General features: G+C 38.7%; 18 protein-coding genes, 6 long non-coding RNA genes and 1 other non-coding gene across 34 annotated transcripts; 15 read left to right on the forward strand and 10 right to left on the reverse strand.

Annotated features, from left to right (window-relative positions):
- Positions 1-608: 608 nt before the first annotated feature.
- On the reverse strand, positions 609-7,058 carry mettl4 (methyltransferase 4, N6-adenosine). Of its 3 annotated transcripts, XR_015761622.1 has the most exons (9): positions 6,653-7,058; positions 6,437-6,502; positions 5,698-6,055; positions 5,473-5,542; positions 4,978-5,152; positions 4,795-4,898; positions 3,768-3,859; positions 1,500-1,601; positions 809-930 (listed from the first exon to the last, which is right to left on the reverse strand). XR_015761622.1 is itself a non-coding variant. In XM_014982953.2 (8 exons), the coding sequence occupies exons 1-8, from the start codon at positions 6,875-6,877 to the stop codon at positions 749-751; spliced, it is 1,272 nt and encodes a 423-aa protein (XP_014838439.2). In that variant the 5' UTR covers positions 6,878-7,057; the 3' UTR covers positions 609-748. The 3 variants fall into 3 exon arrangements, 2 of the variants coding, with proteins under 2 accessions (XP_014838439.2, XP_087857531.1); XM_014982953.2 differs by lacking the exon at positions 1,500-1,601 and having other exon boundaries at positions 609-930; positions 6,653-7,057; XM_088001405.1 differs by lacking the exon at positions 809-930 and having other exon boundaries at positions 1,539-1,661.
- A 709-nt stretch (positions 7,059-7,767) lies between these two features.
- On the forward strand, positions 7,768-30,325 carry smchd1 (structural maintenance of chromosomes flexible hinge domain containing 1). 2 transcript variants are annotated; one of them, XM_014982951.2, is made up of 47 exons: positions 7,768-8,154; positions 9,810-9,885; positions 9,993-10,148; positions 10,259-10,341; positions 10,444-10,568; positions 10,680-10,794; positions 11,969-12,088; positions 12,169-12,332; positions 12,437-12,530; positions 13,703-13,916; positions 13,995-14,115; positions 15,575-15,755; positions 16,230-16,433; positions 17,693-17,806; positions 18,370-18,479; positions 18,761-18,843; positions 18,980-19,096; positions 19,239-19,325; positions 19,409-19,540; positions 19,632-19,776; positions 19,877-19,979; positions 20,074-20,146; positions 20,525-20,664; positions 21,094-21,222; positions 21,304-21,528; positions 21,657-21,799; positions 22,075-22,160; positions 22,252-22,370; positions 23,364-23,525; positions 23,612-23,740; positions 23,839-23,918; positions 24,053-24,210; positions 24,326-24,435; positions 25,113-25,174; positions 25,418-25,505; positions 25,742-25,873; positions 25,955-26,107; positions 26,182-26,308; positions 26,774-26,893; positions 27,073-27,158; positions 27,249-27,365; positions 27,443-27,627; positions 28,474-28,583; positions 28,930-29,000; positions 29,085-29,253; positions 29,341-29,484; positions 30,057-30,325. In XM_014982951.2, the coding sequence occupies exons 1-47, from the start codon at positions 8,053-8,055 to the stop codon at positions 30,161-30,163; spliced, it is 5,871 nt and encodes a 1,956-aa protein (XP_014838437.2). In that variant the 5' UTR covers positions 7,768-8,052; the 3' UTR covers positions 30,164-30,325. The 2 variants fall into 2 exon arrangements, with proteins under 2 accessions (XP_014838437.2, XP_087857437.1); XM_088001311.1 differs by having other exon boundaries at positions 13,998-14,115.
- A 1,739-nt stretch (positions 30,326-32,064) lies between these two features.
- Positions 32,065-38,309, forward strand: LOC148153415 (uncharacterized). Its single transcript, XR_015761572.1, has 4 exons — positions 32,065-32,350; positions 37,476-37,551; positions 37,635-37,790; positions 37,889-38,309. It is a non-coding gene; the product is annotated as an uncharacterized LOC148153415 (long non-coding RNA).
- Positions 32,688-34,881, forward strand: LOC148153416 (uncharacterized). The gene is made up of 3 exons (XR_015761648.1): positions 32,688-33,361; positions 34,047-34,144; positions 34,460-34,881. It is a non-coding gene; the product is annotated as an uncharacterized LOC148153416 (long non-coding RNA).
- LOC148153417 (uncharacterized) lies at positions 35,020-37,196 on the reverse strand. The gene is made up of 3 exons (XR_015761649.1): positions 36,636-37,196; positions 35,847-35,944; positions 35,020-35,503 (listed from the first exon to the last, which is right to left on the reverse strand). It is a non-coding gene; the product is annotated as an uncharacterized LOC148153417 (long non-coding RNA).
- Positions 38,310-38,379: 70 nt separating the features above from the next.
- LOC148153418 (structural maintenance of chromosomes flexible hinge domain-containing protein 1-like) lies at positions 38,380-49,744 on the forward strand. Its single transcript, XM_088001369.1, has 6 exons — positions 38,380-38,499; positions 38,611-38,725; positions 48,225-48,344; positions 48,425-48,588; positions 48,693-48,786; positions 49,062-49,744. The coding sequence occupies exons 1-6, from the start codon at positions 38,423-38,425 to the stop codon at positions 49,101-49,103; spliced, it is 612 nt and encodes a 203-aa protein (XP_087857495.1). The 5' UTR covers positions 38,380-38,422; the 3' UTR covers positions 49,104-49,744.
- Positions 49,745-57,344: 7,600 nt separating this feature from the next.
- On the forward strand, positions 57,345-59,195 carry LOC106911947 (uncharacterized). The gene is made up of 3 exons (XR_015761573.1): positions 57,345-57,747; positions 58,593-58,668; positions 58,749-59,195. It is a non-coding gene; the product is annotated as an uncharacterized LOC106911947 (long non-coding RNA).
- Positions 59,196-60,540: 1,345 nt separating this feature from the next.
- LOC148153419 (uncharacterized) lies at positions 60,541-61,111 on the forward strand. Its single transcript, XR_015761574.1, has 3 exons — positions 60,541-60,655; positions 60,730-60,893; positions 60,986-61,111. It is a non-coding gene; the product is annotated as an uncharacterized LOC148153419 (long non-coding RNA).
- A 194-nt stretch (positions 61,112-61,305) lies between these two features.
- On the forward strand, positions 61,306-84,587 carry LOC106912029 (structural maintenance of chromosomes flexible hinge domain-containing protein 1-like). The gene is made up of 27 exons (XM_088001647.1): positions 61,306-61,314; positions 61,678-61,891; positions 61,970-62,090; positions 64,474-64,654; positions 65,143-65,346; positions 66,343-66,456; positions 67,011-67,120; positions 67,401-67,483; positions 75,489-75,605; positions 75,757-75,830; positions 75,911-76,049; positions 76,146-76,290; positions 76,388-76,490; positions 76,807-76,879; positions 77,700-77,852; positions 78,485-78,606; positions 78,689-78,913; positions 79,005-79,147; positions 79,376-79,443; positions 79,526-79,659; positions 79,693-79,809; positions 79,882-80,063; positions 82,152-82,261; positions 82,986-83,056; positions 83,141-83,309; positions 83,399-83,542; positions 84,345-84,587. Exons 1-27 carry the CDS (start codon positions 61,306-61,308, stop codon positions 84,404-84,406), a joined length of 3,387 nt encoding a protein of 1,128 aa, XP_087857773.1. The 3' UTR covers positions 84,407-84,587.
- On the reverse strand, positions 69,000-72,388 carry LOC106912030 (uncharacterized). Its single transcript, XM_088001605.1, has 4 exons — positions 72,374-72,388; positions 70,037-72,184; positions 69,392-69,446; positions 69,000-69,289 (listed from the first exon to the last, which is right to left on the reverse strand). Exons 1-4 carry the CDS (start codon positions 72,386-72,388, stop codon positions 69,000-69,002), a joined length of 2,508 nt encoding a protein of 835 aa, XP_087857731.1.
- Positions 72,445-73,383, reverse strand: LOC148153420 (uncharacterized). Its single transcript, XM_088001606.1, has one exon. The coding sequence runs from the start codon at positions 73,381-73,383 to the stop codon at positions 72,445-72,447; it is 939 nt and encodes a 312-aa protein (XP_087857732.1).
- Positions 84,588-86,383: 1,796 nt separating the features above from the next.
- Positions 86,384-104,570, forward strand: LOC106916093 (structural maintenance of chromosomes flexible hinge domain-containing protein 1-like). Its single transcript, XM_088001227.1, has 19 exons — positions 86,384-86,667; positions 87,269-87,344; positions 87,428-87,583; positions 87,682-87,764; positions 88,168-88,292; positions 88,404-88,518; positions 99,079-99,198; positions 99,279-99,442; positions 99,587-99,680; positions 100,295-100,508; positions 100,587-100,707; positions 101,469-101,554; positions 101,650-101,769; positions 101,840-102,021; positions 102,711-102,835; positions 102,947-103,017; positions 103,116-103,284; positions 103,692-103,847; positions 103,922-104,570. Exons 1-12 carry the CDS (start codon positions 86,569-86,571, stop codon positions 101,470-101,472), a joined length of 1,371 nt encoding a protein of 456 aa, XP_087857353.1. The 5' UTR covers positions 86,384-86,568; the 3' UTR covers positions 101,473-101,554; positions 101,650-101,769; positions 101,840-102,021; positions 102,711-102,835; positions 102,947-103,017; positions 103,116-103,284; positions 103,692-103,847; positions 103,922-104,570.
- A 182-nt stretch (positions 104,571-104,752) lies between these two features.
- On the forward strand, positions 104,753-121,053 carry emilin2b (elastin microfibril interfacer 2b). Of its 2 annotated transcripts, XM_014984126.2 has the most exons (9): positions 104,754-105,098; positions 105,182-105,307; positions 106,555-106,727; positions 106,809-108,557; positions 117,810-118,004; positions 118,098-118,142; positions 118,219-118,269; positions 118,357-118,473; positions 120,402-121,053. In XM_014984126.2, exons 1-9 carry the CDS (start codon positions 104,974-104,976, stop codon positions 120,731-120,733), a joined length of 2,913 nt encoding a protein of 970 aa, XP_014839612.2. In that variant the 5' UTR covers positions 104,754-104,973; the 3' UTR covers positions 120,734-121,053. The 2 variants fall into 2 exon arrangements, with proteins under 2 accessions (XP_087857650.1, XP_014839612.2); XM_088001524.1 differs by having other exon boundaries at positions 104,753-105,098; positions 117,810-118,142.
- Positions 120,948-137,542, reverse strand: LOC106916092 (phosphatidate phosphatase LPIN2-like). 2 transcript variants are annotated; one of them, XM_014984127.2, is made up of 20 exons: positions 137,435-137,542; positions 132,242-132,442; positions 131,064-131,159; positions 130,187-130,476; positions 130,002-130,118; positions 128,713-128,836; positions 128,148-128,601; positions 127,648-127,747; positions 127,319-127,506; positions 125,939-126,032; positions 125,781-125,850; positions 125,621-125,704; positions 125,318-125,397; positions 124,645-124,795; positions 124,031-124,179; positions 123,426-123,512; positions 123,189-123,341; positions 122,855-122,969; positions 122,660-122,763; positions 120,948-122,568 (listed from the first exon to the last, which is right to left on the reverse strand). In XM_014984127.2, exons 2-20 carry the CDS (start codon positions 132,431-132,433, stop codon positions 122,424-122,426), a joined length of 2,793 nt encoding a protein of 930 aa, XP_014839613.2. In that variant the 5' UTR covers positions 132,434-132,442; positions 137,435-137,542; the 3' UTR covers positions 120,948-122,423. The 2 variants fall into 2 exon arrangements, with proteins under 2 accessions (XP_014839613.2, XP_087857651.1); XM_088001525.1 differs by lacking the exon at positions 137,435-137,542 and adding an exon at positions 134,724-134,914.
- Positions 137,543-138,587: 1,045 nt separating this feature from the next.
- On the reverse strand, positions 138,588-165,362 carry myom1b (myomesin 1b). 4 transcript variants are annotated; one of them, XM_088001523.1, is made up of 38 exons: positions 164,749-164,909; positions 163,000-163,134; positions 162,722-162,896; positions 160,511-160,668; positions 160,252-160,344; positions 158,956-159,044; positions 158,705-158,746; positions 158,365-158,526; positions 158,090-158,251; positions 156,655-156,796; positions 155,448-155,647; positions 155,151-155,204; positions 154,948-155,072; positions 154,675-154,858; positions 153,660-153,834; positions 153,440-153,561; positions 149,816-150,012; positions 149,595-149,721; positions 148,587-148,771; positions 148,383-148,497; positions 148,136-148,292; positions 146,986-147,092; positions 146,860-146,904; positions 146,632-146,768; positions 146,400-146,544; positions 145,850-145,909; positions 145,626-145,693; positions 145,417-145,530; positions 144,894-144,981; positions 144,782-144,820; positions 144,585-144,690; positions 144,262-144,425; positions 144,113-144,149; positions 143,682-143,704; positions 143,441-143,496; positions 143,119-143,334; positions 139,620-139,761; positions 138,588-139,533 (listed from the first exon to the last, which is right to left on the reverse strand). In XM_088001523.1, exons 1-38 carry the CDS (start codon positions 164,892-164,894, stop codon positions 139,337-139,339), a joined length of 4,689 nt encoding a protein of 1,562 aa, XP_087857649.1. In that variant the 5' UTR covers positions 164,895-164,909; the 3' UTR covers positions 138,588-139,336. The 4 variants fall into 4 exon arrangements, with proteins under 4 accessions (XP_087857649.1, XP_014839609.2, XP_087857647.1 ...); XM_014984123.2 differs by lacking the exons at positions 138,588-139,533; positions 139,620-139,761 and adding an exon at positions 165,212-165,362 and having other exon boundaries at positions 142,106-143,334; positions 164,749-164,923; XM_088001521.1 differs by lacking the exons at positions 138,588-139,533; positions 139,620-139,761; positions 164,749-164,909 and adding an exon at positions 165,212-165,362 and having other exon boundaries at positions 142,106-143,334.
- On the forward strand, positions 142,917-143,908 carry LOC148153421 (uncharacterized). Its single transcript, XR_015761725.1, has 3 exons — positions 142,917-143,052; positions 143,161-143,320; positions 143,694-143,908. It is a non-coding gene; the product is annotated as an uncharacterized LOC148153421 (long non-coding RNA).
- A 4,191-nt stretch (positions 165,363-169,553) lies between the features above and the next one.
- On the forward strand, positions 169,554-174,619 carry LOC106916086 (myosin regulatory light chain 2, smooth muscle minor isoform-like). Its single transcript, XM_014984121.2, has 4 exons — positions 169,554-169,659; positions 171,411-171,615; positions 172,448-172,609; positions 173,693-174,619. The coding sequence occupies exons 2-4, from the start codon at positions 171,432-171,434 to the stop codon at positions 173,863-173,865; spliced, it is 519 nt and encodes a 172-aa protein (XP_014839607.1). The 5' UTR covers positions 169,554-169,659; positions 171,411-171,431; the 3' UTR covers positions 173,866-174,619.
- An 861-nt stretch (positions 174,620-175,480) lies between these two features.
- On the forward strand, positions 175,481-180,418 carry fastkd3 (FASTK mitochondrial RNA regulator 3). Its single transcript, XM_014984119.2, has 7 exons — positions 175,481-175,574; positions 176,627-178,112; positions 178,310-178,395; positions 179,325-179,499; positions 179,579-179,648; positions 179,980-180,094; positions 180,188-180,418. Exons 2-7 carry the CDS (start codon positions 176,657-176,659, stop codon positions 180,284-180,286), a joined length of 2,001 nt encoding a protein of 666 aa, XP_014839605.2. The 5' UTR covers positions 175,481-175,574; positions 176,627-176,656; the 3' UTR covers positions 180,287-180,418.
- A 39-nt stretch (positions 180,419-180,457) lies between these two features.
- chmp5b (charged multivesicular body protein 5b) lies at positions 180,458-184,585 on the reverse strand. The gene is made up of 8 exons (XM_014984120.2): positions 184,422-184,585; positions 183,727-183,831; positions 182,371-182,417; positions 182,032-182,125; positions 181,875-181,946; positions 181,606-181,714; positions 180,912-181,027; positions 180,458-180,814 (listed from the first exon to the last, which is right to left on the reverse strand). Exons 1-8 carry the CDS (start codon positions 184,485-184,487, stop codon positions 180,764-180,766), a joined length of 660 nt encoding a protein of 219 aa, XP_014839606.1. The 5' UTR covers positions 184,488-184,585; the 3' UTR covers positions 180,458-180,763.
- A 1,701-nt stretch (positions 184,586-186,286) lies between these two features.
- Positions 186,287-195,007, reverse strand: LOC106916083 (delta-type opioid receptor). Its single transcript, XM_088001218.1, has 3 exons — positions 194,177-195,007; positions 189,366-189,718; positions 186,287-188,744 (listed from the first exon to the last, which is right to left on the reverse strand). The coding sequence occupies exons 1-3, from the start codon at positions 194,416-194,418 to the stop codon at positions 188,215-188,217; spliced, it is 1,125 nt and encodes a 374-aa protein (XP_087857344.1). The 5' UTR covers positions 194,419-195,007; the 3' UTR covers positions 186,287-188,214.
- Positions 195,008-221,400: 26,393 nt separating this feature from the next.
- Positions 221,401-221,473, reverse strand: trnav-cac (transfer RNA valine (anticodon CAC)). The gene has a single exon. It is a non-coding gene; the product is annotated as a tRNA-Val (tRNA).
- A 35,381-nt stretch (positions 221,474-256,854) lies between these two features.
- On the forward strand, positions 256,855-263,655 carry LOC106916081 (regulator of G protein signaling 20). The gene is made up of 5 exons (XM_014984115.2): positions 256,855-257,499; positions 259,659-259,819; positions 261,758-261,841; positions 261,928-262,162; positions 262,589-263,655. The coding sequence occupies exons 1-5, from the start codon at positions 257,287-257,289 to the stop codon at positions 262,775-262,777; spliced, it is 882 nt and encodes a 293-aa protein (XP_014839601.2). The 5' UTR covers positions 256,855-257,286; the 3' UTR covers positions 262,778-263,655.
- Positions 263,656-264,743: 1,088 nt separating this feature from the next.
- On the reverse strand, positions 264,744-268,356 carry lypla1 (lysophospholipase 1). Of its 2 annotated transcripts, XM_014984116.2 has the most exons (10): positions 268,040-268,356; positions 267,850-267,881; positions 267,678-267,743; positions 267,521-267,568; positions 266,375-266,445; positions 266,209-266,282; positions 265,686-265,787; positions 265,243-265,419; positions 265,100-265,155; positions 264,744-264,976 (listed from the first exon to the last, which is right to left on the reverse strand). In XM_014984116.2, exons 1-10 carry the CDS (start codon positions 268,106-268,108, stop codon positions 264,931-264,933), a joined length of 741 nt encoding a protein of 246 aa, XP_014839602.1. In that variant the 5' UTR covers positions 268,109-268,356; the 3' UTR covers positions 264,744-264,930. The 2 variants fall into 2 exon arrangements, with proteins under 2 accessions (XP_014839602.1, XP_087857486.1); XM_088001360.1 differs by having other exon boundaries at positions 264,744-265,155; positions 268,040-268,354.
- An 886-nt stretch (positions 268,357-269,242) lies between these two features.
- On the forward strand, positions 269,243-271,497 carry mrpl15 (mitochondrial ribosomal protein L15). The gene is made up of 5 exons (XM_014984114.2): positions 269,243-269,422; positions 269,551-269,708; positions 270,174-270,339; positions 270,893-271,016; positions 271,100-271,497. The coding sequence occupies exons 1-5, from the start codon at positions 269,318-269,320 to the stop codon at positions 271,435-271,437; spliced, it is 891 nt and encodes a 296-aa protein (XP_014839600.2). The 5' UTR covers positions 269,243-269,317; the 3' UTR covers positions 271,438-271,497.
- A 7,163-nt stretch (positions 271,498-278,660) lies between these two features.
- Positions 278,661-281,725, forward strand: sox32 (SRY-box transcription factor 32). The gene is made up of 2 exons (XM_014984093.2): positions 278,661-279,820; positions 280,971-281,725. Exons 1-2 carry the CDS (start codon positions 279,490-279,492, stop codon positions 281,639-281,641), a joined length of 1,002 nt encoding a protein of 333 aa, XP_014839579.2. The 5' UTR covers positions 278,661-279,489; the 3' UTR covers positions 281,642-281,725.
- Positions 281,726-285,284: the final 3,559 nt, after the last annotated feature.

Below are 285,284 nucleotides of genomic sequence, written 5' to 3' on the forward strand. Positions count from 1 at the left end.
GTCTATTTCTGAGTCTATGTGCTGAAGATGGACAGCATGATGACAGTAACATGGAGGTGATTTGGCTGGAGTCACATTCTAGCTTCATTAGCTTTGATGTGTGGTGTGCTGCAGAGGCAATAACTCATCCTCATCTTCCTCAGAGGCGGCCATGCTCTTCCACCACATTTATTAGAAAGTCCCCACCCAATGAGCAAAGCACCAGTTAAAACATGTGAAGGCGTTTTGTCTTTAGCTGAAATTGATGGTACAAGCAAATTGTGGACGATGCTTTAGAAGCAGACCGTCTCTTACGGCGCGAGCCTGTTTCAGAAACGTTTTTCTCAACCGCATTTAGAAATTCAGCTTAAAACGGCATAGAAAGAGTAAAAATAGCAATACTTTGATCTTCCCTAAGACACATGCTGTGCCAAGGAGTACTCAAAAGGCTAAAAACCTGGAGAGTTGGGAGTCTGATTGCTGTGTGGGAAGTAGTTGGGTTCAAAACAGCTGCAGAGAAATGCTCTTTCATCTCTCAAACAACATCGTCACTACCTTAAGATTCATCCAGACCAAAAAAAGATAAATCAAAGGTCCCACATGCATGCAGATTATAGATCAAAAAGCGATGCAGGAGCAGCAAAATCTTTATTAAAAACAAAGTTAAAGGGAAAAAAAACAGCCAACAGGTGTTGAACTTCGGACATTTGCTCAATTGCTAGGGAGGCTGGACGCAGTAAGACAGTAACTTTTCTCAGAATATCTGCAGTCATGTTTCTGCAGCATCTTCTGTGGCCTCGGCTTTAGAGGTATCTGCAGGTTCCAGGTTGAAGTAGCTGATGTGCTGAAATTTCAGCACCTCGTTTCCCCAGCTGGTCCACCCGGGCTGAAGACTCCGCGCAAACAGCTCCAGACACTTGGCTTCAGCTCCAACATACAACTTCAGCACCTCTGTGAAAAATTAAGACAAAGAAACAACGATACTGTGATTGTTAACACACAATGTGCGGCCAAGCACACAACGGCTCATCTTCCTTGCATTTCAATAGCGTAAGATGATACACTGCCTTGTGTTAGCTCCAGGTACACCTTTTACTGTATAATGTAGAGTACAGTGGTGCTGAGAATTAAACGAAAAGCATCCTTAAAATAGGATTTTTATGCAAAACACACTGGGAATGCTGCGCAGAATAATCAAATCTGGGTTTCCCCATCGCTCCCCTGCATGGATCTTTTGTATAAAAGCTTTTCACTTGTTACTTTGTAATAGGCTGAAGACAGAGGTGGCAGCTGCAGAACTCCTTCGCATCCTGAACAGTTTTTTCCTCCCTGTGAGGAGTCTGCCTGTGACCTTGGCTTTATAAGTGCTCATATTCCAGGAGAGGAACACCTGACAGATACGTTTCACTTCCCCTGCTCTCTGCTACTCTGACACTGCCTCGGCCGACACTCTGGGAGTTAATGAGCTCAAAAGTCTGCTCCCAAAACCCATCCAACCTACATGTGCTGAATAACCTTACCTCTTTTCCCCTCTCTGTGTCCGTCACAGAGACAAAGCCCCGGTGTGGAAAGGCCAGACATGCAGCTCAGTGACTAACTCATCCTTAACTCATGACTCAGCTCTCAAGTTGAAAAGAGAGAAAAAGTTTCACCATGATAAATCTTGAAATGGAACGGCACGTCTGGATGAAAACACAAGCGGAAAGGGAAAAGAAAGAGGTCTTTTCTTTCTGATCAAGTTACAAAGTCTTAGTTAATCCAGTTTGTGGAGATTTTTTTTTTCTCTCTCGCTTCTTTTTAAAGTTGTGGAACATGATTAAAATCTAAATATCTCTGAATAAAATACAATAATTAACATTAAAGTGCGCTCATCCAGAACAACATTGCTCTTTTGGGCCCTCCTCCTGTACGTCCCCTTGATCTAACTCTCATTGAAAATGTTTTTGGATGGATGGCAGAGGTTTGCAAAAATGCTGCATTTTGTGAATCCATCTTCATGGAGCATCGTCCTCACCAGCCTACTGGAAACACTCCAAAAGATTTATTTACAGGACCAGGGGGGACTACTTTTTCTTTTTTTTTTTTGACACATGAACTCTGTTTTCTGTGTTTTCTGGGATGTGATCTTAAAGCTTTGAACATCGTGTTTCAGTTTATATGACACTTTTCTCCATTCTCATCGTTTGGCCTCTTGCCTTCATTTCTTATTTATGCATGTTTTTCATTGAGTTTATCATTAAAACCAGCAAAATTTAGTTATGTTAACCTTATACTGGAAGACCTTTTCTTAAAAAAAAATCCATCCTTTAATTTGAATATATTTATTTATTGGAGGAAAATCATATAAAATAAATGTGAATTTTAAACAAATTCATAGAAAATGACTTACAGTTTCCTTGGGGTATCACATCACGTAGACCCGTTTTAAAACAGGAAAGATAGGAGCACATGACACTTAACCCATAACTGTGCCTCAGAGCAATCATTAGAGTTAAAAATCAGCTGGAAATACAAGACAAGTTTATTTTGCCTTCATGCTCAGTGAGGATGCTGTCATCAATGACTGTGCCAGAGGGGATTTTGTTGAAATCAATTATTTCTTAATACATTTTTTTTCTCCATAAATGAATAAGTGCAAATTAAAGGTTTGGCTTTTCTACATTTTTTGTGTGATTTTATGGCGCTACAATAAACATTAAGGATTTTTATATATTTACCAGAAAAAATGAGCAAATCAGAAAGGATTTAAACATCAAAATTGTGCTTAATTATTTTTTTTACTTATATCTGAATTGAACTCTTTAATTTATAGGAATCATTCTTCTGTCATAACACTAAAAGATCTGAGACACACCCACAACCAGCAGAGCCTTCTTGCAACAAAATGCATAAAATAAAGGAAAAATCCCCCAAAATTAAAAAAATAATAAATAAACTGCTTTCAGTTTCCAGCGCTGCTTAAGCTTCACTGGAAATCATTTTTTCTTCATTGCCTAACGAAAAGCTTCCAGGTCAGCAACAGCGGATCAACTGGAACAAACAAACCAGTTGTGAATGAAACCTGCTGAGACCCACTGACACAAACAAAGACTCACACATGGAAACCGAGCACAATCTTTCTCCTAATCTGTTGAATCTCTATGGTGTCCCAAGCTCCATGGAGGCATCATTATGATTTAAATCAATGTATTTTAATAATCTCCCTCTAGCTCTATGGGAGGGGAGCTTTTCTGTGCTGCTGAAAGGGCACTAGCAAACAGCAGCCATGTTTCACCCGCCATACTGCACCATAAACTGCGTTCCCCCGAGAGGGAATGAGCTGACGTCAAGCCTTCCTTATTCTCGGTTCCTGCATATGCATTCCCAAGCTCTTACACTCAGCAGCAAGGTGCGTACTGGAGGTGGAGCAATCGAGACAAAACTAACGTGTGTGATGTAAAAGTTTGCTTTTTGACAAGTCACGGTTTCCATTATCTGTAAATATAAAATATGCAGACAACTAGTATATTGTCTTCTCTAGCCTACAATGATAGCATTCCAAAAAGAAGCTCAAGTTTTGACTATATTTAGTCTATGTATGGTTCTATTTAATGAGTTTTGTTTCCATAAAGAGGTGCTTCCCTGGTCCATAATTTCTCATGTAGGTTCTGTCCTTATTAATAAAATACAAACAGCACCGGAGTTGGAGCGAGTGGCGTGAAGGGAAGTCGTCCTGCATTTAGATTTTATCAGTGCTGCAGCGTTGCCCTGTAGTGGCGCAGAAAAAACACCACACTTTAAGGACTTACCTGACAGTGATGGCTTCTGGGAGTGCAAGGCCGAGGGGACGCTCACAATCAAACGTTTATCTTCAACTGGAACATTTGCAGTTTGTAAAGGGCTGAAACAAAAAAACATAAGTACTTTGAGTATCACCAGGATTTACCTCATCTAAAACTTTTAATTTGAAAACACAAAAGATGACTTGCAAAAGCCCAGCATTTCTTCCCCTTTTGAATATCTGAATGCACAATCCATGAACATGTGTTACGTTAACAGGTGTTATGCTTATCTGTGGAATAACTTTTTCTGCTTGTGCTGTGGAAATTTCATTCATCGCAGAATGAGAATCTGCTTCAATAATAAGAGAAAGATTAATCTTTGCCTTTAAGTTTCTTTATTCGAAGCCAAAAGCGTTCGAAGACCCGCCTCACTGAGCGCAGTCAGGAGAAGAGCCCTGAACGACACACGTCACATCATTATATAGTCACAGCAAGGAAAAGACCCACCCAAGATCTGATCTTATCTCAATTGCCAGATGGACCACACAGACAATCGTTACTCCCACCTCATAAACCGTCCCTCACCTCTTGGAGGGGATGATTTTATGGCATGAAAGAGCCGATAAGGATTTCAGGAGAAACTTCTAATTCTTCTTTGTCAGTTAGTCATGGCTGCAGGTCAAACAAGGGTACAAACTACATTCCACACATGACAGTCCTTTAAGACAATTACCAGATCAAGCATTTTCTATTACACTTGCCACGCTGAAGGTCAGCTGCCAAAGCTGGTTTTTGCAGCAGCAAGGCATAAAGATAAAGAAACGTCAGTTCTCATGGTAACTTGTCTGTCTGTCTTGCAAATATTTTGCACTTCTCTTGTGTGACTTTGTGTGTCTCCTTACACTGTGGCTTTGTTCTCATCTTGTATAAGCTTTTCTAATTACAATGAAAAGTGGCTCTAAAACCCAAGAGGGTGGAATATAAATGTTGGACACACTTTTCAGATTTGGATTTGCGCCAAAAATGCAGGGTACCGTATGAAGGTCAGTCGCACCTCGTGTGGTCATTGGCAGGACGGTACCGACCCAGCACCAGCACTTCATACGGCTTCTTGTGTGGTGAATCTAGAGGAAACACAAACTCCCCCGATGTGGTGACCTGAAGGACGGAAGGTTAGTTAGGATACCCTCCATCTGTGAAACTTACCATAAATCATTTAGCTCTAGAGGTAAACTACCTTGACCCAGAACCATTCAGCGACAACTTCTACACCCCAGTGTGGGTACAGCTCGTCACGGACAAATCGGAGGTGGCTGGGCCTGTTCGTTACCCAGGTGACCACCAAGCAGCCTGGAGATCCCAGGAGGGGGACGGGAAGGCGTTTCAGCTGGGATGAAGGCAAAGAGCTGTATCTTCATGGAGAAAATTTATGAGGTCAAACTCAATCAACATGATATATATATATATATATATATATATATATATATATATTGTTATATATCCCTGTACACAGGATCAAAAACTAGTTATATGCTTTATGCAAGTAATATGGATTTGCTTGGTGAACATCTAAATGTGTATGTAAATGGACACTGCTTGTTTACAGACAGGGATAGTCAGGAGTAAGCATTATGTTGCTCCTACTCCTCACTTTTGAACTTCTTCTCATTTGTCTAAGCATTTCTAATTGTCCACCACTATGCCTTGATGAAACGTGTGAAAGTCAAATAACCTGCGACTTCTTTTCACAGACTTGTTTTCCCACGGTGGATCGATGACGATGACGTCAAATCTCCTCCCACCTATTTGGTAGCACAAAAGTGTAATATTGTTACAGGCAGAGTTTCTGATAGAATTAAACATTACGCTCGGAAAAAATAAAAAATTGCTATCCTAAAACCATTTTAGTGACTAACAGGTCCAGATTTCACTCCTTTTTTGTTTTCATTACACTCACATTGTACCAGTGGTTGTATTCTTGTGAAATCAGAAAGGAGGAATGCAGTGTCATGAGGTATTATATACTCCTCTCCCATCAGTGGAACCACTGCTGCCCAGGCCTCGCTGTTCTCCGTCACCTGGGAGAACAGGTCGACATGTGAAGCAACGCCTTCCTCTGTCAGAAGTGACTGTGTCCTCTCTTGCTCTTCATCGACCACCAGAGGGAGCTCTTTAGCCATCTCGCAGAGTGCTGCCAGTCTGCAGTCCTGGGAGGGAAGAGGATCTTTGGATGTTTCTGTCTCTCCACTCAGGTATCCAAGTGACTGGGCAGAGTCCACTAAGGACTTGGTTCCCTCCAGAATAATGCTCCTGATCTGTTACCACAGATATATAGACATATCATGTTTTCTGAATAACAGACACATTTTTAACATAATTCTATTAGCTGCTGCATCCTATCAGACTCTTGTAAAAGACTCTAAATTCAAAAATTATGTTGTAACAATTATCTCTGAAGAAACTCAGTGAAGAAACTTAATCACTAATGTCATTAAAAACACAGCACCTTGCAAATAAACTTGTTCTTCATATGTTTTGGGAATTTTAGTAGTAGTGCATAACATTTGAACTGTATGTAGAGGATAAATGATATATAAAAATACCATCCTGAAGACCAAGGAATGCGTCAATAAGTTAAGAAGCTTCGAGAAGTTTTGCAGAGCCCTGGACTTGATAGTCAGTCAAAATGTATTCACCTTTTCATGGAAAGCCTTTGCATCAATTTCTCCTTGGTTGAGCTCACCATGTTTTCGTTTCCGCTTCTGAAATCAAAAACATTTGATTAAATACTGACAACAGAACTACTTATCATTTTTAAAACATGCATATTAAATGGCATCAACCCAAGAACAAGCCTCAACACATTTTTGTTTACACTCAGAGAGGTATAGCCTGCAGCTTAAACAGTCTACCTTTGCGCATTTCTCTGTTTTCTGCGTCATAACAGCGTGTCCTCCATCAACTCTCCCACTCATGTCGTAATGACTCTTTAATATGTCAAAGCACTGTCTTTTAAAATTGCACTTGACATGTGACTTGTGATGCCCTGTCCATGTGATGCACCTCGCATAGCCTCGGTCAATGAGCGACTGGGAGTCCAAAACCCAGCCTGAGTTACTCTGAAGCACCACCGACATCACGAAGCTCTGGAAGGCTCACCCCGGGGCGAACCGTTAAAGAACTAGTGGTTTGCTTGTTTAGTCTTGTGGTGCCACGCCTTGTCAATATCAGAGATGTGTGTGGAAAATCAGATTTCTCCGTAAACGATACTGAAAGGGAAGCGTAAGAACGTAATCCGCTCCGAACAGGAAGTGAATCGTGTTGACGACATATGTGTTGGTGGTAACTGAATCGACTCAATGTGCCGGCTCTTTCAAATGAACGAAGAAATGTAACTTCAACCCCAATTCCGATTAAATTGGGAGGTTGTGAAAAACATAAATAAAAACAGATATGCACAACACTGCATATGGACCTGAATGACCAACACATCTCAAACTGTATATCGAGGAACAAGGTCATTGAATGGTTTGTACACACGTAGGTCTTTTTAATGTGATTCTCCTTTTAACAGTTAACCAATGGAGAGTTTGGAGAACAAACGTCATATTTTTGTGATTTGTTTCTCAGTAGCTGTGAGACAAATCCCATGAATTTTGTGCAGCTTTCCTTCTCCATTCAGTGCAAAAATATTTCCCACCAAATTCATTTACATTCATTTAAAATATCTGTATATAACAGGGAAATGGAGGTGAAGTCAAGTTCTTATTTGTGCGTGAATTGGCCAATAAAGTTGATTCTGATTCTAATGGGATTCTAGGCATTGCAGTTTCTGAAAGACTGCTAAAATAGTCCAACTTACTTGTGAAGAGTCATTCTATGAGGAGAAACTTTAAACTTTTTTATATTCGTTAAATGAAAAAAGGTTCACTTGACTTGTTAGGAGGGCACAATTAGAAGCCGAAAGAGCCCAATCTTTTCTGTGAGCGAAACTAAACGAACAGGATCCGGAAAAATAGCCGGAAGACCCACCTGGCGCTCGAGCACAATAACGCTTTTTCTCTCCGTACTCTCTTAGCAACAAACATCACGCACGAGCGAAATTTATGCTTTTCATACTGTCTGGCAAGGAATATCCGAAGCAACTTAGCATTACAACGAGAAGACACAGAAGACGGTTTGTTTAACGGAGGAACATGTTGCAAGGAGCTTCGAAACGTTTTCTGCAGCAAAGTTGTCGATAATCTCGGAGAAAGTTTAACGGAGTGCACCGTTCCTCTCCTCTGGGCTGCTGCAGGAAGAACTGAGCAATATGATTAATGTGTACAACTGTCTACCCAACTACCAACAGGGGTTGAAGAAAACTCTGAAATTCGGTTTGGAACTAGCCGACTTTGTGGTACTTGTATACAGGGTAAGTTTTGCTTCTCTGCTCTGTTTTGGGGTTGTGTGAAGGGTCACTGAAGCCTCCAAAAGCAGTTTCGTTTTTTTCTTAGCATCTATTTTTAAGACACGTTTTTAAGTTTCTGTAGGTTTAAAGGAATGGCTACATATCACCCTATATAAGGTAAAATTGACTTAAAATATAATAATATAAAGGAATAATATAAAGGAAAATATTTAATTTAAAAAAGTGGTATTTGGGAAAACTTCAAATATCTTTGAAATATCTTTGAAAAACCTAAAAGGAAAAGTGTCGCAAATTATCTACCTTCTATGCTATTTCAGACAAGAATTAATTAGACTTTCTGGTTTTGAAACATTTCTTAAATTTGTAGGGGGAAATGTTCATTTCCATCTTGTTGCTGTTTGCTTAGGAGTAAAAGAGCAGTTGTGGAATTTGGTCATGTGACAGTGATGTATGGTGTTTGAACCCCTCTCCAACAATCTCAGTTTCGCCCCAGGACATTCTCATAGGGGTGCTTTGTCTGCTGCTAGTGGTCAGAGGCTGCTGCAGGACAGCTGTGGTTACAATGATGCTTACCACTATGAGCGTGTGAATGACTGAAAGTAGTGGAAAGTGCTTTGGATTCCTCTGACTTGATAAAGTGCAATGCAAATGCTATTTTTATATTACAATTGACTTATGTTTATTGGACAGATTTTGTCATTTAATTACTTTTTAAAAGTAATTAATAATTACTTTTTAATTGGTTATCAATTAAAAAGTAATTATTTAGACATATTTTATTAAAACTGGGCTCCACAGTGGTAGCTGTTGCCTTGCAGCATATGGACCTGGGATCTTGTTCTTTATCCTCCCACAGTCCAACAACATAAGTTTTAGTTCCGTCTCTGTAGTGCCCCGCCTCTCGCCCTTTGACTGCTGGAGATAGGCACCGGCCTCCCTGTAAATCTGCAAGAATGAGCATGTTAGATAAGGATTTTACAAAAAACGAAACTTGGCCATATAATTGTCACTGTAGCCTGACTAAAAAAGATATGAAAAAAAGGAAATAAAAATCTCTGGTTAATCAAAGCATAGTCAATAGATTAGCCCTGCACTGTGCTGATGCTAAAGGTCTGAGCTTTTCATATGTTGATGTTAGAAGTAGTTTTTTTAGCTGCAGATGCATCATTTGCTACAAATGATAAACCATACACTACTGGAGGAATGCTATTTTTATTGCATTTTAGGCATTACAATGTTCTTTTTTTAAAAAAAAAAAAGTTTGTATCTTTTAATGTGTAGCATTCTATAAAACGGCTTTAGTGGTGAAATGAAAAATCTGCTGAATGTGCAATATTTTAAAGCTAATTAATCATCAGTATAATTGATTACTAACATGGTAGTTACTTGGAGTCAAAAATGGGATTATTGTGCAAAACTATTTATTAAATCTGTATTAAACTGAACACATGTGTGTAATAATGTTTTTCATCTGGAATTGTATCACGCATTAGAAAATCTATGGTAGCACATTTTTCCTAAATGTATTGATGTTCCCTGTGTTTTCCTTGTTTATAACTCACTTATTTTGTTTGTAAAAGGTGATGAACAGATGTTTGTTGGTTAGAAATAACTGCATGTTTCATCTTAAATAAAGCTGATTTTTTTTCTGCCCACAGGAATTCGGTCTTCCTCCATGGCAAAAAATTTGTTTGGTAACAACAGACAGAACAGTTGTTGATCATGTCAATTTTAGTGAGTAAATCCTTGCTGAAAAGTGAAGAGACTTATGAACATGATGCAAAAAAAAATGTTTGCATCGTGATCTTAAAATCATAAATTGTATCTTTGTCTCCTTGTAGAGGAGCTTCAGGATAACAGCACCCTCTACTTGTTGCAAAGCAAGGACCAAGACCTTCCAGTGGCAGCTGAGGAGGTCATCAGCTTTGTTCCTCATTACAACACGTTAATCGAGAGCGGAACATTTGAGTACTTTGCCGAGGGCCAAAAATCACTGCGTGAGTTTGTGTGTTGTAAATGGGTCGCCAGAAATTAAAATAACTTGATCATAACCTTCCTCATTTTTGTGTTTGTTGTTTTTTTATGTTGATGGCTTCTATTCCTCCAGCCTGCTCTCTCGCTGAGCTGGTGGACAACTCTCTTTCGGCTACAGCTAAGAACACAGGAGTCAGGACGATAGAGATCCGGCTGGTTGGTTCTTTATATGCAGACTTGATTTAACCTTAAATTTTGTGTTCAATTTTGTTATAAAGTTAGGACTGGATTGAATTAACGTGTGTGTGTTTTTGCCAGCTTTTTGACAAAACTTTTGCTGTCGTTGTGTTGGACAATGGATGCGGGATGACCTCCAAGCAGCTCAATAACTGGGCTGTTTACAGACTCTCTAAGTTCACAAGGGAAAACAGCACATTTGAAAGGTTCGTTGCAGACTTCCCAGTGAGTGTGTCCACTTCAATAGCTTTTTGTATAAAAACATAATTCTGCCACATTACCTGATTTGTTTCTTGGAAATCTTTTTGGGAATCCAGTGAAAGAGAGGGTTACACTCGTCCTGAACCTGTACGTCGCAGTCTCAACAGCGATATATCCTACTTTGGAGTTGGGGGCAAACAAGCAGCGTTCCACATTGGAAACTCAGTCAGAGTGAGTGTGCTTATGAAACCATTTAAAATGTGTTGTTTTGTTAAAAAGATTATTGTTGGACATGAATAAGCCTTAATTTTAAACCTTTTAAAAACACTGTCAGTCTGAATGGGAGAAAAGAATTAAGCAGAAAAGTGCTCTGTGGGTGAAAATTACAGACCGTGATTCAGTACCTCTTCTCCCACTTTTAGCAGAAGTTTTCTGTGTATCTTTATCAGTCTTCCTCATAGCTAAGTTTCCCTCGAAAAGAGATTTTATAAAATAATATTTTAAAAACCTGGCAATGAATAATTACACAAGTTTCCACAAGCGGCACTAAAAATCAACAGATATTGTTTCTCATAGATACGCACCCATTCTAACACACACCATACTTCTAAAACTGTCTGTACATGAGATTTCACAGATCAATATGAAAAAGGTAACAAAATCCCTTGTCGCATGTCTGGTCTGGTCACAGGTGACCCGGACCTTTTGTAGTGTGCAGCCTCAATAGCGGGCAGGTATTGCAATACCAAAAACAAATTCCCCAGAGATCTGGTGGAACAATTATTGTGATCCTGTGTCCCGTCCAGCTCTTAATGGACCCGCTCGTTGGCAAGGAAGCTGAGAGGAAAAATGACTAAAACTTCACCTTTAAATAAATGAATAAAAAAAAGCAACATTCTAATCTGAATATGATCTCAGACTTGGATTTGGTTCTGGTGCAGAAGCAAAACCACTTCCAAACCACTTCTATGTGATTTCCTCCTGCTGATGCAAAGTGGGATGAGGAAACCCCTTGTCCAGAGAGCGTTGCTGACTTATGATGATTTCAATGGGAGAAATGTTCCCTGATTAGAAAAATTTGGCTGATCTGACTCCTTTGATCTGGTCTCCATTGGGGCAGCAGAGTACTGGTTGAGCATATAAGTCAATAGCAAAACTACGATGCATTTGATTAAGCATAAGTGGGTGACTATAATTTAAATTCAATTATTTAATTTCATTGTTAATATGTAGTTACTGTGGCCAATCTAGTTTTAGTATCTTTTAAAGAGGGACAAGGTAAAAACCGCCAATGAGCAAAAGTAACACAATTTCCAAATAAATGTTTTTGAATTTTTTTTAAATGTAAAGAGAAAAAAAAATCTGTGTATCTGTATAATGAACCATAGCATTTTGTAACTATCAGATGATCACCAAACCAAGAAACTCTCCAGATGTTCATGAGCTGGTTCTATCAAAGGACGAGTTTGAGAAAAAAGAGAAGAACAAAGAGGATGTTTACAAAGGGACCATCTTAAACAGGAAGGTGAGAGACTTTAATGAAAGTGTTTGGTGAATTCACTGATAAAAGTAATCGGCACATCTCATTTTACCCTCTCGCGGCAGCCTGGTGACTTCTCGCACATAACACACGAGGAGAGTTACCTTCAAGACATCATCAAGGAGGAAACCAGGAAGGAAAGCTTCACTGCTGTTGTTATAACAGGAGTCTGTCCTGATCACATCAAATATCTAAAAGATGATTTTCATGAGTGGACCAGACGGCTAGCGTGAGTTTGCTCACTCATATAGAGTATGAAACACTATTAAAGCACTATTATGTCCCATGTCAGAAGCTTGGGACATAATAGTGCTTTTTTATATTTTTCTCCAGGCACATTTATCATTATTACATTCATGGAGTCGACGGAAACCACAAAATGGACCAGTCTCAAAAATCAGATGTCGGTCCAAAAATTGATATTCTGGTGAGTTTGGTTGACTATTACTGTAATTGTTTTTGTTGTTGTTGTTTTAGGTCTTGTATTGTGCATCCAAACATTTTTTTATTTTTTACCACTGATCACATTTTTCACTTTAAGTCACAGGCTTTGTTGAATATTTTTTAATAAGCGGAGAGCCACAGGGCTCCATTTCTGTCCTCTTCTTTTTTTCTAACCTCAGGTTTGCCTTGAAAAATCTGTCATTTGAGTATTTTTCTCATTCCTCCCTACAGATCCTGTCAACCTCAGTAAGGTTGGATAAACAACCATTTTTAAAAAAAAATTTAAGTGTTTAATTGTATTTGTTTATTTTTTGTGTGAAGACAGAGCTATGTATAAGAGAAAGCTGTAAGAAAAATTTAAAAATAACAGTGCTAGAGAGGTTTAGACTGGGATGAGAGAGATCACAGGACTGAAGAGGAAGGCTAACGGCCCTGCTGGGGGGAATCTCAAATGGGCTAACGAGTTGAACCAGTTTTTTAACCGGTTTGACAGAGGTGGGGCATACCAGCCCCACTTAGGAATGGAAATGGACTGAATGGACTGAACTTATATTGCGCTTTATCCAATCATTTTTGACCACTGAAAGCGCTTTACACTAGAGTCACATTCACCCATTCGCACTCACAAACGCTCACACATTTATACACCGATACGCAGATCGGTAGGAGTGGATGATGCAATTAAATACCTGCTGCAGAGGGCATATTCTTCTTTTGACAGACCTGACACCACTGTCTGCATCCTTTTCTTTGACTTTTGATCAGCCTAAAACACCATTCAGACAGAATTACAATGCAAGAAGCTGGCTAAAATTGACATGGATGCATCACTCATCACCTGGATCATCAATTATCTGACAGCCAAACCTCAGTATGTGAGATTACAGAGCTGTAAATCAGACCGTCTAATCTGTAACATCGGAGCTCCCCAGGGAACTGTGCTGTCTCCGTTTATATTCACCACCTACACTGCGGACTTTAAGTACTGTTCCCAACTGTGCCATCTGCAAAAGTACTCAGATGACACGGCTATCGTGGGGTGTGTGAAAGGGGGACAGGAGGTGGAGTACGGGACATTGGTGGATAATTTTGTGACTTGGTTCAGAGAGAACCAACTCCTGCTTTCAGATTTTTTTTTATTATTGTTTTCGGCAGGTAACTTTGCGGGAGAAACCTCCTAAAGGTTTACGTCAGAAGAATCTCAGAGAAGTGCAGGATGACTTGCAGACCCTGTACATAAACTCAGCTGTAGACACATTTGAGTTCAAGGCCACCACTTCCGACGGCGGCTCCTTGGACGGGATCCTGAGATATCATCCATTTCTTTACGACAAGGAGACCTACCCCAAAGATCCCAGTGCTCTTCAAGGTATTCAGATCTCATGCAGCTTAGGAAAAATTTTCTCACACCTTGATCTGTGAAGTGGATGTGCTTCTGTGTCTTTAGCAGCTGTTGAGGAAGATGATGATGAGAATCAGTCTGGAACCATGAATCAGGCCAGAGGGAAGAGGGACATCTTTGAGTGTTTCTGGAATGGACGACTTATCCCTTACACCACAATTTCCGAGTAAATACATTTGTATTTATTGTATTGTTTATCATTTAATGTTATAAATTTCTTAGTGTGATAAGAATTCAGATTTATTGTTGTCATAGTAAATTCCAAATATTGATATTTGAAACTCCACAAAAATGTCCATATTGTCAAGATTATTTATGATAAGTATTAATAAATATTAATACATTTAAAAATGTGATTAAATGCAGTTTAGTGATACAAATGACACTATGTGACTCGTGTCCTAAAGAAAAGTTTTGACGAATGTTTTTCAAGAGCAACATTTGTGTTTGTGGGGCTGTGATCATCGTGTCATGCAGCGATGGATAAAAACGAAAATAATAAATAGTTTTTATCTTCATTTTTATTTCTATCACAATAATATCACAAAATTTTGATAAAACTTGAAGTCTGTATTGCTCATCTCCTGGGGCAGAAATCCGGGATGGGGACATATAATACATCCTTTGTATTTAAACAAATAGCAGTATGAAAAGGCGAAAGAAACAGAGAACAAAATAAAGCCGCCATTTTCAAAGACGTATAATATAACCTTTGTATTTAAACAAATAGCAATATGAAAAGGCGAAATAAACAGAGAACAAAATAAAGCCGCCATTTTCAAAGACGTATAATATAACCTTTGTATTTAAACAAATAGCAATATGAAAAGGCGAAAGAAACAGAGAACAAAATAAAGCCACCATTTTCAAAGAAAAAAATAAATATAAATTTTTAGGTCCATCCCCGCCATTGTTAGAATAATGGTGTAGTCCAACTTGTTACAGACGTCACAGGCTCCATCAGAGCCGCTGAAGTGTGGAGCCTTGGCTCTGCAGCACAAACAGAAAACCCTCAAGAAGTAAATACTTACAGCAAAAGACATGCAGCACCTTTTATTTACATTCGCTGCTCAATAGGAAGAAACACGTTAACAATAAAAACCAGACTAGCTCATTATTTTATCACTTTGGCTGAATCATGATAAACTGCCACATTATGCCTTGAATCAAAACAAGCAAAACTGGCTGCATTGCTTTGATAGACTTAAACTTGTAGAAGGTAGCGAATATCTCAATGATGACCTCTCTAACTTCCATTAGTGTATTTTTCTTCTGGCTTTCTTACTGCTTACTTAAAATTAGCATGAAGGACGACATATACAATAGAATGTAGAGCATTGAACTGGATTGAAAAACCTAAAAGCCCACCTGTTTTATGATCCAGTCTTTGCTCATGGCCGCACATGTATAGCCTGAAACATAGAAGTCTGCTTAGCAATCAAACAGTTTACACTGAAATACGTAGCACTATCTGTAGTAGCCCAGAATACCTGCAACTTATTGACTAGCTAAGTCAATAAGTTGACTTAGCTAGTCAACTTATTGACATTCAACATTGACTATCAGTTAATGTTGCTTCTGTGAAAAACAATAAAATGTAAAAACAAATTCTGTCTATGTTCCAGGTTCGATTGGTGTTGTCGCCCTGCTAAAAGTACATTGCCCCTGGAGTGTTTCAGCCGCTTCTCTGGGGTGCTTTTCACCAACGACAAATTCAGAGTCAATGCCAGCAAACAGAAGTTTATGGACTTGGAGCTGAAACTGAGACACAGGGATACCCTCTTCACCCCTGTTTTTAACGTTCAGGTGATGATTCAGTGTTATAAGTCAAGTTTGCATGTAGCACATAGCACATAGCACATTTTAGCAACAAGGAATTTCAAAGTGCTTTCATGAAAAACAATAAACATTCCACTAGAGTGCAAAATAAAGAAAAATAATAAAAACTTCCAATCCAGACAAGAATTAATCTACGTTCACCAAATACTAATCAAATTAACTAAACAAATGGATTTAAATCTTTGATTTAAAGTGTGTGAACAGTTTTGCAGTTTTCTGGATGTTTACTTCAGATTAGTGTAACACAAAAATTTATTCTACTTGTTCGGTTCTGATTCTGAAGATCCAGAGTAGATGACAACTTTAATTTTTGTTCAGTATTCAGAAGTATTTTCAAGTAGGTTCTCTGAGCTACAGGGAAAAAATACAGTAGTGTTAATAGTGAAAAATATAGCGCTTCTCTAATGCTTTTTTTTCTGGTTTTTACTGTGAATTTTACAGAAAGCCTCAAAAAATCGAAGCATCCAGAAAGATTTCATGCAGTGGCTTGAAAAATGTCACAGTCAGTTTGATAAGCAGGTAAAGTTCCTCGGCTATTCGAAGACTGTGACACGAACTGATGTGCCCACTAAGAAGATGCATCATCCCTGGGCGGTGTTCTCTGCTATTGAGTTGGATGGCAAAACATACAAAGCAGGGGATCTTGTAAGTGTTTTAACATTAATATTTAATTGTACATATTTCAGTGTAGATATTCAGATGGATATACAAACATTTTTCTCACTCTCTGATGCTATATTAAATACTTTTTCTACTCTAGGTGAGTTAGGATTGCCAAAATTGTTTTTATTTTCTAAATGCCAGAAATGGAAGATGCAGTTTTACTTTCTCCGATTATTGAAATGTACATACACTAAGATCGAACGAACACACTGCTTCTGTGCTGCATCATAGGTAATCAAAAGCAAGTCTGGTTCCTCTTTCCCCTTCTTTCCAGAAGCTTTACGGTGCCTCTTTCATAATTTCAAAGAAATATATGCAAGTTTACACGCCACTGGAATTTCAAGCCATCATATTGTCAATTCTGTATTATAAAGTCGGTAGAACAAAATGTGTATGTCAGCCCTAGAAACAAACAAACCAAAAAAAGAGCTTGTAAATATTCTGGTAAGAGTGACAGAGGAAATATCTCACTCTTACCAGCGACAGTTGAGCCCTGTGAAAGAAGGCCTGTACAGACATGAAATGCGCCAACACCCCATTATAATTTGATTATAATATGCAAAGAAACACAAAACAAAGATCTTTTCTTCTACAGACATGGCTTGTATTTGTATACAGGCGGCAACATCACGTTGTGAGTGTGTTTTACTAAAGGAAGGACTGGTGCACGTCATAAAATGGATAGCAGAATGGGGAAAGAAGAAAACGTGACACTACTGAATTAATGCTTTATGACACGAGTCAGGAAGTTGAAGCTCGGACACACATGCGACTTCCAAATGCACCGTGACTCTATCATACCACCAATATAGTTACAACATTAAAGACAATAGGCTCAATGTTTTTTAGTGGCCATCAGAAATACCTGCTCTCAGTAGAGAAGTTTGTAGGCAGAGTACTGGAGCCCACAGGCTTTATCACCCATTCTGTCAAGACGAATTTTACAATTTGCAAACTTTTGTGAGAGAAAGATATCTTAACCCTGACTCCTGCTATATAATTTAAAAATATACTGTAAAAGTTTTAAATATAAAGAAAATTGAAAATAAAATCTTGAAATCATCAATATTTTTTTCATTTAGCAAAGCAAGATAATTTTGATAACACTAACTGACCTAAAAAATGAAAAGTTTTGTCAGATTTATTGTCAGACAGTGATAATAATTTTTTCTTAAATCTATATAAATTCCTGTTTTCCACTGTAGGCTTCTACCTTTAATATTTTTCGTGTTTTAACTCAGGTGAAATCTCAGAGAACTCAGCCGATTTATTACGGCAAAGTGAATACATTTTTCCTGTATGGAGTCCATAAAGGAAATGTTTTTGCCACCGGCGGAGAAGTGGAAATCACGCGTGTAAGTAAAAAAAATTATGCAGTTTGAAAAAGCTAGATGACAGCTGTGAACTATCTGTCAAACAAAAACAAAGAAATATTTTGTTCAAGTGAAATTTTTGCTTCTTAATTAAGTTGCACTTTTTCAGTTTATAAGCTGGTGTGCATTGGGTACATATGATCTGGACCTTTTACTGTCATAATGTTCTTCATGCTATTTTTATGTTGTACAATTTTATTATTGACTAAATTAGAACATTTCTAATTGTGATAAATGATTTGTGAAGAAACTTGCATGTATGCTTTAACCCCTCAAGTTTATTCTCATAAATGCATTTATGTTTTAATACATTTTAATTTACTGACAAATTTGAGTAAACCGGGCTATTAGTCAATACTGATGTAATTTTTTTTTGCTAAATATTTTATATTTTTAGCTTCCTTCAATGTGGTGTTAATTTACATGTTTCATGTTATATTGGGCTAAAATAAATACTTGTATAGTAAAAAGGAAACTGATAGGTTTACATTATAATTAAATAAAACCATTCTAACATGATCAGATTTATATCACATTTTTCTTAGGTGCCAGAGGCGCTTTATGACAATTACACCAGGACTATACCCATCTCTAAGATTGACCGGTCTGCTACAATTGAAAGTATTAAGAGAAACATCGAGACCGACATTGACAAGTAAGTTAATTCTTGTGGAAAGTCAAAATGTTTTACAATTGCTCCTGATTAGTGTAAAAAAATGTATGCAATAAATTATTATAAGTTTATAAGTCTAATATTATTAAGTATATAATAAATAAATGTTTGCAGAGAGACATGAAATATACAAATTTAATTATACCCAGTTTGAACTTTTCATTTGAAATTTTTCTTGACTCTTGCATTGTACTCTTTTTTTTTTTTTTTTTTTCTAAATAAGTAGTCTTGAAATGTGACCAGGATCATCGCTCTGTTTCCAGGTTGCCAGAAAAGCTGTGCGTCAAGTGGCCTGATGGGAATGCTTTGCCACAAAATGCCGTTATTCCTGCTGGGACTCCTTTAGGTAACGTGTTGTTGCTTTCACTTTTTCCCATTTTACTGTGAATTTCTATTGCGCCAACTCATATCAAATCTTGAACTCAAATATTATTTTCTTTAAGAAATCAAGCTAACAGTCATTCTGTGTTGCATCGTTTCAGGGCCCTTAGCTGTGGAAATTCTTAACAGAAATGACAAATCGATCTCATCCAGGATTCAAACAGGGGGTCAAGGTGGAGGGATAAAACTGAATGTTGGACTCAAAATATTCCTTCAGGGTAAGATCAGATGTATCATAGTCATATGATTGGTGTTATGTAAGATTTTATTACTTATTTTATTACTGAATTTAATTTGCATTGCTTGTAAGTTATTCATTGTTCTGTCTCTTAATGTAGATTTTTCTTATTTTATACATAGGCGCCAAAGACGTCAAACAACCCAAACAGATTTGTCATTTCAGTGCCCCATATGTACCTGTTCATGGACACTGGTTCAAAAAAATTGGTTTGTTTCTTTTCACATCCTATCCTTCTGAATTTTTCACGACCCAAAAGAATACCAATGAAAAAGTGTTTCCTTCAATGCAGGATCCCTGACCAATCTGGGGAAGTACACTCTGACTCTACAAGCTGAGATAAGTGACAACGCCAACAACAAGGTCATAACATCCTATGGCGGCAGACAGCTTCCCAGCTACGAGCACAAGTTCACAGTCAAAGGTAAAGTGACTTTATGTGACCAATATGGAAGTGGTTTCATTTTCTTCCACAATCCTTCAGGCAGACACATTTGGGTTTTTTGTCCTTTTAGAGGGAAATGCAGAGATCTTTACTATTGGTCCACTGAACCCATCTCTGCGCATCGGAGTGCCGTTCAGTATTCCCACACAGGTGACCGATTTTTATGGCCACCCCACAAAACCTCCTCCAAATCTCCAGCCTGTTCTTGAATGCAGGTGAGTTACTCTTAAATGTATTTATATTTACATGATTTCAGACTGCATATTTAGCCTTTGATTTTTTATTTTATTTCTTGTTTTATTTGTGCTTGTTCAGTGATTTGGAAGTGAGTTTTGAGACAACGGCCACCAGTGGGAACAGCTTTACCATCAAAGGTGTCAGAGTCATAGGGGAAGTCCAGAATTACCAACAGACCAAGGTAGAAATAATCTCCATTCCTGTTTGATAGAAGACCTAGTGGATGTTTAAAATAAAGTAATACTCAAAAACATTTTTTTTCATTGTTTTTGCAGAGATTCGACCTGAAAGTGACTCTGCCAGGGTTGAAAAACCAAACACAGACTATCAAGATCAGTCCCTTTCCTGGTAAGACTGCTTTTATTTATGAATTAAATCTGTAGCATGCGTCTTACAAAATATATTTTTTTACATATTTATTTAAAGTGTCGCCATATCATGACAGGATTACATGGAACGGATAACCTGTGAAAAACTGTACATTTAACTATGGACCATGTACATAAATGTATTATCTGCGTACCCATTGTTATTTATAACGATAGTTATACATAACTATAGTATCACAGTTTTTTGCACATTTGAACGTTTTATTAACATGTTATTGACTTTCATATATGAAAGTCAATAAAACATAGTAATAAGTCACATCTGGAAACTGGCATCATGTAAAATAGTTGAAAACTTCCAATTCTCCCCCTCTTTCTATTTCTATTTCTGTTTCAGGCAATCCGCATTCCCTTCTTGTGAAACCGGAAGTAAAACCAGTGAAAGTGGAGAATGGAAACCCAGCTAGTTTTAATGTTGAAGTTCATGATGAGGCTGGAAACATCACCGCCAACGCCAAACAGATAGTTCGCTGCCAGGTACGAGATTTTGGTGTAAAAATAACAACAATTTGAGGATTACACTACAGGATAAATAACCTACATTAGGGTACATGACCACAGTGGCCATGTTTGTGGGCTAGTTCGCCTCAGTGCTGATCTCTGGCTGCCATTGCTGTTGGAGATATTAATGCTATGCATTGTCCAGGAGGAACTTGAGTTAAAGTTGGGCAGAGATATCTAGTAGAACGCTGCTAACCTGCACCTTTTTATATATACTAAGCCTTACTACTTAAAAATATCATTATCCAGTGGCAACTTAAAGGCCCAAGTTTCTGTCAACATTCCAGATAGTTGAATATCCTGAATGTTTTGTGACTAGTGAACATATATCTCTGCATAATTGGGCTGTTATGTGTTTTTTATTTGGTTTGGTTTTGAGAAATAAACTATTACTTTTTTTTTTAGATTCCAGGGCTTAAGTTGGCGGTGACAGACTGCAGCAGCTCAGGAACCGGCCAGATTGTGACGGAGCCTATAAACCTGAAAATCATCAACGGAGAGCCACAAATGCTGCAAGCTAAATTTGACATGCCTGTAAGTTAAGAACAAATGTTCCACCATTAAACTCTTGGATTACAGTCTTACAGTTTTCTGTGTTTATGTTTTGGTTTCTAGAGTCAGAAGCATGTTGCAGCCGTCACAACAGAGCTGAAGGTCATGCCAAGCTGCCGAGTCTCACGGATGGAGCTTTTCTGTGAGGGGGAGGAAAGGCTGGAGCTGAAGAACAAGGAAAGGATACAGTGGCAAGCTGGAGGGGTGCTGGAAAACCTGCTTTTTAAGCTCTATGATGAGTCTGGCAAGGAGGTGGAGGTCACTCCTGAAATAGCCTCCAACATCAAGGTGTGTTTGGGACTCGCCATATAACACGTCATTGCATGTATTGTGTTGCATTTTAGTACACTTTTGCTAATGTGACTTGTTTTCTAATGCTTCTTAAGTTGATTTAATGCATCTTGTCTGTATTTAAGGTTAACTGGACAGGAGACATTGATCAGAGAGCTTTGATAATGGGAAGACTGCCAGATGTTCAGGTTCCCACAAAAGTCCAGGAAGAGCGATTCCACCAGGTCTCCTACCGGGACCACAGTGTGTCTTTCAGCTTTACCATTGTGTAAGTTTCAAGGGTTTGTGAAACACATGAGGATATAGGAAATCATTTAAATAAATTTAGGTGATATCAGAATTTAAAGTTTCTTGTTATTCTTTACATTTTGTTATATTAAAAATACAAACTTTATCGTGTTTTATTTTAATCTGAGGCTATAAACTGAAAAAAAAAAAAACATTGTCAATAATTGCAAAGTGAATATAAATGTACATGGTTGTCTGAATTTTTTGGACAAAAGAAGAGATCGGTTTGCATTTTTGTTCATGCATTGTTCAAAGGCCTTGTCCAGATGAACCAGCGCGACTGAAGGCCACTGTTCCTGAGAACACAGTGAAACTCGGGGAATGTGTCACCGCACCCATAAGTGAGCTTGCCCATGATCACTCAAAACAAAAATACATTTTTTAATATTTAGAGTTTTATAAAATGTGGTTCTTAATATTTTGACCATGCAGAGTTGAAGCTTGTGGACCAGTACGACAATGTCACCAATAGCCTGACCTCTGATTGTGTGACTTCAATGGCTGTAGAAGCTGAGGGTCTCGATAAATCCAACATTGCATTCATATGGGAGGTAGGGACACAAATGCACAAATGAATATGAATTTAAATACTGCTATCGAACTTATTTAAGTCCATGTTTTATTTGATTATTATTTTTTTTGTGGTGCAGGAGCTCCATCTAACCTGAAAAAAAATCCAACAGTTCCTACATCAGATGTCAACATTTTTCTTCCTGATTTTCCAGTTTACGCAAATGTATAAATGTTAAATGTTTTACACCTAAAATATCAGTTTTCTAATATTAAGTGACTATTAAGTTAGTTAGTTTCTGTAAATTTCCCCAAAGAGTAAGTGTGTGTGTGTATGGTTGTCGGTTCTGAGTATCTCTGTGATGCCTTATGGTGAACTATTGACCTGTGCAGGGTGGGCCCTGCCTCTCCTCCGATAAACACTGGAGATAAGTGTGGTGGCAAACAATTACTAAGTAACCAGACTGAGTTCTGCAAAACATTTATGAGCAATGTTTAATCCTGGATTAAATGTACGTACACATACAGAGGAGGATGTAAGGCCTGGCTCTGCTAACTTGTCACACCCATATATACTCATACAGTATCATGAAGCAGCATTATATTGGTTATTTGGTCTTAGTCACTCCTCTCTTGTTGCAGTTTTTCACCCAGAGCTTATCAGAATCTAAACTGTCCTCCTAGACTCTACAACAAAGCCTCCTTTCTAAACTCAGGGTCAAAACGCCAGACCATCTGTGCTGAACTTCAAAAATTTCTTTGTGTACTTATAAACTTTGTATCTCTGTCTTTGAAAAAACTCACAAATAATTGTGAGTGTTAAAAAGGCACCCAGGAATTCAAAAGTCAAGTTACCTAAATAACAGTTTTTAATTTTGGAAGCACATATCTTATTTGTTTGTGAATATGCCACCTTATTGTATGCCTGTAAAAAGTCCCCAACCAGTGTTGAACAAATATATAATTAAAATGTACAAAATCTTTGCTACAAGAGAACATTCTTCTGAACCTCTCTGTATGCGTTTATTTTTAAGGAGAGCAGCGGCTCTATTAAAGTCTCTGGAGTTCGTTTCAACTCGGGGCCTCTGGGGACCAGAGAAGTTTGCTTCATCTGTGGCGACTACACAGAACAAATCAACTTTAAAGTGACGGCCGGGATCCCCACCAAGCTGAAACTCCTCAGTGGGCCTGAGATGGTAAAAATAAAACTAACTTATCACACAATTGTTGGTTTGCAACTTAAATGAAAGCCTGCATCATTTTGTCTTTCACTTGTCGGCAGCCTTTGCAGATCTTGAATGGTACAGGTATTTCCACGCCGTTCGTCGTGCAGCTGTGTGACGAGTGGGGAAACCCTTCCCCAGACCAGAGAGTGGTGGTGGAGACGAGAGCTTCACCCTCAACAGTAAAGGTGAGCTGGAAAGCCAGTAAATAACATCAGTCTGTATCTGTCACATTTTTAAAAAATAGAGATGCAAAGAATGACGCTGTTGAATATTGTGTTGACAGGTGACGACATCTGTCACTTCACAACCTGTGGACGCAGAAGGAAAAGCAGCCTTTACAGTTACTAGTGTGAAAGGGTTAAAGTAAGTCTTGACATAATAAAAAACAATAAACGTATATTATAAGAACTACAAACTTTGAGATTTTATTTTGGGAAATGCCTTGAAGTGAGTGTGAACCAATGTCTACTTCACTTTCTGCTCTCTTCTTCCACTAGGGGGTACTATCAACTCGAATTTGTGGGGTGCTTTAATAGGAAACCCATCCCTGGTCCACATGTGAACTTCAATATCATCCCTGATCCCAACAAACCCGACAAACTTTCAGTAAACTACGACACAAGTGCCAGGTTTCTCGCTGGAGGGACATTCCCTGGTCCGTATTTCTCCAAATCATTTACTTAAACTCTTCAGGATTATTTAGAGAAAAATAATCCCACAGAAATCCAGTGAAGTGGAGTCTCAGCTGTGTGTGTGTGTTTGTGTTTTAGTTTTCTCTGTGGCCGTGCTGTCTGATGCAGGGAGTGCGATGACGGCTTTTAAGTCTGCTGATTTGTCCATGTGGTATTGGAGTGGAGAGTCAATGACACGTCCAGAAACAGTGAGTTGACTATAAATAAGAGAGGCAATGTAACAAAGTGCTGTGAAGTTGCTTAGAAATTCTGTTTTCAGAATTTTTACAAATAAAAAAAAACAAAAATCATGACGTAAGCATTTGATTAGCCCCCATTATTCTGATATCCTAAATAAAGTGCAATTGCCTCAGAAATGTGTTAATAAGGCAATGAATTACATTTAATCTTAGTATATATGAAGATGTTCTGCAAGGTTTTGGAGGCTTCCCAGAGTACAAACATGACAAAATAGAATCATAGAGACCAAGAGCACATGGTTGGTAGGTTTGATTGGAAGCTCAAGTTGGAACATGTGAGAAAACTTTGTGATGGCAGCATCATGCTGCGGGGATATGCTTCTTTATTGGAAATGGAGACAGTTGTCAGAATTCACCTTTAGGATGCAGAACATTCATCCTAACCATGACATCAGGTCTGCAAAAGCACTATTATCTATTAGAATGACCCAAAGTCCAGACCAAGGATGTTTTCAGATTTTTATTGTAAAATAAAATAAAATTCGTAACCATTCCTCTGCTTTTTACATTTAGGTAGGTTTGTGTTGGTGGGTCATATAAATAACTAATAAAATTCATCAGTGTTTGTTGTTAAATGTGACAATTTGTATAATTTTACATCCAACTGTTCCTCATCTGTTGTGCAGGCCACTATGCTGATGTGCAGTAAACCGATGGAGAATGACAACAAATCCCGTTATTACTTTAGGTAATGTGCCAATAATGTTGTTGAGTAGATTTAAGCAAAGCAATGATTTATTTTTCTGTTTGCTTAGAGCATTGCTGGCAACTGTGTATGATAGTTGTTAAATAATGAGTAACAGTTCTTTAAATTATCTAGTGCTTTTACAACTTCTTGCATGTTTTTTGGTTTCAAAAAACATGCAAAGACAGTTAATGAATCCTTCAAATCATGTAAAAAAATGTGTCATTGTGGTTTGTTTCATTGCAGAGATAAAAAAATCCCACAAAGTGTTGGGACGTACACCATACAGTTCTCCCTGAAGATTGAAAAAACAGAAGTCGTGTTCAGTAATCAGGTTGGTTTGCATGTGCTTTTAACGCATTAATGCTGCGCTTGGTGAAATAAATAAATCCTGAAAAGCTAGGTGATTTGTTTTATGAAAGGGGAGAAATATGGAGCCATCTATAGAAGGGAAACATGAAGTTATTGGCAGCTGTGACTCATTATTGACTCATCTTTTCAGAATCCTTTAAAATGCTTCTTATATTCACAACAACATATTGTTTATTAAGATTTCTTTCCATCCCATAGATCATTGTAAATGTAGTGGCCAATCAACCCGTCAAGTTAGGACCTGAATGTCAGCCACAAATCCCAGTTGTTTCCTACAGCAGAGACATCGCCAACCGAACTTTAGTTGAGAACATGACTCTGAAGATTATGGTGAGCTTCACTCTTTCAAACTACATTTTTAAAGCAGAAGTTGTTGAAATATACAACACTGATTTCCTTTAATTAATTCAGGATCAGTATGGTAATCCAACCGGGCAGAACCTGAACGGCAAGGTGTTGGTCTCCATAAAGTGTCCTGATGGGGAGCAAAGCAGAAACCTCCCTGTCCTTGAAGTGGCCAGCACTGTTGAATTAAACCTAAAAGACGGAAGCACCCACATCGAGGTGAGTAACATTCCTCATCAGTGGTGTTCCCATGAAGAACGTTATGTCATATTAACAATCACAACTCTTGCCAGAGGCTGGCGATCAGGGAGAACAGCCCTGGAGAGAACGGAAGAAAATACATTCTCATTTTCAAACCAGAAGTGGTGATGCCGCCTACATCTTTGAGTCCTTTTGAACTTCCCTTCCATTTTTACGACGGTAAATGGTTATTAATAACACAGCTGTCCTATGCAAATGATTTATGGATCTGTTGGAATAAGAATGCATTGGGAACAAACCAAAAGATTCCTCATGTTGACAGAAGCTCAATAATTTCCAAATAAATTCTCCTATGAGCATAAACGAGGGAGACCTTCATCATTCCTCAAATACTGCAAATCAGTTTGAATGTTAGATCTGCCATTTGTATAGAATAACTTACAAATAACTTTTATTTTCCCTCAGTTGGAAAATTTTACCTGCAACAAAGTAAAAGCAAGTAGATTTACACAAAAATAAATGATAAAAACAGATTATTTACAAGAAGTGAAAAGGCCAGTCAGAGAGTTCTGTTAGGTTGGGATCAGAAATTTGTCCTGAAATCTGATCAGGCAAAAACAAAACCAGCTTTAAAAATGGGTAGTACTGCTCTTGTTAATTTCCATCTTTATTTTCACATTTTAGATTCTGAAAGCCAACGAAAAGTGTCTGAATTGACGAAGAAAAAGGACGAGCTGACCGATAATTATGAGAAACTCAACAAAAAATGTTCCGTGCTTGCCAGACTTCGTAAATTGCATACTGGTGAGATTTCTTTTTTGATCTCTACCCGTGATTTTCTTTCAGATTCTAACATTATGTATTTAAGAGGGATTTCATGTTGAAGCCTGAAAAAATCTCAACTTAATGCATAAAACCACTTTCTCAGCTTTTTCTATCTCTGTTTGTTGCTGCAAATCATTAAAACATTTTCCTCCCACAAGAAAACGTCCTGGATGCCAACAAAAAGGAGGAAGCCCTCAAAAGAGGGCTGGAAGAAAGCAAAATACAAGTTTTGCAACCTTCATCTGTAAGTTTTGCGGATTTTTTCTTCTTCTCTTTTAATCTTAATCTTGTGGATTTCTCTGACTCTAGCATTTCTACTCTTAACTCTTTGCAGATCCAAAATATTGACAGTTTACTCCAACAAAACGCAGATGAAAAGAAAAGAATAGAGGATATTAACAGGAGAGTGTTTCCTCTGCCTAACCGCAGTGGACCAGATATCCTGGGGATGGTGATTGAATCTTTTAAAATAATTGTTCTTTTTATTCAGGAGCCAGGTGTCTAAATCATTTGATGTTTTGGTTGCAGGTGGGCCACCTTGCTCATATTAGTGATGATAAAGCTGCCTGGGTCATCTCTTGGCACCTGTCTTCAGAAATGGACTGCGTCATCACCAAGACGACGGCAGAAGCTCAGAGGATCTTCCGTAGCGAGCATGGCAGGCAGCAGGTCATGGCCCTCGACAGCATTTATGTGCATCCAAGAAGAGAAGGGTGAATAGCCAATCTTTTCAATATGGAAAAGTATGGAATTCAATTTCCTGCAGTTCTGCATCAATATAGAAAAAATGTAACAAATTAAGGAGAATATTTGTATTTTCCAGCCTCGGTTCCCTGTCCAACTGCGTCAGTCTCTGACCATCCGTTCATTTATCCATCCAACTTCCCAATTTCATCCATATTGCCCATTCATCCAGTCACTCATCGATCCATCCATTTATCCCTTTTTGTCCACTGTCCATCTGTATGTTCAACCATCAATCTATCATTATTTAATTCATTGTGGCTATTTGTCCATCATTCATTTTTTATCTGTCCCACATTTTCTCTGTCCACCCTCCTCTCTCCATCTTTCCACCTATTCCTGTTTATCTACCATTTTTTTGTCCATCAATCCCTCCATCTGTTTAACATCCTCCTGTTTATTCACCCCTTCCTTGTGTGGTCAGTTCATCTATCAGTCCATCCTGGTTTGTTGACCAATTCAAGCATCCGTTTGTCAACTTTTACATCTACTATGTAGTTTCTGAGGTTTAAAGTGTAAATCTTACGTATTGTGAAAATCTCATGTGAATTCATAGTGTTTTTCTGCATTTACACTTTAAAAAGGGGTGAAAAGAGAATTGAGAACTCTAGAAAAATGTGTGTGCAGAAGTTGAGAGGTTTTTAATGGGTCCATTGGAGTTTTCCAGTTATTCCTGTCCGTTTCAGAGTCTTAGCTCCAAAGCAGATAAAAACATCTTTCACTAACATTAAAACTGAAAGCATTCAGTAGAAATTCTGTGCAAGTGGAGAAATTTGCTTTAATCATGTCATTTGGCCCTGTTAAATTTCTTGCAGACCTCTACCTCACATAAAAAACGGCCGAGAACTGTTCAGTCCAGTTGGGAATCCGCTCTATGCGAGGAACTTGCTGAATTATACCACCGAAGAGGAGAGCTGTGAGCGCGGTGAGCTGGAATACGATGATTTCTCTTCTTTGTTATAATTGTTTTGCCCCCATGGGTTTTTAACCAGGTGTTTGTAGCCTCTGTAGATTTTTATATGTTGCCAAGGTCTGATCGTCTGCTGTTACAGTAAGGTTCCCCCCTGAAATCCAAACTCACACACTAGCTGCATTTCCAGTACAACACGTTCGAAAGATATACAACTTTTTAGAAAATGTGCGATTTATTGAGAGCTTTGGTGGAATCTGCTGCACATTGTCCTTCTTTCATCTTATTGTTTAATTTTAATCTAAAAAGCAGTTGGGTGTTTACCTCGTATGTGAAAGTTTTCCTCACGTTTCCTTTCCAGTGTTTAAAAACATCCTTGGTAACACTATTCTGATGGATGACATAGAGTCTGCCACCAATTACAGGAAGGCGGTGAGTGAATCTCTCTGACAGATGATGGTACCATGCTAACCTCCACAGGGTTTCTTTACCCGCTAAATGACTTCCTGCTCACAGGTTATTGAGAAAGGGAACTATTGTCCCACCATATTGACCCTGGACGGGAACAGGCTCAGTGCCAGTGGCAAGTTTGGGGGCGCACAGAACAAAGCGCCACATGTGGACAGAGTGAAGAAGTTTGGAGCCCCTCTACCTCAACGCTACATCGAACTGAAGAAGGAGAGAGGTGATGGATCTTACACTCCCTTTATGAACTTTTTTGTGACTGCAGTCAGATTATGAGTATTATATTGTTATTTTTGTTGTTGGATAGAGTTGCTCATTGAATTTCGTTCAGCCTTGGAGAAGAAAAAAGACGAGGATGATAAGCGTAATAATACGATACTGAAGCTTTCTGAAACTCGACAACAAATGGAGGAAACTAAGGCAGAGCTTGATGAGATTGAAAGGCGGCTTGGTAAGATTTTACACAAGCACTCTATAAAATGGACCATGCTTTCCACAAACGTGTTTCCTGTCTTCATACTTAGTAGATCTTTTGCACAACTTACCAGATATAGTATTTTACCTGAAACCCTTCTGGAACTTACCAGATTACTTTCAGTTTTTTTACTAAACCTCAACATTTTCTTTAATAGAACTACCCAAACTCTTTCTTAAACTTAACATGTACTTTTCTAGACCAGGCTCTTTTTTTTAAACTTAGGTTCTCTACTTAAATCTAAATTTACACAAAAGATACTTTCTCAAAACTCTCAATGGCCTTATCCTGTGCTAATCTGAACTTTCATAGAATTTAACAGGTACTTTCTGAAACTTTTGTTTGTTTTTCTGGAATTTAGCAGGACATTTTTTGGTATTTAAAAGGTACTTTTGGAACTTGTGTTGTAGATGAGTAAGTAGGAAAGTCAGTCCAGAGAAAAAGGTCCAGAAATTTAAACTTAAAGTTAAAGTTAGTTTTATCATTTTCCCCTTGTTTGATATAGACTTTTTTTCACTGATTGTTCTGATGTTTTTTTTCTCCTGCAGCATCAGTCAGATCAGGGAAACGAAGACCTGAAGACATTTCAGAGCCTTCTGGGCTCATGATAAAACGCCCAAGACGAAGAACCGGGGATTTGCCAGAGACGTTTTAGCTCAACTTGTGATTTTGTTGTTTTGCTATTTCTTTTTAATCAGTTTTGAATGTTTTAAGTTTACAACTTCTAAAGTGAATTTACTTGGAAGACGGGCACATTTCAGTGAAGTCATTGTTTCTAAAAAAAAAATAAATAAACTGTTTCCAAATTGTGTTTTTAGTTTGTGTACCATTTTTTCAAGTTGGCATTTTTTATTTAGAAGTGCAAAACCTAAATGAGCACATCTAATGCACATGTTGTTTCTTATGTTAAAATGAAGTAGTCACTGCTAATGGTGTTTTTATACACCCCAAAAATATCTGGATCTATTTTTCTGTTTATGTAAAAGAGAGCAGTCTGTGAAAGTGAAAATTAGCTGTCAGTGTTGATGTCTCAAAAACTGAACAGCTGAGGATCCTGGATGACGAGTCGGGTTTGGATGTGTGCTGAAGAAACAAAACATTTAAGACAAGTTTTCAAACTGCTGGTAGATGCTGATGTAAAAACAAACACAAAATGAAATACAGTAGAGATGTTGACATGTGAGCACTTTCCAACTTAATGGGATTTTGAGTTGGTGAACTAGATTTTTAACTGCATGTACAGCATTTGTTTCAGTTTTTTTTTCTAGATTTAAATAGGTCTTTAATATTTTTTTTTTCACTTTCCAGTCTTTTTCCTTTAAAGTTGTTTTTTCATCAGTTTAGAATTGATGTATTTAATTTTAAAATCTAACACAGTTAAGTCTTGAACAGTTGTTTCCAAGAGCCATCATACTCCATCCATCCATAACAAACTCTAGATTCTCATTAAAGGTGTAGCCAGCCTGTTTCTAATTTGATGACCCTCCGATTATTCATATATTTTCTCTTCAGTCGTTCTTGTCTGGTTTGTGAACATTTAAAACAAGTTCTTCCATGTGGCTCACTTTGTATCACTGCTGTGGTTCTACATTCAGTGAAACAGCGAGCAGTATGAGACAAAGAAAACTCTTAACTGTTCACCAAAGAGAAACACAGCTCCGGATACTTTGCTGACAATCATGTATGAAGAAAATAAGTTAAATACTTTCATTCTCTTCTGTCCCCTGTTAACAAAGATTAGAATAGTTATTTAACCAAAACATCTATGTGAATACAACTTGTATGAAATCTGAAACGTAGCCAGTAAGCTGATCAAACTTCCCATGTTTCTTTAATGGGACATGTTAGGAACAGACACTTCAGCCATGTAGGGCATGCTGCCATCACGATTCCACACCCTTGGCAGCAGATACTCCACTCCTGTCATGAAATTCGAGCCAAAGAGCAAGTTAAAAAAAACTCCCTGAATGCATAAAGAAAGATCAGAAAATTAAAGACTAATCTAAAACTGAAACAAACAGAAAAGTTGTTAAAATATAAAGATATAAGAAAAACAGTTTTACTTCTTTTTTATTTTTCAAGATTAAAATTTCACATTTAGGTTCACCATTTGTTTTTTTCTATCTATTTCATTTATATAATAAATAAGGTCCTTTCTGGGCACCATACATCTGGGCCATTGCTTTATTATTAACAAAAAGAAAAAGTAAGATGCAAAATGGGAAGTGATAATTTTGTCAGACAAGTTAGAATTTTCCTTGTTTTCAAGTTTGTCATTTCCCAGTGTTAACTGAACAAACATGGTTCCCACTAATATTTAACCAGCTGTGATCTCCTTTCTATATCTTGTATGAGCCAAAGTCATTGCAGTCAGCTGAAGCTCCATGTTATTAAGAAGCACAGAAAAAAGGCGGAACCTACAGACAGCAGAAAGAAGAACTCTCTGCACAACCCAGGTGGGTGTCTCTCAGTTACAGTAGGAGTTTCTGTGTGTAGTGGGTGGATCCCAACCACTGATGAGCTTTAACCACAATCTCTGAATCAGGAAATGGGCATTTCATAATGGAGAGACTCTATGCTCAAAACTAGATAGAAAACTAGTTCCATTGAGATTTGATCAATAATGCTTCGGAACAGAGTTGAGAATAAATAAGTTTTTGTTTTCTTCAACTTTGCATTAAAGCCAATCTCTAAACGTCACAGTTTTACCACTCTTGCAGTCTCAATGCAGTAAGAAGACAAGATGATCCAAGTGAACGACTGCCGCTTTGAAAAGATCGTCAGAAAAACTTTGAAAACCAGCGGTTTGGACTTTAAAGGCTTTGTGCAAGTTGTTCAAAAGGTAATAATAGCTCTTCATGAATTACAAAAAGTATTGGTAACACTTTATTTGAAGGGGTGTGCATAAGACTGACATGACACTGTTAAAAACATTATATGACGTCTGTCATGAACATAAAGAAGTCTTTATGAATGTTTATGACTGTTGTCACGAAGTGTCATTCGCTAAATAATGCTCTAAAAGTTGCATTGAAAGTCCATTAAAAATGCAAACTTTGCATTAAATTATCATAATTTACAAAATCATGCTAATTTCGCACTTTTAATGGACTTTTAATACAACTTTTAGAACAACTTTGCATTAAAAGTGTCATTATTTACCGAATGACACTTCATGACAACTAACATTCATATGGAGTTAGATTTGTTTCACAATTATTCAATCAAAAAAAAAATCATGTCAAACAAAAAAAGTAGTATTCAACCAAAAAAAAAATCATGTCAAACAAAAAAAGTAGTATTCAATCAAAAAAAAAATCATGTCAAAGCAAAAATCACTAAGTTTTTTTTTTAACTTTTTTTTTTGTTTTTGGTTGAGTCTCTTTTTTTTTTGGTTGAAACTTTTTTTTTTGGTTGAGTCTCTTTTTTTTTTGGTTGAAACTTTTTTTTTTGGTTGAGTCTCTTTTTTTTTGGTTGAAACTTTTTTTTTTGGTTGAGTCTCTTTTTTTTTGGTTGAGTCTCTTTTTTTTTGGTTGAAACTTTTTTTTTTGGTTGAGTCTCTTTTTTTTTTGGTTGAAACTTTTTTTTTTGCTTGAGTCGCTTTTTTTTTGGTTGAGTCGCTTTTTTTTTTGGTTGAAACTTTTTCTAAGTTTTTGGTTGAATTCGTTTTCTTGCTTATACAACTTTATTTGCTTTGGGGAAGCTTACATGAACATTCTGGGCGGGGCTTAAGGACGAGCGATGTAAGACGTGTTCCGATTGGTTAGCGCTGACTAAAGCGGATGACTCCCTGAGATCTCAGAACTCTGTCCCGAACTGCAGGGCTTCGGTGACGGGACACAGAATGTGGATGGTAAGTAATCTTCACAAAATTACACCGTTTAGCAGCTTCTAAAGTGTCCACCCTGTTTCAAAGAAGAAATCTTACTCAACTTATGACGACAGTCACATATTTTGTCTGCCGTGATCCCCGGTAGCATATTGTGCTAGCTAATGTTAGCACTAGGTAAAGTTCATAAACTAGGCTTGTGTAATATTCGCCTGTCTTTATGTTGAATTCGTTAACCAGCGCACCTCTGTTGAGTGGCATTAAGCGTGGAAAATACCAAATATATCTGGAGGAAATATGTGTTAAAAAACTGTTGCGCAATCCTCAGTGTGTGTGTGTGTGTGTATTAACTAGCATTGAAGCTAAAATGGGAAAACAGCGGATCGTTGCACCAATGTTATCAGGTCCACATTAATCTGCACCACACGTCAAGTGTGACTGTGCAGATGATTTATTTACCAAGCACATAATCAGTGCTGTCGATGAGGGGAGGCAACGTAACTCTTAAATATATACATTTTCTTCCAGATGTAAAATGTAAAACTAAGCTGGTAGGTCACAGGCCGAAGGAGGATATTCACATAATTTCTGTTTTTTATTATTTGGTGGGTGTGTGTCCTGTACTTAGTTTTATTCCGAATTACATGTAATATGCCTTTTGCTGTGTTATATTAAATTAATTTGGTGTTCTCCTAATTCCCCATTCTAGTATGACCAGCAGAGTGCAGCTGAAGCAGGACAGGCTTGTAGGTCTTACTGATTCCTCCAGCTGCTACAGACGATCAGAGCATGAGGATGGAGAGATCAGTAAGTGTTGAGTCAGAGAAGGTCAGGTAGGGAAGGAAGTGTTGCTTATAGGGGCCGTGTGTGATTGGCTAAATATATTTCTCCAAGTCATTTTATTTAGTGGTTTTAAAAATAATGCATGCTTATGTGTTAATGATACATTGTAATAAAAATACAAAAATTACCACCAACATCCTGGCAGAAATAAATAAACAAGTTTATATCAGAGCTTTTTCTTTTTGGATCTGGAACACATTAAAAGCGAATTACCAAATTTCCTTTATTCCCTGTCATGTTAACGTTCGGTTATTTCTCCCTTTTTCATCCTCACTGCAGCTGGAGCTGGACTGGAGTTCTGTTTGGCTTTAGTGGCTTCCTGGATGGAGACATCGGCTGACCTAAACGCATCATTTTCCCTCTCCCATTATAAACTTAGCTTTTCTTCAACATGGAAAATACTCCTACATCAGTAGCTCTGTTTGTTATTTTAACATCAATGCTTACCTGGTGGCCAGTTGATCCTCTTAACCACTGAATGTATCGGAACCACCTGGACTGAGCTGGTTTCGTCAGAGGGAGCCAAGACTTCTCCATAAAATGACTTCCCATATTTTAAGATGTTCTTCTGGTAAAATTGCATCTTTATGATCCTAATATGACTGCATTCTGATAATTAAAAATACTTGTAACCTGGCCATAACACTCCATTATACAACTCACAAGAGGAATGACAGAAATAAAGCCACTTTGTGAAAGTATTTTCTGTATTTTGTTTTAGAAAAGATGAAATATTGCTTGAAAGCGTTTAATTTTAATATCTTGCTTGAAGGCCGAATTACATGCAAATACTTCACATAATGTTACAACTGAGATAAGGGAAAAAGGTTTGTAAAATGTAGAGTATTACAAAAGAGATTACATTTTATTTTAAGTCCAAACAGTATAACGAAATGAACACTAAAAATATACAATACACTTTCCAGCAGTTACTCAAACTTGTCTTTACTGGTGATGAAAACTCGTCACTCTGGAGGAGAGAGGAAGAGCAGCTCAGCCCAGTCCAGGATCACTGCAGTGTCAGGGTAGCTGCTTAAAGTTTGCAGGTAGATTTTTGCGTAGCTGGTCCTCTGGTTTTCAGATCCTAATTGTAAATAAAAAGTTAGTCAATGTTGTGATGATCCAGTTGACTGTGGACTGATGGTCACTGTACTGGTCAGTGAGGTGCAGGTGCTTGGATCCAAGGGAAAAGCAATTTAACAACAGGAAGGTCTCAAGGGGTCAATGGAGTGGAGTTGATAACAGTTCCCCTCTGTCCTGGGTGAACATCATGGAGAGTCTCAATCATGGCTCAGAAACGAATCAAGAAGCTTTGACGCAAATCTGAAAAACAAAAATGAATTTAAAAAGTATGAGTAAGTGATGATATTTACCTAGACAACATAATCAAAACCTAATAAGCCCTAAAGTCTTTTTAAGAGTTTTAATTGAAAATAAATTGACTACATCTCAGGGAAATTAAATGTTCAAGTGAAACAGTTACTGTATCACAATAAGAGAAACTGCAAAAAAATAGTGCAGAGGTATAACACTGAAGTTACTGAGAGAGTAAACTGAAATATTTAGTAAGTAGAAAATGTATGTTAAAATATATTTAGCCAAACACACACGGCCCCTATAAGCAACACTTCCTTCCCTACCTGACCTTCTCTGACTCAACACTTACTGATCTCTCCATCCTCATGCTCTGATCGTCTGTAGCAGCTGGAGGAATCAGTAAGACCTACAAGCCTGTCCTGCTTCAGCTGCACTCTGCTGGTCATACTAGAATGGGGAATTAGGAGAACACCAAATTAATTTAATATAACACAGCAAAAGGCATATTACATGTAATTCGGAATAAAACTAAGTACAGGACACACACCCACCAAATAATAAAAAACAGAAATTATGTGAATATCCTCCTTCGGCCTGTGACCTACCAGCTTAGTTTTACATTTTACATCTGGAAGAAAATGTATATATTTAAGAGTTACGTTGCCTCCCCTCATCGACAGCACTGATTATGTGCTTGGTAAATAAATCATCTGCACAGTCACACTTGACGTGTGGTGCAGATTAATGTGGACCTGATAACATTGGTGCAACGATCCGCTGTTTTCCCATTTTAGCTTCAATGCTAGTTAATACACACACACACACACACACACACTGAGGATTGCGCAACAGTTTTTTAACACATATTTCCTCCAGATATATTTGGTATTTTCCACGCTTAATGCCACTCAACAGAGGTGCGCTGGTTAACGAATTCAACATAAAGACAGGCGAATATTACACAAGCCTAGTTTATGAACTTTACCTAGTGCTAACATTAGCTAGCACAATATGCTACCGGGGATCACGGCAGACAAAATATGTGACTGTCGTCATAAGTTGAGTAAGATTTCTTCTTTGAAACAGGGTGGACACTTTAGAAGCTGCTAAACGGTGTAATTTTGTGAAGATTACTTACCATCCACATTCTGTGTCCCGTCACCGAAGCCCTGCAGTTCGGGACAGAGTTCTGAGATCTCAGGGAGTCATCCGCTTTAGTCAGCGCTAACCAATCGGAACACGTCTTACATCGCTCGTCCTTAAGCCCCGCCCAGAATGTTCATGTAAGCTTCCCCAAAGCAAATAAAGTTGTATAAGCAAGAAAACGAATTCAACCAAAAACTTAGAAAAAGTTTCAACCAAAAAAAAAAGCGACTCAACCAAAAAAAAAAAGCGACTCAAGCAAAAAAAAAAGTTTCAACCAAAAAAAAAAGAGACTCAACCAAAAAAAAAAGTTTCAACCAAAAAAAAAAGAGACTCAACCAAAAAAAAAAGTTTCAACCAAAAAAAAAGAGACTCAACCAAAAACAAAAAAAAAAGTTAAAAAAAAACTTAGTGATTTTTGCTTTGACATGATTTTTTTTTGATTGAATACTACTTTTTTTGTTTGACATGATTTTTTTTTTGGTTGAATACTACTTTTTTTGTTTGACATGATTTTTTTTTTGATTGAATAATTGTGAAACAAATCTAACTCCATACATTCATAAAGACTTCTTTATGTTCATGACAGGTGTTATGTCATGTTTATGACAGTGTCATGTCAGATTTAAGCACACCCCTTCAAATAAAGTTATGAAAGTATTTTCCATGCATTTAAATAATAAAATCAGGACTTCTTATCATGTTAATGTTCCAACATGAGTGAGCACCACTGATCTCAACCCAAATAAATGGCCAGGAGTTTTCATCCCACATCAGTGTCTGATCTCAAAAATTCTTTAACCAGATAATATATCATTGTTTTTTGTCCCCACAGAAGTTTTCTGTCTCTTCAAATGAGACATTTGTGTTGACAACAACTGACAGAATAATAGTGGATGCTGATAAATTTGGTAAGTAAACCTGTTCATGTTTATGAAACAGAGGAAAACTCTGAAACGGAGAACATAGAATATTATTCTTTCACTCATTTCAGATAAACTGAAAGATGGCACCACCCTCTATCTGCTACGAAAAAGAAACCAAGTCCTGCCAGCTTCCATCAAGGAAGAGATTAACTTCGTTCCTCACTACAGCACAATGACTGAAAGTGGGACAGATGAGTACTTTATCGAGGGCCAAAAATCATTGTGTGGGTATTAATGTAATCAAAGTGATGCTCATAATTTGGGAACAGGGAATGCAGCTTATTACCTTAACCTTTTGGTGTCTTTGTGTCATTTTTTTCAGCCTGCGCTCTTGCTCAGCTGGTGGACAATGCTCTTTCAGCCACAGCAAAAAACACTGGAGTCAGGAGTATAGAGATAAGGCTGGTTGGTTCTGCTTCTTACTTTTGAAAATTTTACTATCAACTCGATGTTTACAGCATACGTTTTTGACATAATTTAGGAATGCCAGATTAAAGAGGAGGAAGTACATAGTAGCAACATGACTTTTAACATTGTTGAATATTTTGTATCAATTTTCCTTCCACTGTACAATTATGAATTACTTTGTATTATTACCGAAATTCCCAATAAAACACTCAACAGTTTGTGATTATATTAAGACAAAATGTGTAGAAATTTTGTATGAATGAAAACTTGAACATGTTCATTAACACAATTGATTATGCCTTGCACAATAAATTGAGTATTAACCAAAGTAGAAACCCCTGAATTCTGTTTTAATAATTTTGCATAACTTGTCGTGTTTTTTCCTTTCCATTCTGGACAGCTATTTGACAAAACATTTACTGTTGTTGTGTTGGACAATGGATGCGGGATGACCTCCAAGCAGCTCAATAACTGGGCTGTTTACAGACTCTCTAAGTTCACAAGGGAAAACAGCACATTTGAAAGGTTTGTTGTAGACTTCCCAGTGAGTGTGTCCACTTCAATAGCTTTTTGTACAAAAACATAATTCTGTCACATTACCTGACTTGTTTCTTGGAAATCTTTTTGGGGATCTAGTGAAAGAGAGGGTAACACTCGTCCTGAACCTGTACGTCGCAGTCTCAACAGCGATATATCCTACTTTGGAGCTGGGGGCAAGCAAGCAGCATTCCACATTGGAAACTCAGTCAGAGTGAGTGTGCTTATGAAACCATTTAAAATGTGTTGTTTTGTTACAAAGATTATTGTAGAACACAAATGAGCCTTAATTTTAAACCTTTTTAAAAACACTGCCAGTCTGAATGGGAGAACAGAATTAAGCAGAAAAGTCCTCTGTGGGTGAAAATTACATATTGTGATTCAGTACCTCTTCTCCCACTTGTCGAGAAAAGTCGAGATCATCCCACTTCCCCATGCTAGAGATTTTGGTTTAATAGTAACAATGAATAAAGTTACCTTTAAAATTGATTCAACAGGTGACATCAAGACCCAGCAGTAGACTCAGACGGTAATGAAATTAATCTGGTTCTTATGTGTCCTGCAAACTTTGCTTTAATTCTACTTTTTTCTATTTAAAAAATATATAGTCAGGCAGAAAGAGAGTCATGGAACAGGAAGAGCAGGTTTCCTGAGGAAAGAGGAAGTGTCCAGCCTGCATGTGTATAAAATTATGTCAGACTATTCCTTATTTCAAAGCATTAAAGGTTTTAAGAATAAAATCAAAACATTTTGAGTAATTGGATAAAACCCAAAGTAAAATACTTACATTAATAATAATGACTTATAATTAAGCCAATAATTAACATTGGTTTAACCAGTGGTTGATGTTGGTTTGATTATAAGAATATTTAAAACTTGCTCTTACACTTGTGGAAGTACTTACAGGTGAAACAAGTAACTGTAACTTGGTATCAAATAATTAGAATAGTGGATTATTCTTGGTTTCTTTTCAGAAGTGTCTGTAATAACTCGCATTATGATTATAATAGGAGTAACTAATAAGTTATGGTTATTATAATATTATAAATGAATGCTAAACTAGAGAAACTAAAAGGTTATAAATGTGATTTTGACATTGAACTTGAAATGGTGTAAAATGTGTAACTGTAATTAAAGGTCACTGATGTTGTGTTGGAGGAAGATGGTAGGTGAAAAGTCAGGGGAAAAGAGGAACTGATGAGAGAGCAGAGGTAACTACGGAAGCGCATTGCTATCACGCAGGAAAAAAATTCGAGCGCTATCACGTGATGCATATCTTGTTAAAACGTGATACGTATCTTGTTAAAACATGTTATGCATCTTGTTAAAACGTGATACCTATATTGTTAAAACGTGATAATTTTATTATAGCTGTGTCCGAATTCAGGGTCTGCGAAGGACTGGTCTACGTAGGACGGGTCCTTCGAAGGCCAGGAATAAACTAAGACCGGAAGAAAAATGTCTGTGGATTCGGACAGGTCTATGGTGTCAGGATGGACAGCCGCCGCCCCCTGGTGTCAGGAAAGAAACCCGCCGCCACTTGGTTTCAGGATGGACAGCCGCCGCCACTTGGTGTCAGGATGGACAGCCGCCGCCACCTGGTGTCAGGAAAGAAACCCGCCGCCACTTGGTTTCAGGATGGACAGCCGCCGCCACTTGGTGTCAGGATGGACAGCCGCCGCCACCTGGTGTCAGGAAAGAAACCCGCCGCCACTTGGTTTCAGGATGGACAGCCGCCGCCACTTGGTGTCAGGATGGACAGCCGCCGCCACCTGGTGTCAGGATGGACAGCCGCCGCCACTTGGTGTCAGGATGGATAGCCACCGCCACCTGGTGTCAGGAAAGAGACCCGCCGCCACTTGGTGTCAGGATGGACAGCCGCCGCCACCTGGTGTCAGGAGGGACAGCCGCGGCCACCTGGTGTCAGGATGGATAGCCACCGCCACCTGGTGTCAGGAAAGAGACCCGCCGCCACTTGGTGTCAGGATGGACAGCCGCCGCCACCTGGTGTCAGGAGGGACAGCCGCGGCCACCTGGTGTCAGGAGCGAGCGGCGACGCCACCTGGAAACCAACTTCAGCTTCGTGTTGTACGGTTGGTTAGCTCTGATTCGCTAGCATTAGCTTCAGCCTGACTGGGATCCGTCGGAACGGTTTTCTTCTTGGTGGAAGAACCCGCCGGGGAACAAATTGGGAAATCTTTTTCACAATGTGGTCTAGGCATCCCCGAAGTGTTTCAAAGTTGACAAAGATGTATTTAACTGGAGGAAGTTATAAAAATATTTTAAGCCTGGAACGGAAAAAAAGCCTCAAGCCTCCATCTTGGTCTGGATCACGTGACCTCTCTCCCACGTCTCACTTTCAACTTCTGTTTAAAGTGCACATGTTAAACTACACACCAGTTTTTAAATTGTGTTAATAGACCAAGTAAAACCGGAGTTATTCTTAAATATGTAAACCATATTTTTCCGAATGTCAGAGAAATGTTAGACGGGCTTTTCTGGGAATGTAACAGGAAATGACCTTCCAAAAGGAACAAATGGAACGCAACATTAGATTCCTTTGTTATTGGAAATCTCACATCTTCAACAAATAATTGTGGTCTGTATTTTGTTGCTACGAAACAAAGTAAAGTTGTTCAAGTTACGGTGAAAGAGAACAGCGTAGCGGCAAAAGCAGTGAGATCGCGAAATTGATGCAAAGTTTGGATACCGGAGCGATCGGTGGCATCCACTTGATTTGTTTTCAGCTTAGTGGTTTCTGTTCTGTATATAAAGGATTATGTGAAGAATGAACGCGCAGCAGGCAGCTCTGCTTTGAGCCGGAAGACGAAAAGGAGTCTGCGGGTTTCATTTTTCACATTGGTGGCTCATTCAGTGAATTTTTCGTGACCAGGAAATGCTTGAATGCTATATGACGTCCATTTTTTTCGATTTCCTCAAATGTACCACATTTGTAAAACACCCAATGAAAAGGTGTTGTCGGTATGTCGTTGGGGAGAGAGGAGACTTGTGGTGCGAGCCGGGAAGAGACTGGAGCGCAATGACGCTTTGGATTTTACTAGGAGTGTTTCGGATGAGTTTTTTAGATGATAAGTGTGTTAGTTGGAGTTTGTGAGTGTGTGTGCAGTGTTTGTAGTAGTTTTGTTAGTCTGTGTGTCAAAATAAGCCATCACTACATGGCTGCAGAGCGAGCTCTGATGCACGGAAGAGGAGCAAAAACAAAACAGAACACACACCCACACACAGTGGCTTTGATGTACCAGTGATGTCACTCATGCTCTATGACATCACTGATGACTCTCTTTAATGCCAACTCATTTGCTGTACATATCAGAAGAAGAATATTTGCTTTCAGTGAAGACTTCTAAGAAAAATATGGACAGAACTCTGGAGAAAGAAAACCTGGAGCTCCAGCAGACCGTGGAAAACTTACGGAGGAAAATCGAGGAGTTAAAGTCTCGACCTTGCAGGCCCAGTTGCCTGCAAGCTCAGTATGACCTGCTGGAATGCCAAAACAACGCTCTCCGTGGTCAGCTGGTCTCACTTTGCAAAGAGCTAAATCAGAAAGAGCGCCAGTATAAAGATGACAAAAAGGAAGTGCAGGCATTAGAAGATGTCCAAGGATGTCTGAGAGAAGAAGCCCAAGGTCTTCGGATGGAGCTGAAAACAACAGAGAAGAAGGTTGATCAGCAGGCTAGAGATCTAGACAATGTTTGGGGACAGCTGGACAATCTGCGTAGTATACAGCGCAGCAACAGGCAAAAAATCAAAAACCTGTGCAAGCAGAACGCGGAGCTGATAAACGAAAATGCTCTGCTTCAAGAAAGGCTGGCAGAACAAGAGAACCAGAAGCCACCATCAGTTCTGAGAGAAGTCGGTACATGGACTGGGACAGTTTTAAAGACCATGTACCAGTCTGGAACTTTAAGATATTTTCTGCCATTATGGATGTTTTAGTTCTCTGGGTTGGTCTGTGAAACTGGTGCTGGTTTCTGGAGTTGCTGCTGGGCTGTCGAGTCGCCGCTGGGCTCTCGACTCTCTGGTGGCTTCTCCAGTTGCTGGTGGCTTCTCCAGTCGATGGTGGCTTCTCCAGTCGATGCTGGGCTCTCGAGTTGCTGCTGGGCTGTTGAGGCGCTGCTGGGGTCTCGACTCTGGTGGCTTCTCCAGTCGCTGGTGGCTTCTCCAGTCACTGCTGGGCTGTCGAGTCGCTGCTGGGCTGTTGAGTCGCTGCTGGGGTCTCGACTCTCTGGTGGCTTCTCCAGTCGCTGGTGGCTTCTCCAGTCACTGCTGGGCTGTCGAGTCGCTGCTGGGCTGTTGAGTCGCTGCTGGGGTCTCGACTCTCTGGTGGCTTCTCCAGTCGCTGGTGGCTTCTCCAGTCACTGCTGGGCTGTTGAGTCGCTGCTGGGCTGTTGAGTCGCTGCTGGGCTGTTGAGTCGCTGCTGGGGTCTCGAGTCGCTGCTAGGCTATCGACTCTCTGGTGGCTTCTCCAGTCGCTGCTGGGCTGTCGAGTCGCTGCTGGGGTCTCGACTTTCTGGTGGCTTCTCCTGTCGCTGGTGGCTTCTCCAGTCGCTGCTGGGCTCTCGAGTCGCTGCTGGGCTGTCGAGTCGCTGCTGGGGTCTCGAGTTGCTGCTAGGCTATCGACTCTCTGGTGGCTTCTCCAGTCGCTGCTGGGGTCTCGAGTCGCTGGTGGCTTCTCGAGTCGCTCGTGGCTTCTCGACTTGGTGGTGGCTTCTTGACTCGCGCTTCTTGAGTCACTGCTGCATTCTCGACTTTCTCTGATGGCTCTTGACTCTCTCTGATGGCTCTCGACTCTCTCTGATGGCTCTCGACACCTTAGTGCTGGGTTCTCGAATTGCTGCTGGCTCCCGACGCCCTGCTACTGCTGGCTCCCGATGCCCTGCTGCTGCTGGCTCCCGACGTGCTGCTGCTGCTGGCTCCCGATGCCCTGCTGCTGGCTTCTCGACGCCCTGCTACTGCTGGCTCCCAACGTGCTGCTGCTCCTGCCTCCCGACGCCCTGCTGCTGGCTTCTCGACACCCTGCTACTGCTGGCTCCCGACGTGCTGCTACTGCTGGCTCCCGACGCCCTGCTGCTGCCTCCCGACACCCTGCTGCTGGCTCCCGACGCCCTGCTACTGCTGGCTCCCGACGCCCTGCTACTGCTGGCTCCCAACGTGCTGCTGCTCCTGCCTCCCGACGCCCTGCTGCTGGCTTCTCGACACCCTGCTACTGCTGGCTCCCGACGTGCTGCTACTGCTGGCTCCCGACGCCCTGCTGCTGCCTCCCGACGCCCTGCTGCTGCCTCCCGATGCCCTGCTACTGCTGGCTCCCGACGCCCTGCTACTGCTGGCTCCCGACGCGCTGCTACTGCTGGCTCCCGACGCCCTGCTGCTGCTGGCTCCCGACGCGCTGACTAGGTGATTCTCACGAACATGGTCCAACTTGTAGCAAATATTAAAAACCATTATATACACACAAAAACACTCACTCTTTATAAAATAGATCCTAATTTTACTTTTCACTGTAAAATTCTAATCTATATGCACAATTTCTAGGTATTTTTAAACATTTTATTCTAACTTTGAGCAAATAAATTCATTACCGTAACACAAGTTCCATGAAGAAATTTGAAATCACAAAATCTTTTTTTTTTTTTCACATTTTTTGGACACCAAGGACTTCAGTTTGCACAGAAGGACAGATACAAACAAAAATTGGCATTTTTGACAAAATGTTTTATTTAATGCAAAAAATCAGTTCATCACCGTAACAATGATGCAAATTTCAAAGTCAATTTTGATTGTGATTTTGTATTAAATCATTACATTGAAAAAACAATATAACCATAGTATAAAGAGACTAGCACATTTCACCAAGGGATTAAAATATAAAAGTAATTCATATCCTCCTGACTACCAGGAAAAAAAAATATTGTCCAATCACCATTTTTTTTAAATTCCACAATCTTTGTAAGGTAATTAGCATACTGAAAACATTTTTTTTGGAAAAAAGTTTTTATTTTTGAAATATCATGTGTCCACTACAGTGGACATCTGAACCCCATACATTTGAAATTGAACCTTGATGGCAACCAGTTTGTCCGAAAGAAAATATCCAAACATCAAGATAAGAATGAATTTCACATTGACAAAACTGAGCACTGTTGCTTAGCAAGAAGGCCAAGAACCCAGAACCTGGCCCAGGGTCTTTCTGCATAGAGTTTGCTTGTTCTCCCTGTGTATGATGGGTTCTCTCCGGGTTGGTTGGATGGATGGATGGATGGATAAATGAATGAGTGGATGGATGGATGGATGGATGGATGGATGGATGGATGGATGGATGGATGGATGGATGGATGGATGGATGGATGGATGGATGGATGGATGGATGGATGGATGGAAGGATGGATGGATGGATAAATGAATGAGTGGATGGATGGATGGGTGGATGGATGGATGGATGGATGTGTGGGTGGGTGGATAAATGGATGGATGGATGGATAAATGAATGAGTGGATGGATGGATGGGTTGGTGGGAGGATAAATGAATGAGTGGATGGATGGATGAATGGATGGATGGATGGGTTGGTGGGAGGATAAATGAATGAGTGGATGGATGGATGGATGGATGGATGGATGGATGGATGGATGGATGGATGGATGGATGGATGGATAAATGAATGAGTGGATGGATGGATGGATGGATGGATGGATGGATGGATGGATGGATGGATGGATGGATGGATGGATAAATGAATGAGTGGATGGATGGATGGATGGATGGATGGATGGATGGATGGATGGATGGATGGATGGATACAGAAAAAACAGAAAAGTAATTACAAATGTCCACTACAGAGGACAATTTTTCAACTTTTAAATACTACGATAAAGTAGTCAAAATAATTCATAGAATGTTTTAATATGCTGCTAAGAGACTTATTTAGAATATGCCAACAACATTTTAAACCAAAATTTGCACAATAAAAAGTTTTATGCACTTACTTTGTCTCCCTCCATAAAATGGGCTTGTACTGATGAACGCCATTTTTCTGAATTAGAAAAAGGAAAGTACAGAAGCCCCACCCCTTCACATGTCGTATCATTGAAAAGCCCTAAATGTCCTCTGTAGATACCAAAAGGAATTAATTCAGTAGAATTTAGGGGGTGGGAGACATTCAAGTTTAGAAATGTCCTCTACAGAGGACAAAAATGAACTACTGGTAGTCAGGAGGATATAACTAATCTAAATAAATCCTCATAAAGTTAACATAGCGGTAATGAAAAAACATGTCGGTAATGAATAACAATGTTTCGGTAGTGAACCCTTCATAACTATATTAATATTTAACTACGTAAACAATAAAATAATAATATAAGAGTAGACCCCGCATTGGCCGCTCCGGCGCAGGAAATACGGCGGCCATCTTGGAGCGGTATACACTCCTACTTTGCTCAATCAAAACAGCAGAAGATGCCTCAGCACTGAGGGATATTGTTGTTCAGATCGATGGATTATTGATGTGAGGGCTCCACAGACAACATTTCACAAGTAAGATGGACATATTATTGTGTATATATTGTGATTAGAATATTACTTTACTGTATTTATGTCCACCGGCGAGATACCAGCTAATATTAGCTACAGTGCTTGGTGTAATACGGGTTCAGCCCAGCTATGAAGGCTAACTGAGAGTCCAAAAAAATTAATTATTCTCTAACATTGACTTAGATTATCTGACACAAGAGCCTATATTAGAAATGAAACAATATAACACATTATAAAACTTATATTATGTTATATTATGTGTTATAACATTCACCGGCAAAGTTTACACAGGTGGTAAAGACTATTATTTATATTCTTTCACTCTGTCAAAAGTAAGATACATCCTAAATCTTCCGTTTTTGTTTTGAAAGTTTCCTAAAGACACGATGTGAGTAAGAAGCGGGAGATATCTTTAAAGAGAGACGGATTCACTGCAGCACGGATGAATCTCGCATCGGATTTTGGACTCGTCGGCTGAAAAACATTTATTTTTATATATATATATATATATATATATATATATATATATATATATATATATATATATATATATATATATATATATATATATATATATATTTATATATATACTGCTCAAAAAAATAAAGGGAACATTTCACTTTAATTTTGTGTGTGGTTCCAAATCCAGGCCTCCATTGGTTAATAAATTTGATTTCCATTGATAATTTTTGTGTGATTTTGTTGTCAGCACATTCAACTTTGTACAGAACAAAGTATTCAATGAGAATATTTCATTCATTCAGATCTAGGATGTGTTATTTGAGTGTTCCCTTTATTTTTTTGAGCAGTGTATATATATATATATATATATATATATATATAATTCACTATTAATCATTATTTATTTGTGCCATTAATCTTTATTTATTAGTGTTTGTATAGTTATATAAATATATATATTGATATTACTAAATAATTTATTAAATAAATTATGAACGGCTGCTTTGTAATATGCTCTTCATACATCGATATCAGAATATTCCATTCCTATTCTATTGTTATAGCCACTAAGCATATTTAAATATGATGAACTATGTATTAAAAACATACTTAAAAAATACTATTGTTTATAAATGTTGCTTTGATAGATGTTTGAATATGGTTTCAGTAACAAAAAAGTGTGTTATGATCGATTAAATGCGCTGATACGTCATTGTGCCTGCTAGACACATAACGCTGAGTGGAGTGGAGTACCGCTCCAAGATGGCCGCCCTAAATCTCGCCAGCGACAATAGGCGAGAGCGGTCCATGAGGCGTCTATCCTTATATTATGTCTATGGTGAAGGATACACCAGACCCATCCTTCAAATCTGGGGAAAAGAAGGATGCATTTGAAGGGTGCATTTGAAGGAGTCTTTGAATTCGGACAGGCCTTGTCGCCACGCTATGACGTAATCGGCCTACAAATCCGTCCTTCGAAGGATGCAGACCCTGAATTCGGACACAGCTTATGTCTATGGTGGCAAAAGACAAAACTAGATCCTGTTAAGCATTCTTCAAAATAAAAGACTTCCTCTCTCCAAAATAAATCATAAATCAGCAAAAGCTAAATGGCCTCTTAAGCGTACTGCAAAACAATCACCTAATGATCCTGATTATTTTTTTATTTTTAAAAACACTAGCAGTCTGAATGGGAGAACAGAATTAAGCAGAAAAGTGCTCTGTGGATGAAAATTACAGACCGTGATTCAATACCTCTTCTCCCACTTTTAGCAGAAGTTTTCTGTGTCTCTCACGTCTTTGTGAAGGAATACTGGCCAACTCGATGTTTACAGCATTGCTTTGTTGGTTGCGTATTCATGGTAGCACATCTATTAAAGAGGGGCGAGGTAAAAACCACTGTTGCCCAAAAACAATACATTTGCCAGAAAATGCTTGATAATCCCTAAGACTTTTGAGAAAATATTTTGTGGACTGATGAGCAAATCAGTCTGGAGCAAAACTAACACAGCATTTCAGAAAACGGAACATCTTGACATCCAAACATGGCAGCCATAGAGTGATGTTCAGGGCTGTCTTACTGCCTCACTTCAACCATAAATTCTTCCATAAATGGTTTTGAATAAATCTTTTCTCATATTTTTTGAATGTGTAAAAAAAAATCGGTGTATCTTCATAATGAACCATAGCATTTTGTAACTATCAGATGATCACCAAACCAAGAAACTCTCCAGATGTTCATGAGCTGGTTCTATCAAAGGACGAGTTTGAGAAAAAAGAGAAGAACAAAGAGGATGTTTACAAAGGGACCATATTAAACAGGAAGGTGAGAGACTTTAATGAAAGTGTTTGGTGAATTCACTGATAAAAGTAATCGGCACATCTCATTTTACCCTCTCGCGGCAGCCTGGTGACTTCTCGCACATAACACACGAGGAGAGTTACCTTCAAGACATCATCAAGGAGGAAACCAGGAAGGAAAGCTTCACTGCTGTTGTTATAACAGGAGTCTGTCCTGATCACATCAAATATCTAAAAGATGATTTTCATGAGTGGACCAGACGGCTAGCGTGAGTTTGCTCACTCATATAGAGTATGAAACACTATTAAAGCACTATTATGTCCCATGTCAGAAGCTTGGGACATAATAGTGCTTTTTTATATTTTTTTCCAGGCACATTTATCATTATTACATTCATGGAGTTGACGGAAACCACAAAACGGACCAGTCTCAAAAATCAGACGTCAGTCCAAAAATTGATATTCTGGTGAGTTTGGTTGACTATTACTGTAATTGTTTTTTTGGTTGTTGTTGTTTTAGGTCTTGTATTGTGCATCCAAACATTTTTTATTTTTTACCACTGATCACATTTTTCACTTTTAATTATTTCATAATGCATTAAATTAAGTCACAGGCTTTGTTCAATATTTTTTAATAAGCGGAGAGCCACAGGGCTCCATTTCTGTCCTCTTCTTTTTTTCTAACCTCAGGTTTTCCTTGAAAAATCTGTCATTTGAGTATTTTTCTCATTCCTCCCTACAGATCCTGTCAACCTCAGTAAGGTTGGATAAACAACCATTTTAAAAAGAAATTTAAGTGTTTTATTGTATTATTGTATTGAAGATCTGAAGACATTTCAGAGCCTTCTGGGCTCATGATAAAACGCCCAAGATGAAGATCCAGGGATTTGCCAGAGACGTTTTAGTTCAACTTGTGATTTTGTTGTTTTGCTGTATTTCTTTTTAATCAGTTTTTAATGTTTTAAGTTTACAACTTTTAAAGTGAATTTACTTGGAAGACGGGCACATTTCAGTAAGTCATTGTTTCTAAAAAAAAAAAAATAAACTGTTTCCAAATTGTGTTTTTAGTTTGTGTACCATTTTTTCAAGTTGGCATTTGTTATTTAGAAGTGTAAAACCTAAATGAGCACATCTAATGCACATGTTGTTTCCTATGTTAAAATGAAGTAGTCACTGCTAATGGTGTTTTTATACACCCCTAAAATATCTGGATCTATTTTTCTGTTTGTGTAAAAGCGAGCAGTCTGTGAAAGTGAAAAATAGCTGTCAGTGTTGATGTCTCAAAAACTGAACAGCTGAGGATCCTGGATGACGAGTCGGTTTGGATGCGTGCACTGAATAAACAAAACATTTAAGACAAGTTTTCAAACTGCTGGTAGATGCTGATGTAAAAACAAACACAAAATGAAATACAGTAGAGATGTCGACATGTGGACACTTTCCAAATTAATGGGATTTTGAGTTGAACTAGATTTTTAACTGATTGCATGTACAGCATTTGTTTCAGATATTTTTTTATTTCTAGATTTTAATAGGTTTTAATATATTTTTTTCATTTTCCAGTCTTTTTCCTTTAAAGTTGTTTTTTTGTTAGTTTAGAACTGATGTATTTAATTTTAAAATCTAACACAGTTAAGTCTTGAACAGTTGTTTCCAAGAGCCATCATGCTCCATCTATTCATAACAAACTCTAGATTCTCATTAAAGGTGTAGCCAGCCTGTTTCTAATTTGATGACCCTCCGATTATTCATATATTTTCTCTTCAGTCATTCTTGTCTGGTTTGTGAACATTTAAAACAAGTTCTTCCATGTGGCTCACTTTGTATCACTGCTGTGGTTCTACATTCAGTGAAACAGAGAGCAGTATGAGACAAAGAAAACTCTTAATTGTTTAACAAAGCAGCTCCGGATACTTTGTGAACATGGGAAATTACAACACCGCAGGTTTTGCTGACAATTATGTATGAAGAAAATAAGTTAAATACTTTCATCCTCTCCTGTCCCCTGCTAAGAAAGATTAGAATAGTTATTTTACCAAAACATCTATGTGAATACAACTTGTATGAAATCTGAAATTTAGCCAGGAAGCTGATCAAATGTTTCTTTAACTTGACATGATAGAAACAGACCCTTCAGCGATTCCACACCCTTGACAGCAGATACTCCACCCCTGTCATGAAATCTGAGCCAAAGAGCAAGTAAAAAAAAAAGTAATCCTTGAATGCCTAAAAGAGGATCAGAAAATGAAAGACTAATCTAAAACTGAAACAAACAGAAAAGTTGTTAAAAATATAAAGATAAAAGAAAAAGTTTTACTTCTCTTTTAATTTTCAAGATTAAAAATTTGACATTTAGATTCACCATTTTTTTCAGTCTATTTCATATATACAATAATTAAGGTCCTTTCTGGGCACCATACATTTGGGCCATTGCTTTATTATTTACAAAACGGAAAAGCTTACAACCAAGTAAGATGCAAAATGGGAAATGATCAATTTTGTCAGACAAGTTAGAATTTTCCTTGTTTTCAAGTTTGTCATTTCCCTGTATTAATTGAACAAACATGGTTACTAATATTTAACCAGCTATGATCTCCTTTTTATTATCTTGTATGACCCAAAGTCATTATAAAGATCCATGTTATGAAGCACAGAAAAGAGGCGAAATCTACAAAGTTGTGCACAAGTATGTATGTGTTTTTACGTGTGAATGTGTGAGTGTATGTTTCGATATAAGAATATATAGATGAGGATAAATATTTAAACCATCACGAACCACACTCCATGGTCAGTGTGACTCTCGGGGTCGGCTCGAGACGTTGTAGGCAGAGGAAGTTGTGGGATAGGCATCGGAACGCTGAGCGATTGATGGTTAAAAAGTTGAAATCAAGAACTAAAAAAGGAGAAGATGAAGAGTTAAGAATACCTCGGACTTCTGGAAGTCGGCGTCGGGGAAATGCTCAAGACTCTATTGGGAAATCCCGAGGACTAGTGAAAGAACTTTGGACGAAGACTACGGCGGGTAGACTCAGCTGTGCTGTGAATGGATCAGAGTGGGGTAATAGTATAGATAGTGAAAGTGACGGGAGTCCCGAGGCATTGAGTAGTGAAAGGATGAGTCCAAAAAGAGGACATTCTTCAGCAATGGCAGGTGTAGAAAAGAAGGGAAGAGTAGTGAAAAGCAGGGATGAATCTGAAGAAGAAATGGAGAGGGAAGTAAGAGAGTTCAAAGTGATTGTTAGAGTTAACGAGGAGAAGGCGTTGCAAACTATCAGTCCAGTTAAATTATCGATGATTCTGAAGAACCAAGTGGGAGACATCACTAATGCAAAAGTACTAAGAGATGGAAACTTGATAAGTTGTAATACAGAAGAACAAAAAGACAGAGCATGTAGGATGAAAGAAATAGGAAAATATAAAGTGACAAGTGTGAGTCTGGTACAAGATGGAGGTAAATGGAAGAAGGGAGTGATTTGGGGGATTCCAACTGAGGTTTCAGATGAGGAAATAAAATCAAATCTCAGAGGAGGAAAAATTAAAAATGTAAGAAGGCTTCAGACCTTTAAAAATGGAGAAAAAACCAACAGTGAAAGTATCCTGATAGAGTTTGATGAAGAAAACTTCCCAGAAAGAGTTTATTTAGGATATGTATCCTATAATGTAAGAGAGTATGTCCCAAGACCAATTAGATGTTTTAAATGTCAAAGATTTGGCCACACAGCTCAGACATGTAAAGGAAAGAGAAGATGTGCACGATGTGGGGAAGACCATGAATATGTAGAATGCAATAAGAGCAGGGAACCAAAATGCTGTAATTGTGGTGGCAACCATAGTGTGGCATATGGGGGATGTGAAATAATGAAGAGGGAAGTGCAGGTCCAGCAAGTTAGAGTAAGAAACAAAATATCTTATGCAGAGGCTGTTAAAGTGGTAAAGCAAAGAAATGAGGTTGGGGTGGAAAACAAGATGAATACAGGAGTAAACCAAACAAAGGAAAATAAAGTGTATGTGGATCTAAGAAAATTAGTGACATTTATTGCAGGAGTCATAAATGCAACAATGGAAATTAAATCAAAAACAGAGAGAATTCAAGTGATTGTGAAAGCAGCAGCAAACCATCTTAACATCAATGAAATGACATGGGAGGAAGTGAGGGATGACCTCAGCGCTCAGGCCAGGAGACAGCTTGGATAGGATAACAACAATATGGTCTTGCTTCTTCAATGGAATGCAAGAAGTTTAATTTCAAATGGACAAGAATTGAAGCATTTTATTGATAAATTAGAAGAAGCTCCAGAGATTATCTGTATACAAGAAACTTGGCTAAAATCCCAATTAGAATTTAAAATACTAAAATATTCTGCTGTCAGATTTGATAGGGCTGAAGGTAATGGTGGGGGATGTGCCATATTTATTAGGGAAGGGTTGCCGTTTAGAGTGATTAAAAGAGGAAGAGAAGATGAGTTTGTAATTGTGGAAATTTGGATAAAGGCAGAGCCATATATTATAATAAATTATTACAATCCATGTAGAAGATTGGACTTGGATAAATTAAAAGAAATTCAGGGACAAAATAAAAATAAAGTTATTTGGTGTGCAGATTTTAATGCTCATAGTAATTTATGGGGAGGGCAGAGAACAGATACGAATGGAGAGATAATAGAACAGCTGTTGGAAGATAATCAATTAGTATGTATGAATGATGGGAGGGGAACAAGAATAGATGTGCATGCAGGAAATTACTCAGATATAGATTTAACTTTGGTGTCCAGAGATTTAGCGGGATTATGTGAGTGGAAAATAGAACAAGAAACAACAATAGGTAGTGATCATTTTCCAATTTTTTGTAAAATCCTCATATCTAAAGAGAAAGGGATAGTAGAAAGGCAGGAAAGGTGGATATTTAGTAAGGCAAAATGGAATATATTTAAATATATATGTGAGAAAAATATGGAGGACGTTAATTTAAATCTAGATATAGAAAGTATAGAGGAAAAGATTAGGGAAGTTATATTGAAAGCAGCAAAAATAACTCCTAAAGGTAAAGGTAAGAGCAAAAAGAAAGAGGTGCCTTGGTGGACAAAAGAGTGCAGTGCAGCAATAAGGAGAAGAAAAAGAGCTTTTAGAATATTGAAGAAAACACACAATTTTAAAAACTTAATTGAATTTAAAAAATGTCAAGCGGAAGCAAAGAAAATTATTAAGAAGGCAAAGAGGACAAAATGGAGAGTTTTTTGTGATTCAATTGGCAGAACAACTCCTATAACTAATGTATGGGGAATGATTAAGAAAATGAAAGGAAATAGACAGGACAGGACATATCCAATTCTAAAACATGAAGAAGGAATAGCAGTAATAAATGAAGAGAAAGTAGAAGTAATGGCAAGAACATTTGCGAAAATTCATAGTTCAGATAATTTGACAGAACAAGGGAAATTTAGGAGGGAACAGACAAGAAGAGCAAATAATGGTATTTTAGAAGACAGAACAAACCCAGGTAATGTAATGGATGTTTATTTTTCTATGCAGGAAATGAAGAAAGCAATACTGAGATCAGGACTAACAGCACCAGGGAAAGATCAGATATGCTATATTATGCTAAAACATTTAGGGAGTCAGGCTGAAGGAAAACTTCTAGGTTTATTTAATAAGATCTGGGAAGAAGGGAGATTACCATCTAATTGGAAAGAAGCAATTATTGTCCCAATTATTAAACTGGGGAAAGCTCCAACAAACCCTTTAAGTTATAGACCAATTGCACTTACTTCATGTTTAGGAAAGATTATGGAGAGAATGATAATAGAAAGGATTACATACTATATAGAAAGTAAAGGACTTCTGTCCCCGTGTCAAAGTGGATTCAGAAAAGGAAGGAGTACAATGGATCCAGTTATCTGCTTAGAATCAGATATTAGAAAAGCCCAAATTAATAGGGAAATAGTGGTAGCAATATTCTTTGACATTGAAAAAGCATATGACATGGTATGGAAGGATGGGTTGCTTATAAAATTATATAAAATGGGGATTACAGGAAGGGCTTATAATTGGATTAGAAATTTTTTGTTGAACAGAGTTATACAGGTACAGTTGGGAGTAAAAAGGTCCAATAAATATAAAATTGATAATGGTACTCCACAGGGAATCATTATCAGTCCTTTATTGTTTTCAATTATGATTAATGATGTTTTCGAAGAGGTAGATCAGGATGTCAAGCAGTCATTATTTGCTGATGATGGAGCCTTGTGGAGGAAAGGGAGAAACGTAAGATTAGTGTATGAGAAAATGCAAAAAGCTATTAAATCTGTTGAAAATTGGGCTTATAAATGGGGAATTAAATTCTCAGTAAATAAAACAAAGACTGTCATGTTTGGTAGAAAGAAGATTGAGGAAATGGATTTAAAAATGTATGGGGAAAAAAATAGAAAAAGTGAGTAAATTTTGTTTTTTAGGAATCATATTTGATTCCAAGCTTTTATGGAATGATCACATTAAGTATATTGAAGGGAAATGTAAAAAAGTTATAAATATAATGAGATGTTTAACAGGAGTAGATTGGGGTGCAAATACAATTAATTTAAAAAAGATCTATATGGCTCTGATCAGATCAGTTTTGGACTATGGATGTGTAGTTTACAGGCAAGCCGCAAAAACAATGATTAATAAATTAGAAGTTATTCAGAATCAAGCTTTGAGAGTATGTTGTGGAGCTTTAAAGACATCTCCATCTTTAGCAGTACAGGTGGAAATGGGGGAGATTCCTTTATATTTGAGGCAAAAGCAAATTATGTTGAATTATTGGGTAAGTTTGCAGGGGCATAAGGAGGAAAACAATACAGCAGTAAGAACGCTGAAACCTTGCTGGGAGAGTGAAAAAGCTAAAATAGACTGTTTTGCCTGGGCAGCAGATAAATGCATTAAGGAAATAGGTATACAGGGAAAGACATACTCTGCTGCGGTGCCATATTCAAATACACCTTATTGGCTATTTCCATGTGTGAATGTAGATTTAGAAGTTTATAAAGAAATGCAGATAAATAAAAATAATAATTGGGAAAATTTTGTGAATAACAGAATTAGGAATATGTATAAATCATTTACAGTTATATATACAGATGGATCAAAAGATTTAGTTTCAAATAAAACTGGATTTGCTTATGTTATTCCTGAACTAGGTATAGTTAAGAAGCAAAGAACATCTGATTATTTATCTGTTTATACAGTGGAAATGTTAGCAATCCTGATGGCCTTACAGTGGATAGAACAAAATAGAATTGAAAATGTTCTTATATGTTCAGATTCATTATCATCCTTAATGTCTATTTTAAATAGGTCATCTGAAACTCGTATGGATTTAGTACATGAAATTTTTGAAGTAATACTTAGAATAACACAAATTCGAATAAAGATTAGGTTTATGTGGGTACCTGCTCATAAGGACATAGAAGGGAATGACATAGCAGACCATTTAGCTAAAGAGTCTTTAAAACAAAAGGAAATTATGGAAATAGCATATTGTAAATCTGAAATAAAATCAGTTATTAAGAGAAAAATTAAGTCTGAATGGCAACAATTGTGGGAGGAAGGAACTAAAGGTCGTCATTTATTTAATATACAAAAGAAAGTAGGAAATATGGAAATAATTGGAGAAAACCGAAAAGAACAAGTGATAATGACAAGATTGAGGATTGGACATACCGGATTAAATAAAACATTACATTTGATAGGGAAACATCCAACAGGTAGTTGTGAGTGCGGTAGGGATATGGAAACAGTAGAACATGTAATAATTCATTGTGAAAAGTACGCAGCAAGTAGAGAGAAGCTAAGGCGAGAAATTATGAAATATGATATAGAGACATTAAAATGAAACAAGATATTAACTAAACATAAAATAAATAAAGCAGTTATAAATTTTTTGAAGGAAACACGATTATTTATGAGAATTTAGATTAAAGGGAGATACTCTGATCCACACTCCAGCATAGTAGATGGCGATAATACATCTTAACGTTAGATGTCACCCGCCAATAAAATCAGAAGAAGAAGAAGAACCACACTCCATACCAGTAAGTGGCGGTAATTCTACTAACAGTTTGTTGCCAACCGACAAGAAGAAGGCGGTGAAACCTACAGACAGCAGAAAGAAGAGCTCTGCACAACCCAGGTGGGTGTCTCAGTTGCAGTAGGTGTTTCTGTTTTTGGTGGGTGGATTCTAACAGCAGAACTTTAACCACAGTCTCTGAATCAGAAAATGGGCATTTCATAATGGAGAGAATCTATGCTCAAAACTAGATAGAAAACTAGTTCCATTGAGATTTTATCTTCGGAAAAGTTGTACGGTGACCGACAAGTGCAAATGCGCAGCAACAGAGAAAACATGCAAACAAAAAAAAAAAAAAAAAGACGTGCACAAATTAAATGCAGCAAACACAAAAATAGACGCAAACGAAAAAGAATACAACCACACATGATAGGCAGCAAACAAAAAAGAGACGCAAACGAAAAAGAGAGACGCATACAAACGAAATGCACCAAGGCTTAGCTTTAATCAGTCAAACCCATTTGCCCAGGAATAAATTAAATACTTTAGTGAACCAAATAATTTTACAGCTATTACCTGGCTTAATATCTGTGTTTCATCTCCACTCATAGGGGAAAACTATCGGGAGTTTTTAAAACGATTTGCCGGGAGACATAGGTTCTCTCTCGGTGTACCGAACCTGGAGCTCCTGGCCAGCTGGCGAGGGGACCTGGCTGTTAATGCAGCGGGAGCAGACATCTCCGAAAACGTCGGAGCAATATTGTATGTGATTTATTGATTAACCCAGCAGATATTTCAGATCTATACGTCTACATTCTCGCCTAAAAACATTGTAAAAAATCATTTTGTGTAATTTTAAGTGTAATACACCAAAAATAATTTTGCCGCCATTGCTGCTTTTCTGAAAACCCGGATGCAGACCCTAAATTTGGACACAGCTGTTTTTTGTTCGACTCCCTCTACTTCCGTTTTCAGCCCTTTTTGTTTGCATCTTTTCTTTTGTTTGCTGCATTTCATTTGTGGTTGTATTCTTTTTTGTTTGCTGCATTTTATTTGCTTTTTGTTTGCGTCTATTTTTATGTTTATTTCATTTGTGCGCGTGTCTTTTTTTTGTTTGCATGTTTTCTCTGTTGCTGCGCATTTGCACCTGTCGGCCACCGTATGTTTTAGTGCTTTCGTAATTTGTAATTGTGCTTCGTTAATGTTGTAGTGCTTTGCATCTCAGGGCCACTGTACTAAACATCACAGTTTTACCGCTCTTGCAGTCTCAATGCAGTAAGAAGGCAAGATGATCCAAGTGAACGACTGCCGCTTTGAAAAGACCGTCAGAAAAACTTTGAAAACCAGCGGTTTGGACTTCAATGGCTTTGTGCAAGTTGTTCAAAAGGTAATAATAGCTCTTCATAGGTATTATTTTGGCAGGAGCCATTTGCTATATGAATGCAATTGAAAATCTCTTAAGAGGAATTGTAAGACTGGCTTGACACTTTTGCTTACACTGGAATCCCCTTGGTGTGAAATCACTAACAGTTAAATCAGCTTTTAATTTATTCCTTTAACTCTGAGCTCAGTATTTTTAATGTTGTATTTGTTTGTTTTGTTTTTTTATATAAGAAATTGCTGATGTATGCAGACACTTGAATTGAATTTTTTGAATATGGGTTTTAAAAATACTCTAACACTTTGAAATTGCCTGTTTTAAATGTATCATTACTTATGTCATAAAAATTCTTAAGCATCTGGAAATTGTCATCTTGAAAAGTACAATATTTGTTCTAATGATAAATTTCAGCATTAAAATATTTCATCATAGGTGCACCTCAACTGTGAGAAACACAATTTTTAAAAAGTCCAAAAATCCATATTTTATGGTTCTGAGAAAGAATAATTAGCATTTTAAAACACTAATTGTCTCTCACTGTTGAAGTGTACCTACAATAAACATTACAGACCTCTCATTTCTTTACAAAAGGGAAAGCTTAAAAATGGTTGGGTATTTGTATTCTCCACATATAACTGATAAGTTAATTTGAAAATTACATGAATTACAAAAAGTATTCTCCATGCATTTACATAATAAAATCAGGACTTCCTATCATGTTAATGTTCCAACATGAGTGAGCACCACTGATCTCAACCCAAATAAATGGCCAGGAGTTTTCATGCCACATTAGTGTGTGTTCTCAAAAATTCTTCAACCAGATAATATATCATTGTTTTTTGTCCCCACAGACATTTTCTGTCCCTTCAAATGAGACATTTGTGTTGACAACAACTGACAGAATAATAGTGGATGCTGATAAATTTGGTAAGTAAACCTGTTCATGTTTATGAAACAGAGGAAGACACTAATGAGAACATGGAATATTATTCTTTCACTCATTTCAGATAAACTGAAAGATGGCACCACCCTCTATCTGCTACGAAAACCAAACCAAGTCCTGCCTGCTTCAATAGAAGAAGAGATTAACTTCATTCCTCACTACAACACACTGATTGAAAGTGGGACAGATGAGTACTTTATTGAGGGCCAGAAATCCCTGCGTGGGTATTAATGTAATTAAAGTGATGCTCATAATTTGGGAACAGGGAATGCAGCTTATTACCTTAAGCTTTTGGTGTCTTTGTGTCATCTTTTTTCAGCCTGCGCTCTTGCTCAGCTGGTGGACAATGCTCTTTCAGCCACAGCAAAAATCACTGGAGTCAGGAGTATAGAGATAAGGCTGGTTGGTTCTGCTTCTTACTTTTGAAAATTTTACTATCAACTTGATGTTTACAGCATACGTTTTTGACATAATTTAGGAATGCCAGATTAAAGAGGAGTAAGTACATAGTAGCAACATGACTTTTAACATTTATTGGCAAAAATTTTGAATATTAATTTTCCTTCCTCTGTACAATTATGAATTACTTTGTATTATCACCTAAATTCCCGATAAATTTAGGTGATAAATTTATCGGGAAACACTCAACAGTTTGTGATTATATTAAGACAAAATGTGTAGAAGTTTTGTGTGAATGAAAACTTGAACATGTTCATTAACACAATTGATTGTGTTTTGCACAATAAATTGAGTATTAACCAAAGTAGAAACCCCTGAATTCTGTTTTAATAATTCTGCATAACTTGTAGTGTTTTTTCCTTTCTATTCTGGACAGCTTTTTGACAAAACATGTGGGAAGTCTGCTGTCGTTGTGTTGGACAATGGATGCGGGATGACCTCCAAGCAGCTCAATAACTGGGCTGTTTACAGACTCTCTAAGTTCACAAGGGAAAACAGCACATCTGAAAGGTTCGTTGCAGACTTGCCAGTGAATGTGTCCACTTCAATAGCTTTTTGTATAAAAACATAATTCTGTCACATTACCTGACTTGTTTCTTGGAAATCTTTTTGGGGATCTAGTGAAAGAGAGGGTTACACTCGTCCTGAACCTGTACGTCGCAGTCTCAACAGCAATATATCCTACTTTGGAGTTGGGGGTAAACAAGCAGCGTTCCACATTGGAAACTCAGTCAGAGTGAGTGTGCTTATGAAACCATTTAAAATGTGTTGTTTTGTTACAAAGATTATTGTTGGACACGAATAAGCCTTAATTTTAAACCTTTTAAAAACATTGTCAGTCTGAATGGGAGAACAGAATTAAGCAGAAAAGTGCTCTGTGGGTGAAAATTACACACCGTGATTCAATACCTCTTATCCCACTTTTAGCTGATGTTTTCTGTCTCTCACATCTTTGTGAAGGAATACTGGCCAACTCGATGTTTACAGCATGCGCATTGTTGGTTGCCATTCATGGTAGTACATCTATTAAAGAGGGGTGAGGTAAAAACCGCTGTTGACCAAAAACAATACATTTGCCAAGAAAGTGCTTGATAATCCCTAAGACTTTTGGGGAAATATTTTGTGGACTGATGAGCAAATCAGTCTGGAGCAAAATTAAAACAGTATTTCAGAAAATGGAACATTTTGACATCCAAATCTGGCAGCCATAGAGTGATGTTCACTCTATGGCTGCCATGTAAGGCAGCCCTGATTTTTGCTGCCTTACTGCCTCACTTCAACCATAAATTCTTCCATAAATGGTTTTGAATAAATCTTTTCTCATATTTTTTGAATGTGTAAAAAAAAATCGGTGTATCTCTATAATGAACCATAGCATTTTGTAACTATCAGATGATCACCAAACCAAGAAACTCTCCAGATGTCCATGAGCTGGTTCTATCAAAGGACGAGTTTGAGAAAAAAGAGAAGAACAAAGAGGATGTTTACAAAGGGACCATCTTAAACAGGAAGGTGAGAAATTTTAATGAAAGTGTTTGGTGAATTCACTGATAAGCTGCACATCTCATTTTACCCTCTCGCGGCAGCCTGGTGACTTCTCGCACATAACACACGAGGAGCGCTACCTTCAAGACATCATCAAGGAGGAAACCAGGAAGGAAAGCTTCACTGCTGTTGTTATAACAGGAGTCTGTCCTGATCACATCAAATATCTAAAAGATGATTTTCATGAGTGGACCAGACAGCTAGCGTGAGTTTGCTCACTCATATCAAATAGAGTATGAACCCAGGCATGTCAGAAGCATGGGACATAATAGTGCTTTTTTATATATTTTTTTTCAGGCACATTTATCATTATTACATTCATGGAGTTGACGGAAACCACAAAATGGACCAGTCTCAAAAATCAGATGCCAGTCCAAAAATTGATATTCTGGTGAGTTTGGTTGACTATTACTGTAATTGTTTGTTTTGTTTTTTAGGTCATGTATTGTGCACTCAAACACCTTTTTTTTAACCACTGATCACATTTTTCACATTTAATTATTTCATAGTGCATTAAATTAAATCACATGCTTTGTTCAATATTTTTCAACATGTGGGGAGTCACAAGACTCAATTTTGGTCCTCTTCGTTTCTCCTAACCTCAACTACCCTTGGTTATGTTTATTGTAACCTCAGAATATCCGTCTTTTAGATTTTTCTCTCATTCTTCACTGCAGATCCTGTCAAGCTCAGTCAAGTTGTATAAACGACAATCATTAGGTTTTTCCTGAAGTGTTTCATTGGATTTATGTTTAAGCTCTGGCTTAGCCTATAAAGGACTTTGATAGATTGTTAGGTTTAGTTTACAGATTTTGAATATAACAAACATTTTGTGAAATAAAGGTGTCACTCATCATAAAAGGTGATCATCCAATCCAGAATTAGAGATTTAAAATATTTTAGATACCAAAAATCAGTTCAGTAGCCATTTGCACTGCTTCTCAGCTTAAGACTTTATTTCAGATGCTTTCTTTAATTGTTTTTGCCAGGTAACTTTGCGGGAGAAACCTCCTGCAGGTTTGCGTCAGAAGAATCTGAGAGAAGTGCAGGATGACTTGCAGACCCTGTACATAAACTCAGCTGTAGACACATTTGAGTTCAAGGCCACCACTCCCGACGGCGGCTCCTTGGACGGAATCCTGAGATATCATCCATTTCTTTACGACAAGGAGACCTACCCCAAAGATCCCAGTGCTCTTCAAGGTATTCAGATCTCATGCAGTTTAGGAAAAGATTTCTCACAACTTGATCTGTGAAGTGGATGTGCTTCTGTGTTTTTAGCATCTGTTGACGAAGATGATGATGAGAATCAGTCTGGAACCATGAATCAGGCCAGAGGGAAGAGGGACATCTTTGAGTGTTTCTGGAATGGACGACTCATCCCTTACACCACAATTTCTGAGTAAATACATTTGTATGAATGGGTTGAACATTTACTTTTTGTTTGGGTATATTTCAAATGTTTTTCCAAATAATCTGAGACATATGACCAGTTTTTTTAAGCTTTTTATTATATAGCCTTATTCTGAATCTCTTTCTATTCCTCTTGTTGATACTGGTTCTATCAGTAAACATTGTTTGTTTTTAACCTTTCTTTAGACACCAGAATCTATTTTATTCACCTGCATACAAATGCTTATATCTCACATTAATTTGAAACATTAATACAATGCATGCAGAGGTGGGCATTTATTGTATTGTGTATCATTTATTCTGAAAAATTTCTTGGTATAATAAGAATTGTGATTTTTCGTTGTCACAATAAATTCTAGTTAATGATGTTAGAGGCCCCACAAAAATATCCGTATTGTCAGGGTTATTTCTGCAGTTTCCCCCACTCAGTAAATATTAATACATTGAAAAAAGTGATTAAATGCAGTTACTGTGTGTAGATTGGTGATACAAATTACTCTTTAGGAAGAGGAATTTTAATAATCGAGGTACTCAAATCATTTGAGGAATCGTCCGCCCTATTCTGTATTGCTCACCTCTACCGCTACCTTTTTTACGTTTGCTTTAAAAGGAGCCAGACCTTTATTGCATCTTTTGAAGTGATGCTAAACCATAATTCTTCCGGGTCTTCATGTATAAAGCGTGCGTACGCACAAAAAATATGCATCACCATACTTTATGCACAAGTCGGCATATATAAAAATGAACATGGCATGAAAATGTGCGGCAGCCATTTAAACTTTTTCTGTGGACAATAAACTACAAAGTGTCAAAATGCACCTAAATACACTGAAATCTGACTACATTAAGTATTTTTTTAGACCAAGAAGCATCAAACCCAATGTTTTTTTTCATTATTTTAATATTTTATTGTTTAAACGTAAATGATGAAACTGAACCGCATTCATCCTCAGACAATAACGTAACACATACACAAAATAAAGAAAATAAAAATTAAAGGATGTGACACCCTCACTTGAATGTAAATAGTACTTTTCCTCAATTTTTGTCTCATAAAAATGTAATTCATTGGTCTGTGCGCCAATGTGCCTGAAATGCATCTGCGCGGTAATTTCATTCTCACTAAAAAAGAAAACAGGGTTGGATTAGCAGATTAATTCCAAATGGAAGGATTCAGAGGGAGCGTGTGTACAGAGATCATATTCTCTGCTGGGAAATGTTGATGATGGTTTATTAGCGTTTAGATTGCCCTGACTGATCATCCTGGAGCTCTGAGCAAAACTTAAAGCAGGAGCCATGCAATAACAGTACCGTGCAACTGCAGTCATCATTCAGTCGAGCCATGCCCGACTGTGAATGCACCTTTCTGGTCAGAAAGCATCTCTATTCTGTAAATGTACAACTTATTCACATGATTTCTCTATTTGGAATAAACATCCACATCCTCACTCAAAGGACTCTCTGACACGCTGTCTGTGTTTAAATCCAGGCTGAACGCTCTGCTGTTCAAACAGGCATTTGCACTTGGATCTCTTTCTTTTCTTTTTCTTTTTTTAATTTGGATTTTTTTTCTTTAACTTTGTTTTTTTTTGTGAGGTGACCTTATGTGCCCTAAAAGCACTTGTAAATAAAATATATAATTCTTATAAATACTTATACTACTACAAACAAAGACGTTGCCATGGTTATTGCTTCACACAGTGGCAGATTTCTGGGTATTTATACTAATTTACACATATATAAATGTGTGGCGACAGGGCGGACCAGCAGTTGCGCTCAATTTCATGCAAATCGGTATTTATATAGGAAAGGTGCGGAGGTATGTGCGTGCGCACAGCTTTATATATCCAAATTTTTTTTGTGCGGCGAACTTTTCTACATTTCTCCGTACGCCAAGTTTTAGTGTGAAAACTTCGCACTTTTTCATACATGAGGCCCCAGGTCTTTCAAAAATCTTCCATCCTTATTGGCATCCTTGTTGATCCCTTACTTCCATTAGAGTCTTTCTTTTTTCTTCTTCCTCTGTTACTCTCATCCATCCATTCTTCCATGACTAGAGAATTTAGGATTTTTATATTTAAAATTAAGCATGAAGGATTATATATACAGTAGAATGTAGACATTGAACTGTACTGGAAAACCTAAAAACACAGTTTTGTGGTCTAGTGTTTACCCATAGCATTACATGTATAGTTTTAGCCTGAAACAGAAGTCTGCTTAGCAATCAAACCGTTTACACTGAAATACGTAGCACTATTTGTAGTAGCCCAGAACACCTGCAATTTATTGACTAGAACCACTTTGGACGATCAGTTAATGTTGCTTCTGTGAAAAACAATAAAATGTAAACATTTTTTCTGTCTGTGCTCCAGGTTCGATTGGTGCCGTTGGCCCAATAAAAGTACATTGCCCCTGGAGTGTTTCAGCCGCTTCTCTGGGGTGCTTTTCACCAACGACAAATTCCGGGTCAATGCCAGCAAACAGAAGTTTATGGACTTGGAGCTGAAACTGAGGCACAGGGATACCCACTTCACCCCTGTTTTTAACGTTCAGGTGATGATTCAGTGTTTTAAGTCAAGTTTGCATGTATAGCAGATTTTAGCAACAAGGGATTTCAAAGTGCTTCACTTGACAAAAAACAATAGACATTGCATGAGAGTGACAAAATAAAGAAAGAAAAATAATAAAATCTTGCAGTCAAGACTACAGTTAGTCTTGTTCACCCACTATTAATTAATCAAATTAACTAAACAAATGGATTTAAGGTTTTGATTTAAAGTGTTTGAACAGTTTTGGAGTTTTCTGCATGTTTACTTCAAATTAGTGGAACACAAAAATGTATTCTACTTGTTCGGTTCTGATTCTGAAGATCCAGAGTAGATGACGAATTTAATTTCTGTTCAGTATTCAGAAGTATTTTAAAGTAGGTTCTCTGAGCTACAGGGAAAAATACATTATATAAACTATATGAAGTGTTTATAGAGGAAAAATATAGCGCTTCTCTAATGCTTTTTTTCTGGTTTTTACTGTGAATTTTACAGAAAGCCTCAAAAAATCGAAACATCCAGAAAGATTTCATGCAGTGGCTTGAAAAATGTCACAGTCAGTTTGATAAGCAGGTAAAGTTCCTCGGCTATTCGAAGACTGTGACACGAACTGATGTGCCCACTAAGAAGTTGCAGCATCCCTGGGCGGTGTTCTCTGCTATTGAATTGGATGGCAAAACATACAAAGCAGGGGATCTGGTAAGTGTTTTAACATTAATATTTAATTGTACATATTTCTGATATAAACAACATAAAATTTTTCTCACTTTCTGATGCTATATTAAATACTTTTTCTACTTTAGGTGAGTTAGAATTGCCAAAATTGTTTTTATTTCCTAAATGCCAGAAATGGAAGAGATATAGTTTTACTTTCTCCGATTATTGAAATGTACATACACTAAGATCAAACACACTGCTTCTGTGCTGCATCATAGGTAATCAAAAGCAAGTCTGGTTCCTCTTTCCCCTTCTTTCCAGAAGCTTTACGGTGCCTCTTTCATCATTTTAAAGAAATATATGCAAGTTTACACGCCACTGGAATTTCAAGCCATCATATTGTCAATTCTGTATTATAAAATCGGTAGAACAAAATGTGTATGTCAGCCCTAGAAACAAGCAAACCAAAAAAAGAGCTTGTAAATATTCTGGTAAGAGTGACAGAGGAAATATCTGTCACTCTTACCAGCGACAGTTGAGCCCTGTGAAAGAAGGCCTGTACAGACATGAAATGCGCCAACACTCCATTATAATTTGATTATAATATGCAAAGAAACACAAAACAAAGGTCTTTTCTTCTACAGACATGGCTTGTATTTGTATACAGGTGACAACATAGTTTTGTGGGTGTGTTTTACTAAAGGAAGGACTGGTGCACGTCATAAAATGGATAGCAGAATGGGGAAAGAAGAAAATGTGACACTACTGAATTAATGCTTTGTGACACGAGTCAGAAAGTTAAAGCTCAGACACACATGCAACTTCCAAATATATATATAAGGAAAAATTGAAATTATTCATCAATATTTTTTCACTTATCAAATAGAGATAATTTTGATAACATTAACTAACCTAAAAAATTAAACTTTTTGTCAGATTTATTGTCAGACAGTGATAATAATTTTTTCTTAAATCTATATAAATTCCTGTTTTCCACTGCAGGCTTCTACCTTTAATATTTTTCATGTTTTAACTCAGGTGAAATCTCAGAGAACTCAGCCGATTTATTACGGCAAAGTGAATACATTTTTCCTGTATGGAGACCATGAAGGAAATGTTTTTGCCACCGGCGGAGAAGTGGAAATCACACGTGTAAGTAAAAAATTATGCAGTTTGAAAAAACTAAATAACAGCTATGAACTATCTGTCAAATAAAACCAAAGAAATATTTTGTTCAAGTGAAATTTTTGCTTCTTAATAAAGTTCCACTTTTCCAGTTTATAAGCTGGTGTGCATTGGGTACATATGATCTGGACCTTTTACTGTCAAGATGTTCTTCATGCTATTTTTATGTTGTACAATTTTATTATTGAATAAATTAGAAAATTTTTAAATTGTGATAAATTATTTGTGAAGAAACTTGCAGGTATTCTTTAACCCCTCAAGTTTATTCTCTTTAATAAATAAATTCTCATAAATAAATTTTAAATTTGAAACAAATTTGAGTAAATTGGGCAATTAGTCAATAATGATGCATTGTTTTTTGCTAAATAATTTATATTTTTAGCTTCCTTCAATGTTGTGATGTTTCATGTTATATTGGGCTAAAATAAATAAATGTATAGTAAAAAGGAAACTGATAGGTTTACATTATAATTAAATAAAACCATTCTAACATGATCAGATTTATATCACATTTTTCTTAGGTGCCAGAGGCGCTTTATGACAATTACACCAGGACTATACCCATCTCCAAGATTGACCGGTCTGCTACAATTGAAAGCATTAAGAGAAACATCGAGACCGACATTGACAAGTAAGTTAATTCTTGTGGAAAGTCAAAATGTTTTACAATTGCTCCTGATTAGTGTAAAAAATATGCAATAAATTAAGTATTACAAGTCTAATATTAAGTACATAATAAATAAATGTTTTCAGAGAGACATGAAATTTAAAAAAGTAATTAACCCAGACTGAAGTTTTCATTTGAAATTTTTCTTGACTCTTGCATTGTACTCTTTTTTTTTTTCTTTCTTTTTTTTTTTTTCTAAATAAGTAGTCTTGAAACATGACCGGGGTCATCGCTCTGTTTCCAGGTTGCCAGAAAAGCTGTGCGTCACGTGGCCTGAAGGGAATGCTTTGCCACAAAATGCTGTTATTTCCGCTGGGACTCCTTTAGGTAACGTGAATGTAAAAGAGTGCAACGTTTTTGCACTAAAACTTGACGTACGGACAAATGTAGAAAAGTGCAGCACACACAAAAAATTTAATGCATAAAGCTGTGCGCACGCACATAACTGCGCACCTTTCCTTTATACATCCTAATTTGCGGAAAATAGAGCATATGTAAATTAGTATAAATACCCGGAAGTCTGCCCCACGTGAAGCAATAACCATGACGATGTCCTTGTTTGTGGCAGTATAAGTATTTATAATAATAATAATAATAATAATAATAACATTTTATTTAAAAGGTGCTTCCAGGGCAAATAAGGTCACCTCACAAAAATAAAAAAACATTATCCATTTTAGAGAAAAAGAAATCCAAATTTAAAAAGAGAAAATAAAGAGATCGCGCAAATGCCTGTTTGAACAGCAGAGCATTCAGCCGGGATATAAAGACAGGCAGCATGTCTAGTCCTTAGAGTGGGAATGTGGACGTTTATTCTAAGTAGTAGAAATATGTGTATAAGTTGTACATTTACAGAATAGAAATGCTTTCTGTCCATAAAGGCGCATTCACAAAGTGGGCGGCTCCACTGAAGGCAGTTGCACCGGTACTGCACGGCTCCTCCTTTAAGTTTTGCTCAGAGCTCCAGGATGATCAGTCTGGGCAATCTAATTAATAATAAACCATCATCAATATTTTCCAGCAGATTAATATGATCTCTGAACACATGCTCCCTCTGAATCCTTCCATTGGCGATGTTCTCCATCAGAGCCAAAGCGATCCACAATTGCATGGCTCACCTTTGCGCAGCTACTTACATGATTATACACACCTTGATCAACTTAAAAATAAACAAACCTGAACTGTTTGGAATTAAGCTGCAGAGCCAACCCTGTTTTCTTTTTTTAGTGAGAATGAAATTACCCCATAGATGCATTTCACGTACTTCGGCACACAGACTAACACGTTATATCTTTATGAGACAAAAACTGAGGAAAAGTACTATTTACATTCAAGTGAGGGTGTCACATCCTTCCTTATTTTCCTTATTTTTGTGTGCTTGTTAGCGTATTGTCTGAGGACAAATGCGGTTCAGTTGTTGTTTAAACAATAAAATATTAAAAAAATAAATAAAAACGAAAGTTACGACTGTAACTACGGTTCTATGAATCCCGGATGACCGCCAGAGGCGGTGCTTAAAAGCACTGAATGATCACTCTTGCGCATGCACAGGTCGAGAATCTTATACCAACATGGTCACATGTGACCCCCGGTGATGCCGGTAAGTCTATATAGTCACGTGACAATGACAGCTCAGTCCCTTCTCGCGAACACGATGATTCCGAGGGACCGAACGCTCTGGCGGTCATCCGGGATTCATAGAACCGTAGTTACAGTCGTAACTTTTGTTCTATTTCATCCCTACTGACCGCCAGAGGCGGTGCTTAAAAGCACTGGATGACGATTACCAACAGAGTCCTGAGGAATCACACCCAGAAAGAAACGATCCCAAAACATGCCCACCTCACTGGGATGACGAACGCTGGGACAGGACCCCTTCCAGTGGGTGAAAGGCGGCCAGGTTTACCCTGTAAAATCTAGCAAAAGTATTCGGCGATGACCAGGAGGCTGCTGCACAGATAGCCTCCAGAGTGACCCCAGTCATGGCGGCCCATGACGCACTAATGCTCCTGGTGGAATGGCACCGTACACCAGCAGGAGCGTGGTGACCCTGTAGAACGTACGCTTGTTCCACCACATCCACAATCCAGCGTGCAAGACGCTGTTTGGAAAGGGCCTGCCCCTTGCGGGGCCCTGCATAACAAACAAACAGACTATCAGACTGCCGCAGAGAAGCCGTGAGTCTGACATACGCCTCCAGTGCCCGAACAGGGCAGAGAGGTTCATCAGGCCCACCAGTGTCAAACCGAGCAAGCTGGAGAGGCACAGAGCGGTCCGCAGATGAGGCCACCTTAGGAAGAAACGTCACGTCAGGCCAAAGAGTAACGCCAGAGCCAGCTGGGTTCCAACGGCAACAGGACTCGTGAACAGACAGCGCATGTAGCTCACCCACCCGCCTCGCCGAAGCCATGGCAAGGAGAAAGGCAGTCTTTTTTGACAAATACTCAAGGCTCACCTCTGCCAAGGGCTCAAATGGGGGAGATCGCAGCGCAGTGAGGACGAGAGAGAGGTCCCACACAGGTACGACAGGGCGCAAGGGAGGGTGCAAGCGCCAGGCACCCCTCAGAAACAAAGAAAGGTCTTTGTGACGGCCTATTGTCTCTCCATTCACCACCACATGCCAACAAGAGATGGCAGCCACATATACTTTCAGAGTGGACGGAGACCGACCTTGAGAAAGCAGTGCTTGAAGGAAGGTTAAAACAACAGAAATAGAACAGTGTACAGGATCCTCATGTCTAGCATGACACCAACTGCTAAAAACTTTCCACTTATGAGTGTATACCAGCCGTGTCGAAGGGGCCCTGGCGTTAGTCATTGTATGCCCGACATCTCCGTCATACTCTGAGAAGGAGATGTCGGGCCTCGTAACGGCCAAACCCAGAGCTGGAGGCGACCGGGATTGGGATGCAGGACCCGACCCCCCAGCTGAGACAGAAGGTCATGCCGGTGGGGAAGAGGCATTGGAGAGCTGCAACAGAGCCTGTGCAGCAGTGGAAACCAGGGTCTCCCCGGCCACAAGGGGGCCACTAGAAGGACCTGATGCCCCTCCTGAAGGACTCTCAGGAGCGTTGGGCCTATCAGGGGAAGCGGCGGAAAAGCATAGAGCAGCACTCTTGGCCAATCGTGTGCATCCTGACCCAGAGGACTGGCACTGTCTGCCAGGGAGAACCAAAGCGGGCAATGTGTTGTCTCCCGGGACGCAAACAGGTCCACAGCCGCTATGCCGTATTTCTCCCAAATGACCCCCACTACCTCCGGGTGGAGCCTCCACTCCCCCGGTGGTGGGCGTCCCCGAGACAGAATATCGGCCGGGACATTCTGCACCCCTGGAATGTGGGCCGCCCTTAGGCTGGAAAAAAGAGGGGCTGCCCAGGTCAAGAGCTTCTGGGTCAGCCTCAGCAATATTATCGACCGCGTTCCCCCCTGATGGTTGATATGAAAAACCACAGAAGTATTGTCCGACCATACCAGGACATGCCTTCCGCGCAGGCCCGGGAGGAAGTGTCGCAACGCCCGCTGCACAGCCTCCAACTCCAAGGCGTTGATGTGCTGCAGCTTTTCCTGCGGAGACCATGTCCCCCGGGCAATCTGTTGCTGCCACGACGCCCCCCATCCTGTGGTGGATGCGTCGGTAGAGACAACTTCTCGACGAGCCGGGAGCGAGCCCAGCGGAACACCTTCGGTCATAAACTCGGCCTCTCGCCACTGAGCCAGTGACCCGAGGCATTGATTGGACACCAGCAGTCTCCGGCGGCGGTGCTGCATATGAGATGGGTCCAGCCTCAGGCTGTTGAGCCACATCTGTAGCGGTCGCAGAGACAACAACCCCAGGGGCACTACTGTAGCAGCAGCAGTCAGCTTGCCCAACAGACGAAGGTAAGCAACAAAGGGGGGTACGCAGCCTGGTAGAAAGGAGGGCAGCATCTCCAGAATGCCCTCGACACGCTGAAGCGATGGGCGAGCAGTCATCGTGAGGGAGTCCATCGTTACCCCAAGAAAGGTGACCTGCTGAGAGGGAACCAAGTTGCTCTTCTGCCAGTTCACACGAAGACCCAACAAGTCTATGTGATGGAGTAACGTGTGTGTGTCCGCCGCCGCCTGAGCTTCTGTGGGCGCACAGATTAGCCAATCGTCCAAGTAAGGCAGGATCTTCAAGCCCTTGGCCTGCAGAGGAGACAGTGCTGCAGCCACGCACCGAGTGAACACCCGTGGGGACAGAGAGAGGCCAAATGGAAGAACTCTGAACTGAAAATGCCTGCCCTGAAATGCAAAGCGGAGAAACTGCCAATGGTGTGATGCAATCGGAACATGAAAGTAGGCGTCCTTCAAGTCGACCAAGGTGAACCAGTCGCCTGGGGAGATTGTCTGAAGCACATCCCTGACGCTCAACATGTGGAACGGGATAGTCTTCAAAAACACATTGAGACCTCTGAGGTCCAAAATTGGACGGAGTCCGCCGGTCTTTTTTGGGACTAAAAAATACTTTGAGTAAAAGCCCCCTGGATCCTGCAGGGGGTCGACAGGCAATATAGCGCCCTTGGCCAGCAAGGCATCTATCTCGTGGCTCAGAGCCTGAGCCTTTGCCTGGTCGTGAATCACTGTCATCCTGATTCGACCAGGAACAGGAGGGCGGCGGCGGAACTGTAGCGTGTAACCCCGAGTCAGTGTAGACGCCACCCATGGATCGGGAACAAGAGAGGTCCAGCAACTGAGCTGGTCCGGGGTAAAGTGTCCCACCGCCAGCTCGGTATCATTTCCGAACCCCCCTGCCCCTAAGAGGGCGGGAGGGTTGCCGAGTGGACTGCCGGGGTTGAGAAGCGATGTGAGCCCGACCCCTGGAAGCATCCCACTGGCCAAGAGGAGGCCCCGCAGCAGGCCGTGGCTGCCCCACGGAGGGTGTAGACGGGGCTGGATAAGTACGTGAAAAAGATGCAGAGCCACTCCCAGCAGGGCGCTGCAGTCGCCTGCGATGAAGGCCGGCCAGCTGCTGCCTGGTATGAGAAGCCTGGGCCGACCGCTCCAAGGCTGCAAGTGCAGCAGAGCCAAACAACTCCCCAGGGACCACTGGAAGACTCATCAGGGTCTTTCTACAAGCTTCCGTAAGCAGAGACTGTGCCAGCCAGACCTGGCGTCGTGCCTGGACAAGGGTAGACAGGACACGGCCAATTTCCCTGGACAGAAGAGCAAATGCATGAAGAGATGCGTCCATCAAACCTTGAGTAGGTGCATCAATCGCCAAGCCCTCCAGAGAGGCTGAAAGACCAAGTAATAAATGCGACAATGAATTACAGAGTCGCCCCAATCAAACCCCCCGAGTCATAAGCTCTACAGAGCAGATCATCAGTCACACGACACTGAGGACGAGGACACCTAGCATTAGCTCTCAGAACCTCATCCGGAACCACAATGAGGGATGCTATGGCAGGTTCGACAGAAGGCATGCGACCCAAACCAAACTTGGGCGCATCCTGCATGGCCGCCAGAGCCCTGCCATCAGAGGTCGGTCGTGAAAAGGCCTTAGTATCTGCCCAACAGGCATGAACCTCCTTCACATAGTCAGCAGATGGGGGAACCATAAAGGACGACCTAGTAGTAGGACACCGAAAGAAAGCACTGGAAGTATCAGGCTGGCTCTGTGGAGCATCCAGCTGCAACCGAGCAAGCGCAGTTCTCAAAGCGCCCACAACCGAATCATCCTCTTCCGATTGAGAGCAGGAAGAGAGACGCGAACTGGCTGTTGACATATGCGAGCCAGATTCAAACTGATCTTGAAAATCAGTACCAGACGCTGCCAGGGATATAGCATCATCGTCTAAGACGGAGAGCCCTGAATCCATGCTCTGCCCTGGGTCTGGGTCTCCAGTCAAAACAGAGCCTCCACTGTCTCTAAGGGACTCGAGCAGTGCTTTCATCTGCTCCAATTCGGAAGTAAGATGGGCCACCTGCCCAGATAGGCCTTCAGAATCCCTGGAGCTCTTATTGGTCCTCTTACGTGGAGGCTGCATAGCCTCAGGAGCCATACGCTTCACAGGCTGGCTGGCACCTTGAAGGTCAGCCAAACGAGCGGTACGCAGGGACAAGGGCAGCACAGAACAATTAGGGCAGGCTGCATCAGTCAAGGACTCCTTTAGGTGTTCCAGGCCCAAACAAGAGAGGCACAGATCGTGTCCATCCTCCAACTGGAGAGGGGCCAAACAGAGTCTGCAGCCCGGCACGTCCAGCATCTTATGCTCACAAGACAAGGTCAGGTCGAGCTGAAACCGCCACTCTTGACACTCAGTCTAATGGACTACGGAACCCGGTCGAGCAGAAACGCCACCAGGGGTTCCTAGCAGAAAAGGAAAGCTGCAAGGAGCACTATGATCACCGTAGCACGGTTGCAATATCGTATGAGGCAAGCCGAACACGGCTGCACAACTTTAACAAAAAGCAAGCCCGAAAACGGCTGCAATGAAACAAAGACAGGCAAGCCGAACACGGCTGCACAACTTTAACAAAAAGCAAGCCTGAAAACGGCTGCAATTAAACAAAATACAGGCAATCCGAACACGGCTGCACAATACAAGCCGATACGGCTAACCAACAAGCCGGTCGGAGTTGGCTAACGCTGTACCACCAGCAACAGAAAACCGACGCGGAAAGCGGACGCGCCGCCGCCCCTGTCGATTTAAAAAGAGAAAAGCAACTCACCAATCGAAGAACAAAGTTGCAACAATGAAGAGCTTGCGCAGCCTCTGGAGGGCGAGAATCCCCGCAGCTCCGACCGTAGTCTCGAGGCTACCAGCGGCAAGCAATAATCAAATTCTTACCACCTATTCAACCTGCATGCGAGAAGATGAAAAGGGACTGAGCTGTCATTGTCACGTGACTATATAGACTTACCGGCGTCACCGGGGCTCACACGTGACCATGTTGGTATAAGATTCTCGACCTGTGCATGCGCAAGAGTGATCATTCAGTGCTTTTAAGCACCGCCTCTGGCGGTCAGTAGGGATGAAATAGAACCTCAGATTTGATGCTTCTTGGTCTAAACACTGAATGTTGTCAGATTTCACTGTATTTAGGTGAGTTTTGATGCTCTGTAATGGAAGAGGATTAGGGCCACCGGGAGAAAAAGAATTCTGGCTGCCGCACATTTTCACGCCAGCGAAAAAGTGTGCATATATTTTCGCAAACTTTGATTTAAAGTTAATTTTTCTACATGCTGATTTGTGCGTAAAATATGGCGCCACACATGTTTTGTGCGTACACGCTTAATGCATTAGGCCCATAGTGAACTGCCAGGCAGCCACTCCCCTCTGGCATTCCCCTCTGCTGCACCTTTCTGCAGCTCTTCTCTGCCTGTTAGTGATGAGGACCAGGTGGACTCAATCTCCTAGCAATCAGAGAGTGCAGGTACTTTTAATGTGACTGACCTGTCACTCCTGTTTGAGCCAATGTGGAGCAAGCAATGCTGGTAGCATTTGAAATCAAAACTGTGCAAAAGTCTAATAATGGTGTTGATCACTTGCTGAAACTCATTGGAGAAGTACATGGACTCTAATTGATTTTTGAACTGAACAGTTTTAATGTGTTATTGAAATCAAGCGAATAAGTAATACACTTGGTGTTTGTGGTAGAAAGTGAAAAAGAATAAAATAATAAATGTTGGACAGAATGTTTTGACTATAAAAATATATTTAACAAAATTTTGATAAATATTCTCATTTATTTATTAGTGTTGAATTTTACTATGAATTATTTGCTATGGGGATACTGTACTGGGGAAGACCCAGGACACACTGGAGGGACTATGTCTCTCGGCTGGTCTGGGAACGCCATGGGGTTCCCCTGGAGGAGCTGGAAGAAGTGGCTGGGGAGAGGGAGAGGGAAGCTGCTGCCCCCGTGACCCGATCCCGGATAAGCAGAAGAAAATGGATGGATGGATAATTTGCTATGCATTATATTTTTGGGATATAACTGGTGTAAAGGGGTGGAAATCTGTTTGATTATTTCACAATGTATTTATCTTGTTAATTTCGGAATGTAATAGATGTTTCTGTTTCTTTTGAGGTGTTTCACCTATGTGTTGAAATGGCTAAATGGCTACAGTGACCATCCATGCTTGAATAAAGATGGATCAACTAAAATTAAGGCTCTTCATTGAGTGAAATCCAGTTGAAAACTTCATTGTAGAAGACTTTTCCCTTTCACGTGGAGAATTGCCCAAGAAAACAAAACCTAAAAACTTGACATTCCTGTTACTCAAACTCGAATTCAAATCTTGAACTCAAATATTATTTTCTTTAAGAAATCAAGCTAACAGTCATTCTGTGTTGCATCGTTTCAGGGCCCTTAGCTGTGGAAATTCTTAACAGAAATGACAAATCGATCTCATCCAGGATTCAAACAGGGGGTCAAGGTGGATGGATAAAACTGAATGTTGGACTCAAAATATTCTTTCATGGTAAGATCAGATGTATCATAGTCATATGATTGGTGTTATGTAAGATTTTATTACTTATTTTATTACTGAATTTAATTTGCATTGCTTGTAAGTTCTTCATTGTTCTGTCTCTTAGTGTAGATTTCTCTTTTTTTATACATAGGTGCCAAAGAAGTCAAACAACCCAAACAGATTTGTCATTTCAGCGCCCCGTATATACCTGGTCATGGACACCGGTTCAAAAAAATTGGTTTGTTTCTTTTTACATCCTATCCTTCTGAATTTTTCACAACCCAAAAGAATACCAATGAAAAAATGTTTCCTTCAATGCAGGATCCCTGACCAATCTGGGGAAGTACACTCTGACTCTACAAGCTGAGGTAAGTGACAACGCCAACAACAGGCCCATAACATCCTATGGCGGCAGACAGCTTCCCAGCTACGAGCACAAGTTCACAGTCAAAGGTAAAGTGACTTTATGCGACCGATATGGAAGTGGTTTCATTTTCTTCCACAATCCTTCAGGCAGACACATTTGTTTTGTTTTTTTTGTCCTTTTAGAGGGAAATGCAGAGATCTTTACTATTGGTCCACTGAACCCATCTCTGCGCATCGGAGTGCCGTTCAGTATTCCAATGCAGATGACCGATTTTTATGGCCACCCCACAAAACCTCCTCCAAATCTCCAGCCTGTTCTTGAATGCAGGTGAGTCACTCTTAAATGTATTTATATTTACATGATTTCAGACTGCATATTTAGCCTTTGATTTTTTTTATTTCTTGTTTTATTTGTGCTTGTTCAGTGATCTGGAAGTGAGTTTTGAGACAACGGCCACCAGTGGGAACAGCTTTACCATCAAAGGTGTCAAAGTCATAGGGGAAGTCCAGAATTACCAACAGACCAAGGTAGAACAAATCTCCATTCCTGTTTGATAGAAGACCTAGTGCAGGGGTCACCAACTCCAGTCCTCCAGGGCTACCATCCTGTAACTTTTAGATGCATCTCTGCTCAAACACACCTGGATCAAATAAACTGCTCGTTTCCAGCCTATTGCAAAGCGGAATGAATGCTGGTGAGGGAATTCAGACATTTTGGAGCAGAGGTGAATCTAAAAGTTGCAGGATGGTAGCCCTTGAGGACTGGAGTTGGTGACCCCTGACCTAGTGGATGTTTAAAATAAAGTAATACTCAAAAACATTTTTTTTTTCATTGTTTTTGCAGAGCTTCGACCTGAAAGTGACTCTGCCAGGGTTGAAAAAACAAACACAGACTATTGAGATCAGTCCCTTTCCTGGTAAGACTGCTTTTATTTATGAATTAAAGCTGTAGCATGCAACTTACATTTTTTTTAAAATATATTTATTGAAAGTGTCACCATATTATGACAGCATGTACAGATAATCTTTGAATAAGCTCCTTCGTCTCCTTCCAGTTCTACTATTGCCATCGGATGAAAAGCACTGCTCCCAGCCAAAAACATCCAATCAGAGCCTGAAGGCAGGTGTTTGTGCTGTCATTCACCCTTGTGTATGTGATGCTAAATGTGCTAATGGTGGAGAAACAACTTACCATTAAGTAGCCTGAGCACTCAGAGTCCATTAGGTTTAACCAGCTGTAGCGTAGCAGAGAGCAATGGGAAGAGTGTGACCAGGTCACACACAAGCATGATTGACAGCATTAAAACTCTCCTTCTGGTTCTGATTGGTTGTTTCTGAATGAGTGATGACAGAACACTGGGATGGGTTTCACAAGAGCTCAGCTCAGTTGTCTTATGGACTGGGAAGCATGTGTGCCAAAAACAAATGTTCCGAAATCACATGACCGCTTGTCAACAGTTTGGCTCTGTTCTTAGCATGCTGGTCCCTTAGCGCATTGGTTGGAAGAGATTTTGATTGGCCTGGATCTTAGCAATGTGCAGTCTCTGTATGTTCATTTTGCAACTTATAACTGGGGATACTGTACATTTAACTATGAAGTACCACACTTATCCAATAAATCTCAAATGTGAAGGTCAATGAAACATGAGTACACCTGGATGAGTACACCTGGAAACTGGCACAATGTAAAATAGTTGAAAACTTCCAATTCTCCCTCTCTTTCTATTTCAGTTTCAGGCAATCCACATTCCCTTGTTGTGAAACCGGATGTAAAACCAGTGAAAGTGGAGAATGGAAACCCAGTTAGTTTTAATGTTGAAGTTCATGATGAGGCTGGAAACATCACCGCCAACGCCAAACAGATAGTTCGCTGCCAGGTACGAGATTTTGGTGTAAAAAAAAAAAACACTTTGAGAATTACACTACACAAAAAAAAGCTTTGGATATTTTATCTATTGATTAAATTGCATTTTAAGTGCTCCAACTAACTTAAACAGCTGACCCTAGGCACATTTAAGGTAGGTGGCATCCAAGTGTTCCCGTCATTATAAATTACTTTCATCAGCATAATTTGTGTGCTTTATAACCTAAGAGGACATAACCACAGTGGTCATAATCTCAAAAATGGCAAGTACTGTTTGTGGGCTAGTTCGCCTCAGTGCTGATCTCTGGCTGCCATTGCTGCTGGAGATATTGATGCTATGCATTGTCCAGGAGGAACTCGAGTTAAAGTTGGGCAGAGATATCAAGTCAAAACACTGCTAACCTGCACCTTTTTATATATACAGTACCAAGCCATACTACCTGAAAAATATTAATCCAGTGGCAACTTAAAGGCCCAAGTTTCTGTCAACTTACGTTTTTGTACTTTCTATAAATTTCACCAGATAGTTGAATATCCTGAATGTTTTGTGACTAGTGAACATATATCTCTGCATAATTGGACTGTTATGTGTTTTCACTGGTTTTCTTTAAGAAATAAATTATTCCTGTGTCTTAAACTTTTTTTTTTTAGATTCCAGGGCTTAAGTTGGCGGTGACAGACTGCAGCAGCTCAGGAACCGGCCAGATTGTGACGGAGCCTATAAACCTGAAAATCATCAACGGAGAGCCACAAATGCTGCAAGCTAAATTTGACATGCCTGTAAGTTAAGAACAAATGTTCCACCATTAAACTCTTGGATTTACAGTCTTACAGTTTTCTGTGTTTATGTTTTGGTTTCTAGAGTCAGAAGCATGTTGTAGCCGTCACAACAGAGCTGAAGGTCATGCCAAGCTGTCGAGTCTCATGGATGGAGCTTTTCTGTGAGGGGGAGGAAAGGCTGGAGCTGAAGAACAAGGAAAAGATACAGTGGCAAGCTGGAGGGGTGCTGGAAAACCTGTTTTTTAAGCTCTATGATGAGTCTGGCAAGGAGGTGGAGGTCACTCCTGAAATAGCCTCCAACATCAAGGTGTGTTTGGACTCACTCCATGTTGTTGCATGTAATGTGTTGCATTCTAATGCTTCTTAAGTTGATTTAATGCATATTGTCTGTGTTTAAGGTTAACTGGACAGGAGACATTGATCAGACATCTTTGATAAGGGGAAGACTGCCGGATGTTCAGGTTCCCACAAAAGTACAGAAAGAGCGATTCCACCAGGTCTCCTACCGGGACCACAGTGTGTCTTTCAGCTTTACCATTGTGTAAGTTACAAGGGTTTGTGAAACACATGAGGATATAGGAAATCATTTAAATAAATTTAGGTGATATAAGAATTTAAAGTTTTTTGTAAAAGTATTCACTGCTTGACAATAATTTTTTGACAATAATTGCAAAGTGAATATAAGTTTTCATGTTTTTCAGCAATTTTTTGGCCAAAAAGAAAAAAAATAGGAGATTGATTTGCATTTTTGTTCATGCATTGTTCAAAGGCCTTGTCCAGATGAACCAGCACGACTGAAGGCCACTGTTGTTGGCAAAGCTTTCACTGGATCCATAAGTGAGCTTGCTCATGACTAGATCAAAGGTTTTTCTATCGCTGTTTGTTGCTGAAAAAGATTAACACATTTTCCTCTCACAAGAAAACGTCCTGGATGTCAAAAAAGAGGAAACAGAAGTGCTGGAAGAAAGCAGAATACCAGTTTCGCAATCTTCATCTGTAAGTTTTGCCGATGGTTTTTTCTTCTCTTTAAAACTTAATCTGGTGGATTTTTTTGACTCTAGCATTTCTACTCTTAACTCTTTGTAGATCCAAATTATTAACAGCTTACTCCAAGAAAAGACAGCTGAAAAGGAAAAGATAGAGAGGACTCCCAGGAGAGTGTTTCCTCTGTCTAACCACAGTGGACCAGATATCCTGGGGATGGTGATGGAGTCTTTTAAGATAATTCTTTATTGAGGAGCCAGGTGTCTAAATCATTTGATTCTTTGGTTGCAGGTGGGCCACCTTGCTCATATTAGTGATGATAACGCTGCCTGGGTCATCTCTTGGCACCTGGCTGGGAACATGGACTGCGTCATCACCAAGACGACGGCAGAAGCTCAGAAGATCTTCCATAGTGAACGTGGCAGGCAGCAGGTCATGGCCCTCGACAACATTCATGTGAATCCAGGAAACAGGTAGAGCAACAGTTCTACTGTAGTTTAAAAGTTATCACAACCAGGTTCACAGTCACTTGAAATAATATCATTAATGAGAATGGAATCATTATAGGAAAAATGTAACATATTATGGAGAACACTTATATTTTCCAGCCCCGGTTCTCTGTCCCATTGTGTCCATTTTTGTCTGTCCATTTATCCATCCATATTCCCAATTTCATTCACTTTAATATCCATTCATCCAGTCATCTAGCAATCATTTTGCTCAATCCATTCATTTATCCCTTTTTGTTCACTGCCCAGCCATATATTTCTATATATGTCTATCATTTTTTTATTTCATCTGTTGGCCATTTGTCCATTCATCCTTTTATCTAACCCCACATTTCCTGTTTGTCCACCATCTTTTAGAAAATCCAACCATCTTTCCTCTGTCCATAATCGTACCATCGTTTCTGTATCCATCCATCTGTACCTGTTTTAGTAATGGGCCCAGACGACATAGAAACCTCGGCGCATGCACTGATCATAGAAGACCAAACAAGACAAACCTGAGATTGTGGCTTAACATCTTTCCATCTCTTGTCACGAGAGGGTTGTTCAGATTTACACACAAAAACATTTTTGTGTGTAAGAACAAATTCTTTTGCCAGGACAGCTGCTTCTTGTAAAGTGGTAGCTTTTTGCTCATTCAGGTACAACACTGTACAATCTGAAAGGCAGTTTTTGAACTCCTCCAACAATGCCAACTCATGTAGTGATTTAAATCAGTAGCTTTGTTTGCCTGGCACCGTCTGTCAAATAGCATTCCTTATTCCCTTGCAAATTCAACCAATGTTTGTGCAATGGATTTTCTTAAGGCTCTGAATCGCTGCCTGTATGCCTCAGGCACCAGCTCATATGCCCCGAGGATGGCAGCTTTAACTTTGTCATACACAAGACTGTCTTCAATTATGAGCGCTGCACATACCTTCTGTGCCTCAACACTGGGATTTGTGGATTCAGTAAACAAGGGCTCAATCTGTGGAAGAGGGGCTGGTGGTTTATCCTCCTTTGGCCTCGCAGCAACAGGTGGTCTCTTCATTCCATCCTCAGCACAAACCTCAGGTTGATCAGCAGCGTCAGGAAAAGTGGTTTAATTTTTATCTACTACTAAAGACAAGAGATTTCTGTTCACTTTTGAGCAAAGACTTAGACACAGGAATACCATAGTATGAAGCAATTTTATATAAATTATCTTTTTTACAGATATCAAACTGTTGTACAGTAGAATTGCATAAAAACTCCCCGATACTAAACTGTGCCATGTTCAAAATAATCCCAGACGAGCCCCCACTTATGTTACAACCCATCCCCAAGACAACCAAGGGTAAATTCTGGCACTGGGTGTAACAGAAAATCAGTAATCAGTTGATATCAGTACCAAAAGTTTATTTTACAGTTCAGGTAAAACCTCAATCACAAGAGGGGAAAAACAAGGAAGCTTTAAGCTTCAGGGTCTTCAAAACCAAAATAACAAAAAAACACTCCCTTTTAGCCTGCTCACAGCAAGATCACTTAAGTCCCCACAAGCAACATTTAGCAGACAGACAAGAACAGTGCAGATCGAGATCCAGGGAAAAAGGGGCCTGATATCTCTGGCATGGAGCTCTTTATGGAGTAGCTGACAAACTCCAACACCTGAGGCAGCCAGGTAGAACTGAAACACAAAGAGAAAGAGTTCTCTCATGAAGAAAGCCCTGGTCCTCACTGCCCCCCTGTCCTGCATGTTTTAGGTTATTTCCCTTCTGCCACACACCTGAATTGTATTTGGGGGTGATTAACAAGCTTCTGCAATACTTGTCATGCAATCATTTGAATCAGCTGTTCTGGAATAGAGGCACATCGAAAACATGCAGAGCAGGGGGGCGGTGAAGACCAGGGTTGAGAAACACTGTCCTAGAGGTCAGTGACTGTAACACTGTCCATTTCATAATCTTATTTAGCTCCAAAGCAGATAAAAACAACTTTCACTAATATTAAAATTGAAAGCACCCAGTAGAAATTTTGTACAAATGGAGAGATTTGCTTTAATGATGTTATTTGGCCCTGTTTAATTTCTTGCAGTCCTCTACCTCATATAAAAAATGGCCGAGAACTGTTCAGTCCAGTTGGGAATCCGCTCTATGCGAGGAACTTGCTGATTTATACCACCGAAGAGGAGAGCTGTGAGCGCGGTGAGCTGGAATACGATAATTTCTCTTCTTTTTTCTTTTTTTTTTTTTATTGTTTTGTCCTCAGGTTTTTTGAGCTTCTGTAAATTTTTAAATGTTGTCCAGGTCTGACCCTCTACTATAATAGTAAGGTTTTGGGTAAATAATTCCCCCTGGAATTCAAAGTCACACAGAAGATTCCTCCTCAGGAGCATCAGTCACTAGCTGCGTTTCCATTACAAATGTGTGCAAATCTTTGTCTAGATTTAACGTGTTTGGAAAAATTTTCAACGATTTTACAGAAGAGCAATGCATTCAACATGTTCGAAAGGCACAGTTTTTAAGAACTGTGCGAAGCATTGAGAGCTCTGTGGAGTCACTTGCACATTGTCTGAAAAAAAATTAAAACTACTAACCACAAAGACTACTTCCTGTCATCTTTGTGGTTTTTGCCTCTAGCAGCATATCACACGAGACTCGTGTAATACATTTGCTTTGAGGTTCTTTGCAATGCATCTATTTCGATATGACTGAAAATCACCTTATCGCATAGCAACAACTTTTTCATCAAAAAACATGAAATTTAATTTTGTAATTTCTACTTGCGCAAATATATGGTTAACTCAGCTGGAAATTGAAAATGAAATAAGACCTCATTTGTGGATTTTTTTTATTGTTTAATTTTAATCTAAAAAGCAGTTGGGTGTTTACCTCGTATGTGAAAGTTTTCCTCACGTTTCCTCTCCAGTGTTTAAAAACATCCTTGGTAACACTATTCTGATGGATGACATAGAGTCTGCCACCAATTACAGGAAGGCGGTGAGTGAATCTCTCTGACAGATGATGGTACCATGCTAACCTCCACAGGGTTTCTTTACCCGCTAAATGACTTCCTGCTCACAGGTTATTGAGAAAGGGAACTATTGTCCCACCATATTGACCCGGGACGGGAACAGGCTCGGTGCCAGTGGCAACTTGGGGGGCGCACAGAACAAAGCACCACATAAGGACATGGTGAAGAAGTTTGGAGCCCCTCTACCTCAACGCTACTACGAACTGCAGAAGGAGAGAGGTGATGGATCTTAAACTCCCTTCATGAACTTTTTTGTGACTGCACAGTCAGATTATGAGTATTATATTGTTGTTTTTGTTGTTGGATAGAGTCGCTCATTCAATATCGTTCAGCCTTGGAGAAGAAAAAAGACGCTGAAGATGAGCGTAAAAATACGATACTGACGCTTTCTGAAATTCAACAAGAAATGGATGAAACTAAGGCGGAGCTTCAGGAGATTGAAAGGCGGCTTGGTAAGATTTTACACAAGCACTCTATAAAATGGACCATGCTTTCCACAAACGTTGTGTTTCCTGTCTTCATACTTAGTAGAACTTTTCCACAACTTACCAGATATAGTATTTTACCTGAAACCCTTCTGGAACTTACCAGATAATTTTCTGTTTTTTTTTTTTTGTTTGTTTTTTGTTTTTTATCAAACCGTTGCGTTTTCTTTGATAGATCTATCTAAACACTTTCTTAAAGTTAACATGTAGTTTTGTAGACCAGGACCTTTTTTTGAAACTTAACAGGTTCTCTACTTGAACCTAAATGTACTTTTCTGGTGCACACAAGATACTTTCTCAAAACTCTCAGTGACCTTACCTTGTGCTATTCATGCAACTTAACAGCTACTTTCTGAAACTTTTAGGTACTTAGTAGGTATTTTATGGGGTTTCCATAAAACTTGCCAGGTGCTCTCTGGCAAGTTTCATGCCTCAGAGTACCTGGCAAGTTACTCTCTGCCAGGTAAGAAAGAGCTACTTTAATGGAGGTTAATTTAATGCAGATCTTATTCCTTTTATTTACTGGATATATTTAGAAACTGGGCTGTGTGATGATGTGATTTTTAACTGGATACTTTTCTGGAATTTAGCAGGACATTTCTTGGTATTTAAAAGGTAGTTTTTGGATCTTTCTTACTTATTGAAGATAAGTAAGAAAAATCAGAAGAAAAGTCCTGAACTGTTACCTATAAGTTCCAGAAATTTTAAGTTAACTTTAGTGTTATCATTTTACCTGTTTGATGTAGCTTTTTTTTTTCTTTTTTTTCAGGGAAACGAGGACCTGAAGACATTTCAGAGCCTTCTGGGCTCATGATAAAACGCCCAAGATGAAGATCCAGGGATTTGCCAGAGACGTTTTAGCTCAACTTGTGATTTTGTTGTTTTGCTATTTCTTTTTAATCCGTTTTGAATGTTTTAAGTTTACAACTTCTAAAGTGAATTTACTTGGAAGACGGGCACATTTCAGTGAAGTCATTGTTTCTAAAAAAAAAAAAAATGTTTCCAAATTGTGTTTTTAGTTTGTGTACCATTTTTTCAAGTTGGCATTTTTTATTTAGAAGTGTAAAACCTAAATGAGCACATCTAATGCACATGTTGTTTCCTATGTTAAAATGAAGTAGTCACTGCTAATGGTGTTTTTATACACCCCAAAAATATCTGGATCTATTTTTCTGTTTGTGTAAAAGCGAGCGGTCTGTGAAAGTGAAAAATAGCTGTCAGTGTTGATGTCTCAAAAACTGAACAGCTGAGGATCCTGGATGACGAGTTGGTTTGGATGTGTGCGCTGAAGAAACAAAACATTTAAGACAAGTTTTCAAACTGCTGGTAGATGCTGATGTAAAAACAAACACAAAATGAAATACAGTAGAGATGTCGACATGTGAGCACTTTCCAACTTAATGGGATTTTGAGTTGGTGAATTAGATTTTTAACTGCATGTACAGCATTTGTTTCAGATTTTTTTTTCTAGATTTAAATAGGTCTTTAATATTTTTTTTTTTTCATTTTCCAGTCTTTTTCCTTTAAAGTTGTTTTTTCAACAGTTTAGAATTGATGTATTTAATTTTAAAATCTAACACAGTTAAGTCTTGAACAGTTGTTTCCAAGAGCCATCATGCTCCATCCATCCATAACAAACTCTAGATTCTCATTAAAGGTGTAGCCAGCCTGTTCCTAATTTTGAGGAGCCTCCGATTATTCATATATTTTCTCTTCAGTCATTCTTGTCTGGTTTGTGAACATTTAAAACAAGTTCTTCCATGTGGCTCACTTTGTATCACTGCTGTGGTTCTACATTCAGTGTAACAGCGAGCAGTATGAGACAAAGCAAACTCTTAACTGTTTACCAAAGAGAAACGCAGCTCCGGATACTTTGTGAACATGGGAAATTACAACACCGCAGGTGTTGCTGACAATATGAAGAAAATAAGTTAAATACTTTCATTCTCTTCTGTCCCCTGCTAACAAAGATTAGGATAGTTATTTTACCAAAACATCTATGTGAATACAACTTGTATGAAATCTGAAATTTAGCCAGGAAGCTGATCAAACTTCCCATGTTTCTTTAATGGGACATGTTAGGAACAGACACTTCAGCCATGTAGGGCATGCTGCCCATCATGATTCCACACCCTTGGCTCAGATACTTCACTCCTGTCATGAAATCTGAGCCAAAGAGCAAGTAAAAAAATAATAATAATCCTTGAATGTGTAAAGAAAGATCAGAAAATGAAAGACTAATCTAAAACTGAAACAGAAAAGTTGCTAAAATATAAAGATATCAGAAAAACAGTTTTACTTGCTTCTCTTTTTTATTTTTCAAGATTAAAATTTGACATTTAGGTTCACCATCTGTTTTTTCAGTCTATTTCATATATACAATAATTAAGGTCCTTTCTGGGCACCATACATTTGGGCCATTGCTTTATTAACAAAAGGGAAAAGCTTATAACCAAGTAAAATGCAAAATGGGAAGTGATAATTTTGTCAAACAAGTTAGAATTTTCCTTGTTTTCAAGTTTGTCATTTCTCAGTGTTAACTGAACAAACATGGTTCCCACTGATATTTAACCAGCTGTGATCTCCTTTCTATATCTTGTATGAGCCAAAGTCATTGCAGTCAGCTGAAGCTCCATGTTATTAGAAAGCACAGAAAAGAGGCGGAAGCTACAGACAATAGAAAGAAGAACTGTGCACAACCCAGGTGGGTGTCTCTCAGTTACAGTAGGAGTTTCTGTGTGTAGTGGGTGGATCCCAACCACTGATGAACTTTAACCACAATCTCTGAATCAGGAAATGGGCATTTCATAATGGAGAGACTCTATGCTCAAAACTAGATAGAAAACTAGTTCCATTGAGATTTGATCAATAATGCTTCGGAACAGAGTTGAGAATAAATAAGTTTTTATGTTTTCTTCAACTTTGCATTAAAGCCAATCTCTAAACGCTACAGTTTTACCGCTCTTGCAGTCTCAATGCAGTAAGAAGACAAGATGATCCAAGTGAACGACTGCCGCTTTGAAAAGATCGTCAGAAAAACTTTGAAAACCAGCGGTTTGGACTTTAAAGGCTTTGTGCAAGTTGTTCAAAAGGTAATAATAGCTCTTCATGAATTACAAAAAGTATTGGTAACACTTTATTTGAAGGGGTGTGCATAAGACTGACATGACACTGTTAAAAACATTATATGACGTCTGTCATGAACATAAAGAAGTCTTTATGAATGTTTATGACTGTTGTCACGAAGTGTCATTCGCTAAATAATGCTCTAAAAGTTGCATTGAAAGTCCATTAAAAATGCCAACTTTGCATTAAATTATCATAATTTACAAAATCATGCTAATTTCGCACTTTTAATGGACTTTTAATACAACTTTTACAGCAACTTTGCATTAAAAGTGTCATTATTTACCGGATGACACTTCATGACAACTAACATTCATAAAGACTTCTTTATGTTTATGACAGTGTCATGTCAGATTTAAGCACACCCCTTCAAATAAAGTGTTATGAAAGTATTCTCCATGCATTTAAATAATAAAATCAGGACTTCCTGTCATGTTAATGTTCCAACATGAGTGAGTGCCACTGATCTCAACCCAAATAAATGGCCAGGAGTTTTCATCCCACATCAGTGTCTGATCTCAAAAATTCTTCAACCAGATAATATATCATTGTTTTTTGTCCCCACAGAAGTTTTCTGTCCCTTCAAATGAGACATTTGTGTTGACAACAACTGACAGAATAATAGTGGATGCTGATAAATTTGGTAAGTAAACCTGTTCATGTTTATGAAACAGAGGAAAACTCTGAAACGGAGAACATAGAATATTATTCTTTCACTCATTTCAGATAAACTGAAAGATGGCACCACCCTCTATCTGCTACGAAAAACAAACCAAGTCCTGCCAGCTTCAATCGAGGAAGAGATTAACTTCATTCCTCACTACAGCACAATGACTGAAAGTGGGACAGATGAGTACTTTATCGAGGGCCAAAAATCATTGTGTGGGTATTAATGTAATCAAAGTGGTGCTCATAATTTGGGAACAGGGAATGCAGCTTATTACCTTAAGCTTTTGGTGTCTTTGTGTCATTTTTTTCAGCCTGCGCTCTTGCTCAGCTGGTGGACAATGCTCTTTCAGCCACAGCAAAAATCACTGGAGTCAGGAGTATAGAGATAAGGCTGGTTGGTTCTGCTTCTTACTTTTGAAAATGTTACTATCAACTCGATGTTTACAGCATACGTTTTTGACATAATTTAGGAATGCCAGATTAAAGAGGAGTAAGTACATAGTAGCAACATGACTTTTAACATTGTTGAATATTATGTATCAATTTTCCTTCCACTGTACAATTATGAATTGCTTTGTATTATCACCAAAATTCCCAATAAAACACTCAACAGTTTGTGGTTATATTAAGACAAAATGTGTAGAAATATTGTATGAATGAAAACTTGAACATGTTCATTAACACAATTGATTATGCCTTGCACAATAAATTGAGTATTAACCAAAGTAGAAACCCCTGAATTCTGTTTTAATAATTTTGCATAACTTGTCGTGTTTTTTCCTTTCCATTCTGGACAGCTATTTGACAAAACATTTACTGTCGTTGTGTTGGACAATGGATGCGGGATGACCTCCAAGCAGCTCAATAACTGGGCTGTTTACAGACTCTCTAAGTTCACAAGGGAAAACAGCACATTTGAAAGGTTCGTTGCAGACTTCCCAGTGAGTGTGTCCACTTCAATAGCTTTTTGTATAAAAACATAATTCTGCCACATTACCTGACTTGTTTCTTGGAAATCTTTTTGGGGATCTAGTGAAAGAGAGGGTTACACTCGTCCTGAACCTGTACGTCGCAGTCTCAACAGCGATATATCCTACTTTGGAGTTGGGGGCAAACAAGCAGCATTCCACATTGGAAACTCAGTCAGAGTGAGTGTGCTTATGAAGCCATTTAAAATGTGTTGTTTTGTTACAAAGATTATTGTAGAACACAAATTAGCCTTAATTTTAAACCTTTTTAAAAACACTGCCAGTCTGAATGGGAGAACAGAATTAAGCAGAAAAGTCCTCTGTGGGTGAAAATTACATATTGTGATTCAGTACCTCTTCTCCCACTTGTCGAGAAAAGTCGAGATCATCCCACTTCCCCATGCTAGAGATTTTGGTTTAATAGTAACAATGAATAAAGTTACCTTTAAAATTGATTCAACAGGTGACATCAAGACCCAGCAGTAGACTCAGACGGTAATGAAATTAATCTGGTTCTTATTGTGTCCTGCAAACTTTGCTTTAATTCTACTTTTTTCTATTTAAAAAAAATATAGTCAGGCAGAAAGAGAGTCATGGAACAGGAAGAGCAGGTTAAAACTTGCTCTTACACTTGTGGAAGTACTTACAGGTGAAACAAGTAACTGTAACTTGGTATCAAATAATTAGAATAATGGATTATTCTTGGTTTCTTTTCAGAAGTGTCTGTAATAACTCGCATTATAATTATAATAGGAGTAACTAATAAGTTATGGTTATTATAATATTATAAATGAATGCTAAACTAGAGAAACTAAAAGGTTATAAATGTGATTTTGACATTGAACTTGAAATGGTGTAAAATGTGTAACTGTAATTAAAGGTCACTGATGTTGTGTTGGAGGAAGATGGTAGGTGAAAAGTCAGGGGAAAAGAGGAACTGATGAGAGAGCAGAGGTAACTACGGAAGCGCATTGCTATCACGCAGGAAAAAAATTCGAGCGCTATCACGTGATGCATATCTTGTTAAAACGTGATACGTATCTTGTTAAAACGTGATACGTATCTTGTTAAAACATGTTATGCATCTTGTTAAAACGTGATACGTATCTTGTTAAAACATGTTATGCATCTTGTTAAAACGTGATACGTATATTGTTAAAACGTGATAATTTTATTATAGCTGTGTCCGAATTCAGGGTCTGCATCCTTCGAAGGACTGGTCTACGTAGGACGGGTCCTTCGAAGGCCGGGAATAAACTAAGACCGGAAGAAAAATGTCTGTGGATTCGGACAGGTCTACCAATAGACCCTTTTCACAGTGACGTCAGACAATGGCCGCCATAACTCAAAACTGGGTATCTTTACTTCCGGTGTGATTTTGCCTTGGGAACCAAGCTGAAAAATTCCCGCATTCTCATAATCTTAAGGATATAATAAAAGGTAACTTTAATAATAACAGCACTTAAGTGTTAGATAGCTGTTATTAATCATTGTAAATTCACCATTCTCTAAGTGTGTATAAAATAAACAGCCTCCGATCGGAGAGTAAACCACCTAGCAGCAGCTTTAGCCACATTTAGGAAAAAATATACTCTGTCAGTGCTGTAACGTTTAGAGGTTCACTTTCTGTATTTTATAAAACAGTATTTACGTGTTAGATAACCGTTATTAGTCATTGTCAATTTACCATTCTCCAACCAGCCTCCGATCATGAGTAAACCAGCTAGCAGCAGCTTTAGCCACAGTTAGGAAACATATACACCGCCGCCTGTCAGTGATGTAACGTTTAGAGGTTTTCTGTATTAATGGAAAATAAAGGACAGCTTCCAACAACGTTGTTTAGAATAGTATTTTAAATATTCTGGGGCTGATTATGTATCTCTGCTCATTTCCAAGCTCAAATGAGCAACTTCACGTTCAAACACAAGTCCCCCAAAAAACGCGACCGGTGAATCATTACTTTTTATGAGTTTAGAAAAATCAAGACAAAAGCCACAAATAACAATTGGGCTTGACGACATTTCTGTTTTTCCAGCAACAAAATGCGCACCTCCATGCACTGTTAATGTTTCTGTCGCTGCTGTCAGAGTCCCTCCCAAAGACGCACAGAAGGAATAAAAATAAATACAAAAGAAAATATTAATGTGCAGTGATTGGCATAAATAACTTTAATCTGATTACTGGATTTGAAATACGAACTCGTTAGATTATTCGTTACCGAAAAAGTGGTCCGATTAGAGGAAGGCATTAAAAAGCAGCACCGGACATCTCCGGCACCGGACATCTCCGCTTATAACAAACAAATCCCTATTTTATAGGATGAGTAGCAACTCCAGTCTGTAATTTAAGAATCTGATCAAGATTAGAGCCTAAAACGTTATAGTTCAAAAACAGTAAAACGTTCTGGTTAAGGAACAGTTATGTCACGTAGTTAGCTAGCTAACAAAATTCACTAATGCTAAGCTAACGGTTACGCAAAACAAAAATACCTACCTTCATAGTCAAACGGGTATTGTTCGGTGAAGAATTTGTAGCCTTTGTCTAATTTAGATTTTGTTGTCAGAGAAAATTGGTTTGCAAATCGTGATATATTTTCAAATCTTATTTTAGGCAAATGTTTTAGAGACTGTGTAAACTCTCTAAAAGTTTACACAGTAAACTTTTAGAGAACACCGGACAGAACACATGCTCCGGTGTTCTGTCTGATCAACATATGCTGGCAGAGATAGATATATATATGAAATAGACAACTTTATCATTACTTACTATGTACACCGGAACTAAGGATACACAGCTTCGAGCCAAAACGGAAGTTGTGTGACGTCATGTGAAAAGGGTCTCTTGGTGTCAGGATGGACAGCCGCGGCCACCTGGTGTCAGGAGGGAGACCCGCCGCCACTTGGTTTCAGGATGGACAGCCGCCGCCACCTGGTGTCAGGAAAGAAACCCGCCGCCACTTGGTTTCAGGATGGACAGCCGCCGCCACCTGGTGTCAGGATGGACAGCCGCCGCCACCTGGTGTCAGGATGGACAGCCGCCGCCACCTGGTGTCAGGAAAGAAACCCGCCGCCACTTGGTGTCAGGATGGACAGCCGCGGCCACCTGGTGTCAGGAGCGAGCGGCGACGCCACCTGGAAACCAACTTCAGCTTCGTGTTGTACGGTTGGTTAGCTCTGATTCGCTAGCATTAGCTTCGGCCTGACTGGGATCCGTCGGAACGGTTTTCTTCTTGGTGGAAGAACCCGCCGGGGAAAAAATTGGGAAATCTTTTTCACAATGTGGTCTAGGCATCCCCGAAGTGTTTCAAAGTTGACAAAGATGTATTTAACTGGAGGAAGTTATAAAAATATTTTAAGCCTGGAACGGAAAAAAAGCCTCAAGCCTCCATCTTGGTCTGGATCACGTGACCTCTCTCCCACGTCTCACTTTCAACTTCTGTTTAAAGTGCACATGTTAAACTACACACCAGTTTTTAAATTGTGTTAATAGACCAAGTAAAACCGGAGTTATTCTTAAATATGTAAACCATATTTTTCCGAATGTCAGAGAAATGTTAGATGGGCTTTTCTGGGAATGTAACAGGAAATGACCTTCCAAAAGGAAGAAATGGAACGCAACATTAGATTCCTTTGTTATTGGAAATCTCACATCTTCAACAAATAATTATGGTCTGTATTTTGTTGCTACGAAACAAAGTAAAGTTGTTCAAGTTACGGTGAAAGAGAACAGCGTAGCGGCAAAAGCAGTGAGATCGCGAAATTGATGCAAAGTTTGGATACCGGAGCGATCGGTGGCATCCACTTGATTTGTTTTCAGCTTAGTGGTTTCTGTTCTGTATATAAAGGATTATGTGAAGAATGAACGCGCAGCAGGCAGCTCTGCTTTGAGCCGGAAGACGAAAAGGAGTCTGCGGGTTTCATTTTTCACATTGGTGGCTCATTCAGTGAATGTTTCGTGACCAGGAAATGCTTGAATGCTATATGACGTCCATTTTTTTCGATTTCCTCAAATGTACCACATTTCTAAAACACCCAATGAAAAGGTGTTGTCGGTATGTCGTTGGGGAGAGAGGAGACTTGTGGTGCGAGCCGGGAAGAGACTGGAGCGCAATGACGCTTTGGATTTTACTAGGAGTGTTTCGGATGAGTTTTTTAGATGATAAGTGTGTTAGTTGGAGTTTGTGAGTGTGTGTGCAGTGTTTGTAGTAGTTTTGTTAGTCTGTGTGTCAAAATAAGCCATCACTACATGGCTGCAGAGCGAGCTCTGATGCACGGAAGAGGAGCAAAAACAAAACAGAACACACACCCACACACAGTGGCTTTGATGTACCAGTGATGTCACTCATGCTCTATGACATCACTGATGACTCTCTTTAATGCCAACTCATTTGCTGTACATATCAGAAGAAGAATATTCCCCTTCAGTGAAGACTTCTAAGAAAAATATGGACAGAACTCTGGAGATAGAAAACCTGGAGCTCCAGCAGACCGTGGAAAACTTACGGAGGAAAATCGAGGATTTAAAGTCTCGACCTTGTATGCCCAGTCGCCTGCAAGCTCAGTATGACCTGCTGGAATGCCAAAACAATGCTCTCCGTGGTCAGCTGGTCTCACTTTGCGAAGAGCTAAATCAGAAGGAGCGCCAGTATAAAGATGACATAAAGGAAGTGCAGGCATTAGAAGATGTCCAAGGACGTCTGAGAGAAGAAGCCCAAGGTCTTCGGATGGAGCTGAAAACAGCAGAGAAGAAGGTTGATCAGCAGGCTAGAGAACTAGACAATGTTTGGGGACAGCTGGACAATCTGCGTAGTATACAGCGCAGCAACAGGCAAAAAATCAAAAACCTGTGCAAGCAGAACGCGGAGCTGATAAACGAAAATGCTCTGCTTCAAGAAAGGCTGGCAGAACAAGAGAACCAGAAGCCACCATCAGTTCTGAGAGAAGTCGGTACATGGACTGGGACAGTTTTAAAGACCATGTACCAGTCTGGAACTTTAAGATATTTTCTGCCATTATGGATGTTCTAGTTCTCTGGGTTGGTCTGTGAAACTGGTGCTGGTTTCTGGAGTTGCTGCTGGGCTGTCGAGTCGCCGCTGGGCTCTCGACTCTCTGGTGGCTTCTCCAGTCGCTGGTGGCTTCTCCAGTCACTGCTGGGCTCTCGAGTCGCTGCTGGGCTGTTGAGTCGCTGCTGGGGTCTCGACTCTCTGGTGGCTTCTCCAGTCACTGGTGGCTTCTCCAGTCACTGCTGGGCTGTCGAGTCGCTGCTGGGCTGTTGAGTCGCTGCTGGGGACTCGACTCTCTGGTGGCTTCTCCAGTCGCTGGTGGCTTCTCCAGTCACTGCTGGGCTGTCGAGTCGCTGCTGGGCTGTCGAGTCGCTGCTGGGGTCTCGACTCTCTGGTGGCTTCTCCAGTCGCTGGTGGCTTCTCCAGTCACTGCTGGGCTGTTGAGTCGCTGCTGGGCTGTTGAGACGCTGCTGGGCTGTTGAGTCGCTGCTGGGGTCTCGAGTCGCTGCTAGGCTATCGACTCTCTGGTGGCTTCTCCAGTCGCTGCTGGGCTGTCGAGTCGCTGCTGGGCTGTCGAGTCGCTGCTGGGGTCTCGAGTTGCTGCTAGGCTATCGACTCTCTGGTGGCTTCTCCTGTCGCTGGTGGCTTCTCCAGTCGCTGCTGGGCTCTCGAGTCGCTGCTGGGCTCTCGAGTCGCTGCTGGGCTGTCGAGTCGCTGCTGGGGTCTCGAGTTGCTGCTAGGCTATCGACTCTCTGGTGGCTTCTCCAGTCGCTGCTGGGGTCTCGAGTCGCTGGTGGCTTCTCGAGTCGCTCGTGGCTTCTCGACTTGGTGGTGGCTTCTTGACTCGCGCTTCTTGAGTCACTGCTGCATTCTCGACTTTCTCTGATGGCTCTTGACTCTCTCTGATGGCTCTCGACTCTCTCTGATGGCTCTCGACACCTTAGTGCTGGGTTCTCGAATTGCTGCTGGCTCCCGACGCCCTGCTACTGCTGGCTCCCGATGCCCTGCTGCTGCTGGCTCCCGACGTGCTGCTGCTGCTGGCTCCCGATGCCCTGCTGCTGGCTTCTCGACGCCCTGCTACTGCTGGCTCCCAACGTGCTGCTGCTCCTGCCTCCCGACGCCCTGCTGCTGGCTTCTCGACACCCTGCTACTGCTGGCTCCCGACGTGCTGCTACTGCTGGCTCCCGACGCCCTGCTGCTGCCTCCCGACACCCTGCTGCTGGCTCCCGACGCCCTGCTACTGCTGGCTCCCGACGCCCTGCTACTGCTGGCTCCCGACGCGCTGCTACTGCTGGCTCCCGACGCCCTGCTGCTGCCTCCCGACGCCCTGCTACTGCTGGCTCCTGACGCCCTGCTGCTGCTGGCTCCCGACGCGCTGACTAGGTGATTCTCACGAACATGGTCCAACTTGTAGCAAATATTATATGTGTATATAATATTAAAAACCATTATATACACACAAAAACACTCACTCTTTATAAAATAGATCCTAATTTTACTTTTCACTGTAAAATTCTAATCTATATGCACAATTTCTAGGTATTTTTAAACATTTTATTCTAACTTTGAGCAAATAAATTCATTACCGTAACACAAGTTCCATGAAGAAATTTGAAATCACAAAATCTTTTTTTTTTTTTCACATTTTTTGGACACCAAGGACTTCAGTTTGCACAGAAGGACAGATACAAACAAAAATTGGCATTTTTGACAAAATGTTTTATTTAATGCAAAAAATCAGTTCATCACCGTAACAATGATGCAAATTTCAAAGTCAATTTTGATTGTGATTTTGTATTAAATCATTACATTGAAAAAACAATATAACCATAATATAAAGAGACTAGCACATTTCACCAAGGGATTAAAATATAAAAGTAATTCATATCCTCCTGACTACCAGGAAAAAAAAATATTGTCCAATCACCATTTTTTTTAAATTCCACAATCTTTGTAAAGTAATTAGCATACTGAAAACATTTTTTTTGGAAAAAAGTTTTTATTTTTGAAATATCATGTGTCCACTACAGTGGACATCTGAACCCCATACATTTGAAATTGAACCTTGATGGCAACCAGTTTGTCCGAAAGAAAATATCCAAACATCAAGATAAGAATGAATTTCACATTGACAAAACTGAGCACTGTTGCTTAGCAAGAAGGCCAAGAACCCAGAACCTGGCCCAGGGTCTTTCTGCATAGAGTTTGCTTGTTCTCCCTGTGTATGATGGGTTCTCTCCGGGTTGGTTGGATGGATGGATGGATGGATGGATAAATGAATGAGTGGATGGATGGATGGATGGGTGGGTGGGTGGGTGGATAAATGAATAAGTGGATGGATGGATGGATGGATGGATGGATAAATGAATGAGTGGATGGATGGATGGATGGATGGATGGATGGATGGATGGATGGATGGATGGATGGATAAATGAATGAGTGGATGGATGGATGGATGGATGGATAAATGAATGAGTGGATGGATGGATGGGTGGATGGATGGGTTGGTGGGAGGATAAATGAATGAGTGGATGGATGGATGGATGGATGGATGGATGGATGGATGGATGGATGGATGTGTGGGTGGGTGGATAAATGGATGGATGGATGGATAAATGAATGAGTGGATGGATGGATGGGTTGGTGGGAGGATAAATGGATGAGTGGATGGATGGATGAATGGATGGATGGATGGGTTGGTGGGAGGATAAATGAATGAGTGGATGGATGGATGGATGGATGGATGGATGGATGGATGGATAAATGAATGAGTGGATGGATGGATGGATGGATGGATGGGTTGGTGGGTGGATGGATGGATGGATGGATGGATGGATGGATGGATGGATGGATGGATGGATACAGAAAAAACAGAAAAGTAATTACAAATGTCCACTACAGAGGACAATTTTTCAACTTTTAAATACTACGATAAAGTAGTCAAAATAATTCATAGAATGTTTTAATATGCTGCTAAGAGACTTATTTAGAATATGCCAACATTTTAAACCAAAATTTGCACAATAAAAAGTTTTATGCACTTACTTTGTCTCCCTCCATAAAATGTGCTTGTACTGATGAACGCCATTTTTCTGAATTAGAAAAAGGAAAGTACAGAAGCCCCACCCCTTCACATGTCGTATCATTGAAAAGCACTAAATGTCCTCTGTAGATACCAAAAGGAATTAATTCAGTAGAATTTAGGGGGTGGGAGACATTCAAGTTTAGAAATGTCCTCTACAGAGGACAAAAATGAACTACTGGTAGTCAGGAGGATATAACTAATCTAAATAAATCCTCATAAAGTTAACATAGCGGTAATGAAAAAACATGTCGGTAATGAATAACAATGTTTCGGTAGTGAACCCTTCATAACTATATTAATATTTAACTACGTAAACAATAAAATAATAATATAAGAGTAGACCCCGCATTGGCCGCTCCGGCGCAGGAAATACGGCGGCCATCTTGGAGCGGTATACACTCCTACTTTGCTCAATCAAAACAGCAGAAGATGCCTCAGCACTGAGGGATATTGTTGTTCAGATCGATGGATTATTGATGTGAGGGCTCCACAGACAACATTTCACAAGTAAGATGGACATATTATTGTGTATATATTGTGATTAGAATATTACTTTACTGTATTTATGTCCACCGGCGAGATACCAGCTAATATTAGCTACAGTGCTTGGTGTAATACGGGTTCAGCCCAGCTATGAAGGCTAACTGAGAGTCCAAAAAAATTAATTATTCTCTAACATTGACTTAGATTATCTGACACAAGAGCCTATATTAGAAATGAAACAATATAACACATTATAAAACTTATATTATGTTATATTATGTGTTATAACATTCACCGGCAAAGTTTACACAGGTGGTAAAGACTATTATTTATATTCTTTCACTCTGTCAAAAGTAAGATACATCCTAAATCTTCCGTTTTTGTTTTGAAAGTTTCCTAAAGACACGATGTGAGTAAGAAGCGGGAGATATCTTTAAAGAGAGACGGATTCACTGCAGCACGGATGAATCTCGCATCGGAATTTGGACTCGTCGGCTGAAAAACATTTATTTATATATATATATATATATATATATATATATATATATACTGCTCAAAAAAATAAAGGGAACATTTCACTTTAATTTTGTGTGTGGTTCCAAATCCAGGCCTCCATTGGTTAATAAATTTGATTTCCATTGATAATTTTTGTGTGATTTTGTTGTCAGCACATTCAACTTTGTACAGAACAAAGTATTCAATGAGAATATTTCATTCATTCAGATCTAGGATGTGTTATTTGAGTGTTCCCTTTATTTTTTTGAGCAGTGTATATACATATATATATATATATATATATATATATATATATATATATATATATATATATATATATATATATATATAATTCACTATTAATCATTATTTATTTGTGCCATTAATCTTTATTTATTAGTGTTTGTATAGTTATATAAATATATATATTGATATTACTAAATAATTTATTAAATAAATTATGAACGGCTGCTTTGTAATATGCTCTTCATACATCGATATCAGAATATTCCATTCCTATTCTATTGTTATAGCCACTAAGCATATTTAAATATGATGAACTATGTATTAAAAACATACTTAAAAAATACTATTGTTTATAAATGTTGCTTTGATAGATGTTTGAATATGGTTTCAGTAACAAAAAAGTGTGTTATGATCGATTAAATGCGCTGATACGTCATTGTGCCTGCTAGACACATAACGCTGAGTGGAGTGGAGTACCGCTCCAAGATGGCCGCCCTAAATCTCGCCAGCGACAATAGGCGAGAGCGGTCCATGAGGCGTCTATCCTTATATTATGTCTATGGTGAAGGATACACCAGACCCATCCTTCAAATCTGGGGAAAAGAAGGATGCATTTGAAGGGTGCATTTGAAGGAGTCTTTGAATTCGGACAGGCCTTGTCGCCACGCTATGACGTAATCGGCCTACAAATCCGTCCTTCGAAGGATGCAGACCCTGAATTCGGACACAGCTTATGTCTATGGTGGCAAAAGACAAAACTAGATCCTGTTAAGCATTCTTCAAAATAAAAGACTTCCTCTCTCCAAAATAAATCATAAATCAGCAAAAGCTAAATGGCCTCTTAAGCGTACTGCAAAACAATCACCTAATGATCCTGATTATTTTTTTATTTTTAAAAACACTAGCAGTCTGAATGGGAGAACAGAATTAAGCAGAAAAGTGCTCTGTGGATGAAAATTACAGACCGTGATTCAATACCTCTTCTCCCACTTTTAGCAGAAGTTTTCTGTGTCTCTCACGTCTTTGTGAAGGAATACTGGCCAACTCGATGTTTACAGCATTGCTTTGTTGGTTGCGTATTCATGGTAGCACATCTATTAAAGAGGGGCGAGGTAAAAACCACTGTTGCCCAAAAACAATACATTTGCCAGAAAATGCTTGATAATCCCTAAGACTTTTGAGAAAATATTTTGTGGACTGATGAGCAAATCAGTCTGGAGCAAAACTAACACAGCATTTCAGAAAACGGAACATCTTGACATCCAAACATGGCAGCCATAGAGTGATGTTCAGGGCTGTCTTACTGCCTCACTTCAACCATAAATTCTTCCATAAATGGTTTTGAATAAATCTTTTCTCATATTTTTTGAATGTGTAAAAAAAAATCGGTGTATCTTCATAATGAACCATAGCATTTTGTAACTATCAGATGATCACCAAACCAAGAAACTCTCCAGATGTTCATGAGCTGGTTCTATCAAAGGACGAGTTTGAGAAAAAAGAGAAGAACAAAGAGGATGTTTACAAAGGGACCATCTTAAACAGGAAGGTGAGAGATTTTAATGAAAGTGTTTGGTGAATTCACTGATAAAAGTAATCGGCACATCTCATTTTGACCTCTCGCGGCAGCCTGGTGACTTCTCGCACATAACACACGAGGAGCGCTACCTTCAAGACATCATCAAGGAGGAAACCAGGAAGGAAAGCTTCACTGCTGTTGTTATAACAGGAGTCTGTCCTGATCACATCAAATATCTAAAAGATGATTTTCATGAGTGGACCAGACAGCTAGCGTGAGTTTGCTCACTCATATCAAATAGAGTATGAACCCATGCATGTCAGAAGCATGGGACCTAATAGTGCTTTTATATATATATATATATATATATATATATATATATATATATATATTTTTTTTTTTTTTTTTTTTTTTTCAGGCACATTTATCATTATTACATTCATGGAGTCGACAGAAACCACAAAATGGACCAGTCTCAAAAATTAGACGCCAATCCAAAAATTGATATTCTGGTGAGTTTGGTTGACTATTACTGTAATTGTTTTGTCTTTTTAGGTCATGTATTGTGCACTCAAACACCTTTTTTTTTTTTTTTTTTTTTTTTTTACCACTGATCACATTTTTCACATTTAATTATTTCATAGTGCATTAAATTAAATCACAGGCTTTCTTCAACATTTTTCAACATATGGGGAGTCACAAGACTCAATTTTGGTACTCTTTGTTTCTCCTAATCTCAACTACCCTTGGTTATGTTTATTGTAACCTCAGAATATCCGTCTTTTAGATATTTCTGTCTCATTCTTCACTGCAGATCCTGTCAAGCTCAGTCAAGTTGTATAAACAACAATCATTAGGTTTTTCCTGAAGTGTTTCATTGGATTTATGTTTAAGCTCTGGCTTAGCCTATAAAGGACTTTGATAGATTGTTAGGTTTAGTTTACAGATTTTGAATATAACAAACATTTTGTGAAATAAAGGTGTCACTCATCATAAAAAGTGATCATCCCATCCAGAATTAGAGATTTAAAATATTTTAGATGCCAAAAAACAGTTCAGTAGCCATTTGCACTGCTTCTCAGCTTATGATTTTATTTCAGATGCTTTCTTTAATTGTTTTTGCCAGGTAACTTTGCGGGAGAAACCTCCTAAAGGTTTACGTCAGAAGAATCTCAGAGAAGTGCAGGATGACTTGCAGACCCTGTACATAAACTCAGCTGTAGACACATTTGAGTTCAAGGCCACCACTTCCGACGGCGGCTCCTTGGAGGGAATCCTGAGATATCATCCATTTCTTTACGACAAGGAGACCTACCCCAAAGATCCCAGTGCTCTTCAAGGTATTCAGATCTCATGCAGTTTAGGAAAAGATTTCTCACAACTTGATCTGTGAAGTGGATGTGCTTCTGTGTTTTTAGCATCTGTTGACGAAGATGATGATGAGAATCAGTCTGGAACCATGAATCGGGCCAGAGGGAAGAGGGACATCTTTGAGTGTTTCTGGAATGGACGACTTATCCCTTACACCACAGTTTCTGAGTAAATACATTTGTATGAATGGGTTGAACATTTACTTTTTGTTTGGGTATATTTCATATGTTTTTCCAAATAATCTGAGACATATGACCAGTTTTTGTGTGTATTTCAATATATAGCCTTATTCTGAATCTCTTTCTACTCCTCTTGTTGGTACTGGTTCTATCAGTTAACTTTGTTTGTTTTTAACCTTTCTTTAGACACCAGAATCTATTTTATTCACCTGCATACAAATGCTTATGTCTCACATTTATTGTACTGTTTTGGCATTTATTGTACTGTTTATAATTTATTCTGATAAATTTCTTGGTATGATAAGATTTGAGATTGTTCATTGTCACAATAAATTCTAATTAATGATGTTTGAAACCCCACAAAAATATCTGTATTGTCAGGGTTATTTTTTTCCTTTTTCTTCTTCCTCTGTTACTCATCCATCCATTCTGCCATGACTAGAGAATTTTGGATTTTTATATTTAAAATTAAGCCTGAAGGATTATATACAGGTGCTGGTCATAAAATTAGAATATTGTGATAAAGTTCATTATTTTCCATAATGTCATGATAAAAATTAAATTGTCATATATTTTAGATTCATTGCACACCAACTGAAATATTTCAGGTCTTTTATTGTTTTAATTTTGATGATTTTGGCAAACAGCTCATGAAAACCCAAAATCCCTGTCTCAAAAAATTATATATAAAATAAAATATAAAATATAAATATAAAATATAAAATAAATAATATATTCTTCTCACTCTAGATAATGTCGTCGTCTCAACTAGGAAAGAAGTTTCTCTCAGAAATGAGCTGAATGAAAGAGGCATAATAACAGAACACCCATTATCAGTACGTTTTGGAGAACTTTTACTTTTGTTTTTCTCCTTAAGTTGCAGTCATTTATTTTTTTCAAGATGGCATTCATGTATATTCAACTTTTTCAGATCACAGACATTAAAAGATACCTACAGGAGAAGAAATCTGAAGTGGAACGGATAGAGAAAACTCCAAGAAGAATCTTTTCCATTCATAGAAATTTCAGCGGGCCTGACATTCTTGGAATGGTGATGAGAACTTTCAAAGCCGTATTCCTTTAGATGTTCGTGTTTAAAAGTTTTGTCTCCCTGATTGCAGGTTGGTGAACTGGCCTTTGTTGCTGCTGATGATATTGCAAGGGTCATCTCCTGGCAATTGCAGGGAGACATTGACTGCATCATCACCACAACGACCGAAGCAGCTCAGAAACTTTATAAAGACACACAGGGAAATCAGCAGGTCATGGCCCTCGACGGTTTTCTTGTGCAACAGGAGGACAGGTACAACAATATTTTGTAAAACAAAAGAAATAAATAGTTTTAATCTCTCTTGGAATAAATAGTTTTACTTTTTGAGTGTTTTTAGAAGCTTTTGTAATATTTTTCTATAATTATTTTACCTGTGCTTTTTCTGAATCATGCATATTCCTGTAAATACAAACAGGATATGCATTAGCATGCCTTTTGTTATTGTTCCGTCACCACAAGGGGGAGACAAAAGCTGGAAAAAAATGTAAAAATGCAACCCTCTGCAGACTGACATGTAACATTGTTGACATGGGGGGCACCAACAGTGGAGCTGCTTTGATTAATAAAACACCATGTACATATTATGACTGAGCATCTGTTGCCTATCTTGGACAAATATGTGGTTATTTTTTGTGAAATTGTTTTCTGGTCTGAATCTGCAATTATATTTGATAAAATAATATTGACAATATTATTAATATCGACCGTGCTTCAGAATCAGTTACAGCAAAATCAGTTTTTGTTGATCTCTGGAAAAATCATGGCCTGACAGCATAAGCTTAAATGACTGATTAAATAAGATCTAGGCATTTATCTAAAATTGTTAGTTAAATGTCTTCTGCCTTTTCATGCAACGTTGACAATGAGGATTCATTATGCAATATTGCAAATTTATAATTTCTTCTTTTGAATTTCCTTTTTCAATTTACCATATCTTATAGACCCCTGCCACATATAAGAAACCGCCAAGAACTTTTTAAACCTTCTGGAAACCCAACCTTTGCCAGGGAACACCTGATTTATCGTGACAAACAGCTGGGTTGTGATCGCAATAACCTGATAAAAGGTGATTACTTTCTTCCTGATTCATTTTCTACAATCACATTACTGTCTCTCCAGTAGGGTTTTGGGTAAATCATCACATATCTGAAAGCTTCCCTCTTGTTTTCTTTGCCAGTGTTTAAAAACCTCCTTGGCGACACGATTGTGATGGATGACGTAATCTCAGCCACCAACTACAAAAACGCGGTGAGGGGTTTTAGCTGACCGCTGGCGCTCATGCTAATCAACCTGCCATGCTGACCAGCTGGAGTTTGTTCAGCAGATGAATGTATTGTCTTTTGCAGCTTGTGGAGAAGCGTATACAGTGTTCCACCATACTGACCCGAACCGGGGAAAGAGTCAGTGCCAGTGGCAAATTTGGAGGTTCACAGAACAGAGCGCCACCGATTAACAAACTGAAAGTGTTTGGAGCTCCTCTACCAGACAATTATGAAGAACTGAAGGAACAAATAGGTGACAGCTTTTCAATCATTTTTGTTCATCCTGTTGTAACGAAACATTGTTTGGTTAAATGTAATATTTATTATCATCATTAATTAATCAGTAAGGAGCCTGTTTGCCAATAGGATTACATGCTCTTATTTCTTCCACAGTATTTAGGAATAGTAGCTGCCAGGTGTTGCTAATGCAGTCACTAATCTGGCTTAGTGACTGCATTAGCAGAAATCTAGAGTTAAGCACAAGGTCATAACTGAAATTTGCCAAAAACTGCGTCATGGAAAAAAAAAGCAGCAAATCTACAATAAAACAGCAGACAATGAAGAGAATCGGGATTCTGCACTGGTTATAATAAGATCCAGACTTTCAAATGTGTTTGTGGATAGAACATTTATTCGTTTATTTATTTTTCTTTATGGTAGATGTGCTTAATCGGTACTGCGCAGCGGTGCAAGAAAAGGAAAAGGTAGAAAAGGATCTTAAGGACCATTCCCCAAAATGGGTGGATGAAATGCTCCAGGCAAAAACACAGAAGGATGCCATGACTAAAGAACTAGAAGAGATTAACAGACAACTTGGTACGTTTTCCATTTGTTTTATTTGTCTAATTTTGGAATTAATTTAAAATAACAGCTTTCTGTTTTCTCTGAAGCATCAGTACCAGTAAGAGCAGGAAAACGTGCTTCTGGAAACTCTGAGGAGTCACCTGGCATCGCTTCAAAGCGTCAAAGGCGGAGATCCACAGATGTGCCAGGATCGTTTTCTGAAATGAGCTAAAGTTTAACTTTGAATTTTGACAAAAGCATATTTTGTTAGTATTATAATGATGAGTTGTTAACTCCCTCCTTTATCATGTTGTGTGTTTTTTTTAAGTCAAAAATGTTCAGTAAATCACCTTAACAAGCTTCTGCCTATTCTAGGTTTTGGATTTGTTACAATTTTCCCTTTGATGCCTTACAGCAGACACTGATACATGTTTAATTTTCTGTGCCATGTTTTTAAAATTCCTTCATCTCTATTCATTTTTATCTCTGAAATATCAAGGTCTGGCACTCAAATTCTTCTTTTATATAACAATTTTATTGTTTTACTACTTTTTTGAGCTTTGCATGATATAATGTTATTTCCTCACAAAAAGATGGTATATTACAAAGTCAACTTTATTTTAAGTCATGCTTGATATATGTAACTTTTTATAACTTAAGTCATCATGTTGAATGCAATATAAATTTCCCCTTTCTGTCTTAATGATGTTATTTACAATTCTTGAATAATTTAAAATAAAAATTCAATACATCGGACACGATGTTTCGTTATTTGATTAAAAAAATATTTACCTTAATCTCAATCATGCCTACTTCTTTAAGGCTATTAATTAGAAATCCTAAGCCTATATGTATATAATTTTTCTAATTTAATTGAGCAAGACTCATTACACGAACAGACTAGTTTCAGTTGTTTTAAATCAAATAAAGTCAGTAACCAGGTCTTATAGTGGAAAAGGGGGCGCATCTGTTCGGCTCGGAGGGGGTCCTGAAACGTCACATCCAAGATGCTGGAAGGCAGGAGCGCGTTTGGACGTGCGCAAAGCAGAGAAGAAGAAACAATCCACAGATCTGTGACTGATTCCCAGACTGCTCGGTCACTGTTGATTATAATCTGAAGTCTTCCTGTTTTGGGTGTTTTGTGCTGATATCCTTCACCATGAAGCGGGAACTGCATCTCTTGAACTTTCTGATAACTTTCCATCTCATCAGTGGAACACCGTTTCATTACAACATGTTTCAGGGAAACGCGTATTCTGCCCCCGAAACGCGACAGAGAAACAAGTGAGTAGGCTGCACGTCTGTTTTTTTGTTATTCACTTCATTACGTTAGTGCAGAATAGAACATTTTAAGCCATTCTTTGCAGAAACTGGTGCGCCTACGTTGTGCACAAGAACGTGAGCTGCGCTGTGGTTGGAGGCACGGAGAGCTTTGCGCAACCGGAGTTTTTACCGTGTCCACCGGAGCAGCCAAACTGCGTGCAACAAGTGATGTAAGTTCCCAGAACTCACGATTATTGCGGAGAGAACTTGTTTTATTTAGCAAGTAGTTTGTTAATAGCAGAAATACGACGAATCGGTATAGACCCGTCCAGAAAACACCATCTGATCTACAGCAGCCCGCATCACTTTATAGATAATCCAAGTAGATATTCTTGTTAATTTTTATTTTTTATTTGTCTAAGCTTTCTCAAGGTATTTTTTACAGTGTTTCTACTTGATTTTGATTGCATTTTTCTCTCATTTTAACTCAGTTTTAACGTTTTCAGTTTTAACTTTTAACCTTTTTTTTTAAATCATTCTTCTGTTTGAAATCAGAAGAATGATTCTCTGAAACTGACAAGTCTACTAAATTATGCCATGCCTGTAACACAACTCTGAGAAAACAACCATCGTTCCATGGCCAACTGTACATTTTTAATGCTAAAGATTTAGCGACCAGTTTTTAACATTTAGGATGGAAATGTCTTAACATCATCATAAATTAACATGTTTACATTTCACAGAATTTTAGCAAATCTAAGTGTTAAATCTAAGCCCCCCTTTTTTTAAGATTAATCTTTAGACATCTTATTACCAGGAGCCTCTAACAAAAACAGTAGTTGTTTTTGAAGTTAAGCTTGGCACACAGTGAGGATGACACATCTCTCAGATCTTTTCCCCTTTACTTGTCCACTGGCTCAATGCCCTGTCATGGTTAGAGCAAAACATAAACTTATTACAAGATTGTGTAGCTGGTTGGAACTACAGCAAAAATAAACAAATTAAAAAGTTTTTTAAGGACTTAATTCGTTTCACTACATAAATAAATGTCTGTTGCATCCTTTACTGTTGTAGTCAAACACTGTAAAGGATACAATGCCTTTTTTTAAAGTTTAATACATTTATATGACGGTCTAACAAAAAGTAGTTCATAATAGTGAGGCATACATTTACATTAATCAGTATTTTTGCTGCATCATCTTTTGCTGAAATTACAACAAAAGATGAAATTCCTCCCTACATGAGGAATTTATTGCAGGGTTGTGTCCAATAAAAGTGGGTGTGCACTTTGATTAGACCGTTGTAAAACATGAACATTCCAGTGAATCTGTGTCTGAATGTTTAGGATTGTTGTTCTGTAGGAAGGTGAACCAGCAAAATTCCCATTGCACTTGCTGGTCTAATGGGATTTTTGCTGTGTTTAGAGAAAATCCTGGCATTTAACTTATTATCTTATCATTTTATTCTTTGTTTGTAGATATCAAACACATTTTAGGCCCACATACAAGATCGGCTACAAGATTGTGACAGAGCTGCAGTGGAAGTGCTGCCCAGGGTATCAGGGTTACGACTGCAAGGAGGTGAAACTTCTCCAAGCAGACCGTTTGCCCCATACCTCTTCAAACTCTGTCTATTTTCCAAATCCGCAAGGTCAGAAGCTAAGATTTAAAATATTTGAAATGCTTAAAAACCTTGAAATGACAGGATCCTAATTGTCTGAATGTTTCGTAGGTCCTAATCAGAGGACAGAGCAACAGAGGAACCATCCATCAACATGGGAGGGGCAGATCAGAGGTCAAACAGTTGCCACGGCACCAGAGAGCCAAGAAAGACCTCAGAGTGAGCAGCACCTGCAGGAGGAGGTGCAGCAGTTGTCCCAGATGGTCCTGGACATGCAGGCCAGAATGACAGACATGGCCTCCAACCTGAGGCTGGATTTCCAGGAGGATGCAAGTAAGATGTTGGCTACGCTGCTGAGCAACATGAAACAGCCTGCCAGTGCTCGGCGGGGAGAGACGGAGAGCTTTCAGGTGCAGGATTTCTCTTTTGGTCAAGAGACCACGTCAATGGATGAGGCTATGAACAAGATAAACCAAGTCACGGATGATCTGGAGTCAAAGAGCAACATCCTGACTGACTTAGTGAGTCGAGTTGACCTTCACGACGGACAGATTCGTCTGTTACTGGAGACCAGCCAGAATCCGCCATCCACAGCCCAACCTGCCCCTACGGGCGGTGATGCTGACCTGCGAGCCTACCTGGACGGCAAGATCAGCGCTCTGCGAGAAGAGTTGATGGAGGGCATGGACGTCAAAATGGCCGACCTGAAGAACTCTTGTGATTATAAAATCCTCTCGGTTCAGGAACAGTGTGAAGGACAGGAGGCCAGCTACTTCAGCCTGACCGAGCTCATGGAGTCAAAGGAAGAAGACCTCCGCAACGAGATCCAGGACCTTAAAACAAAAGTATCTGATCTACAGAAGGCACAACCAGGGGATCCTTACTCTGTTCTGTCTCGCCTGCAAAACCTTGAGAACCGTCTGAACTCAACTCAAAGTAGTTTGGTGGCACAGTGCGTCTCCGCAGGGGAGAACCTTCGGAACGAGCAGGAAGAGGCCATCAAAGACTTGAAGAAGACATTGGACAACAAGCTGGCATCCATTCAGGACCAACTCATGAACCAACTGGCAGGAACAACCACCAGCTTCACGTTTAGGAGTCCAAATGCTCTGCTGAAAGACATTAACTCCCTAAAGGATTCGGTTAATAATCTGGAGCTTAAAGTCAACAATCTGGACCGTTCTTGCTCAGGAGAGTGCAAAGCTAATTTAACTGCTCTAGAAAACCTTCAGAAAGACTTTCAGAGCTATAAATCTGCTGTAGATGACATCAAGACACATCTGAATGTGCAAATGAGGGACTTTGAATTTATGAAGGATCAACTCGTCAGCATCAACAACAGTATTGAGAACAGCGACTTAAGTGACCGTCTGGACAGAGCAGAAGACTCAGGATTAGGTGAAGCGAAGCAGCAGAATCTGAGCTCCTCCTGGAGTCTAGCGAAAGACGGGGCCATGCAGGAGGCCGATGATCTTTTGGAGCTTCCCAGGGAGCAACACCACGAGCTGAGACGGCGTTTGGACGAGCTGGGCAGGGAGGTGAAAGCTGAGAACGACAGATGCAGAGAAACGACCCGCGACATGGGGGAGGAACTCGCCAGCATGGACAGCCGGATTGTTAATGTTGAGGCTCTGTGCAGCAAGCTGGACCCCATCTCCATCAGCCTCCTGAGGATCAAAGAAGGTCTGAACCGGCACATTACTGGGCTGTGGAGCTGCGTGGACCAGCTGAACGGCACGGTCCAAACTCATGCTCAGGATATCGAAGGACTGAGAGGACAGTGCCAGACGCTTCAAAATCAAATTCTGAATATAGCTAAAGACATTCCCACCATAACCTATGGCTCTCCTGGGAAAGAAGGTAAGCTGCCTGTCCTGCAAATCAGACTGGAAGTGACAGATTTGTGCAGACAAGATAGGGAGCAATGTCTCTGTAAAGCTTTCACATGATGCACGAGTAGCATCAATACATACTAATAGTCTTATCAGTCTCATTAAACAAAATCTATAATTTTTCTCAGTTTCAGATATTTAAAAGTTTAGAAAAGAATGTTTAAAAGACTTCTTGAGAGGCCTGGAGGTCTGGTGCCACAAAACAACCTGATAACAAGACAGGAAGGACAAACACCTGGGTGGTTCAGACGCTGTAACTTTTTCAGAACCAGCTCCTTCTCTGGGTTCTGGTAGAAATTTGTGGAATTAAAGATAAACGTTTATCTACAGTCAGAACAGTGAAGTGTCTACATTTTTGGATGAATAAGCATCTTCAAGGTCCTTTTTGGTTCACGTCTGATTCTGAATGCCTTACATTTTATTGCTTTGAGGCATGAACAATTGACAAAGCTACCACATTTAAGTGAAGGAAATAAATCTGCGGAAATAAACAAAACATATATTTATATTTTTTTGATATTTCTTTAAAGTTCATTATATTCATTATCTTTTAAAAATGCATTGAATGACTAATGTTTTTGTAAACCGGTGAGCTGCTAACTCCTTCATGACGTGCTGACTGTGCTGCCGGAGAGTCTCCGCTATTGGCCTGAGTTTCAGAGTGTGAGCAAATGGGGGGGGAAGGTTGAATATTCCTCAAGCTATGCTCTCATTCAAGGCAGGCAAGCTTGATTGAAGACACATGCCTGGTTCAACAGACCCCATGTTGTGTTGAGCAACGCTTTGGCATCAAGAAATACAGCTAACCCGACTCAGTTTTGCATCCAGGAGTGCATTTTATGGGTGTTTTGAAGATCATTGTGAAAAAAAAAACAAACAAAAAAAAACAATTAAAGGAATTGACTGTGAAAATAAATAGCATTGTTTTTTTAACATTAGCTCTGCGATAACGCTTTGATTAATTCTTCTATTATGTTAATTAGCCATGTGCTCACTTCTACTCTTGCATTTTTATTCCAAACCAAAGTGAAGCTATTTTTAAAGGCGTTAGCCTTCTGGCTAAATGATAACACTGATGCTTTTTACTGCTTTTGGAAGTTGCAGCACAGAGTTATAAAGTGTCACCATTTAGTTTTGCTAATCGTTGCACTTTGCCCATTTTTTGTGCTAAACGCTGTTAGCAAGACAAGTAGTCGGAAAAGTATCTATTTACATTCCAAGTTCAAACTCTGAGGTTCACATCTGAGGCTTTTGTAGTGACTCAGGTTAAGTGACGCAAACTATTATAAGCGTATATAAGTTGTGTATTCCTCCAACTATGGCTATGTTTTACATTTGAGGCAGTCGGACAGTTTGCAGTCCCTTGAAGGATGTTCTGTTGGATTTTCCTGACTTGAGACTCCACTTGGAACACAACAGCAGCTTCTGCAAATGACTGCAAACAATCACAAGAAATAGGGAAACCTGGAAAGCTAAAGTCTCTGGGCTTCATTGACATAATCAAAAACAACCCATCATAAAAGCAGCTCTGTCATAACTCATGCCTCCTTCTGTATTTGATCAGTAAACTAAATTTTTCATCATATATTAGGAACACCTGAAAGACATACTACGAAACTATGCAAACATTTGAAATTAGCCATATTTTTCTTTAAATCTCCTCTGAGAGTTTGACACTTTCAAAGTTCACTTAATTTTTACAATTTTTTTAAACCTCTTACATGCTGCAGTGGAATGGTTTCAAAGTATATTTACGTGTTATAGTGGCCCAGTCAAAGTCTTTACCTAAATCCAGTTGACAAATCTTACGAGAACTTAAAAAGTCCTGTTCACGAACTCGTGGGAACAGGATTTTTTCTGACAGCAGATGTTGGACGAATGCTTTGTACAGCATTGCATGTGTTAACTACATGTCTCTGCAGCGCTGTTAAACTCTTACCTTACACGTTTTTATAGTCCATCGTCGAGTTTGACTCATGACAGGATAATTTGCCAATTTAGCTGTTGCTGTCCCACCCAAATGACGTACTCTGCAGCACGGTCAGTCAACAAGCCTTACCATCCATGTTTCTTTTTTCTGTCCGTCATTCACTTCGTTCTTTAGTAATGCTTGGCTTTTCTTACCGGGAGCATGTTTTTGCACGAACAGATTTTCATACTTCAGCATGTTTCTGATGTGAATCCACATATTGATGACACCTTTGAGACCGAGCTGGACTCCTACCGTTGTGAGTGCAAACCTGGAGCTTTTCCACACTGTTGTGGTGCCAGAGCTCTTCCTTTGGGAGCAGCTCCGTTCCCATGCTGCTTTATTGATCCAGGTAGTGTAGCATGTAGTCCAGTTTGGAATAACTTGAGAAGATGGTCTTTGCTTAGCTGAAGGTTTCTACAAGATTTCCGTGAAAATTACATCTTGAGATGTAATTTTTCATATTTTTGCCAGAAAAATGATTGTACAGTGACAGAAATTTTGCTACTCCACCCTGTGGCTTTTTTGCAATTATGTCATTTAACAGTTTTTCCTGTTTGAAACATATTTTAGTTTAGAGATCTGCTCTCTTGTCTCCTATTAGCAGCTACTCTCTGTTGACTTCTCGTTTATCTCACGTTGAGCTTATCTGAAGAGGCTGGAAAAGGTTACTCTGTCACACAGTCTTCTTCACACACCTCAACATGGATTCTCGCTAATGGACAACTTTTCATTTCAAAGCCAATAGCTTTAGTGTGTTCAAGTGCTAATGGATGAACATTTACATTGGCATCTCTTCTACTGATAAGATTAGGTTTCCTTCATTCCCTTCAGTCAAATCCTGTAAAGTTTTTAAACCTCTGTGGCGAGTTCGTTGTCTGTCTGAGAAAAAAGAAAAAGTGAAATGTGTTCCCAGAGGCCGCCCGTGACTATGTTTACCAATGATGTCACACGGTTGTTAATCTTTATGTTTTTTTCTTGCATTCAGCGCTGTAACTGGGTCATTCTTGGAAATATTTATGATTGCTTGAAAAGTCATGAAAAGAATACAGTTAATTCGGGAAATATTTAGACGCTGGTGTATTTTGTTGTACTGGCTGCTTGTGAAAACATCCAGTTTGCTTGAGAAGGGCAGCAGCATGTTTGGGTCAGATTTACTTGGTAAATATATGGTTACTGACTGTCCTGTACGAGCCGTAATTGTTTGTTTGTAATACTTTGCTCAGAATCATTTCCAGAAGATGAGCTTTTGCTCTTTGGTCATGCTTTGACTTTTCCACAGCTGTCTTCAGTTTTTGCTCGTCAAAAAGCTTTCTGCCTTTAGGCTTTGCTTTATGTGTAAAATCCAGCCCAATCGGATGGAGATCACAGAAATCTGCAATCTACTTACTTCGGAAACAAGAATCCGGGCCTCGGAATGGGCTAATATCTGTTTTTTTTTTTGTTTTTGTTTTTTTTTTCAGTTTTAGGTTGGAGTAATCCATCTTCTCAGTTATAATTCGAGTAAGAGGTGTACATGCCCTCATCAGCAGGATGAATTTCAGCATAAATCTGACATTTTAATGTTGCATTTTGAATAGTTCATGCCATGCACAAGCTTCTACCATGATTAAGGCTGGATATTTTACTACACATCTCATCAGAAGAGTAGTAAAACACATAAAATCTTAATGCTAGTGTTTATTTAAAGATGTTGGTTTCGTTTCGTTTGGTCGTCTACCTTCACCAGAACCACTACCAGGAAAACAGACCCTTGTCATGCCGCTGCTTGGCAGCTGATGCAATATTTTTTACATTTGAAAGCCGTAACCCGGTTTCTTTAAATGCACTTCTTGTAATTTAAAGTGAAACGGCTCAGTCTTCGTCTCATCTCATCATGGAGTGCTTCTCCAGATGGTATTTGGTTTGTCCATATGAGGCAGTTAGAGTTTTCTGTTGTTAAGCTGGCCTAACAGGTTCTGGTTCATGGGAGGTTTAGTACTTAATGACTCCTTTGTTGTTCCTGAACATCTTGAGCTATTTCCTCTGGTTCAGTCGGCTAAACAGTAGGCACATTTTGTCCAACAGGATAATGGTCACAAATACATAAAATGTGGCTTAAGGATGGATGAAGCATGGTAACATTAGGTTGCCGGCTCTGACTCCATTCTTATTGATAATTGGTGGATTCCTTTTCAATTGCAAAAGCTTGTGGTTTCTCTGGAGTTCTTTTTCTCCTTCCATTTTTTGTGCTCTCTGTAAGATGTTCAAAGCGTAGAATACTGTTTTTATAGTCAATCCCTGCTTTAGACTGTTGTGTTCCTAAATCTTCATGAGACTTTTTCGTCACTAAAATTCTCCATCAAACCTCTGAGGTCCTCAGAGCACCTGTTTTGTGCACCATTATACAGTAATTGATCTATAACATCCTACAACACATTCTAGTATGTGGTTGCAATAGAAATGTGGTAACAGAAAAGGGGCAAAGAGGGTGGAAACCTCTGCAGGACACTGCACTTGCAACAATCTGATTTTGAGGTCAGAGTTGGTAAGAAACTTTCCAACTCTGTTTCCAAACTTTAACTCAGACTTCATGGGGAGTCCCAGTTCATTTTCCGACTTGAAACCTGGAATTTACGACTTTTTGAATTAACTGTGATAATTCATTGCCAGTCAGAAAAGCTCCGGGTTTGCTTTCGCAACATGCTTTGCTTCATTTTCCATGTGCACTTGCATGTGCTCTTCAGTTATTCCCTCTCCCTATAAGCATCACCCAGCACCCATTGACTTTACAGATAAAGACGGTCTTGCATAGAAATGTGCTGCAAACCAATTCCCAGTTTGCTTTGTTTTTGAAAGATGCATGAAAGTCTCCTAGCTCCTTTGTGTTTTGTGTTTTAGGAGCAGGCCTATAAAGGCAGTGATGTGGAGCTCGTTACGGAAACTTTTACAGATAAGGGAGTAATGCTCTTTTGCTTATGACGTATTTAGACTCCTAGGCCTGTGACTTGTGTGAGATTAGATGACAAATCTTCCCCACGGGTCAAACGTAACAACCCCGCAAACATATACGATGGATTCTGGCCGAGGGCGTCCAGGAAGAGTAAAGTCTTTAGCTTTTGTTTTCTGTTACTCTCCATTTAAATCCCGTTTTTTTTTTTTTTTTCAGACTGTTTGTGACAAGACTGATAAATATATTGCCATTCTCACTCCTCTCTTCTCCAGAGATTTGCTCTGGCCACTAAACACAGAGATTGCATCCATGGATTCCTAAATCAAAGCTTTAAGACCCCAGTGTGTTCTGGTGACTCATAAAGTCAATATGCAGCCTCGCACTCATTATTAAAAAGAGATTTATAAAGTAGAATGTGTCTGTCTTTGCGACGCAGGAGACTGCTGTAATCATAAACTGCTGGCTGGTAAATCACTAACAACACAGCGAGGATTTCCCTTCTCTGAACCGGTTAGAGAAACACACATTTAGATCCAGCTGTATTTGTTTACAGCTCACCTCTTTTATCCAGAAGCACACTCTGCCATGCAGATACACATCCTGTCCTTGGCTCTTTTATCTCTGTGGCAGCAGCTCGGAAATCACTTTTGAATTGCTGAGATCAAAGCGGACGACATACCTTGCTTTATATGAGCAGCAACACGGCCAGCGCGCTTGCAGGCTTTACCTCCTGTGCTGTTTTACTGTGAGACGTTAGTCTGCCAGCATTTGTTGCATTTAACAGGCAGACTTTTCTGAAGTGACCCCTTTCCCCTCATAGCAAGGGGACTGAACATGTGGCAGCTCCTCACTGCGGTGCTGGTCTGCCTTTTATGTGCAAAATTATGCGTGTGTGAAGGGGAGTGGGATACAAAGGCAAAAAGCCTTTAGACTTTTTACTTTTGCATAAATGTTTAAAAGTAAACATTTACATACTTGTCTTTAAAAGTAAGCGTGTAAACGTAAGAGTCTAAATGCACATCCGTGAGGTACACCACAATTATTTGAGACACTAAAAGGATGGCTTTGTGGAATTGGTGTGTAAGTAAAAATAAAAGGCCGTGTTTGAAGATGGCCACAAGTCGGGCGACCAGATGCAGTGCATCTTTTGTCATCTTCTTTAATAACTTATACCAACAAATACATGAATTACCTGAGAAAAACATTGTACAATAAACTCACTGTTTCAAATCTGTCGCACATAGCTGTGATTATCCAAGACTAGCAACGGGCACCATTAACACCTTTACTTCAAATGTTTTTTTAGGTCTGTTATTATGAACTTGAAGGGAGAAAATAACAGTCATCTAGCCTTTAATTCATCAGCTGGAAAATACTGCGTTCCGGGATAAAGTTGCTGGGAGGAGTCATTGAATTTACCAATGAAACATTCCCTCTGTTACTGGAATGACCAGGTCTAGAATGCAGCTTTATTATAGTGCATTGTACCGCAACTAAAAACAGAGGAAAAACTTATGCATAAGCACAAAATGGGTCTATTAGACATGCATGTGTCATGGTAAGTTAAAATAACTATGGGGAAAAAGAAGGATGTGAACAGAAAACAGAAAAATACCAATCAATCCTACTGCAAAAAGGTATAATACACACCATACAGTGAAATATATATTATTACAGTAATGAACCCAATAACATTATATTTAAGGAACTCTTTAGTAATATGCATAAATGGATACTATGTAGACAGTACTTCGGTGCGTCTTTACTCTGTTTTCTCAAATCCCCAGTCGGTTGTGACAGAAGGACATCAGGCTCTGGTTCTGCTGGAGGTTTCTTCTTGTTAAAAAGGTGTTTCCCATTATGCTGAAACTGCAGTTACTCTTATTCTTATTGAAAACTTTTAAACCAATTTGAATCATCAACAGAACTTGGCTGCATTGTTCTATAACTAGGATCAATTTGACTTGCAATAATTAAAGTAATTGGGTTGACGTCATCTTTTATTTTTGTTAAGTGCCTCGAGATGGCATCTGTTGTGAATTAACACTATCTTAACAAACCAAATTGAATTAAATTGAACTCAGATTAGGGTTTTTGCCCAATCTTCATTGTTGAATCATGAATTCTGACCTTAACCGAGGCAAGACCTCCACTGTCTTTCTGTAAAAAAGTTTAACAAAACTTAAAACCCACTGGACTGTCAATCCTCTCCCCAGCCAGCATGCCTAAGTGGGACCCATGTGGGGGAAAGGAGGGCTGATACATGGGTCCCATATGTGGGGCCATTGTGGGTTCCACAATGGCCCCACATGGGTTTGCCCATGTAGGGCCACAGCCCACATGGGCGCTACATGGACAAACTCATGTGGGCCACCACCATATAGGGCCCATGCAGGGCCCATGTGGGCTCTGGCCCTACATGGGCAAACCCATGTGGGGCCGTCACACTCTTGCGTATCAGCCTTTTGCTTTAATGGCAGTGGGAAACATGATGCCATCCAATAATAACCACCTTCCTGCTCATTCAACACTGCAGCATAAACAGTTTGATCACCAGATAAACCAGACTTTTCAGACACACATGCAACACTACTAGAAAAATGAAACTCAGACTGCAATGTTGCAGCCAGCACCCGATAATAACATCACGCAAATCTATGCAGACAGACTTCTTATTAAGTCATACTTGGCTGCTCTGATGTGTGCAGAGCTGAATACAAAGCGCTTGGATGGTAATGCATAAAATGGACATTTATTTCTAGAGTCTTTCCTACAAGAAACTTGGGATAGCTTTGAAATATGCTTGGACAGACACACTTTGTGTTCAACTCTAAACTCGACCTCTGAACAATAATCTAAATTATTGTTACCAGCTCATATGACATGTAATGGCTATAAAGTTTTACCACAGCTAATCCAGGCACTCAGTTATTTTGAGGGGTAGGATTGAGGCAATGAGAGCTCTCATTCTTAGAATGTGAGAATAAACAATTTTCAAGGCTGCAAACGTCCAGCTGCCTTCTTTCTCAACACTCGGGATTTATTGTAGATTTTATTTGACGATTATTTGCTTTTGGAGACAGCCAAGATAGGCCGGGTTGAGCTATGCTTCAGAGAGTTTGCAGCGTTATGCCATTACAATAAAATGTGCTCTTGGAAAGACTAACATTAGCAACAATTATGACCTTGTGGCTTTGATCACTTGGACAGGTGTTGGTAAGCCTTTAGATGAACCATGTGTATGGAATATGGTCTGTTTCATGTTGAGCATCACAACGAATCCAAAAGTCACGTTTTGAAATGTATTGGCAGATGAAGATTGGTTAGAGCTACGTTTTGCCAGAAACGTTAATGAAATGTATCTATTTATTGGAAACTGTTCAATCACCCAGTTGGTTTTTCTTAAAGAGAACATTCGATCAGTCAAATGCAACACTAAGTGGCTTCCAAATGTTAAACTATCATTGTAAAAATTACTAATAGTAAATAAAGTGATGTAAAATAATGCACATACCTTAACAGAAAACACATGTTCGTAACATTAGAGGCAGAAAAGCGGTATAAAATATTACATTCTAAAAGAGTTTGCTATAAACAAAGATGAAACTCAAATTTACATTTCATTCATGATCAAATCTAAAACTGTCAACTGCATTAAAATCAATTTAAACAGATAAAATAGACAAACTTACTTACAACTTTGATAAAGAGGCCAAATAAATTTAATGTTCAAATATATAGAAAAAATTCTCAAGGTAATCTAAAAGTCAGTCTGGAAAGATATGTTTTGTCTATTTTATTTTATCTTTTTGTTTGTCTCTTTACATATTGTTATGTAAAATGTCATTATATATTTCAGAATGTAAATAGTTTTATCCTAAGAGAAGAGTTTTTGAAGGTTTAAACAATTCACAAAAGGCATGTTGGAAAAAAACTTTTTTCGTCTACATAAATCATCTTCAGAAAATCGGCTTCAAATTATTTTGACATGAGAAAAGAAACAATGTACCAAGGCAAGAATGTTTTGCATGTCAGATGTGTTCCACATGTCAAAGTTTAAGCTGTGAGAAAAGAGAAAAGTGCAGAAAAATGTCACATTTGTTGAATATTTACAAAAAAAGAACAATGCCTACAGCCACCTGCAGTCAATTACAGTCTTTCTTAACACTTCAAAGAAACTCTAAAAAGAATTAGACTTAAACAAGCCATGCAGTGGAACGTGTATTTAGCTAGAACATTTTTACAGCCTCGTACAGTTGAATCCAGCTGGAGTGTAAACTCTGACCTGCGGTCTTAACACACGTCTCTGTTCTGTTCAGGTGCCAGCGTCGGACCGGTGGACGGAGGATCTCCCCGGGTTTCAGCTGAGAGTTTTAGAGTGTCAGCTGTCCCTGCGGAGCCGGCCCTTCAGCATCTACCTGTGATGGAGACCGGAGAGGCAGGCCCGCCGGGAGAAATGACCGAAGGGACGGACCTCAACATGATGACTGTTCAGGGGTTTGCTGGAGCACCAGGTGATGCACATTCAAATAAAATTGCTCTGCATGTTTTTTTTCTTATCATATATTATTTAATTTCTCTCGTTGTTTTTTTTTTTTTATCCAAAGCTACCTCAACTGACTCCTTAAAAACCAGCATGCCTCTAAACTCAGGTATATTTCACTTTAACTGTTTCATGATGCGTCAGAATTGAGTTTCTATGGTGCAAATAATCGATTTTATCAACAGACGTGAGCATGCCTCCAAGATCTCCAAAGCAGAAAACCAGCACAGCTTCAGGTTAGAGTTATTAATCATTTAGGAGCCTGAATCTCTTGAATCTCTTACTCGCTACTCACGTCAAATATTTCCCGTCTTGGTCTCCAGGTGAGAAGGTGTCCTTCTCGGCTGGTTTGACTCTCTCACCGTTCCAAGAAGAAGCCGGAATAATCCGATTCAACAAGGTGCTGGTCAACGATGGAGGACATTATGACCCTCATACAGGTAGATTAACACGAACTCTTGAAAAGTCATTTGGAGGGGGAAAGAGCGCAATCCTGCAGGAAGGACATAAATTAGATTCTGTTTGGTGCTTGTGCCTCCGCCCCCTTTTCTCATGTCACCCTGAGCAATTTCCTCTGTATCAAAAACCGATAGTGACCGAACCCATCAGGCTTTGTGGGATCTTCCATACTTATTCACAGCAGAAACACTGACAGTATGGCACAGAAGTACATGTGTAGATTCACGTTTAGAAAGACAAGGAGGCATTCAAACAACTAAAGAAAGTTTGGAAAGTTTGTTTGCTGAGATCCTCCTTTACGGATCTCAGACTTAAAGAACTGCAAACCTACATGAACAGCTGCATCCTGGATATTCTCTACATTCACTTGCCAGATCAAATTAGCAGCACTGACCTTTGCACAACAACATACAAGCCATCTGCCTATAGGAGAGCATATTCTCATAAGACACCGGCTGTAGATCAGCTGTACACAAGCCCACTAATGACATCACCAGGAGACCTCTGACCTGGACCTCTCAAGGAAAGAGGAAGGAATCGAAACATCTGGCGAAGACATTTAGAAGCAGACATGAAGAGCTCAGGTTGCACTTGGAACCAAATGGAGCAGAGGCTGCTGTTTAGTTATTATATATTATGAATGACCTTTGCCCCTAGAGGGATGGATGGTTGTAGGTATTTACAATGTGATTATGACGACACATTGCTGTCTTTTTTTTATTAAGGTAAAAGTGCAGAAAGTTACTTTTTGTTCTTGTATCCATCTTGTTTTACGTCCTGGCTGTCAGTTGCATAAATTGGTGACTTCGATGATGATGTGGAGAATTTTATGACTTCCTTTTCATGAGTTGAGTCATTTTTTTCTTCTCCCTCCAGTGACAGTTCCTCACTGGAACTAGAAGCCAGCAAGCCAGGGTGTGTCCTGCGAAACTGAATCCTAATCTTTTGATAAACGCCGTTCATTTATTGAAAAGGTGGCTTATGTGAGTTTCACATAGAGCCAGTCTTTTTTTAATAGTTTTTATGCCTTTTAAAGGAAACCATCAATTGAAATCAGCTTTTTGTTATTTACAGAGGCCCACTTGCATTCACAGGGGTTATTATGGACCACTCGCATCTCTGAATAGCTAATAACTGGAAATACTTAAGACTCCCTCCAATAATAGTTCAAACACAAAATATTGGAGGTACAACCAATCAATGGCGAGGAAAATTAAAGTCTCAGTTCATAGTCCCTATATTTCTGCTTCCTGAGCTACAGGTTTTTTTTTTTTTCTTTTTTGTCTTCTTTTACATCTGCCAAGAAATGAGAAACAGAAGCCGTCGTATGTGGGATAAACGGAGGGGTGTGGCTGATGAGAGAAGCAGGGGAAGGAAGATGGGTGACGCAGGACTTCCAGTAAGAGGTCTGACTAAACTACTGGAAGCCGTCTAACCATGTCTAGAGACAACATGGTGACAGTAAAATTTCTTTTCCCTTAGCAGAGCAGAAAGATAACTGGAAGGCGCCAACTGGAATATTGAATATTGTAGATCCTCTGTGAAAATTTCCACAAATTTTTTTTTTTTTTTTGCATATAATTTGAGGTGGATCCATGAATACTGAACCGTGAATAGACCGGGATTTACTGTACTCCAGTTATCTTATTCTTATTTTAAACTTTGTCTGATAGTAGGCATTTAAATGAGACAAAAACAAAAACAGCAGAAAACTTGTAGAAATTTGGAAGCCAGTAAATTTGCTTTATGCTTGAACCACTGAGGAGCAAGACTGCCTCTGTTCTGGACATGTTTCCTTGGTTGAGCAACACTAACACACGTTCTCTCTTTTGGCTTTAAAATATCCCACAGGTTTGTGATGTCTTTCACAACAATCAGTGTCCACAGATCATCTCTCTCTGTATCCCAGGCATCTTCACCGCTCCCACCGACGGTCGCTACCTGGTGACGGCCGTGCTCGTCGCCCAGAGAGGCGAGAAGGTCGAGGCCGTGCTGTCAGTGTCCAACGGCATCATCCAGATGCTGGATTCGGCAGGCTTCTCCTCTGAGGTCACTGCGCCGCCGTCGCCAGAGCAGTGCGGCTGCAGCGGCTCGACCTCTCTGAGTCTGGTTGTTTCGATGAAGCAAGAAGACCGAATGGGACTCATGTTGACTGCTGGGAAACTCGCCACCTCCGCCTCCCCGGAGATCCTGTCATCTTTTAGTGCTGTGCTTCTGTACAGCAGCCCGACTAAACGGTAGCTGCTCCAACTCTTTGTAACGCAAACAACTGAGACGGAGCATTTTCACCTGGTTGGGTTAAATTATCACAACATGGCAACACTCTATTTAAGACAAGCGAATGAGACGGTCTGCATTATGAGGACTAATATATAGTTTTTATGTTTTGTTTTGCTTTCGTGGCTCAAAAGAATTGAAACGCACACATTTTGTCAGAGGCTAAACATAAACAAGCTTTGTAGTTTTAAATGCAGTCTTTTTAATATTTTTATTTTCAATTTAAGACATGTTTTCACAATTTAATAAAACAACAGCACAGGGATGTGATGTGATGTATACTATTTGAACAAATGCGTAATTTTTTTTTGTGCTTTTCTAGCAACAAATAATAGATATCCACAAGTTGGTCTGAGCAATCTATAGAAATGATCTGCAATAACTAAAGTTCTTCATTGGTAAGCAAAAGTAAAGTTTCGTAACACTAATATAAATTAAAGTGTGGTCTCTTCACACAAAGTTTGTCACTTTCACAGAAAGAACGCTGTAAATTGTGGACATTTGTTACTTCTGGAAAAAAAAAAATTCAAACATTCATTAAAAATGAACAGTGAACCCTGAGTCTAACTATGGATTTAGAGACATGCTTATTGAGCAGCAGCAGGATCTACATTCTACATTCATTTGTTTGAACCGAGACACGTTAATGCAATTTGAAGCAGCGAATCACAACATGTTGTTCCTTCTCTGTGTTTCAGTTCAAAGTAAATAACATGTAAGGCCTTAAAGGGGCAGCGACACACTGACTCTATTAAGTCCCTACAGAAGTGCTTGGGCTACAACTCACAGAAACTGCAAAAAACAAAAACAAATGTTTATGTGCACAAAAATATTTTGTTCTTGCATGAGAAGAAAATAGTTGAGCAACTGTAGAAAAAGTGTTTTTTTCTTTTGTTTTTTTTTGTTTGTTTTAGCAGTTTGTGATCCTAATTACAGAAAAAAAACAGGAATGTGTGTGTAGCCTTTTGAGTTGAGGAGCAAATTTTAGCACCAGCCAATCAGAAGAGATTGTTTGGAGAACAAAAGGCAATTTTTCAGTGCATTTTGTTGGAAAGAGAAAATGTGATCCTTATGATAATAAGCTGATCTTGTGAAAATTTTGAAGCCAAAAAGCTTTTGCATGAAAAGCGGTAAATGCTGTGGAATCCATTTGTTCATCCATTAAAGTGCATAAAGCGTCACATATGTTGGACAGTTAAACATGCAGAAGAACTGGTATTTCCTGAAGACTCTAAATGTAACAAAATAAGCAGTCTTCTGATTGGTCAGTATGGACACTGTTCAATCAGTTGAACCTTTTAAGATTGTGTCAAAATTTGCACTTGGCAAGCTTCGGTTTCACATGCAGATGAATCTTTTACAGTCTTGTACACCTGCACAAACATTTCACTGAGAGACATTTTACTTCAGGATAAAAGCTTGATTTTTAAGTACAAAATATTGCCTTTAAAGTTTTTTTTTGTGCAATCTAAAAGTGCAAATATGCTCTGTGCAGTTCACGCATTAACTACTACAGATGGCAGAAACAACTGCTTCATTTAAAAATAAAGGAGTACATAAATATATCCCTGACATTTACCCTACATCAGAAAATATCGAAGATGCTACTTTAGCAGCCGTTAAGTTTAGGATTTAAATCTGGGCATCTCCGAAGTCACAGCAGCTCCTCGAAGCACACCTCTGCGATCGGCTGCCTCCAGTAACAGAAGGAGCTGAAGTCCGGACAGCTGAAGGTGGCGCAGTGCTGAGTGCTTCGCAGCGGGAAAACGTGCTCCACCAGCTCGCTCAGCCGGCTGTAGCTGCCAAGTCACAAACCAGCATCACAAGAGAAAATATTAAAACATATGTACGGGAGGAACAGCTGACAGAAAGTGATTTGTCGCTACTTACGATGTTTTATTGCCTTTGGATTGCTCAAGGATCAGCTCCCCCTTAGGATTCACTTTGAATATCCGACACGCAGGCACACCCACTTGTTTGTAGGCAAACACATCCTAATGAGGAAAGGAACACAAAAGCAAACGGATGATTTTATACAGATAAAAAGAACTTTAATAGTGCAGGAGAAGAAGTATTTCTACTCACATTCTCCCTGTTTCCAAAGGCAGCATAGAAAGGTTGAGTGTTCGGGTGGAACAGGTTCTTGATGTCTGTGAGGCATTCGATCTTGAACTTCTCAGGCTTTTTCTCGATGACCTCTCTTAAAGGAAAAAAAGTTGCATAAATTAATCCTCTGACACACCGCAGCTGATTCTGGAAGCGCATAATGCATCTCAAAAACAGGATTAAAATGCACAGATCTGCATTTTCACTGTAACTTTTTCGCTTTCATCATGTGATTTTCCCCAGCAGATGCAGATCTCATGTCAGTAAATATCAGCATTTCTACCGATCAGATAAAAGTCAGAGGATTCCCCACCTGTGGAAGGCAGAGAAAAGGCTGCTTGGTGAAAGCATGAGAGGTCCCTGGGGAAGAAGCGTGCCGCTGTCGTTCACCCAGTGCAGATATCCGCGAGTCATGTCAGCCATGCCGATGGCTCGGGCCGAGCAGTACAGGAACCTGTAGCCGTTCCTGCAAGAGTCAGATGTTCGCTGGCTAAGTTGTTTTGGTTGAACGTTTCCTGATGTGATAATGGAGGCAGACGACGGGTCTTACTCATGCACCGAGTTGTAAAGTTTTGCGATTCCCCGATGAGTCCAGTCTTTGCCAAGCTGGGGCAGAATCTGACCAAAAACATCTGATCTGCAAAGAAATGTGCGAGGACAAAGTTTTCTTGCTTGTTTTCTTAATCAGAAAAGGAAACAATTACCAGCCCAAACTATTTTGGGAAGCAGACTGAGTTTTCTTGTCAGTGTAATAAGAATTTTAGGTGGAGTTGGACTGATTGCTCAGCAGATGACCGGAACCGGCCTATTCTCAGGTATAAGTGGATAAAACGATCTAATTGATTCTGAGCGGTGAAGAAGGCTTGAAATTAAAAATGTCTGCTGATAATCAGAACATGAGAATTTTAATTTGATTGACTGGTTGTTTTACAATCAGTGAGCTCACCGAATCTAAGCACCACCAATCTGATTTGCATTATTATCAGTTGTTACATGAACAAGTTGTTAAAGGAGGTGTGGGCAATTAAATTCACCCACCAAAAGTACGCATAATTCTAAACTTTGCAAATATGAGTTTGATCAGCTGATGGCTTCATGTTCAGTAGCGAGTTCTCCGTTTATATTTTCAGAGAAAAGTGTGGATATTTTCCATACTTGGTGATGGTGCCGTCGATGTCCGAGATGATGACCTTGTCGTCCCAGTTCCACAGGTAGATGGTTCCTTCGCAGCGACAGGTTCCCTGGTACTGAGTGGTTATGCTGAACGTGACGTCGTTTGGGCCGTCTCTCAGCTTCAGGCTGGCCTGCAAAAGGTAAACAGTTCAGAAGCTGAAATACACCAAATAAATGAAAATATTACTGATTGATTTCACATGGAGTGATGCTATCAATAATGCATATTCGAATTTTGTTTACTGAAGATATGAAAATCCACTAAAACTGCATGCTTCCTCTACACGCTTTCCAGTTTACTTTGACGGTAGCTGGTGAGAGTGAAGCGCATACTCTTAAAAAGCACCAAGCAATAATAGTTCAATAAATATTCTGGTGATTTGGTTGCTGTGTGTTGATTTTCACTTGCAAGAAAAGCATTTTTAACCTCCTGGAGGCATCCGAAATGTACTTGGAACCTGATTTTTCTTTCATTTCAAAACCGATTCTAATGAAGAATGGCAGGATTTTATTGTTGTTTGGCACAGAAGTTAAACCATCCCCCTCCCCCCACCCCGTTTCTGTCTAAACCACACAGCTCACACTGGTGAACTTACGATCTGATCAGACGACAGACGGAGGGATTTCCTGTAAGAGTAACACGTAGCCGCTCCTTCACTCTGCACGCGCTCAGTGGGTTTCATGGATGGTGCTGCACCGTTCAACTCTTTGGTCTCTTCATCACTGGACCACTCTGAAGCTTTCTGCCTGCAGGAGAGAGATGGTGAGCAGGTCTGGTGACAAGTCGACAAACACACACACACACACACACACACACACACACATCATCATCATCATCATTATCATCATGGGTGTGAAAGTCGTATCAAATTAAAACATTTGTTTGAACTTTTCTTTTTCAGAGAAAACCTAAGAATTGGCAAGAAGCGATACCTATTACAGCCACCAGAGGGCGGCATATCTACTCATCTACATTTATCCTCTACTTACCACTGCAGATATGTATGCTGATTACCTTTCAAATTTACAAATTTAACAACTTTTTCTGATAATTACGAAGCATGTGAGTTGAATCATCTACTCTTCACATATTTTCTCTGTCTCTGCTTCTTAATGAGTTTATTGGTCACAGGCTTATAAGTCACAAGACTTCAGCACTGACTAATATGCTAATCCCTCCTGTGTGGGACTTGTTTACCCAACACAACTCGTGTTGACATGCTTTGTATTGTTGTTAGGACTCTGAATGCGACCTGGCTGCTGACTCACTGGGTATCTGGGGCCTGGTGGAGGGCAGGGCTCTCTCTGCTCGCAGACTCCTGTCTCTCCAACTTGCTCTCAGTCGACAACTAAGAACACGAAGAGGAGGAAGATGACGTAGATATTTTAAAAGGGAGACAGTATAGAGAGCTTACCTAACAAGAAAATGCCTTTACATAATGATGCAAATCTAAGATGACGAGATTGCTGAGGCTTTTGGGCGATATGTTGCTCATTTGCAATGCAAACTGGAACTCCAGCGTCCGCCACATTTGTGAGTCATAAGGTTGCGCAACCAATTATAGTTCCCACCTGCTTTGTGCTGCTCTTCCTCCAGAACCACCACCGTCCAGACTTTTTGGGCATTTTCTCCTTCACCCAGGCCTCTTCTGTCGTCTGAAATTCAAATAACTCAATTATGAGAAATAATTATTCAAGCAGCTCGAGAAAAACGCGCCAGACCAGACGATACCTTTGGAAGATTTTTCTGGAAAGCTTGCATGCAAAGAATCAGAGGTGCTGCCAGAGTCCAGTTGTAATATCTAGAAAAGAAACATACTTTCATTTCTGATCTTAAGATGTTCGAACGAAAATGTGGAATGGGATATACGCTAGACTGATGAGACCCACCGGTTTCCAATCCTGACCACCAAGTTTGGATTGTCGATGATCGCTGGGTTCTCGGCGAAGTCGTTGTAGGTGATCATGTGTTCCATGAATTTCTCTAAACAAAAACGAACAGAAGTTCAGCCAACAGATCATTTTCTAAATGAAATTTCGGATTATTTTGTTTTGTTTCACATTTTAAAATAATGTCTTCTTCCGCCTACTAAACGTAGAAACATGCTCCCTCAAACTAAAAGACACGCTAACTGGCACCTGTGCAGGAATGACAGGTAGTTGTATAAATCCTATTTTTGTCTACGATTCTTACATTTATTACCACTTTATAGACTTGTTATGTTTTTAGGTCAAGTTTGGATGTTTTATGTATGCTTTTATTATACCAGATTTTTTAAATTGTTTGTTGTCTTTTATGTTTTATTGGCTCTAATGTGTTTAATTGCTGCTATAAACACAAATTTCCCTTTCAAGAGATAATAATTTGTTCTGAATCGGAATTTGCGAATAATAGGCAGATAATGAATACCAGAAACGGATAAAAACAGAAGTTAATGACTCAAAGCTTTATTTTTCTATAAAAAATATTCCAAAATTAGGATGACATACAAAATAAGGTTTAGAAAACACATTAAAATAAGGGTAAATGTCTACAACAGTGCCAGCATTAATAATAAGGCATGTTTCTATCAAGCTTCGCTGAACCTTCGTCTTACAGCTTCTGTGCTGTTTCACATTTAAAACTCCTTCAGATGAAAAACGTTTGAGCACACCCAGCAGGAGCACGCTAAACTAAAGCAAATTTAAAAACTTCCCCACAATACTGCGCCGTTAATGGAGAAACTTCAAACTGAAACTGTTTAAAAGGCTAGAAGATTATTTTAAATGAGGATTTATTTCTTCTACCTTCCCATTCAATAAAAAAAGCTGAGAATATTCTTGGTATCAGACATGCTCATATAAACATAAACTACTGTATATTTATTTATATTTCATAACTTTTTTTTATTATGTTTCATTTTTTTACTTGTTTGCTTTTTATTTATTTGTATAAACTAAGCTTTTGTAGTTATTTAATTATCTTAGCTAAAAAAAACATTTATTTTGTGTTCGTTATAAAACACATTTTATTATTCTTTAACTGCGTTTTGCATTGCAATAAAATATATATTTACTCAATGCATCAGGTTTTAGAGAAAAATGTCTAAATGGTTTTAGAGATCGGATTAACAAAAATTATATTTTTAATAACAGTCAGTTCTCTCTTGTGGAGACGCAGTGCGAAGAGAGGGGGAGTAAATAACGGGTGTAGAAAAACTAAACCAGTTCCTCACAGTGAACACTGTGAAGCAGCGACAGCTACAGTTCGTAACAAAGACAACCCGTCACCTTTGGAGATCTCTGAGTTTTCGCCCACGCCTCCACACAGCGACAGCGTGACGTCAGGCAGGTCGCTCGCTGAGTCGGACAGACACTCTGTTCCGCTGTCTGCCGCGGCGCTCCCCACTGACTGGGGGGACTGGGACCCGGAGCGCCGACCCGTCTCCACCCAGTGCTTAGGCACCGGCTCAGCCTCACTGGAATACGGACAGGTCAAATTCAGATATTAAAATCATAGGAGTGTACAGTTCTATGTCGCGTCTGCTGGGATTTTATTTGTTCACATTGAAGGCTGGTTATAAATGCATTGAAATCTGAGAGAATTTCCAGTTTTGCACCTTTTTGGGAAGTACCGCGCAGCAACGGCTGGCTCCAGGGCGCTCAGGTCTTCCAGGTAGATATCCTCAGGCCCCTGGTGTTGGCTCCTCTTCCTCACAACTTTTCGAAAAAGAGAAAAGAAAAAACTCTGAACGTCTTCATAGCAATGACAGATTTCACTTTGTTTCACTTTCTTTTCTTTTTTTTCTTTTTTTTGACTTCTGCATGTGAGCGACGAGGAGTCCCAGACGCGAGTCTGAACTAAGGGCCCAAACAGAAACCACATCCTTCCTGTAAGCATCCATTTAAACTGGGTGTAGTTGTTGTCTCATACAGAAATCTGGAGGAAGTCCTAACCCTGTCAGCTCAGACATTATCAACTTTCTGTCTTCAATGGGTTTTTTTGAGACAATAAATGTGTAGAGCTGGATTAAAATACATTTTCTTTATGTTTATACTTGCATTCTGAAAAGCACAAAAAGCATTGAGATTTTCTAGAGCAGTGCATAAAGGTTGTTACCTTTCCTTTTGATGGGTGAGTCTGTGGTCTTAGACGCAGCTTTTGCATCAGGACACCCTGTCAGAGGCTCTCCGGCTTCACTGCTTCCTGTACCGGGAGCAGAACCGCTGTTCCTGCGACTAGGAGGCGAAGACGTCCACCTTGGCTTCCGTACATTATTTGAGTCGGAATCCGAGATTGCAGGACTTGATTGAGAGGAAAAGCTGCTCGACTTTCTATCTGAAAAGTCTTGCTTATTGTTCGCACCATGTGATTCTGGGAGCTGTGGGCTGCAGCTGCACTGACGGGGCTTAACGGTCCGAGGTTCTGGCTTCACGATGTTACAAACGGGCTCCGATGAGCTCTGCTGGACGATCGGCTCGTCCTCCATGGCCGCTGAGCTCAGAATCACTCTGAAATGTGTGCTTTCTGACGGGGTGATGCTCTGCGTCTTTGTCTCAGACTTTTTGTTGACCTGGCCGCAGACAAAGGAAGTTAAAATACAGAAGCACATCGTTAAAACTTGTTTCGAGTAAGTCTTTGTCTGGTGGAAGTGAGATCATTGTTGTAACTTTATGATCCGTACCCTTGTTGATTCAGGAAGCTCCCCCCAGCTCCACTGCATATGCGAATCGGACCTAAACATGCTCTCTGTCGGCTTCACCATCAGCTCAGAGTCACTTCTGGGCGAGGCGGACTCGGACAGATTCCTGATGCAATCAAAAAACAAGTTTCCACTGAGTCAGCTCCCAGGACCTCAAAGGGAGAGTTTTGTTTTGTTTTATTTGCCTGACTTCTTATAATTACAGCTGCTTTTAAAAACATCCACACCTATTGAACATTATTATTTTAGGTGGAGGAGCAACACAAAGTAGTGAGTAATTTTGACGTGAAAAAAAAAAAAAAACGTGCCGACAAATAAATCTAAAATGTATCGGAAATTTCACAAATATCTTTGAAACCAACATATTTTCAATTCAACCAGAGTATCTGCAGGTTTCAACAAGTCAAATGTCAGACCTTTTTAATACCAGCTTGAATTGGGGATGACTGGGGGATCCTGCTGGCTCGTATGGGCTGAAACTAACACTGTCTAGCGAACTGGTGACACATTAGCTCTCATCCATGACAGGTGGTAGAATATTAGCCTCGAGTCATAGATTACAACCAAGACGTCTGCATGTGACTCAAACTTTAGCCCAACAGAAAAGTCCAGCAAGAAAAACACGGAGAATAATCATGCCAGAACAAAATTTAAGACATGTGATTAGCATTTTCAAGGACAGCTTACATTTTTAAATATACACTTAAGACTTTTTAAGGATGCGTGAACACCCTGTCAACTATGGATCCAAGTATTTTGGGATATAAATCTAACATCTTAGCACATCTGGAAGCTGGACTTTTTGCCTTTTTCTCAGTCGGATTAGACTGAGAGCATCTGAGAACATCTATTTTCAAACCTTACCACTGATTCTCTGTTGGATTTAGGTTTGGACTTTTATTAGGCCACGAGAAGGAAAGGGATGAAAGGGATTTGCCTAAAAGTTACTGGATAGTTGCTCTGGAGGGATGGAGTTGATCTCATTCTCTGATAAATGTTCCCTGGCTTATTGTGTTCTTTGGTGTTCATGATGCTTTTTCACTAATGCTCTTTAACAGACCTCTGAGGCCTTTATAGAACATTTATACTAAGGTTAAATAACCCGAAAGTGGACCGTGATCACCATTTTCCTTCAGTTTTACAATTATGAATCACTTGGTGTTCAGCTCCAAACATGTCAGTGAAATTGATATGTTAGTGGTCATAATATGCCAAAAAGTGAAAGTTCAGGAGGTGTAAGAACGTTTGTGCATGGAGTGAGAAGTTCGTACATGGGGCAGGGAGACCAGTCCCCATCAGAGAAAGGGTAGCTGTCCCATTCCAGGGCGGTGAGAGGCGAGTGCTGCCTCTGCTCCACATTGTCCTTCACTATTGACAGCGACGACGCCCTGACGATAGAGAATAAAATGAATAACTCAGTCTCTAAACAGCAGATCAGAGTGTGGTTTATGCTGACCTTCCACTGTTTGCATGCTGCTCCTCATCCGAGCTGCACTCACACAGCTCCTGCTCTCCTCCTGCACACGTCGGCTCCTCCTTGCGTGGCTCGGCTTTGTGCTTCCTCCTGCGTCGCCTCTTCTTCCTACCAGACGAGCTCGGGCAAAGCTGAGGATTTGCCGAGTCCGTCTCTGGGACGACAGGGGGCAGGCAGCTCTCTGCGGACCCCGTGCATCTGGATTCCCTGCTCCGGATCAGAACCTCCTCGGTGGGGATGGGTGACGTCACCAAGTGGGCAGGAATTATCTCCTATTTCAGAGAGTATATTTACGCAATGATCAAAAAAGACAGTGCCTTGGAATGGTTTTCAAACCCTTTGATTGTTTTTACATTTTGTCACACGACAACTACAAGCTTTTCAGAGGAATTGCATGTGACAGACCTACACAAAGTAGTGCATCATTGAGAAGTGAAGGGAAAATTATCTATGGTCAGAGTATCTGGAACCCATTTCACTTTGATGAAGCCCAGTGCAACTGTTTCTTTGTAAATTTAAGGAATATTGCACAACAGCAAGTCTGTTGACATGGTGTTTAATAGTCCTGCACTCTGCAAATGTGGCAAAAGGCGCTCAAGCTTTGCAAAGACATTTGATTTTCTCTGTGTGCAACGCTGGTGGAAAGAAACATTTGCAGATGTTTTTGGAAAACGTTTTTAAAAAATGTCATTTTCCTTCCATTTCACAATTATTCACTATTTTTGTTCTGTACTGTCACATAAAGCCTTAGCAAAACACACAGATGAAAGAGCTCAGGGGGATGAATATTTTTGCAAGTTATTGTAAAGGTGAAACATAGTAAAATTAACTAATTGTAATTAAAAAGTGCGAAACTCACATTGCTCCGCTCTGCCTCCTGCACAAAAAAGGCCTCTCCATTGTCTCCGAGCTTCATGTGCAGCTCCACAGGTTCCCCATTGACCTCAATGTCAATCTGCAGAATCAGAGTTTCACAACAACACAGCACCTTACAGTGAGGCAAGTCCCCGTACTCAGATTGCTTCAGGTTGAAACAAACAACAATGAGGCTTAACAGAAAACCACAATCTTAGCATAGCTCTGTGCCCCAGATTTACCTGAGGTTTTGAGCTGAGCCACAGAAAATGGACGGACGATTTTTACCTGCGCATTAAGCAAAACCGCATGCATATAGCATGCAGCTGAAATAGTTTATTCACATCTAAAGCATGGGAAATGTTACATGAAGAAATGATCTGAAACTCAATCAAATTGCAAGATGCAGAAATTTTACAGTAGAGAAATACGAAGCGAGTCTGTTTTCTCCCATGTGCGATCTCTACAGAAATGAATGCTTTAAACCACCAGTGAAACCTGCAGACTACTTCCTGCACAGTCTAACACTCATGTAACTCTACAGCAGATGATATTACTTTTCTGAATGGGGCAAACTGAGATTTGAGTTTTAGCTGCTTCTTCTTCCCTTCTAAGTACTCAGTAGGCTCCTACAGAGTCTGTATGTACGGGAGACTCTATGAATTGTTGGCTGTTGTTATCGTTATGAGAAACGTTACATTAGACTTGGTCCAAGTGGCTAGAGTGTCAAAACGTTGCAGCACCACTTGAATATATTTTTAGTCCAGTTAAAGTACAAAGGTCTCATCCAACAATTTACTCAAGACTAAAACATCATTTGCTAAAACTGGCTACTCAGTTACTGAGTAACAGTGAACACAGTGTCTGGCTTACTTGGTGAATAATACAAGTTCTGGCATTATTAAAGAAACAAATAAGAATAGAAAAAACCTTTTTATCATCATGATAAAATAAATTCAGGCAAAAGCAATCACAAAATGCCCCTTTTTCACAACTACAGCTTTGAAACTCAATACTTATATTAATTAATGCATATATATGTAATAATAGTGCAAAGTACTTCTCAATCTTGTTCACAAGATTAGGCAAATTCACCTCGATATAGCAAAATCTTCCCAAAAGATACTAAAGAGATCTCAGAAAGCTGCAACCATTTGATTTAAACCAATATTAGAAACCCACCACTTTCTCCCTGGAGCGCAGGACTCCTAGTTTTCCGAAGCGGACGTGGAAAGGAGAGCAGTGGAACGTCCCGTCAGGCTGTCGGACCACAATCACGTCAATGCAGCCTGACAGGGTGGCCTGATTGATTCCTTTGTACAACTCCTTCACCGTCACCAGAACCTGGCCTGCCAGCTGGCCCACATAGTTCATGGTGTTCACCTGTAGGAAAAATAAAACAAATCAAATTAATTTTTAGTTCCATTTGACTAAAACAAATCAAATTCATTTTTAGTCCATTTGACTAAACTCTGACTTTAAGATGTGTTTTTATTTCTTTTTTATTATTTTTGGCCTATCAGGTCACTGTCCCTGTAAGAAGGCTGCTGTTGCTCAGAATAGCCCGTCCCTAAACACACTGGTTCTGTTCCATTTCCCTTTCAAACGGTCCGGAAATGATCAGGAGTTTGTCAGGGGCTCTGCTAACCGAGGACGTAGAGGTGGGAGATCCAAAATAATCTAGGAATCAACTTAGATTGGATCAAATATTAAAGCGATAGTTCAGAAGTTTGAAGTGAGTTACTCATAGTTGCTCTGTATGACTTTCTTAGCATCTTAACTTATTATAAATGCAGCTTAGTTGGTCCAGGAGGATGAAGTTAACATCCTCCTGGACCAACTCAAATTATTTTCAATTTTGCTTGTCCTGCATTTACAGGGAAGCCAGATTATTTTCACGGCAAATTGGGGCAATAGGCGGTGCACCACTAATGATCTTCCTGTGTAAAATACACAGGAAGATCACTGCCTCTGACAAGATAAACAGACTTTGCAGCTAATTTCTAATCTTGACAGAAAATTAGTTTGATTTTGTAGATTAAAGCATGTTTTTTTTTTTTGCATCTCAAATCAAACAGCAACATTAATCTGCGATTTAAATACATTGAGGCCAATTTCTCCTTAAATGTTGGCTTGAGATTGGCAACAGGTCAAAAGGCTTTTACATAGTTTTTCTTTTCTTTTCAGTGGTAGTAAATGGGCCTCCTTGCAAAATTTGGCTTATAAGACAATTCAAATGGTTTTAAATTATACTAAGCATATGAAATCTAATAAAAAAACAACTTGTTTTGCAACAGAAAGGAGCATTTTGTAATATCTATGACCCATTTTTTAAATTAAATCTTATTGAAAAGAAGCTTCAACCATCTTGGCTGCAAGTCTGTCTGATTAATTAACTTGTCTTTTGCCAATGGTTTCATGAAGATCCAGAACCGAAGAACTGCGCTGGTTTAAACTGGGTCACAAGATATTTTTAGTTCTCTGGGTTCAGTTTTCATCTGGGCCTGTCACTAAAAACTGCTGCTCTCCTCTCTTCATGTCTTTTGACAGTTTAGTTTGAAAGTAAAGGATCTACATTCTAACAGCAAGCAGAAATAAAACAATTCCCACCCAAAACTTAATATGACACCATTAGTATCAAGTCTTTTACATATCAGACGTTCAGTTCTAAAGTGAACACTTCCTCATATTCTGCATCGCAACCAAACAATCTACAGCATACAGAGAAGAGGCAGAAAATAATTACTTCCATGTCAGGTTTCTATGTTTTAGGTGCTTCAGGGAGTGTGTCTGCAAATATCTGTGTATGTCATTTCTGGTTTGAAACTGTCTAAGTGCAGCCAGATATAACAGAAAACACTACAGAAAGTATGTTAATCTTACTGATAAAGAGAAAGGCACAAAAATGACTCAATTATTCTTACAATATTTATCTAGGTTTTGTTGGAAAAGTAATTTTGGGTCTTATTACTTAATATTGTCTAAAGTGGCTTCAGTCCACCTTTGACTTGGAACAAAACAAACAAGGTACCAAAAGTTCTGGTCTAAACGGACTATGACATTATAAAAACCTCACCTTTAAGCAAACAACTCAACATTTCATAATGCAAATTATTATCTGAATCAATGATAAAAATAATTTCAGGAGAATTATGATGAGGCAAGTCTGGCTGAACCTCACAGAGGCAGTAAAAGACATTACACAACACTTCCATAGTACAAAATATTAAGAATATTAAGTGTTTTCTTCAGAATATGTAGTCAGGCTTTGTGAAAGACCCTCCTAACATCACAACAAATAAGGGTAATGTTTTCAAGCCTGTGTCATCACTGCTTCCGACACACCTTCCTTCCTCTGGTGCCTGTAGTGTATGCCTAAAAGACAGCGCTGACAAAAGTATATTTTCCCGCCTTGTTCACAAATTGCTCCTGCTAAAAATCATTAAAGAAATGAACAATAAAAGGTTTAGGGAATTAAAGTCTAAACAGTTTCAGACATGTTTAATCTTCCTTTCAAGGGTTAATCAATTCAATTGGTCTTTTTTTTTTGTTTGTTCCCTCATTCTGACAACCATGCAACATTTGTTTCTACAATGACAGAACTTGACCGAGGAAGAAAAGAGGACATCTCCTAGTCAAAAGCAAAGCCATGATTTGAACTAACCAGAGTCCAAGGGGTCTTAAGGTGCAGCTGCTGGTTCTTCTCCTGCTCTGCTGGTGTCCTTCCTGAGACCTCCATGTCACATCAGCATCATTAAGGTAAACTACAAACTTTTCCACTACAGCATTTTCCTCTGCTAGCCTCCTCTTGTCAGTGCCACAGTTTCTTAGACCCTTCTGCGTGAACTTTGAGGGAAAATTACCCCCCACCTGAACTCTAAAATGCTTACATAACTTGGCACCAGGTCCCGGTCACCACCATCCTGTGCACCAGAAATCTCTTTAAACATTGCAAAACAGCTTGAAGGCACAATTTACTCTTTTTGATTGAGTAATAGTTTAATCGCTTGAACGAGTTGGATGTTGGTACCACTGTGGACTAAAAGAACTCGTTCAGTTTCCTGATGACATGACATGTAAACTAATTTCTTACACAGTGACGGTAGGACAACAAATTTGCCTGCCTAGTAATTAAAAATAGAGCTACAGCAAGATCCAGGGTCTTCTATACTGATGACATTACACTGTGAGCATTATGCTTCTGAGGCTTCACCTGCACATTACAGTAAACCTGATCAATAATAATTTAATAGACAAAGCAGATATGTCTGGTGTTGAACAATAAGTCACCCCAGACAAGTCTGCATTATATTTAGTTGGAATTTGACTACCTGGTGGGGTGCCATCCTATAATAATGTGATGTTTAGGAAATAAAACCTTTTGATTTCCTAAACAGTAACAAATACTCTCTCGGCTATACATTTTGCCAGAAGATTATAGGGGAAAATCTTAGACTCAACAGAAAGAACGACAACAAAAAAGAGTCAATAGACAAACCATGGAAGCTGTTTGTGAGCATAAAGTTAACCAGCTAAGAAACTGCTTTCTTCAAAAGCAGTTTTTATTTCTTACTTAATCACCATCAGCATAAAATGTCTGATGAGGCATTCACTGCTCTTCCTGGTTTTTTTTCTGTGACAAGTAAATGAGAAAATGTTTGACTGCAGATGATGTCTGAGTATTTTACCTTCCTTTCAATTAACCCAGTGGTCTCAAACTCCAGTCCTCAGCACACCTGGCTCCAACATTAGTTATTTAGTGGAGCTCTGTAGAACTTGACTGCATGCCAGTGAGGCAGGTTAGCCTTTTTAATTCAAGCATGTGTGACAAGGAACACATCTAAAAGTTGCACGACTTTGGTTCTCGAGGAATGCAGTTGAAGACCACTGCATTAACTACATCATAGCATTTGCTTTAAGTGACTTTTTTGGTCACAACAACATACAGTGTTGTGGGAAAAGTACCTGCAGATCTACAGCTGATCTGCAGTTCTAGCCGCTTGACAGACAGTGTTCTAGTAATATTTTATTGTTCCATGTGTTTTACTGCACTGCTATTAAACCCATTAAAATGCTTATATTAATAGTTCTCCAAAAAAATTACCCAGTTTTCAAACTTCAACATCGGTTGATTCACTGCATCACCGAACTTTAGCTTTCACTGGGAAACACTGGACCTAAACTAACACCACAGCATGGTGAGAGTAAGAAGATCCAGGAGAAAACCATACCCCTTGTTACCACTGAAATAAATGTCAACCTATATCCACTGTTATAAACATGCTTTTTATTTGAAAACAAACATGTATACTCTTCATTGCTAAGTAACATTAAGCCACACTTCCTCTTTTAGAAAGAACTGTTTGTCTGTTATATCAGCCTTAATGCATTCTATTTACAGAGTTTATTTTTGGGTCCTGGGAGGGTTACAACACAAAGTGCCCTATGCTTTATCAAAGAAATCCAGCACGCCGAGGTCCCGTCTACTCCCTCTCTCTGTCTCTCTCTCTATCTCTGTGGGGTGACATTACTAACTCTTAAGAAGTGTTAATCCTGTTAACAAGATTAGGCCAAATCTAGCTTTCCCTGCCACTGCACGTTTCTCCCACTGACTGGACAGCTTCCCCATGTCACTGCAGGATAGCCATGGCTGCTTTTGTCCTCCTGAGTTTGTGACTTGTTATTTCCAACAAATGGCTCCTGACTGATTTAATGTAGTTACTCACTGGATCAGACAGTTTACAACCTAATTATAGCTCTGTTACTGAAAATAAATTACAGTATTATATATATATATATATGTGTGTGTGTGTGTGTGGGGGGGTGTGTGTGCGTGTGTGTGTGTGTGTGTGTATATACAGTGGTGTTTTTTTCCGGAGGTAGTTGGGTAATTTGAAAGTAACAAATTAATCAGCTCATTCAGCAATATTGTGCTTTCCTGTGTCATCTGGTTTCTGGGAAATAGCCTGCATCAGCCAGCATAGAAGGGGAATAAATGTTGTTTATGTTTATCATGATCCTATTTACGTGTCAACAACACAATCTACCAGTAATGTGAGTGGACATCTTTCAATTAAACATAAAACGCTAGGATGCTTATCTCCAGAGAGGTTTTTCGTAATCTAACGCGAGTTTTACGAGAAGTCAACACAAAGTAATAACTAAGACGTAACGAGCGTGTCTTTTACATAAAACATAAGTTAACCTGTTTTTGTCGGTTTGGTTTAAATTCACGGCTCGAAACTTTAAATGCTGCTATTAAATGACAAGTCGGAAACCCTTCAGTGACGTCAAAGACGGGAATCAGCGTTTTCTTTTATTTTCTGAACCTGTTGAGGAGCGTACAGTGAAGACGGAGCGCGTAAATCTTCCTACCTGCAGGGAATGGATGTCCTCCGGTAGCAGGCAGACACACGGTCCGTGTATCTGTTCCTCCGACCGGCACTTGTCGGTTTCCTCCGCTCCTCGCCCTCCTGCTGCCGCTTTCGGTTGATGATCACGTGACCGGCACGCGCTGATGCGACAGCGTCGCGTAAGGACAGGTGATGAAGCTGGAAAGCGCTTTCTTCTCCACAATTACTTAAGCTATAATAGCCACCATATTATACTGAACTGCGGCAGCTTGTTACATAGTTGCAGCATATTGAACGCAGTCATTTATTTTTCAGATTCTCTCGTATGGAAATTAGGTTTAGGGTATTAAAATATCCTGGGATAGTGGTGTCTAAAGTTTCTGTCTCTTGTGCAAAAAAAGTTAAAAGGACCCGAGGCCCAAATAACAAACCAACAACAACAACAAAAAAACTATTATGATTCTTATTTTTAACCTGCTCGACAGAATATGAGAAGCTGAAGTTGGTAGCACTTAAAGATAAGCAGATATAAGCAATAGGGATGGATGAACAAAATATCGAACAACTTATTTGAATAAAAATATTTTATTCAAATAAGTTGTGAGATTTTCTGTGGGGCAACGGGTGTGTAAATTATTGACAAGGGTTAAACTTAACAAGGGCTTTTGCACATTTGGCTTATTAAAAGATAGTAGTTTGCTAATTCTTTAGGGCTCGACCAAAAAAAATGTAAGAGCAGGATTTGGGTCAGTCTTTCTTGAATTAATTAAAATGAGATTTTGGGGCACCAAATTCAGCTTTTGAATAAAAGTCATCGGATGGAATAGTCATGCTTAGAATTAAAGAGATTTTAAACAGTCTTTTTAAAAAGACAAGTACCTCATGTTGTACTTAACAGTTTCAATCGTAAGAAAAAAAAGCTTCATATATATATATTTCTTTCACGAAGCTTGGCTTTTAATCACACTAATCACACTTTAGAGTTTTTGGATTGATTACATTTACAAATATAAATGTTATCAACAGAAATTTTCTGTTGCTATATTAAAATTTATTTACATACTGTGATAAAAGCAGGATTACAAACAGGGACAATTAGGGCATGGTGCATTTCCAAACAGCACTCTGTTAAACTTTTACATGATAATTGTCATAATTAATTAACAAAAATGTGCTGAATCCCAAAACTTATATTTATTTGTGCAATGAAACAAAATGTAAAGAGTTAATTCATTTCAGTGAGTTAATTCATTTATGCTTTCAGACCCGAGAACAGAAGTCATACTCAGCTGCAGAACAGGAGACCTGCAGGTGGCGGATTTTCAAGGCTTAGATCAACTGCACAGACATGTTGCTAAACAAAAAAAGGTTGATGTGGATGAAAAAGAAGCTTGGTGTTGGGCTTTTGTAGAAAGACGGAAACATAATGTCCTATTCACACGTTCTACAGAGGGAAGGGAAGTAGCTGCTTTCATTTCCCCAAAAGAGTCAAAGTAAACCTTGTGAACCATCCAGGTTTGTCTGTGTTGTTGTGGTTGATAAAATTCCAAAGTTTATCAACTCCAGATGTGTGGTAACAATATTTTTTCCCCTTTAATCAATACAATTGTCACAGTTTTGCAGTAAGTTAACAAAAATGAAATACAAACACTGTGAAACTAACTTGTTTCCTCACTAAGTTAGCCTAATTGTGCTGTGTTTCACAATAAGAATATGCCATATGTGTTTTCTCTGTTCATCTGCTTTAGGCCTCTTTCCTATATTTTCTGACAGATAAGATCTTCCCCATTGCAAAAGAAAATAAAAAAACTCAACATAAAGATGTGTGAATTCCAAAAATTGGTTAAAATTTTTACCTTAAAAAGGAGATTATCAGTAACATTTAACAATCAATTTCTGTGTCACAAAGTTTTTCTGTGGTGTTTCAGGCTGTTTTGGCTTCTGTCTCGGCAGAGGATGACTTCTCCAACAGAATTTCTTTAGCATCCATTGGTCGGTCTGACTTTGAAGATTTAGTCTCCGCTGGGGCATCATCTGACATCTTTCCTGTTTCCAACCTCCTGCTGCTGCTGCCCTCCTTCTTGTCTTCCATCTTTTTAGCAGGTTCTCTAGCTACTGACTCTGCAAGAGGATATTTCTTAGTGAAACAAACCATCCAAACCAAACCATAATGTATAGCTGACTCTTGCTTGTACAAGTCTGCTCACCTTTTCGTTTTGGGGTTTTCATTCCTGTCACTGAGGTTTTCATTTTGTCTTCTGGAGTATTTGGGTTGAAAACCACATTCCCCTCAGCATCTGTCCAGTAAGAGGTCACGCCCAAGTCAGGCGTCCCCTCTGTGATCTCGAGCTGCACGAAGAACAAATGAGGTAAGACAGCTTCATGTAATGAAGCTCAGCAGACAGAATGAATCATCATGAAGTCATTAAAAATTGATCGTCATACTTACCCACTCACTGAGGTCTGACCTGTTAGTGATGACCAAGATGCTCAATATATTAACGTGAATGCATCCTTTTCCAATAAATGGTGCTTTCGGAGTGCTTTATATGTATTTCCCATAAGCAAATCTACAGCAATTATGTTTTTATACTGTCTTGTCTTGAAATGCTTGCTGAAGTTTGTTGATGAGGAAATCGGTCTGACTTGGTCTGCTGATTTAAGACCACACTGATTTAAAGTATTTTATTCCAGATTGTCTGTATATACAGGGTTTTTACATACGGCCCAGATGTTTTTGCTTCAACCGTTCAGATTACAAGTAAGAATCGTTGTGGGAGGAGCTGAATTAAAAGGAATATAGAAAAGTATGTATTCAGAAGGACTTTGATCATGTGATCTGTGCCTTACGTGTTGTCAACATAGACTTTCATGTTTGAAAGAGTGGAGATCTGAAGGGTCGAAAATATGGCTCTAATTTGCAACAAAATAGCAAAACAATTGATAACATTGACATAAAGTGCAAACTGGTCAAACTAGAAGTTTGTTTACATTGGATTAAAATAAACGTATAACCTTATTTTTCTCATTTTCTGACATCTAAACAGATGAAACTTTCTGTTTTAGGTCTGGATTAGGATCTCCATTCGCTAGATCAAAAAAAAAGAGATTCCTTTAGTATTTGCTAGAACTGCCTTTGAAAGTTCATGATTTGCAACCTGGGTTTTCTCTCCACAAGCTTCTTACGATAATTTCCTGGAATTGTGGCCAATCCCTCCTAATAGATGTGAGTCAGATTTGCAGGCTACCTATCTCTCTCACACTTTCCAGCTCTGCCCAGTCATTTTTTTTTACAGGATTTGAGGGTGTGTGACCACTTCAAAGCAGTGACTTAGTTGTTCTCAAGCCACATTGACAATAATTTGTAGCTCACTGTCCATTTGGAAACCATTTGTGCCCAGGCTTTTCACCTAATTGTTGATGTTCAGAGATGCTGCTTTTGTTTCTCAGTGCAGTGTTCTGTCCTCATTTTACTGTTTGTTTGGGAAACACTCAAATGTAACTATGGTCTTTATGGCCAAACACATTTTTTCATGAGAACGCAGGATTTGTCTCCAGGAATTTAAGTCGTTTCTCTTAGTGTACTTGCAAACTGTAACCTTTTATGTTGTGGTGTAATGATGTCTTCTTCTCTGAAAGGCTTTTCAGCCCATGTTGGTACAGGAACCATTTCACTCTGATCAGCGATGATATTTTACCAAAATTAGCCAGCATCTATTAAACATCTTTTGCTTTTGCTTTTTGCAGATTTAACACTAAAACATATTTTTAATTAACTTAATTTTGTGAATCAGCATACACTTTGAAAGCATCTTAAAGATTCTCATTATTCTAAGATTTAACAAAAAGTAGGCCAGCTTACCTGACCTAAAAAGGTTAAAGTTCATTCTGACTTAATGTCAGACAGTAGAAAAAAGCAGTTGTGTCTTTTTTTTTAATTTTTATACAGTTTATGTAAATATGATTTCAGCAGTGTGTATTAAGGTAAATGTGATCAGAAACGTTGAGGTAGGGCTTTTAAATAAACAGGAAGTTTTTAAATTTTTAGAAAATATAAAAACTATAAGACAACTTATAAAAATTATAAGACAACTGTATCAGCTGTCTTATCATTTGTGAAGAGATTCAAGAAAAGAGATTGGTGCAGATTTAATGGTCCTGTTCATCTTTATTCAAAAGTATAAAAAAAATCTGAACACTTTTGGTCCACTAAGCATGAATTGGTACGAAGGCATTATTATACTTTTATGATGATAAAATTCCATGAATCATAAAGCCAATAACATTGCTTAGCCTTGTGGAAAAAAAACTGCACTCTTAATTTTATATATATATATATATATATATATATATATATATATATATATATATATATATATATATATATATATATATATATATATATATATATATATATATATATATATATTTTTTTTTTTTTTCTTTTTTTTTTTTTCTTTGCTTAACTCCTGGTTTTGTTTCGTCTTCTCTGGTTCTCTTACGACAAATTAAGTTTTATTGCAGGGTTGAGACGACATGTCTCCATGCAGGTGGTATAGATCTTCAGTTTCTCCCACTCTACAGAAACTGTGCCTACAGGAACAAAGGAGTGAGCTGAAAGGAGAGCGTGGCGTGAGAAAGGTGAACGGTGGAATCAAAGTGAGGCGACTCATAAAGGAGAGGGAGGAGGAAGTGGGGATACATGCCAGTATTTATTAGTTTAATCAGGAAACAGGGCAACAGGAAGTGGAGCGACAGCCACTGTCATCAGTAATAACAGTGGTTGTGATGGGTTTGTCATGACAACAGAGAAAAACATCAAAAGTAATGTGCAGACATAGAATACTGACTAGAGACAGTGGAACAAAGTGATGTCAGGGTGTCACATTTAAAGTGGCAGAAACATACAACCTAATGAAATCACTCATGTTTTAACACATTTGCTACTGATTTTATTTGCACCAAAAACACACCAATAATATTAACTTCATGTTCAACTGAGGGCCTGAACTGCGGAGCTCATGTTTAAGGCGAATATTTCCTGATGAGAAGCTCTGTGTCTTTAACTTTTGTTGTTTTATGTTTTTAGGAAATGATCACTAAATGACACTAATGTTAACTGTGTCAGTTGTCTTATAATTTGTGAAGATATTCAAGAAAAATTTTATTTTTGTCATTTGATTGTTTTCAACTTGGTGAATAGGGCAGCTTGCAAAAATCTGTAGCAAATGTAAAAAACATTCATGTTTTAATAGACGTTCCATGTAAACTAACATTTTCGAGATCAAAGCATTGGATTCAAACAGTTTAGCAGTTATTTTTTTCTTTTGTTAGGTGAAGAAGTTTTATTTATTCTTTTGAAGCTAATACTTTCTTCTGCATGCTACAACTTTACACAAACAGAAATTTAACCAGCAATATTTGGATTCGGAAGAAACAACCATATTTATTCAGATTAGTTAGTGTTGGACGAAACGAGGCGATCATTTCTTAGCTTGACTTTGTTTTTCTTTTTCTCAGAGAAACTGCTTTAAGTTTCAAGTTCAGATGCAGCACCTTTCAAGTTTCATTTAGACACCGAACGTCAAACACATCCTCCGGCTCTTTTCTTTTTTCCCTTCCAGTGAACTCCATTTACAGGTATTTACGATAAGACTTGGACCACTTTTACTATTTCTTGCCCGACTCCGGGATGAACACACTTACGGTGAAGTCGCCGCTCTCCGTGCCGAACTTGTTCTTCACCAGGATGCTGTACTTGCCGGAGTCCGACGTGTTCACGCCGGTGATGGTGAAGCTGGCGAACTTGCCCGACTCGAACTTCAGGATGCAGTGCTCGTCGGAGGTGATCTCCCTGTCGTTCTTCAGCCAGGTGACCTCTGGCACGGGGTTGCCCGAAATGTTGCAGGTGAGATTGAGAGCCTGAGGTAGAAAAATGTACAAATGTACAAAAAAAAAAGCGCCTCGTTTAGTCCTGCATAGAAGAGACGGAGACAAGGCCACTGTAAAGTCAACACTGTTTCTTTACCTTGCCCTCCTGTATGGTCACCACGTCAGGCAGGCCTCCTGCCACTCGAGCACGATCTTAGCATAAGGAAAAGTTTAATTTAATTTAAGACGCATGATTTTTACCTCTTAAAGTGTCTCATTTATCTCATTGTCTCAAAATGAATGAAGTAAATGTGGCTTGTGCCATTATCTCAAAACAAAGAGCTATGATGCTCATTTTAGGGCTTCAACTGTGACTTTAATAAGGAGCTAATACTTACTTCTCTCTGCAGTTGCTGCAGCTCTGAGGACAACAAAGAAGAAAGCAACAAATTAAACAAGAATCAAAGCCATAATTTGAATCAAACTCACTGTGGTTTTGTGTAAAGCTTTATATTTGCTCACCACACTATTTACTAAGAACACTGCATGTGATATGTTAGAAATATTTTAATGTGGCAGTTAACAAATTAATAAGTGCTTTCTAACAAGAAAATGAGAGAAGATGGAGACATTCATCTGAGCTGAAGACAATGTGTTTCTTTTGTTGTTGTTTTTTTGTTTGTTTTTTAGCTGCTGGATCAGATATGGTCTGTTAAAGATGCAAGAAACAAAAAAGCTCCTGGTGGTATTTTTTTTCTCTCTAACTTTACGGGAATGGCTACATACTCTACGGATGTTAAAATGTGTACCTAATAAAATGGCCACTTACTTGAGTCTCTGAAATTCTGCAAAAGCATCATCAAATGCTAAAAGAAAAAAACAACACCTCATTAATCTGCTCTGTACACGTCTGCTAAGAGACATTCACAAATCAAAACTGAGCACAGCTCAGGTCTAGTCAAAGTTCTTGAGAATCACCTTGGCCAGAGAGTTCCACTGTTCTCCTGAGACCGCCCTTGCCATCGTAAAACTCTATAGCGTATTTGCCCATGTCTTTCTCTGTGGGCTCTGTGATCTGAAGCCACAGCTGTTCTCCAACCACACCGCTCTTTATACGGTCGGAGAAGGAGATCGCCGAGTCCCTGTTAGGAAAACGAAAGGCAAAACGCGTGCAAACACAGGCCGCTTTGAGAAATGAAAACAAGCAAGAGCATGCACACATAGCTCCCTCCATGTGCGTTAATGATATGTATCTGCTGGTCAACAATAAAAAGAAGAGCAGCATGTTCCCTTAAACTGACTTGTAGTGCCATGTGACTTGGAGCAAGTCGTTGTAGGTGCTGACAAACGTGTAGAGTCGAATCCCCTCGTCTGTGCTCGTGATCTTCAGTGGAGTGGAGGAATTAGCTAAACGCAGAGACAACAAAACGTTTTTTTTTTTTAACAGTTACGTTTTAAGAAATTATCATTAGGATGCAGAAAACATGTTTCTCCTCACCAATAAAGCTGAAAACTTCATTCATCAATTCTTTGAAACCTGAAAAAGAGCAAAAATGGTGATGCAAAGTGCACCACAAGCTGTTTTTACAGACTGACTCTGGAAATGTTACCTTGATCTGTCAGATTCAGTGTGGATGTGTCCTTTCCTCTCTCATCCTTTAGAACAACCTCATACACACCAGCGTCTTTTCTGGAAATCTGGCGAAACAGGAAAGTAAAATTTATGCAGATGCATGTCTAATGGAATGCAGGCCCTTGAATTTGTAACCATCGGAAAACGTCTTAACTATTCACATTGTAGGTATTTGCAGAAGATAGTGAACCGTAACCTCTGCAAATACCAGCTGTCTGCCATAGTGTGTTTTCTGGGCTGAAGTGTGTTTAATTTACACTGTGCAACTGCTGAAATCAACTATCATGTCTCTTTTTTTCATATTCCATATTTGATGATGGTCTGACCATCTTGGGCTGACAGTTTAAAACTCTGTACTGTCAATGCATGCTCCCAGTTGGCTAAATCTTCATAGCTGCAGACAGAGCTTCTGCTTAAGGTAGTGTAGTGTCTGAAAACAGTTATATCCCAGCAAGACATTATATCACACGTTACTAAGGAGTCTTCCTTTTTTTTCTCACCTGGGCAATTTCCAGTTTGAGAACTCCCTCTGTGAAGCCGAGATGCTCGTCGGCTTTGATCTGATGTCCGTCTTTGTGCCACAGAGCCGAGGTCTCCTTCTTTATGTTGCCGACCTGGGATGTAGCCAAGCGGAGGGATATTTTTAGACCTGAAGTATTGAAAAACGTTTGCGTGGAGGGGAACGTGTTTCTCTAAATCTAAGACTCGCCTTGCACTTGAGTATCACGCAGCAATCTGGCGTTACCTCCCAACTCAAGCCTTCAATAAAATGAGGACCTGAGACATAAAAGCAAATGTTTTTACTGACTGTCAGTTAACAACAAGGTTCTGATTTATTCTGAATCTAAGCTGATTTTCTGACTTATTTGACAAAGAAACTGGAGATCACGCAAACAAAAAAGTAGTAATTCTTGTTACGTATGTTTACATTACCTTGCTTTCTGAACCATTCCTTTCTCTGGAACTCTGATTCTTTCTGCAGCTGCTTGAACACTTAAAGCGAAAAGAGTAAACAGTGGTCAGAGACTTCAGCTCAAAATATAGATGAATAGTTTTATTCCAATAACATAATCTGGTAAATATGTTGGGGGTAAATAAGAAATGGGAATATAAGTTTTGAATTAGAGGCTAGAGGCTAAACTCCCTTTCGCAAAGCTCATCTATGTGTGATGCTCTGTGTGTTCAGTATTCATTAATTTGACAGATCTTTTTCTGCCCTCTAGTGGTGAAATGCTCCCAAAGCATGCTTCACATTTACATCGACGTTAATCTGTGTAAATGTAGAAGGAAAGATGCTACATAAAAAAAGTATTTTACACCAGTTACAGACAAAGTGTATTGGCAGCACTTTGCACAACTGTTTTTTTCCAAGAGTTTGTATTTCCCTATAACATTTCATGCGGTTGTCGCAAACAAAGAAAGGAGTCTTTCCACTTGTAACGCAATCAAATGTAAAAAATGTTTTCCATTTTCCTTAACATACCATCACCTATCAGCACCAAGCTGGACTGATTTGTTGCTTTTCCGTCATTCAGCTGGAAAGTGTAAGTCCCTTCATCTTGAGGAGTCAGGGACTCCATGAACATCTCAATCACACCGGTGTTCTTGTCAAAGTTCATTTTGTATTTCTGTAAAAAAAAAAAAAAAGCAATGTGTTTTTTTCCCTATTACAAATGTTAACTTTTCATGAAAAAAGAATTGCACATCTCACTGACATCTCCCTGGGAGAGAACGTTGTCGTTGAAAACGTAATCCACTTTGCCGTTCGCTGACATTTGCGCCGCCTGCAGCCAGAAGCGCACTCTGCCCTTCTCCTGTAGCTCGACTGCCAGATCTGACTTCAGTGGAATAACTGGTGTGAAGAGAAAACGCAGAGTCATCTTACAAGAAATGAACGGAAACGAAGAAAAAGTCCCATCTCAGAGAAATTGTGAAGCGCTTACTCGGGAATTTGTGGTCGTGACTGACCTCCAGCAGCCTCTTTAGCTCTGAGGAACAACAAAAGATCGTGATTGAAACTGGGGCCTGACCTGTTCTTTTGTTGTTTTGTTAAGAGACAAAGTTTCCACCTTCTTCGGAGAGAGTGTAACTGGATGAAGCGCCATCAGTATGGGTGACAAGACATGAGTAAACGCCAATGTCCTCCTCCCCAGGACTGTTGAAAACGGTTTTGGATCTGAACACAAAGTGAACACAAAGCTTCTGTTGGGATTTATGCAATCTTAAGTTGAATGTACAATGACAGCAACATGCAACATTCTGTCCCCTAAGACAATGAAAAAGTTAACAACACCAAATTCCTAAATAACACATATCCTCAGGCGGCGAGAGTCCTCAACTCCTGTAAACTTTTATTTCCTGCTCTGTTTAACAAGCTTGGTCTGCACCATTTATTTGCTGTTAAACCTGATATCTGCACTTAGTCACACCAAACCAAATTACAGGAGAAGCTTATCAAATTAGTAACAAGGACTTTCCCTTGGAAAAAAAAAATATGGAAATTTCTCTCAGCCACTCTTCAACCTGGGAAGGACAAGATGAAATATCATCCTAATATTGCAGATGTGTTAGGAAACATGAATAAACTTGACCATATCCATAAGTCAGAGCAACAAAGTTGAACAAAGTTGAAACGGGGACACACACTGGGGCATCAACCACACACAGTGAGCAGGAAGGGAGGGGAAAACCCTCCAAAGCTTTCTGTTGGAGAGAACTGCAGCAAAAGTGGTCGCCAAGTCTCCATGACAACCACTGGACTGAATCCACATGCCAACAAAGTGATGCCGTTTAAACAGTTTTTCTGTGGTACCATCACAAATGTAAACATAAGGAACTTATAAAACACTACTGGAATATTTGTTTTATTTCGGATGAGATAAAGATTGAGCTTCACAGCAACAAACACTCCAGTTGAGCAACGAATGTTCACTGTCAGCATGGTGGAAGATTCATAATGCTGCGGGCCAGTTTCTAATTCCAAATACCTGGTGACCTTGTTTGACGGCATGGTATTATGAACTCTTTGAAATATTAGGATGCTTCATATAAATAAAATAGTTTTCTCTGCCAGAAAGCTGAAAATAGATGCACAATGATCCAAATCATATGGCCGAATAACAACCCTGTGAGTCACCAGACACAAGAGGTACCAATAAATGAGGAGGGTTCCATATCCTTTCTAGTCTGAATGTAATAAGACAGTTTGAGTCATCTCACTTGTTTCCCTTGGTCTCAATGGTCAGGCGACTGGAGTCTGTGAATTCTTCATAATCCTTGGACCACATAAATTTGGAGTCGGGCGTCAAGTTAGAGCATTCAAAGTTCAGGGAGATGACACCATTGTCATCGACTTCCACGACTATCTCCTTAGTGCCTGAAAGCCAAACAGATGATGACCAGTTCAGGACATTCACATTGCCAGCATACCCTCATGACATCTGCCCCTTTATCGCCGTTTACCTACCCGGTTTGGTCAGAGCTACGACTGGCTCTGTAACATCTGAGGTTTTGCCCACACCGGCTTTATTCTGAGCACGTACTCTCAGCACATACGTCTGTCCTTCCTTAAGATCCTTAACCTGCAAAGTTCAGAGACAGTGCCCAGATAAAACCGCTTGTATAGTCCTGTTTCAGGAGAAAATGCTCCAAACGGACTCCATGTAATGACCTTGAGGTACGTTTTCTCTGCAGCCTTGGTGTTGACGCCCCTCCAGGCTTCCTCCGGTGCATCTCCTTCCTTGATGTCAACGTAGAAACCATTGACCGGATCGCGGCCCTGGTACACGGGAGGTTTCCACAGCAACACCAGGGAGTCGCTGCGCACCTCCAAAACCTGCAGATCGTGAGGAGGTCCTGTAGGAAAATATGCAAAAGTCTTAGAAAATGAGAAGCTTGGCTTCAATTGTTAACTGATTTAGTCTAAAAAGGATTATTCATGACTTGTTGGTACAAGTAGTAAAAATAATTTGCAATCTTGGATTTCTGATCTGTATAATTAGTTTGTTAAATACTGCGACAAATTCACTTCTCAGATGTTTACATTTGATATATATATATATATATATATATATATATATATATATATATATATATATATATATATATATATATATATATATATATATATATATATATATCATATATATATATAAAATTTATATATATATACATTTTTTTTGGAAAATTAAAATAAGTAGCAAACCATCCAAACACTGAATTTTAATAGCTGTTAAGTCAACCAATCATTGCCCTTATTTTGCAGATATATACAGTGTCTTTCAGCAAATTTGAAGTTTTTGTCCATATTTCATGTTTAAATTTAACCTTTACAACTTTTCTACAACGTTTTTACACCAGTAAACATCTTTCAACCTTTAATTTGCAACCAAATCTTTTTATTTTTTAGACATAATGAAAATGTGGAAAATCACACCATGTCCTTGATTTTTATGTATGGTGGAGAATCCACAATGCTGTGGGTCTGCTTCTCTCCTAAATATTTTGCAAGAGTGCAGTGACTAATGAATACCAGGATGTTTTCCACTGGGGAGAAATGTTTTAAGTAAAATATGACCAGTGGTCTGGATTCTACAAAATAATTTTAGTTATGAATTTAATCAATTAAGATTGAGATAGGGTTTTTAGGGTCTTGATAGTTCCAGCTTAATCAGCCAACCTGGTACAGCAATGGTCCATTCCTCACACAGGAAGGTGTTACTGGGCATCGATGGGATCCCGACGCCCGCCATGTTGGCAGCTCGCACCTGGAACTGATACTTTCTGTTTTCCCGCAGCTCTGACACCTGGCAGGCACAGACACAACCAGAGAAATCATCTGCTGCTCATGCAGACAGCTGCAAAACATCTGGACGTAGAAAAGGGCTCCCGTGCGCTCACCCTGTAGGCCCTCTCGCTCACAGCCTTCACGTTGGCCTCGTGCCATTTCCCCGGCACGCCATCGACGACCTCACGGTAATCTACGAAATAGCCGGTGATGTCAGCTCCTCCAATGAAGGTCGGCTGCTTCCAAGAGAGCACCATGGCGTCGCGCACACACTCCAGAACAGTGATGCCATAGGGTGGAGCAGGAGACGCTGGGACAGAGGACTTCAAGTTAACGCCATCGCCTCAACAGAGAGAGCGTGCTCATGGGAAAGTGAAATAACAGGAAACTGACCACATCTGGTCTAATGCACTCATCATCTTTATTAAATCAAACCGTTTTAATATTCCTTTACATCTGTTACTAAGGAATTAAATACTGAATATGTTCACAACAAATATAGAATACCCTCATATTCAGTTAAATATCATATGATGTTTAGGAGTACTACAGAAACACAACTAAGAGCGTAACTGTGAACTTGGTGTACTTTTTGGCGTCGAGGTCTGGAATTGGGCTCATAGTGTCCCAAGGGTTGGATTTCTGGAGTGTTTCATTTCCAGAAAGGTCAAGCGTCCTGCTCTTGTGTTTGTCCATTTCTGGGGCAGACTCAGACTGAGAGGCTCCAGATATGAAAAGTTTCTGCATGTTTGAAAGTTAGAGTGCTCAGGGGGAAATCATCAGGAGAGGGGAAGCTGGTGCTGAGGTGACAGGTGAACGAGTCGGGAAGTGACTTAGGGCTAAGTACTGATAAGGAACTATGTTCTATGTTAAGAACTAAGTTCTTAGTTAAAGAAGGAACTGGTGAAGACTTACCTTTAATACACAAGAATGCAGGTGGAGTTTTCCATTCGTCATATTTATATTAATTTTAGTACAGTGTTTTGTAAAGAATAAATAGATCTTGAACCTTTCTCACATAGTCACAAACTGTAATGTATATTAATGGGATTTTATGCTCTATAGATGCTGTTCATCTAATTCAATTCTGCTTGAGCTTTTCTCAAAGAAAAAATAAGTTCAGTCTTCAGATGTACACAGAGCTGGTAGAGACATTCCACAAAGACTCGCAACTGTAATTGCAGCAAAACGTGGTTCTACAATGTATTGACTCAAAAGGCCTAATGACACCCTTTTAAAATGTTTATTTGTTAAAAATATGAAAGCTGTGTAACAGTTTTCTTCCACTTCATAATCATGCACTTTCTTCCATAAAATCCCAATAATAGACTGAAGTTTGTGGTGGTAAGGTGATGTGAAATAGCTCAAGGGGCATGAACTTATGTACATTTGCAAGGTGCAGTAAACTTGGGTGACAGAAAATTTCAAAAAAATGTGAACATATTGTGTTTCTTTCTTGCAGCATCCACTAAAGGGTTTCAGGTTCTCTCCTGATCCTTTGCACTCTGCTATTTACCAGGACCCTCTACAATGAACTTACGTGCGCCACCGGGTTTTATGTCCACCACAGCAGTTTGATCCTGAATCTGAATGACTGTCTCAAAGTGTACAGCTGAGATTTTATCAGTAAGAAATTCAGAAACTGAGCCTGACTCTGAGAGGGGGTTCTGGTCTAGAGACCATGAACCAGCAACCCTGACCCCCTCTCCGCTTTCAGTGTCAGCCTGAGCTTTATTGTGCCTTTCAACAGTGAAATGGGAAGGCTGGACAGTTTCATGCTTGTCCGTCCAGCGTGGCTCGTGCTCGGTTAGTGGGCACGCGTTACCCCCCGGCCCCATCTTCGAAAACACACCATGTGGAATGCCGCCCCCTATGGGTGTTAGCAGAGACAAGCAAAAAACAATGACTTAAACCAGGCAATAACAATATGTTGCAGCTAAATCACAAAACAACAATGGAGCACAACAACAGAAAAAAAACAAAAAAAAAACAAAACATGAACACGTAAACACATTATTCAGCACATGAGCCTGTAAAATAGAAAGCAATGTCTTCATCTGACTGGGAGGGAAAATGAAGACAAGATGACCGACAGGTGACATCCATGTGAGAATGAGAACATGCACCAACGTCTTATGACGTTCAAAAACAATGCCAACCTTTTCTACAAGGCACTCATTGTTCTACTATGGTTGTACTGCTATGAACAACATTTTTTCCAACATGATTTTTTATTAATAGGAGCACATTTTTAGTTATTTGTTCTTGTTTGGGTGTCTTCTAGGATTCTTTTTAATTATTATTTTATTGAAAATAATAATCAATTTTAACACATATTGGACAAATAGGATTCAAAATAAATTTACCAAACATCTGCCTGCAAGATAAATACATTGGCATTGCTTCTGAGTGAGTTTCATAAGTACAAAAAGACTCTCAGCTTTAAATCAGCCAGTGAGTGTTAGTTAGGACGCTGGAGAAAGGTTTTGTTAGGAACAGAGATGTGCTTATTGACAATTACTATACTTTTGCACATGCTGCACTTCCATTAAAATGTATTTGTCCCCTTATACTACAGACTTCCTCTGATTTTGCTTTTTGTCACACTTTAATGTCATTACACTAGACACACCCAGGCCTGATTACTGCCATATCTGTAGAATTAAAAAGTCCTGTACATAGAACCCGTCTGAGACCAGGTAGTAGGCTAAACGATTTCAGAAGAGAAGAGATGAGCAACAAATTCAATGACCTAAATCAGTCTGGATGTTTAAAGCCTGGAAATCAGTTGTGGCTTTAAGCTTAAATACACTTGGATCGTACAAAAAAACAATGATGCATTACCCAGGAAATCTAACTCTGAAAGTTCCTAAACAAACCAAATTAATGTTTTGAAATGGCTTAGTCAAAGTCCAGACTTAAATCCAGAGCCTTTTGTATTTATTGTTTTTTGCCAATATTTAACATGTGTTGGATGATCTCGAACATTTGAGTGTGACAAAATAAAGAAAACAGAAGAAATTTCTTAAAACTTTGCATTGTCAAGTATAGCATGTTAGATCAGAACAATTGTTTGCCAAGTTAGCTTCAAAAGCAAATGCTAGAATAAGCAAACATGGAGCAGTCTAAAGGATCTGTCAGGGTGTGGAGGGTCCATCTTTTGGTACCTTCAGCAATTTCGACCCGGGTAAGGTGAGTCTGAGGAAAGGGGGATTGTGGGAAATGTTGTACCACATTGATCCGGTTTGCATCGACCGCTGAATTGGATCAAGTTGATCCAAAATAGAGGAAGTATACAAGTCCTGACCCCAACCTGCTTCAGGCAAAGCAGGAGGTGAGGCGTCTATAGGGTGGATGCAGCTGAACAGGGTGGTGTAGAGCAAAATTTTGGAGTGACAGAGTGGGAGAGTGTGGGAGTGCAGATGAAGACCTGAAAACACTTCTGACAAAATAACAGTGTCACCATTATTGTTGTTCTTCCATCACTTTTCCCCAGTAAGCTAAATACATTTCTGAATTTGGGGTCCATAACTAAAGAAATGTCAAATGTCACAGTGTTGAGAGACATTTTGTAAACAAGTGATCTATTTTCACCCAGTTAGTTAACTCCTAATTTATTTATTCCATATTAAATACTCAAAATATATAGTTCAAATGACAATTTTACACAAAGGGTTGAATAATCTAATATTTCCAGTATTTCTGACTATCCCGTGACTGATGTTTCTTTCACTCACCAATCGCAGCCTTTACTTCCACTGGTTCTGATACTGGGGAAAACTGGCTGAGCCCTGCGGCGTTCACAGCCCTCACCCTGAACACGTACTGCTCTCCTGTAATCAACCCATGGCAGATGAACCTGCAGGACAGTAAATTGAAATGTATGATCCATAACAGATGCTGATTTGTATCTGATTAATATCAGAAGAGCATTTAAAAAAAAAAAAGTAGTTTTACCTTGTTGCCCGAACAGGCTTGTTGTTGCATGGCTCCCACACATCGCTTCCAACGATACTACACTCAATGTAGTATCCAACCAAATCTTTGACGTCCTTAGACGCCTCCCAGCTCACCACGACGGATGTGTCCGTGTTTCTGGTGGGGACCACTTTTCCCGGAGCCGATGGGATATCTGCGGATGAGATCATTTCATATCTTCAGGCTACTGTTGTGGTGATTTATTTACATAGTGACGTTCATTACTCTGAAACACCAATAAGTTAGAAATACTATTAATGGCTTCAAGACGAGCAGAACTGATTCTGGCTTTAGAGTCAATACTTAAAGTTGGCAGGTATTTCTTTGGCTCCATGATGTCAAAGTTAGACTTGGTTATTTATAAACGTATTTATATTTTTGGAGGGAAAGATGAATTTTTATACATAAAAAAAAAACAGCCGGGTTATGTCTTTAACCAGAACTCTGGGTTTATGCTGTTCTGCTGGTAGTTTTAGAGAAACATTGGGTGAAATATGTGACCTACTTTGGCAAATCAAATAGTACACACAATTACTGTAACGGCAATAAAGGCCTTCCATTGGATAGTAAAAAGGGTGTAAATATTTCTAAGGTAAGAAAAACAAAAACAGAAATTTGTTAGTATTATTATTATTTCATTGTATCCACATCTCCACTATTAATGCAGGCACAATTTGCATTCAGAAACAAGTTTATTGGTTGAGTTCAAATTTAAATCTGCCTAAGGTATGAGAATTTTTAAATCAACTGTATGTTGATCAAAACCTACAGTTTTAATCTACGTAGATCTGGTTTAAATCTATGCTAGATTTGAACCAGATCGGGGTAGCAAAGTGTCCCAAATTAGGTTGTTTTTATCTGAACGTTTAGTCAGAAAAGCGTTTGATTCTGGGCGAAAGATGCCACAAAGACATTGATAAACAAATGAAAGGTCTGTGTTATTATACTATGTGCCAAAAAAATCTAAGTCCTGCAAGTTACTGTATCTTCTGACCAAGCTTGTCGCCCACAGTGATGGCTTCAGTTGGCTCAGACGGTTCGCCGACACCAGCAGAGTTGCAGCAGCGGACACGGAACAGGTAGGACTTTCCCTCAGCGAGATCAAACAGAGCGAAGCGAGGAGACTTGACTGGGATCTCTGTGTTCACCCTCTGCCAGGTATCTGTGCCCGAGACACACTGGCAAACAAAACCGATAGCGTTACACAGATTTTACAATTTAAAAACTGCAACAAAATTTAAGTTTGCAGAACTTTGTCAGTATTCACCTTCTCCACATAGTACATGACCCCTTCAAGGCCCTTCTCTCCAGGAGGCTTCCAGCTCAGGACCACATAGTTTTTGGTTGCCTCAGTCACTTGCAACTCACGAGGTCTGCCAGGAACAACGCCCTCTAGTCGTGAAAGGGTGAGTTGGACGGGGCCCAATCCTCAGGTAAGCAACATGACATCCAGTACTGTGACTTTCTTACCTGCAGGCTCCTCCTCTGTGACAATGATTTGGCCGGTCCAGGGTGCAGAAGTGCCTAACAGAAAAGCATGCATGTAATCAGTAATGTTTTGATGTTTACCACTTCCTGATTTTTATTCATCTTCCATTTTCAATATTTTCTACTTGCTTACCTTCAAACTGAGAAAGGCTTAGCTGTAGTTTTCCTTTTCCTCAGCATGTTTTACTTTTATATGATCATGAATCTCTATGAATTTAGCTCTTTCACCAAAGTCTTTTACCACAGACATAGTAAAGCTAGATCCCCTGGATATAGTACCTCTCATGCGGGCTCGATCGGCCGGATCCATTGCTGCCACCGGTTCAGAGACCCGAGACGGGTGGCTGATCCCGGTCTTGTTGACGGCTCGGACTCGGAAGATATAGGACCGGCCCTCCACCAAACCAGTGACAGGGAAACGGGCGAACTTGACCGGAGTGTCATTGCACTGAACCCAGTGAGTCGTTCCAACCTCACATCTGTTTATAACAACACAACTGCAGAATGTTAAACTGAATTGACAATATAGTTTTACTTGCAGTTATACTTTTAATAACCAGAAAACAATAAGAATTGTTTTTGTGTCATACCCTTGAATAAGACATTTTGAGGTTAAAGTCTGTCATCTTAATGAGGTAATATTTTTTTCCAATTTCCTCCCCTTTCTGAGATTCTAACATGTTTGAGGCAAATGTACTTAAGCTGCTACTGCAATACACAGAAGTACAAATACAACTTCTGTGTTATTATGTCTTAGTTGTTATTCTTTTTTTGTCTGTGTCAACACATGCCCAACCACAAAGATATGTTATGAGATAGATAAGATTTTTGGGTTAGTAACTAATTGGTTCCTGTTTCTCTAACTTTTCCTGGGATTGGACATGTACATGATTTGCTCTTGTGAGTGAAAGGCCGTTACACTTTGGACCTTGATTTTCACTTTCTGTTCTCCACAGTCACATCTTCACACCTGGTCCATGATATCATTGCAGGCTGTTTGTTTTGTTTCCTTTGGCCATTGTACATAACGCAATATGATATGTAGATGGATGCTGATAAATACGGGAAAAGACAAGGACAGTGTGTCACCTTCTAAATATACAGCCAAAGTCTAACCTGGAGTGAAAACAGGTCACACTTCTTAGCTTTGTATTAGATAAAAACATTTAAAAACCTCTGTATCCATTTCCTTAGACTTTATAGTGATGCTTTATTTTGTTTTTGTCTATCTCAAACAATGTAATAAAATAACATGGGCAATCTGTGGCCCGTAATTTTGCACTGGTTTGCTCCCGTTTCAGTAATTATTCACTCAAGGTTAGTATGAACCAGATCCTTTATATTTTAAAACACTGTCCTTTTTGTAGTATACAGCTATTTTTATTCTCAAAGAAAAATATTGGCTATGGACTATCGGCAACTCGAGCATACGACATAGTGCATTGTAGGATTAGCTAAACTAACAAACCAGAGCAAAAGTACAAACCTGTCAACAAAGTAGCCCAAGATGGCGTTTCCTCCTTCAACAGCTGGTTGCTTCCAGGTAACAATAATGTAATCCTTGTTGGCGTCCAGACAGCGTACGTCCAGTGGGGCTCCAGGAGCACCTTCCACCTCGGCATCTGCATCTAAGCATACAATACCGCCATGATAAGTATGTTGATAATATATTTCTTCATGTTCCTAGCACTAGAATCGCCAAGCAAAGGGAATTATTAAGCTGTTGGGTGTTAATGTATCACTTCATTTGATTATTCTATAAGTTATGAATACTTGTTGAGTCACAATGTGCTTTTTTGAAGCAAGTGGGAGTTATGGCTATCGCACTGACTTTAAGTGCTGCTTTCTAAGTGCTTAATTATCAACGATAATCATTTTCATAAAGAAATCTTGGCATCAATGTTTTGTTTTTTACATCTGGCGTATCATGAACTTTGGCCAATGTCCTAGACCGCTGTTAACATATCAAAGTCAGCTAATGTCAAGGGCAAAGCTCATTCATGTTCATAAACAACAGTTTGACATTACCTGTTACTGTAAATTCTGAAACAATGAATATTTTTATTTATTTATTTTATTTCCTTTATTTAACCAGATCCAGATCTCATTTTCAAGGGGTACCTGGGCAGAAGTCTGTTTAAAGGGGTCAGAGGGAACAGTTGCTCGTAAAAAGGGTTTAAAATATTGAACATTTGTATTATTAATTAGCAAAAATATACTTTGAGGGAGATAACATTTAATATCCAAGTTAGCGCATTGAGTAACTTGAGCAGTGTGTCCGTTCTTTCTGAAAGCCTTTATTAAACTCACAGCTCTTACAGCCAGACTCATTCCATTAATAAACCTTCTTAGCTACAGCCAAGACCAGAGTGTTTTTGTCATGGAGATCATACCTGGCCTCTCCTTTTTCTGGGCAAACATGAGCTTGCCACAAGGGAGAAATAAGGGTCTATTTTCTAACCTCTTCATGCTCAGCATGACTGGTGTGCAGATGCGGAAACCATGTTTGACAGGTTGTCTCTGAAGGCAACAAAGATAAGTTCAACTGACCTGTTTTTTCCATGGCATTCAAACGCATGCCAGAGACTTGCCGCTCAGCAGTGCCTCCATTAGCAATATCCTATTTAAAACCACTCAATGACATTCAGACGCTGATAAATAAACAGCGTCATTATCAGGTGCCAGTGCGTGTGGTGTTGTGACTGTGACCTTGATCTCATGAGACACAAGCAAAGGCGAGGGAATCCATTGAGTTCAGCTTGGGTCGACGTGGATTACAACCATTTAAGTTATGTAAACAAATAGCGTGTGTTGGGTTTGTTGCATTGTTTTGAACATATGTGGATCAAATTTAGCCAATACACACAATTAACACTTCACCTCTAACGTTTTCCGATAAAATATCCTTAAAAGAGGTTTACCTTTGACAAACACATAGGCAGAGTAGGTCTCGTATCCAGACTTAGTGGCGACGCGCAGAGTGTAGAGCCCCTCGTCCTCCTTGTTGAGGTGGGTGAGTGTCAACGTGGCTCGGTCTCCACTCCAGTGCATGTGGGTCCATTTAGATGGAGACAGCAGCACATCTGAGCGACAAAACATGAGAGGTGGTGATCGCATTTACAGTAACGTGAACTGAAGTTATCAGGTTGGACGAGGGTTTAAAAGTGAGCCAGTGTAGTAATACATGTCTACCCACCATCTCTGTACCACTGAACCTCTGGCTGGTAGCGGTGGAGAGCTGGGTAGATGATTACTGTGCAGCCCAAACTCATGGTCTCCCCCTCTCTTCCAAACGACACTCCAAAAGTGTCAACGATGTGAATCTGGAACGTGATGCCATACTCAGAAACTGGGCCGACTGGAGGCAAAGAAGATAACTAGTTATTGGAAACTATATGTCGTGCATGACATCTAGATATCTTTTTATGCTGCTTGCTATATTTAATTTGACAGTAGAGTAAAAGGAATAAAGTAACAACGGAATTAGACGTGTTGGGACTGAAATTTTAAAACCAATGCAGGAAATTAACACTTACGTCTGGGAACTGGCAGTGTTTCATCAATTTCACCTTTGAACCCTATGGAAAAGAGCAGGAGCTGCTATAAATACTTACAGTACGCAGCATACAGCGTTGTATGTCAGTCAAGATGAACTGTATGTACAGTATTTTAAGAAAATATTGCAAGAGCATATATAAACTCTAGTTTTGACTCTTAAATATGCCTTTAAATAATTTTATATGTGATCATGAGGGTTGTGATAGTGCCGGGCTTCGGTGAAACCTACGTTTGACAACGACAGAGGCAATTGCAGACTGCTCTCCTTGCGAATTCATGGCAGAAACACGATACTGGGCAGTGTCATCAAAATCACATCTGCAAGATGAAACCATTAATTAGTGTGCATAATATGCACATAATATCAATGAGGGATTCACAGGTTTGGCGCCATTTCTCTGTAACTCCAGCAGCAGGCCTCTTAACCATGTGTACATAATACCAACGATGTGGGCCCCAAGCCATAAAGCATCCCAAAACTCTGAGCCAGGAATACTCTGGCAATAACTAGACACCACTGGTGATGTCATTTCCATCCAACGCAATGAGGCCGGTGTACTTGAAGGTACGTGTCGGGTTGAAGTACCAGAAACTGAATCCGATGTTGGCACAAACAAAATATGCAGGAAAATCAGCCCACCTTGTGAGTTTGGTTGTTTACGTAAGAAGTAAAATGTGATCTATGGATGGGGCCGGCGTTCCAACCAGGATGCACACAGAGGTATTTAATGAAAATGCATATAGGCAGTTTAGAATAATGCGTTACATGAACTTTCCTACTTTCCATGCTAACTAGTTACTTAGCTAGCAAGATTTAGAGAGAAAGTCAACCAGTTAGATAAATAGTGTGTTTAGCTTGTACTCTAAAGATGAGATGCTAAGTGGTGATAACTTCATATCAGTTTTTTTTTTCAAATGCTTCAGTGCATTTCTCTAAACAAAATTTAAATTCTCACTCTACCTCAGTCCCATTTGAATTTGGTTGAGTACCTACAAACAAGTTTTGTAATCTAGTTCACATATGGGTCGTATGGACATAGTCTGATAGTGAACAACATTTTCTTTTCATTATATAATCTTTATGGTGAGGAGATGTACAAACATTCAATTTGGTAAATTAATATTTTATTTTAAAACAAATATTCACATATTAAAACTAATAACATTGTCCTTATGAGTAACTGATGCCTGTGTGTGATTTCAGTCATTTAAGTAAGAATAACGGAGGGTGTTCTAATTTATTCCGCCCCAGAAACTGCTTTTTCAAACTACAGTTTACAGGAAACCCACTAAATATGTCATGGGATGTCCTAAAATTCATGCCATAACTGTTTATGTTATATCAACCATGTAGTAATCAAATGCTTCTATTTTGTTGATTCAAGAACATTCATTTTGTTAAGAGGTGGTTAGCATTGTTTTTTTTTTTTTTATAAGTATTATCCTGTGGAAAGTAACTTACGTTCCTCTGTATATAAAGTACTTTATAATTGATTTTAAGTTCAACAGGGGAGGCTACACTTACTTGTTAATCTCCAGCGAGTGCACATTGTATCTGCTCTCCAGTTTAAACTTGCCAGGATTGGCAAGTGGGTCAATTGCCACATTGTTTTTGTACCTTAGATTAGGAGGTAGGAAACATAACAGAAGACAGATAAAAAGGAGAAGACTTAAAAGAGCCAGGAAAGAGGATTTTGAGAATGTTCAGAAGGAACTAGAAAGAGGCCAGGAAATCCAGGAATGATTAGAGGTTATGTTCTAGGTGATTTATGTCTGTGGCCTACCAGATGACCCTGGGGTCAGGCCAGCCGCTGACAGTGCAGTGCAGCCGCACACACTGCTTCTCCCACACCGTGTGGGAGCGAGGTTTAATCACGAACTCCGGGGCGTGCATCAGGCTGTCTTCGTTCATCCTCTTGAAGTGTTCCTCGTGCTCATGGATCTAAACATAGCAGAGGGAAAACATTCAGGATAATTTCACCTTCGCCACCAGTGAACATCTAAATCGAACAAAACAAGGCTCCATAAATGCAGCAGGAATTCACATTGCATACCCAAACAATGCAAATTCTGCGCTTCTTTTAATTTCAGATGCACATGCAAGCCTTGAAGCAGCAGCATGTGTTTTAAGAGTGAGTGCAGTGCATGATTTTTATTATATTCTAATTTTAGCTGGATGTGTGTGGCTACATGCCATCCAGCTCAAGACCACAGGGACTCTGCTTCCATGTACCTCAAGAAAAGCAATCTCCTTAAGAATTTGTCACCCACTAGTGAGCTTGCCTGGCAGAGTGGAGACAGATAAAGGCTCTGAGGGTGGTAACTGGTGTTTCTAATGCTTGTTAAATGGCCCAGCTACTACTTCAAATAATCACTCAGTTATATAAATAACTTTCTTGTGTAAAAATGATGTAAGAAAATGCACTCAACCTTCCTACTGACCGCAGAAAGTAACTGTGGTTCAGGTAATAGTAGAGACAAAATAGTAAGTGCTACGAATGTGAATATTGCTTTTAACCGGTTCCGTATTTTACAATGGGAATACATGTACAATAATTCAGCAGGTTAATGGATCATGGTTTGAGGAACAACAGGTCCTATTACATATTTGATGCATGTAATATGGCCTTTTGTGTACAATGCATTTGAATTAGGTGGTACGGGGTAAAATTTATATTCTTCTACTTGATTAGAACATGGTTACATTATTTTGCTTTAACGTCTCATTAATTATATTAAGAAGTTTAATGCCTCTACAACCCTTTACTATCACAGGATGAGTTGAAACTTCATCATCGCAGACTAAACCATCTGCATGAATTTAAATAGTACTTGCATTGATTCTGTAACAGTATGTACAGATATCCTAGCTAGTGTGCATTCAGCTAAAACTGGATGCTTACCTGTCAATATCTGACTTTCAGCCATACTAAATGTTTTCTGTTTCAGGTCAGGGATTATTAACAATATGCTTTGTGTTTGGCAAATCCCAGAATAATGAAAATATCTTTTTTTAAAGAATGTTTTATTAGCTTTATTAGTTTCTTCAAACTCTAAAGTTTAAATACATTTCCGTATTATTTGGTGGAATTGGAATGGGATCAGTGCTTTGTTATTCCTTCTTCTAGGCATTCACATTGCTACTTTGTAACTAATTTAGCACTATGCTTGCTTAGTGTTATTTCCCATTGGAGCTTTAACTTCTTGGTTGATGTCTTAAAATATTGCGTCAGTACTTCCACATGATGTTTTTCACTCATGACTCTAAAGCAAGGTCTGTCCCTGAGTGGACATTCAAACTGTAATCAGGCTTGTTATGTTTCTTTGTGAATACCAGCTTCCTCCTTGTTGAGTGGTCTTACAGCCCATGTTGGTACTGGATTTGTTTCACTGTGGATAATGACGCTTTCTTACTAGCTTCAGCCTGCATCTTTACAACGTCTTCAGCATCTGTTCTTGGGTTGATACACAAAACACATTTATCTCCCTTGTAAACGGTATGACGGCTGGGCATTCCTATGGTGTTTATATTTGTGTAAAATTGTTTGAAGAGGTTAACCTTGAGGCATCTGGAAATTCTGCTCAAGGATGAAACAGACTTTTGGAGGGCCACAATTTGTGATATTTTACCTATGACATCCACAAGTAGTGTGGTTGTAGTGTCCTTGAGGTGTTACGCTAAAATACACCTGCATGTGTTTCTCCATTTAGCTCAGATGTGGTGATTTAACTGATCAGAAGTTCACAAAGACATGAAATGATCACCCGGGAAAACCTTACATTGTTGAAATGCATAGTAATCATAGTGATCTTAGTGAAGGGAAACTTCTGAATTTGAAGATAGTAATAAAAAGAATATCTATAAAGTATCACTCTATTATTTAGATTATTCTAATTATTCTAGTTGACCTAAAATAGGAAAAGCTTAACCTGATTTTATTGACTATGGCAAAAAAAAAATGGTAATCTGAATACCAACATGACGTGGCACTGACCCGTTTATTCAGAGAGATGCGTTCAGCCGACTCACGCATGGCCTCCTTCCTGGAAATCACCTCTGACCTCTCCATCTCCAGACCACTCGTAAACAAGTCCCTGCGGGCCATGTATGCAGCTGTGTCTCTCACTCTGGCCTCCTCTGTGTCTGACAATCCCGTAGCAAACTCTTGACTATCGGTGTCAGCGGAGCAGAACCAGGAGTGGGTTTGGAGGAGTGAGAGTTATCAGAACTGAAATAGCTCGAGACAGTGCGAAACTTTGAACGTTTTGTTACCTGCCCCTGAAGATGGGCACTACATAGCCGATGATTTGGTTCTCTTTGTCGAGAGCCAAGTAAGATGGCTTGGATCGCTTGGGTAAGGGGCTTAGTCTGTTCTCCTCCAGTCCCAAGTGAGAAGACACCTTAAGTCTGAGACAAACACAACAGCATCAGTCTGGCACAAGCCAGACAGTGCAACATTTCATAAGACAATGTAGATACTTCATCAGCGCAGACTAAACATCTGCACTGATGTTTAGTCTGCACTGTAGATAAAGGTAAAGCGAGGAATTGATTAGCAGTAGGTTAACATGAAATGATGGAGACAGTTTAGTCTTTATTGCAGCATATTTATACCTACCAACAGCAGTTTGATTGATTTATCTCCAATCTACCATAATGGAAAACATAATTAAGGCCTGACCAACTCACTAAAAACTTCCAAATCCGTTTGACATTGCAAGTAAATCCAGAGCAATGAAAATGGCCAAGAAGTATAGCCTTAGTTCATTTTTTAGCTTCTCTATTTACAATGTTTCCATTCAAAACAAGCCATCTCTGTCCACTGTAATCCCGGTTAAACTCTGCTCTGAGTTTAGTTTCATTGGGGATTGTGATTGTGTGGAAGTGGGGTTTGGTATTTGAAGTATGCGATAAAACAATCTCCACAAAGTAAGGCAATCTGCTAGGAGCAGCTCTCTTTTTCCATGTCTGTCTTGGTCAATTTCCTTTAAATAACCTGTGCATTCATTTGACTTTCCAAGATAAAACTTGCAAAAGAAAATCCCAAAGAACAACAACTTTATTCACAAAAAAATGCATTCATTTGCTATGGTCTAAAGATATTGGTACAAATGGAGCTATCAAAAGTGTTGGGTAAAATAAGCATTGTGTTGGTAGGTAAATCAGGACAGTAATTGGTGATGGGCTAATAAACATGCAGAACAACAGAAAATATGATGGCATCATAAAAAATCCTTGCAATATCATAACCCTCCTCATTTATCTTTAGTCACCACAGCACAGATTTTTTTTTTGTGTGCCAATGAGCCAATCTTCTAAAATTTCAGCTATGAGATGATGTTTAAAGACCCTGATCTTGTTCACACTCAGCAAGTTGGCTTGTCACTAGGCTGTAAGCTTTGATGCACTATGGAGAGGAAAGCATAGCGTACTCCTCCCAAATCTTTGTGAGTCTGAATAAGCTCAAAATCATCTACAACATTTCTTTCATTATTTCAATTAATTCTTCTCTTTAATATTTTTTGGGGAACATATCGCACATTAACACAGTGAAACACATACAAAAACAATCTTGTCTTTAGAAACACCTTCAGAAACACTGCCAAAACAATCAATACAAATGTGATCTGGTGGTGAAATTTTAGTTACTTTGGGATGAATGTGTTAAATATTAGTCTCATTCTGTATGACAACACGCGCTGCATCTCCGGAATAGCATGCAAAGATCAGCATGCAGGACACCAACCAGTTTTGAGTTGATACTGACAGGACTAATCTTCAGTTTTGAATGAAGGCTCGTCAAAGTGAAATTAGGGATAATTAAGAGGGATAAAAAGTGGTTACTTGGTGTAAAGGAAAGATGATCCCAAAGCTCTGACTGGGAAGAGTTCCAGTAGGGTTGATGGAGGTGAACCAGCTCAGCTGGGGTGGGGAAGGCAGAGGTGTTAGAAAGGTAGTAGGGTTTTCCTTGGATATTGTAGTTAACTATCCCAGTCTTCTTCTCCCCTTCCTCCTTCTTACCCCCTGCTGGCGGTGGACAGGCTGGTTCCAGCAGAGTACCTGCTGCTGGACTGGTAGTGCCTCATTTTAGACTCTGCCTCCGTGCTACGGTAGCTACGGTCGTAGTGGCGGTGGTGCTTCTGGTAGAAGGGTATTGATCCAGACATGTTGCGTCCCAGAGCTTCTTCTTGTCTTTCTGTTTGTCACGTTAGTTCAGTTAAACAGCAGGTTCATCATCTTTTACTCTCTGCTGTTGCACATAAATTTAGCTTTCATGATAAGAAAAAAAAACATAACTGTAGTTTAAACACTTCTAGATGATTTGATTTAAAAAGAGAGGCTCAAGCATCAAGAAACTTGCAGCATCTGCTTCAGAGACATCCGTTTCAGACAGTCAGGCACTTCACTGACATGCTTAATCAGACATATGCACCAATTACAACCTGGCAAGCTGTATTCTCATCCCCCGCAGGAGTCCACTTACCCTGTGCAAAATCCCTCAAACTCCAACCTTTTCAGAAAAATAAAGGATCCAAATCCACTCTTTACAGCTTAATAGCCCAGCAAACCCACAGGTAGGTGCTTACAGTGCTGCGGTCTACACAACCAAAATAATGTTGGCTCAGGCCAGAGTGTCCAAGCTGCAGTCGCGGCCTTTTAAGGAGAGGGTGGAGATAAATATAGCTGGGAGCCGAGTCGACTCTGATAGTGGAACACATTTATGGGTGCAGGTTTTCATGCCAGTAACTGTGGTGTGAAGGTAAACACAAATCTCCTCTTAAAGTTAGTTCAATGACTGATTGAATATTCCCCAATGAATCCCTAAGCTGATGCACTTCTACATTTTCCTAATTTTCCATCTGGACTGTGGCCGACTGTCTGTCAGAGTTAGTTAACCTTCAGCAGCTTTTGTCCTGCTTTTTACTCCAGCAGCCTCAGCTGTGACTGATGCTAACTTTAGCTATGCTATTGTTACTCCTTCACATTCAACAAATACCAGTCCCTATGTCACTCTCTTTTTCAGCCCCTCTCATTGCTAGAAGAGCATGAATGTCCCCTCTTGTCACCAGCAGTCTGCAAAGAAAGATTACATATCAAAGTGATCGATATTCATGAACATCAGTGTATTGTATTGGGATTTCGTGCCACGGATCATCACAAAGTTGCACATATTTGGGAAGTGGAACAAAAATAATGTTTTTTTTCTTAAATAAAAACTGAAAAGTGTGTTATGAATTTGTGTACCGTATCTGAACCAAAGCTTTGTGCAAGATGAAGATGGTCATGTTTACTTAAGCTCAGTTAGACTGATTGTCATTGTACTGCATTTTTTCAGTCTTGTCACAGATTCTCAACTGGATTTAGGTCTGGACTTTGCCAGTGAGGTGTCCAACCTAGGGATATTGTCTTATAGTCTAATCCTGTTTTGAACTTCTCCACAACTTTATCTCTTACATTTCTGGTTTGTTGCGCAGTGTCTGTTTTACTGTTTTACTAAGAGGTGGTGTTGCAAACCTCTTAGGCCTTCACAAAAATATTGACTTTTTACTGGGATTGACGTACAAAATGTGGACTCTACACTTAGAATTGATCCAAGTTTAAAATAAATGTGTTCTTCTTACTTTACAAAGAAGTACTATATGCATTGCTCTGTCACAAAGCAAAACCTGGAGAAAATGGTAAAAAAAAAAGGGGGTATAACTCCTTTCACAAAGCACTGTGTTTGATGTTGGCATAAACAGATTGACATATCTTTCCCTTTTGAATAAAGCATCCAACAGCAGGTGGACAGATTTAGTTTAGGTGCCGCAGATACTTCAACGTCGTCCTGGAAATTAACTCAAGTGTCCGGTAATTTTCCATCCCACAACATTTCCGATGCTTTTGTTTAGGGACCTTCCATCTTTTCTGGCCTTTATCCATCACATTCCCACATAATACAAGGGTCAGCATGACAGCATAGCCGAAATGTTGTGGCAGTCATGTGAAATGTGAGCCCATTAAAAGAGATCAACCAGCCATTAAATGTGGGAGGTCACACAAGACACAAAGAGGACAACATAGCTGGAACATTTTTCATCAACATAACAGGTTGAAAGTACTTGTTTTGTTTTGATTTGATATAATTAGTTGTGCACTCTAAACATTTAACTTTTGTGGGAGAGTCAGAAAAACCATCAAAAATACTGCTAGTAGTTTGTCACCAGCTAGGTAAGGGACACAGCAGGCATGTGGAGGAAGCTAGCCAGCACTGCACATCACCTTTAACGCACCATTCCCATGGTGACACATGGTGGTGGCAGCATCTTGTTCTTCTTTTATTGCAGGGAAAGGGAAGTTGCACCACGTAAATAAAATGAATACAATGTGCTGCACAGTTTTTGAATGTTTATTTAGAAAACATTTACTATGTTCCTTCAATGCCTTTTTATGTTGGTTTGAAACACACAATAGTAATAAAGTACATTAACCCTTAGGAGTTAACCCTTAGGCCTCCTAAGGGTTAAAATGTTTTTCGACAAAAGGATTTTTTACACTTTTGCAATCACAAAATTGCAGTAGATCTAAACATTTGATTTATTTATGGGTCAGGAACAAATTAATTATCTGATTTGGATTAAAGCAGCAGTGTTGCTGTAGACATGATAATATTTGCAACTGTAAGTGAAGAATAGGCAGAATAATTATTTCATAACATCACCAAAGAAAGTGAGTTTTCCTGCTACAACAGCGCCCTCTAATGTTTAAATTTGAGACAAAGATGACAACGATCAAAATTCAAAGCTTTATTGTCTTACACACAGTAAGGAAACATGTTTCAATATACAATGAAGTTCTAACTTTGCTGCCAATACTACATGCCATATAAAATACATGAATAATAAGGTACAATAAAGCACACAACATCTAATTAACAAATAGAAATATGAATTGTACAGAAACTAGGCAGAACATAAAGTATGTACGTATTTGTGCAGAAAATGTGCTGCATTAGCTAGTATGTGGAACAGTCAGTAGTGAAGCAGTGAAATATACAGATTGTGCAATCAGACAAGTATGCTTGTATGATACTGTGCTGAACCATAATGTCCAAACATCCACTGTGTATATCCATTTATCCTATAGAATCTCAGGGGACTGCTGGTGTTCATTTCCAGTGGTCATAGGAGTTCTCCCTGAACAGGTCACCACTTCATCACAGGGCAACACAGTGACAGCATAAACAGATGTGTGTTTTGGGCAGTAAGAGGAAGTCGGAGAGCCTTAGGATGACCCACCCAAGCATTGTGATAACATGCAAACTCAATGCAGTCATTCGAATCCATGTCCTCGCTGCAAAGCAATAGTGCTGCTAACATGCAGCACAAATATTGGACATTTATGCAGCACAAAGCTCAATAAAACACTTTTTACAGGTTCAAGTTTTTTGATGTTTACTACAGTATGCTTTCTATGTGTGTCTTTATGTATGTTTTATGAGGAAGTAAAGTCACACATCTCTTTAACTTGGTACCAAGGAACCAAGCTTGAGGCAACAATCCTCCAAATAAATTTTGAAGAGAGAAAAAAAAAGCAGACATCATACATCCTCCTAATTTGCATTTGCTCTATTGTACTGATCTACTGGGACAAATTGGAGAGGAACAATTCCCCTTTTAAACTAATAATAATAAAAAAAAACTCCAGCTGAAACTAGTTAGGCAACCAATTGCAATGACCAAATGAAGACAGATAAGATACAATACAAACTCAAAAGCACTTGATCGAGACTACTTATATCGAAAATAATATCAGCACATGTCACATATCACAGCACATGTCCAACTTTGTTGTTATTAGATTAGAGATGAGTTAGACATAAAAGACAGATGTGGCTTATTTTAAACATTGAGTCAACCACATGTCACTTTTAAAGCCTGGAAACTCAAAGCCTCTTTTGAAAACATTGACTGCTGAAACAACAGTTGTCTTACTCATGGCTGGACAGGCAATAGTTATAAATATCCATCATGACATCATTTTTTTCAGTTATTGTTCTCAATTAAGCAAATGAACAAGCATTGTTTTTATTTATCATATTATTCAAGTAACTTCATGTCTTATTTGGGGGAAAGAAAAAAAAAAACTTGACAAATAAGTCCTTAAGGTTACATGATACATCCTGACAGCAACATATGGGACAAAAAAATCTCCTTACCTTTTTGATGTTTACCCTCAATGGAGGAAGATGTCAATGTCTCCTGGACACATGTCCATAACATTATGTTCAGATTTCTGTTCAAAATTCTTTATTATTTGATCTAATGTAATATTCAGATTTTCAGGTGAACTAAAAGTTGAGTTTTCAATAACTATCACTAAAAAAAGTAGAATAAACTCATAAAATGTATTTGTTCATGTAATGAATCCATTATGTGAATTTTATATTTTGATTTGGATCCCTGAAATAAATTAACTTTTTGATAATATTCCAATTTATTGCATACGCACTTATATTTGATTCGCACAGGACTATTTAAATTTTTATCTCGATTTAGGACTTGCGAAAGACAAAGGAGGACGTCTGCTTCCTTTCCTTAAAAGGGCATATCCAAGAATGTCAAGGAAGCGTTTGTGGGGAGTTACACTTTTTCAACCGGGGGAAGGTTGAGAAATTCCTACATTATTTTCCATATAAGCTCGACTATTCACGTGAACTTTTATAAATACGTTGATAAAAAGTATAATTTCAAAACTCTTTATAAGTGAAAGGTATCTACATTTGTTTTATAAAGAGAAAAAATTGTATTATAAACGGCGGTCACCCCCATGTTTATGTACTTGGTTTGTTCCGATGTTCAGCTCTGAACCCACAGCATCAGGAAGTAAAGGGCGGTGGTTGAGAAACGAAGCAGCAGCTAATTAGCTTGAAAATTATTTCCCCGTAACAAGGTAAGAAAGCGTTTAAATTGAGGTCTGAACATAATTTAGCAACACATAAATCTCCTTTTCATATTTATGTTGTATTGAAGTTGTATCCTTTAAAACTTGACTAGAAAATAACGGCAAAATTTACGGTTTGTCGTGCTCGGCTAAGACCAATAATAACAGTTAGCGACACAGCTAACCTCACGGCAGCTAACGTTACGGCATAACGTTTTTAATTTGATTATTTAGTCACCGGGTTCCGTTTGAAAAGGTAGTTGTTTGCTTAAACGGTTAAAGAATATTGCTGTATTAATCTTCTGCTCACGTTTATTGTGCTTACTTTATTGTATAAACTAGGCCGCAAAGCACTTTTTGAGAGTGGAAAAGGTAACAGATTTGACGACCTGCTAATTGTTGCTTACTGCTGTTTGTTAATAAGAAATTATATAAAAGTCACGTTTGTGACAGTTGTACGTTTGTCCAAAGATGCAAAAATAAAGGTAGATAATAAATGTGTCAATAGTTATTTGTGAAATCAGTAGTTTTTGTATTAACCAAGATGAGGCGCTATTAAAAATATGTTTAGAGCACTCATTGAAATTTGTTTAAATTGATCTTATCTGAATTAATTGGGTTGTTGTTTTTACCTGTTTGTGACCAGTTCTTAATTGCCCATGCTGTAAATACAGTTTAAGCATCCTTTACAGACAAAACTACTGCAAAACACTGCAAAAAACACAACATTTAAAACTTGATGTCAATGACATGAGACTTTCCCTTCAGAGTTTCATGTCAAGACAAAGCTGTGGATGTCTGCATTCCAGACATTTCCTGATAAGGGCATCCGTCCTCACATCAGTAACTTTCCCAGTGAAGGCAGCAAGCTAACCAACCTAGAAAGCTGAGCAACATTTCCATTTTTAGCTCAGCCAGGGACACAACACCAGGGATTTACTGCTCTGGAATTAAATTACACAGCCACTGAGATAGATATGGCATCACAAAGTTTTATTTTGAGTAGCAGCATGATCTGTTGCACCTTTTAATCATAATCTTTTTCTACAATTGGTCTGAACCATTTGAATTGACCAGTATGTAAAATCACATGCCGATATGAATATTTAACATTTCTTAATGGGGTTTATACATTTGGAGCATCTTACTGGTGCTTATCCTAAGTCTATAACCAATTTTTAGCTACACAAATATTTAGAGAAAACAATTGTTTAAAAAAATAGACCTATTTTTTTTATTTTCAATTATTAGATTTCAGAGTGAATTACTAATATGCAACTATTTATAACTGATTCTCATACATCCACCTCCGACCTAATACTTCAGCCCCAGGCAAGTCATACGTAACAGCATCGAGCTTTAATGATCCACGCCCTCCTCTTTGTTTTGTGGAATTTTGATGACAGCGTTACACCACATACATGTCTGGCATAACTCGCGGTTTATTTTCTTTGTATGGATAAAGACTCTTGAAAATGATTTCATTCTTAAAAGAAGCTTTTTGAAAGAAAAAAATACAAAGGTAATTTCAGATATACTCATGTGGACTAGTCCTAGAAACCTTAAAGTTGTTTTTTGCTTATGAAACCACAATTTTTGTGTTAGTAGGACAGTTCTTATCATTTATTTTTGGTGTGTTTAATGATATAGAAAACAGTAGATTTGTTTTCACTATTTGATCTGCAGTTTTTATTTACTCTAAGCTCCTTTGTCATCCCACTGAGCTGAGCTGTAGCAATATTGCGCTTCTACTTTTCCAGAAATATACTAAACCAGCCATAATGTCGAGCAAAAGGGCAAAGGGAAAGACCACCAAGAAGCGCCCTCAGCGCGCCACCTCCAATGTCTTCGCCATGTTTGACCAGTCCCAGATTCAGGAGTTCAAGGAGGCCTTCAACATGATCGACCAGAACCGGGATGGCTTTGTCGACAAAGAGGATCTTCACGACATGCTCGCCTCACTGGGTGAGTAAAATGTTGTAATCGGCAGCTTTTTTATGACACTCACTTTTTGCAAACAATGCTGCATTAGTTATTATAATTTTGGCTCTTATTGCAAGCAGTAGTATTATATTCTCATGCCTGCTTGTAAATGAACTGTAGTGTGTTTAGGGCTGTGAGTGGCCACACCTCAATTATAACAAACTGAGAAATGAGCTCTGGTTTCGGGCCACAGTGGCTCTTGCAGTTCATTTTTAAACGAAAACTTGAGATATTTTTGTTTTAGCTATTAGTAATGACAATTACTTATTCCCAATTGAACATTTACTTAATGGAGTCATCAGTAATTGTTTTTCTCTTCTTTTGTTGCTTTAGATTTTTTTTTATAAAGTTTAAAATTGAATTAACATATTCCCAAGGCCTTAAAGGTGCCTCAGTTAACTACATAAGTCCATTTTATTTCCGGTCATGTTTAGGCCATTTCATTGTGTTGTTGTCTTGATTATGAATGTTTTTGAAGTCCTTGTGTTTGAAAAGTGCCAGCCTATTTGTTGCTGTCAATCAGAAACGTTCCCACTCATAAAACCGATAAAACAAAGCAGCAGATAACTGGTTCGTTTAAAATTAGGTTCTCATTCAAGTTTTGACCAACTTGTTTTATTTTCTCTACTGGTGAATATACAGAAACTGGAAAAGTTGAATGCAAATTAATTTGTCTACTGTTTAGCTAACAAACATGAGCTTTAGTCAAACAGAGAAAAAAAAAACTATCTGGCAAAGAGGAACCATAATGTTTCACCTTCTACTCTTTAAATTGCTGACATTTTAATTTTAAGAGCCTTTTGTCTTTTTAAAGGGAAAAACCCAAATGACGACTATCTGGAGGCCATGATGAACGAAGCACCTGGACCAATCAACTTCACCATGTTCCTCACCATGTTTGGAGAGAAGCTCAATGGCACAGACCCTGAGGATGTGATCAGAAATGCATTTGCTTGCTTCGATGAGGAGGGAACAGGTAAACCTGAGCTCATTTATTATATTACCAGTATTGGTCTCAAAGTGCAGAGTTCATTCATATTGTTGAAAAGTCTAAAATAAATTTGAAAATGGGCAAATATTCACACATTCCATTTTACAGAATTTCTTTTTAAATTGATTTAATTGATTTTCCACATCAGTACTGAACTTTAAGCCCTACCTATTGATCGTTCTAGTTACTGACAAAAACCCCACACATGGATTAAGATCTGTTTAAAAAATCTGGAAAGTTAGTCTGCCTGTTTTGTCCCCCAGAACCTCTTAGACCTCAGCTTTAATCTGGAGCTGTGGTTTTTAATGGTTCTGGTGCAGATGGCCAATAAACTGTGGTGCAGCAGTAAATGAGATGAGTCATTGTCATTGGGAAGCCTTGAGCTGAAATTTTGATGCTTCTGAACAGAAGATTAGAAATGATCTGTAGGCTTCGCTTTGCACCTTGAAGGCTGAATATTAAACACTATTGGCTGTTTTAACAGAAAATACTTGGGAGTATTATTTGACCCTCATCTCTCCCTGCTGTGTTGCGCATAGATATTTTAAATAGTAAAACTAGAGAACAAAGTACTAAATAATGATAAAAATACCTTGTATTAAATGATAGAATCAACTTTATCATAATTCCAGTTTCTCTAGTTTTTCTTTTTCTCTGATCATGGTCATTTCCTCACCACTTGTTGAGCTTTTTGATCTTGGTCAAGAGAACAAACTCATAGCCATAAATGACAAAGAAAATCCTTCTTAACTGAATATATGATTGGAATGCAGAGTACAGCACATCTCACCTGAAATATTTCACCCTTTCAAAGCAGTCATTTTCAGTGTGTAAAGTTAGTGTATCTCATAATTATGAATTTGAAACTATAAAATGCTATGCATGTGCCACACGGTGGAGTTCACTTCATCAGCCTGATGCAAAATACTTTGAAATGAAACCAAACATTTCCAGAAGATAGTGTTGCCTTCTCTAATTGTTTTATCCAGCTTTGTGAGCTTTCTGTCAGATCATAAGCATTCCATCACAATGTTATTATAATCCTTGCTGTCTAACTGTTTGCATTAGGTTTTATTCCAGAGGATTACCTCAGGGAGCTACTCACAACAATGGGCGACCGGTTTACAGATGAAGAGGTGGACGAGCTCTTCAGGGAGGCTCCCATTGACAAGAAGAATAACTTCAACTATGTGGAGTTCACTCGCATCCTAAAGCACGGTGCCAAGGATAAGGACGATTAAAGCACCTCCACCAGATTGTTTCCTCTGACCTGCCTCCGCCTCTCTGCCGTCAGCTAGATCATGCTGCATGTCTCGACTTTACAGTAAAGGCCCCGTTAATACAAACCAAAGCAATAACTATCCACTCTGTTTGCTGTGAACTTGCAGTTTTGCCAAATGAGTTTGTAAAATCTCGTGTTAAGACGTGGCAGAACATTAGTAGCTCTAAGGGATTTATGACTTTGCAGTTCATGTGATCACGTTTAGCTGAATTTTTACATTTATAATGTAAACTTTTTAAAATAAAGCCCTCTATCAAATTATATTTTTCTGACTGTTTCCCTTCCATAAATTACATGTGTAACAAAGTGCATTATTCTGCCTTTTTCCCCACATATAAGTTGGCGTAAATTGGATTCTTGTCGACCGACTTTGTCTTGACAAGTCTGCTCTCCTATTTCACAAAATCATTCGCCGTGTTCTGACTTGCATACGCTGGATTCTTTAAGATCCGACTGGAAATGGTGGTGGTTCTAGAGTGTACTGTTGTGGCAGCCATGTTTAAACTTGCATAAAGGGAAGTGTGTGCTGATGCAAATATGAACTGTCTCGTTTTGCCTGTTGATCTTAAATCTTGAGTAATAAAAAGTTTAATCTAACAGACAAGGACATTGAGCTGTAAATGAAGACTGCCCAGTGTATGACCTCATTCAGTTTTGTTTTGTTGCTGAGTCAGAGCTCAATTCATATCATCCAATAAAAAAATGTCACTGATGATGGTTATTCCCCTAAAGTCCTGTGCATTTCTCTCAGGTTTATATGGATCACTTTAGATTCTTCTGTAGGCTATTTTTAACAAACATGGTGAGTTCAAACAAATTAAATGTTCTTTATTTGACTTCAGAATATTCATAGTAATTCGATAGCAAACGGAGCATTGTGTGGGCTTTGCTTCACACAATGCTTCACACAAATGCAAAAGCAACAGTCAAACTTCAGCAATGGGAGCATTGCTGAAGTTTGACTGTTGCTTTTGCATTTTCCCTCCCACTTCACTTCAAAGTAATATGCTTGGAAACTCTGCTCACGCAGGTCTTGTGTGAGATTCTTATTTTAAAAATGAATACAAAATAAAGACATGCTTTCAGAGAAAAGCATGGATATTGTAACAAACTAACGTTTGCTCTGCTCAAAAATGATACTACCGTTACTAGAGAATTCAAAATGATCCCAATCTGTCGAAAAATATTGACCTATTGAGTGATGTATAACAATTGCTGAATCCATTTGAACTAATTAATTCTTGACAAAGATACATTTTAATCCTTTTAAGCTCGAACCGCAAGTTTGGCGTATTCATGATTTTACGTGACGTTTGGATGGATCTTTATCGCCATCTAGTGTCTGAAAGAAAGTTATTGTGATACCTTCATAAGCTCCCTTCAAAAGATAGAAATCCCACAAGTGCACATGACGAGCGTCACATTGTAAGGTACAATGTTATCTGTTTTTTAAATGAGAGTCTGATTATTTCGTCACTTTACAAATGGCAAAATGTAGCAATGCTGTGGGCTTTATTCTACGTTTCATTTAACCTTTAGTTCATAAACTTCATCTAATTTTCGAAAGTACTATTATTTCTGAGGGAACGTAAATACAACATCCGGAAAACGTTAAGCGTCACTGCAGTCAGCACCGGTTTGACCCTCAGCGGCTCTCGGGAGGTTCAGGTATGAATTTATTTTCTCCCTATCATAATTTATTGTACTTTTCTTGCTGGGAATAAAACTTTATATCTTACAGCTTACTTGTAGCAACAATAGCATTCCGGCTACTGTTAAAACGAGATGCAAACTTACACGCTAAACCTAGCTAATATAGCTAGCAGCAGCCCTCAAGGTTGGTTAGTTAAGAGGTGCAGACGAAGAGTTGAGAATTAAAGGAATCCTAGCTGTTTTCTTTAGATTATTTTTGTCCAAGACTGAAAGTGACCCTAAAATAATTACATTTGTTGGATCCTCCACTGACTGAACTAATATCGTCTCTACATCAGTCATGTTTAAATTTGTATGCAGCCTACCCATCTATAAAAACTATTATTGTTTACTACAGCACATAAATATCAGCCTTCTATATGTATAGAAGTAGTTCCTGAAGAGGAACAGTAGAGTAGAGGTAGAGGTGGGACGATTACCACCAATATATTACTCGCAAACAAACTTAACTTTTGTGATAGTTTTAGTATTTTTGGAGGTCTATAGCTGCTGAGTTTGCTCATGGCTTGAGCAGGTTCTGCGTTTATTTCTGTTGCATTTGAGTTTTCCATCTATCTGTATGGCTCTGTGATAAACCGATTTGTTTGAGTAATCACATTTTTGGTATTTGAAGATTGAATTTTTGGAAAAACCACTCAGACTGAGTTGGTCACATTAGGTCTTGATAACTCTGTCGAAGCTTTGTTCTCATTAAAAAAGATTTTCTTGTAATTTTAGGTAAATTAAAATGACATCCTGTTAATACTATGATTACATTCTTGTAATTAAACAAAAATGTTCATAATTTGACCCTAATACTCCGTCATGTAGCCCACAGAAAAAATGACTGAAATCAAAGTCACTTTTTGATTTGATTTGTAATTTATTTTTAGAAAAGAAAGTGAGAATAAAAACCCTTGTCAAATCAGAAATCGGATCTGGTGTGAAAGAAAAAAATCAGAGATTTTAATTTTAAGCTATATTTCCCAGCCCTACCTGTTATTTAAATGTCCTTTTTCTTGTTCCAGCTGACATCGGGGAAGTTCAGAAACAGACTCATGGCCCTGAAACTTACTCAGAACCTTCCACTCCTGCAGTTCGGCATCCATCATTGCTTTGCTGGACTCATATCGGTCAGGCTCCTTTGCAGCAGTGGTTTGGGCCGTTCCTCCTGCGCTGCCTGTCTCTGTACGTCAGCCGCCCGCTGCATCCAGACTCACGGCTGCAGGAAACTCCGGACGGACTTCAGCTCGAGAAATGTGACCACCGCAGTCAGGGAGCCGTCGTTTTTCGCCAGCAGCTCTGTGGGAATCCACAGAGACTCTGAGCTCAGGTTCCGTCTGACCCAGCTGCACCGACCCTCGTCTGACGAAGAGAAGAGCTTCCAGCAGAAGCTGGCATGCTGCTCCACCTCCCGGCAGGTCTTCAGCCTGCTGTGCTCGGTGGAGGTCCTGTCTGACACCATGGCAGCCGCCTGTCTCCACCGCGTGGCTGACCTGGAGCAGGACGGCGGCGCGCTGAGAGACCCGTCGGTGCTGGAGAAGGACGCCATCCGGGCCCTCTGCTTCCAGCTGGAGCGGGACTCGGAGCGGCTGACGGAAGCAGGGCTGGTGTCGGCGCTGCTCGCCTGCACCCGCCTGTTTCTGGATCCCTGGAGCACGCTGATGGTGCGCCTGGTGACAGAGAGCCAGAAACGGCTCGACGGGGAGCAAATGGCGGTGGGGGAGCTGTGCGTGCTGGGCCAGGCCATGCTGGCCATGGAGGGTCCAGGGTCCGCCATGCTGGAGCAGGTGATAGGACAGATCCAGAAGCAGGAGCCTGACAAGTGGAGCCTCCCGGATCTCGTAGCCGTCTACAGACTTTTGGAAGTGTGTGTGGGTGAAGACGGGAAGCACGGCGACTTGTTGAACGCCATGCACACCCACGCGGTGACGGTCACCTCCAGGATGGACCCGGCCGCGGTCAGCGGAGTGCTGAGTTCGCTCGTCGCTCTGAACCAGAGGCAGGCCTTGCCTCTGGTGATCAGCCTGTGTAAGCAGGCCGTGCGACACGTACCTCACTTCAGCAACGAAGAGCTCAGCCACGTCTTGGCCGCTCTGATCCACTTCGGCCACAGCGACCGCTACTTTGTGGACGCGATGCAGAATTACGGCCCTAGAATGGCCTTCACCTCTCATCCGGAGACCGTATCCAAGGTGACGGAGTTCTTCAGCCGCAGGAGCATCCTGTCCCCGACGGTCTTCAATGCCGTCGCCGAGAGCTTCGTGTACCGGGCGGACAGCTACAGCACCAGCCAGGTTGCCAGGCAGATCATGGCCTTTGGGAGGCTGGGCTACCTTCCACCCAACGTCGGCCAGATGTTCAAGAAGGTGGAAACCATCCTGCACACTCGTTTTTCTCAGTTCCAGCCTCGGATGCTGCTCAACCTGCTGCACGCCTGCACCCTGGTCGAGAGGTTCCCCGTCAACTTTCTCTCTAAAGTCTTCAGCAGTTATTTCCTGCAGCAGCTACAAGGTGAAACATACACTGTCAGGGAATCTCTGAACGAAATACGGTTGAAACTTTTCATTCAATGTGAACTGACTGCACAATATGAGGTTCATTTTCTAAATTGAATTATAGAAATAAATATATTTTAATGATTTTTAAAAATTTCTTAAGCAGTTCTCCTCTGAATTCTTGATGAAACCAAACATGTTTCTGTGCCTCAGATCAGGACCTGAGGATTGAACGGGCAGTTCTGGCGCAGCTGACTCAGCTCTACATGACCGTGAAGCTGGAGTGTCCCACCTACGAGGTAAACACTGCAGACGGTTAAATACTTAGAGAGCCAAACGAGAACGAACCGTGACAGAAACCTGAATACACACCCAGCAGATTAGCAGCAGTGTTAGAGGTTCAGGTCTTTGTTGTCTTCATAAAATAAATGGGGCACAGATGTGAACATATTTATCATGTAATTAGCTGTAATGCAACATTGTGGGATTTTAATAATCAAACATAATTTCACAATGAAACAAAATACAGCATCAATACTTTTTTTTGGTAAAGATTCAATAGAAAACTTAAGAAAACTATATAATGGTCTGATTGCTTTTGTAAAAGGTGGAAGAGCAACAATTATTTCTACTATTGCTTAAATAGTTTATGGAGTACAGGTTTAAGATGCCTTTCTGCTGTAACTTCTGCCATAAGTGCATGGCAAACTGTAGTGTTTTAGATTTTAAAGTGAATGTTAAGAGCAGAAAGTTGATTGGAAAAGTCTGCAGGGCGCCGTGCTGTCATGAATTTTGCATATGTCCTTAACTGTTTACTATTTAGTGAAACTTATATAACCATGATTCAACTATATCACTTAAATTGGGTAAATAATTTGATAATACACATTGTTGTACAACAATGTAACTGCATTTTGGAATTGCATTTTCCACACTATTGTCTTTCCCTTTGTCACATTCGCATTTCTGATCTTGCTCATTAAGATCTATACATTTATTGAAATCTATGTGTGTTGGAAATCTACTACATGCTAAATATTGCATCTTGGCGTAATGTGCAGTTGTGATTTCACTCAATTAAATACTTTTGTTCTAAAAACCTAAACCATCCATTTAGCTAAAATATACTCTGTAGTGACTCACTCAAAGCCTTGAATTCCTTAATTCTATTTATTTGTGGTCATATTTTCATTATTTTTTAAATTACTTTTTTAAATCCCAACATCAGGGTCCTCAGCTCCTTCCAAAGTACCGCGTAAAGTCCTTCCTCACGTCCAGTCGCTCCCTGGAGACGCCGGTTGATCAGCAGCTGTATAACTCGGTCAAATCGGGGCTGGTGGATATACTCGGAGACCGATCGTTCTTCGGATCTCAAGTTCTCACGCCGTACTGCTACACGCTGGGTATCCTGGGTTTTTTTTGTTTTTGTTCATGTGTTTCCCAAGGTTTATCTTGCAGTCAACTAACCCATTATTGTCGTAGATGTGGAGATAAAGCTCGATGAGGAGGGTTACGCTCTGCCTGCCAGCCAGACTGATGAAGTGTACAAGAGGTAAATGTTTTAAACTCCTTAAATGTTTCCACATTTTGTCATGTTACAAGCACAAATTTAAGTGTATTTTATTGAACAAGTTGTGCATAATCTAGAAGTGCAAGAAAAAGAGAGTTTTGAAAATAAATCTGAAAAGTGTGGCGGACATTTATGCTCCTCCCCTTCTAATAAGCATCTTCAAAAACCATCTTTTACTTTTCCTACTTATTGCAAATCTACCGGATTTGCATATCTAAAGAACTCACCTTTCTGAAACGGCAAGCCACACCTTTCAGATAAATTTGCAATAATAAAACCGTCGACAAATAATTGATGAAACAATCTATTCCAGGATAGCTCTTTGTATCGACGGACAGAAGAGGTTCACAAATAATGTAAGACAGCTTCTTGGGAAAGAGGTCATCAAGCAGAGACATCTGCGGCTGCTGGGCTATGAAGTTGTGCAGGTCAGACCCTCGCCACTAAATGATTAGTCACTTCATCTGCGTAGATTACTGCTTGCTAATCTTATGTTTTTAAACTTGTCTTTATTTTTTCAGATTCCTTTTTACGAGTTTGAGAAATATCGCAACATGAGCAAAGTGGTGGAGTATCTTCACCAGAAAATCTTCCCTCACACATTCAGACTGAGCTGGTGACGAGAAGAACATTTGCTTAAACAAATGCATATTTATTTTCGCTAACTACAATCCCTGCCAAAAAAAGCAATGTCTTGAAGATATGTTAATAATTGTGACCTATCATTAAAGTGGCCTTTTTTGTAAAATGGATCTTTTTTTTTTTTTTTTTGAAAGACCTCAGCAACACAGTTTGGTTCCACTTGAAAAATATAATTTATTGCGTTTGTAACTTCGGAAACTGTACAACGTTAAGAGAAACCCTTTTCCAACCATTCAGACAAACTAAAGTGAGTCCAGTTAAAGAAACATGATCATAAACTTTAAAAGAGCCTGATTGCAACTTTCTATTCTATCATTCATCGGTCATAAGATGTTTTGGTTTTCATTGCTGTCTCCAAAGACCTGGAGCGTCAGTTGGATAAATACAGAAAAAAAAGGGGGAAAGAATAATATGATGCATGTAAAACTTGCACATCGTTTGATCAAATTACTCCTTTAAGAAGCAGGAATCTGAGGAAGGCCGAACTCGTCCACCAGAACGCCATCCTGGAACAACAACAAAAAAAGATATCTCCTTTTAATAAAGAGTGTAAAACAATGTTTCACATGAACTTAAGAAGCAAATCCAGAAGCTATCTGGTACCCTGTTGGTGGATCTGTCTCCAGGGATACCCTCTGGGATGGAGGGAGCAGTCGCAGCCTCGTCCAGGTAGGAGCTGTCGTCGTCCATCAGGAGCTCGTCTCCCAGGGCGTCCAGCTCTAAAGACACAAAACGCATCAAATGGTCAATCGCATCAAAATAGGATTTATTACACTAAGGCTCTCACATGGGAGAGTTTATATTCTATGTCACATCCTTTAGTTAGAACTCTTAACATCCAGGATTCCTGCAAATCCATCTACCCATCCCAGATTCAGTTTGGTTATTTAAATAAGTGGATGGACGGTCCGACAAAGTAAAGGCCTGGGGGCCTTTTGCTGCCCTCGGAATGATTGTGTGGCTCAGGATCCAAACTTCAGATTGGTACAAATGTCAACAGTTTATGAAAAATTTAAATCATGGATGAACAAGAGAACAATTTTGGATAAATTATATGGACACAATGTTAAAACAACAACAAAAAAGGGATATGTTTTAGAAGTACAAACAGTTCCTAATCTTCTTTGCTTATACTTGACCTAAAAAAATACTTCAAACTCCAGACCAACGGAGCTCTGGACTGTGTTCTGTACCAGTGAAATATTTACAATTTGATCATTAATCAGATTAGTAGCAGTTTTCATAGTTTTACTGAAAGTGTGATATTAAAATTTACAGTATTTTTTTTTTGCCTCACCTGCTTCCAAGTCGTCCTCATCGATGTCCGGAGTGCCGTAGCTCCTGCTCATCGCCTCCTGGATCTCATTTGCATCCTCCATCATGTCCTCCAGCTGATCTTGGATATCCTTCATATTAAATAGCACAATTAGAAACACAACTCTAAATTTCACTTTATTAATTTAGAATAAAAGCACAAACAAACGTAAGCTTATTTGAAGTTATTTACCGTAATTTAAGGCTTTTTTTATTTCAGTAACTACTCATTGACCAAACAAACATACACACCTCGATCTTATCGATTTTCACGTTCTTGTACGCTTTCTTCATGTCTTTGAGGCCGACTTTCATGGCATCAACCTGAAGAGAATTGTGGCGTTAGTAAAAACCAAGAAAATAAATATATTTTCCCATCAATTCCCTTCTAAATTCCCACATGTCTTACTGTGGTTTTAGTGTCTTTCAGGTTCTGGATCGTGTAGTTTGCTTGTTCCATGTTGAACGACTGCTGCATGAGATTATCTCTCTGCCCCTCATACCTGCGAATAGATTAGAAAACTTAAACTAAAAAGTAAAAACATTCAAAATCTAAAAGAAGTTATTTATATGTACATAGTAGTACCTGGAGAGAACCCACACATGCATATGGAGAACATTCAAACTACATGCAGAAAGACTGCAGGTCAGGGTTATAACCCAGGACCTTCCTGCTGCAAGGCAACAGTGCAGCTCTAATTTATATATTAATACTATAAAAACATATAAGATTGATGAAATGACTTACATTCTCTTCTGCTTCAGAACTCTCATGGCCTTTTGCTTCACCATGTTCTACAGAGCAGAAAAAAAAACCTCATGAAGTTATGTTGACAGAATATTATGGTGCAAGTAGTAGGATTGGGCAATTACCACTCAGTTTATCATTATTAGTATTATTAGTGATAATGAAAATTCTGACATATCCCTTTACATATCCCAAAAACTATAAGTACAGTCAGGTTTTCTACTCCTCCCCTCCCCCCCGCCAGTTGGTTCTGTGGGCGTGGGAATAAATATTTTTCTGTTTGTGTGCTGTTTAGCGATAAAACTGTTGTCCCAAACAACTTATTGAATAATCAGTAAGTTGCTCCTTTAGATCTATACTAACGAATTGAAGAGCATTATTTGTGTTTGTGGGGCTTTGAGGAAGCTCTCCATGCTAAAAAGTACTTTAATAGTCACTTTTATGGTTATTGGTATAAATAGCACAACATATTATAATAAACTTAAGTCCATATCTGCCTGTTTCTAGTAAGTAGACAACAAAAATTATAGTTTTAGTGTGAAAGGCAATGTAAAGATGTTTCACACATTTTCTGTTTTCTGCAACACTGATTTCTGATTATCTTTGAGAACTTTTGACAAACACTGATATATATTTGTGTGTAAAACTTTGTGATTTTACTGTGGAAGAGACTTATGACCCTTGGCTGAATTTGCAAACATTTCTACTAAATCAACAAGAGGCACAATGATGACACAAACAATATCAATGGCTAATATTCAACTTTCATTTATTTTAAGTGCTAATTTTTAATCTCATATAGGAATTATAGCATAAATATGCTTTACCATTATCACTTTTGGCAGTTTTGTTTTATTCCTCAACAAACTAAGCTTAAAAGACTATTACAAGTTAATTAACTGATACTTTTTAACCACTGAAAAAATGTACACATTTTAAGATAAATATTCTCTTTAAAATCAGAGCCTTTCATGGGCTCAGTAAAAAATTATTGCTGTACATTTTCACAGAACTTAGGTTCAATTTCCACAATTTATGCACGATCCTGTTATAATGTAATGGGGCTTTCAAATGGAATCATTTGTCCTTAAACTCTTGAGAAAAGTTTGTGAGCACAGCTACTGGAAAAATAATAAATAAAAAAAACACCTTTATTTACATTTTTTAAAAATGCATTAATCTCAAAGACTTATTTAAAACATGCAGTCATCTGCTAATAGACATTCCTACATATTGGTGCATTAGTCATACCTCTGGTGTAACCTGTGTGGATCTACTTGTTCTTTTAATGCAGTTGTGAGAAAGAAAAAAAATCCCCTTCATTCTTTTACAGCAGCCTCACACAGGTGACCTCACCTTTGAAGGCCCATCTCTCATCTTCTTCATCTGATCCTTGTACTTGACAAGTTCAGCATCTAGTCTGGCGATTTTCTTGTCAATGGACTCCGCCCTGGAGTCAACCTACATGAAAAACAAAAAAACAGAGTAGAATATTAGAGTAACAGAGGGTAATATTACAAAACAAACTCCAAGCAAAACATTCTGACCTACATAAAGGGTTGTAAATAAATAAAAACCTACTACATTCGGCTAACGTAACAGTAGTTTCTTCTTTCGCTCCTCTCAGCTAATAATATAGCATATACACAACCGACCGGTTTAACTGGTTTATTTTACATTGTTTTGAAAAAGAAAAGTATTTTTTTCTAATTTAGCTGAAAAGCAATACTGCCCAATCATGCCATTATATAACGCTGAGTCACTACCCGAATAGAAAACAATAGAAAGTTTTGTTTTCACGTCTTGTTTACAAGGTAACAGATCGAAAAAAACACCGCCAGGTAAACAATCAGTCGTTTATATTCAATAAATCTATAATATAAAATGTATGACGATACCAACTCATAATAAAAACAGCTATAGTGTAAATACTAATTGTAGTTACAAGCTTCTAAAGTTGGCTAACAGTCTGTTAGCAGGTATCCATGTTGGTTTTTGGTTACTTAGTAAAATTTCCCGTTGAGAAAGTTTAATAACAAGATTTTACTTACACTTCCTATGCAGTCCGTTAGGTTTGGTGGGGGATTGGCTTTCCCTCGGCCAAAGATACGATTCATCTCGGCGGTACTATAGCTAAAAGTGTCACAAAACCAGCGAAGTCCACAGTTTAACCTAAAGAAATAACCCGGAAGAGTCTGGGATGACGTAAGAAGAATCACATGATCATGACATACTCAACACCGCCCTTTAAAGTTCTAATTGTTTCTTCCATCCAGTTTTTTTTTTATTTTGCAGGCGCTTAACAAGTTATATTCCGATATACAAGCTAATTTAAAAAAGCGCCATGTAAAATTTAAAAGGAATGGAAGACGAAGACAAATAAAAATAATAGCATAATAATAATAATAATAATAATAATAATAATAATAATAATATTATTATTATTATTATTATTATTATTATTATTATTATTATTATTATTATTATTATGCTTTTCCACATTTTGTTTTTCACTTACTAATTTAAATGGAGGATATAACCAACAATAGTACCACTCTTTGTCCTCTGGGTGGCGCTGCTAACTCGCAATATAAAAAATTAAAAATAATGACTGTAGCAATCTCCCAAAGTCTAGAACAAGTAAGCGAAGATGCCGAGTCAAAATGGTGGTGCACATATGTAGTATTTCTCATTGTCAGAGTGATTTTTAATTAAAAGTAGAGAGCAGTGCGAGAATTTTATTTCAAGAAAAAAAGAATTAGTTTTACTTTATTAAACGTCCTTTAATTTTGACAGCTTCACAGACAGGATCAATACACGTCCTGCACAAATGAGAGCAGGCAGACCAAAGTACAGTAGATTTAGAGAGAGCACACAGAGATCATAAATAGAAAAAAAGCTATGCATCCTTTTTCATATTATAGATGTATTCTTTTTTTTTTTTGGTTTTATTCCACAATGTACATGTAGCAGCCAGAAAACTAGAAATAAATATTTTTTAGCTGTTCGGGTGAATTTCTACATATTTTACACAAACAGTCTGTTTGCAGCACATTAGAAACAAACAGCAGTCCATTAAGCATGTTTTAGCTTCTGATGTCAGCTTTTACATCACATCGATGATGATTCACATGCTACGAGTAGTTTATTTACATGATGACTGTGCAAAGTTGTTCAATTTGTAGTCTTTGCAAAATTTTAAACACACAGCAATATTGTGTGGGTATTATAATGGACTATAGGTCCACAATTTGTAAAGTTTTCCATTCATATGATTAGATAGCACAACATGAGAAAGAGTACTTGTCATCACTGTAAAAGCCATAAAAAGCACAGATTAATTCATCACATTGAGTACAATTTTACAGTGCATCAGTTTGGACACCATTCATGACGTCAAAACCGACGGAGAGCCCTCGGACAAATTTTAAATGCACATTTGAGTCCAGGATGTGTCCTTTATTTTTTCCGCTCTTTTTCCTCATTGAGCAAGCTCGCTGTGACGCAGATGTACGTTGACTATTTTTGACTTCCAAGTCCTCCGTGAGTCAGTTTTCTCACACTGTGACCAATCAGCTCCATTCACACATTTCACAGAGACGAAAAAGCTTTTGACCAACGTTCCCTGCCAGGGCTTCATGCAGCCAAACCAATGACAGGCCAAACTAATTCATAGAAAAAGGAAATCTTTTGAACATAACTTGCCGCTTGGCTCCAGTCATTCTTCACATCGATAAGACAATCATGTTATCCTGGACTGTTGAAGGCACTGCTGGCAAATATTAGACTCACTGAAGGGAATCAAAATGAGAAGTTTGGACATATTTAGCAGTGGTCATAATTATCAGTCACTTGTTTGTTTTATATATATATATATATATATATATATATATATATATATATATATATATATATATATATATATATATATATATATAGAGAGAGAGAGAGAGAGAGAGAGAGAGAGAGATTTTTTAACAGATGAGCAATTATGAAAAAAGCACTTTTTAAATTTTTGCTACAAAAAATGGATCAACAGATGCATCTAAATAAAGGAGTAAAAAAAATCCTTCACCAGATTTATATATAAAAAACTGAAAATTATATATTATATAGATTTATTACACACAGAGTGATATATTTTATCTCCTGATTTCTGTCAATTTTGACCATCGTGGCTTACAGCAAATAAAAACCCAATTCAAGTTTTACATGACGTTAATAAAATGGCTTTTTAAAACAGAAATGTTAAAGTGGGCCTACAGCTGACCTGACTATTGTCCATTAGACAACCACTGACGCCCTCCATAAGAAGAATAAACCAAAAACAGTTAAACAAGATGTCTGTGCACAGAATGTATGAAAGCATATTAATGTAAAACTGAGTGGAAGAAAAACTGGAGGAGAGCAAGGTCGACGAATAACTGCAGTGTTGAGGTAGACTCAAGCGCTTCTGCACACAGAAGTATCAGAGCATGAACTGTTGAATTCATTGTGCCAAAGCAGGACTATTGCTCAGTGGTCCAAGTCCTCTTCTTAGATGAAAGTAAATTTTGCAACTCATTTGGAAATTGAGGTCTCGAGAGTTTGGAGGAGGAGAGACACAAAGTCCAGGCAGATTAAAGTCCAGCAACTCATGCTGGACTTTAATCCAGCATGAACCAGAAATGGAGACATTTCTGGTTCAGAGGTTCGTTCACACAAAAAGGGTGAAAGCTGAAGTTCATGTCCTGAATGCGTCTGTGTGTGACGGCTCTTTCACCACAGGCTGGGGCTGCGGATATCTCTGTCACATGGGAATCTTGCTCTAACGCACTTTTTCCTTCCACTCAGCTTTTTGTTTATGTCTCAGAGGAGTTTATTAGAAATAAGGTTTTTTGGCTTACCCTTCCGTTCAAGTGAGCAGTAATCCTCATGATTATGTAGACCATAAAGTGACCTTTGTGATGTTCTGATTTGGCAATAAATATAAAGTTGGGTTTCCATTTGCTTTATCAAAACAAACTGAAATAACACCCGAAAAAGGTCTGTGTGTAATTAATCCATTCTCAAAAAACATTATATAAAAAAAAAAGTTGAAACTTGGGTCGTCACTGACTTTAAGCCATAATATAAGTGTTTCACCTTCTAAATATATTCACCAACTCTTTGATATTATGCAAACATATTGAAAAATACCTAGGAGTGAGTTTTTTTAGATGGTTTTCTAAAGACTACCAGAGGTGTCTCTATTTTATTTTTTTATTTTATTTTTTTTTAATGAGACCCCTTTGGGGCCCCCAAAGATGATATCTGGCTAACACATAAAAACAAACAAAATAAAGATTTTAAAAAATGTGCCATGAGTGACTGAAGGAGATTCCGATTATGTAACAATAAATAAATAAATGTGGTATCTTAAAGTTTGTCATCTCCAACAATGAATGGACATTTGTAAAAACTCTTAGACATGTAAGGCTGTTGGGGGAGAGAGGAAGGGCCAGCAAATTCATAAACATAGCTAGTGCTCCACTGTATCCTCCTTACAGATAACTTTCATCCACTTTTTTTTATCTGTCTTCTTTGAATCCACCTGTAAATTCAAACATTTACAGTGCATCAGTTTGTCATCACTTAAGACCAAAGAGGATGAAATTGCCAAACAGACGACTTTCATGTGGTTTTAAGTGAAAGATTTTGATCTATCTTGGCAGCTTGGCTCTGCCTTATGGTGTTTCTAAAAACAAGAGGCGGATCAGCTTTCACAGAGGAGTAAGTCTACATCACTGAAGTGATGTGCGTTAAGCCCAGATCATGCGAGTCTTCTTTTCCAATGTGGGAAATTGAAGACAGCTCCACCGCTAGTCAGGTGGGTTTATTAGTCCCGTCTGGGTTCTCCAGGGGAACAGCGGCGGCCCGGACTGTGCTGGGGACCTTCTTGCTGCCGGACGCCCTGTCCCCTTTCAGTTTGGCTGACAGGCAGAAGTCCTTGAAGCAGCGCTTGAAGTTCTCGTCCAGGAAGGCGTAGAGGATGGGGTTGAGGCTGCTGTTGGTGTAGCCCAGAGCCACGCAGAAGAAATACGCCGCCATGATGGCGGTGGTCTCGGGTACGCTCACAAGCGCCTTGACCAGGATGAAGATGTGGATGGGCGTCCAGCAGACCACGAACACGGCAACCACCACCACCACCAGCCGCGTGATGCGCCGCAGGTTGCGGTCCTTCTCCCGTGATCCGGACAGCATCCGGACGCTCTTCAGTCTCAGGACCATGAGGGTGTAGCAGATGGTGATGATGAGCACAGGCACGACGAAGGCAAACACAAACACACAGATCTTCATCATCGTGTCCCAGTAGGCGTACGGCTCCGGGAACTGTAAGGCACATTCAGTAATGTCTGCAGAGAGAAAGGACGAAGAAAGGGATTATTTAGTAACAAGAAAGGATTTTATTTGTTAGTAAATGAAATTCCACTTTCACCGCTCTGTTATGAATGAAACATACACTCAGTTGGGAACAATTTGTTATCTCTTTAGTATAACCTAAAAACTAGTCAGAGGTCAATATCTATCAGGGCCAGTTTAAGGTGTAATTGAGTTAGAGCCCATTGTATGTGCTTATATCTAATAAAATTAAATATCATTGAATAGATAAACCATTTAAGTAATGTAACTCAAAAATTAAATAATGCAGAATGACATATATATCATTAAGAATTGATCTTTGTTCATTTTCATGATTATGGCTAGGAGCTAATTGAAATGCAAATTTTCATTAACTTCTTAGAAAATACTAAAAAAAAAATGCTGCAATTATCTGTGTAGCTTCTGACCTTTTTCCTTCCTTATACAATTTTGTTTCAGATTTGTAGTGTGGGAAAGTGTATTCAGACAATGCTACTAACAAATAAAAGATCACGTGTTTGCTCCTAAAATCCCTTCAGCAAATTTCACAGAGGACCTTAAGTGCTTGGAAAACAAGACTGCAAGTTTAATGAGGAGTGAAAGCATTTCCTCACCGCTGTTTGTCTGAGTTCCCCCCAGAACAAAAGCCGGTATCCCTGCAGCCGAGGACAGGATCCAGATGCAGACGTTGATCATCTTGGCTTTGATGGGTGTGCGGAAGTCCAGGGCTTTAACGGGGTGGCACACCGCCACGTACCGGTCCACGCTCATCATGGTGAGAGTGAAGATGCTGGTGAACATGTTATAGTAGTCGATGGAGATGAAGACCTTGCACACCACCTCCCCAAACGGCCAGGTGTTCAGAAGGTAGTCGGTGCTCTGGAAGGGCATGGTGGTGGTGACGAGAGCGTCTGCGAGCGCCAAGTTGAAGATGTAGATGTTGGTGGCTGTCTTCATCTTTGTGTATCTGTTAAACATGCAGAACACAGGGTTGATGAGACATGACTCAAAGCCAGCCGTTCAGTCAGACAGCATCATCAGCATCTTATTGCTTTCGTTTGTCTGTGGAAGACCTCTCCTCTTTTCTCATTAAGTATTAAACAGTGTGCATTAACCCAGAAATCCTTCCTGAATCTCTAATACAATTTGCCTGACTCACACTTCATTGTCATGTATGGTGCTTTGCTCACTGCAGACCTCATGTAATCAGTTTGTTTAAGCTTCATTAAATTGTGATGGAGTTTTCAGTAAAGTTCACCCATACGGCTTGATTTAAGGTTTTAAAACAAAAGTCAAGAATAGAGCTACTGATGGAAAAGCTAGGTTCGGCCAAAAGGGGAAAAAAATCACCACATTTTGGTGGGGATCATTTTATTTAAAGAGACAGTTTGTACTTTTTCTGTAGCAGGGTTCGCTTAGGCTTCTGTTCAGCTTGGATCTGAGAACAACCTCCCACTCGAGTGGTTGGCACTTTTGTTGTAAGATGCTTTTTAATGATCAGAAATGATGAAAAAATAAATACATATATATATCTACAACTTTAAAAACATTGCCAGGCGCAGCAGCCATATTGGAACTGGGAAACGTATAACTCCCGAACTTTCCCATTCAAACTTAGAGACTGCACTATAACCAAAGAGGTCTGGATCAGTTCATCCCCTTTCCATTTCATCCATTCCTACTTTTCATTTCAGACTAAGAGAAAATGTTTCTCAGCTGTGCACCAAAGCCATCTTTGTAGTTTAGTATTTTCATAAATTTTGTACAGAAAAAGCAATGAAATAAACATATTTTCTTACTCCATTTAGACTACATAGATCCATTTGTTTTGACTTTGTAAAACTTGTCCTTCATACTCTGAGAAATGATGTTTCCTGTGCATGCAGATATTACTATTTCTACTGACTACAAAATTAAAGAACGACTATTTGGAATAATGAATGAATGTCAGGGCAATATGATGTAAGAATGAAATGCTATTGGTTGTTCAGAGCTCATTAAACTTACAGAAACACAAAAGGAAATACATTTAGCTGTTCCAATTCTAATCTAGATTTAAGACATACCCTGGAAAGAGGTCCAGTTTACTTACAAATGCCTGACCTTATTCACTCAGAGCAGAAAAACAAAATTCATTAAAACACGCATAGACAGTCCACGCCTGTTTGTCTAATGAACAAGACTTTTTAGTATACAGTTCTTTGAATTGGCCCTTGGGTTTGGTTCACAGATGGCACGGTGCTGTCACTCGGGTTTTCTGGGACAAACTGAGGCAGATGTCCGTTCGACCCACCAAAAGGTGCCGCAAAAAAAGCTCAGTGAAACGAGACAGCACAAGAAGCTTTTTAAGGAGCAGGCACAACAAAAGAAAGTGCAGAGTCGACAAACAATTTTCCAGTTTGTGGATTTGTTTTATACAGAAATGTACTTGAAAAGCAATGTCGATTTTTCGCTTCAACTTTTTTCCACAATCTGTTTTTTGTATGAGGAGGTGATGTGAATACTTCTGAGAACCACTTATTAGACGTGGTAAGGAATTATGTACATTTGAAATATTCTTCACAAAATACCTACAAAGATTGCCAAATGACTTAAAACTCCTGGGTAGGAATTAAAAGTTAAGATCTGTAATTCCCTTATAGCATTTGAAAATTAGGTGAGCGAACAATTACAGTAGATTCCAGTCTGAGATGTTCGTATCTTCTACGTAGCACAGATGGCTGCCACAGGAAGCTAGAAAAGTAGCCGTTTGATACTCCAATTTTCAATTGCTTCAAAAAACTCAAAAGCATTTATGATGGTCTTACAGATTATTTTGCCTTTATCATAAAATATTGAACTTGCTCAAGACAGTCAGTATTGTCAACAGCCTCCGTAACAAATACTCCATATTGTCATGAACAATGTCTGATTAGTGGAATTCAACACAGAAAAAATAACTGACTGTACCCAGATATCTATTGGGTGAATTATCAAAATCTTACAGCTTGTTGTTTAGAAACTTCCTAGAAGCCTTTAAGTCAACTTAATACAAACAATGAGTTACCAGTAGAAAATCTAAATCTTTTCTAAATTTCTTTTTATCAGGAAAGTTTTTTTAGGAAGTTATTTACATGAGGGAAAAAAAATTAAATTCCTTCTCCGTTTCAAAAATGCTGAAATTCCTTAAAGAACAGGATCTGGTGTGACTTATTTACAACAGTTTGGATTATAAAAAAGGGACCCAAAGTTAACGTGCAAAAATATCTTGCAGTGTTAATTCCAGACAGGAAAGACATGAAACAAAACATTTTTGTGACTCTCATTTATTAGCGTAATTTAATTTTTTTTGTTTCCACTTAGTCACCATGAAACCTTTTCTTTCCCTTCAGTTAAATTGCCCTCCACAGAGCATTTCCATCATACGACATCTTTTCTGCAACCGACGTGATAAGATTTTCCTCCAATTACAGGTAAGAGCGATCAATCCCACATTCGGTAATTGTCTACGGACTGAAACATCCCGTGTGGCACGTCTGCCTTTCACATTACATAAAAGGAAGATTTGTCACCTTCACAGATCATAAATAATGTCCAATGAGAAGCAGGATATCTATGTGAGTAAACGGAACCAGTTCCACTTGTAATTAAAATCCCATTCACCTGACGTTAAAGGATTTATTTAATACTGTTGCTGCATTTTGGAGGTCTTGAGAGTTATTGGATTAATAAAACAAGCTCTTTTCTGTCTCTGTAGGAGGCAGAATCGAATCAGTGCCGTTGTCCTTCACAAGTTTTTTGCTGAATTGGAACTGACAACACACATCTTAACCTTTCCCTCACCTAAATGCCATTCTGTCTGCGATGGCCAGACCCATCTAATTATGTAAAGATTTCAAATGTTTCTGATTTCACTCTGCAGAAAATCAACATTGCTGCAAATTAATAAATACATGCTTAAGTTGTTACTGAAAAATTTAAATTATAAGATCATTTATTAAATATAACATCACAGGGAACAATGAAAAAAGTAAAAATGATCTAACATTTAAATACTTATCTCAGTGTTGGTTTATTTGTGTGAGGGATGAAAAGTGTTAGATCGTAACAATCATTTTACACTTTAACATTCATTGCCTTTGCTAATCCCGGTTCAGGATTATTTATGTCTCAAAGGGCAATTAATGTTACAGCAAGTAAAAAAAAAAAAAAAAAAAAAAGGTATTAAAAAAAATCATTTGTAATGCTTGCTTATGCACAGTTTTTAAAGAGGACCAAGGACTGAGCCTTGGGGTACACCTGTACCCCAAAGCAAATTTTTACAAAAACTTTTTATAAAAACTATTCACTGAAAATAACATTATTGAATATTTCAAAATGTTATGTTCTAATGTGTTCTACACGCCTTTATCGAATCCAGAAAACACTGTTCATTGTGAATACATTTGCTTATATATTTTGTATTTCTGCATTTATTCATAACAGACACAAAAATATTGATCATTAGAGTTCATTTGTAAACTGGTGACCTGTTTTGCACTCACTATAAACGCCACAGCATAGATGTTGAGACAACCCTCATTTTAATCAATAAAATATCTGCCTCCGTAGAATAGTGAAAAATGTTTCCCAAAATATTGTTAGGACCACAAGGGTATCTAAGTACATTATAATATTATTGTATAGTGTAATTTTTCCAATCAGTATGGCTTACAGCTAATGAAAGCCACCAAATTCTGAACTGCAAAACCTACATCACGGCCTACACAATCATGGAGAACAATGTTTATCTGGAAGATGTCCAACATTCAGTCAATGACGCCCTCCACCAAAAGGGTCACCAGCAACCGCATTGTTAAAGATAAAATGTGGCTGTCCACACAGTAATGCAAAGTAGCTGAAAGTTGAGTGGAAGAAAAAAAGCTACAAAAGCAAAGCCATCAAATACATCAGAGCCAACAACACAGACAAGCTAACAAACACCAGTAAAGCAACCTGGGCTCCTCATCAGCAGGAGGCTGATCACTTCCAAACCACATCACATTAAAGCAGCAATTCGAGTCCAAGTATTGAGTATATATGTATGGCACAGTACATGAAAACACTTTTCACCTGACTAACATTTCTGTACTAAAGGTAATCTATTATTGGTAATATTGTAGTTTTCTAAGACACTAAATTTTACATTTTCATCAACCCTTAGTCGCAATTATTCAAATTAAATTAATAGTTTTTTATAATGAGTTTTACTTTTTGAAGTGAATTACTGAGATTAATGGTATTCCAATTTATTCAGCTTCCATCTGATCCCTCCTCCATGTCTCACTGCAATAAAACCATGATATTATTATTATTATTATTATTATTATTATTATTATTATTATTATTATTATTATTATTATTTCATTTTTCCAAACCAAAATGAACGTCTGAAACATGAGCTCACCTGATGATCACATACATGACGAGGCAGTTGCCCAGCAAGCCGACCACGAACACCACAGAGTACACCGCGGTGATGATGGGGATGATGGGGGACATGCTCTCCTGCTCCCAGCTCTCATCATCGCGGGTCACATTGCTGCTGTCTCCGGACAGCCAAACCGAGGAATTCACCGGACAGTCTTCCAGCAGCCCGGTCAGGCACTTGTTCTGTTCTTTAAAAATTTCAACTGGTGTGTTTTCCATGTCCAGATTGTATTCTCAAGCTGGGCAGCAAAAGAAGAAGAAAAAACAAAAGAAGAAGAAAGTGGGATCTAAAATTAAATAGGCGCGACAATGCCAGAGATATGCGCAAAAACTGGCCAAATTTCTCTAACCATGCGGAACATTTATTTTTATTTTATTTTTTTAAAGCACGCAGTTTAGCATGTTAATGCAAAATACTCCATCTGAACTAAAACCTTTTGATTCAGGAGACACTTGTGGATCAAACATTAACCTAACAGAAATTAAGTCAATCGGAGAAAAGAAAAACGCACCACACAATCACATCTATTGACAATTCTCGAGACTTACTCACCTTTGTCACACAAAATTAGCGGGGGACTCTGTACTCTAAGAAAAAGAAAAAATATTATTTCCTCCTTTGCTTGACGGTTTCAGCTTATCAAAGTTTGGCGATGGCTCTGCGCGCTCGGAGAGCAGAAGCGGCGGTGGCGGCGGCTATGCGGACACTCGTGCATGCGCGCTGTTGGAGGAAGGGGTTGCGCGCGCGCGGGCGGGCGCCATCAGCTCTCCACGCTAGACCTGGCCAGCACGTACACGTGCACACGCACCACACACACACAAGGGCACGCACGTTTTACACAAAATATGAGATGACAGAGCGATGACAATAACCTGGAGGCAGGCGCGGAGCTCTCCGCAATATCTGTGTCATAACTGAGGAAAAACCGTTCGGCTTCATTAAGCAGGACATCCCTGCTTTGTGTACTCCAAGTGTCTGAAGGAGACATAAAATATTAAATTGTACAGGGAAATTTCATAAAATGCCCCCCGCCCCCCGATGATTAATGGGAAGTTCTCCAAACATGTTTTCAGGAGCATCTATGGGACATGCATAAATATTTATTTGTCTTATTTTCTTATTTTATTTAATTTTTATTTAAATTTTTAGCAATGTGATAACAAGCGACAACAGTTGCTGGAAAGTTTTTTTCAGTCAGCTTGTAATAGAACAGGAAACTATACAATGAAGGCTTTAAGAAAAAATGTTTTAGTTTGAAAAAAGCAAGTGTTGATAGAAATTATCAAACGTGTGGTGTAGATGAATCAAATGTTCAAAATTACTCATCCCCCCCCATTTTAATATAAAAAACAATGGAGATTTACTGAACATACAAACTTCTTCTCAGTGCAGCACTTCTGAGAATGTTGTTAAATCCGAATGGAGAAGTATTCTGGTGATGTGGTAAAGGCAAAGTTTTGGAAAGAGCAGCAGCTTCTTAAAGAGACAGAGACTCAATTTCAAGGCTTTAAATTGCAAAGTCAAATTTCTTTTAAGTCACCTTTGATAAAACTTTTATATAACAACTGAAGGAAACATAGTTACTCAACTGTGCTATAAAATGGCACCATGTGCCTGGAAAATACATAATACTTTAATTTTTTGTCGCTAATTTGTAGCTAATTTGTATGCTTATTTAGGTTCAGTGTCTATTTAAAAGACCTATTACATTTTTTTCTCATTATGACATATATCTTGTAAAGTCCACTTGTCAGTCCCTGCAGCAGCAGTAAAACACGAACTCACCATAATGCTGCCACCTCTGTACTACACTGTTGGGAGTGTGTTCTCAGGCTTGCATAATTCCTTGTTTTACGTACAATCTAATAATATTAGATTTGGCCAAACTGCTCTGTTTTTGTTTCATCGGACTACAGGACATGTCCAGAACTTATGTTTTTTGATTCATGTGTATTTGAAAACTGTAGTCTGACTTGCTATGTTGCAGTGTTTCCACTCTGAGTGTCCTTTCAGCCCGTGTTGGTGCAGGCCTCGTGGATAATGATTCTCTCTTATCGGCTACAACCAGCATTTCACAAGATTCTTTTGCTTGTGCTCTGGGGTTGATTCGCACACTTCACACCAAAACATATTCATCTCCGGGACACAGAACCTTTTACCTCATTATGGCTGGACTTTCTCCTGGTGCTTTTTTGCATATAATTATTTGAACATGGTACCTTCGGGAAATAGTATCCAAGGATGAACAAGACTCTTGTACATGTCCTCATCCTCAGATGTTGGCTCATTTCTGTTCATTTTTCCATAATAAAAATACTTCATTTCTGAAATGTACTCAAACATTGCAGGATAAGGAGCCTATAAAGCCATCACTTTATCTGGGGTTTACAACATTTTTTAAAATGTCTAATAAACTCAAAGTTTTAAGAATTTAGCAAACAGAAATAGCCTTAATTATTCTAAATAACCTAAAATAAGAAAAAGAAAATTCTGATTTAAGCTCAGAAACACCAAAAAAGGTTATGAGTCTTTTTTTTATTCAGCATGTATAAATATCTGTCAACTGAGACAACAACAGAGACCCAGCTGCGCTTCCAAATTCCTTGGCTTCATGTTTTCAAGAGTGTGTTTAAATGGTGAAATGCAGCAAGAGCTCAGAAAAGACATGAAACGTGTATCGCAGAGCTTTCAGCCCCGGGTGTGTGCACTGATGAGGGTCATAACCATTTTCACTGGACACAGCACTGCACTTTTCAAGGGATTTCTGCTTTACTGGACAGAGAAAAAAAAATCAAGGACAGAAAAAAAGGGATGATGTATGACTGAGGTCTTACGCAGACGGAAATTAAACCACCCAACCAGCGAGGAAACTGGCCCATAATTTCACAATGTGAGCCCATTTAGAAGGGAACAGCCTGAGTATTTCAGGACACTCCGAATAATGTGTAACTATAAATCCTTGGAAGGTCTTCTGAGCAGAATTAGGTCCTCTGGATGGATAAATCCTGTAAAAATTAACCTAAAGGAACAGGATTACAGCACAAAGGTGCATATGATTTGAAGTTGCTCTTTTCTATCAAAACAGAAACTTTATTGCTACTTTATCAATTTATGGAGCGTTAATGCTAATATAGCACAATTGTTAAACCAATCCTATAGCAACAAAGTGTCACTACAGGGTAAAACAGAACCCTAAAGGACAAAAAGTGTACAATTATCAACACATAACGTTATCAAAAACATCCACTGCTATTTATTTATAATAAAATTACTTATTGCATTTGTTGCTTTCCATTTCTTTTCATCCAAATGAATCTTAACTGGGGAATCAGCAGCTTCACTGCCTGTGAAATGAAGCTGTTGCACATGGCGGTTTGTTCATGATTCAATGACACGATATCTTCTTCCACATGACTGGAAGGTCATACAGCTTCTAGGAGAAGTGAAGGGAGGCTTCTCATCTTTCAGAAGCCTTTATTCTTGTTTTCCTCATTAGTGATATGCTCGCCATTCGAAACAGTTGAACATCAGAGTGGTCTGATTTGAATGTTCCACATGCAGATCAATGGTGAGTATGAAAATAGCTGGATTTGTGGTGACATGTCTCATCTAGAATGGGCGCTAGAGATCAGAGAATGCTTTGAAAAAGTTTTGGTCCATGTATACATTTCTTATGCTTTGGCTCTTTTGTTACAGCCATACATTTGGGAATATCAAACACATTTCAATACCTAATAAAAATAGCCCGACTAGGTGAAAATTTCATTACCCAGGCCTGCAGAACCAAAAACTTACTTTACCGGAACCTGCTTGGCAACATGAAGTAGGCAAAAAAAAAAAAAAAACCATCATCATATGGATGCTAAAGAAAAACACAAACAAAAAGCTTGTTGCTGTTTTATTGTTGCAACTTTTCTTATTTAAACGAGGACATATTTTGGTTTTAGCAAAATATAAATTACATACTGAGTTTTATCTCCTTAAAAAAAGAAAACAAACCCATTGTTATGAGTTGTGTATCTTGTATCTCATTATAATGTGACTGAATTTATTTCAAAGCAATGGCAGTTTAACGATTCTGTGTGATAACCCTTTGATGCAACTTAATTTCTAAAAGTAAGTACTGGACCACAACAGTAACCAATTGCTTGGCAAGCTAAATACATTCTGGAGGAATGTTTTATCATCGGATGAGACTTAGATTTATTTTTTTTCTTGCCACAAAGATAGGAAGAAAATTTAAACAACCTGTGGGGGTGAGAGGAAATTCATATTAAATTCAAACTTGCTTCACATTTGTTCTTTTTAAAAAGCTTTATAGCTACATGCAATGTGGATTAAAAAAAAAAGTCCAAATAAATTATTAAAAGCCCCAAATGAATGATATTCAATCTGATGATTCCTCATCAGAACTACGTGTCCCTTGGCACCAGTTTAGATGTGCTAGTTTCATCTAATCTGAACCGTCTTCCATTTTCCGTCGTTTGCTCTCATCTACACCAAATTGGATTCAAATCAGAGCATTTCTTCCAGGTGTCTTACTTCGTGCTAGACAGGTTTTGTTACTGAGTGTAATTTACCACAGAGTGACACGATTTACATTCCTAAATTGATGTTTTTCAGTTGTTGAGGAAGCAGGGAAATCCACAGAATACCCACAAGGCTACACGAGGATTGTGCAAACCCGGAAATGTCCCTGGAGATATTTAAGATGGGAAGTTACAGTATACAGTCGGCTCCTCCCAATCAAGGTTTTACATTATTTAAGGTTCCAGTACATGGCCTTCGGTAGGAGTTACAGGCCACATCTGTTCTGGACTTCTCCATTTTGGAGTTGCTGGTGCTGGAGCAGGTCAGGAATAAAAGCTCTCCAGCAGACAATCTGTGGGAAGGCTCAACTAAAAGATCCACAAACAATGTTTCTTCTTAAAAAAAAAAAAAAAAAAAAATAGAGCTTTTGAATTTTGCAAAACAGTGCCATGCAAAAGTAAAAATTATACATTTTGTCACACACATTTTGAGGTGCTTTATTTAATTAAGTCTCCCAAAATGTCCCTATATTTTAAAATGACAGCTGATCCCCATCCACCTATGTGGTTCGATTTTCACATTTACCTATTTGCAGATTTTTTTCATGGAGAATATCTAAAATATTTGAAAGAATAAAAGCAGAAGTGAGGAAGACTGTAGCTTCTGTAGAAGACCCAAAACAGTTAGTATGTATGAGTATTGATGCATATTAAGGTGTTTGAATTAACAAAATAGGCAGTTATAAGCATTTTTAGAGGGAGTCTCAATTATTCAAGGATTTTAGCTTCTTGTAGGTGGTTGTGGTCCATAACCTCTGCAAATACCAGAGGTCCACAGTATACTTTTGTCTCGGTCCATAAATTCAGCAAAAGCACTTAAAAGTTTGTGGTTAGAAAGTCACAAAATGTGAAAAATGTTCAACAGACACGGCTATTTTTCCCGGGCATTGCACACCCTCACAACCTATATATTACATTCTGCATCTTCACTACAATCCCCCCCGACCCCCAACATGCATTGAAGTGAAGAAAAGAGAAAGTTTGCGTCTGTCACTGAGGACTCTTTAAAACTCCTCCATCACTCCGTCCTGCTGCTCCCAGCTGAGACCTGCCTCAGGGTGCCTGACCAAAAAACAGAAAACAAAAAGCATTTTTCTGCCACTTGAACATTTAACGTGAAAAGGTCAGTATGAGAGTCACATCAGTTTCCTGCATCCCCTCTTATACTTTATAATGGATTGGATTTGTTCTAAGTTGGTTTCGGTGCATTTGAATACAAGTCTTTTGTGTTTGTGTTTGCGTCTGTGGCGTCATCTGCAAGCAATAAACTCTTTTAATCTTGAATTTCAGGAGCGACTCGCCAACGTTTTCTGAAGTGTTCAGCCTCACTCCCGCAGAAGCAGAATCATCTCTTGATGGATTGTTCACTGTTGTTCCTAGAACTAAAGCTCTTAAGCCGTCCTGTATTAAACTGTTATATTCTCCAAAGAATCCCCCTGCAGTGTGGCTGCCAGAAACCACTACTCTCTGTCTTACAACGCTCTGGCACCGTTGGTAAAATAAGTGTAATGATAGCTGGTGTAAAACCTTTGAAGGCAGAGTTGCACAAATGCGTAAAGTGCATTTGTCTCTAGGGTTATGCCGCTTCGCTGGGAAGAAAACATGTTTTCACTGGCTTCACAAGATCGATTTCACACCCCGTTTTTAAATGTGCGATAGAAATAAACTTTGACTGGTGACGTACTTGAGCCACCAAATAAAATTAAAAATAATAAATTGAAGGTTGTGGCTGGAACTGATTGAAATCAGATGTTTTTTTTATTTTTTTATAAGCTGTTTGTATGTTTCAGATGGAGGGATCCAGGGTGGAATATTAATGGACATATGGCACCTCTTACTGGGGGCTGCTATCAGCAGGGTTAAACTAATGGAACGATTCAGACAGACACAGAACATTTTTCCCAAATCTGCTGCCAGTTTGTGGACAATGTTTTCATCACGCAGTCATACATGAAGAAATACAAAAAAACAGCGTTCAGTCAGACCAAAATATGAAGTTTATTTTCACTCGTGCTTGCTCTGGTGGGAACCTGTTTCTCTGACTGAATTTGTAAACACTCAGAGGCAGTAAAACATCTGTTGGAGGCACATTTGGATGGTTGAAAGAGCACACACATGCATGGGAGAACATGCAAATATGCAGACTCCATGATAAAGGATCACAGGTTGGTATTCAATTCTAGAACCGTCTTGTTGTAATGACACATTGCTGCCAATGGCTCCACCGTGCAACCCATGGTTAACTATAAAAAAATAAAAAAAGAAACAAAAATATTTTTTTTCTGTATTTGCACAGAATTGTGCTGCTACAGTGGACCCCTGCTATTCGCATGGTTTATGGATCAAAACTATCCATGAATAGCTGAAATACTTGAATATTAGAGAGTCCTTCTACAAACACTTAGAGCTGCCTATTTTAATAGTTTAAATAGCACATATACCTTAATATGCTTTAATACACACAGTGGAAACCGTCTTAGCACTTCTACAGAAGCTAATAATTGCAGTCTTCCTTATCTTCACGCTTGGGGTGCAGCCAATCAGCACCAAGAGAAATGAATGCTGCTCTTTGATTGGCTGCTTTTCACATGGCAGCCAATGGAGTGTAGTTTCTTTCAGATATTTTAGATTAGCTCAATAAAAAATCTACAAGTAGACAAATATTTACATAAATAATTTGCTGCTTATGTTCCTCAAAAAAATAAAAAAGAAGAAAAATGCAAATAGGTGAATCCATGAATATCGAGAATGACAGTTAATTTGTTTGTACCACAATTCGTCTCAGATGGTCACACGTCACACAAGTTTTAGTCTCTTTACGTTGAGTCTTTGTTTCAAATTTAGAATTGATTAAAATAATTTAGCCTTGAGCTCTTAATGGACAGCCCCCTAAATACATCACAGATCTTTTAATTCCTGATTCTTCTGCCTGCCCTCTCTGGTATTCACGTCAGAACCTCCTGCACTCTGTAAAGCACTTTGTCATTTTATCTGTGAAAGGTGATGTATAAATATACATATATATGTTTTTAATTGTCAACTAAATGTAAAGTGGCTTTCGAAGGTATTTTTGAATGTTTTCAGCCACAGTCTTCATTTTATCATATTGGCATTTATGTGATCAAGAAAAAGTAGTGCATAAATGTTATGAGGAAGGAAAAAAATAAATGGGTTTTAAAATCTTTTACAAGCAAAAATCATAAAACAGTGACCCAGCTTCACAGTAATGGCTTCATGCAGTTACTCAGAATCAGCTTCATCTTCCTTTTGTATCATGTCCAACAAAGTTCCCCAGCAATTCAGAGAAATCATTTGTAATAAAGACAAACAGAATTGTACCTCAGATGCCTCTGGTCATTCTTAGTGAGATTTAATGCACTGATATACAGTGTAGTAGGTCATAATGTGAGTCATGCACAATATGTCCTCATTGGTGTAATGGCCAGTCTACTACATCATGGCTTATGTCTGTGGACATTACAGAGTCTCATCTGTTCAGTCCTGGAGGCTCGCAGTGGGTTGTGTGTATGCAGACTTGTTTGTTTGAAGGGAAACCTTGCGATGTCAAAAATCATTAAGAAGAACTCGTTTCTTCTGATTCAAACTGTAACAAACGTATTTCTTCTCCCATTATCTTCTATAATTATTTTTGTCATGTGAAGACTCAGCAATTTGTATATATCTTTTCATGCTAATTGATTCACTAAACAGCCTCTCAGAAACTGTATAACTTATGAATGTATTTGTCTTTTTAATGGTTTTGGGAAAGCTTAGGTTTAACTTCAGGGCATCTGAATTTTTATTACAATACTCAGTTTTAGAGCTCAAAATTGGCCTCCACAGAATCATTGCTTCATTTGCCATGCGTGCTGCACATGGCTTTATAGTTTTAGTCATCAACAATTTAAAATTCTGTATATTTTTTTTAACTGTGATTTGAGTCTCAGGAAATATGAGGAAAAACAACCTGTCTGTTCAATTGATCTTTGGATGTTCTAAAACAGTGTTGCTGCATTTCCAGTGTTTCTAGTAGAAAAGATGAGAATAGGAAATGCTCAGTACATGCTGGGATAGGCTGCAGCACTGAATGGAAATAAGCTGGTGATGGGAATAAACAAGCAGCAGAACTAAAACTATAGGAAGTTGAATGAAAACAGCGACTGTCAGGCGGTTACATCCGTGAACTCAATCCTCCACCACAGAACAGGTCGGCTGCCTGCTGGAAGCTTCATAAGTGCTTCTCTGGCCTGCGTTTGGGACTCTGCTGGCTCTCTATTCTGGTCCTGGAGTGGATGGATCAGTCTTTTTTTTTTCATGTTTTTTTCCCTCCTGGAAGCAAATCTTTTCTTCCAGCCAGACTTATCATACAACAGTTGGAGCTTAAGCTCCTTTAATACAGGCAGGGCTTGTTGGGTAACAGGAGAGAGAAAAAAATGAAAGTTGGAGTTTAATCTACATTCATATTGGTCTAACGAAAATATGCTGTGCTGACGTCTAGCCAAATTTGGCACAGCTTGTTTGAACATTCGTTGGTTAATTCGTAAAACGTTCTTCAGGTGACAGGAAACCGGTTTTGTAATTGTCTTTATGTGCCTCTGAAGCTTCAGGTCTGAATCCATCACTACACCCAGATTTCGGGCCTGATCAGTAGCGTGTAGCTGTCGTAACTGGAGTTGTGTGCTGACTTTTGATTTTCCTGTTTAGATCCAAAGATAATAACTTTAGTTTAGTTTCTGTAAGTACATCCATGCACTGATTTGTTCTAAATATCTTCTCAGTGCTTGGATGGGTTTATAATCATCTGGTGACACTGTAACGTAAAAACTGTGTATCATCTGCGTAGTTATGATAACTAATGTTATTGCTAGTTATAATCTGAGCATGTAGCATATATGTGTGATGGTCTGACTTGAAATACTTGCTTATTGACTGCATCCCAAAATACAAATACAAGTTCTGCCAAAAATCTCAAGGTTTTTTTTTTTTTTTCAATCTAAAATACAGAATTTCAGACATTGTATTAATGCTTATATATTTTTATTCCCATTGATTTCTTTCTCTGAACCAGTGATGGACTCTATGCTTCATATGGCGACACAAGAAGCACAGGGTCAGAGAAAGGGCAGCTAACATCTCTGCAGACCCCACACATCCTGGACACAAACTGCTTAACCCTTTTCCCTTCAAGTTAATTCTACAGAGCAATATATGCAAAAACCAGCCACCACGGATACGGTTTCCAACCCCAGGCTGCCATTATAGTGAACACATTGAACACCTTACCGCCTGAGCAGTCAGCTACTCTGCTGTGAAATAAAATAAGGATTGTTACACCACCACAACATGCCTTTGTTTTTTCTTCTCTTTATGTAAAAAAAGACATATACATGTACATACGTTTCCGTTTGCTCTTTATTTTGTATGCTCAGAATAGATAAACCATCTTTAGTAAACACTAAGCTTTTAACTCAGTTACATAACAAATAGCATGCAAATGTCCATTCTACATGAATGAATGAATGAACGAATGAAGGAAAGCTTTATTGTTGTTATTGGACCGAAGCACAACCATCGTAGTACATCGTAGACATAGCTGTTTAGAGTTGGCTTTTTGCTGTAATCTACAGCAGACTGCTGTAATCCTTTGAAGACATCTGTTGTGGGGGGTAATCCAACTTACAAAAAATGAATTTTATGCTGTAGGTATATTCTGATGATATCTACCCAACAGTAAAGAAGTAAAAACAAGTCAAATTTAACTAAGATAGTCAGTGTAGAGTTGGGATTCAGTGGTTGTTGATCTACTTCACTATCCTTCCTCTAGTGTTAGCTTTCTGTTACTATCCATGGTGTTTGGGGTTCATTTACTCCGGTCTTAAAATTAACAAAACAATTTACTCAAAAATGGTTTTTATTGCCTATTTTACTTGTTAATCAAAAGTTTTGAGTGTGGTGTCCCATTACTGTTCAACTTCCACCTCATTTTCAGTGACATTTGCAGTAGCACTCACTAGATGTTGGGGAAAAGAAAACCTTTCGGCGTGTTAGGAATTTCTCATTGTCCAGTTTTAAAAGTCGTCTGAAAACTTATTTTTACTCGTTGGCCTTCAACCCAACTGAGACCCAATTTCCCATTTTTTTTTATTGGTATTGATCTTCTGTCTTCTTTTGTCATGTTTTCTTTATCTTATTTATCTATTACTAATGTTCAGCACTTTTTTTCAGCTGTGGCTGGTTTTAAAGTGCTTTATAAATAAAGTTGATGATATTACACCTACTTCTATAACCAGGGTTTAAATGTGACTAAATGTATTTTGTGCTTTTAATCTGAGTTATTTGATATTTTTTTAGATTGTGGCCTTTGTTCGACTAGCTTATGCTGTTTTAAAATGTGTTTTTTGAATAGGCTGAATGCACAGTTTACTTCTTCGGTTCTCATGAACAAATCCTCCATCATGTACTTCCTTCTTCTTATCTGACATCTGACCAGTTGCCTGCTCTGAGGGATAGCAGAGTCAGGAGAACTTCCCCTTTGGGGATCAATATATGGCATTAATATTCAGAAACAATCCAATTATTTCCCTGCACAGTTTCACAATTTGCTGAGCTTTAAAGAAAAAAAAATGTTCAATGTGTAACCGTTCTGACCCGAAATTAAAGAGTATATCCACAGAGTTTGATTAAATAGATTCAGAAGAAGATTACTTTGGCTCCCTGTTGCTTGGTTAAACAATAAATAGAATCACATGCAACTTGTGCTGTTTGTTGTCTATTTTGGGATTTGTGGCTCTCTATTCCACAAATACTTCATACGAGCTACAAATAAAATGTACGCTCCCATTTGCTGCAGCTTTTTCACCCTTCAAAATACCTATAAGGCCAGTTCTGTCAAGCTCCACCTTCTAATATCTATGTTCATCTTGACAGCTGCAGATTGACTGTTTTTACCCATGTGGTGTGAAAATGTTTTGATCTCGTTCTGACAGGAGGCCTGATCGATCTCGCTGTTTACTCATGCACAGCGCCGATGACATTAACAGCACTCCATGTTTTTGCAGCTTTCCTGAAAGCGTGTGGGAGGATGGTGGAGTATCTTTCACAGCTTGGTCTGAGCTTGCAGCCCATGAAAAGGACAGATGGATACCTTAACGTGTTTTTGTTCGCCCCCGCCGACACCCAGGGAGGGTCAGAGGGGATTCTCAGATCTAATTAGGACATAAAGATAACCAAAGTAGTTCAAAGTGTAATCCAGCTATTCTATGTTTTTTTTTTTTTTTCAGAAAACATTAGTGAACAAAAAGCATCATGGCGGTCAAGAAACACAGAAAGCAGGTCAGGGATGAAGTTTTAAACAGGTTGTTTTATATGGAGCTCTTTGCAGAAGAGCAACAGGGAGAACAGTAAAAAAAAATCATCAATCATGATGTTTTCTGCTGACTCAACAATTATCCAAGAAGTTGAGAATAGGCCACATTAGATCAACGCTGAGGCAATTTTCTAAGTGGCAACTTTTATTGCTTGCCTGTTTTTGTTTCTTTCTGTTGAAAAAGTGCTACTAACTTCCTCTATACTCTGGTCCTGAAAGGGCAAACGTGGAAAAAGCTGCTCTCGTCCAAAATGTAGCTTTTTTTTTTTTTTTTACATTTATGCACATCACCCTGAAAACACTGTCTCCATGGTGGTAGAATTGTCCCGTGGGGAAGCTTTGCTTCAGCAGGGACAGGGAAGCTAGTCAGAGGTAATTGGAAGTTGGATAAAGCTAAATACAACAACTCAATTAAAGGATGAAAAGATTTGAGACTGGGGTAGGAGGTTCATCTCCCAGCAGGATAACAACCCTAAACACACAGCTTGAGCTACAGTGGATTGATTCAGTTCAGAGCATACTGGCCCAGTCAAAGTCCAGATGTGAAACTCACTGAAATGTGTGTCAAGGGTTAAAAACGGATGTTAGAAGCTCCGAAACCAGTCCGACTGATTTGGAGTTATTTTGCACAGCAGAATGGACAAAAAAAAATTGATTTTCTGGACATGAAAAACACAGAGACATACTCCAAGGGGGATTAATCCTTTTTTTTCCCAACAGTTTTTTATTGTAAAACATTTTAAGTCAAATATAATTTTCTTTAATTTCACAATTATTCGCAGTTTGTGTATTCCCGAAAGACGCAATGACCCTGCAACTTTTAGTTGATGTGCACAGCATCTCTTTGAAAAGTTCCCTGATGTCTTTGTGTTGTCAGTGCAAGCTCACTCCCCCAAACCTTCCTCATTTAGATTTTAATCATACAAAATGCATAACACAAAGAAAAAGCTGGTCATTATGTGTTGTCAGTGAATACTGTTTCCTCCCTGATATACAGATCTACAGGCATCATTACCCATTTTCCAACCCACAGTGATTTTATTTTATTTATTTTTTTAGATTGAGGTCGTTGCTGAAAGGCTGGATTTGTGTTTGTGTGTTATTATGTACTGCCAGAGCTCCATCTTGTAACGTGGCAGAAACAGAAAAAAAATAAAGTATGTTCATATGCGTCTGCAGCTATTTTACCCTGGAGGCTTTCTGTCCTGGATACATAAAGCCCATATGTCGAGACGTTGAGTGTGTTGGTTTGTTTTTTGAGCGGTATTCTTCTGCTCAACTCTGAAATGCCTGGGTGTGCTTCTCAAAGAGAGGAAAAAAAGACAAGAAGTCTCGCATTACAATCTCCCATCTTAGAGGTCAGAGGGATAAATTGTTTTCTCTAAATTGTATCAGCGGGAGCAGCTGAGTCAAAGGCGGCGATGGCCAGACTGATTCGTCACTGAGTGGACAGAATGGAAAGTGTTGCAGGCAGACTTTTGTGTTTTTTTTTATTTTTTATTTTAATGGATGCTATAAAAGTGTCGCTTTGTTACAACTTTTAAAACAAACAATGTGCTATAAAAACTTTTCATCCTCGAACGTCTTGGCTTGCACCGAGTTGCTAAACTGACAGATTAACGACCTTCATTAAATTAGAATATTTTGTAGCAGGAGGGCCACGTGCCAATGGAAATCCGCTACAATCCATTTGGAAGCACTGTTTGTGGTCTTTTGACCATAAGCTGCATGTGATGGGCAGAAGCAGCAATTGTGAGGTGACCCATTATTTTAGAGACCCTGTTATTTTCTGAAAATAGGTGTTATGACACGTGGGTCTCTCTGGAATATGAAAATTACACACAGAGATGTACAAAAAAATAAGTATTTGTTCCCCTGCATATTCTGTTCCATGCTTTTTTTTGTCACACTTAAATGTTTCAGGTCATCTAATAATCTAAAGTAAATAATTTGTTTCTTTAGTCAGAGACTCCAGACGTCCACAGTGAGTCCTAGCAGATCCTAGTGTGCAGGTACAGATGAAGAAATTCTCGTCACACATTGTGCAAACTGGGAAGTATGAATATGAAGTGTTAGATATGAAATCTCTGCTAAATATTAGTTTCATGTAAGTTACTTTCTTTACCATAGATAAAAAAATGTGACATTTTTGAAGTAAACACTGAATCAAATTATTTTTCTCCCACATGATTGTATTTAAATAACAACAAAAAAGAAATTTCCTCTTCTGAATGTCTGCTAATAAATCACTGTCACAGCCCAATGGCCACACCACAACACAAAGTCAACGTAATGCAGAAAGCAGAACAGCAGCTTGATGTAAAGATCAGAACAGTTTGGAAATCGACAGCCGCCAGTTCCCGGCATTACTAATGCAACACATCCTTTGTGTGAATGTAACAGAGTCTCCTCGGCCCAATGCGGCGCTATCTGCAGCGCGGAGCTGGTGAAACTCATCGGTTTTGATCTATGACTCAGAGGAACGGCTGATCATCTCCAAAGCTGCTGAATGTGCACAATGGGAGCCCAGGACATTTATAATCAATGACTGGGCATCCAGACCGCTCTCAGATGGCCCTCTACATCACAGAGAAAGACGGGGGATGTTGGGAAATTTAAGGGGAAGATGCGGTGGAGACGTTGGGGAAGAGGAGCTGACATGATGGAAAGCTCAGACAGCAGTCAAAAGTGATGAAACAAGCAAGAACAAAGGAATTTTCATCCAGATACTACAGAAACTAGCTTTGGTTTTGTAAAACTCTTTACTAATCTTAATAGCTGGATTTTTGAAAATCTTAAATAAAGTCAGTAAATTTAGAAGCATTTATTTGAGCATTTATTTGCATGTTCATAAATTTGTGTCGAGTAAATTTTGCTTTGAGGATAGAAGTTTTTAACCTGAATCGCATGGGATCAGACAAGGAAATAGATTAAGGAAATAGATTATCGTGAAAAATATAAAAGATGAAACCAACGTATGTAGAACTTCATACTTTATCATAGTGGATTTCTTACATACTTTTAGTTTCTTTTATTCTTTCAGTTTATTTGTGGCAAGTCTGGAATTTTCTTTCATTAACAAACAAAAGGAACAAAAAGAAAGTTTATTTGCTTCAAATCATACATTTATTTGGGCTGCACCCTGGCACAGTTTGTAGCATTGTTGCCTTTCAGCAAGAAGGTCCTGGGTTAGTATCTGGGCCTGGAGTCATTCTGATTGGACTTGCTATGTTCTCTCTGTACAATGTGGTTCTCCAGGTACTCCGGGTGCGTGTGTGAGTTATGGTTTGACCTGTGTGTCTCTGACTGACGGAGATCACCCTGCACAGACAAAATGATATATGGACATGCAATCATTCAGTTCCTGTGCCTTCTTCTTTCTTTTCAGGATTTTCGAGGAGTTGGACGTTTCCCATTAGTCACTGCATGGACTGGACGCTGGGCTCACAATGAACAAGTTGACAGATCATTACGGGGACCAAAACAAGCAATCCGAGAAAAAAAAACACACTGAAACTGGAGTGCCCAGAAAAAACTCCCACATGCATTTCTACCTAGTACAGATTTGAGCCAGCAGGCTTCCATCTGGCATTAATGGATGAAAAAAGTTGTCTAATTCACATATCCACCCCCACCCCTTTAGCAAATATGAGCTGAATGGCAATTACTTTGCCAATGTTGACACTTCATTGAACAAAATATATTGCAACTGTCCAATGATACCTGCTGGCTTTGAAACATTATCCACCACTACCAAAGATTTGACAGTTGTAACATAAAACCATAAAGGTGTTTATCTTCTGTTGTAATAGGCAGACTGGAGCTGTTCTTGTCATGCAGGTTGTGCAGAAAAAGTAAAACTATCAACTGAAAGCTGGAGAAGAAAGTGGCACTGCAAAATTGGATCAGGAATATAACTTTGATATTCCTCCTGCTAATAAAGGAAAGATAATTTTATATCACATTTTGGTTATACTGTTCATAAAACATTTTTTTAAATCTAATTCTGAGTATTTCAGTATAAACCCTTGCATTTAAGTAATTCGTCTGATGTTTGATTGATGAAAGGAACCGCATCCTCCAAGCAATAGATACGTCAATTGTCCACATGCAACCCTGCACAAAATAAAGCAGGTATCTAAAATGAATTTCACTACTGCTAATCCGCTGAATAAGTAATAACACCTAGCAATGCAATGATCTCTGTCAATGGCCAAACAGCCTTGCCTCCCCCTCCTCCTTTTTACACCAAGTTGGAGCAAAATCACCAATCTCAGCAGTACATAATCTTGCAAAGAGGCTTCACATCTTGATGTTGTGACCAACAGGCAGACAGGTAGATTGAGTGTCAACACAGAAAGGAAATGAGAGGGAAAACATAGTCATTGCTTTTGTTGTGTAACTGGAACATTTTCTCCTGTGGACTAATGTAACTGTTACGTGTTCTGTTAGGAGAAGGAGTTGGTTGTCTCTTGGTTTGAAAAGCTTCCTTTAAACCTCAAAATTCAACCTTTTACGGAACCTCAGTAAGTCGTTTCTTTTCCATTTGCCCAAACAAACAGTGAGTGAAAAGCAAATGTGTAAAGTAGGAGTAGAACAAATAAATGTGTCTGTGTTGATGCTCGAACAAACAGAGCATCAGCAATAAAAGTTAAAAGATATTTTAAGAGCCTTACAGTTTCTGTGTTTTAATTTTTCAGCTCCTAAATGCAAACAATAATGGGTTGTTCACCAAGTAAGCCTTTATCACTTTCCTATGACAATAGGAGGAAGACAGCAATATTGTAGCGATTAAACTAAATACAAATGCAGGCTCGTGTTGCTTAAACAAAAAAACTAAGTTATGGTTGTGCAACCAGGTTGTTGCGCCATTTTTATCCAATAAATTTTCTGCTACACAAATTTTCAGGGAATCTTTGCACATGCCATGTTTCATCAATAAATACTTTTAGCGGTTAAACAAAGCCTTTCTAAAAACATTTTAATAGCTGACTGCGTCACTTTAAAATAGGATGTTGCTTTAAGCATCGTTTGACTCGATTTCAATTCTTTGACAAGAAAAATAAGTGGATAGGCTTTTTGACAAACACCAGTCGATAACGTGTCAAGCAGCACTGCGCCTAAGTATTTCAGCTTCCAGCTCTTTTCTTTTGAATATTGTAAATATGCACTTTGAAAAGAAATTGGCAATTTTTTTTGTTTTTTACAAACAATTCGGAGCTAGATCCCACAGAAAAATGTATGACTACGGAACCTTAAAAAAAGCCAACTACACCAACATCCCACTGTATTTGGTTTTACAGGATTAAAAGTATGGACACGAGTAACCAGACGACTGCACTGCTTTAACATAATTTTCTTTTCCTCCCACTGATTCGTTTTCTAAATGAATTGTTCAAGCTATATAACATTTAAGGGCAAAAAAGCTTTAAAAATTTGCATCACGGTTTCATTTTTCGAGTGTCAAAAATCTGGCATTCTCGTGGGATTATGTAGACTATTGGTCCCACTTCACATTGAGTCCGAAACACAATCCGAGTGCAACCCTGCAGCATTTATGTTTAGTAAAACTGCAAAAACAAAGCCACTGTAGGCTGATGGGTAGAGCAAAGGTCCGAAGCAATCTTCTTTCTCCCAGCATCAGATTTGCTTTCTGTGATTCTCTGTAATCTTTTTTTTTTCTGCGGTCACATAACCTGGGTGGTGCCCCTGCACATACGGTCCTGTTTGTTTTACGTTTCATACAAATAAAGGCCAGTGCTTTGATCCAAAGCACATTCAGATGTTTTGATAGATATCGTAGTTTGTTTTGCAACCAGGGCTTTCCTCCCCACAGCAAGCGAGGTTTTCCAGTCCCTTCGTTTCATCAGTCATTAATACTTCCTGTTGTGATCCTCCACCAGCAACCACCTGGGAAGCATCCAGCCGTTTGATCCATGACTGTGACTTAATGAGAACTGAGACCTGTCAATGAACAAAATCAATAGGAGGGTTGATGCATACTTCAGCGACTTGGCTCCACATTTCGCTGCCTAGCGGTGCCTCCCGACTCTGTGTACTGTTTGGTTATTCATTCATCCCCATATATATTTATGTAGAGCTCTGAGAAGAGCTGGCCTTGATGGGTGTGAAAGCAAATGTATATGTGGGTGTATTTAATTCATGATTTAGCCAACAGAGCACAGTGAAAGCCAAAATTTGTACTGCTATTTCAGTGCATGTCAGGAATATTTACTGATATTACATAAGACTTCAGTTTTTTTTTTTTTTTCTTATTCTTCTATTTTTCCCCCCACAGATGGTGTGTTTCACCCTGTAGGATGCTTGGAAATATTTCTGTGAAATGTGATGAAATTACTCTAAGATGTAGCTTTTCAGACATTCAGCTCCTTCATCCTAAACAGCACCAACTGATTCTTTCCACATTCCTAATATTTTTTGCTTTTTGAAACTCGACTTGTGAGAATGAGAAAAAAAAAGCCTAAAAACCTAAAAATGTCCAAATACAGTTTTCTTAAGACGAGAGGAAATCTGTTAAAGCAAAACACAAGATTTGATAAAGTAATAAACAATGATGAAAACAATGCATATTGATATTCCCAGAAATTTCTAATTCAAATGGATTTAAATTCAGTCATAGTCACTTTCTGCTCCAATAGCATGCAGTCCAACTGAAGCCAAATTATAACTCAGTGCAATCAGTTTCACTTGCTCATTTAATGCCAGCTGTAAAATATTATCTCATTGGAGAAAGCAAAAATAATTGCATCATATAGATAACTTTACAGCAATTCCTCTTCCTAAGCAAGTGAGTGACGACAGTGGCGAGGAATCACTTTTTGACAGGAAGAAACCTCCGTATAATTTTTGTCAAATTATATGGTAAAAGGAAACAAAACTAGAGTTGGAAAATGAATCAAAATCTCACCACTAGTAGTTTTTGTGCTGGGATTAATTAGAGTAATCTTAATTCAATTTGGAAAAAAAGGATATGAATTCTATATCCCATTGAGATAACCTTTGTTTTGAATAGAGATGAATGAATAAACTGGTGGAACTGCTGAGCTCCTAAGAACTGTTGTGAACGGCATCAGTGGATGGCATGGAGAAGCGTTGTTATGAAGATGAGGAGGTTCTTAAAGTGACAGAAACCAATTTATATGAGTCACAAAGTCCAATTTCTTTTAGGTAATTGAAAGTAACATAGTTGATTGTGCTATAAAATCCCACTATGTGCTTTGAAAATACATTATATCACCCCTTTAAAACTGAAAAAAAAATTATATTAGAATGTCATCTTCAAAATTTCATTCAACTAATGGATTTTATTTTTTATCTTTTCATCAGACAAAGAATGAAACCATGTATTTAGCCTTATTATGAGTTTAGACAAGCATCATCCTGCCATCTTGTTAAAATGTGTTCATTACTCTTTTAACAAAGAGAGCCTGCCAGTTCAGGTCAGGCCACCGATGCACCACGCTGTCCTCTGTATTAAACTTGTTCCACTCCAAGAGCTTTTCATAAAAAACATGCTCACATGGTCGCTGTCAGAAAACATCAGCACCATCTAGTTGTATTTTTATGATTACATTTCTTTGAAAATGTAATAGAAGGTAACTAGGACAGAGGAACAATAGCCCTTTGTCACCCTCTTTGCTCCACACGGGCAGCACTGAGACTGTAGAACATGGATACACTGAGACAAGAGGCCTCTGGGCAAGGACATGAAAAACCCAACATTTGTGTTGGAAAACTGCAGAACAACTTCAGTGTGTTGTACAAGCAGAACATGAAGGAAGGTAATTAAAGCTTCTGCCACAGTGGAGCTTGACCAAATGTATCCTCTGAGAAAAACAAATATCAGGCTTTTTATAGGAGTTTAACCATCACAAGGCCTTAAGAGACTCTGTGCGCCATCCGGCAGGGTCACATTGATCCCGCGTGCGCTTTTACAATGATTTTTTTTTTGTGCGTGTGTGTGTGTGTGGTTTCGGGAACTGATGGTCTGACGATACAATGCTCCTGCGTCCCTGTTGTCTAACCATGACATCTGCTGCACTCCTCCACTAACCACGTTAAGAAAGTCTTCTTAAAAATAGGCTATGATTATGAAAAAAAGCAATACACAGCTGGGCAGCATCCAGGTCCAAATCACAGGTCAGACCTGGAATTTTCTGCTCGTTTTTTGTTTCTGTTTCTACTAATGTGTAGATCTGTTGTGTAGAAGACATGTCAAGGCATTCTGCACATATGCATACAAAACCAATGCAATTACAATGCAAACATTGCATCAATTAACTAAGAATGCTTAATCCTAAGCTATTTTATGCAAATGCTTCACTCAACTCAAGATGTTTGAAACTTAAAAGTGGAGCATATGCCATCGCTGGCTAATTCAGGTGGTAATTGTCCGACTACTTGGGGCAAAAACATCAGTTGTTGAGTTAATAAACATAAAATCAGTCAGAAAGGTAATGCAGTAAAACTCTATAAATACCACGCCATAGATCTCAGCATATATGTGCCATTTAGAACAGCTCAAAAATGACACAAACACTTCAGAAATGACAGGACTTGATGTTCCCCAAAACCCCCTCCAGCGTACATGATTCGAAAGATAAACAACACATTTTACAGCTTTCAATTTACATTTTTGTATTGCTATTTCATTACTATTCAAACAGTCAAGGTTTTTCAGTCAAATATCTCAACAATGTATCCCACCAAGCAATAAATCTCAAATAGAAGCAGTCAAGTATCTTTCTCACCTTGACACATCGACTCTTTCTGAGCACTGGTGTTGCTGCTAAAATCATCCCAAGTTTTTGTAAAAGTTTTTAACTTTAGGCAAAGTCAAAATCAGATTATTTGTCTTTTAATATCTGCCATACTTTGATGTCTGCGGTTGATTTTAAACATTACAAAAATGTTTGGCTTTGATCAAGTCCGAAATAAGGATCTTAATTCAGAAATAAACAATTTTTACTGTGAGGAAATAACAGAATCAGGATGTTCTCAGTAAATCTGTCAGTGTAACTCACATTTTATTCTCCGGTTAGATATTTTTATTTTTGCAAGTGGGAGACAAGAGATTGACAATTTGTTTTCTCCCTCTGAGTGAACCATTTTTTTTTCAGTTCCTGAAAATACACTCATTTTACGTACTCAGAGGAAATGCAGCAGAAGACACTATATGCACTTTGGAGAATCATAAACCTTCCTGCAGAAGCGACTAGAGGATTTTTAAAACATCCTCAAGCAGGTGTTTTTCCATCCAGATGAACTTTAGTTTGTGTCCCAGTCATGTTCAAATGTAAATCTAAAACCACTTTTATAACTGAAGCCCCCAGGACTTTAACAAGCCTCTCAGAGCTATTTGATATTAATTAACTTCAAAATTAACGGAGCGCTCAACTCACCCATGCGTGATAATTTGATATGTTTGATGGGAATTTAATGAGGTAAATATTAATCACATTTCAAAAATAGATTCATTTTGATCCTGTATGAAAAGTACATTATTGGAGAAATTAAAAGTAATTAAAAGTAACACTTTTGTATTGTGACATGAGTACACTGTTAGTAACTACAGTGATATTTAATAAATTAGAGAATATGTGTTCTGGTGAGGTTTGTTTCTTAGATTAAGCATATCTTTTGAAAGTAGCAACATGAAGCATACCTTTATTCATTAAAGCAACATTTCTGTGTATAATTTTATTGGTTTCATTAGCTGTAAGTGAAAAATCACCACAGTTAGCAGAAATAAAGGCTTAAAATTTTTAGTATGTGTGCAATTAATCTATATGCGTTTCACTAAGTGAACTGAAGTAATTCAACTTTTCACTAATATTTTAATTTATTGAATATGACTGCATAATTACAAACTTAAGGTCACTTATAAATCAATCAATCTTAGAACCGATGAACAATCAAGATCATAATTTTACCATTTGGAAGAATATACTTCTGGAAGAGGAGTCATCATGAGGGGCTGATCAGCCAATCAGAAGCAGACTTGGGATATCATGAGATAAGACACCTCAAAATGAAGTGAATACTGTTATTTACAAAACTATGACATCCTAAGGTTTTATAAACTGTTTTACAGGGATGGAAATCTTAACTTCTTCTACTCATTATTGTGGCATTTTGTTTCAAATAAATAATTGTGATAAACCCAACACATTCTCAAAGATCTAGTTCCTGCTGTACATTGAACACAAGTCAGATGGTGAGTCTGCAAAAAGTTACATTTCATGGTCTTTTTACCAACAGGTTCTGTAGCTGACCAATATGTTCACAAAAAAACAACACTTATTTATTGAAATTATGTTGTCATCTTCTTAATTAAATAAAGGTTTACACATAAGAACCCCTGCAGAGTCAAAAATGCCGATATAAAGTCAACATTGATTTTAGTCTACAGTGATTGCGCTCTAATTACTGCTTCACAATTTGTTGCACAGAGTTTAGTATTACGGGTGCATAGGCGTGTTTATGTGATCACAAATCATTAGAAGGATTAACCTCATAAATTGCAGCAAAAGTAGTTTTCTTTTTTTTTCCCCAGCATGCACTTACTAATATATGTCCGAAGCAGCTCACACTACGTTTTGAAGCAGAGGCTGACGTGGCTGTGCATTAGTGCCAAAAAATGAAGTGATTTTTTGAACCTTTTGTGCTCCCACATTAGGAATGTGGTTTCATCAACACCCCTGCAGATGCGCCGAGGCTGACACGTGTTATCACAAGAGCGGCAATGTGCTGTGGATCATTTTAATGGCGCTGTTTCAGATCAGTTACTTCAGAGTAAACCATGGCAGTTTTAATATTCGCCCTGCCATATCTCCAGCGTTTTATTAAAAGTTTCACTTTGTCTGGAGTTCACAGAATAAACTGAGGTGTCACTAACCACTATCGACAGAAAAACTCAGAGAAATTTCATTTTACGGCCACTTTTATGAAGTGACAGTAAAATGAATCTCTTATTCAGTGAGCAGTTTAGATTAGCAAGGGGGAAAGTAAGTTCAGAGAAGAAAACACAAAACCTTCTTACAAGGATTTTTTTCAAAACTTCAGCATCAACTCTCATGTTAGATTCACTCTACAGTCAACAGTGGAAAATAAAACTGCTTTTTTCCTGCTTACCAGTGAATTTTCGTCTGAGCTATTTTGTACTTTTAGGAACAAGAATTAGGTGGTTGCTAAGTTTTATATATTGCTTTGTCTCTGTAGTCTGTCCTTTTACTGAGTGTAATTTTTGTCAGTGCAGCTATATTCAAAACACACATCCTGAGGAAATGAGGGTACAAAGTGTTTCTAAATTCCCACCGAACTCTACAACAAAAAGACATTTTATCAAAACCTCCAAATATTATTTCAGCTTGTGAAAAACAGGCTATGTTCCATTTAAATAAAAGAAAAAAAGTCACAATTCTGCCATCAGACATTTTTCAGCCCAGCAGGAAGCCGGAGAATGATCCTTTCATATTGTTTCATGGGTCGTTAGATGAATTTGTTTTATCTTCAGTGGGCTTTCACATCGGAGCAGGTGTGTTTATATCATCTGGGGTGATGTATGAATATTAAAAATTAAAAGAAAAATTTTTAAAGCAAATTTGAGGATCCATTTCCCCAAGAACAGACAAATGAAGTTGGAAGTGTGAGTATTTCTCTCTTCAAGAATGCAAACTGACATTTCTTGCCATCACTTCTGTCATTTCTGTACAGACACGAAGCAGCCGCTTGCAGAGGACGGCGTAGAACTCGTGAATAAATATATCAGACGAAGACGGATGTTAAAGGTGGTGGGAGTGCATTTCTATTAAGTGCTGTCAGGTCCATTTGAATTATCAGTACGATAAAGAGGCCAGCAGAGCTGCCTTGGTGCGTATTTATGGATTCACTCTCAGTTTTACAACCACCTTAATCAGACCTGAGTGATGGAGGTACGCTGATGGCCATATGCTTTAAAAATGATGACTCACAAATGTGAGAAATTAAGGGAGGTGGTTACAAAAGCTTAGAAGGAAAAAGCTTTTCCCTTGCTCCTGCTAATTAAAATATACCTCGAGGTACTGCTTAATGAAATGGTTTGCACTGTGAAAGTTGTCAAATAAAGTTCGGCCCTGGAAAAGCCTTTCAGCTGAGCACGAAAATGCTTTGATCCTAAAAGCGCTGCAAATGTGGGACTCATTAATATAGTTTGTTTGCTTCTGCCCAGCCTGATCTCTGGGAAAGCAAATCAGTAGTTAAGAGTGGTTACCAGTCTTCTCTGTGGATCCACTGCTTCGATGAGTGTTCCCACATGGGAAGTTTGCTCGAAACACTAATGGGGCGGGGGAACGTGGAGTTTTGCAAGAGCAAATTTGTGGAACTCTCGCTGAAGTTCGGGTGAAAAAGTCACCCTGCTACTTTTGAACATTTCCCTGCAGGGATGTCTGACGGAAACTTAATTTGTGCCCTTATTCCTGTCATTCATAAGCCCTCCGACTGTGCCGTATATGAATCTTATAAATCAGGGGAGCTTTCATTCGTGGAACGACAAATTAGGGAGCAGGTATTGTGAAGTGTACTAGACGAGTTTCTCATAACCCCTGGTTGTTCAAGCTGATCAGCTGTTTAACCCAAAGTCAGGCAACGAGCTGGGCGAGAAAAGGTTGCTGCACACAGAGGTCAAACATATGGTATTTCAAATTAATTGACTTAATTTGACTTTCATTGTGCTCTCTTGTTTCCGTCCTCTGAGGCGTTTTGTTTGGAAAATAGCACGCACGGATGCTGCTTTTTAATCAGCGGGAGACTGTGGCAGATTCATCACCGAACACAAAGGATGTGTTAGTAGAATTAAATGACAGCATAAGACTAATCAAGACGAGCAAGACTGTTAAGTTTTGCTGCGCAGCTACTTTTAACATTTTTTGAAGTGTCAGAAACAAAACATGCAGAGTTTAAAACTATAGGTGGGATTTTAATCGCGATGTGTGAGACTGAATTTTCTCCTTTCTTTGTTAGAGGACACAAAATTAATCACACTAATGCTCACCAAGAACGCCTAAAAGCCTCTGAAAGGACTTTTATTATGCTTGAGGATTTATTCTGTGCTGACTAATTTATACAAGTTGTTAAGGGAGTTTATGCTCAGTATTTGTAAAAATGACCAATTCCACCTTCACTAATTACAAATGTATCAAGGATATGAGTGTCACTGATGCCAGCAGACATAATCAGGAACAACTCAGCCCTTGTATGGCATCCCAAGGAAAGCTCATTAAGTTTCAGATGACTAATCAGAAAGGCACCTTTCGCACTTTATTAAAACCGCCCAGCAATCTCCAAGAACTCCAAGGCCATTTGCTGGATTGTGTAAAATTGAACATTACAGGGAAAGCAATCATCAGCACATGCATTTTTGTTGCAGCTTTTCTTGACCAATCTACCAAAACATTGACCTCTATTTGCACTAAGATTATTTTCTTATTTCCCAGTGGATGCAAGGATTCAGCAACCCTACAATCAGTTTCAGCTTCAGTGAAGGATGACACACCATCAGACTCTTCATCGCTATATCAGCAGAGTGACTAAACTAAACACAGGAAAACATTTACGTACATATTCAAAATGTATAGCTCCAAATCAAAAACAATTTGCCTGTTTGCAATTTTTTTTTGTGCAGCATATTTGAAATATTCTAAAAAGAATGCAGCTTGGGAAGATGAAATATGCTATTAGCTGTTATTTGCAAAGCAGTCAATCTTAAAGCCTCATTCATTTTCCTTGGTGCCAATTGGCAGAGATAAGGAAGACGGTTCATGTTAGCATCTGCGGTGATGAACTACTAAAAAAGGCAGTTATTACTGTTCTTAGAAGGGGTTTTAAATGTTCTCAGATTTCAGTTATTCACTAGCAGATGTGGTTCCTAACGTCCTCAAATATTGGGAGGTCCACTGTAGAAGCCAAAACCGGTTGTTAGTTATGACTTCCACTTCACCATGGAGTCTCCCACTTGCCTTTTGCCAAACTCTAATTGAATCTTACTATATCTTTTTATTCAATAGTGTCTTCTTTGTTGGCACTCTCCCACAAAGTTTTGACTGGGGTAACAGTTGGTGTTTGCAGAGTCTCTCCCATCTTGGCTGCTGAAGCTTGTAACTCCTTCAGCAGCAGTTGGGTCAAAGGAGAAAGTTCTTGATGTACGGGTTCATTCAAGTCCAAACCTCACTTGCGGTCAAGAGATGGTCCTGACTGACAAACATATCTCTTAACATGAGCTTCTCTGTTATCTGGGGCACGTTTGGAGTGGAGCTACTGCTCAAAATAACGGTCGAGGTGGTTTGGTTTAACTCAGGGGTGTCAAACTCAATTTCACCGAGGGCCACTTCAGCATATTGGCCACCCTCAACGGGCCACATTGACGGTACAAATCAGGAGTGCATCCCTGCTAAAACACCCCAGACAAAAGGTTGACTTCCCTCATTCAGTTCTGTAGAGGCTTATAATGAGTCAATGGTCCAGGTGTGTTAGAGAAGGAATGCATCTAAAGCTGCAGATGGTAGCTCTGGAAAACTGGACTTGGGCACCCCTAGCATAAATGTATAAAAATACAATGTTAAAAATAAATTAAACAACACTTCATAATGTTAAATAATTGATTTTATGTATTGAAGTTTTAAATATTACATTTGAGTTTCCATGGATGTAAAAATTACTGCTCAGTTTAAAAATTACAATATTTAAATCAGTGTTTAAAGGTAAGAAAACAAATGATAAAAACAAGTCACATGGGCAGACATTATAGACTTTATGCAAAGATGGCCTTGAGTTTAACACATGTGCATTACGCCATTGAACTGCCAATTGGTAATTGAAGTAAAGTAGCTTCGATTTCAAAGAAGCCGACATTGAAGTCGATTGGCAAATGAAACTTCACGGAAGAGGAAGGCTCTTGTTGTCTCACTGCACCCCAAGAGATGCATAACCTACAAAAACTGTTTCTGTCTGGTTTCAAACCAGAGACCTTTTGCATGTAAAGCAAACATGATAACCACTACACTACAGGAACTGAACTTCTCTGCTTTGTTTCAGTTTAAGGTTCCAAAGTTGATGATGTGAGATGCAACGCATGAAAATTTCAATTGAGGTTTGCACTCAGATGCCTGGATTCAGAGTACAGACCATGACACCACAGAACCCTTGTTGACCTTTAGTAAACACCTGTGATGAATACAACATGCAAAATCTGTTTCTGTCTGGTTTCGAACCAGCGACCTTTTGCATGTGAAGCAAACGTGATAACCACTACACTACAGAAACTCATGCTGTTTCCACTGTTCCTGGTAGATGATCAAACATTTTGTCAGAGACTAATGTCAACGATGGGCATGGAACAATGTCAAATACTTACAGATCCTCTCAGAGAGCACAGTAACTTGGTGAACAAACTGTCAGAGTTATACTTGTGCCTAATTTCACATTACAGTCCATAAACTAAGCCTGGGATCAAAAAATTGTATTGAAGATGTCATTAGCAGAGACAAATGGTTCTACAGAGACTTGGCTAAATGGCTAACAAATAAAATCAATACTTACAAATAAAAAATAAAATTAACACATTAAAATAAAAAATATCTCTGAAATACAATCAACACTTGAGAATTAAAAATGGTTCAAAAATAATATCAACACTTCAAAATACAAAATCTCTGGAAAATAAAATATTATGTATGTTGTTTTGAAAAACATTAGAATATAAGCACTTCTATCAAATCTTCATTATAGTAAAATCATGTAAGTTCTTCTTAAATCCATGGAAACTCAGCTCCTTGTAAGGTAGGTGAGTTAGCTCAGCAGGTTAGAGCATGGTGCTGGTAATGCTGAGGTCATTGGTTCAAACCCCGTATGGGGCAATTCATGCCTAAGGTCTTTCAGACAATCAACACTTCAAAATAAATAAGGGTTCAAAAATAAAATCAACACTTTACAATAAATAAGGTTTCAAATATAAAATCAATACTTAAAAATGGTTCAAAAATAAAATCAACACTTCACAATAAATAAGGTTTCTAAAATTAAAAATGGTTCAAAAATAAAATCAATACTTACAAATAAAAATGGTTCCTAAAATAAAATTTACAGTTCAAAATGTATAATGGTGTCTGTTCAGTCCATAAAGTAAGCCTGGGATCAAAAAATTTATTGAAGATGTCATTAGCAGAGACAGAGTCTTGGCTAAAACTTAAAAATAAAAAATGGTAAGGAAGCGCATTACAAACCTTTGGTTGAAATGGCGCATTAAATTCAAGTCTCCATTCCAGACCAGAGAAAACTAAAGAGAAATCAACGTTGTGTTAATCCATTTGAGGAGCCGGCAGTTTATCTTGAGGAAATAAATGACGATGCAAAAGTTAATTAGACTGTAACATGCGCAGTCCGCCGCTGCGAAGACTGAGAAACCGCTGGAAGTAACTCATCCAGCGGATTTAACAAATGGAGCCTTCTTGGTGCAAGTTACCCAGGAGAGCGGCTCTCTGGAGGAGCTGCAGACGTAACATCTGTCCGTTTCGGAGAAGCGAAACCACGCAAAAAAAAAATAAATAAATAATCCGGACTGCACAGGGTAAAACACTCACAGAGTTCAGTTGATCTATTTGGATCAGACAGATCCAACTGACTGATGAATTAGCGCAGATTTTTCTGCAGATGGGGACCAGGAGGAAGTGCGTTCAGACCCCAGCGGGTGAAGTGATGCTAATTTAAGTGAAGTTGCTTAATTTATTATAAGTTATTGGGGCCTCAGTCAGTGGTTTTTGTCACTACGAGAAAATGTAGATACATTTATCTGCTTAATATGTGATGGGATCTGGATTCACGGTGAATATTAACTAAACCGCATAAAATGCAGCAGCCAATGTTAATATGATTGTGATTTCACAGATAAAAAATAGTACATGACCGGTTTGTGTTTTTGTTTTTTTGTTTTTTTATGTTGTCGGTCAAGATAGCGGTTACAAAAAAGTCTAGCGCGACTTGCGGATGTCTCAGTTTTATTCGCTGGGAAAATCAATAAGCAGCTTGAGGTGACTCTGCTGCTCTCTAGTGGCGAGAAGCCGTAATGTTGGCTGGTAACAATCGGAATGCATTGTGGGAGATGTAGTTTGTAGTCAATTCGTGCTCAAAACCTATTTTAAGTCTATCATCAGCCTATAAAATGCTGCGGGGGCCACATATAATGACATGGCGGGCCACATGTGGCCCGCGGGCCTTGAGTTTGACACATGTGGTTTAACTCCTGGTCTTTCCTCGTTGAAGGATTTTCATGAACATCCCTCTGAGAAAAGATTACAGAGCAGATCACCAACTGGAGATGTAGGAATATTCAGCTTTATCCCAGGAGATGGAGGAAGCTAATATGACCAACCCGTGACCCAAACCTTTCTATGTGACGGAGAAAATAATCCTCATTCATGCATAGAAATATTAATTTTCTTTCCAGAAGTAAATACTCTAAATTGAAGCTCTTTGAATGACCTTGTTTTTGGTAGACAGTGCACCTGTGTCCCACAGAGCTCAAACATTTCAACCCTTCAGGGCCAAAAGGCAACGTAGTGGCAGAAGTTTCTCATACCAGGAGGCGAGGAAGGAGAAGGGAGAGAGATCACTCCACTGGGAATCACTCTTTGAAGTGACAACAAAAAGATGAAGCAGGAGCTTCACAGGAACCCCCTACTGCAGCGCCCTACGCATCTTCATTTATTTTCTTATTCACAGAGAGAATAAGTGAAATCATAATTTTTCCACTTAATTTTCTTTCTAATTATCTAATAAATCACTTTGCCTCCAACTTGAAAATCCTAATTAGGTTAGAATGGTTATCATGGGCAAATGAAATATGACAATTTATGTGCCAAAAAAACAAATGGATAAATTATATTTTCCATTCCGCATTAAATAAAAGCAACAACTGCCAGGCATGACTCAAGGTTGTAACAAGACAATTTCGATGTAGCCTGAAATGTTTGGAGTAATTTTCTGCCCAGTGTTGCTTTCTAAAAAGCCCAGCTGCTCCAACAATGACATCCAGACATGGATTCAACGCATCGGCTGCATCTGTTGCTGAGCAATAAGGCTTTTGGCTCCAATAGCGCTGACTCTTTTCTGAAGTGGAGCTGTAAATGACCAGAGAGTGCCTCTGGGGGAATAATGATAGGATGCTGAAAATAAAGGCTTAATGCATCTGAGAATCTGAATGCACCTTCGGGAAATAAAAATATTGAAGTGGGTGTCATCAAAACCTGAAATTCACCCACAAACCGAGGGGAAGAAAGCAAGGCAGGGCTGAAAGTTGGCGATGTGACGTACGCATTTCCACTATAATGTCAGAGAGTTTGTTTAGCCTACAAAAAAGTGTTGCATCCTTGCATATTGTTGCTTTAAAATTTTAGGCATAAAATGCAAACAACACGCATAAAATATGTATATACAAGTTGCATCGACTATTCGGCTTCGGATTGTAGTATGAGGGAGCAGTAAGGGTGATGAGGAGGATGAGAGGGAGGAGGAAGGGTCATAAGTGACAATAAGAAGGATGAAATCGATGATTAGGTGATGTAAGGAGGATGCAGACGATTAGTGTGATAAAGAGATGTACAAAGTGAGAGAGATGGAGAGGTAGCGTGCGAACAACAATGTTTATGAGAAGGAGTCTGGTGAAAATATGTTACAAAGAGAAAAGAGGACAGATGAGGGACTGCATAGGAGGGAGGACGAGGGTTTATTTGTTTAATAAGAGCAGCATCAGCTGCAACACAACTACAGATATACAGCAGAAGTTTCACTGAACAAAAAGCTATAAACATAAAATTTGAGGCCAGCAAGAACAGATATAACAAAATAAAAATTGGCAGTTTTGCAGGACAGTCTCCAAATTTATTTTTGTTTCATAAAAATCTCAAACTTCTCAACAATCAAATGCAAACATAAGTACAATATTTTACAAATAGTGCTGGGAGTGTGAGTCCTTACAGTTTTAATATTCACCTGGAGTGAATTACTACCCAGCACTCTCAGCTTATTAAGTAAAAAAGAACATTATCCTTCAATCCTCGTCAGTGTTTCTTTCTAATCCTTGTCCTGGGAGCCCCCTGCTGTGTCAGGGTGAGCTGTCTCTCAGCTCCAACACACCCCGCTCAACTGCGAGGCTCGCCTCATTAGCTTGTCATCAAGCTCACAGAGACCAGATAATGACTCGTGCATTTGAAGCAGGTGTGTTGAAGGAGGATAACGTATAAAAAGAAAAAAAAAAATAAACGAGTGAGACGGAGTTCCTCACAGCAGGATTTGGAAATGCTGCTTCTGTCTGAGGAATTGCAGATGTGATGATTGTCTGCGAGGTCGAAGCCCATCTGCAATCGATTTTGCATGTAATTTGCCGCAAACGAACACAAGATCAACCGTTATTTACACAAAAATGCTAATTGTAGGCATTTTAGCAGATTCCAGATACGCACCTCGGCAGGTGTTTTCATTTATTTTCCAGAAAGCCTTTGGAATAAATCGTTTTTAACTGTTTATTTATCCTTTTTTACTGAATTTCAACTCAGCATTTTTGTCGGCATCCACAGAGAAAATATCCAACCAGCAGGTGTACCAGATAGTTGGTGGCTCAGCTTACATAACTTTTTTCATCCATTTCACATCCCCTCTTGTGAACTGTTGTACTTTTAACATTTTCCACCATAATTAAGATAATATGGTATTGGTTTATCCATTTGGAGCCCTAATGCATCTTGCTTTGTTTCTGAACAGTAAGAAAAGTCAGACTTTTACTGGCTGAATGTGGCTAATCCATCACACTGAATAAGGCACAAATCCCATTACTCAAAGCAACCTCGCAATGTTCTAATTAATCTGTTTGCAAAGGAGCCGAGCGACTCGGAGCCGAGGCAGGAATTTAGCTGCTGCCTGTCTTTTTGTTTCTACAAAGTGAAACTAAACATAAAATGATCTTCAAAAGAAAAATATATGTAAAAAGGTGGAAGCAAAGATATGCAAATTTTATCTAATCCCTTCATTAAAGTAGAAGTAAACTGCCATTGCATAATAATGAGCCTTTTTAGGTAAAGTCTGCATCATATATCATCAAAAGTATTTGCTTTCCACCCACGTTAACTAGAATGGCATCCTGTTATTAATAGGGTTTAATATGATGCTGATCCAAACAGTAATTATTGGGAAGACACCAAATATTTTATTTTATTTTATTTTTTAATAAATAGGTGTTTTTTTTAAATATTGCACTTTATATATAACTCATACACCCAAATCATGTGACAATATTCCAGTATTCAAAAATTATGAGGTTTCCATCCACTTTCCATCCTCTAGGCTCTATTAGCTAAAGGATGTGTTAAGCCTACAATGCATGAAGATATATAGGACTACCTATTGATGTACTGTTATTTCCATTAGTAAAATAATTTTTCCTTAGTGAATAGGGCACCAAAATCGACCCACATATTTGTAAAATCCAGCCCTACCCTTTTGTAGTGGAGGAACTTTTCAAATTGCTTCAACTTTGTGAAGTGACCCAACCTTTCGTAAATGTTTGTAGAAGTAATCTCCATGCTTAGATGATTGATTCTCATACACATGTGATCATAAACATTTGAAAATCTGAATTAGAGTGGGAGCAAAAATACGGAAAAGGTTGTATTGGGTACAAGTAAATCAATTAACGCATTTAACGTTTTTCAGACAGATGGTACTGGGCTAAAGTGTGTTACTCTATTCACATCTACACACAGAATTCAAACTTTATTTGGAGAAGGTAGAGTGAAGCGAAAAGCTAGAAAAAAGCATGAAACATCATTTCAGAAGTATCTCAGGAGTATCAAAATGTCAGCTTCACTCACCAGGTCCAGAGGCATGGTACACTGAAAGGGAAGATGTAAGAGTCAAGTCACAAATAAAGTAAGTGAGTATAAACTTAATTCTACAGCACCGAGATCACAAAGTGGTTTGCAAAGGCTAAACAATTAAAACAAACAACAAAAGCATGAAGCAAAAAGACTGTCTGGATAAAAAATACTTAGTTTTTTCTTAAGAGTTTGTGGAGTCTGTGCAGCACAGGGACAGTGGGAGGGCGTCCCAAAGCCTCAGAGCCACCGAACAAGAAAGCACGTTCTCCACGGGTTTTAAGACGGGTTTGAGGTACAGCCAACAGAGCTTACCTCAAGACTTCAGAGTCCTAGACAAAGCTAGAGGATCCAAAAGGTCCAGAATGTACTTAGGAAGCTGGATTACCTCAAAAGTTAAAAGCAAGATTTAAAAATGAATCCTCAAGAGCACAGGAAGTCAACGCAGGGAGGCGAGAACAGGAGTAATGCGTGCTCTTCTTGCCTCTTCTGTTAGTTTTTGTCAACAGCCCTGCTGCAGCACTTTGCAAATATGTAAATTCAAACATATAAAAAGACTATTATAATAGTCAAAGAGGGAGGAAATAAAAGCATGGATAACAAATTGTCTCAGTTTAGCAATATCCCTTAAATGATTAAAAACACCTATGAGAAAAAAACTCACCCACTCAATTCCCTTATTTGAGCCAAAGACATTTTATGCTCTGGGGTTACAGAACCAACTAATGTGACATTATTGATCTTACAGCAACAGCTGGTAAGTATTAAAGCAAGCTGAACTGTTTTGCTGAAATTTTACAAATCAACACTTATATGGAGGAGGAAAAGGAGTGCTAGGTGCAGAATGACACATAATTATACCTAAAATATCTCAAAAAGCTGCTCTGAAAACTTTTGCTGTCAGGTAATTCCAGTAGATTTGAGTTTGGCTCGTGGATAGAACGGGTTTCATTCAGTGACAGGTGAAATGTTCCCAGCATTGTTTTGCTACACACCATTTTACTGAAACAATGCTGCTGTTTTAAAGGGGTTATTTAAAATATGAGCTCTTACTTAACTGAAACGGCCAAAGGTTTATTTAACTTACAATTTTGACCCGTTCCTGATGCCACCAAAACGTATACAGAAGATAAATATGGCAGGAGATTAAGTCATTCCATCTGGCCATTTATTCTCTGAAATCCCACTAATTTGCTTTAAATCTCAATCTTAACACAGTTGAGTTTCGCCCTCTGCCTCCAAACTGATATTTTGGTGATAACCGTGGTGCTTGAGAGAAAAAATGAAAGCAATTGATTGAATTGAACTGAAATTTTCTAAGACCATTAAAACCTAAAAGTGAAAGGTACGTTTTTTTAGCTTGTACACTTTTTAAAAAAAATAAAGTGAATAAATGCTTTTACCAATTTAATCAGCTTGAAGCTGGTGTCCAATCTTTCCCGAGAACCAAAGTTTGGCACCATTATTCCAGTTTGGAGACAGAGTGCTGAAGTAAACTGAGATTTAAAGTAAATCTCTGGGATTTCTGAGGAAAAAAAGAAAGTGCCAGATGGGCTGACTTACTTGCCTGTTGAGGTTTGCTCACGTTCTGTGTCGTCCAGAACTGCAGCCTGTCTTCTGTGAGCAGCTTGTGTGTCTATGCTCTAATTTCTACAAAATGAAAATAACTGTAGCAATTTTTTATTTTTATTTATTTATTTATTTATTTTACATGGCAGTCCTTATGTTGCTATATTAATATCCTCTGAAGTCTTATCCTTGTCATTTCAGATATATTTCAGCTGAGTGGAGGCCTTGGATGTTTCTCTGATTTGTCATCCTGGTGTTCACACATCCACCAACAGGCAACATGACACACTTACTCCTATTCTTAACTATGACGAAGAAACCCAAACAGCACATCCCACACAGGCGTACATATAATCAGTCGGAGGGCAGAGGTGGCCTCCTGACAGCAGACATTACTCTTACTAATAAGCCTTGTCAAAGCAGAACATGCTGCGCATCCATCAGCCAATAACAAAACTCTCCGTTTCCAACGTCTCAACAAGGAGGTCGACGGCAGTTAATCATCGCGCCGAGGCAAAATAAATGGGCTTTCAGTGAGGGAAGTTTCTCTCAGTTACTGCTGAGAGGCATGGCGATTTCCAGGTCGAAGGGTGAGCACTGAAAAAAAAAAAAAAATCTGTTATATCCTAAAACGGTGAAGGCTGTTTACAAACACTTTGACGTGATTTGTTTTTCTGTGACCCAGTTATAAATGACCTGTCCTTCCAGGTAATGTAAAATCAATAATTTGGAGATCAAGCTGTTCCTGTAGTGGGAATATAAATCATACAATTTTTCATAAGAAGTCAAAAGAGGCCCACTAAAATCAAACTCAAGACTTTTCTTGCTGCCACTTTACCACCTCTCTGCGTTGATGCTAGCATTACGAATAACCTACACAATGGATTAATGAAGGACCGTCACCGCGAAACATGAATTAACATAAGCAAAATCATAAGAAACAGCCCAAAACATACGGCAGACTCAGTTAATTGAAAAATTGGGCAGTTTGCCCTAAAACCTGAGAAAATCGAAAAACAACTGGCATCAATGAACAAAGTGTCTGCCAGGGAACAAACTGATCTAAATGCAAGGCAGGAGTTCTCATTAACAAATCAGAACAGGGTGAGCAGGCAGAGCAGATGGCGAGAGTAAGTGAAAGAAGATGGGAAATTATCCAAAGAAACTAAATAAAAAGTTAAGTCCAACTAAAGAACCCGTGGATCATGAATGGACTAATGGTTTCCAATAAAACACATATTTCAGACAAAGGTTTCCTAAAATAAATCCTAATTGTATTTCTGCAGCAGCGAACAAATACAAGGCATCACCTACGCTCACCATTTATTGCTCAGAAGTTGTCAAAACTTTCTCAAATTAGTTTTGCTCGTTACAGATGATCTTGTGTAGTGATTGTAGTCTTACTTGTTTTGCTTCAAAAATGTTAAAACAGTGAAACTGCCTCCGCTTTTGCGGATATACACATAGTTGTTTATTTTTATTCCTCATAATGACTTTATCACAATCCTAAATTGCCATATGTACACAAAGCATAAAGCACTGTGTATTGAATTCAATCATTCTCTGTCATCTCCAATAAATGATTTCATACATAAACCATCCTGGGGACACTTTTTCATTTCAGCACTTCCATCCCCAGACTCTGATACTCCCAAGTGTCATACATGTGACTCGGCGTGACAAATGTTCCTTGAGTGCTCACAGCAGATCCTTTAAAAAGTATTAAGTTGCAAACATCAGTTTTCAGAGACTCTTCAGATGGGAACTGATGTGGATTGCATTTTGCCAGAAAACAATAACTGTACGCATATTTCATCCAAGACGTAGACAGAATAAGACAAAGGGACAAACAATATTATCTCCTCAGAAGAAAACATCAATAATAATGCAAATATCCTACTTGCTCAAACGTCCTTGAGTGACTGGATCTATACGTGTGTTCATATAAACGTAGAAACTCCTGACTTTTGCATCCGGAGATGTTGATTTGAAACATTGAATGATTGCTTTTTGAGTCTCTCACATACGTTTGTTCAGGCTATGAATAATTTATGAGAATCTGTGCTTTTATTCACCATCAGGCAGATTCATGTTGCTTAAGACCTTTTGGAGTCTGAAGCTCTTGTCACTGCTCTTTACTCTAATGGAGCTGACAGCCAGCAAGTGCCATCCTAATAATAGTCATCAGCCTGACAGGTGGCCGGCTAATAGGAGCTCCATTCCTTGTATGGCTACATGGCTGCCCCTACACGTTTTAACCTATATGGCAGAGGCAATTACAACCCTGTGGAAATTGTATCTAGAGCATTTAAAAGGCACTTATCAGCCACAAACACTGTGACATGACTCTTTAAATAAGCATGCTAATGTGTCAGTGAGCTGTCTTCAGACTCACAGCTCACACAACTGATCTTTATTGGGTAAACACAACGAAAAAAAAAAGTACTGTGACGTATAATGGCACCGTTTTCAAAATGCAAAATATGAACGTTTTGGTAGTGAAAAAAAATAAGAAAAATTATGCAAGTTCTGGTGGTCAGTAAATGCCAAGTTTATTTCTGTACATAAAATGTGTATAAATGTATATTTTTACCACTATTCTCATTGCTTGAACCCCTTGGTAAAGATAAAATAAAAGGGGTAAATGGGCAATTATTGTAAATATCAATAGCATAATCTGACCATGAAGATTTTTAGGAGAAATAAAAAAACCTTTAATCTTGGTTCACTTGAAAAAGTCCATACTTTTTAGAATAGGTTTTGAAAGTTAATTGTGGGCTTGAAAGTGAGACATTAGTTTTTTTTTTTTGTTTTTTTTTTTTTACTTTGTAATTTCCTGCGTTCCTATAGATATAACTTAACCCCAGGTTCCCATTTCTCTCAAATACACTTCAAAACAGGAAAAAGATGTAAGGTGGTTATAGATTTATTTGCATAGGTTAGGGAACTCAAGTCAGTGCAACAACTGGAAAACAACAGGAAGTGTGGCAGCCAAGGCTTAAAGAGGAGACATGCTTATTATGTACAATATGGAGGAGAAAAATAAAAAATAAAAAATCTATAAAGTTAACTGCTTGAGAACTGCAGCAACATTTCCTTTATGATCAGGATGTACAAAAATAGATTAATTTATTTGCCTATGCCAGGTGTGCTGATTAGTTTTGTAAGCAGACAGATTTAATGTAAAACGAGTTAATAAAACAGGAACCTGCGTAGTCACATGAGGAATAAACTTATGTCACAAACCTCATGGTGTGGTGTCAAAACTTCAGCCACCCGAGGATTTCACCCAGGGGCTCAACTGGCTTCAAATGGCCACAAGCCTGCGGGCGAATTGTTCAAAAGGACTGGCAGTCCTTTCAAAAATGGCTGAGGGGTCTGGAGGGGCTGCTGTGGGGAGATGACTGAGGCTTTACAAAACAGTGAAATGAGACGAGCTCAGCACGTTCTGGCACTACATTAACCAAAGCAACATCAAACCTCCATTATCAGCCTTCAGACATGGCTGCTGTGATTTATGGTCCATCAACCAAAAGAAAAGTGCAATATACCTGAAGAACATCCGAAAATAAGGCTGGAAAAAATCCTGGAAAATAATGAACAGCGAGATTTTCCTCACGGCTGTAAATATATATATATATATTGTTGCTCCTCTACTCATAAGTGTAACAAAATCTGTAATTTCCCTCTAAATGATTACATCAATCAGCAGCAGTGAGCTACAAACGTTCACACTGTTTCAGCAATCTCTGTTGAGCTTTAAAGAGGCACCTTGCAGTGCTCACTTCTATGGTTCTGTGGAAACGTTCTGGTACGCCCGATTGTAAGTATTAGCAGGTTTCATAACATCAAGAGGTTCTCTGAACATGAATAAAAATCTGCCATAACCTTCTCAAAGCCATAAATACAGGCTTTCTCCCAGAAGACTAACATAAGCCACCTTGTAGAAATATTCACACACTTGAAGTTTTTAAAGTGTGGTCATGTTAGATGGAAGCATTTAAACCAATTCATTAAATTGAGGAGCCGTGTCTTGTTAAAATAAGGAAGTTTCTTCCTCTGACAGTGTAACTTCTTATCGATGCGGCCTCTCGTTGTCACATGTTGCAATGAGTTTTATGTCATCATTGCAATATCAATTTATGTTGTTTTTCCAAATTTCAGTGTATTTTATGTGGTAGACCAACACAGAGCCTGCAAAATTGTGGAGAAGATGAAAAACAATACAAGTTTTGAAGCAGTTTTTTGAATACGGCTGATGTGCATTTGTTTTCAGCTCACTGAACTTCTTACTTTTCAGAACCGCTTTTCACTGCAAATCGATCTACAACTCATTCAAGGGACCAGCCTTGCACATTCAGAAATAGATTAAATGAAGAGCATCTTTGAACACCAACACATTACAAATTTTTAAAATTGGATATATTTGCAATCCTTTTTTATTAGGTCATTCAAGCATTCATATTTCTATCTAAATCACTCCATCCGTGCACTGGCTGTATGTTTGAAGTTGGTTCTCTGTCCAGTGTTTACATCTCCAATTACTTTTAGAACTTTCTCTATGATTTTTCTTGTCCACATAAAACTGGTGAAAGTGTGACAACATTGTACTCTGTACTCCATTTTTTGGATGATGGACTCCATTTTTTGGATGATGGACTTTGAACATTTTCAACCCTTGGTGTTACAACCCGTAGAACGGAAGTCTGGAAGGGACAGGGCATAAGCACAAAATATACTAAATAAATCCAGCAACCAACAAGCTTAAAACTACAGAAGAAAACCTAGCTCAGCGTAAAAGGGATTTATTTTGATAAGTTCAGGATTTCATGCAGGACTTTGCAGAAAGGAAGCAATAAACTTCAAAAACCCCGAGGCCAAAACTACAAACAAATACCTCCATCTGACTGAAAATAAAAACTCTTCTTATCTAACGAAGCAGGCGTATAAAGCTTCCTGGCTGGCAACAAAATAGAAGAAAAATTAGTTGGAAGAAGATGAAGGACCATTACCAAACTTCTCATCCAAACAAGATATATTAAATAAAACAGTTAACCAAAACAAAAAGATTTAACCAAAGCATTATTGTCAATGTTTTACAGTCAGCCAAGCCACACATGTTCAATGGGAAAGGATGTAGCCCTGGATGGCTGACGCTTTAATTCAGCCCACTCATAAGGAGGAAGTGACTTCAGCTATGCCTCAAGGTGAAAAGAGTTAAGGGAAAACAAAGATCAATTAACATTTTAGATGTTCTATGATCTAATCCTGCTTTTATGCAAGGGGTGTCAAACTCAATTTCACCGAGGGCCACTTCAGCATATTGGCCACCCTCAACGGGCCACATTGACGGTACAGATCAGGAGTGCATCCCTGCTAAAACACCCCAGACAAAAGGTTGACTTCCCTCATTCAGTTCTGTAGAGGCTTATAATGAGTCAATGGTCCAGGTGTGTTAGAGAAGGAATGCATCTAAAGCTGCAGATGGTAGCTCTGGAAAACTAGACTTGGGCACCCCTAGCATCAATGTATAAAAATACAATGTTAAAAATAAATTAAACACCACCTCATACAGTTAAATAACTGATTTTATGTATTGAAGTTTTAAATATTACATTTGAGTTTCCATGGATGTACAATTACTGCTCAGTTTAAAAATTACAATATTTAAATCAGTGTTTAAAGGTGAGCAAACAAATAATAAAAACAAGTCACATGGGCAGACATTATAGACTTTACGCAAAGATTTAGTCTCAGAGGCAACTGAAATCAATTAATTTAAAAAATCCTTTCTGAATATTATCTCATGGTCTCTGAACTAAATGCCTCTTTCTGACCGGGAGCTGACAGCGTGTTGAAGAGTTATGGACCGGACGCTTTGGAGCGTCTGGTTAGGAAGCGCATTACAAACCTTTGGTTGAAATGTAGTTTGTAGTCAGTTCATGCTCAAAACCTATTTTAAGTCAATCATTGTCCTATAAAATGCTGGGGGGCCACATGTGGCCCACGGGCCTTGAGTTTGACACATGTGCATTACGCCATAGAACTGCCAATTGGTAATTGAAGTAAAGTAGCTTCGATTTCAAAGAAGCCTACATTGAAGTCGATTGGCAAATGAACCATCACCAAAGAGGAAGGCTCTTGTTGTCTCCCTGCACCCCAAGAGATGCATAACCTACAAAAACCATTCCTGTCTGGTTTTGAACCAGAGACCTTTGGCGTGTAAAGCAAATGTGATAACCACTACACTACAGGAACTGAACTTCTCTGCTTTGTTTCAGTTTGAGGTTCCAAAGTTGATGATGTTAGATGCAATGCATGAAAATTTCAACTGAGGTTTGCACTCAGATGCCTGGATTCTGAGTACAGACCATGACACCACAGAACCCTTGTTGGCCTTTAGTAAACACCTGTGATGAATACAACATGCAAAATCTGTTTCTGTCTGGTTTCAAACCAGAAACCTTTTGCGTGTGAAGCAAATGTGATAACCACTACACTACAGAAACTCATGCTGTTTCCACTGTTCCTGATAGATGATCCAACATTTTGTTAGAGATTAATGTCAACGATGGGCATGGAACAATGTCAAATACTTAAACCACAGATCCTCTCAGAGAACATAGTAACTTGGTGAACAAACGGTCAGACTTATACTTGTGCCCAATTTCACATTACAGTCTGGGATCAAAGAAATGTATTAAATATGTCATTAGCAGAGACAAATGGTTCTACAGAGAATTGGTTAAATGGCTATAAAATAAAATCAATACTTACAAATAAAAAATGGTTCAAAAATAAAATTAAGACATTAAATAAAAAAATATCTCTGAAATACAATCACTTGAAAATTAAAAATGGTTCAAAAATAATATCAACACTTCAAAATACAAAATCTCTGGAAAATAAAATATTATGTATGTTGTTTTGAAAAACATTGGAATATAAGCACTTTTATCAAATCTTCATTGTGGTAAGATCATGTAAGTTCTTCTTAAATCCATGGAAACTCAACAGTTTGTAAGGTAGGTGAGTTAGCTCTGCAGGTTAGTGCACCGTGCTGGTAATCCTGAGGTCATCGGTTCAAACCCTGTATGGGGCAATTCATGTCTAAGGTCTTTCAGACAATCAACACTTCAAAATAAATAAGGGTTCAAAAATAAAATCAACACTTTAAAATAAAAAATGGTTCAAAAATAAAAATCAACACTTCAAAATAAGGTTTCAAAAATAAAACACTTTACAATTAAAAAATGGTTCAAAAATAAAAAATGGTTCAAAAATAAAATCAACACTTCAAAATAAATAAGGTTTCAAATATAAAACACTTTACAATTAAAAAAATGGTTCAAAAATAAAATCAACACTTTAAAATAAAAATGGTTCAAAAATAAAATCAACAGTTCAAAATGTATAATGGTAACTTGTAAATCAATTTTTCATAAACTAAGCCTGAGATCAAAAAACGTATTGAAGATGTCATTAGCAGAGACAGAGGCTTGGCTAAAAAGTAAAATCAATACTTACAAATAAAAAATGGTTAGGGAGCACATTACAAACCTTTGGTTGAAATGGCGTGTAAAATTCAAGTCTCCATTACAGACCAGAGAAAACTAAAGAGAATGCAACGTTGTGTTAATCCATTTGAGGAGCCGGTAGTTTATCTGGAGGAAATAAATGACGATGCAGAAGTTAATTAGACTGTAACATGCGCAGTCCGCTGCTCAACCACTGTGGACGTGGCTCCACCGCTGCGAAGACTTAGAAACCGCTGGGAGTAACTCATCCAGCGGATTTAACAAATGGAGCCTTCTTGGTGCACGTTACCCAGGAGAGCGGCGCTCTGGAGGAGCTGCAGACGTAACATCTGTCCGTTTCGGAGAAGCGAAACCATGCTAAATAAATAAATAAATAAATAATACTGGTAAAAGCGCACACAGGACCGCACAGGGTAAAACACTTACAGAGTTCAGTTAATCTGTTTGGATCAGACAGATCCAACTGACTGATGAATTAGCGCAGATTTTTCTGCAGATGGGAACCAGGAGGAAGTGCGTTCAGACCCCAGCGGGTGAAGTGATGCTAATTTAAGTGAAGTCGCTTAATTTAATTTATTAAAAGTTATTAGGGTGGTTTTTGTCACTACAAGAAAAATGTAGATGCATTTATCTGCTTAATTTGTGATGGGATCTGGATTCACAGTGAATATTAACTAAACCGGTCAAGATAACGTCTAGGGCGACCTGCCACCGTGACACCAACTCACACACATCTTCATTCACAGTCTTACTTGCAAATCGATTTTTCTTTTCTTGGACGTTTTGATGTTAGCTTGTCGATGTCTCAGTTTTATTCGCTGGGAAAATCAATAAGCAGCTTAAGGTGACTCTGCTGCTCTCTAGTGGTGAGAAGCCGTAATGTTAGCTGGTAACAATCGGAATGCATTGTGGGAGATGTAGTTTGTAGTCAATTCGTGCTCAAAACCTGCTGTAAGTCAATGTCAGCCTATAAAATGCTGCGGGGGCCACATAAAATGACATGGCGGGCCACATGTGGCCCGCAGGCCTTGAGTTTGACACATGTGTTTTATGCCCTCATTATCCCCAACTTGCCCCGTTTTACTTGTTTTCATGCTGCCATTTGTTCCTTTAGGAAATCTCAGCAACCTTCACAAAACAGCTGTATCTATATTTAGATTACATTAAGCACAGGTGGACTTCATTACCTGGTTAGGATGTTTGCACTGGATTCTATTAAGGCGCAGTTAAAGAAGATTTGAACATTTTTTAAATTTACTGACACGTCTTTCCTTTTACTATTGCACACTCAGCAACAACATATTGGTGTTTCAGTTCAAAACAAACTGCGACTTTAGAAATTAACTAGTTCTGTTTTTACATGAAAATAGTCCCAAACAGTTAACCCCATTTAAGCAAAAATAAAAAGTCTGTCATAGAGGTTAAATATAAAAAAAGAAAATCTGCAAGAATACAGATTAGCAGTACCTAAAAGACTTTGACAACATGCATCCTCGGCTGTAAAACATTAACCGTCCCCATGCTAGCAGCTGAAGTGTTGAGCTTTGTTTGTTGTAGCTGCTTTTTATTTTTTTTTATTAGCATCAACTAATCAGGTTCAACTCCTCCACTGGTTGGCACCTACAGCAAATGGAAGTAAAGGTGTTGCTTTTCTTCTTTATGGTTTCATCACTTTCTATGTCTCTGATAACATTGTATTTATGGCTGCACTGCACACAAGTGCAAACCTCATCCAATATATACGTTTGTGCTCCTGACTGATATTTGTTGGTTTGGGTTGTTCAAAATCAATTAGGTTGTCAAAGACTGTGAATAGGTCTTGTTTTATTAGTACTTCTGAAACTATGACTGAAACAGTTCACATAAAGAGAAGTAGATTATATTTGATGGGTAGAGAGAAGATCCAAACAATGAAGTCACAAAAAATTAGACTGATTTTTTTTTAACCTTCAAAATTAAACTAACCTGCTAATTAGTGACATGGCCTAAAAGTCAGTTTGTTTTGAACTGAAACAAAATTATAGAGTTATTTTATTGAAAACAGTGGACCATTTTGTGATAAAATACAGCTTTTCTTGTCCATGTTGAACATTTATTTACTTAACTTGACATATTGATTCAAGCTGAACATTTTCAGAACAGAGTGCTTTTCTATCCAACATTCTTTTTCACATCTTACATTTAAGCAATAAGTCAGTAATTCTTTAATATTGATTTAGAAATGAATGAGTTCCACTGGCAGATTTTTTTGACTTGTGGGAATAAAATGTTTTAAGTGAAAATCTTCCAATGGAACTAATTATTTTTATATCAATATTAAGCTCAAACAAGCTACTATTTTGTCTAATAAAGTTACTTGCAAGTCAATTTTGTCTCCTGTCAAGTGTACTAAGATATTTCCACTAGAAACTAGTCAAAAAAAAAAAAAAACTTGGTAATGTTTTCTGGTTTTGCGTCTGTACTTTAAAGATTGAAGCAGGCTCTTCTTTTTCTAGCATATGAAGCCTTGTGCTCTAGTTTGGACTCAGACTTTAGAAAACAAATCTGTGCACATAAAGTCTTACTCTCATTAAATGTTAAAATTAGTTCTTAATATAATTGTTTTGCAGACATAGTCCTCCATCCATAATTTTGATGGTATCTTGGGTAGGTATCTTCGTATTGCAGGTCTGAATGTTGCAGAGCTTACTTTGCATGGGAATAGTCAAAACAGTATAAATGAAGTCCTAAATTTTTCTTCTTGCTCTCATCCGCCTGAGGCTGAGAAAGAGCCTTTCTTTGTGGTTCACGCTGTTTAACATCTTTTGCAGACACACCACAGAGCAGCTGAGGCCAGATATGTTGCACAAGAGTGATGATATAATGTGAAACATCAAAGTAATATTCAAGTTGAAGCTCCTTTATCAGCTTCGCCACAGTAAAACTGAATTCTTTTATTCAGAAAAGTCGAAAAATCATTGTGTATTTTCTGTGATTATTAAGTTAAATTAATTTACCAACTGGATGCAGTAAGCCTTTCAGTTGTGACCTTTGCTATAATTATTTAATCAGTTTGTTTTGTGTCATGTTTTAATTGGCCCTGGGTCAAATCTGCTAATTAAAACAATCCAACAAGGGTGCTTCTACTTCAAACCCGTGTGCTTAAACCATTTTGTTTCCTTGGGTTTGTACCTGGAAATAAATTCAAAAAGAAATTGTTTTGTCACCAGGAATGAGCATTTATAGTCCCTGTGCAGGATTAGTCTGAGCTCAGTGACTCTTGATGCAGTAACTTCACTTCTTGTTTTTCTCTGTATTTTACTTGATAATACTCTTACGGCTGCAGTTTTGCTCACTGCTGGCACACATCCTCCTGCCACTCTTTTCTGTATGTAATGAATGAGTTTCGGCTCCTGAATGAATGATAAATATAACATTACTTCTAATAAATAGCACTGTTAGCACAGGTTTTTTTTAGTTGTTTTCTTCTGTTTGCTGAACTGTTTTAGGTCTTTAAATCGAGTTTTTGACGTGTCATGGCTGCAACATAAAATAGAGGAAAGCTCAATTAAAATTAAAAATCTGAATAATTCAAAACCCGCCTGATTTGCTCACTGCTGGTTTGATTGGAAATGGATTCAGCAGGGAATTATTCAAATGTTTCTGATTATATCCAGCTGATCTTGACAAAGAATAAGCAATCTTTAGATGGTTTTAAATTAGTGCACTTTTTCCTTAAAAATGTTTTTGTTTTTGTGACCAGAAAATTAAAATAAATTTTAAAAAAATCAGACCTTCTCTTTTCTATTCTGACTAAACCATTTAACCTCTCAGCACTGGTCTTTTTAACTTATAAGTTATGATTGATTATGTGGAAGAAACAACTAGAAACCATCCAAAATACAAACTGAGGTCTGTTTTTTTTTAAGGTTAAGCAATTTCTTCCAAGCACAAGCAGTGAAAATAGACCAGATCAATACTCTGTGTTCTGACTTTTCTTCTTCTTTGGTTTAATTACACCGTATCCTTCCTGCCATGCCTTGGGTGCACAGCAATATAGTCAGCCTCTTTCAATTAAGGCAATCCAGCTCATTTAGACCCGACTGAAGCTGAAACCCTCAGTGGTTTGCCCTTTATCTCCTATAGGTGCTTTAATTTTTAATGATCAGAGGTTTACCTTTAAGATAATAAACTTTTTCTGGAGTTAAATTTGAAATGCTGTTGCTTAATCACCTTTTAAATGCCTTGATAGTTTTAAGACATTTAAAAATGCAACGAAAGTCCTTCCATGTCATTTATAGATTTTTAAATAGGGGACATGTATTTAATCCAGATTACAAATAAGCTGCTACACATCCCTGAACCAATCGACCTCTCTGTTGTGTGGCTTCATGGTTTGTTGAGGTCTCAGGTGTTAAGACGCTGTAGCAGTCAACATCTTGTTCTGATTAAAGAGTACACGATGTTGGACCTTCACCTGGTGCTTCTGTAAGAATAAAACAGCCCCTCTGACCCAAAGTAAGATACTTTAGAGGCCTGTTCCTGTTAGCTCTGGTGTTGAGAGCTAACGAATCAAAGCTGGGAAAATCCTCCACCATTCAGTCTTTGGTTGAAGTTCCTTAGTAACCATTTTTTGTCATCCAGCCTATTTGCGAATTTTCTCTGGATCATAACTCAAGATTATTTACAGATGTCTTGATTTCATAGTAGAGCATATTGGAAATATTTATAAAAATGTAGCTTTAGAAGCTGAAATACCTCAGCACATGCCACATGACATTCTATTGACTGCAATTTTTTCAATACATTCATTTTTCTTGGCACTGATTGGTTGGTACCAATCAGGAAATAAGACCATAGATGTTAGCTTCTGCAGTAATGATGGCTTCCTCTTTATGTGTTAACTTATTAGGTGTTTAAACTAATAAAATATGCAATTATAAGCATCTTTAGCGGGAGTCTCAGGTATCCAAGTTATTCACAGGTTTTTGTAGTCTCCCCGGTTCATTTGGGAGTTTCTATTTCCATGAATAAGCTATTCTGAAATCATTCACCTATTATTTTTTTCTTATTTTAACTAAGGGTGAAATTGACCAAATCCTGAGAATCATGCAAAAAAATTGCCTTGATTCTTCTTCACATTTTAACAGAGGCTTCTCTATTCATCCTTCAAATTGATTTATTTATGCACATTAACATAATTCTACTTAGCTTACTCAATTGTATCTAAACTGATTCATACACTAAGTGGTTTAAATAAACAAAGCAGAGTTAAGCTATTCTCTGAAAAGCCTTTTACAGAATATTTATTTAAAAGTTCAACAAGTTCCAAATTCAAAGCAGTTTGGGCAAAACGTAATTATACTACTTCACAAGTGATAAAAAAAAAGAGAAAGAAATCACATTACAGCGGAGAAATCCTGACAGATGAAAGAACATTTCATCTCAGTGACAAGTTAATTTCCAGTAACTTCCTCAGCCATTTTTCCTGTCTTTGCTCTAATCTTCTGCCTTTAACAATCCTTTCAGCCTTAAAGCACATCTCAAAGATTAAACCAACCCCATTTTTGGCCCGTGCTGCATGTTTGTTCATTTATATGCATCACTAACTTTAGCTGACCTTGTATCTAAATTGACTTAGAAACTGATAAATAATTTAAAACATATTTTAATGCATTGATCCAGCATGCAATGAGCAGGTCTTCACTGCAGTAAAAGGTGATGGCTGTCTGTTTTGAAATATAATGTGGTTTTTGCTACTTCCATTATTGCTTTCAGAGTTGTAATGTCAACAAGGGAGCAATTTTCTTTCTACTGTGATGCAAATAGCTCCAGAAAAGCAAAGGCAGTTCGATGCTTAGCCTCAGTGAAACACAAAGGGAGTAGAAAACCATGAAAGAAATCCTACAGAACATCTGTCAGAACAATACAAATATGTAAATGTTTCCTTATTTACCACTTTTCTCTCTCTTTTTCACTACAAAACAAGTGCACAAAAAGAATAAAAAATACAAAGCTTTTTGGTTAAGGAAAATATCTCATAGAAACTTTTACTTTCTTGAGATAATCAAAAGTATTTCATTATTTAAGAAAATTACAACAGTGGTTGTAATCCAGACAAGCAAAAGCAAAACAATTATTCCAGGTATCAGATTGAATCAAATCTGATTGTAGCATAACACTTTATGCTACAAATCACAAAAGGTTATGCGTAATTTTAACTTAAAAAAGAGCTTTTGTTCTAAAAGTGTTTTTAGGATTCACTGTACCTCTTCAAGGTAAAAGATGACGCGTGTCCACCACATTAGACGTACTCTGTTTATAACAGCAGTATGAGAAGGCTCTTAATGAGTCATGTCTGAATTAAGATGTGATCACTTCATGCCTAAAAAACAAAATCATTTTAACAGCAGAATTTCAACAACTCTTGTTCTTCATTGCAGAACAAAAGTCTTAATCAGGACAAGGTTTTTCTGCATTTCTGTTTTTTAATGTCTTGCTGTCTATGATAAGAAAGTCTTCAAATTTTCTGCTTTTTTTTCCTCAACAAATTTACATTCTACTAATCCTTCAAGTTTAGTTTCAAAGTAATGACACAATAATAATGCATCTTTTTTTTTTCTTCCATTTTACTCAGTTCACACATAATATCTCAAAGAATATTGCATAAAATCAGCGTGGCTAATGAATCTTACAAAAAAAATAATTTATTTTTTTTAATCTTTTTTATGTCTTGCATTAAACCCAGAGGAATAAAATCAGAGAGCCACGACGCTAATTTGCAGTCTGACGCCTCCCTGGATGTCTCGGTATTTTTAGCGCTTCTTCAGGTTTGACAGTCTTTGGATCCAATCTGCTCCGACAGCTTCCCCCGGTTTCCCAGGTGCACAGGATAATTACAGATACACTTGGCTCACCGGGTTTCAATTTACCTGCTTCTGGAAACTTCCTAAAAACAAAAGGTTTTAAAAAAGCCACGTGGGAACGGAAAGGAGGAAAACTGCATTGCAATTATCCAGGAAATGCACTTTATTGCATCACAGCAAATGTCTTTAATCCCACACATGTACCTAAACATTGGGCTAAAAAAAAAGAAAGAGCAGAGACTAAAGAGAATGTTTTTCTTTCTTTGTCCAAATTAACAAAGTGATCCTACTAATAGGATACAGTGTTTCAATTTTTTCACATTTTACAGCATTCTCAAGTACTTGTATTTAAAAAAAAACTTTTAAAAATCCCCTAATTAACATGGTAATCATCCAATTGAGGTTCCTCTTGAAACTTGGACACGTCCAAACATACCTTCATGTTCTGCGATTTACTGTTGGCCCTTTAGGTAACTAATAAAAATATAATTTACATATTTGCTAAAACTGTCTATGTCCTGACAGCATAATACAAGACTAGATAATAAAAAAATCAAGCTCCTCCCTGTGGTCCTACTGCCATCTGCAGAAATGCATCGCTCATGGTTAGAAACAACCAATCCGAGCCAGGAGGAGGGACTAAGCGCTGTCAATCATGCTTGTATATGCACTGCACACACCCTCCCCCGTACAGCACATACAATCTCAAGATTGCTTGTTTGCAGCAGCTGTGCTAACGACAGAGAAACAGCTTAATAGAGAAGCTGTTTATGCACCAACATCAGTGGCTATGCTACCTAGCATGGCATATCTACAAAGCAGGCTCCGCTGTGTGGGAGGAGCTGCAGCAGAGAACAAGGGGGCTAATTATACTCAATACATACTTAGGTACTCCTTTTTATTTTGTTGTTACTTACATACATTTTTTTCTTACTTTTTAGCCAATTAAATATTAGTCATGCTGCTAAAGAAATATGCATCGGAAAGAATCCTGCTATTTTAACTGGCCGAGCTGCTGTCTGTACATATATTTAGACATCACTGTGGTGTTTCCCTCGGCAAAATATAAGAGCTTTCTCACACTGCACATGTTGCAAAAGGAAGATTGGAAGAGGAGGTTTGTGGGCAGAAATCTTGGATGCTTTGACAAAAACATGGCCACCTAATAATGAGGATTTTTTTATTTCTTTTTCAGTATTACAGTATATTTTATCGTTATTAGTGAATTTTTACTTCCTGAAACAAAATATGATGCTGCATTCCTCCATCCTGATTGAAAGCTTGTTAATGCATCTCTTTTAACGGCAACGTCCTTATTGGTGGAGATATAAACCTCCTCATCGCTCTGCTTTGAATCTTTGGAAGGGCAAAAACCGAGACGAGATCAGTAGTAACTTTCTGTTAAATATTGATTTTAAATAAAGCTAGGCTTTTAAAAAAAATAATTTATTTTCTCAAGTTAATGCCCAGCTCCTTCTACTCTCATCGACATTGATTACCTTTAAATGACTGGAGTACAGCTCTCACTCACAACTCAATCAGAAGGTCACTCAGCTAGAGCGAGGCGGGATTAAAAAGCAATAACTCCTCAAACCTAATGACCATATATTGCAATTTTCCTTCAAACATATATGACCCATAGGAGGGTATTGAACAGACTGTTGAAAGAAAGAAAGAAAGAAAGAAAGAAAGAAAGAAAGAAAGAAAGAAAGAAAGAAACAAAGAAAGAAACAAAGAAAGAAACAAAGAAAGAAATTGGTTCTAAAATTTTTTTGGACCTAATTTTTATATTGTCCTTGTTACTGGTGACAAGTCCAGAGGACTGCTGGAGATAGGCACCAGATGTCCTTCTGCTTTACATAATGATAGTAATGTTTTCTATTTTTTACTTTTATTTCCTTCTACCTACACTTTTTCAGTCAACACCTTCCGTTCTTGGCATTGAGACGTTTCTAAATATTGTTTCTGCTGTAATTGTTTTTGTTTTGTTTTCTGTGCATCTTTGATTTGTGGAAAGAAGCGACAAACTTGTCTGAAAATTAAGTAAAAATTGTAATCTCTTCAGTTTCCTCCTCCTTCAGCCGCCTTCACCGCTTCAGCTGAGACTTTTCAGTTTTTGGTAAACTCTGAAATTAAACCACAAGTTCTAATATTCTTCTTGCACAAATAAACAGCTGGGTTGTGGTTATAAAGGCCTGAGCTATCAACTCCCTAATGGTATTAAATATTAACTGCCTGCTTGCCTGAAATCCAAAAGGCAAAATATTAGATTTTGTTGCACAGTGTTGTTAAAATCAAATCTCTTTTAGATGGAGAAATATATGCAACACACTGGAGAACTATAGATCTAGATTAGTGTAATTTAGAGTAGACTACCTCACAAAAACGTTCATGCACCTTCAACCTTTTCATATTTAGATCTAAGTGAATTTAAATCCAGAAATTTTAATCTCATTGGGATTTTATTTCATGAATCAACACAAAGTGTGAAAGAAATTGTAGACGGTGTTACTTTTTTTTTTTTTTAATAAAATCTGAAAAGTGTGATGTGCATTTGCATACAGCCAATGTTTTGTAGAGTCACCCTTTGTTGGAGTTACAGCTGCAGGTCTTTTACGGTCTTTCTCTGCCATTTTTACAAGTGCAGAGGCTGAAATGTTTTATGAAAACAATGCTTTTCTTTACTAAACATTTTATACTCAGTCAGATTAGAGAGAGAGAGCATCTGTGAACATCAGTGCTTAAATCTGGCCTCAGGTTCATCATGGGATTTATGTCTGGTCTTTGACTGACCCATTCAACCAACGTTTAGGTCAAAGCCTAAACGACCAATAAAACACAGGCACAAACTTGTTACAATGGATCTAAAAGCACAAAAGTATTCCTATGATGTAATTACACAGGAATTGTAAAACAACACAAACATCATTAACCACCTATATAATGTTTTATGTACTCTAAAAAACATTACTATCATTTTGGTTCCTAGTTTTATTTCTAAAAGGTATTTTTATGATGAATTGTAGCCCTTATTAGAGTCCTGTGCAATTTATTGATCTGAAGGATTTTATTTTATTTCAGTTCCCTGCTGAATAAAACCATCCTCACAGCATGACGCTGCCACCACCATGTTTCAGTGAGAGACGCTGTGTTCACGTAGTGAGATGGTACTAGTCAGTAAATATTGGAAAAAGCTTCTAATGACTGTTTCAGTGGAAAAGTTCAATGGTTGTGAATATTTTTCCAACCTGCTGCATGACAAACGCAAATTTCTATCTTCAGATGAATTAAAGCGACATTTTCCTGAAACAATCACATGACAATCTGAGTAAATAAAATCCAACACACTGATTCAACAACGGAGATTACTCACCTCCACATTTACTGAATACAAAAGATTAAAAAAAAAAAAATTAATCATCTGAAACGCATCAGATGATGAGAAAAGTCTTTTATCCTTCAGATAAAAACGTTACCTCTAGTTTTTACATCTTCAATTAAGAATAAAAGTCACATTTTTACACTGAATTTTAATTGTGATTAACAAAAACAACAATAGAGTAATTCAAAAACACAGTATTTCTAGGTGCATTTAAGTATTTAGACTGAATTTACTTACAGCAACTCAAAGCTGTCTCAACATAAGACCAGCACATCTTTTCAATGTCACCACCAACCTCTTCACCATTTTATTTCCTTAGAAATATAACGTTGATTTAAACAACAGAGAGGCATTTCCTTTGAAATCCTTTTTCTTTCTTTTTTTTTTAAGGTAAATAAAATGCTTTTTTTTTTACCCCTATTTAAATAGGCTTACATTCTGGGCCAGAGGTTTTAGAAAATGAAATGCGAGTTAGGATTGTGGCGTTGTTTATTGCTGTGATTTAAAGCGAGTGAGCTACCAGGGAGTAAACAAACCATGTCGTGTGTGTGTGGGATTACCACCCAGAGTCCTCCTGCTCCTTTTGTCACAAATGAAAAGAAATAAAGCCGGGGGTCGGTGCTTACGTGCTGCGATGTGGGCGCTCCCAGTGATGCAACAGGGCAGTTCAGTCGGCTTCAAAAGAAAACCATCACAGCTAGCTCAGCAGCAGGAGGGACCGTCTTCTCTTTTATCATTACGGTGGAAAATTAAAAGTTTACTCTGCAATTGCTGCATAAATCAACCAGCAATAATTACTTGAAGATGATTAAAGGGTCATTGGATTAGTTCAGCGCTAGACCTGGTTCATCTGGACCAAATCCAGGGGCATAAAGGTGAAATTAAGAGTTTTCAAACTATGAAAAATAAAGACTTATAGAGCTGTCACGGAGGGAAGGGGACATGGATCCGGTGTGAGTGTAACGGGGAAACCAGCAAGGGATAAATGAAAACCAGGAGCTTAATTACTGAGGCAGGGCTGGAAAATTGCAAAGAAACCAGAGTAGATGTAGTACAGCTGTGGGAGAAAGAAAGCAGGTAGATAGAGGGAGGGAGACTAATTAACACAAAAGAAATGGAACTAAAACTCATAAAGGACCAATAAAGCAGGGAGGGCAGTCTAAAACTGAGAAAGTAAATCAGTGGGAACAAAGAAGTTTCAACTTTTTGAGTCCTCAGAGGTGTGTGCAGGTTGTGTGTGGGTCTCTCCTTACCATCTGCTCCTGCGGGATGTGACAGGCGGTTGTGGTCTCCAGCTGCTCCTCATTAGGAAGCAATCAGGAGGTGCATAAAGGAGGAGCGGATTTCATCACTCACTCCATCATCAGGTCACTCAGTTCTCTCTGAGTTGTTGTTGATCTGTTTCTGTCATTTCCTGCTGATCTGAGATCAGGTCTGTGGCTTGTTGCCCTTTGCTATATGTTGAGCCTTCCTGTTATCTGCTGAAGTCTCATTCTCTCTCTCGCTCTCCCACCTGACTCACCATATTGTAGAAGACACGGTTTCCTTTCAAATAGTTTCTCACATCTCCATGCATCCTGCAGAACCCTCATTAAAACAGAAAATGGTTAATGCTGAGTCCGTTTCACTCAGTAGCAACACTGAAGATGGGTTGTTGGATAAGAACTTACCAGCCAAGCTGAGAATTGTTAGATTCTGGCCACCAGCTGATTTCTTAGTTAATCAGCTGGAACAAAATGGAACAAAAATGCCTTTTATTGCAGTTGTACAGGGTGCCTCAAAATTTGATGTGTAAATTTAAGGTTGTGGTCCCGCCCTCCTTTTGTCCTCTAAATCTGAGCTTTTGTTGTCTTATTTTCACTGATATTTCATAAAAATCGACTGATTGCTTCATCATATCACTTTCAGGCCTTGAAGAAGCAAATGAAACCCAAATCATGTCAATGATGTCCACACTGTTACAGGTCGAAGTTGTCCCAGGCAACTTCACAGATATTACGAGCTTGTTTAATCATTTTTTATTTACTTCTTGTTTTTATGGCGACATATAGTTAGCAGTTCCACAGCAGAGGAAATGAACGGTAATCTTTAGCTTGGTTTCCCCATAGAAGAGCCTGACGTTCCCCAAACTGTTTATCTCCAGAAATGAATCGGTAAAAATCCCTGACAATTTTGAAAATGTAAAACTTCAGGAGGAGAGAAGCTTGTTGTTCTCTTTTGATGCCTCAGAGCTGCAGAATATATCAGCAAGCCGTCATCTTCTCAGACCAATTATTTTTTTGCCGGAACATCCTCCATTTCTTCCAGCTTTCGTTTTATTTCCAAGGGCTCAGTAATTAGCTGGAGCAGTTGTTCGGGTTGACTCCCGCCTCAGATGAGGTGAGCCTTGAAACCGAGCAATAAAGGTTGAGGAACATTAAACCTTAACAGGGTTCCAGGCTGACAGATCCTCCCCAAAAACACTGAAACGTGTGGCTTTCATGACAAAGTTCTGGCCTGACTTCAAGAGAAGACGGAGAATTTGGGTTTTACCTTATCACTTCGGTTTTGAAAGTTGAAAGAGAGATGCAGTCAGTTCACACGTAATACGGTATACTTTTTATTTGCGATGTTTTCTTTCTGTATAATTTGCCCTCAGACACACTGTGGACACAGTTGCGTAGTTGAAGGGAATGAGGCTTGAACATGAGTCCCATTCCTCCTTGTCACCCCATTACCTGCTCTATGTGCCTCCCGTTACTGCTTCTCTTGCTGGAAATATAGCCTGCTGCTGATTACAGATTGTACTGCGAGACTGGAGACTACCTGCCTTTTTAGTGTGAGAAAAAGAGCAACTAAAAAGGTACAAACACAGAATAAGTTCAGCTTTCAACACTGTTTTGTATCAACCACAAATTACATCTGGGTGTATTGTGTCGTATGGTGCATTCAGAAGTTTGGTGCCTTTGTTAATTATTCCACTGTCTTTCCAATTAGTCACAATGACTAAAATTTGATGTAAAAATATGACTTTTATTTTTCGTTTGAAAGGTTTCCTCGACCGTCATTAGCCAAATTAGCCTTTTCTCTGATGCAACAATCCTTCTGCACTCTGCTGGAAACTCGTGGAGTGGCGCCTCACTGTGCGGATCACTGAGCTGAGCCTCAGCTCTCAACATTCGCATCTATGACTGTCCAAAGCGGGCTGAGATATGATACATTTATTAGATTTTAACATTTCATTGGACCACAGGTGATAATCAGTTCAAAACCAGTTTTAATGCCTCGCCTTTGGAGGAAGAAAAATAATATACAGCACGGGTTTGTACAGAAGTATCTGGCAGTCCTGAGAAATTATTCAGTGTCCAGGAACATTGTGCAAAAAGTCAGGGAACATACATTTTTAATTCAGGTTCTGAATAAAAAATAACTGAGTAATGTTTCACTCCCCGGTGATATTCATCAACCTCCTGGCTGCAAAGAATGATATAATGAACTTTATTCCTTCTGCATCAAACTAAACGGCAGCTGCTCCCAAACTGTGTACGTTTATAAAGAGCGTAGGAGAAAACAAATGAATTTGCCCCTGAAGTGTTCATTTATCAAAATGAAAGCCGCAGCTGCCGGGTTCGGAGTTTCTTTCTGTCCTTCTGATCTTTTGATCTCTTTGAAATCCAGGCAGACAAAGATTTGGGTAATTCTAGAAATTACCACCAATTCACTCACAGAGTATTGCTTAGTGCGCAACTAAAATCAACTTAAGTTCATCAATCAAGAACAGATCAATCTGTTTTTTGTTTGCTTTTTTTATGCTGGGATCATTTATTGGAAAGCTAAAAAAAAATCTAAATGAGTTTTACTTTAATATGATGTTGATTCGGTAGCTTTCAGTGAAACGAGATGAATCAGTCAGAACTGCACTCATTAAATAACACTTAGAGATGACAGTTGCTCTATGTTCATTTCTTTCTTTTTCCTCTGTTTTTGTTTCTTTGTTTCTGTTTCTTTCTTCCTTTCAAAATTTTCTTTCTCTCTCTGTCTTATTTCCTTCCTCCTTCTAATACATCAATCTGTTTGGCTTCCTTTCTCCGTTTTCATTCATCCTGCAGTTTTTAAGTCTCAAATGATTGCGTGACGAAGTGCAGTGATTCTTAAATTTCCTTTATATTTTCCTACATTCTCTGTCTTGTTCTCAGATGTAAACAAACAATCGGCCTCTTTTTTTTTTTTTTTTTACTGTAAATGATTCACAGATCTCATTTAACTGTCAAAAACACCCATCCATTCTCTATATACCCACTCATCCTTGCATGGGATGCCTACATCCACCTGTCAACCAGGTTACAAGCAAAAACTTGCACCTAAGGGCAAATTAGTCAAACCAATCAACCCAACAGTGGAGGCTACTAGACTGTGAGAAACCAAATATGCACACAGAGAACATGCAAACTCCATGAAGAAGGCTGGGATTTGGATCCAGAGTCATATTTTTGCAAGGTACCAATTGTGCATTTCCAACAAAAGCAATGATCTATGATTCCATAAATCCTAGAGAATGTGAGTGTGACCAACTGTGGATCAGTGGGAAGAGTAGTTGTCTTGTAATTCAAAGGTTTTGGGTTTGATTCCAGCTTCCTCCTGCCTCCTTTTGATGTGTCCCTGTGCAAAACACTCAACCCCCAAGCCGCCCACCAATCTGTGTATCAGTGAGTGTGACTTTATGAATGTGCAACTCTACTGCCAAGTTCTTTGAGTAGATGGTATAACTAGAAATTATATAGAATTAAGTCAATATTTTTTTTTATATAATTTATTGCGCTAAACTGCTCATAACATCAGGATATTAAGAACTGGTCACTGGCTTACAGTTAACTCTGAGCTCTGAACTGGAGCTGGGAGCCGTAACTTCCTCCAGTTTCCACCAGTTACCTGGCAACAGCTCCGTGCCCTGAATTACTTGGTTTGCTCGTGTTCACAGGCAAATTGGAGTTTTTACACTTTGATTTCTGAACCGATGAAACAAATGAGGAATTATGTGTTAATAGGTGAGATTAAGAGCTACCTGCTTGGAGGCAGACAATGAAACAGCTTCTGGATGCAGGCTTGTTTCTGAGATGCTTCTGTCTTCTTGTTAAAGTCTCCAAGCAAAAATACAAGTCTATATGTTTACATGTTGGAAACTCGGGAAAACACAGATTTTTTTTTAATCCAGAGATTTATTTATTTTTTTATCAACATAGCTAAAACGCTTTCTTTTGACCTTTTTATAAACTCATTCAAAATTCAGTATCTGATCATTACGAGCGTAAATGTTCTTGTTTGTTAGTTTGACTTGAATTTTTGAAAATCAGCTTCAGTTTAAGAAAGTATTAAACAAAAAGATTGAAAGAAAGTCTGGTTCAGAACAAAATGAACTGTGATTTTGTCATTTCATTTTTCACTGCACACATCTTGCAATGAAAAATATTCACACATAGATAATGAACTCAGCTATGTGATAGACCAACACAAAGCAATTGTGAAGTGGAAGCACACCGATGCATCGTTTTCACAGTTTCTTATGAATATAAATATAAAAACTGCAGTGCGACTTTGGATTCAGCTTTCTGAGGCAGCAGTTGCAATTTTTCCTCATTACTCTTTACAAAATAACTCCATCTCTGTCCGATTGGACGGGACGCGTACTGTGATCAATAATTTTAAAGTCTTACCACAGATTCTCAATTCGGTTTAGATCTAGTCTTTGACTAGGCCATTCAAACACATAAAACATGGTTTCATCATACTTATGGTTTTTGTTGTCCTGGAAGTCTTCAAGTCTTGTGCAGCCTCTTTTTCTTGCCTCTTGTCCGTAAAGCCCATATTTATATAGGGCTTTTGTTTCCATTTCTTCCTGCTTTTGGATGAGGTGCTCCAAAAGAATTTCAAAAATGGGTTTTATTTTGGTGTATCAGAGTAAAATGGAGCTGAAAACAAATGCATTTTTATTTACAGTAAAAACGTTAATCCATGTCTCCCTTTCCTTGATCCACAAATTGTTTGGGGGGATTTTAATCACATAAAACACCTAAAGTCCAAGCTGTCCGCAGCGGCTAAAACTGACTGCTGGCTCAGCATCCAACCATGTTGTGTCTCAGAGATTCTCTCGCCCTCCTTTTTCTTTCAGCAACAGTCCAGCATGGGCAACTGAGCTTTTTCCATCCACAAACATATTTTATTAAAAAAAAAAAACAAACAAAAAAACGTTGGAACGACTGAAGTTCAGCCCTTCTGCTGCTCAGCGATAAACCCCGTTAATAAATTCACAGCGTTGAGCTCCGCTTTAAATCACGATCGAAAAAGATGAGTGAGAAACAATTACTTCTGAGGCAGAAAGTAATGACTTTAAATGAATCGAGCAGCGGACTTGAAAAATACGTAATATTTAGAGCACACATTTTCCGAGCTCAATCTGTGCGCGGAAGTGTCGCAGCAGACAGCCGAGCTGATGATTTACTCTGTGTGTGTGTGATTTTTTTTTTTTTTTTTTAAGGGCTGCAGGCTTTTAAACTGACACCGTGTTGAATTAGACAGTTAAACCTGGATTTGCCTGCTCGAATCTGTATGGAGAGATTAAAAGTCTCTCTCAGGGGCTGATATGTTCCAGCTGTAGATCACAGTAGCTGTTAGCTCACCAGAGAGCAGGGTCCATTAAAGAAGCAATCCCTCCGTAAGATTACTGCAGCTACAAGACGCATGATTTATTTAGTGTTTGAGGGGGGGGGGGGGAGGTCTCCATATTGAATTTGTTTTACAGCTGGATCACACATACAAGCGTGGGGAAGGAGACGGACACACCTCCTCTTCTGCAATCTCCATTGCTGCATTCGCAACTTTAGCTGAAGTAGATGATCACATTTTACAAGACGCAACCCCCCCCAATGAAACTCCAGCACACAAATCAGAAGTGCTCCCAAATTGATTAGCTTTTCTCCCGCGTGTGTCTGCAGACGATAGCGCACTTCTGCCTGCGCTGCTGCGGTGACATGTATAGATCTTGTTCTGGTCAGATTGTGCAGCGCCTCACTCGAGAGATGCCAGCTGCTGCATAAAAACAGCCCCCAGAAAAATAATTCAGCGCTTTTGAGTTGTGCCCGCAGTGTGAGGGAAAGCAGTGAGGGATGTGGCTGTAAAAGCAAAATTAGGCGGTCTATTTTTCTTCTGGGAATTTATAATCTGTGCGACTATAAGTTTTTTTTTTTTTACATAGACATAAATTGCCACTCAAACCCTTGTTCTGTCTGAATATTTCAAACTTTGGCTGGGCCTGCCAATGAATAAATTAAATCAAACAGCAGCACTGCAGTGGAGGCAACACTTTTAGTCATAAAAGTTCAAATGTTCTCATAGATATAATTCTTGCTGTGGAAATATTGAAGATGAAGGGTTTGATATCGAGAAGGTGAGCATCGCATCCACTGAAAATGTACAGTACCAAAGGCCTTGAGGCACCGGCCAGTATGAGGTTTTCATGGCTCGGATGACCATGACTTATGGATACCCAGGTAAAATGGTACAGCACAAAAAATTTACAAGAAAATTTATAACAAAATCTAATCAGTTTTACTTGAAAAACAAAGGCAGCAGTTTTGCTCAAAAGAAGCAAAAGTGCAACATATTATTTTAATTGTTATTTGCAGTATTTGTGTAAGTCGTCTGTTTGCAGCTGTGGAACGTAACCCAAAATTATTCATGGAAAACCACAGTTTACATAAAATGTTTGAAAGAAATTGCAATTTGGGAAGCTGAAAAAACATTGACCCAATGCTACTTTGCTGTCATTTGTACAGGAGCCAATCCAAGAGCGCTATTTAGTTTCCTTGGCAGTGATTGACTGAATCCTCAAGACAGGAGATGAGGAAGACTGTAGATTTTAGCTTCCCTGGTTGTGGTAAGAGATTTCCTCTGTGCATATTAATGTATATTAAAGTTTGAACTATTAAAACATGTAGTTAATAGTGTTTTAGAGGGAGTTTCTACTATTTGTAGATTTTAGCTATTTGTGGTTCCTAAACCCCATACATATCAGAAGTCTACTGTATAACCATAGGTTAAAAAAGAAAAACAAACATTCATCCCTTTAATCTTTCATGAATTTCATGCTCACAAGTATTTCAAAATCTGTCTTTCTTGAGGATTTATCTTGTAATCACTTGAAAAGAGTGGTCTTCTTTCAGCCAGCTGACCAGCAGGCTGAAGGATTGTGAGTGGACAGTAGCTGTGTTGCCACCAGAAAAAACACCTGTTGCCTTTGCACTTTCTGGGATGCCTGACTTCAGCCATGAGCAGGCATCTGCCTTGTCAAAAGATAGTAATTGTAGCTAAATTGATAAAATGAATATTTTTGCTAAGCTTTACTTTTGAGATCACAAACGGTTGCTTTTCTTTGAATTTAGAAAGGCAAAACAAAAAGACTGGTACTCTTAGACTGCTAATAAAAACCAAACAATTGAACTGTCTTAACAGTAAACACCTGTAGAAGAAGGTCCAAATGTCTTCTAAATTTGGAAAACAAACCACAACTCAGGGCTGGGTGGATGTAGGACCTTTTGGCAAAGGGACTGGAAATGATCCCAAACGGCACAGAGAAAAACTTACAGCTCAAGCAGCCTGGAAGCTGACCAATGCCCAGAGGCCCTGCATAAACATCTACTAGAATCTACTCAAAATGCAATATAAACACATACATGCATGATGAAAGGCACAAATACAACATGCAAAAATCTTGAACCTGTGATGAACTCATGAGTCATCTCAGTGTAAAAAGTCTCTGAAACCCAAGGAACGAACTAAGCACAACTCATGACAGACACCTTGCAAATAACCAGCTTTACACAGCCTTTGTTCCAACAGCTGGTTGCAAAGACACAATGCACTGTTGTTATGTTTTTTAGCTGAATCTTTGAAAAAAAATTAAAAATAAAGCAGCTGGTACCTACAAAAACAATTTCAGGTCCAACAAAATAAGAAAGGACTGTGAGCTGAAAGCCTGGCCAACTAAAGGAAGATGCATCCTTCAGGTCCGGTGTTGGATGGCTGGATTTATTTTTTCCTGTTTCTTAAAGGCACACTTACCAAATTAATCTGATGTAGATAATTTTTTATGTCTTACACTTTGTCTTTATTCCTTCACTGATCTATTATTTTTATTTATAAACATGCACTGCTCAATATTCCAACATGTGTGGGTGAAAGGACTGGAAAATTAGCGAAAGAACAGCAAAAATCTTTAACAAAAATGTGGAAGTTCCTATTAATAATGGCCACAGCAAAAGGCTTACTAGAAAGTTTGGCTCCTATGAGGCAATATTATGGTTGGGAAAACTTTTTTACAGTGAGCATAGATTAAATTACTAGCTGTAGTTGTTGTTCAACAGCTATAGTTAATATTCAGAGCAGCACTTTGTATTGAAATGTATGTAATGTATTTCTAAAGTTTATATATATATGGATTACCATTCAAATTAAATACTAATGCACAGCTTTTCAATTTAATCGCAGTTCCAGGGAGTTAATTTACTGCAAAACAGTTTTTAAAATGTTGCACATCCTGACTAAAAGATGGTAATGAGGTCAATTTATCTCTAAAATCAATGTTTCTCGGCTCCTCTCTGAATGCAGAGGAGTCTTGAAGATTATACAGAAAGCCACTCTGACTGATTTTATAAAACTGTTTCTGTTAGATCAAAGGTCTTAATACAATTTTAGGTTTACAATCAGATACATACATATATAAATATAAATATATATTTCTTAGAGTACTTTTTAATAAATGAGTCAACTCAATAACTCAAGTAAATACAGTATTAATATGTAAGATAGACATACATTACATAAAAAATCACAAAATAACACAATAATTGAATAAATAATTTCAGTATTTATATTATTTTTTTAAATACATAAAAATAAGCATGGAAACAAATATTAAATTAAAAAATTATATACAAATTTTATTTTTTTATTGTCATTGTTTTAATACAATGTAATTTATGCAATTTACACTGTAAGCATTGTAAATGTATAATTATTTTTTTTATTATTGTCATTGTTACTACTACTACTAATAACAATAATAATAATAATAATAATAATAATAATAATAATACAGGTTGTTCAGAGTCCCAGTAACAATTTAAGTATTTCAAGGTGAACTTTAATAATTAAAATGATAGATAAATAAACAAATACATAAACATTTTATGCAAAATTGCCTCTTTAGTGTCATGTTTAACAAATTAATTATCATGCAATTAAAACATTATTTACCTACCACTCTTATTATGTCTTTAATTTGTTTCTATATATATACAGCAACTATATATACATATATATATATATATATATATATATATATATATATATATATATATATATATATATATATATATATATATATATATATATATATATATATATATATATATATATATATATATATATATATATATATAGTAGAAGTTTTTGCCTTTGATATTCCAACGAGTTTGACTTCATTTTGTTTGGATGGAACCCTACTGCCCCCTGGCGGAGGCAAGGAGGTTCAGCCACACCAGGGGAGGCGGGGATGCAGATAGAGATGCTGGACGGAGGATTTTCCAGATGTTTGACAGAATTGAGCCTTGACACGCAAAATGTGTTGGTATTTGAGTATTTGAAGGAAATATTATCAGCTTGAGAGATTCAGAACCATATCGAGTTGCAAAAGCTGTCCTCCAATAAAAAAAAAAACAAAATCTATTATTTATTTGAAGCTATAACACATTTGCTTCTTTCCAGTTGAATTATAATCAGCATCTGTTGCTTGTATTTCCAGTAAGATTTCTGATCAGTGCTGGAGTCATGAGCGTTGATTTGTGTCATGAAGAAGTCTTGCAGGCTCTCAGTTTGTTCTCGTGGCTTCAACAGATCGTGTTGTGGCCGTGCCTGCATGCATGTGGTTGCAGAGAAATCTTTTTCACACTTGCAGGGAACGCATGCGCGGAGAGGAAACCAACTGGTTTGTGTCAAGTCGGAGGCAGACGGATGTGATCGAGCTGAAAATCACCTGTATTCTGGCATTCATGGTGACACAGTAAGTAATCGATTTATTGGATTGTTTTTCCCCCCTTCCATATAACATGATTGTTTAAGAAGATTATCGCATTTACGCTTCTTTTTTAAAACAAAAATAAAACGCGGATAATTGAGGAGCATCTTTTTCTGGATGTTCCAGCATCCATATAAATGTTCCTGAATTATTCATCATGACTTCTGTGTAATCGTCGCTAATTAAACCGATTTAGACCTTTTCAGGTTTTATTTTTCAGGGCTATTTGCCTAAAAGAGAAACACAGGGGGGAGGAAAGCAACATCTTATCAGCCCTTCTGATCAAATGATTTCATTGTATTTCTATAAATGGCCGCTCGCTTTGGGCTGAGAGCTATGCTTGTGTGTGCCATCACGCGTGCGTATCCTCCCGAGGATGCAACTGATGGATGCGATCTCTGCGGTCCAAGGAGTGACGCCGAGCCGCTGTCATAACCGCTCTCTGACAGAGAGGAGGGGAGCTGCTCCTCATGCTGGGATTCTTTCTGAATTTTTTTTTCTTACCTTTCAGCATAATCCAGTTTGCTTTGGATGCATCTGACATTAGTTTCCTTTATACTTTGCACTAAGATGTCTTAACAGAACCTAAAAAACTGCACAGAAAATGGCATTGAATGTCGAAATGCATTCTACAAAATGCATCTGCTGTAACAGGTGGAAACAAATATAAGTTATTCTCAGGAATATCATTGAAAAGGCAATTCAGTTAGAATGCAACTCATATGTTACTCAGTGCTGTATGCTTTTTAATGTCAGACCATTTAACTAATTTACTGTTAGCTTTAAAAAAGACAGATGAAGAATATGAGATAAAGAAGCTTCTGGGCTTAACCATATTTTTTAGAGGACTGTTGTGCCAAATTTCACACCCAAGACTAAAGAGATCTTACAAAAAACGGGGAACCTATTCCAGAAGTTGCTAACCTACCAAAATTACTCCAAGAGCCGACCAATGACTTGTCCCAGGAGTCACAAACGAACCATTTAAAGCACCCCAGAGTTTAGTTGCCTCTGGTAAGGTCAGTGTTCCCGATTCACGGCTGAACAAAGTCTGAAAAGAAAATACTCAAATGCCCATAGCCAACTGGATGATCTTCAAGATTTTAGGGAAACATAATATGAACGGAGGAAACAAAAAATGAACTTTTAGGAAAACATGGATCCGGATAAATCTGATAAAAACTAGCACAGCATTTCAGAAAAAGACCATCATGTCTACAGTCAAACATCTTGGTGGCGGTACCATGAGGGTCAGGAGCTGCACGTAGTCAACAGAACCATGAATTTGACTCTAGAAGAAAGTTCTGAAGAAGAATGTCCGGCCCCTTAGTTCATGAGAACTACAATTCAAAGCACATCAGTGAGTCCACCCTGAATTCAAAATGCAAAAAGAAGAAACACGAGCAGGAGACAAAAATAAACTAGACGAATCTCAAACAAGCTGTTCCATCAACTGGTCTAAAGTTTACGATCATAACCTCACAAAGCAAAAAAAAAAAAAAGTGTCAGAAAAGGACTTAGTAAGTAGCCCAACTGTTCATGTTGATCACTTCAAACATCTTCTTAAAGATGCTTGATCTGACTGTTTCCGTTACGCTGATGTGAAATGTTGGAAGATGCCTTCAAGAAGGGCATCCATGGCCTGGAACTGCGTAGACTTCTAGTATCGTCCAACCTGAATGTTTCCAATGTAGATCAACTAAACATGCAGGATAGTTCTCTTATAAGAAGCTCTAGATAGTGAACTGCCTAGGGACGAAAAATAAGACCTTTTTTTTTTTTTTTACTTTTTTGTCTGAATCCACTTAAAATCTTTTCAGAAATTTAACCAGAACCTTGTCAGCAAAAGGCCTTGATGTGCAGCAATCCTGTCATTTTCAAAAACAAGAATGAGTTTTTCCTTTGCCAGGAGTCAGGAGTGTGAATGGCTAATAGAAATTGCCATGAATTCCGGATCTTAGAGCAAATTTTGCAGATGGATGGAGGGATTGATTTGCCTCTTTACCCAATCTAATGTGATCCTATTACCATTTTAATGCTCTCTTCTCATTGTCACCTTATTCCTGTCAGAGCTGCTCTTCATGCTTTTACTCCAGCGAAAGCTCCAACCTCCCTCTAACTCTGTGGTGCTCCTCTGCTTGCAGTCCATGGGCTCAGAGAGGGCGGAGATGCGCAAGAGACAGATGCAGGTTCATCAGGAAGCAGCTGCCAGTGTCCTCCAAGCGCGCCACAAAATGGGAAACACCCCCACCAACGCCTCAAACGCCTGCTGCTTCTGCTGGTGCTGCTGCTGTAGCTGCTCCTGGTAACAGACACACAGCACCGTTGGGGACATCTAGCAACCGGTGCTAAATATGATTATAGTTAATGTTCTTTGTTCAGACTAACGTTGGAAACTATTTTTGGGTACTAGTTTTATTGCAATTGGATTGCCTTGCAGATGAATGTACCGGTAACTACATTATTCAGACTTTTAGGAATTACCAACATGAAGTAGCGTAGGACTGTGGAATGGAAGAGAAATTATACTTGGGTTTTAAAACTTTTGGAGATAAAAAGCTGACAGTGTTTTGCATACGAGTTCAGCTTCAGATAAAACCCTGAGTTTCATCTGAAGAAACATAACCCCGCAGCATGACACCTCCACCGCCATGCTCCATGTGGGCATGGTGTTCCTTTCTTTACAAAAGTTCCAGTCTTGCTCCTTCAGACCATAAAACATTCTCCAGCAAAGTTTGGGGAGATGCTAGCCAGGACCAGATGGTTTCTTTAGTAGGAAAGAGTTCCATCTTTCACTCTACTTCTTAGGGTTGAAAGATCGTACTCAACCCCACCCTTCCTCCCAGAACAACAGGACCACAGTGGTCACACGCAGAGCCGTCTCCGGGGACTTAACCTGTTTTGCCAGTTATCCCTGGCTGACTTGAGCTTCCTCTGGGAGCAGCCACTCTAATGCACTCCACAGGAGATGAGTAATTCATTTAATCTCTACTTGTATATGAATTTGGTTTTAATCATTGCGCAGCAGCCACATTCCCACTTGGGATGGCACGCAGGGGGACTCTCACCTGAACCAATTACTCCGGGGCCAGCTGCTGCAGCAGAGGCGGCGAATTGCTTTTAATTACGCACAGGTGAGACCCACGGGGGCAACAAGGTAGTTGACACATTTTATCATTGACGCAGGTGGACCCAGCGGATCGGCGTGAACCTGCCATACGTGCCGAGTCAATTTGAAAGAGGAACAAACATCAGTTTGTCTAGCAGGTCCAGATAAATATCTGACTGCGTAAATGTTTTTGAGATGCTTGCTTTCACTTTGCATCAGGGGAGTCGGACCGTCTAGTTACATTCAGAGTGGTCTTGACCTGTCGTTCAGAAGAATCAAAACTTATTGGCCAAGACTGTGTGCACAATGGAGGAATTTGACTTTGGCTTCAAGAGCTGACTTAATAAAGTAATGGATAAAAGAAATAATATATAAATGTATTCAAAGCCAATTTTCATATAGAAAGAAAGAATTAAAGGAAGAAAAAGAGAGAGAAGGATAGAATGGAGGGAAAAGAAGAATAGATGTGGGAGTGCAAAGATGCTTATTTTGGTTCACAGCAGTGGCTGACTTCTCTGGCTGTACAGTGTTCATTGTGTTCATCACAGAGAGACAATCTGGGGGAAGAAACTGTCTCTGTGGCTACTTATTTTTCCAAATACAGCCCTGAAACCCTGACATCAAGATAAAGATTCAAACTGCTTGTGTCCAGGATGTGTGGGTTCTGTAACCATCCTTCTCCTGACTCTGTTCCTGTAGTGTAATGCAAGTGCTAGGTGGAGTTCTGGACTGAAAATAAGTGAAATAGCAGCCAAAGTCCAAAGATGGGACTTTATAAGACAAACCGGCACAAAGCGGGTAACTGTGAAGTGGAAGGAAAATAGAATGCGGTCTTCAAAATTTGTTCTTTGCAAGATAGCTCAAGTTTGGTCTGACTTAATGGAGAGCAACCCTAATCCTATCAACCACATATCATTGATCAATTTTAGGTTTATGGGTCAAATGTGAAAGAAAATTGATGGAGCTAAAGGTTTATAAATACTTTAGTAAGGTCACTGTAACGTCTGTCTGCTACGAAGCAGTATCTTGGGAAATTACTCAAGATGTTGGTCAACATTCCCGGTTTTACAAACAAAAAGATGGAATTGAATATCCCTACTGCTCAGACATAATGCCTCCTCTCAATCTTTTCAGTTTGACTGTTAGAGGTGATGAAGAAACCATACCGAGGTCAACGTTTGAGCAGCAGCCAGAAGGGAACTCCAATTGTGAAGAAAGGCAAGTCCCACTTCAACTCCTCTAAAAACGACTTTTAAGGAAACCAAACTGTCTTTGCAAAAACGAATTCTTCACTCATCCATCAGCCCGAAACCCACTGTGGACGAAGCTCGCTCCTGGGCAGTGTCGTTCGAGAAGCTGATGAAAAGTGCAGCTGGGCGAAGCTGCTTCAGGCAGTTCCTGAGGACGGAGTTCAGCGAAGAGAACATGATGTTCTGGCTCGCTTGCGAGGATCTGAAGAAAGAGACGAATAAGACGGTGGTGGAGGAGAAAGTCCGCCAAATATACGAGGACTTCATCTCCATTCTGTCCCCGAAAGAGGTGAGACAAAAATTCAAAGAGGAGGTTTAATCCTGTTAAATTTAGCGGCACATTTATCAGGAAATAGAGGACAAAAAGAATCATCTAAAAAGGGAATAATGTAGTTATTTGATTTGGTTGTACCCTCTGCCTTGCTGTTTTAATTGTAATATACATTAAAGTTTGAAGGATTTCCTCCAACTGAACATCTGTTCTTGAACATTTTACATCGGAGCATGATGTGTTGCTTTTTGAGATCTTTTACTTTATTCTGTTCAATTTCCGTAATTCCCTCATTTTGCAGGCGAATGAGTAATCAGGGATGGTTGTGGTTGGTGAAGTCGAACAAAGCAACGTAGTTTAGAAAGTCTTTTTACCCTAAAAGCTTTTCGACTTCCCTTATACGTCGTTTATACTCAACGTCTCACCGTTTCCTTGAACCTACAGGTCAGCTTGGACTCCCGAGTCCGAGAGGTGATAAATCGCAACATGCTGGAGCCGACCTCGTGCACGTTCGACGACGCTCAGCAGCAGATCTACACGCTGATGCAGAGAGACTCGTACCCTCGCTACATAAACTCGCCCGCGTACACGGATCTGCTGAACAGCTTGGAGGAGCCTCCCCCCGAGCCATAAACTCTCTCCACTGCCACACCGTTAGCTTTTCAGCGCATGCATACTCCCCCCCCCAAAAAAAACACACACATACTCAAACAAAAGGAGGAGCTTTTGTGTAAAAAGTCAGAGACCTGCTATTTAGAGAAAGACAGACAGGAAAATGAACCCAGCTGAAAGCCAGTCTTTATCCAGCTGGTAACTGCTGTTTATTTCCGCATGATTAGTGGATTTCCAAATCCTTCAGAGCAACCGAGAACAAAAGCTAGGTTCGGCATCTGTTACTGTATTTGTTCAGAAAACATATCTATATTTTTATACATATATAAATATATATAAATATGTTCCCTAGCGCTTGACATTGCACTTTTCTACCTTATTTAAAGCGGGAAAGCATGTATCTGTGAGCACTGCATTTGTATTTAGGTATATTGTGAGCCTTAATGCATATTCAGTTCTTGTAGAAACTTGTAGGTTTTATTTAAATGTACCTTAGGAAGAAAGGAAAGTGCCTTGGATCAACATCTTCTACACAAGCACCTTTTAGTCCGACGTGAACGGTGCGACAACTTCACATGTTGGTGCTTTCAGCTCTTCTCAAAGACACACATGTGTATATACATATATATATATATATATATATATATATATATACATATGAAAGGTTTTTACAACTCGACGAGCTGATCCCCGTAGATCGATCTCGTCTGTGTGTTTCAATACTGTGATATTAGTCATATATTTAATTTCAACAGAACAGGGAAAAATATGCTGAATACATGACCATGAACACTGATATATTTATGTATGATTTAAAGATAAAAAAAGGGAATTTGTGTGAAATAGCTATTTGAATTCTCACGAATTAAATAAAGCACAATCATATGTTCTTGCTCTCATTTGATACGAGCATTAATTAAATGTTTTGTGAATTCTTTATTGGGTTACCTCAGTGACCCATTTACACCCCTTAACCAGCTAGATATATAGAAACTTGTATGAATGCATTATGTGCATTAGTATGGTTAATATGGGGCTTTTAATTATTTATTTTGATGGAGGGTTTTTTTTTCTCAAAATTTAAATGCACCCCCTCTACTTTTTGGTTATAATTCTGCTGGATATTTGACCACTCTCCTCGGCAGAATCAGTCGATTTGATTTAAATTAGCATGTTTACTGCGTGAGGTTCAGTTATTTTAGCGTTGAGGTTTGGCTAGGCTAGTTAGCCTATTTGATTTGATAAAAAAATAAAAAAATAACAGTCTGGATCTGTGTTTGGACTGATTATCCTTCTGAACCACCAAACTGACCACCACAGCATTAGAGTTGGCTTTAAATGCAATAATATGGTAATGGAGTATTTTACTGTTTGTTGACAACTAGACCAATTAGTAGCTGAACTTCGAAAACTCAGCATGGACTTTCCTAAGATAAATATGGTTCTTAAAGCACAGTCTGTGATTAACAAATGCAAATCTAGGTTAAAACATAACGAGAATGTGGAAGCCAAAAAAAAGTAGCACTGAAATGGCCCCTTTTTTATTCCGTAATGTGTGCATATTTGTCTGTCAGTTCGTAGACATCAACTCCAAAAACAGCAATAAAGTAGTGCGGCAAATCAAAAGTAACCAGCATGATCTGGAAGCAAAATAATGTAAATTCATAGGTTTTTTTTTTTTTTATCTTGAGAAAAAGGAAAATGCAAGTTCTGTTTTTGATACCTATCCGGACTGGGCTGGAACCCTCCTGCAATTTACTTTCAGTAGGATTCAAAAATACTCCCTCTCTGTCAAGAAAAATGCAACATATTTTTGCTATTTGCTGCAGTCTTGAGAACAGAAAAGAAATAAAATTGGAAGGAAAATCTGTACCATCCAGAAAATGCCTGATCGCTGCATCTCTACAAAACGGCAATTTTGCTAAAGAAACTCCTGTAGCCAAAGGGACATGTCGCTCATAAATACACTTATTTGAATTACAAAAGCTTCTTTCTTTTTTACAACAGACCATTTATTGTGAGAGTGTCAGTATTAAACTTAAAAGTTTAGCCCTAGTCATTATAATACATACAGTTCCTGCAAAAATGGCTCGTCTCAGTGGCAACATGCTTTGCGATCAAGCAGCTAACGCTCCTCTACAGCAACACTGAGCGGAGCTGCAGCATTGTCTCAGTCAGGCTGTTCTGCAGGCTAACAGGAAACCCCCGGTCTCTCTGGGTCTATGGAGCAGCAGCACACATTTACTGTCAGGTACAGTTCATGGTCGTCAAGTCCACCAAATCTCAGAGGAGTCGAGACCAGAGGACTCGGACAGCACTGAGTCAGCGAGTGGGGCCACTCACTCGTCGCTGAGGGCGGGAAGCTGCTTCTCTATGAACCGCTTGATGTCGATCATTTCCTGCAGGGGAACGAAAAGACGCAGACTGTAACGCCAACTGGACGAGAGCTGCTGCTGCTTCTCAGAGAGGACTGCCTGCAGACTGACCTCTGGACAGGCACTGTGAGGTAGACCGCGGTACGATTTAAAGGTGACGTTGGCCGGGTTGATGAGGCTTTTCATCTTCTCCGCCGTCTGGGCGCCGAACACAAACGGGACGAGGGGATCGGAATCCCCGTGGCACTGGAGGACATGCATGTCCTTGTTAGGACTGTTGGCAGCCGCCTGAGAATAGAAGAGATTAGGATTGTTTTTATGATCCGATTATGACAGATTATGAGCAGGAAGGGAATATCCCTGCAGCATAGTTTCATTAAAGGGAAGGTTCAGGAAAAAAAAAAAAAAGTGGCAGCTTCCATGCTCATTTTTAAGAAAATTATTATCTGTCACAATCATGTTCTGCTTGTTGTGCCTGCTACGCTCACCCTTACTGACTTCTGATGCTGCATTCAAATGAAAGTGTAAATGTAGAGGTGCTGTTGGTTTTCTACCTGGGGGAAGGATTTACGGAGGGGAAGCCAACAGCTCAGCGCGACCACACCGGCAAGCTTCTGCTGAGACGTCAGAGCCGTGTACAGAGACAAGGCTCCACCCTGAGAAAAACGAACCCCCGCCCCACCCAAAAAAAAAAAAAAAATCAGTCATCTCTATTTCATTAAATTCATATAAATAATGCAATGGGTAAAAAGTCTGGCAATACAAACATATTCCCATACTTTTCCTAGTGCATGTACTCTTTTTAATCATTAAAGTAATTTGTTTCACCAGGAACAGACAAAGACCACCTGGTAGTTGCTGAAATTAGTTTTGAGCTTCTGCTAGAAACACTATGAAAACAAAAATCTGCGACTGTGCAAGCTTCCACAAATAATCTGGAGTTGTGTTCCGCAGAAAAATCTGTGAATACTGAACCACAAAAATCGATGGGGTGCAGTTATTGTTGATCTCTACAGTTGTGGAAAACCAGGAGCCTAAATAACAATAACACATTTTCTAAAAAAATGAAACGCCTACCTGCGAAAATCCACCCAGGAGAATTCTGTGTGAAGGTATCCCATTCTTCACTTCTTGATCTATCATAGCTTTAACTGCACAATGAAATGGGAAGAAAAAAAACAACAACTTTATTATTAGAAGACATGGGAGTAAAGGAAGTTTTTTAACTATTATTTAAACTTACCGTTTTCAGAGGCTCTCTTGATACCAGCCTCGTCTTCTTCGGCCTCTGGACTCAACCCGTAGATATCAAACCTATAAATAGTGGATTAAGCATCAAAATCGCTGTGAAGTACGGATACACGGATATTAAAATGTGTTGCATCACTGTCACATGAACTAGCAAATACCACCCGGGCAATCCCCTTCCAACCAGCAACTAGATGGAAATAAACACTGGTTACTTATATTAGCCCAGTTTTACTAATGCAATCTTTTTTCTTTACAGTGAACACACCACATCTAATGAGTACAAGATGTGACTCCTAAGTATGGATGTTGTTTGTGAAGAAAGAAACCTAGAAAGCTACGAAGAAGCACATTTCATGCTTATACATGAAATATGTTTATGCATGAAATATGAAGAAGCACAAAAGGCTTTAACAGCTTCTAGGAAAAATCTACAAAGAGAATGCAGTTTTAATAAAGCTAATACTTCAAATTATTAATACAATTAAATTAGAGTTTTATACTTACTTTGCAAAACTGTGTGACAATTGCTACTTTTCCCCCACAAAAGTTGTCACCACATCCGGTCCTGGTATAATCCATTCTCTCAAATACACAGTTATTTTTTATTTAATCTTGTAAACAAAAAGTCTTCTGTTGGAAATTTTACACATCAACATTTTTAGGAGTGCAAAGATTTTTTTAAGTGAGCAATAATTCAGGTTTTGAAAGGAGTGAATAAATTTGTTTTAATACTACTTAGTCGAATTTATGAATAGCAACCTGATCTGGATCAACATTGCAAAATTTTTGTCAATTTGTAGATTTTCATTGATTCTTTTGAAAGTTATTCACATATAATTGCTCCAATTTTCCATTTAAAGATTATGGTGAAGACAAAAATAACAGATGGAAGTGAAGTATTTCACTGTCATCTATAATTCTAAAAAGCAAACTAAGTCAGAAATTTTAAAAAAAAAAAGTTGACAATCAGCGATCAAAAATTTGCCCAATTTTAAATTGGTGCACCTCCTAAAATGTGCCCCTGGAAACTCAATCTGCACTTTTCATACCATTAAACAAAAACAAACATTAACATTCTGGAACTCTGAATCTCTTCAAAAATAAATACATAATAAGTAAAATCAATCTTAGGTCTCACCATGAAGGCATGGACATCCTCATGTTCAGAGAAACAGGCATTGTAGGACTGCAGGTTCAGACATGTTTGCAAGGATTAATGCGAGTTGCAGTGCAAGTGAAGGTACTGAATATATTAAAGGCATAATTTATTCTACAAACACACCAGGAGCACTTACGCATGCGGACAGATGTATTTCACATGAGGTATTCTAATGCCTTCAAATGCCTCTGCCCATCCATGTCTGTCAAATTTGAAACAATAACAAACAAATCAAGCAGAAGCACTGTTAGCTTATCTTTAACACAAATTATTCTGAATCTGATTTTAAAAAAACCAGGAAGACTTACCCAGTATCACCAAGGCCATGCAGAAAAATGACCTATAAATCAGAACATGCACGTCTGTAAACATGAGGTAGAGACTGGCAGCTGTCAAATTTTGAGCAGCTTCTGTTCTTTAACTCTTTAAAGGCAGCAACTGAGGATTTGACCGACTTTAAATAGAAAGTTTGCTCTCTGACACGACTCTATTACTCACCGCCGCAGTGGCTTTACGGGCAGCAGGCACGATGGCAGGTAAAGGCGCTGACATGTTGTTACCGCACATACAGCGCTGAGGGAGCCACAATTTAGCTGATCTCGGCTAAACACTGACACTAAGCAGGAGTTTAGGCGATAATACACACAGTAGCTGAGGAGAATATTCTATCTGAGGAAAAAGGTGAAAGGTACCCAGCCTCTTTTTGCCAACAGAAACCCTGAATTTTCTTTTCTGGAAGTTGAATTCCTTGAGAAGACAAACGGTCGGCTGGCTCTCCAGAAGCTACTAGGACGCTGTTTTCCAACTGACTGGGCTGTTTTAGTCCCGCCCCCGAAGCTACGTGATTGGTTGTTTGCTGATCCTCTTTAGCTATGCAAGTTTTTCATTGGTTCTGGTCAAAGCGAGTTAAGTCCTCTGCTGAATAAACACCAACTAAACCTACAAAATAATGGCACTGAATATATTTGATGGACATATACTACTCCATCTACCACTACTACTATTGTCACTACTTCTAATAATAATAATAATAATAATAATAATAATAATAATAATAATAATAATAATAATAATAATAATAATAATAATGTTGATATTTATTGTTTTTTTATTATTATTATTATTATTATTATTATTATTATTATTATTATTATTATTATTATTATTATTATTATTATGTTTACATCATGTTTTATGTTTACATGATGAAAACATAAAACAAACAAAAACTATTACGTTACATTGGCATAATAAAGGAAAATAACCAAAAGGTTGGAATACAGATTACAATTAATGATGTTTCATATGTTTTTATCACAAGGGGATTTAAAATAGGCTGCATGGTGACCCTACGGACAGGTGATTAATAATAATAATTTAAAGTATTTTATTTATTTTCAAATATTTACATTTATTTGCCTATTCATCTTTGTAATGTTGGCTTGGGTGTACTTCTGTCTTTTCAAAGACTGAATATGGCTTTAACAGGATCTGGCGTCCCCTTGTGGCAGCGTCCCTGCAGTATCTGTTGGTATCCATAACAGCAACTTATTTTATGTCTTACTGAATTTGAGCCACTGTTTAACAGCATAACATTTTCTACGTCTGTGCTTTGTACAACTTGGTTTTATAGAGGTCTTGAACGACGGTGAGTTTGAGTGACATGCTTTTAATTTGAAACAACCTATGGCTCTAAAGAAGAATTACATCCGCTGTCATGTTGTCACGTGACCTTGTGTCCTTGGTTTGCTATCTTGACATGTGAGCAGCAGAAACATGTCTTTCCCTAAAAAAACTGGCGGTAAAGCACTGGACGTTTTGCAAAATCTACCGAGAATAACTTTAACAAACTTACGTCCTGAACCAGGAGCAAGAAAGAATGTAAGCTTTATTTTCCTGTCCTTTGTTGTGGCTACCGTTAGCAGCTAAAATGCTACAATAATAGCATGACACTTGCTTGCTTTATAAGACAGTGCATCAGCTAAACTAAAGCCGTTGTTATTTTGCAGGAAAAGCGGCGGGGCAGAGGACAGCACGGAGGCAACAGGAGCGGGAGAGGTCACAAAGGAGAGCGGCAGAGAGGGACAAGACCTCGGCTGGGGTTTGAAGGGGGGCAGACCCCCTTCTACTTGCGCATTCCTAAATATGGCTTCAATGAAGGTCACAGGTAAACAAACAAAAAACAACTGTTTCTTGACTTGGTTAAGTTAAGCATTAGTGGCACAGAAAATGCAAATATGCTCTGAGTATCATTTGTTAAAAATGCACCGATTGCTCGCAAGGTGAGCGGAATCGACCGATTTTTAGCATTTTACACCTCAAAGTAACTTGGAGGCTGAGATATTCTTCAATAGTAACAAATGATATTGATATTATCATGAAGAACATTCAGCATACACGGTTTTTTTGGAAAGGCTGCATTCAGTATCCCTGGTGACTCATGCTTACTCAAAAACTGGTTATCAACTCTATAAACCATTTCAAGTCTTTTGACTATGGAAATGTCATTGTTCATATCAGAGTTAAAATTAAGCAGCCAATAAGCTCTGAGTTTCATTAAGGTTGTGCTTAATAATTCCTGAACCAACAGTATTGGGTGTTTAAGTACATTTCTGTTGTTGTTCCTTGCAAGTCGCCGTCCACAATACCAGCCTTTAACGTTGAAACGGCTGCAGTACTTGATTGATTTGGGTCGGGTCGACCCAACGCAGCCCATAGACCTGACCCAGCTCATCAACGCCAGAGGACTCACCATCCAGCCGCTAAAGAGGGACTATGGTGTCCAGCTTGTTGATGAGGTAAGTTTAGCTTGATTCATTGTCAATGTGCCACATCCGGCAGCTGGAGGTGGTTCTAGAAAGTATTGACTCAGAGAAGATGAATATGAATGCGGTAATTATTTTTTCTATCGATTTAAAATCAGTGTTTTTTAAATCATTGACAAATATATGCTACTTTGTGTTGGTCCGTGACATAAAAATTTGAATGTAAATGGCATTCAAATTTTTGTTTGATACATGACAAAATGTGAAAATGGGATGCATGCTTTTGCAATACAATGGATCTTCAGCAAGATCACATCAACAGTTATAATATGTTCAGATAAATGAATATATATTCAGCTTTTGGTGGATCTTCAAATTTCGGCATTTTATACAGAAAACAAACAAGTATAACAAGTTTAAACAAGTATGAAAGTGAAGTAATTGCAGGTTTTAAGGAGATTAATATTAGATTAAATTCCATCAGCAGGTGGCGCCACATGATGGTGTTGTGGCCAATGAGAAGACGCCTTATCGACTTCTGATTTTCACCCTTTTCATGTTCTTTTGTATTTTCTGTTTCTTTCAGGGTTCTGACATTTTTGTAGCAAAAATCAACATTGAGGTTCAGAGAGCAACTGAAGGAGCTATAGCTGCTATCGAACGGAACGGAGGCGTCATCACCAACAGCTTCTATGATCCCATAAGTCTCGGTAAACTAATAAACAACAATAATAATGCAGCTAATTTATCGCAGTTTTGTTTAAAGGCATGCCAATGTATTATGTTTTCACAGGAATCCTTATCAAGCCCGTCCCGTTCTTCATGAGGGGGCAGCCGATCCCTAAGCGGATGCTGCCGGGGGAGGACATGGTCCCGTATTACATGAGTGCTGAAAACCGGGGTTACTTAGCAGATCCGGAAGAAATCCAGCAGGCCCGCCGAGCCCTGGCTCAGAAGTACGGCTACGTGCTGCCAGATATTTCAAAGGATGAACTGTGTCACATGCTGGCCATGAGGAAGGATGTTCGACAGATCTTCTTTGGCCTGTCTCCAGGCTGGGTCGTTAACATGCCAGAGAAGAAGATCCTGAAACCAACTGATGAGAAACTACTGCGATATTACTCCTCATAGGTGTTCACCTGGTTAAACTGTCATTTTATATGTCCGAATTAAACATCGTCTCAAAAATTATGCTGATCCCATCTGGAGTTATTTTCGTGGCTCTGAACACTCTTGTGTCCCGGCAAGGCTGCATGATGGAAGGAACGTGAACTGTAACAGGTGAGGGGGAAATAAGGAAAATAAGATAACTCAAAGAATGAAAACAGGAAACAGATGCCTGGTGATGTGTGTTACTTGTGAAATGGCTTTGCATAGGGGCCCTGCAAGGGGGAGTTTGAAATTAGTCATATGCAGCTGTATCCTGGAGTGGACGTTCAAAAGATTCATCTGCCCCCTCTAAACTCAGCCCCCACCCCACATATACTCACACACATACACATACACACACCTTTTTTTTATTGAAGACAATCACAGCAGTAACATTTTAGATATGAAGACAGTTTATTCAGTTAGCCAAATTACATCATACGTGTATTTTAGTCTACATCTTGATAATACTGTTTTGTTTTTAGTGACTCCATGGGGTTGAAATGTCAAACTATGAATAACTTGGTATTTTACGCAGAAGTTTTATCAAAGGAAGCATGCAGTGCCCTGCCAAACTTAATTTATACATGTAAAATTGCATATTTAAAAGGGTACTATTGATATTTCAGATGATAGAACAACAAACTAATTTTAAAGTGAATACAAAATTCAGATCTAATATACTTGGTGGTGCAGTTGGTACATTATTGCCTTGAAGCAAGAAGGTCCTGGGTTCAGATCCCATCCTTGGGTCTTTCTGCATGGACTTTGCATGTTTGGTATTCCAGCTTCCCACACTGTAAAATCGTGGGTGTTTGGTTAATTGATTTCTAAATTGTGATGGATTGGTGACCTGTTCATGTTAAACCTCACCCTTTGTTCATTAACCACTGGAGATGGGCTCAAGTTCCTCGGCACAGACAAGCAGGTATAGGCAATGGTTCCTGATGCCACAAATTAAACTTAAGTGCAACCAACTGCTGTCGTAATATGTTTACCTTGTTAGATCCAACACGTGCAATTCAAGAGAAGGCATTGGTTTGTACTCCTCAAATCTACAGGAGACATGAAAAAGTGCCAAAAATGAAGTCATTGCTGAAAGAAACCATAAGAAGTAATGGTTGTAGTTTGTCATTCAAACAGGAAGCGTGGAAGAAGTTGCTCTATCAGATGAGACCAAATTGTGATTATTTTGGTTGACATACAAACAACTTTTAATGATGGAAAACTTAACACATCATCTCTGGGGGAACAGGCTGTGGGTCTCCTTTTCTTCAGCAGGGACAGTGAACAGAGTTGATGGGGAAAATTAATCAAAGTAAACACAAAACACCCGTTAGAAGCTTCAAAAGACTTCAGACTGGGAAGGAGGTTCACCTTCCTAGAGGACAAATTCAAAATACCTTATTTTACAACAACTTTAAATACAGTCATGAAATGATTTGGATTAAAACAGTTGTGAGGCTGATTCACCCAGTTGAAGCCTAGATCAAAATCCAATTGAGAGTCTTTTTCACAGATGTTTTACATCCAATCTGACTGAGTTTGAGCTACTTTTTCTCTACATCAGTGATATTCAACTCCAGTCCCGGCGTCCTTGGCCCAACATGAGTCACCTGGCCATATTACTTGCTTATGATCTTCTTATTTTACTCAGATTTTTTTAAGCAAAATGCATCTAAAAGTTGCAGGATACTGGACCCAATTACATAGTCTGTATTTAGGGGCTGTGATTTCTGGGCATTTTAATCCTTATATATGCCTCTTTTAAATAAAATCAAGATCTCCTATATGAGTTACATGACATAAGACAGTTTGTACTATGGGAAATGGTAAATATCAGACCGTCTGAGTCAAAGGTCTCACTTTGATGACTCTGCTTGTGGTTCCCTGAGTGTTTTCCTGAGTCCAAACTATCCAATAAGCTTCACAGGTCGAGGATACACACACACACACACACACACACCCACACACCCCCACCCACACACACACACACGTTTGTGTTGCTATCTTTGTAGGGACTTTCCATTGACTTCCATTCATTTCTACAGCCTAAACCTTACCTTGACCCTTTTCCTAACCCTAACCATCACATACCTAACCCTAACCAAAACTCAATTCATACCTTAGTCCTAACTCTGACCCCTGACCCAAAAACAGGGTTTCCCCTTGTGGGGACCAGGCTCCGGTCCCCACAAGGAGCAATTGGTCCCCACAACGTAGTACATGTCAGGAAAATCGTCCCCAAAAGGTATTACAAACAAACGCATATGCGCGCACACACACACACACACACACACACACACACACACACACACCCGCACGCACGCACACACACAGTGGGCCCCGCCAGGAAAAACCAGCCCAAATCCTTACAGCATAATACTTTAAATAAATCACGCCACAGGAAAGAAACAGCACAATCATTGTTTATGGCAGAGCTGCGGCGCTTATCTTCAAAGCAGCAGATCCTTTTGAATTTGTATCAGGTCTCAGACGAGCAGCAGCAGCAGAAAGAGAGGAGTGACTTAGGCACAAACATTAATCCAGAGGGTCTGCAAGAAAACAAGGGGAGAAATGGATGCTATTAATTCACTTTGGCCACAATAGATTTGTTAGCTTCTTTCAGGCAAGTCCTCCGTATAATCTAATGTCTGAGTCTAACCAGTTCACACGTTTTTAATTAAACATGCAGCAGAAGCAGCAGCAGCAGGGCCAGACTGCTGCCATGAACGAGCCGTTTAGGACGGATTGTCTCACAGGTCTGAGACCAGTTTCGGTTAATAATTAGGTCTAATTACAGCTAAATGTGACGCTGTTGTCTGGTGGCATGCGGGATCGAGCCCAGGCTCTGATCCGTGAGAGCTGGGATGTTAACCTACCACCGAGCCTCAATCAGTGCGTGGACAACAAAACACTCCGTAGATCTCCTCAGTTCAGCAGATAAAGAGTCTTATCAGAGCTGAATACAGTTCCTAATTTACAAAGAATAGGGCTGTTTCTGAGGCCTGAGTGGAGCTTTGAACTGATTACAGCTTGAGGTGGAAAGGAGCTAGACTGATGATTGATGGCTGGGTGAAGGCATGAGTCACAGTTCTCAGCTGACTTAACAGGAACATGCACACTGGTACCAGATAATGTATTATTAGTCTACAATTAAAGTACCAACATAGTGTTTTTATTGTTTTGGATTTTTTTTAAACCTGCAACACCACAATCATTTTACAGTCCAGACAATGAATACAAAAAACATTTTAAGGAACTTTTTAAGAGGTTTTCCTATTGTCACACTGAATCTAATCCTAATCCAGTTAAAGTCTCATCCTTTTCTATTGTTCCTTGCTAATAATGACTTATATGCTTGTTTTTTTATTGTATTTTGATTACGTTAATTTCCACTAAAGCCCAATTTAATGCTCAATGGAAACGGTTGCTTCTGTGTTAAGGTGCTTCATTTCCCACCTAGTTTTGCTTTGCTTTGCTGTTTTTTATGCTTATTTTGTAGCACCTATTCACAGTAATCAGACAGGAAATGAGCAGAGAGAGAAGGCCTCCTTACCTGCGGCGTCCGCTCTTCTTCTACACCAGTGGTTCTTAACCTTTTTTGAGGTACCGAACCCACCAGTTTCATATGTGCATTCACTGAACCCTTCTGTAGTGATAAAATATGATTCCCCCCCCCCCCCCCCAAATTCAAGATATAGGAGTGACCCAACAAGAATCTAGTTGGGTCACCCCATGATTACTAAGTCTTCTTAAAAAGTAGAGTCTCTGAGAACAGTTCTTCAAAATATAGTCAGTGTTTTCAGCAAAGTTGAGCTGACTGTCCAGGAACGACCCAAATTTGCCACAGTTTCAACAGGTTGGCCATCGAGAGAAACTGGAACCACTTTAAGGTCTTGTTTAGATTATTTAATTAGCTCTACATTCTTAAGAGAATGAAAAATTTATAATAAATAATAAAGACTTTGCGGTATTCTGATTTAGTAATGTAATTATATTAGTTGTGTTACCACCCCCACGCCACTAGAGGCAGTAGCAGGCCCGAAAAGATGCGACTGAGGAGCAGATTTAGAAGTACACCGAAAGCGACAGAATTTGGTAAAAACGGTGAGTTTTGCTGAAGTAATTAAAGACACAAGTTCAAATCCATGCTGAGAGTGGAGCTCCTTTAATCAGCAATGTAACGTGATCCTCTGCAGCAAGTCATGGCAAATCGGGGCGTCATCACGACTTTACACAGTGTGTCTTTACCTCCGCGGCAGAGGCTCCGCCGAACCCCTGAGACCGACTCACCGAACCCAGGTTAAGAACCACTGGGCTAGCTCCATATGGCACTAGTAAGTTTGACATTAGCATCAGCGCTTTGAGACATTAGTTAAAACTGGATACATTTTTAAATGTATCCTAACAAACTTTACACACCAAAAACAACAGAACCAAGATGTGCTGATTACCAGGTTAAGACACTTAACTTGTTAAATTCTACTGAAGAGCCTAAGAAAGATTAAATAAATAATGTTAGAAGTTGTTCATTTATTAACATTATGCAGAATCTAATTTGCTTAATTAAATTTTTCATAATTTTGTCAACTGTAACACTTTCTAAAATTCATTTTTACAGTTTAGCGTTTCAGTTTTGCATGCTCTTATGCACTAATAAGGCATACACTCTGCCCAGCCTGGTAATAAGTCTGACTCTGAGCTGAGGTTCGACCCGCATCCTATTCCTGCTCAGGGCTGGGAGGGGCATCACTGTATTCTAATAATGTTACCATGTTAAGCCTACCTGCACCATGTAATCCACTCAGTGGGTCTGATGTTTAAGGCTGGACCGGACCAGGCCGGGCCGGGCAGGGTGCCGTTTACACAGGGGTGTGTGGAGGCTCACACTCACCCTGTGGGTCTCGGGTCAGCTCAAACATGTATCTTGATGCCGGCCTGCTGAGTCCATACAATACAGCACAAAGCGACACATTCCCCATGCTGTGAAGATCATAGTTACCTGAGACAACACTGTTATGTCCTCTTCACACCTTTATGGAAACAATGCAGCTCTTTATGAATGACTCATTGTCATGGCATGGAGCGGGAATACAGAGCTTCGTTAGCGGGACTTTTCCACATCCCTCTCCAGAAGAGGCTCGTCAACATGGAAGATCTTGCAGCTGTGTTAGCTCATGATGGAGAAAAACGGTGGAGAATTAAAATATTTCAGCTGCGTCTGCTTCATCCCCTTTTTGAAAACAAAAACTGCAGATTTTTTGTCCCTGAAGCTGTAAAATCTGTCCCATAGATCCGAAGCAAGTTGCTCCCATCGTGCAGCTGGAGCAGGAGCGCTCACCTCCACCTGTGCACAGCCTGAACATCACCGATGGCAAAGAGAAGACGGAGAGGAGCGTCCCATATATGAGTTCTGTCTAACACAATAGCACATTGTTAATAGAACAATCCCCATTCAGAAAGCAGAGTATCCATTGAGCACAAGCACTCTGCCTGTTTGGATATGAGACAATGCTCTGATACTTGACTCACAAACCAGTGATGTGGACAAGTTAAATGAGTTATGTAAATAAGGTAGTTAAAGCTTGGATAAGCCGACTACATTTCTAAAATGCAGATCCACACACTGGTATGGCTTGTTGTTAAGAATAAAGGTTCTCAGATTATTCTAGGAGTTAATGAGCTGTAATAAAGAGCCAATAAGCCAAGCAGTCGAAAATGTTACTAAACCGAGCCACGTCAAGTCATCGACACATCAACAAGGAGGATAAAGAAGATGGCTGCTTAGCTGCAAATATATTAATGAAAGGTTAAGTAGAAGGAAAAAGTGTTGTAGGCAATAGGGGAGGTTTTGTTTCATTTTCCTGTAGGACTTTGTATCTTTCCACACTTCTAAAAAAAATTAATAGCTCCTTTAGTGACAAATGAATCACTGTTCTTGATTGACCAGTAAACTGTCCTGACTTAAACTAACATTTAAGATAATTGGGGTTCAATTAGCTGAAAGTCAATTAAAATGGACAAACATAAATATTTGAGATGTATCACTGTGTTTAATGAGTGTATATGAGTTTTATCTTTTGAATTGAATTACAGAAATAAATTTACTTTTTACAGTATTATAATTTATTAATGTGCAACTGCATGTGTTCAGATTTGTGCGCCTCTGGGGTTGTACTTGCGATAAAAAAAATGTTTAAAGAAACAGCGCTGTGACATTAAATGAAACCCATGCGAGGCTGACGTTCAGCTGAAACTTTGCGTTGGTGTATTCACGCTGGGTCATTCAAGCTAATTAATTAAATCCATTAGCGCTTGTCCTCACTGCGCATTGGAGCGTGCGTCATGATCAACACAGCTGATGTGGATTCAATGTCTAATTCTAACGAGCTGCGACCCAACAACCATAACACACAGCAGACAGTCGCTATAGTTAAACGAATAGGGCTTAATGGTCCAGGTATTAATTATATAGCCACTAAATTTGCTTTTTCTTCAAGGTAAAAACGAAATGTGCGCCATTTGGGGGGATTTATGCAATATGCACGTTCCGGGAGAATATGTTATTGATTGCATTTACTTCTTCCGTGTGTAATAGTCATCTTTGATCGTTTACTTTTACAGTTTGAACAGGCCGTCATGAGCTCTGCAGACGCGTACATTGCAGATTTACAGTGACAATGTCGGGCTTATGGACGTTTTAGAATCTTTGAGAATAAAATAAAGAAATCAATTTCCACTAGTCTCAAACAGTAACACCTGTGATTACATAAAGGCTGTATTATGTAGGCTATGCATTAATACATATAAATAAAAATAAATAAATAAATAGAAATAATAGAAATGACAAATAAGTAGAGAGAAAGATGAAACCACGTTGAAGTAAATATGCATCTAATTACACAGAAACGGCGCAAAAATCACGATAATACTTTCAATGGAAACTTTTTTGCGCAATTACACGAATTTAATTTGTAAATATTAGAGTCTTTAAAGTAGGATTAATATATTTTCGCTCATCTTTTGTATGTAAAATGTAATAAGTAAAAGGTTGGATAAATTATACAATATCAAAACATGATATATTTTTAAAAAACACAGAATTAACACTGAATCTGCCAAATTTAAATGGTTTCCCCCCTTTTTTACATTCAGAGGAACAACAACCACCAAAACTGAGAAATATACATAAATAACATCTGTTACTTACGACTGAAAAAGGCCTAGGTTTTTTAATGAAGTGTTAAAATGGTGGAATTTTCCAGCAGTTTTAGGGTTACATTCAAGATGCTTCATCTTTTCTCTAAACCCGACAAACCTGACAACGTTAATTGTCTGCGTTTTGTGATGAGCTAATCATCCTTCTCTTGAACGGGTCAACTATCTCTCTTTTTTCTGGTACGTGGAGCAAATATTTGTGCGCTTTAATCGTGCAATAAACACGCCTTGATCACGTTTCTTTCTCTTTATTTGTTCCAGTCCTGTAAAATGATAATGGCCGATAAGACCTGAGAGCCTCAATGTAATTAGTAACCAGCTCTACGTGCTGGGGAAAAAAAAAAAAAAAAAAAAAAACTTTGATGCTTTTCTTCCCCACTTCTATTGATTCCGTTTCTGTACAGAAGGTAATAAAGCTTGCAATGCGCCTTTAATGAGTGAGTCAAAGGAAGTGTATTCTTAAAATTAGTTTTAATTGACACAATTAAAAGTCTAACATAAGATGAACTTATTCAACTTTGGGGAATTGAATTTGGTTGATTATTTTTACTGTTTTGTAGCGATAAAATGAGGAAAAGGGGCAAATATACAACGGCGCATTATGTAGACGGAAATTTACAGGTTTGTGGCAACATTTGTATATGTTATGCTAAGTTTAAGTCTCAAGGCGACCCCTGGGACATTTTTAAGGGGCCATTGAATGGGGCGTGATGGGCCCCCATCACCAACCTGAGGATTCACACCTTAAATCCACTCCTCCCGGCATCCCATAGGCGGAGCCGGCCTCTTATATCACTCGTCATCACCGGGAGGATGACAGCGGCCCGCGAGAAGACCTCAAAACATCAACATAAAAACATGCGTTTCAGCCAGGTGGCCCCTCATTTCCAGCCATGCGCAAACCCGCTGGAGAGCGAGGACGGACAGCAAATGAGCGAGGTGCGCTCCCCGAGTTCGGGGCCCTCCAGTCCCATGTCTGTCCACTCGGAGTCCAGCTGCGCCAGTCCAGAGGCAAAGTCCGCCCCGGCGCAGCAGAGGGTCAGAAGGCCGCTGAACGCCTTCATCATCTGGACCAAGGAGGAGCGCAGACGGCTGGCGCAGCTCAACCCAGACCTGGAGAACACGGATCTCAGCAAAATACTTGGTAATTCTGTTATCTTAATATTTGTCCAATTATGAGGAGGCCTGAGGGCCCTAAGAGAGATTAAAACGCACTGAACGGTAGTTGGAAAAACTGCATCCTGATGAATTAGAAGGTCACAGAAAGTTTTGTTTAATGTAAAAAAAAAAATAAAAAAAATCAGGGGTTTATTTCTGTTAATTTTATGATTGAGCCTGTAAAAACCCAACATTCAGTTTCCTGGTAATCTAGAATTTTTTTTGAAAGACACTTTATTTAAATTAAGTGCAAAAATGTTGTGATCACATTGATGCAATATATTGTCTACACATATCAATGGAAAGTTGAGTGGAAGGAAAATAATTTGGGGGCACAAGTTCCACTGTTTTCCTAGTGGTCTTAATATGGTGCCGTTCTTATTTTGTGAATACTGATTTTTCTGAAAACTTTAATAATAAAAATAACAGCTGAAATACATCACCATGTTGAATTAATTACTCAAATAAATTGAGATTTTTTTAGATTCCCATATTTATAGGGATGCACAAGAATATGTTTTTATATGTGCATATATGTCCTTTCCAAGTTAGAATCTCTGATGGCTATCAGACTTGCAAGTGTCCCAAAGCAGTCTTTATTACCTGTTAAACTTTGCCATACTTTTTTCTTCCATTAATTTGCGTAGACGAAGCACTCTGTGAGCAACCAGCTTATTTAGCAATAATGTTTTGGGGCTCATCCTCCTTGTGTGGTGGTCTGACGTTTTTCCAGTCTCTGTGTAGGTCATAAAATGGTCTTAACATTATATTTCTGGATTCAAAATAATTTTAATTGGTCTCATATCAATTAAAATTAAAATCCTCCAGATCAAATATGTAAATATCAAAAAATAAAATCAAAATAATATATTAATTAGCAAATTAATATATATTTGCTAATTAATATATTATTTTGATTTTCATCAGCTGTAAGCCATAATTGTTTAAATTAACAGAAATAAATATATGAGTTTCACTTTCTGAAATGAAAATGGGCCTCCAAATAAGGTTTAAAATTTTGTAAAAAAAAAATAAATAAATAAATTCAGGAAATCCTCACAATAGTTCTCTTCAGAGTTCACCTTAACCACATAATCATGCTTATAAAGATTATTCATCACAATCTCTTCTTGCAGGAAAAACATGGAAGGCTATGCCCTTGGCTGAGAAGCGTCCCTACATGCAGGAGGCTGAGCGCCTGAGGGTCCAGCACACCATCGATTATCCCAACTACAAGTACAGGCCCCGTCGGAGGAAGCAGCAGAAGAAGAGCCATAAGACCCAGTCTGCAGAGGCCTCTCCACTCTGCAGCTCTGGCTTCAGCATTCCCTACAACCTCACCTATCTGCTCCAGAACCACCACCAGCAGCAGCAGCAGCAGCAGCAGGTCTTCCACAATTCACCTCCTTTCCCTCACTCATCTCTCCAGTCTAGCAGATACATCAACCCAGCCGTCCCTGACTCTGAAGCAGCCACTGCAGCAGACAGTTTCTCCAGCGACCCTGCTGTGCGCTCAAACCCTCCCGGGTGCCATCCGGAGCCTCAGGCGTACTTTAGCTCCCAGCAAAGACACGTGCAGCACGGGTTCTCCTCGCCTACAGCTCCTCTCATGGACCAGAGGGAGTCCAGGCTCCACGGGCTCCAGCAGTGCCCAGCAGGGCCGTCCTTGGAGTGTTACTTAGAACAGGTTCAGCTGGACATGCTGTATGATTTAGACCGCAGCGAGTTTGAACAGTACCTTGTTCCAAAACACTACGGGTCAGAGCCAGCAGAGCAGAGCAGCTACAGAGGAGGAGGCTCTGTGTGATAAATCAGACCAATGTGGTCTATTTATTTAAACTGTCTCACTTCAATTGATAATAACTCATGAATGATTGTATGCTTGGTGAAACGTCTTATTTCTCTGTGATGAGTTTTTTTTGTCTTCCAGTGTTAAAATATTAAAATAAAAAATCAATAAATAATTTTAAATCATCTCATAATTCTGTTGTTAATGTTCTAAAACAATTAAACACCCCAAAGTGTTAAATAAGTGGCTAAAACAGCGACAAATGCCAAAAGAACTGTTTAGAAAAAGTAGACAGGACTACATTTCCCATAGTGCAACATGATTTAGAAAACTTTTCATTTTAATTTCGCAATATATTTCCACAAAACAAAAAAAGCAACAACAACAAAAAAAACATTCTGAAGGAATCTTAAGTCCATAAAAGTCACAGTAAATATTACTTTTGTTGAAAAAATAAACTTGACTTCTGTTAGCCGCTTGAAAAAGTGCTATTTAGAAACCGTAATGTATTCAAGAAATAAGAAAATAAATATATTTGACCTGGTGTTTCACAATTACTGACACACATCACAAATATGTGTTAAAATCCTTGAAAGAAATACCTTTAATTGCAGTAGAATTAAGAAAAAGCTGTTTGTATGAGTCAAACAGCTATTTTGACTCACACAAAATAGCTGTTTAGTTACTTATGACCTCCTGTTTCTCTGAGATACAACCGTGAAATGAACACACTTATTGTTTGTTCTTGTAGTGTATATATGAATGAGAGCAAATTATTTGAAATATCTGTTACATTACACACAGTAGGAGCCATTCGCCCTTAATCTCGATCCTCTTGGCTCAGCGATGGAAGCCGAGTGGGCGCCAACGACATAAACTTCCCAACTTCCTGTTACATTTTAAAACATCTCACAAAGGCTCTAAAAATATGCCCCAAAATCGGCATATCTCCAAACACTCGTTCAACTTTGGCTGCCAAATGTTTACTCATTTAGGAGAACGTTTACTTCCCTCTCCGGTATTTTCTGTGTCAGAGCCTCGAGGTTAAACTGTGTCCTGGATAAATGTAAGAATGCAAGACATCCCTCCAAAATTATCCCACCCAGCGATGCATTATCTTTGTGAGTGTATCAGGATGTTTTTTTTTTTTTTTTTTTTTACCTCACAGGATGATTTATCAGTTCAAATTATTAAGATGTCTGAAGGGAAAGAATTATTTACAGGCAAAACTAAGATACTAAGGCTAAAATAAGATCACACACATTATAGAATACACAACTTTTTTTTTTCTCAAGAGTTTGATTGATAGTTTTTTCTTCTGATTTACATTTACAAATTCGTTACACAAAAACATTAAAAGCATGACTCTTGTTCCAACTGAGATTTGAAAATCTACAGCTCTGGAAAAAAATAAGAGGCCACTTCACTGAACTCCATTGAAAACCTCCTGGTTATTCCACCAAATATCGATTTCTGAACTCGTACTGAATTAAAACATCAGTATTGTTGTTTCTAAATGAATATGAACCTGTTCTCCTTGTGTTATGTGAGATCTGAAAGCACTGCATCTCTTTTTGTTAATTTGACCATTTCTCATTTTCCGCAAATAAATACGAAATTTTTGCTTGGCATTTCAGAAACATGTTGTCAGTAGGTCAAAGAACAATCTTTATTTTAGTCAAACATATAACTATAAAAGGTCAAATCAGAGAAACTGATCATTTTAAGTGGTCTCTTAATTTTTTCCAGAGGTGTACATTTATAATTCATTTAAAGACACCTAAACACACTGGTTACTTTAATTACATGTGTCATTATTAAGTCCTAATGAAGAATCAAGATAGGTACATTTTACAGAGAGACCTGGTAGCAGAATATCCTTTTGAAATATGTGGTTTATGCATACAAAGGGTAACAACCACTGCATAAATTATATGTTTATTTATACTTCTGACAAATTATTCTTTAATATTTGAAGGGATGCACTGCTGCAAAACTTTATTGGGGCCTGATATGCAATGCATGGTAGAAACCTACTGTTCTACACCCAACAAGCGATCTCTTTATTATTTCTTTTTCTTCCATCACCGTTAATGCACCCCCACAAAAATGGTATGAAAACGTTCAGCCGAGAAGGGAGCTGTTCCTTTTAGTGGGATTCTGAGTTAAAATGACGACATAAATTGAGAGAAACGAGAAAAATCGAGGCTGAGTGTCTCACAGAATCACTAATCTTACTCTATGAGAGGCCCCAAGGGCCAAAACGTACGTGTAAGAGAGTTTGTAGGTTTTGGCCCTTGGGGCCTCTCATACAGTGGGTGGTGTCTCACAAGTATAGAAACTCTGTCACCAGCATACTGTCTGACAGAGAGAGTCAGCTCAGGTGCAGACAATTAATTACCATAGCAACAGGTCTCAGAGAGAGACAGTGAGCAGTCTCATAAACAGGCGCAGACAGGTCGTCTCACAATGCATTGTGGGAAGAATACATATTTCCTGTGACTATTCATATTTTGCTTACATAAAATTATAATTTCTCAGAATTTTTCAATGTGAATTAAAATCCATAGTATGAAGGTTGAAATTTTTTTTTTTTTAGAAATAAACAATTACCCACTGCCTTCATGATTTGCATGGAGAATCGGTCATTGCAAGACTTTCTGTCATCGCATTCTGATGTCAAACTTTAACAAATGTTCTTCCTATACCCGTTTAAATTTCTTCAGAAAGTTATAATATATTATAGTCTTTGTAATATTACATATTACTTTATCAGTTCCTACTGGTTTGTCAACCTGCAAATGGGGTTTGTTTAAGATGAGAGTGACATAGCCAGCATCCACATTCTGAATCAAGTTATCAATAACATTAGATAGCTGCTTTCTTCCAAGTCCTCTTTTCATTCATGACGTTTGTTTATGTCAGTATGTGGAATTCATTTTGAGCTGCAGATGTATGAAATGAACAAACAAAAACAAAATAACATGAATAAACAAAAAAATATGATAAATCAGATGAGAACACAGGGAGTTTGGACATGCGTCCGCACATGAGTCAGAGAAACGTTGGGAGGAAGTGGAAGAGCACAGAACCAAAGGGAAGGATGAGAGAGCATAGGAGCTGATTAGGAAAAGAAGGACTTGCAACAGTCTGAAGCCACCTGAATGAGCGGAAGAAATCTGACGTCAGTTCAACTCCCAGGACAGCGTTACAAAACAAACTGCAACCAGAGATGCAGAAAAACAACACGGGGACGCTGAAGATTCTCTGTGTAACAATAAAATCCACTCTCGGGCCTTACACTTCCTCCTTTGTTTGCTTAAAGTCAAAGCTGTTTCTTGTTTTCCTTGAAGTGTGGTCCCTTAGCAACAGTTAATGACCAGTCGCAGGAACTTCCTGAAGGAAAAACAACTGTGTGATATCATCAGAGATGCAGATGAAATTATCATCAACAGCAGCAGAAATAAAAAACTATAGGTGGATACTTTTGTGACACAAAATAACTTTTGCAGCTTTGCATTGGGTTTTTATTTAGAAAATAAAATGTTAACCCTTTCATGCACAGTGGTCACTATGGTGAACAGCTGTCTAAAAGCCATTTTCTTGTACTTCTTGTGGATTTTTATGTTATAAATGCACACTGAAGTGGACACTAATGCAT

This window comes from Poecilia mexicana, unplaced genomic scaffold (assembly GCF_051168715.1).
Source record: "Poecilia mexicana isolate PSO_F unplaced genomic scaffold, ASM5116871v1 scaffold_20, whole genome shotgun sequence".
NCBI classification, from domain to species: domain Eukaryota; kingdom Metazoa; phylum Chordata; class Actinopteri; order Cyprinodontiformes; family Poeciliidae; genus Poecilia; species Poecilia mexicana.

Coding starts and splice junctions, on each gene's coding strand:
- LOC106916083 (XM_088001218.1), bottom strand. CDS start 194,418: ATGGAAAACACACCAGTTGAAATTTTTAAAGAACAGAACAAGTGCCTG. Junction 189,719..194,176: donor GTCATGTATGTGATCATCAG/GTGAGCTCATGT, acceptor CATGTTTAACAG/ATACACAAAGATGAAGACAG. Junction 188,745..189,365: donor GGGAACTCAGACAAACAGCG/GTGAGGAAATGC, acceptor TTCTCTCTGCAG/ACATTACTGAATGTGCCTTA.
- mettl4 (XM_014982953.2), bottom strand. CDS start 6,877: ATGTCGGTGGTGCTTCAGAGTAACTCAGGCTGGGTTTTGGACTCCCAG. Junction 5,153..5,472: donor TCTGTGAAAAGAAGTCGCAG/GTTATTTGACTT, acceptor TTCTCCATGAAG/ATACAGCTCTTTGCCTTCAT. Junction 3,860..4,794: donor CCTGCCAATGACCACACGAG/GTGCGACTGACC, acceptor TTTTTGTTTCAG/CCCTTTACAAACTGCAAATG.
- LOC106916086 (XM_014984121.2), top strand. CDS start 171,432: ATGTCGAGCAAAAGGGCAAAGGGAAAGACCACCAAGAAGCGCCCTCAG. Junction 171,616..172,447: donor CGACATGCTCGCCTCACTGG/GTGAGTAAAATG, acceptor GTCTTTTTAAAG/GGAAAAACCCAAATGACGAC. Junction 172,610..173,692: donor CTTCGATGAGGAGGGAACAG/GTAAACCTGAGC, acceptor TGTTTGCATTAG/GTTTTATTCCAGAGGATTAC.
- LOC148153418 (XM_088001369.1), top strand. CDS start 38,423: ATGACCTCCAAGCAGCTCAATAACTGGGCTGTTTACAGACTCTCTAAG. Junction 38,500..38,610: donor GAAAACAGCACATTTGAAAG/GTTTGTTGTAGA, acceptor TTGGGGATCTAG/TGAAAGAGAGGGTAACACTC. Junction 48,787..49,061: donor GTCCAAAAATTGATATTCTG/GTGAGTTTGGTT, acceptor TCCTCCCTACAG/ATCCTGTCAACCTCAGTAAG.
- fastkd3 (XM_014984119.2), top strand. CDS start 176,657: ATGGCCCTGAAACTTACTCAGAACCTTCCACTCCTGCAGTTCGGCATC. Junction 178,396..179,324: donor TGGAGTGTCCCACCTACGAG/GTAAACACTGCA, acceptor TCCCAACATCAG/GGTCCTCAGCTCCTTCCAAA. Junction 179,500..179,578: donor GCCGTACTGCTACACGCTGG/GTATCCTGGGTT, acceptor TTATTGTCGTAG/ATGTGGAGATAAAGCTCGAT.
- LOC106916093 (XM_088001227.1), top strand. CDS start 86,569: ATGATCCAAGTGAACGACTGCCGCTTTGAAAAGATCGTCAGAAAAACT. Junction 87,345..87,427: donor AGTGGATGCTGATAAATTTG/GTAAGTAAACCT, acceptor CACTCATTTCAG/ATAAACTGAAAGATGGCACC. Junction 87,765..88,167: donor GGAGTATAGAGATAAGGCTG/GTTGGTTCTGCT, acceptor CATTCTGGACAG/CTATTTGACAAAACATTTAC.
- chmp5b (XM_014984120.2), bottom strand. CDS start 184,487: ATGAATCGTATCTTTGGCCGAGGGAAAGCCAATCCCCCACCAAACCTA. Junction 182,418..183,726: donor TGAGAGATGGGCCTTCAAAG/GTGAGGTCACCT, acceptor TCTGCTCTGTAG/AACATGGTGAAGCAAAAGGC. Junction 181,715..181,874: donor TGAAAATCGATAAGATCGAG/GTGTGTATGTTT, acceptor TTTAATATGAAG/GATATCCAAGATCAGCTGGA.
- lypla1 (XM_014984116.2), bottom strand. CDS start 268,108: ATGTGCGGTAACAACATGTCAGCGCCTTTACCTGCCATCGTGCCTGCT. Junction 265,788..266,208: donor TCCTGGGTGGATTTTCGCAG/GTAGGCGTTTCA, acceptor CGTTTTTCTCAG/GGTGGAGCCTTGTCTCTGTA. Junction 265,156..265,242: donor CTCACAGTGCCTGTCCAGAG/GTCAGTCTGCAG, acceptor GTTCCCCTGCAG/GAAATGATCGACATCAAGCG.
- smchd1 (XM_014982951.2), top strand. CDS start 8,053: ATGATTAATGTGTACAACTGTCTACCCAACTACCAACAGGGGTTGAAG. Junction 25,874..25,954: donor ACATGACTCTGAAGATTATG/GTGAGCTTCACT, acceptor TAATTAATTCAG/GATCAGTATGGTAATCCAAC. Junction 29,485..30,056: donor TGAGATTGAAAGGCGGCTTG/GTAAGATTTTAC, acceptor TTTCTCCTGCAG/CATCAGTCAGATCAGGGAAA.
- mrpl15 (XM_014984114.2), top strand. CDS start 269,318: ATGTCTTTCCCTAAAAAAACTGGCGGTAAAGCACTGGACGTTTTGCAA. Junction 270,340..270,892: donor GTGTCCAGCTTGTTGATGAG/GTAAGTTTAGCT, acceptor TGTTTCTTTCAG/GGTTCTGACATTTTTGTAGC. Junction 271,017..271,099: donor CTATGATCCCATAAGTCTCG/GTAAACTAATAA, acceptor ATGTTTTCACAG/GAATCCTTATCAAGCCCGTC.
- sox32 (XM_014984093.2), top strand. CDS start 279,490: ATGACAGCGGCCCGCGAGAAGACCTCAAAACATCAACATAAAAACATG. Junction 279,821..280,970: donor GGATCTCAGCAAAATACTTG/GTAATTCTGTTA, acceptor CTCTTCTTGCAG/GAAAAACATGGAAGGCTATG.
- LOC106916081 (XM_014984115.2), top strand. CDS start 257,287: ATGAAGAAGTCTTGCAGGCTCTCAGTTTGTTCTCGTGGCTTCAACAGA. Junction 259,820..261,757: donor TGCTGCTGTAGCTGCTCCTG/GTAACAGACACA, acceptor CAATCTTTTCAG/TTTGACTGTTAGAGGTGATG. Junction 262,163..262,588: donor CCATTCTGTCCCCGAAAGAG/GTGAGACAAAAA, acceptor TTGAACCTACAG/GTCAGCTTGGACTCCCGAGT.
- emilin2b (XM_088001524.1), top strand. CDS start 104,974: ATGAAGCGGGAACTGCATCTCTTGAACTTTCTGATAACTTTCCATCTC. Junction 118,143..118,218: donor CAGCATGCCTCTAAACTCAG/GTATATTTCACT, acceptor TTTTATCAACAG/ACGTGAGCATGCCTCCAAGA. Junction 118,474..120,401: donor ACATTATGACCCTCATACAG/GTAGATTAACAC, acceptor TCTGTATCCCAG/GCATCTTCACCGCTCCCACC.
- myom1b (XM_088001523.1), bottom strand. CDS start 164,894: ATGTCTGGATCAATACCCTTCTACCAGAAGCACCACCGCCACTACGAC. Junction 146,905..146,985: donor TTACACTCTCTCCGAAGAAG/GTGGAAACTTTG, acceptor GTTGTTCCTCAG/AGCTAAAGAGGCTGCTGGAG. Junction 144,691..144,781: donor TGAAGTTTTCAGCTTTATTG/GTGAGGAGAAAC, acceptor CTCTGCGTTTAG/CTAATTCCTCCACTCCACTG.
- LOC106912029 (XM_088001647.1), top strand. Junction 61,892..61,969: donor AGATCCCAGTGCTCTTCAAG/GTATTCAGATCT, acceptor CTGTGTTTTTAG/CATCTGTTGACGAAGATGAT. Junction 83,543..84,344: donor GGAGATTGAAAGGCGGCTTG/GTAAGATTTTAC, acceptor CTTTTTTTTCAG/GGAAACGAGGACCTGAAGAC.
- LOC148153420 (XM_088001606.1), bottom strand. CDS start 73,383: ATGCTGGACGTGCCGGGCTGCAGACTCTGTTTGGCCCCTCTCCAGTTG.
- LOC106912030 (XM_088001605.1), bottom strand. Junction 69,447..70,036: donor CCGGTCGCCTCCAGCTCTGG/GTTTGGCCGTTA, acceptor TTTCTTCCTAAG/GTGGCCTCATCTGCGGACCG. Junction 69,290..69,391: donor GCTTGCTCGGTTTGACACTG/GTGGGCCTGATG, acceptor TTTGTTATGCAG/GGCCCCGCAAGGGGCAGGCC.
- LOC106916092 (XM_088001525.1), bottom strand. CDS start 134,798: ATGGAGGTCTCAGGAAGGACACCAGCAGAGCAGGAGAAGAACCAGCAG. Junction 128,837..130,001: donor GACTGGTCTCCCTGCCCCAT/GTACGAACTTCT, acceptor TGATTGCATCAG/GAATCTGTCCGAGTCCGCCT. Junction 124,796..125,317: donor CACCAGGCCCCAGATACCCA/GTGAGTCAGCAG, acceptor TCTCTCCTGCAG/GCAGAAAGCTTCAGAGTGGT.